At 38.4% G+C, this 288358-nt stretch overlaps 3 protein-coding genes across 5 annotated transcripts in view; 2 read left to right on the forward strand and 1 right to left on the reverse strand.

Annotated features, from left to right (window-relative positions):
- Positions 1 to 4104: 4104 nt before the first annotated feature.
- DENND1B (DENN domain containing 1B) lies at positions 4105 to 172837 on the reverse strand. Of its 2 annotated transcripts, none has more exons than XM_074151605.1 (23): positions 172716 to 172837; positions 158338 to 158402; positions 120928 to 120971; positions 102266 to 102315; positions 92577 to 92696; positions 84108 to 84177; positions 82379 to 82459; positions 79588 to 79647; positions 77726 to 77779; positions 74250 to 74360; positions 60077 to 60177; positions 54278 to 54323; positions 52134 to 52235; positions 43802 to 43927; positions 34248 to 34349; positions 29449 to 29539; positions 25487 to 25527; positions 24596 to 24664; positions 22069 to 22125; positions 21152 to 21262; positions 7419 to 7498; positions 5989 to 6205; positions 4105 to 4753 (listed from the first exon to the last, which is right to left on the reverse strand). In XM_074151605.1, exons 1-23 carry the CDS (start codon positions 172835 to 172837, stop codon positions 4202 to 4204), a joined length of 2472 nt encoding a protein of 823 aa, XP_074007706.1. In that variant the 3' UTR covers positions 4105 to 4201. The 2 variants fall into 2 exon arrangements, with proteins under 2 accessions (XP_074007706.1, XP_074007707.1); XM_074151606.1 differs by lacking the exon at positions 172716 to 172837 and adding an exon at positions 161124 to 161140.
- Positions 172838 to 213263: 40426 nt separating this feature from the next.
- Positions 213264 to 229548, forward strand: LHX9 (LIM homeobox 9). 2 transcript variants are annotated; one of them, XM_074151857.1, is made up of 6 exons: positions 213264 to 213492; positions 214752 to 214870; positions 216663 to 216865; positions 217741 to 218096; positions 223454 to 223656; positions 224887 to 225144. In XM_074151857.1, the coding sequence occupies exons 1-6, from the start codon at positions 213264 to 213266 to the stop codon at positions 225142 to 225144; spliced, it is 1368 nt and encodes a 455-aa protein (XP_074007958.1). The 2 variants fall into 2 exon arrangements, with proteins under 2 accessions (XP_074007958.1, XP_074007959.1); XM_074151858.1 differs by lacking the exons at positions 213264 to 213492; positions 224887 to 225144 and adding an exon at positions 228176 to 229548 and having other exon boundaries at positions 214697 to 214870.
- A 51522-nt stretch (positions 229549 to 281070) lies between these two features.
- The window catches only part of NEK7 (NIMA related kinase 7), a 70174-nt gene continuing 62886 nt past the window's right edge, over positions 281071 to 288358 (forward strand). Inside the window, exon 1 of the mRNA XM_074151658.1 lies at positions 281071 to 281285. The gene's annotated coding sequence lies outside the window, so the exon portion shown is untranslated. The remainder of the gene's footprint in view (positions 281286 to 288358) is intronic.

A 288358-nucleotide genomic window follows, 5' to 3' on the forward strand; every position in this document is an offset into this window, starting at 1 on the left:
ACAGCAGCAGTATCACTGAAATGCTAAACGACAATGAAGGGTTCAGTCAACAAGTTCTATGGAAACTTCTACAACTACATTTTCCCCTCAGAACAAGGCTATTTTTCAGAGCTACATGATGCCCAAATATGTGGGATGGAAGAGCAAACCACTGTCTACTCTACACAGACTGCCCTCTGCATGCATAGAGGGTGGTAGGGATCACCTTTGCATCCACAATACTGTCCTTCCCTGGATATCTGCACAGTTTTTCACATGTTGCATCTCTATACACACAGACAGGAAGGCTTTGACTGGGACAACATATTATCCATTCTGCAAATCCCACAGGGGATTAATTCCATAGGCAATATCACTTTTGCCTACATGGCTGGGTTGGAACCACTACAATTGAGCTAGAACATTAAATAGTATCCTGAAATCTGGATTTCCTCAGTTATTTTTCCTCCTGAGGACTCCCAGGCTCTGCTTCACCACACCCCACTGGAATAACCCAGGAATCCCTTTCTTTTTCTACTGCCCGTACTCTTTTCCTCCCAAACCAGATGACTGATATGGCTCATTTCATGCAGACATCTACGCAAAATAAACTCAAGAAGATTAAATTCAAGTCCTAGTTTGACTTTCGACATCATTGTTCCTATGCGTAAGTAACAAATTACAAAGCTTAACCAAATAATCTGATATCTCCCTTAAACAGGAGAAATGGGAAGATTCTTGAGATCCTGAAGAAGAGATGCCTCTGAAGAAGACCACAGGAGCTCTGACTTAGCAGAATTCAGTTCTCACCAGTAGCTGGTGATGAACGTTGATGATTTTCAAAGACATTAGAAGGATTTTGACAAATAAAAAGCATACAAGTATAAAACTTGTAAAAAGTACTGGACCTGGACAATTTATCTTAATATAGAACCCAGTGTGGCAATAAAAAATAGCCAATAAACAGCTTTATATTTTCACAAGGACAGAGAACAGTGTTGAACCGGAAATATCAGTTTGGACTCCTATCTATTTGGTAACTGGTAATTCTGTTTAAATAAGGCACAAATATTAGCCTTTTTAAAAGATCACTGATAGTAAGTGGAAAAGATTCTGCAATATTACAGAGATAAAAATGTACCTACAGTTAAATTAAACATAGATATAAGACTAAGTTATTTTTGAACCCATACAAAGTTCAAAATCAAAAAAGACATACTATTTAATGATTGTAAACACTCTATGGGCTTTATAAATAGTAAGGAAACAATGTGGCATAAGCACAAAAACTAACATTTTGACTGAAGTAAAAATAATTCTAAGTTGAATTTTACTTTCCATCTTTTAGCTCATCTGTTTACTTCTTTTCAGCCCGCATTTTCACTCAACTAAACAGTGAATTATTATTACAATGCCTCAACTTTGAAAGATTCTATTAAACTTTCCATTTTATAATCCTTTTAATAACCTCACAAGGCTTCCATATTTTTTCCACGAAGGTGAGAATGGGACAATTTGTGTTACTATAGAAGTTCAGTGCCTAACTCTCATGTAAAGCCAGTAAGATTTCTTCTATCAGAGAGGCATTTCTGAAAACTATTTTCTGGCAGCATTCCTGGACTTATGTGTTCAATGGTTTTGAAAGTAATGATGGTCATAATTTCTGATTTTTTTTATTTTTCTCCTTAAGACATTAATACTGTTTATTATCTTTAATAAATGAAGAAAACAAAGCATCATCTTAGATGGAATTGTGGAGAGAAACACCATGTCAGATGCAGAGGAAAAGATGAATCTTGAAATTCTCATCAACAAAATGCAAGGACATGAAAGAGAACAAATGAGCAGTACAACAACACAGACCTTTGTGTTGCCTGTCTTCTCTTAGACACACTCAGTAGCTCTATAGTTCGGTAATGTTTAGTGCCAGCAAAGAATACCAAGTCATTAATACAATTTCTAAGCAAGTATCCATGAGGCTGCTCTGCAGCTTTTTCATCTGAGTAGCACCTGAGCCACCTGGTCTGACCCACCTGGAAAAGTCAGAGTGGAGATTTTAAATAATTTTTATGATACTTTTGATTTCTAATAGTGCAGAATATTTTGCCAAATAATATTTTTATGTTATAAAAAAAAGTCCACAACATACCATGTTGATACACAAGAGGAAACCAAAGGATAGATAAATACTTTTGAGTACAGACCACCGGACATACAACCTCTAACTTTGGAAAACCGAGATTCTCCAGCCATGCACATTGCAGATGCCCTCAGGAATGTTCATGCTCTAACCAGACAGAGATATTTCTGTAAGATTTGCACTTTTACAACCTGATTAAAAAAAAGAAAAATACATCTGGAGACTCATCCTCAATCAAAATCACTGGCCCAGCCCTTCTCAGTCTGGAACAAGCTGCAACTTTTGCATTAACAAAGTCAAGATCTCACTCTACTGCAGGTCTTTGGTAAAGCATCACGTATTGCCTCTGTAATGATCTGTATCCATTCCCTTAGGTCAGCTGCCTTGTAATAAAGCAGCCAAAAAACCCTTTCTGTTTTTGTTAGCTAGAAGGAAAATTAATTCATAAATCTCAATGTGGAAATTGATATAAAACTTTGCTACAAACTATTACTAAGATATTAAAGTGCCATCTGATCCAAATACTGACCTCAGGAACATGCTCACTCAGACCTATACTGAGATTAAGACTAACCATTCATGCCAAAGAGGGAATGAAAGAAAAAAGGTTTCCAACATGAGTTTAGAAGAGCGGGAGAGCATTCTTGTCAGGCACAGTTCATGTTGTACCCATGTGTTACTTCTGCCAGCTGCATCTCAGATACCCTTCAAAGCTGACAATTCCTATCTGCTGAAACTTCATGCCTTTTCTGTCCTGTGCAGGACAATGTATGTATGGTAAGGTGGAGAGATGGAAAAAGAAAAGGGGAAAAAAAATCAAAAATAATAAAAAAGGAAACAGCTGCTCCACATAGCAGCAAGAATTTTCAGACTTTAAATATCCAAATATTCCTTAGGAATGCTGCCACAAGGAGGACAAACGCTTCTTCTAAATACAATACACATCAAGTCCATTTATCCTCCTTCACTGAATTTAGAAAGAGATTTTTGGTTGTTCAACTTAGCTAAAATGAGAGTTGGATATACGCAGTCTTAAGACGAATCTGTAATTTTAGCTTTCTAGTGTTACAAGTAATTTTCAGTCATGACTCTAATAATTTAACTACATATGACTTCTAATAAGAGTAATTCAATCTACCTTCAAAAGGGTAGCCACTAAAAATGGAAAGAAAATAGTTCAGAAGAGGCACAAATTAGTTTTCAAACACTATTAAACTGTAGAAAATAAAAAATAACAGAAATCTATCAATTCCACTTACACTTTCCTTTCTGAAAAATTTTAGGTGAAATAGTCTACCTAGGGAAACCGGATAATACGTCTTTAAAGTGTCTTAGTTGTAAACAGAAGTTAATAAATGTCACATTATAATTCAGCACTTCATGTACTTTACAGAAGAGAGAAAAGCATGCGCTATCTTTTCGAAGTCTGGAAGACAGAGCCTCAGTTTTAGTTTGGAGTAAGTTCCAAGTTATATTCACAAGAAGTTCCTTAATCTAAAAAAAGTTGCCTTCCCCCCCGTTTTGCTGAAGCAAATTCTTGCCATGGAAAACCATTATTGCTGTTTTGTAGATTTGCATTCATCTTCTAAGATAGTTAAACCTCTTCTCAAAAGATTAAGGCAATTATTATTCATTATGAATATTAACAATTGTACATTACAGACAAATCAGATTACTCAGTTCATTTCATGCTTAATAGAATTAATATAGTACCTTCAAAACCTGGTTACCTATTATGTGATACCTTTCCTGCTGCTTAGAGGAAGCAAATGCTAGGAAGCACCATATACCTGCTGTATTTTTAACACAGAGACTAACTAGTACCTGATTTAAGAGTGCATTCATACATTTAGTTCCATTTTGTGGACCTAACTACAGCCAACAAATGAACTGGGTAAACATAGAAGCAAATGTCCCAATGGCAGAAAATGCATACTCAACTGAAGAGAATTATTTTTATAATTGAACATCTCTCATTCCTTTTTCATCTTTTGGTTACCATGTTATATGGAGTTATATGGAGTCCTGAGTAGTCTCCCTTTAAGTTCTGATGGGAGTCAATTTTCTTTTTTCATGGTTTCCTTACGTTTTATTTCCACTACTACTGCTGGATAAGTTATCCTTTGAAATATTTAAACCATAGTGAAAAGCAGAACTCAGTTTACATAGTGACACCACTTCTTGAAGAAGCCCACCCTCTTCCGGAGTTTCATTTCCTTCCTTCCCATCTTTCTCCCAAGGGACCAAAATGGATGGATGTTGAGCAAGACTCGCTGGGAGCTGATCTTCTGAGGTATTGCTTAGTGTTTCATTCCGCTTTGCATACTTAGAGGAAGAATATCCTGCTTTGACACTTTCTAGAGAAGCAAACTGGGCACTTGATTGTACTGGAGATAGGGATGTCATACTAGTGGTGTCCATCTTATCGGTAATAAAGGTTTTTTCACTGCTTTCTTCTTCCAGCCTTGAGAGAGATTCTCTATGGCCACCAGAAGTAACCTGCTTCCTTGGAGATGGAGGGAGCTGCTTCCCATGGAGAACGCTGTCATCCTGACCAAGGTTCCACTCTGCTTGATCGTTAGCACTGCTGCAGAGCAGGGTAAGGTTGCTCTCACTAGGTGCATTTGACTTGTTCTGAAAGAGAGAACATGTGTTTATAGTTGATGTCACAAGAAATGTCCTACACTGGCACTTCTGAAACAAAGAAGCTGTAACGGATTTTGTGTGTTCCTATATCATGGATCCTTTCGGGTTCAATGTTACAAAACAACAATCCCGGTAACAATGTAAGAACAAGCGCTTTTACACTTCATGGAACACTCTGTCTCTATCCTAAGCATTGCCTTTTGTACCAAGGAAGGATTTCCATCTTCCCTGTCCATTCAGTCTTTGCACAAGCAGTTTTGACAGTGAACAATGACACACTGCTGGTTTGTACCCATAATATGAGAAGGAGCTGAACTAAAACTAAAACCAGATGGCATTTCCTCTTTGCTTCAGTAATTAATTATACCAACTTTCAATATTAAATTTTTTAGCCAAACAAACAAAAATGGGCATTTTATTAATGCGACCCCTGTGTGACACTCACAATATAAAATTTTACAAGCTTTTTAAACATTTGTATTAGAATTTGCTGTCCTAGTAACGAACTTTCTTGTATAGGATCCCTTTCAGCAAAAGTAAATGTTGGACAGCTTATAGGAGCTGGAATTCAAAAACACTACCATTTTTTTTGGCTAACATCACAGCAGTGACTTGATGAGGGTTTTGAAATTGTAGGCAAGCAGTTTGTTTACACTACAGGTTCCTGTGCAACTTTACCTAAAAAATTATCAAGGACCCCTCTTAGAAATAGTACCCTGGGAGTACTACTCTAGCAGTGTTTCAGGTGCAATTACCACATGGATCCCATGACTTAATCAAGATGGAAATATCACCATATCACTATGAAACGTTTAAGGATGCAAGATGATAATAGAAATAACTACCTTCTAAACCACATTAAAAAAAAACCTAAAACCACCTCTGAGAATACCAGATTGAACAGCTAGTTATAATATTAAACTATTTGATTATGTAAATTATTACATTTTTCACAGCTCTATCTGTGGTTACTGTTACACAGGAAAACCTGTGTTCCAAGATAACTTGGTAAACTGGACAAAGATGTAACCAATCTCTTGGCTGGTGAAAAACCATCATGCAGTGGCCAGCATGACTGTACTGTTGTGTAGTCCTAGGAAGATACACCAGTAATTCTCAGGACTATGCTGCAGTGTCTGAGCTGCATATTGTTGATTCCACAAGTGCAGGATTCCACCATAAAAGGACTGGAGTTGTTTTTCAAATGAAAGCAGAAGACTAACCGCAGTCTTGTAATCAATGTCATCCATTGATTTAAAGAAATCCAGGCTCTTTGCTCCCGAGAGCTTTCCTTGATCTGAACTGTGTGTGCTCAGTGTGTCCAAAATCTCCCCAAGCAAGTCCATTTCTCCTTGATGCTGAGGAGTTATTCCAGTTTCACCAGAATCATCACTATCATAGAAGTAAGCAGGAGTTTCTTCACTGTCCTCTGACGATAACCTAAAAACAAAGACTTTTCCATCAGCTAGAAATATAAAAGCCATTTTATTACAGCCACTTTTGAAAGTAAGTAGGAGAATGCGTTCCAAGACTTTTGAAAGAGAACATAAACCTGGAATTTCTTTCTCCTCAAGGATTTTCCTAAACATAGATGTATTGTATTTATGGAGATGCCGTTACCATTAGCTGGTTTTCCTGTCTCCTGGCTCTTCCCCAACCACTATAAACTATTTCAAGTCACCCTTAATATGACTTCCAAAATCTTCCCTTCAAATTTTACAGTTATTCCAAAATTGGCTCCTCTTTTCCCTTGTTTACACCTTGTATTTAGGTCAGTGTTGCTACACCTCTTCAGGTGACCTAACCACATATTTTGTTCTAGTGGCAAGACTCTCATACTGCAGCTCTCCATCTGTCATATGACCAGATTCACTGGAGTACTGCCTCTCTGCAAGTAGAACTATTGCTTTTGTCTCTTATCTTCTTTCATTCATGCAATATGCTTACCTCTGTCCCCCATACTATTGCAGTCTTTCCCTATCTCTGTCTATCCATAACACTACTACAAAGGGTACTTCCAGGGGGCTCACTTTTTTGATGATATTCTTCGAACACTTCAGTAGCTCCCTCTTCCCTACTGCACCATACTTAAGCTGCTTGACTTTGCTTTCAAGGTCCTTTGTGGTTTATATCCATACATTCATTATCAAAAATCATCTCCTGAATTCAACCAGAGAATGCCTCAATGCAGCTTAAGCCTCAACTTCTGATTTTCCTTTAATTCACACATAGGAAGTTCTTGATATAAAACTCACAAAGCAACATTTCTCTTTCAGACCCTTCAGAAAACTTTCCATTGTCTTGACCACAACACAAGACTTAAAGAATAAACTAGCTGAGGTCACTGTCCACCATGACGACAAACATTATTTCAATGCTTCTTTGTCTATGTAGTCTATCTTTTTATCTTGATTCTGTGAAGACTGAGGATTACATCAAGCTCTTCTAGACACTGTAAATAATGAAAATATATAATAGCCTGTCCCTCTTTTTAAAAGCAGATTTAATTCTAAACCACTTTACCTCATTTAGATCAAGAATCAAGCTAGATGGCTGGAAAGGAGAAAAACACATTACTTGAACTCTACTTTGCTAAATAACACTAGTTATCCTTTCTCTCATACATACACACACATCCAAACAGGCTTCTTACTTGCTTGTTCTCTCCATCTCATCATCATCGTCTTCATCCAAGGCAAGATCCTGGTTACTGAGACGCTGGTTGAAACGAGTCTGGAGGAAATTAATACATAAAATTAACATTATAATTTTTGTTTATTTTTTCTATTTCAGCATTACTTATTTGGAGTCTAGCTGCCACTTTATTCATTAAGACTTCCTGAACACTTGATGAGGAAAACCACATATTGATCAAGTCCTCTAAAGGTTGTTATAAGAGGATGTGAAGTCCTCAAGCATCACCAATTAAACAGCAAAAGAACCATTTTTTTTCATGGCCTATGGAGGGCCTTATTATTTATGCAAAACCTGGAGTGCCTTACTATTTATGCAAAGCCCTGATTAGCAGAAGACTGGCTATTGGAGGACAAGCATCACTCAAGTTTACTACTTACCCCTTCTTGCAAGTATATCACATGAAGCATTGTGATTTTCTATTTTCTGATAGAAATATTTGCCAAGTTTCGGTTGATGTGGTTTACTGAGCATGAAGAAAAATGGATTTTTGAAATAGCAAATACAAAAGAAGTCAGGAGTCTGAGTCTCTTTACATAGCTATATTTCTATCAGGGTGTTAAACAGAATTGCAGAGTAAGTAGTATGCCAGCTCGAAAACTGCACTAAGAATGCCTTTGTGCAGGATAATTTACTGTAAATTACAGTTAACTCAAAGTTAGTGTACACTCAGAGCATCCCATGGGGAGCTTGTGTAGAGTAGCTGGTGTGCTGTAAATTCACACACTACCATACTGAGTTTTCACTAACCTGTTATATCACATTATTATTTAGCAAACAGAACCAGGCTAAAGATTTCTACTATACTTGAAAAAAAGTCTCTATCTTGACCAGAAAATTTAAGTCAGGAATTTTAGTCACTTGTGCTTCACAAATGACTGTGTTAAGTTCTGTGCATCAAAAACAAAGATTAACTATGCAGGCAATCAATCCACTTAAGAGATTCTGAATGCTGGAAAACTGGCCGTAATTTAAAGACATATGGATAGAATTCGTGCAACGGGAAAACAGTGTTAGCTAGCTTTAAAGAAAATCATATGAAAGTAAAAAGAAGTGCTACTGCCCACATCTCATCGTGCAGTTCCCCAAATGCCTAAACCTACAACAAGCCCCTGATGGGGAATAAATATGGCCTTGATTTCAGACTACAAGGAGCTTGGAAATCTTGTACTGTGAGGATTTCAGTACGTCACCTATTACAGATGTTGTCAGTGTTCTACATGTACCAGGACACTCTGTAACTTTTTCCCCCCATTATTTTCAGGAACATCTCAATGTTCACTCTTTACAGACTGACACATTTTTTCTTGTTCAACAGGAGAGGATTTAATTAAAGCAGCAAGTTTTGATAACGCTTTCCATAGTTCTCCACCCACAAAGAGGAAACGTGGTTTTTAATGTGTTAAACCAGGTAACAGTTGATAGAAAATGAGAGAATTATTAGGGTATTAAAAACTATAAAAGAACCCCAACTAAGCTTCATACTGAGCAAAAGTTATAGGATGGAATGCAAAGAAACAAACTATTGATATTTCTAACTCTTTCTGAGTTTTATGAGTTCCTTGTGTCACTCCCATCAGTCTTGTAACCAATCATATCCACACTTGTAACTAAAGGGAGTTTAACCACTCTGTCTTAATTTATACTGTTAATTGGTTATCTTACTGATCACTGCCTCAACTACAGTCGCTGTTCTCAGTTTAGATGTTGCTGGTTTAAGTATCTTCACTGGGACAATTAAAATACGTTGTTTCTATAACACTGGTATTTCACTACTTCCTCAAGAAAATTTTGACATAAGATTAATTGTAATTAAAGCTCTAATCCTGGAACTGACTCTTGGAGGGCAAAACCCCATTTCTGTCTCACTTTTTTTTGAATTTGCATCAGAATTAGATGCTGCCGTCACACTTACTTCTACTAACAGAAAGACAAGTTTTCACAGGAAAGAAGGTTCTTTAAAAATGTTGAGAAATTTCAGAAAACAAAACTAAAACTGACACTTGTTCATCTTTAGATGGATTAATTCTGACAACTGAATAAAATCCCACAAGATAACACTCACTAATTCGTTGAAATAATAAATAATATTTCAAAGAGCATAGATGGTGTGTTTAAAAAAAAAAAAGAAAAAATGAAAAAAAAAAAGAATGGTTGTGTCTTTGAAAAACAGGAACTGAATAAAATTAATTAGAATCAGCAAACACCACAGGCAGAGCAGTGGCCCCTCAGAGCATCTACAAACAGAATTATGCAAGTGTGTTAGTGAAAGCAAGAATAACATCATAAAGGAATATAGTAGAGCATATGTTGATAAACCTAAAAAAAAAATTCCCAAACAAAAACTTCTAGTTCAACATGGTCAGACTCTTTGAAAAAATATTTTTGTTACCAATTTAAATGTTTAGGTTACAAAGTTATACAGAAAGACTTTCGAAAACTAACCCAAATAAAATGGGATTTACATACAAAGAAGAAAAAGCAAAAGGGGAAGTAAAGGAAAATACCTGGCTGTAAATAACAACATTCTCCAGAGTTTACAGCTCTGTGAGCTAGCCACGGAGACAACAAGCAACACATGTTTTTGAATAGGTGACTTTCCTCTAGGAGCTGTAATAAAAAAGACTGCAAGGGAGGGGTATGTCCAGGCTACTTTGCAAAGAAAGAAAAAGAAAGAAAGAAACTCTTAATAAATTCCAAAAGGAGAACCATAAATCTTTTTCAATGCTCTGCTAGGCAAAGTGACATAGTACGTGCACCTGCAAAAGCTGTCAAAGTCATTTAAGGAGTCCTTCCATTACTGACATACCCTGCTGTTTGCAGTTATTTAAGCTTTTAATTTCTGTCTTTTCTGCATTTTGAAGTGTGTAACCCTTTTTATACCTTTTCATGAAAAAACGACAGACTTCTGTTTCCTTCCTGATCAGCATTCTAATTACAACCAGACCATTTAAATTTATTACCGCAAGAAATGATATGGTCACACTCCTTTCTTGCTGCACCAGAACTTTATAAAGTCTTAATAGACTGCTGTCATGTTTTTTTCTATAAAATAAAGCAACAACCTTCTTTAAAGTACTCAATTGTTTTGCTTCTTCCAACTAGTTCTGTTTATGATAAACAGTAGATTTATCATGTATCCACTTCATATCAAAACGTGATTCAACTTTTGCTATTTCAAATTTTTCCCACCTTCAGGCACATCACACTGCAAGAACCCATCTCTCATCTTGCTCAGAATATAAGAGAGTTCGACATACTTAAACACAACAAGCTCCTGCTCTCCACAAACCACTGTTGAACCATCAAGCCTGTGTGTAAATTACAGCAAAGGAACAACTGCAGCTGGTGTGAGGATATACATCCTTTTTGTATACATAGTATACATCCTCTTTGGTTTCTGCCCCACTTCAAAATCTCATTCCACAAGTGGTCTGCAACCTATGCAGTTGGGGTAAATGCTGATCACTGAAACCAGAAAAAGAATGTGCTGACATTATAAATATGGGTAGAACTACACAAAGTGAGAATAGGTCCTTAAACTGTTCTCTTCTGCTCACTGGTAGCCTCACAAAATGTACTACTTTGGCATAAAAATGTAGACAAAAATACATGAATGCTAAAGGATTTAAATGTAAGACGGTTACATCCTTGATTGGGCATGAGAGTCAGTCTTTGAAATGTCAGCTTTTTATTTAATGCTAGACCTTTCAGAAGCACAGCTTTCTGGAATGAGTACTTATTGATCGATACTAAGGCATAAGTTTAACAAGGCTGCTGCTATTAATTGTCCTCAAAGCGAGAAACAAATATCTTTTGATAAATGGCAGCACACATAAAATTTCACATTTACCGGCTACTCAATACATCAACACATATAAAGTTTCAAGAAAAGAAAAATATCTACTATGGTTTAAATTTATGAAGTACTGTTTCCTTTTTCTTAAAAATTTAAAGATTATTCATTCAATACAAGAAAGCAAAATAAATACAAGGCCACTATTATTTATGATTCAGTATTTCATTTTTTCTGTCCTCCTCTACAACCCAATCACAGATGTAATTATGGCTTTACCTCCAGTAGGGAAGCAAAGATCTCTCAATCAAACTTTCTAGTTAAGCACAACCTGTTGCCTTCCTTTCAGGTTAAAGATTTTGACCTAAAGCGATGGATAATGAAATCACAGGGAAGTACTTCACATTACACTCCAAAAGAGCTGAAACTGATGGCGGAAGAGGGAAAGAAGGGAGATATAAAAGAAGCACAGTTTCTAAACTTTCTCTTCTTCAAAGCTCTTCTTTTTCTGGGACATGGTACAAAGCTACCACAAGCTTAAGGTAGTGCTAGGGATACCGGTTAGTTACATGGACACCAGACCAGGAGAGATGCAAGCAGTAATTCTAGATCAATTTTTTGAAAGGATCCCTTAAAAAAAAAATTATTTGTGTATTTTTACTCACAGAAAGCAACACAAAGTAATGATGCCTCACAAAAAATATGCCTCTGATATCAGAAAAGTTGTCCTTGTTATAAATTAAATAAATGTTATCTAGGATGTTATATTTGCTTTTTAATTATTTTTTTTATTATAACACAGGACTCATGGATAATTTAAAAACTATTAATGTTAAATAAAAAAAAAAAAAAAACCTTCATCCTTCCTAGGATAGAAACATTCTCTACTTTAACAGATTCAGACATACAGATGATGCATTTGAAAGAACACAAAGTGGTTGGAAATATCCACTGCTTTATGTCATGAGACAAAAGTGTCATCAGTTCTGAGATCCTGCTAATTAAAATGATATGGAAACAGAGACATACAAAACCAGAAGGTTCCCAAAGACAGAAAGAAATGCTTTTCTGTGACAATAAAGAACGTGCAAGAGCAGGGAATCCCCCAAATCTGTTCAGAGACATAGACAACCAGAAATAAGATAAGAGATATGGGCACTGTACTTTGAAATCAGAAGTAAACTGTAATGCAACAGTGATCTCCACTGACTTCTGTACAGTTAAAGGAAACATTAATATCCATGCTGAGGTAGAATTTATTTTAAGTAAGGATGATAAATTCGTTGAGATACTTAGTCATGGATAGCACATTAGAATTATTTGTGTTCTGAATTGTTGTGGCGAAAAATTAACAAACTCTAAGCTTCCTGCCTTTTCTGTATGCTATACCCCTGGACACAGATAATATTTGAGAATTTTGTAACACTGCTTTTGATTTTTAAGGATTAATCACACTTCTGTAAATATGTTTCAGAAATATCTATGTTTTTCTCCAAAACAAGAAATAAAATTCCATTTTCTCTGATGAATCACACACCGTTTTCCCCTCGGGAAGCCTCCACCATCTCCTGTCCCTCCGAATCAGGCCGAGCCCCCATGCTGCCCACAGTCAGGGATCACCTCCAAACAGCCAGATCTCGCTCGCTCTTTTCAATGGCACGGAAGCTATTCTTAGCAAAACCGGCCATTTTCAGCTGACACACTGTGCCACCATGCCACACATCAGTCTAGCTGCTGAACCATCCAAAGGCAGCCTGGCTTCACATTAATTGGCAATAAGCAGAAGCTTCAGCATTTTAAAACAGGACCTGGAGATTTTCAGTGCCATTTGCAACAACTAAAGTGAGCAGATGTTTTATAAGCAAGTATTCTTTATAGAATTTTTTTCTGGATGATTTTAAGAATCAGATTAATCAGGCAGAATTTCCAGTTACACAAACTAAGACAAATATCACTTATTTTCCCTTTTCGACGGTTATTAATGCCCTAGGTTTACTCAATGATTAGAGGGAAGGGAAATGACAGAATGGAGGTTTGAGGGGGTCACAGTGGAGAGAGGAGCAAGAAGGTAAGGGGAAATGTATGTCAGGAAAGAAAAACTAATCAGTGTTCATATGCACAAAGGCATGTGAATGTCCATATGCACAAAGGGAGAAAAGGGAATGTGTTTTTGAGGTAACAGGAAAGTCAAGAGACCTGGACGTAACTTGGGTGTACAGTGTGTGACGTTAGTGAATCAGAATTCCTGTAAACCCAATTCATCTGGCTGGAATGTGCTACCTGTTTGATACAACTCCTAAGCAGGTAAACCAGATTACTGGTTAAATAGATCTTTCAGTTAAAATGTCCACCGTATCCTTAAATCAGCAGAACTATCATATGATAAAATCACTCCTGGAAGCAATCACTGCTAGTTTGCAGATCATGTGTGACTTTTTTCAAAGCAAAACTTACCAAAACCACCAAAGTTAAAATGTACAACATGGATGTGATCCTAAACACAAATCTCCAGTCTCCAAGATTCAGTGGAAAACACCAAGTGTCACAGAACTTTAGACAGATAAAACCTGAGCAGTGCTGGACTCAGACCTAGGGACAGTGGAAGAACCTATTTGAGGGAAGCTCTGTATGAAGCTTGAAAACAGACAGACTAAGCACATTTGCAAGGAAAAAGGACTGTGCCTTAGAAACAGAAATATCGACTCCAAGCACATTTCTGTCTAAGGCTCCCGACCAGAAGAATAAGCAAGAAGTCATTCCTCCTGTTTGACACCAGTAGGAGTCTTCTGCTCAACAAAGAAGGTCTTTCTCTCCAAGGTGCTTTGGAACATGGATGGCACTCAGATTTGGATGCTATTCACTAATTTCAGACATTTTAAAGCCACAATTAGACAATAAATAGCAGGAGAGCGGCATCATCAAGATGCAATCTAGATTCCAGGTGGGTTGAGTTGCCCTTTGGTCGTGCCCCTCTCTCTACACTTACTGCAGAAAGTGCCAACTTCAGCATTTGAGTAGTGTCTAAAATTAGATGGGTTGAATCTGGGCTTTCACATTCAGACGCTGAGGTCCCTGCAGGAAAGGCTTTTCCTGTTTCTTCTATGTCTCCCTCCTTTGGCCCTCAGCCAAATTTTATTCTTTAATGAAACTTCTTTATTCATTTTTTTCACTCTTTGGTACAGGATTAGAGAGAGAAAGAAAAGGTTAGGGAACATACTGTACTAGAGCCGAAGATTTAGACATAAGGTTGTGCTCTCCAAACTTTAAGGCCAGAAAGCAAAAGCAACATGGAAGTTGGGACACAGGTCCCAACTGTTGGCTGACGGTTCTTCTGGCTCCCAGCTTTGCCTAGGTGGAGCCAAAACATGACTCATGGAAGATAGAAGACACACAGCAAATGAAAGCAGAAGATACCACTGTTACATTATGATGTCTATCAGTTCTCCTGATGAAAAAATTAATCTGGTTATTTCCATTAACTACTAAGGACAGAACAGTTCATCCAGTTTTGAAGGTACTTTGTGAAGTAGCATTTTTCTTTCAGATCCTTCAGAAAAAAGAAACCTTGGTAGACAAACCAGTATTGGTTCAACCCTCAGAAAGGTTGCCTTTTTATTTGTTCAAAACCTAAAACAGGTGACAAAAATAGCCAGAAAAAGCATCTGCAAAATTTTTGCTTGTCTGCATGTCTCTCTCAGTAGGATAAATCAGAGGTAGGTGTGCTGATGACTTTGTCCTGAAAAATCAAGCATTCCACTAAATGCCTACAGGGTTACAAAAAATTCCAGAGCGATTTCCAGACCTGTACCCTGTCTTTACATATTTTTTTATTTATTTTTTTTTTTTAAACTGGAACCATGGTAATTAGCAAAGAGATTTCTCGAGTGATGTTTACTGCAAAACTCAAAGAAGAACAGGTAACCACAAGGTTTATGCTGATTTATGTGTGCAGAATTAACAGCAGAACTCTGCTGTGGAGACTTACAACTGTCCTTCCCTTAAAACCATGGTGAGAAGAGATCAGGGCAGAGAAAAGCAAAGAGCTCACACTAATAAAAATACTGGGGGAAAAAAAAAAAAAAAAGCTTTGCAAACTTATACTGCTTTTTCCTTTAAATGTAGTCACTGACTAAATTAAAATCAGTCACTGTCACTGTTTAGAAGCAGTATCTACTGTCTTCTTGTGGGGAAGAGATTTGAGCAACCTTGTAATTATAGCTCTAATTGGTAGTGTGTATTCCTGGAAATAAAATTATGCATGATACATGAAAGCACCTAAATGTTTAAATTGCACAAAATCCAGATAATCTTTCCGTTAAAAAAATAAAGGAAGTACTGCTTGATTTCTAAGAGGTCTTCTGCTGTAAAAAGCAAGGTTTATAACAAGGCAAAGGATACATGTGTGCCCGTACTACTTCAGAAAGGTATCAGAGCCACAAGAGGGCACTCTCGTAATCTACAATTTGAATTTTTGCTGCCTGGAGTTTTCATTTTTAATTAAAAGGAAATCTGACTGTTTTGCAGAATGAAGAGATCTTACTTGACACACCAAGACAAAAGATTTTTCTCCAAATTAAAGGAAGCTAATGATATCTACAATATTTTCAAAATTACACCACATTAACTAAAGAAACAGAATTTACTCATTGACCAAAGCTTAACTTAAAAAACTGTATTTTACCAAAACGAAACATGATTTACATTAAAACTAGCCGCCACCATTTACGGCACTTGTCAATTTGCAATATTTTGATCAATGAGAGTAGACGATACCTCCAGCTATGTATCCAGTATTGCCTGTGGATGCTAGTCACAGATGTGATCTCAAGCACATCATCTGAATCCATATACAGGTAAAGACCCTTAATCAGAGCTTTTATGTTTCTGAAATTATTGTGGGGTTGTCTGTAGGACTCTTTTTTCTTTCTTTTTTTTTTTTTTTTCTTAAAGGTGTTCAGTCTCCTTATGCAGAATATGTATATCCAGCAGTGCATTATCACAAGCATTTCCCCTCCTCTTTTATGTTACCGGGGAAAAAAAAAAGTCTTCAGAATAGCCCAGTCTCATCACCTTTTTCAGGTTAGGAGGGTAATCAGTTACTGGAAGCCCTTTGTAGCTAATGATTATGTCATTTATTTTACTGGCCATTGTAGGGGTATTGATAAATGGGGCACTCCTAAAGGTAAGGTTATTCTGAACACATCTTGCTGCCTGACACTTGCTATCTTTGTTGAACAGAAGCCAAGTATACCCACTGCAAGTTGAATTACATACTGTCTAGTTACCAGGATATACTGCAATAAAAGTGTAAAAGCTACATTTGTGATATGCTCTTAAAAAGAATAAAAAAAAATGTAATTCCCTTCTGTTTGAAAATACTAGGAAAAATATGTAGTCTAACTTGGCGTTTATTATCTTATGCAAAATTGTTTTTAAAGCCTTCTTAGACACTGTATTGAAATCCTGCAAAGTCACAGAAAGTAGTTCACTTGGTTTCTTCGATATACGAACATTTAAAGTAGTGCTGACACACAGGGATTCCTGGTAAATCCACACTTAGAATCCAAATGCCCAAGTTTCCATTACGGCTGCAAGGTAACGCATGCCTAAAGCTACAGGTATTACATACATTTCCTTAGAGACAAGGGGGCATTGCTAACTTACTAATTATAAAGTGAACTGGTAGTTCTTACCTGGTATTCTGCAAATCTTCAAGAATGTTTTCTTAGTCACTAAATACATTAGGACTATTGACATCCTGAAATGCTCCATTTTTAATAAGCTACCCTATCACCTGATATAACAGTAAAATTACAAGGATCATATTCATGAAATCAAACTGATCTTCCTGGCATTCTATCCAGCCTTATAATAAACCCGCTCTCTTTTTAATTGTATATTAATTTGGAACAATTTTATAGAGCTCTCACTGCATTTAGGTCCCTGTCTGCCCAGAAATCTGCATTACCTGGGAGCATATAATGAAACAGAATTAGAATAGATTATGCAAAAACTGAATGCAAAGCAGTCTAATACATGCACTACCGTACCCCACTCATCAATAGTTAAAGGAATTCAGCAATATTGTTCGCAAAATATGGCACAGTTGAAGCAATCTCATGCTTGCATTAATTTTATCTCAAAAATGTTAGCAGGTAATTTCTTCTATCTTCTACATACCTAATTAATGTAGGAGATAAAACATACCAGAGACATATTATTAGATCTAGGCATGAAACAGTTAACAGCAGTGCACATGCCGAGGTTTTAATAAGGCTTAACAACAAAAAGCTTCAATCCTCCACTTTCACTAGATTTTGTTGTTGTGGTTTTCCCTTGCTTAGGGCAATCCATCTGTTAATGTTGACTTGCAATATAGTTAAGCTCGTACACGTATACAAAGCGTAGAACAGCTAACCTAAGCAAGAGTAAGCTCAAATGAATATTACAGAGATAGAACAATTCATCTTACGGAAAGATTGTGTATGCGCGCACGCGCTTGCACACAGGCACGTATAAGTGCACTCCCGTTTTTTATTTTTTTAGGAAAGACTTTCAAAATGCAAATTATAGGAGGGCAAGCTGATCACTACAGTTTGCAATAACACATTTAATTATTTATCCTCCGATTAGGTTTTGACAGCTATTTTACATGCTATAATTTGTTTTGATTTACTGTTAATTTTTTTTAAAGCCTATTGCCAATCTGGAAAAAAAAAAAAAAACACAAACAAAAAAAAGCAAACCAAAAAACACCACTATGACAGCAGTGATAAAGCTTAGTAAATATTCATTGTTAAAAACGGCTCTGCACTGTGACCAGTGCTGGTATTCTCCCTGGGCCAAACTGGCCTTGTTTTCAATAAAACCAGAGAAGTATCCTATCCCTTGAGCCCTGTTAGGCTGAGGCTGCAGTTGGAACTGTCATCTTCACACAAAAGCAAAGGGGTTGGGTTTTACAAACGCAAAGCCTAATTGGGAGATCTTCATGGCTGTACCCTTGACATTTATTAAAGCCTCATCAACAAAACAGGAAATAACCATACTAATTAGCAGACCCACAGACAAACTACTATTTGTTGGGGTAAAAGCAGATTCACTTCCTATTGTAAAGGAAATGTCCTCCCAGACCCCAAAATCCTGTTATGAACCAATTATTAAAATGATCTTTTACAGTGAAGGAAACTTTCATATTATACATAATGTTTTGAAGTAAATATGTTTCACAACATCTCAGATAAACAGAAATACTAACTAATAGTTAACTGTTTCCAAGAAGAATGAAAAGCTCAATGCATACATCTAACATGACGAAGTATAACACCAAATTCTTTATATTTACAAGTTTTTAAATGCTTCAGTATGGAAAAGATAGTAATAAAGGGCAGAAGCGCTTCTTGTTTAGAAGCAAGATGACCATTAAAAGCAATCTCTCCTTTTTGTTTGTTGTTTAGGTTTTGGGGGGGGGGGGGGAGGGGTTATTCAAATAGACAGATGTTGCAACTTAGTCAATATCTGGTCCTTTAACTTTAAATATACATCAAAATGCATGAACTGCATATTAGCACTATCCTTACACTGCTATAGACACTCACAGGCACCATTTTAGAAATCTGAGTAGAAAGGTTCATTTGCAGGATAGGTACAGAAAAAAAGATTAAACCTGACAACAATAGCAATCCGTTAAATTCACTTCTTTTAAATGACAGATTCAGTACCAGATCAAACATAGTCCCTCCTATATACATGCACATACAAATACATATTTTTATTTGGACTTAAAGTTTAAAATCAGCACTTATTCATAAAGAACTTGCATTCATGTTATCTTATTCACATACCTACCAAGAACAAAAACAAAAACCAGAGCAGCAACAACAGACTTTTATTTTTTAGAAATATTTTGGTTCGTTTGTTTTTGGGGAGGAGAAAAAAGTGGGAACAGCATGAGTGAGAGGTGAAGGAAACTGCGTAAGACTAGAGCTCTTGGGGAGTGATTACCATTTGCTCCTTCCTGCCCACTGGGCTCAGGTGACATTTGGGACAAGAGCTGGGGAGACAACACGGGATCTTCTGTTTGCAGCGGTGCAAAACTGCAGGGCTATTAGTTACAAGTTTCTCTAGTAAACAAACCCTATATGCATACATGTATATGTATATTTGTGTATACATACATAAACATGTATATGTATATATGCAAACAAAAGTATGGACTGATATGCACTCCCTTCTGTCTTGTTTTCAAAACTAAAAGATGACTGGTAGAACCAGCAACAGTGATACAGAAGGATTTAGCAGCACGCAGCTGTACCAACACAAGAACATACAGAAGTGAAATTGTTCTGTCCGGACACTGGCTTTCAAAAGATATGTTTAATTGCACCACGGTAAATTATATTCCTTTGTATCGCTAGACTACTTTACCTAATAGAAGGCAGCACTATCGTATCAATTACGGCAGGTATCTTTAATAAAAGCAGCCTATAAAAATTGGACATTGACTGTAAGGGTACATTTGTGTCATGTGTTTACACAGGTACATACAATTGTAGATTCAGCTACACTAATCTGTGACTGTTGGTGTATAATGCATTAAAAGCTTTTTAGTACCTCACATTATCAAATTATTTTCGTGGGGGGGAAATTGCTATATGTTAAAATGACAGTTATCTATTAGAAACAAATATTTTAAGAACCATTCACGTTATTAACATTAGAGCTCTATACTCATACATTTAGAATTGTATTTCTCTTCTGATATTCAGTGAACAAGAACAAGTACACGAGTTCCTGAAAGAATGCAGGCACCACAGTTGCCTGTATATAAAAATATTCTAAGGGCACAGTTTAACACCTTATCACTGGCTTTAAGAGATCAAGAAAACAGGTACAAAGTAAAACCTGCCTAAATAATTAAAGCAGAAAGTCTTTGTATTATTCATAACCCTACTAAAAATAATGACTTAATACTGATATAAAATTTCAACATCATTTAGCAATAATCTGCATCAGTTCTATGTTAAATTTCACAAACTTTCTATTTATTATGGAAAAAATAAATTCAAAACCAAACTGATTAAATAGTTCTGATTTTTATCATTGCAATATCTAAAGTAAAAAAACAAATGTTGTTAGATCAGCTGGACTGAATTTCTATATTTACTTCTTATCCAAGGAAGATATATGCATTAATAATCCATATGTAAACATTTATTGTGTATACTAAAACATGCAATAACAATATAATGTAAAAATATATGCCTACACATTAAAATATGTACATGTGTGGGTATTTATTCCCAGAAAAAAGTGTTACAAAAAACTATTTTATTGATATCTTTGAAATAAAACTTAAAATGAATCCAAGGATACTAAAACATTTGCCAAAGTTGAGACACTACACCTGTTACTTCAAATCAAGACCAGCAATGATTAGAGAACAAAAGGACAAGAGATTGGCACTGTATTAACTAGCTGACTTTTATTAATAAAATAATAAATAACAACGATATTAGCAAGGTTAAAAGCCATATGACTGCCAAATCAATTTATTACAAATATAAAATTAATATGCTTCACTATAAAAAACAGCTTAACACAGAACTGTGAATAGACCAGAATGTATTTGCTGTGAGAAGCCTTTATCAAAAACAGTATTTAAGAATTAAATCTCAGATCCATACTTACAAATCTCCTGCTTTTTCCCCTCTCAACAGGGATGAAATACAAATAATATTTCTCCTCTATTCAAGCAATACAGCAGTATTTATATCAGCCTTCTAATCACACTATCCAAACACAGACAGTAATCTTAAACAGATCCACTGATGCATTGCTCTAAGTAGCAAAAAATTTTCCGCATGTATGTGAATAAGAACAGAACTTTCAGGTCTTACCTGTGCCAACCTCCGTTTTTCTGAGTTTGCTCTTTTCTCATAATGCAATGTGTAGACAGGAGCAGTCTGTCCTGCACCAGCGCTGCAAGTTCCACACTCATCCTCACTCTCCTACAACATAACAGATTTAAATTCCTTTATTTATAATCATTATCTGAAAACGTACCTTCCATATTATGCATGCAGAATGCATTCAAAATTATCTTGCCACAATCTATTACTGTCATGAAAATACCATCTGTAGTAAGAAAATCAAATTTAGCTTTTCAGGAAGCTGAATTATCAACATTGTCATTTAAAAGATGAATTGTTGAAATGTCTAGGAAATATTTTTGAAAGTTCTCTTAAAATAGCATAAAATATATCTAAAAAACAGCTCCTTCTCCCTACTGAAAAATCTTAAGTGGAAACAAAATTTTCAATGGGAAAAGCAGCTGCAAAATGCCTAAAATATCTTTTCTGATATTTCTGCAATGCTGCTTTTGCAAAATGAAACTATTCCTTCATTTCTAAACATTGCTATTGTCCACATATCTTATGAAGCCAAAACAGACAACTACACCTTCTGAAATACATTGCACTGCAAGACTCTCCTGTCTCAAATTCTCAGCTTGAAGCAAAGGTTTCGATTGTGATATCAAAGCAATCAACTTTATGAAAACATACACCCTGTTAATGTATCTTTGAAGACCTCTGTTGTTCTATGATAAAATATGCAAACAATAAAGAGATTATTCAGTGGATGCATAGAATGACAGATAGTTGCCAGAGGGCTCGTTATGAAAAATGTATTGTTGAACAAAGGGCTAAGCATATTTCAAAAGTCATTAAAAACACAAATCTCATGTGATTTGTAAAGTATAAGCTTCAAACTGATACAGGAAGCAACGTAAGAAAGTAAAAAGTGTACTACATACCTTGTGTTTTAACTTACTCTTCACTTCTTTTATTCCTTGCCTTGCTTGATTTTTTGCCTAGAAAAATAAAAGGACTTAAGTAGCTCTGTAAGACACTGGCTGTTGTCATGAAACATGCTTCATGATACCATACTTATTTTACCTTTTTTTTTTTAAACACCTGGTGATATAAAGACTGACAATAACCTTCATCACACATTTCATACATGCATTGTCAGTATATTTCATAAATTTAGGCTTTGCCCTTATATTTAAGGATTTTTTTTCAGTGCTTGTATGCCAATGCTAAGAAAACATACATACTCAAAAATTCTCCAGTATTACTAAGGACAGGCTAAAAATGGCCATATACATCACTCCTTTATTTGAAACGGTCCTTTAAATTTGAAATGGTATTTTAGCAGTAAGGCATGTTGGAAAAATGTTAAGATTTTCAAGATGACTGCTACAGTGTTCCAGTCTGGCAACTTGCAGTGCAACATCAATCTTAAGAGAAATGAAGTGATTTCTTATGCAGATGGAGATTTTGCCCAGTGTTGCTGAACAGCATAGTGCTGCTATTTAGGGGAGAATTCTGTATGTATTAAAATAGGAAGCCAAGGATCACTGGTGCATGGAAAACAGAGCCAAGAATGTTCTTCAATAGAAAAATGAATTATCAATACAGAATACCATGTGCTTATGCAGAGAGAGAGATAAAGAGGGGGAGTTAAAAAAAAAGAAAAGAAGGGGGTAAAGAAGGAGGGGTGGGGGATGGGGCAAAAACCCTAACCCTAATAGGAGAAAGGGTATTTGTCTTATATGAATATGGGGAAAAAGCTACAAAAATTTTCAAGGCTGTCTAGAAAACAGGACTTCTGAAAAATCCATTTAAGGGCATAAATATGTGTAAACCACCTATTTTTCTATGGTTTTCTATACATGGAAATTCAGAAAAAAAAATCATTTTCTTGAATCAAGAGGTCAGAGAGTCTTTTTGATCCTTAAATCATACATCTATAAGCTCAATAACAGCACAATGGGGTGTCATGTAGCAGATGCTAACCTGAGATCCACTTTAAACTTTCCAGATCATGCTTACAGCATTTGGATGAATTTTGGAGTGCTTTGTTCTGACTTTGAGGGATGGCACCAAGCACACTACTCGAGGCTACAAATCGGTTATCTCACAATTAAGAAATGCATATTTCCTTTCTCTAGTAGTAGGCTCCATAAAGGGCAACAGCATAAGAAATTAAAAGGGGTATAAATATGAATACCTTATACACACAGATCCTCACAAAATTTATCAGTGTTTCCTGAACAGAAGTAAACTCTGATGAACCTTTATTATTAAGAACACAATTATCATAATCGAAAGCTGGGAGAAGATCATGTAAGCACAGTCTAAGCTAGTGCAAACTGAAGAATAATAATTTGCAGACAACCTGTTAATGAACCATTTTTTAAATTATAAATGAGTTCATGAATACAAAGTGTATTTATTTACCTGTTTCTCTCCATGACTGCTGTGTTTTTCAAATGATATAAAATTAAAAATTCTGTTTGAAAAGTTTATTTAAAATATCCTAGCTTAGACTGATGTACTGATTTATTGAGGACTACTTATTATGCATCCAACTAGTGAAACAATTGGAAAAGCAAAAAGGAAGCCAAAAGACTTTTCCCATATATTAGAAATGAAACCTTAAAATACTTCCCATTTCATTTTACACTATTGCTGTTTTTTCATACTGCATGATACCATATAATTTCACATGCTTTACTGGTTGGGCAGTCTTTTAAAACAAGATCTTCTAAGCACATAAGTATTAGCATGAAATTAAACGTTGAGTATTCCAGTATCATCTTTAAAAGAGCAGATGATAGAAAAGTCTTGCTGCACGTTACTGATTCATTACCGCATGTTTTCAATAGTGCAGCACTTAGCGCCAAAGTGAAATTACATCTGCGTAAGCCAGGACTTCATTTGTCTAGCACAAACTGTATCTGTTGTGAATAGAAAAGATCTCTACATCACGTTAACACTATATATTATGGAAGTATGTAGTGTAACACTATATTTATATTAGATATAAATATAACATTTACAAAATGTTTTACACTCATGTTAACTTTGCAATGTCTGTGCTGTGTTATGAGACCTTAGTGTAAATGAAAATTTCTGTTTTCAAAGTCCATATTTCAATCATGTTGTCACCAGGTTAGGAAGAGTTTACAGCTGTGTATCAAATACCTAAATGATATTCAAATAAGCTTCTAGTATGTATTATGATTGGAAAAAAAAAAGAGCACGCTGATGCTGTGAAAATGTCTGTTGTTACGTACAAGCTATCTGGAAGACTGAATCAACTCTAAATCCTAGTGCTATATGGGAAAAATGAAGCTAAAAACATTCTACAAGCTGAAGTGTTTTTCTGCAATACGTTTATAAAATGCTTAGGTCTTTAAGTATTCAGGAAGAATGAGAGGTTGTAGGAAGTTACGGTATTTTTATGTATTATTTATTTGACAGAGATGATCTTACAAATTTATATGCTGTTTTCACAGCCGGAGTGGCTTTGGTCATTGCTGTGTTGATCAGTGCACCACCTTTCTGAAATATACAAAAAAATGTATTTTAATAACATTTTAACACAAGCCAAACCTTAAGACAACAACACAGAAAAATAAACACTGTGCTGCAAAGAAAAACCAATCTTCCTTTAAATTCGCTAAGAATAACCACAGCTGTGTTTCCTCCCCAACCTGCTGTCTGCAGCTACACACGGGTTACAGTACGTCATTATCGTAGCTGACACATTTATCAATGCATTCTAACAGAATGATGTATTTTCATTCTTCATTCATTGTTACCATTTCAAATCAATTCAGAAGTTATGGCTATTTTTCATGTGTTCCTATCATATTTACTATGCAACTTAAAATACTTTGACCTGAAAGAAAGAACTACATCATTTAATCACACAAGAATTCTCTTAATCTAAAAATAATATATTTTACTAATCTTGCAGAATAACAAGGTTATACCAAGGGTCTTCTGCTAGCCAAACTGCACAAATCCATATTAATAAAATTGCTATTTATTAGAAGTGATAAACTTCATATCAAATTGTACTGTCACGCCTAGTTCACAGTTATGGAATGTAACATGATACAGAAAACAGTGAAATCCCTGACTATACAGACCAAAAATCCTTGTGCATTTTGGCATTTGTGTATGGGATTTATTTTTTCTTTTTAAATCTTCAAGAAAAAATCCCACAAAATGATTGCATAATAGACATGTTATTTATTACAGAGCATACTTATATTTTTCTTGCAAATGAATGAACTTTTACCATTCCATATATGTAAGGAAAAGGACAAAGATTTAAAGAACAGAATGACCATTATAATTACTTAACCAAGTTTATACCTTCACTGTATGCATCCACTGCTGATAAGATCTTGAATTTCCTAAAATAGAAATGTAAAATGTGTCACAATCAAACATAAATTTGACATATTAAATGTTTCAACCCTCCTCACAATCTGCATAAAAAATTCCCTTAGAGGATTATTCATTAATTTCATTCTTCCCAGATAGGCAAGGAATGTAAAGATAAGAATATGAGTACAGTAAGAAAAAAACCTAGGTATCTCTTTATTACATGTTTTCTGTTTCCTTTGTAAAGTGTATCTTTTCACCACACGTAGATTTTAATTCCAATTGAGGTAGAAAGAGAAATTAAAACTATGATAAGGTAACATACTGCTAAAAAGAAAAACACCAACTCGAAGAAAAGAGTAATATATAATGAACTGCATTCAAGCATAATGATCCCACTGGGCAAACTTTCAACTACAAAAATGACATGGACTGCAGATGGTACCATCCCAAGGAAAAAGAATGAGAGAAAAGTCTAAAGATTATAGCACAACTACATTCTCCTGTGTAGCAAAAATAATTTTAAATTACTAACTGTATCTAATTCCTTTCACAAAGAAAAACCTCTAAAAGGCAAGTGAGAGCTACTGGCCTCTGTAGCACTACTGAGGACTATTGTGCCACTAAGCTGGCCATGAAGGACAGGGTTAAATTCTACCAAGCACTTAAAGAAGAAATGAATACAATTTCCCAAAGGTGCTTCAGCTGAACACCAAAGATTGGGTCCCTGATCCCTGAGAAAGTTTTAGAGTACATCAGTCACTTGAATACTCTGGTTCTGTGAGCTATTACTACCCTCAGACAACACAGCCGCATTGACAACAACGCTGAAGTTTCAAGCAGAGAGTTTATCCACTTTGAAAGGACCATACTGATATATCCTTGATGTTACAGACTTTCAACAGGAGTTCTCAAAACTTCTTAAGCTTTGCAATAATCGGTTAACTAAGGCCAAAGTAGAATTATTGCACTGGATAGTGGAAAGCCAAAACATTCTCCTAGAACATGGCTGAGAACTAACTGGATCATTGTAAAAGGTATTCCCAATTTTCTCAATGAGGTGAAAAGACTGAACCGTCGCATCATGCACTTTCACCCACTCCACTACATTCTTTACAAGCAATTTTGAGACAGCCAAACTCTCAGGAATGATGGCACAAGTGAAAGTGATGCTCGCTTAGAGAGAACCTGATCATTATGATCATCATCTCCAGAAAGAATGTCAAAGAGCAACCTAAAGCAAAAATGACTCATTTTTTAATTCTTCAATTTGTCTCCCTGGAACTACCAGAGAAGGTAGCATGGAAATAACATGTGAAATTTCCTTAAGCACTGCTAGTGTGTTAATGAAATTTCCATGAACCATAAGTACTTTCTCTAATATGACATTTCATAACTTCAAATTCTTATCAAAAAATATTCATATATCATCTGGCTTATGGTGTCCTTAACAGTGACTCTTTCCACATCTGAGCTTTCTCTGTCACAGCCTGTGACTTAATGAGATCACAGAAAATCACCAAGAAGTTTAACTGCCTTCTAGCTGTGTACAGACCTCAGAGAAGGCAATAAAGAAAACATAAATACTCATCTACAGAAAAGGCCACGTTAACACTGCATACCCTTAGCTAGAGTTGAACCTCCTGAAACTCTAACAAGAAAATGCTGACCCCTTAAAACAAATTATTATTAAAAGAGAGGTTCAAAGGTTTTCACTTTTTCAGTTTTCCTTATACTACTGCCATTGATATTAGACCAACTCAAAAAAACCCCAAAACTGCTCTAGTAAAGTTAATGTGATTACAAATTACTTTAATGGATATATTCTACAAGAAATCCAAGTGCTAAGCCAATCAATCATCACTATATTCTTGCATTGAAAGTTACATAAAGCTCTTAAGAAAAAATATCTCCACAGAATAATACAAGGAAAAGAAAATAAAATTTTAAGAATTAAGTGCAAGCTGTAGTGAAGATGGCTGACAGATTTCTTTTCACATATAGTCACAGGGAAATAATTCTTGACCATTTTACTGGGGAAAAAAAAAATCACAAAAAATAATGAAATCTAAGTTTTATTCTCCAATTTCCAGTTTAATTTTCTGTGCTAGTTTAGTTATGCTCACACATGTGGAAAAATGCAAATTGAAGAAGAGGTTACTTAAAGAAGCGCTTTCCATTTGATTTAGTAATTTTTAAATTATACTCTCTTCAGCTAAGAATATGTTCACCTGTCCTTTTAACAGCTTGTAGCTTACACTAACTTTCTGTGACTTTTCTGAAGGCTGGTTTTCACCTGTTTTTTTAAAACCTTGGGCTTCCTGATAAAGTTGATGGGAGTTAACTCTGCAAAGAGATCATAGTTCTACCCCATTAGCGTCACAAAATGTCACCTTCAATTGCATACATATTGTTAGCCCTGCACTTCATAACGATAATGAGACAGCAGTTATGTAAATACTGAATATGTGCCCTAAGCAATTTGTCCACAACCTGGCAATATACAGCTTGTCTGACTTGAAAAGTAAGCACACAGTGCAATCCAACAGAGAACTGCTAGCGAAGCTGAGCATTCCCTCCTGAGCAGAGCCAGGTGAGACATGGTTCACAGGCTGCCAGCGTGCAGCCGAGAAACAAGCTTTATCTAACTTCTCTTGCAGTTTTATTGCAGCCTCTTGACCCACTAAATGCAGTCAGAGAACGAACTTGGAATACTGACACCACCTATCTGAATAATGGATGCTCAATGCCTAAAATCTGTTTACAGAGCAGCATAAGTTACCCTAAAAAGGTAGAAAAGACGTAAATCTCTGTATAACTAACCACACTTTAATCAAGGAAAAAAAAAATAATTACGTGCTAGATCATAGCACAAGACACAGAGGGCAGGAGAAGGCAGTGAAAATCTTGAACAAAAGGATTTATGTACTCTGAGCATAAAAAAAGGTGTTTTACAGAAGGTAAGATGGCTCTGCACAACTCAGTGATTTCTCTGTGGGGCCCAAATCCCTTCCTCTGTAAATATGCCTGTTTAAGGGTAGTCTGGCAAAGAAAGACCATCCAGAGCTGCTAGATACAACTCAGTGGATTTGCTCAAATCACATAACCTCCATTTACTGAGAAAGCTTCCACACTAAAGACCACAACCCAGTATTTGGGCTGTGTCATGCACATTATGATCCAATATTTTGATAGCAAATATGATACCTCAAATGACAATATAGCTGTAATAAATGTCTAACAGGAAAGCAATCAATAATCCTGTAATATTCAGCAATCCTGTCATATTCAGAATCCACTGTACGGTTAACTTTCTAAGCTAGCTAATGTCAAAAGTATTATAACAATTGTCAGTGAACATAACTGAGGGAAACAACACAAGGAATAGTATTTTTATTTATGAAGGCAGCAAATTTTCAGTGTTCCATCTGAGATGATATAAAAATGTTAATTTTTCGCCTCTATTAGAGGAACACATTTTCTGGAGAAGGCAAATTTCTCTAAAAAAGTCAGGAAATCACTGATTTCTGTGATGCATATATAATTAGATGTGAAAAAAGTGAAAGTTTTTAAGGAAAACATAACTAGAAAAAGTTCAAACAGCACAAATTTCAAAGTTATTTTTAAAACACAGTTTACATATAGTGTATCATATTACATAAACATGCTATTAAAAATGTAAATAATATAGTGATATTTCATCATATATTGAAATCTAAGTATTATTTTACTGGATTAAAACAACATCTCTTCATTTAATATACTGACAGATACATAATAGTATGTGTGCTAGCAGTGATTTGTTAAAGGCTTGCCAAGAATGAATGGATACAATGAAGCAATAATAACATTCATTACTTCTAAATTTACAGGACATCCTGAGAACATCATCATGTTGAACAGCTCCCAAAGCAGCATAATAAGTGAGGACACTCAAATTAATTCTTTACCTCCAGAAAAGCCTCCTGATGTGATTTCTTCTTCAAAAACATCAGAGAATCCTCTTCCTGCATTTAATTTTGATAGTCGACCATCAATAAACTGAAAAAAGAAGTCACACTTTGTCGGCCCTTCTATTACTATACAGTGCTATAGTTTTCAGTCTGTACATTATGAATATGGATGTTCAAGACAACATATGGCTTATGGATAATATATCGCTTTTAGATGGATTTTGCAAGAGCAGTTGCAACTATGAGCAGCAGAAATATCAGAGTATTTTATATACATATATAGTAAATTATATGTATCGTGCAAAATTTACAAATAGATTTGTAAATTTTATAGTCAATGAAATTACAGATCAGTTTGTTCAAAAACATTTTAAATGGCTTTCAAGCTTTTTTAACAGCATGGAAAAATATTAATTTATTTCCTTGCAAGTGGTAACTTTGGATTTGTAATCATAAGCAAATAAAGATCTCCGAGTCACTCCCTGATGTTCTGTTTTGAAATCAGAAGTTTACCTGGTATCATCAACAAGAGAACATAAACAAACCTCCCTATGGTATCCCTTTCTGGGTATGCATCGATGGGTCCAAAGCAGAACTTTTTGTGCACAGAAAGTACCTTTAGAATAGATGGAAACGTTTCACCACATCCAGTTTAAAGAAATGACAGACAACGATTTCTACTTGAGGTGCATTAAAAGTGTAAGTGTAATACATGAAAAATGATGCTATAATGACAGCATGTGAAGCGTAACTGTAACAAAACCATCCACACTGAAACAGCAGAGGAAGGCGGTGGCTTGGTTGCAGAAATGGTTGGATTTCACTGGCAGCGTGCGGGCTGACTCGAAGGACATTTAATTTAAGTGTATGGGAATGTAGTGCATGAAGTCCCAAAACAAAGTGCGGCAGGATACCAAGGCAGACCCCTAAAACCCTCTCCACCCGACTGAGCATAGTTCAGGGTTGACACCACTGTATTTTGAATATTTCCAACACATCCATTTACCCTTTCCTTTTTTTAACTACTAATACTTATGTAGTTGCATCTACAGATGCCTATTGCAACAGTTGTCTTTATGCAGAGGTTACAGCTGCATAAGCACATGGATTTACATCCACATGTAAGTGTATAGAAAAAGACTGAAATGATCCAAATACATCAGAAAAAGTCAAAGTAAGATGATTAATGATTAAACCTTTCACAGGGAATGAATACATTCTTTTGAATTACAGGGCTTCAGAGACGTACGACGAGCACATTCTTAAAGGTTTAAAACTCTCAAGAAGCAATCCCTCCCTTTTTGGTTTGAAAAGGCTAACTCAAGTCTGAGAGATAAAGTGAGAAAGCACTTTTCCAATTATACATGGTTCATCTTCTAGCAAGAATTATGAGTTATTCACCGGTACTAACAAGTACATAGGAACAAAATTAATGATTTGGCTATATCATATTTTATCAGAGATTATTCAAACAGTATCAGTGACAATTGGATGCTTGTCAATGAACAGACTAGTGATGTGAAACAAATCCCTTTCTTAGAGTACAAAAATGCCAGCAGCAAGGGTAAGGCAAGCAAATAGATAACCATTTCTTTCTCTTTCTTGTCTAAATTCCTTCTTATTTTTTCATTTTACTCAAAGTCGGCTTTTTTTCCAAATAGGCTGGTTCATGGTCAGACCACTATGGGATCACTGGATTATTTCACAGTAAGAAAAAAAGATAAGAGCATCTTTAGCTACTGCTGGGAAGAGAAAAAAACCAAAACACACCACCCTGTCCCCTCCCATCTCCAGCCTTTGAACTGTAAGACATTATCTCTTTTGGGAAAGCTATGAATTCATTCCGTACTATAAACTAACATAAGATTTATGGACAAACTCATCATTTGGTATAATTCTATCAACAGAATGCTGAGACACTGACTGAACTTTCGTTTTAGAGGACCACTCCAACTGAGTATTTAATGTAAATACTGACAAACAGAACTCTTAGAAAAAAGATACTGGAGACATTAAAAGAAATTATAAGTGGTAGTAGTGGTAGTAGTTATTACTTTTGAGTAATTCACTTTTAATGGTTGCATTTAGATTGCTACATGAAAGGAATAGCATGTGGAATCACACATACGCTTTATGGTTTTCTCCTCCCATTTTTCAAACCCACATTCTCTTCAAAAATCTGGGCCTGCTATTTCAAGAAATGCATTCACTTTGAGATCCAGAGAGCCCTTGGCTGACTACCACTTTCAATGAAAAACTAGTAATTCCAGTGTTACTCTTGGATTTTAAGATGACTAAAGACAGAACTACCATAATCCTTAAATAATTTTGAATTCTAAAATCAAAATACAGACCATATTCACTTCAGAAGATATTGTTGCACAGGTGATAAAAGGTGGGGGAAGAGAAATGATGTTTGTGAGCTAATCCCACACATTTATTTAGGCAAGAGTAAAAATTCCAAGTCCATTCACCCATTATTAAAAACAAAAAGTTGGTAGAAGCAAAGAAAACACAATAAATGTGACTTCCACACAATAACAGCTCAATAGCTTCCAAGAAGAGAGCTCAATTCATAAAGGTTGCAAATTAAATTTGAAATTACTAATAATTTTCAAAGATTTATGATTCTACAAGTCCCAACACTGTATTCATTATTTATTTTTCTAGTTAACACTTTCCACCTTTTTAGGAACAAATCCCAACAAATGTTGCGGATTACATTATTTAAACAATTACATTATTTAACGAGAGAGTCTAGCATTAGGCTTCATCTTAGTTCTAAGAATGAATTAATATTTTCCCCGGACACTCATCAGAACTATTTGACATGTAAGATGCAACTATTAATTGCCTGTGTTTGCAGCTTGAAATAAAGATTAGCTACCTTCCATGATACCCTAATTAAAGGGGAGCCTTTCTAAGGCTCAGAAAAAGCTAACAAATAAATAGGACATGTACTAATACAAATATCAAAGATGTGGGGAAAAAAAACAGTGAGAAAGAAAAAGGACAGAGGAAGGATTTTATTAAATGGCACAAATAAAGTTTACTTGTCAGTTATGGCAAAAGGGGTGCTTTTAAAGTAGCTATTTTATGCTTTGAGGCTGCTTCTAAGAACTATTTTCTGCTTAACAGATTTTCCAGAACAGAATAAAATACAGTTTAGTCTTTTGAACACAAACAACTTTGAAACAGCTTGTCAGTGGGAAAAACTGGAGAAGATGCAGCTGGGCTGAGGATTAGCTGAAAAAGTAGGAGTAACCTTTGCAACAGAAACTAGAGGAATGAAAAAAAACTTACTATTAAACCACACACATGATCAAAATTGTTACTATTTCCTAATCCTCTAAAATATATTATTTCCTTTAGTTGAAATAAAACTAAAACAAGCCATAAACAAACTGTAAACTGATTCTGTTTAATTGAACACATATTAAAATGTAATGGGTAAGCACAGAGCCACACTGACAAGCCCATTCATTTCAGTGGAGTTAAACTTTTTTTCTTACAGCTGAAGACCTTGCCTTAGTAGTAGCAGTGTGACAACAATTCAGAAACACTGCTTGCCGGCAGCTTTCTATCAAGAAAGTTTCATGCTAGCTTATCACACTGAGATATGCAAAATGTAAACAACACCATTTACTGTGTTACTTCTTTCCATTTCAATCATATGTGCTGGATACTTCAAGAGGTTTCAGATTTCTTATTATTTTATATTTTTATTTACGTTCTGTTATTGTATAAAATAAAACACAGTATAGTTAAAAGGAGCCCAATTCTGTGATTGGTATTTTTTTTAACTTTTATACAATTAGGAGAGCCATGTTCTCACAGAACTTCTACAAACTATCTTCCTTGCATAAATCTTTACTTTAGACACTAGCCTCTGATTAACACCAAGTGTTTTTTTGAAAATTAGAAGATTCTACATATAATGAATTTCCCTTATCTATCATGGCAGTATATCTTCAAAGACGTCTACTGGATTATTTAAACATGAACTCCCATGCCTCAATCATTCCAGATATTTGCAGACAAATATATACTTTTATAAATGTTCTGATTTCATTCAGATTTCCCTTGATTTTTCTAAAAATCTAGTTATAACTTTCTTAACACCCTTTTGATGCAATGAGGTCATGTGACGATGAAAAGGGAGAAAAAAGTTACAGAATAAAATCAAAGAAAAAAATAATTTCAAAGCCTGTAATAAAACTATTACTGAGCTGTGCCAGACATTCAACAATTTGTTCTCTATTAGTTCAAAATCTGCATTAACAGATCAGCTAGAATATTCTTCAGGCCACTCCTATGGCTCGGGTTTGCAATATTCTGTGTGCATACTTCAAAAAGCCTAGCAATGAAAACTACAATTACAGTATGAATCCAGTTTTTAAATAAAACACCATTGAAGTCCAATTTAAGTAGGCACTATGTTGTTCAGGTTCTTTGGTCACGAGCCAAGAGAGTTGAAAATGAAGTTCAACCATCAAGCTAGGAGATCCATGATTTTTCTTGCTTAGATGAGTTGCTGACTGGCTCTAAAGAGATGATGCACTGGTTCTGCACCCTGGGGTTATTTTTTTGTTGAGTTTCCCCACCACCACTACTCTCTTTAACCACAACTGAAAATTTAAACATACAACAAAACAGGGATGAGTGTCTGTACACAAAGTACTTGTAGTAATATTTTATCCAAGAGTTTCATAAGCTGACAGAAAGGAAAATGCATTTAAATATGGATACATTTTAAGAGAAAAATCATTAAACATGGGTCATTTACCCTCTCATACCTGTTTAAAGAGTTGAAGATTAACAGCAGTTTCCAGGAACTGCTTAGTAGTACTGGAACGATGCTTCACAAAGCTATTCTCACAGAAAGTTATAGGCTCTCCCTAAAAAATTGAAACAGAAAAAGTTAGATGGTAATTAGAGTATAAAAATATGCTGATTTATTTAAAATTCGCCATTACAAATTTATTTATTTCTTAATAGTCAATACATACAAATATTCCCTTTCAAGCAATCTTGATAAACATGCATCCAATTAAACAGATGTAGACAACAATAAAAAAAGCCCAAAACCTTCATGCAATACTTAAATAGTTTTCAAAATACATGTTGCAACTGAAACTCTGGTTTATGAAGTCAGTCTACAAAATACACATTGCAAGGAAAAAGTCAGGGGTTTATAGTTGGTTCATAGTACTTTTATAGCACTCTTCATTAAAAATTTCAAGGAAGTGGTTCAAATTTTGAGGAAGAGCAGATCCACTGCTTCAAATAATTTAACATGCATTATTGTTCGGGATTGCTCTGATTCCCTGGCGTGCAAAACTAATTCAGTCCAAACCCATGTATCTGCACCAAATTATTTTTATATTTATTCTACCAAAAAACTTAAGAAGATTGATATACTGCTGATTTAACAGGAAATTATTGAAATACACATCTATTTTATTTTTAAAGAAAACAAAAGATACAAACTTTCTGGAACATTGTTATGGAGAAAGTCTGAACAGATGAGATTAACATTTAATCTCATTAGTATTTCCTCAACATGGGAAAAACGCATAGTCTACAGCTACCAAAAACTCTGCATCAAAACATTATGAAGATGAAAGAAGATAAACAAAGTATTCACTGAAAATGAAGTATTTGTAGAAAAAAATATTAATGAAAACAGCACTCATTTAAAAATAAAAGATGTTAACACAATTATTTATAAACAATCAGATTGACCTCTATGTTATTCCCTAATTTCATTTAAAATTTATCTTCAGTGTGCACAGACAATTGGACATTTCTGATGAGCATTCTCTCCAATTCTGTTATTATTACCAATACTTTATGACAAATATTTGAAGCTGTTTGACTTAACTGGAAAGAGACATTACAAAGTTTGTGCAATAATTAAGGTAAATAAACTGATTTCATCATAAAGCCAAAAGGCCTCTCACCCAAGTTTACAAAACCAAAATAACTACCACGTTAAAAACAATTACCAAGTGTCTTAAAAACAGAAAATTTGAAATCCAACAAAATGCCACACCTAAATCTACCACAGAACATTTTATTACCCAAAAGATACATATAAAGTGCAGTGCCACAACAGAATAAAAGACATCTCAGCCGTTCAAAAGGAAAGAGATCAAAGACAGCTTCTATATTGATCTTCACAATAGCTCCAACTGTTACCCACTTTAAAGACAAATTTATTCATGCCCATGATCACCACAGCTTTTTGCTCCTAACCCTGTTTAACTGCACATGCTACTTCACGCGCTTTCCTATCATTTTGGCTGACTGTGCAGTTATGTGCTTCCAGAATATCACAAATGATTTTCTGCTGTGACCCAGGTGAGTTAGGTGGAGTAGCTCTAAATCATTTTCAACTGCTTTTTACACCTTGCACTTTGTTTTTAAATGGTTCAAGTACGATCCAAGGTTGCAGTAAAAACACTGCGATGCCATTTAAAAATCCTATTCTTATATGATCAAAAGCTTCCCTCGTTTGAGAAGTTCAATTCTACTCAGCAAAGCACTGAAGTTCATGATTAAGTTTTAAATTCTTACTTCTTTATGGAACCCCTGATTTTAGAAATCTCACTGGAAGAGCTAGAAGCTATACAGTTACCTAATATAATCCTTCCTCTTTCACAGGGTAGCTGGAATGCTGGGATATACCCAGTGCTACCCAATATGTAGCACTGTGTCAATCAAGTCTCCAGGAGAAGCACCCAAGTTACTCCACCTACTACTTTTCCCGAGATAACTGGTGAAATCTGTACACATGCAGGACATGCTGGATCTGTCAAACAGCTTGAAATATTTGTGGTACTTTAAACAGCACTGCCTTCCTAACCCACTTTGCATTAGCTGTTCTTGAGCTCCTAAAGACTCTTGTCTTAAGAAGATGACCCCAAGCTACTCAGCAAATTCAAAAGTGCATCAAAACAAATGAAACCGTCTCCAATGAGATATGGTGGTACAAGACATAGTGTTCCCGAGGGCAGACTCTCTTCTCAGTTCTGTTGTTCTTTCAAAAAATTTCCAGGCAGCAAACTGTAACAACTCCTTATTTTATATATATGTATATATATTATTTGTTGTTGTTACACAAAAAAATGTTTCTGGAAATACAGAGGTTTTGTGAGAGTACGGAACTGACTAGATGATGGCTCATGACATACTATGAAACATTAAATTTAGGACCAAAGAGAGAAAATAGTATTTTCAAAATATACTATTTAGAAAAATAAAAACTAAGCTATGCCTCCACTGCCACTTTCCCAATTGCCTCAGGAAAGATAAAAGAGAAAAGGGAGAGGTTATCTCCCAGCTGAAGAGAAAACAGGCATTCTTGCTCTCCCTTTCACATTATCCTGGAAAGAGAGGGCAGTCAGATAGTTCTACTTGATGGCACGTCTCCCACCGAAGCCACGTAACACCAGGAAATGGTAGTTCAACACACGTTTTTAGTGCATGGCTGTAATATTTTCCCCAATACTTTTCTTTAATCACTGGATGCTTCAGATACTTAGTAAGCACTCATGCATTGCTGCATCTGTCCCTTATCAGTGCAGTTCAGAGACAGAATAACCAAAGCTATTCCTTAGCTGAAAATTTATTTAGATCTATAAAGAGTTCACATCCAAAAGCCATCTACATTATTTGAATCTACTGATAGCAAGGTTGCTTTAAAAATTTGAGTAGGTTTAAGGCTCCTACCTGTTCAGCACATGAAAATGAGAAAATCTGTTAAAACCTGCAGAAATTCTCCACTGAAGTCTTCTCAGGGTATTTGCTGTAACTTTACTGAAATTGCATTAAATAATCCAATTCACTCCTAGCTCTTTTATTTGTTCAAGGCTCTGAACAACAAAATTGTTTTCCAAATAAAACTTTTACAAATCTTCAAGATTATTACTGTAAACATGAAGGCTTTTGAAGTGCTGTTTTAAAAAAATTAATTATTGAATCAATATAAACAAAAGTAGCTCTGGAAGTTTTTACACATAAAGCTTATAACATTCTCATTTCTGCAAATACAACTCGGTATCTTCAGGAACTGAGTTTTGGAGGAATGCTCCACTGATATTTAACTACTAGACCATCAAATGGTCCCTGTCATATTGATCTACAATATACTTTCAAAACAAGTTCGATCAAAACCCAGCAGGGACTCTATACTGAAAAGTAGACAGCAAATACTCAGACCAAACAATCTATGCCCAAACAAGATACCTGTCCTTTTAACGACAGTTGCTGTAGAATTTTCCTCCCCTTTCATAGCTTGCCACACACAGCAGGAATTTTTTACTCAAAGCTACATTCACATTTTAAGCAAGCTATTTATACAGACCTCAACGGAATGAGAAAATGTTGAGCTGAAACAGCATGATCATTTTAAAAGGAAAAATAATCTAGATTAGAAGGTATGTTTGTACTTTCTAAATCTAGTGCTATTTAACCCGAACAAGAAGTACAAACATTTAAAATCTTTATTTCAGAAAATATTCACATCTCTCTAGCATGAGATGACTAATACCAACTCTTTGTACTATTGCTATAATTAATACGGTTTCATATGGTAGCTCTTAATTATGACATGAAGAGTATAATGTACGTAGGTATGGGCACAGCTTCTTTGGGTTTTGTAGAATTTTTTTAAAAAAAAATTTTAAACACCATTTCAGTTTTGATATTAAAATTCCTCTGTTTAAAATCAGTGAAGTACAAAGCTGAAATTTCAGCCGTTGTCATGACATTCAGAGGCCAGGGCATAACTGAGTACGACCTACGATTCTACTCAGGAAGGTACCACTGAACATTACAAACAAATTTCTGCAAAATTTGCAAATTCCTTGCAGTCTATGCAAATAAAGATTCAGATATGCTGATACTTCTTACAATCACAAATAAAACCTACAACAACTCCTATTACTACATTATCTATATTCAATAAAGGACTACTACAGTCCTTAAGACAAACTAAACAATATGGTCTTCAACTTGTAAAAGAGAATTCTTATAGAAGTCACAATAAATAGTCATAACAGATACTACCCAGGGTAGGTCTGGATTTAAACACAAACTATGTTCTGGCATTTCATGACTCTCTGTGTTTCTGTACTTTGCTGCACTTTTTATGCCTAACTCTTGGGGGAAAGGTAGACAAGTCAATGCCCATTTCAAGAGATACCTGTCCTCAAAAGGTTTCATTTTGAAACTAATTTATAAGCAATCATTACTTATGCATTCTCAAGTAATTCAGGTGCATTCTGAATCTTAAAATACCTATTTTTTCTTAATATAGCATTCAATTGTATTCTTTTGCTTTATTATATATTGAATGCGATACCTGCATCTCTTGGAGAGTTGATTTCACTACTTAAAATAGTGTCAATATTGGCCCAAAGCACTTCAGTTAGCATTCAATTAAAGTGAAGTCTGACAGGTTGTGCTATCTTCAAGCTGGAAGTTATCTCGGCACCCTTGGTGTGCTGATGAGACCATAAACTCCTACTGCTAAGCATTCCAGAGCAAGCCATTAGCCTTTGCTCTACATTTCTTAATTTCTGATGAGTGATGTTACAACCATCATGACTTAAAACAAAGTTATCCTGAGTTTATTTCTCTTGTTGTAACATCAAGATCTTTGAGGACTTTTTCCACGAAAAAGGTGATTTTTTTCACTGACAATATTTTGTAAGCTAATTCTTGAATAAAAGCTGATTTTTCAAAGGTAGAAAATAAATTATTGTTGCTTATATTCCATAATCTTTTAACAGATGTGTCATAAAGTAAGAGGATTTATTTGAAATGTATTTGTCTTGCCATGATGAATTACTTTTTTTTTTTAAAAAGAAAAATAAATTACACTTACATATCCTCCTGATGTTTGCTGCCTAAGAGCAAACAGATTTTCTGCTCTGCTTATTTTCCTGATGATGTTAAAATTAATCTCTATTACGGTGAATACTTTTGTACTCATTATTCTTCTGCTCCTTCCTCTTTCTCTTACCTACCCTTCCCTCTCTAGACATAAGACTGTCAGTGGAAATACTGCCTGTTTAGGAATTCTTTACATCATATCGTGTTTTATTAACTCATCATACTACATACGCTAATTAAAAAATTTACTAGTCTTTGCTTTCATCTGCAAGGTTTGCACGAGTACATGTGTAAGGCTCATTTTCACTAGCCATCACAGTGTGGTTAAAATGTTTGACTGGCGTGGCTCTTGTCTGATAAGGAAGGATGCCTAAAAACGACCCATGAAGAATGTACAAAGTAAAATAGCTAGAAAAAAACAACACAGCACATACACTGGTTGACAAAATAACACAAACTGCACAACTGTAATCTTTGTATCTCACTCCCACCTATGCATGCAATTCTTTAACATGGAACATGCAATCCTTATTCCACAATGAATTTTCAAATGCTGGACAATCTAAAGAAAATCGGACCAACAAAAGTTTCCAGGCTAAGTTTTGACCACCCAAAGTAAACATAATTTGGATTTGTATATGTAAATTTTAAATTTAAATGGTATAGGAAGCACTTATGTCACAACACTGATCATTTCAATGCCTCTTGTGATCAAAACTGTTTGCGATCACTGATGTTGCAGATGGCACAACAGCTCACACCACAGCTGCTACCTGGGGGAGTACAACCATCCACTGACCACTTGCCCTTCTATATGCCAGGGCTCCTTATAGCAAAACAGTCTGAATGGCCCCTTTGCCACTGCTGTAGGTCTGCACTGCTGGAGACACACCACACGCCCCCCCTCAAGGTCCATGCATATTACCCTATCAAAATGGATTGCAGTCCTCTATGTGAACGGGACCATATACAAAAACATTCTAATATGCTATTCCACTGATGACGATTTCGTTCTGGATTATTTTTCGGTCATTTATCAAATGACAATGAAGTAAAATCTGTTTTATTTTCTTTTTCTCTTCCCTACCAAAATTTTGGAATGGTGTTAAGACAGTAAAAGAGATTGTATAAAGAATTTTTTCAATGATCCCCATCTACCATGCCTTAACTGGACTCCTTCTGGATTAAACTAAAGCAGAAAATGAGCTCCAGCTAGTCACAGGGATTCACTATTCAACACCAGACTAAAACACAAACCACAATAAAGCTAGAAATGCGCACTGTATGAATGTCATGTCCTTAGCAGCAATCGTACTGTTTTGCTCTACAGATCCACTCCTACTACACAGTATTTGCCAATGTAAAGTGTAGCATACTACAAAAATACTTTGGGCAGTTATAACAATTTGACTTTAATTCAGTATCCTGATTAAATCAGAAAAAACAACTATTTCCACTTTTCTTGGAAACTTTTATTGGATTAAGATTTTTATTACCATTTATTACACAAAAAATATAATCACTGTTATCTATTACATGTCATATATCCTGTCTGTATTAGAGTAGTCAAATTTTCCATATGGTCTTTTGGAGTCCCATGAACTCCTTCCAAGACCCCTGAAGCTTCCCATTTTCCCTTTCACCAATCATTTTTTTCAATAATTGCTAGACGTTTGTTCAAGACATATTGCTATACCGAGGAGAATCTGTCCTATGCTGAAAACAAACAGTTGCACAGAATGAGTGTTCAGTGTGATGAACAGGGTTTGGAGTGAAGAGAAGTGTTGGAAGAGTACAGACACTATCAAAGCTGTTCTTTACTCAAAGTGAATATTAATGACAGTTGTTTCAAGTTAAAATCATGCAGAACACACTGTTGCAAGGAAAATAGTTCACTTAAACATATTTTTCAACTTACAAGCAATTGATAACTATCCAAACGCATACTGTTATTTTTCATCAGGATGTTTGCAATCCTAAAAATGGTACCCCAAAACCTCTCAGTTCTTGATTCTGAAAATACGAGCCCATTTATAGATAAAGTATTTCAGATCTATATAGAAAACATTCTCATTTAAGTATACCCCCTACAAATTTTCTACATGAATACTACATGAACTCCTGAAAGAATGTAAATAAAGTCCATAGCTGTGGTTTAGATTTCCTTATTAGATCTAGCACCACAGAATCCAAAACAACGGGTAGTATTTTCTTTGCAATAACAATTCCCAAGTTCTGAGACTCCTCACAAATGGCCTAATACATTCAGATAGGATTTGATTTTTTGAACTTCCCAATTCACAATGCATTAAGCTGAGTTCAAAGTTCAAGAGACTGATGTAAGTTGAGTTGAACAATCATGGAACAACCTCTTAGTTTCTACTAATCTAGAACATATTCATCTTCTAATAAATATTTCTATTACAACAAAATTCTGTAAAATACTAAAATTAGTTAAAACAATGTGAACACAGCTCAAAATAACAGTTACACTTTTTTTTTTTTTAATACGCTTTGTCTTTGGACAAGTTGATGCCAATCCAAGATATGTTTGTATTTGCCAGCAGACTTCTGCCTGTTAAAATATTCTGAAATAACATATCTTTTTAAAAAAAAGAAAACCAACAGACCACAATGGTTTCATAAGTATCTTCTTTTATATGCAATCATTGGAGCCAAAAAAAGAAAAAAAGGGCAAAAAAAAATAATGCAGAAAGAAAGACTGCAAAGGTCACTTTGACAAATGTTTGCCAGTTGAAATGATGCATGGTACACTACTTCCAGTACAGTGCAAATGTAGATATCTCAGATATGCCAGCAGATAAAGTGAAATAAAATGGAAATCAGTTAAAAGGAGAGATCATTTCAACAGAGATGCTAATCAGAATGCTAAAGAACTTGCACATTCAGTTTAACAAATTTACCAAGACAAAAGGAATGACTGGAGCCTACTTCTGGCTAGAATAGAGGTAAGGACATTAACCAGACTGACATCATTCTGTCTGCATATATCACTTGTAGATTAAGACACTTTTTGACTTAACAGCTCTTACTGCAAGGTGCCATGATTTGACACAGTCCAGTGTCCTCACCTTTAGACTAAGGGACCAATTAGATAAACCCTCCTGAAGCAATGTTAGGTAATGCCACTATGGAATAAACGTCAACTATCTGTTTAGTTGGAATTATTTGCTTTAATCAAACTGGTACTGCGTTGTACTCAAGTAATTTTCAAAACAGGTACAGTCATTTCAATATTGTACGCAAACTGGCTTTCCATATCATAAGAAAACTGTAACAACTGCTAAACATAAATGCAAGAACTAAACCCTTAAACATTAATTCATTTCTGCGTGGATTACTTTTCATCTCAGTAACAATTGTTGTCAGTGGCACAGACAGCTAGTGTGTAAAACGCTCATGGCAAAACAGACTACATGTAAGAGAACCACTTCAGTAGAAGGAAGACCCTGCCATACTGTATTCTAATGTTTCATCCAGGAAAAGGCCTCATCTGGAATTAATAACTATCCTATCCATTTCCACCAAGGAATACCAGATAGTTCCTTACTCTACGACAGAATATACCGCCCTCCTCACCCCCAGCCAAACATGCACCCACACACCCACCAGTTGTACAAACTTGACACCTTCAACAGGGATGATTTTCTCCTATCAAATCTCAATATTTATCTGAATCCATCAGACCACCAAACATCATAACCTCAGAGTCTCATTCAGCCAATGTCATCTCAAGGCATTTTATCAATTGGAACTACTATCAGTAGTTTGTAAATATCATAGGAAAAAAATCTGGACTGACAGATGAAATTAATCTCTAAGTTGTTTCTGACAAATTATTTTATCTCATAGGCTCAATATATCCCCCCTCATAAAACAGAAAGGATGAAAGCCCCTAACACATTAATATACTGAGTACCAGCAAAACTGGGTTTTCATTTCTTCTAACTTCTCAGTGGAATCAAGATAAGCGTATAAAAGGCGAGATGTATGTTTGACTCATACCTGGTTTCTGCTAGGAAATAAAAATGTTCTGGCCTCAAACACAGCAAAGTGTCTGGACTAGTACAGTGAAAAATGATGGATTCTGAAAGGCACAGCCTCTTCAGTTCTTCACCACAATAAACCAGGTGAGCTGTGTGTAAGTAGCTTGACTAATACAATCTGATTTTATATTTAATAAATTATTGAAGTGATACAAATTAAAAGATAGCTGACTTTGGATGAGTATTTATTTTTCAGTACAACTCACCATCGGGAGGTGGTAGTGTCTTCTAAATTGCCAACATACCCTTAGCATAGAATAAGATTTAAAATATTTTCTCTGAAATGTTTCAGACTGGGATAAAACTTCTCATATTTTCCTTGCAAAGAAAGCAACTGTGCTCTTACAAATTTAGGAAAAAAAGAAGAAAAGAAGAAGCCTTACTGGTTTGTATCTTAGTGCATCTCTGTATGATCCAAACAGTGCTGCCTGTGCCCGAAGGAAGGCCTTGGCTACTCCATCACCCGTAGCTGTAGACTGCTTTTTCAGTTTATTTTTCAAGGCCGAGACCTGCATGACAGAGTGGAACAGTTAAATTAACACCTTAGAAATTGGTACAGAGAGGTATGAACCCAATCAGCAGGCAAACCATGGTGTCTACAGGTCAGCCAAAAATTCATCCTCCTCCTTGATAGCTTATCTTTTTAACTGCAAAGAGCACCTGCTGGTCTGTTAATTGAAATGAAAGCAGGGGATGATGGTAGAGTGCTAATGCAAATTGGTTTATGCTCTCTTTTTTTCCCAAGGCCTCTTGACATAAATAAGCTTAATTATTTTAAAGTAAACTGCATGTGAGCCACTTTTCCGCAGATTTTTTTTTCTCAATCATAACATGTACCTACTTGTTTTGAATTAAGACAGTTGGATATTTCTTATTTATGCTATGAAGGCTTATTTTTAAGGACTCTTAATGGTAACTTACTATTCAGTTTTAGGAATTTTTTATTTTTTTAAAGTGGAACTACTATCTTATATCATTTCTCATGCACCATGGGAGTAGTTGCTACCACTGTCAAATAGTTGAGAAAAGTTTGTGTAAATTCAATGATACATTATCTTTAGAATTGTTCTAGAAGATAAAACATAGGAAAGGGGAAACAAATAAGAATAATACTTATGAGCACCTGTAGTTAAAAAAAAAAAACAAAGCATTCTTATTTTAGTGCTTAACTTTTTTGTTTTTTAAAGGAGGTCTTTTCTTACTTGGCAAACAGCAATCACTGATTATACAGAATTGGAAAAAAATTAGAAATATTAATTTAGATGATGCTTACTTGGAGATACTTTGGACAAAAATAATGTAATTATGGAATTATTACGGAATTCTTTAAAGATGTATAGAATTACATCCAGTTATAGTCTATAGTCTCCTCAGTTTCAACATGTCAGATATCTGGAGAAGCAAGTCAACTCCAATTACATTGAATACATGTTTCTATATCCCATTGTATTGCAATATATCCTTGTCCTGGTTACGGCAGGGATAGGGTTAATTCTCCTCTCCCAGTATGGAATGGCACAGGTATTCCATACTGTGCCATGCCCAGTCTGTAGCCAGCAACTGGCCAGGGAGGGGGCAAGAAGTCCCGTTTGGGAGTGGGCTGGGGCAGCCAGGTCCAGTTAGCGAGTAGTGGCACCGTAATTGTGTTTGTACATTCCTCTATCAGAGTTATTGTTGTTTTCTTGTTCTCTTTGTATTGTAATATACTCACTAAAGCAATATTTAAGTAGCTAAAAACTATAACTTAGAGTTATTCTTCAAACAGAACATTATAAACACAAACTATCACCAAAACAGCTTTCATTCTCATAGAAATATATGCAAAAATGAGTATCTTTTTGTTTCTTTATGCAAGCAGTCCTGACTGCTCTTGTAGATGATGATTGTAATTGAAGTGTCAACCTAATTAACAACTAAACTTTGAATAATGCTAATGAGAACTGAACATGGCATCAGAGAAAAGACCAGCTCTACAGGTGATAAACCTTCACAGTAGTGACATTTTCCAGTGTAAAGTCACAGTTACTGTGATCTGATCAAAGAGAGAGACCCCCATTGGGTCCAATTATAACTATAGTTTTGAAAAAAAAATTATTGAGTTACGATGTTCATAATCTATGCAGAAAGGCCTTTACAGTATAGGTCTTTTCCCCATAGCTGTGATCTTTTCAATTTATATCCAAGCTCCATAGATCTAGATAAAAGTTTAGAGCCTGATTCGTTTAGCCCATGGAAAGCATACACCAAGGCTCATTTACGTTTTTCCCTCAAAAGAAAAAAAAAGTACAAGTCTGAGTACAAAAACCAGCTAAGCAGTTCAAGGTTGAAAAAAAATAAAATAATGCATGTTTTGGTTTTGAGTTTTCTGGTTTTGTTTGGGAGGTTTTTTTTGTTTGTTTGGGTTTTTTGTTTGGGGCTTTTTGTTCGTGGTTCTTTTTTTTTTTTCCCCCTGTACTGCATGATCATTTAAAAGTTTTTAAAAATAAGGTTTACTTCATTCCAGGGGAAATAAATTTATATATCCATTGCATAAGGAAAATGCACCCATCAATCTTAGCTCAATTTCACAAAAACAAAAGTAGTAACATGAAGTCAAAAAAAGAATTGTCAATGTTAAAAGATTATCTCTGTCAAGACAAATGAAGAATCTTCTAAATATAAGGGACAGAAAAGGTAGAAAATTCTCTACATTCTTTTACATCTACATTCTTCTAAATTATACCTTGTGAGTTTGGGGAAATAATGGCAGACCATAAGACAGGGTCAGAGAAGAAAGGGGTTGAGATGATGTAGAGCACAGGAATTACAGGACAAAGTGGGGGATGTAAAGGAAAATGGTGTTTTCTGATTTTCTCAGTTCTTGCAGGCCTATGTACTCTAACATGAATTGATAAACAGGATGCTTCAGGCAAAAACATGTTAAAAAGAACAACAGAAAGCAATAAATCTCCCTATTCACTGTAGTATTGGTACTATTAGCTCAACAATATTAAGAACATCCCAATGGGCTGGCAGTTTGAAGGCGGGTTCTCCAGCACAAAAACATGTAAGTCAGATGCACATTTTTTGTGCTGTCATCCTGGAGGGAGTTCTAGCCTCAAAAAGAATATGCTGGAATTCAAAGAAAGTTCTTCCAACTTCTGCTTCTCTCAGGAGGCTATGCTAAAAGGCAGGAAGAGCTCTCTCAGATAATTCTGCAGAAGTAATAGGAGCACAGTGCTCTTAAGAAAAAGCCTGCAGAGATAATGTACACCACAATCCTGATTTCCCAATCGTTACAACTGGATTCCTGGCTGAAGCACTCCCGAAGCACCCTTGAGACCTCCCTAGGTTTTCTTCAAGCTGAGGTCAGCAAATATAGATGCAGAGGGACAATGTGTTCTCTGGGCTTATCCCACCACCAAGTGATGGCAAACCCCAGCTGCACATTTGGGTAGGTTGCTGGCAAATTCTCCCAGTTCCACAGTTTAATCAAAGATAGCGTGATAAAGTAGTTATTACAGTCAATACAGTAGGTACAGATAAGAGACTGGGTGCTTGGAACTACTGAGAAGGACTTGGTGCACAGCAGGATTGTGATTGCTTAGATCCATGAACCTAAAACCAAGGAAGTGTGACACCCTGTTGGGTGACATCATTAATAGCTCTTAAAATTTCAAAGAAAATCCATAGTTCTGGCACGAAACCAAAAAAATACCAAGCAGTGTTTTTATCAAAATCTTTTCCTCATATGTGCTTTAATCCTTCTATCTATCTATCTATGATTAAGAATGCCAAACTTTTTTTCTAGCCTTCTTTGCATGTCTTAAAGTTTAAAAATAAATAACTGCAAACAAACCAACCACAGGGGTTAGAATGCTGTTAAAATTTATTTCTGGAAGACACTAGTGATCCGTTTCAGAAATGGTATTATTAATTTACACTAGAAGCAAACTGGTTTCATCTTCTCCTAGCAACGGCTTCTCATAGCAAGGTGACTTAATTGGTAGTTAAACACTACCAATGAAGAGCACTCAGCTTCAGGAAGGTTTAAATCAATAGAATATGTTTTTAGAGATGTAGAAAGTCATGAGATTGATATGTGATTTTTCCTTCATATATAAGTATATCTAATAGTATAAACATATTGTGCTGGTCATTAAAAAAAAAATATTATTTTTTAAAATAGTCACCCTATGTCCTGTATAAGATTCTTAAAATATAAGTACCTAATCAGAAACAAAGCATGACTAACATCTCTTCAATATTCATGTGAGTGGAAGAATAGAACTGCACATAAAGTTAAAAAATAAATTAATAAAATGATGTAACTATTAATCAAAGCCTTTGCTCCTGTAAAAACTTAAGCACGCATATAAATTTAAGCACAAATAGAAGTATTCAAAATGTCTGTTGCCTGAGCAATGGAGAACCATGCACTGGGAACGACTACTAGATCTCCAAAGAAAATATATCCAGGTATTTATCTGGTATCAGTGACAATTGTTATGTTTTAAACTATTTTTTGGTGTTCCCCATCAGATCACGTTGCTATAAAAGTAAGCCTACTCTCAACAGCAAGAAAGTGAGAGAAGGTGGCAAAGAAGAGCAACAAAACAACAAAATGGAATGTGATATGATTTAAATCAGTATTGTTAATGAAAGGGTCTTCTACATACTTGATATTGTCTACACACACACAGGATCTGGGCATCTCAGCCCTCCAGCATTTAATCACAAATACTTGTTTAGATGAAAACACCTACTTAAATGCAAGTGCTTTCAAAACTAGTTGTATTTTTCAATCTCATGTTCTATCTTCTAAAACCATATCAAGGTTCAAGAGAATCTCAACTGTAAGAGTTTATTCAAAATAAATAGTTGCCTCATAACAATGCAAACACTGCTGACTGATCTGAGTTTCTAAAATACATTAGTAATATTTTTTGGCTATTTTCTGATGGGAAAACTTAATAAACTATGATACTTAAATTTTACAAAAAATCTTTTTAGTTGCACATTGACCATAACTTCTTTATACTATTAATCATTGTATTTTCAGAAATAATTTGCGCTCCCAGTAATTGTTTTATAAAGTCACTGTTCAATTTTCTATGTGAATTACAGCCTACTTCTCAAATGCTTCTTTTAGAACAGTTAAGTTCATACGTTCATCTGTGACTTTAGGAACCTCAAAACTAAAACTCTAAAAACCCATTTAGATTCTGCATTGCATCATAGTGTGTAGGCACCACACGCTACAAAGGCTATGCATCTTTCAACAGCTCCGTAGATTTTACGGTTAACAATATTTAGTGACCACAGAAGATACTAGATACCTATAAATCCTATTGCTTTCTGAAGATCATATTTATGAAAGTTCTGCTTAGTCTATGGAGAAGGCAGTAACACTTGGTTGCTAAGCGTGACGTCCTCAATTCTCCAAGCTTTTTTTGCAAGTGTTCAATTTGGAGCAAAGGAGTAGTCTTTTTGCCAGTTAACTGCAAGTAGGTATTGCAGGATCAGGCCCAAAGTTTATAAATTTGTGTCTATGCTCTCTGCTAATTTACATACATCACAAATGTTCTTTGTCTAACATCTTACACTATTGAAGTGGTGATCTAATTATTGTACTAGAAGATTTACTTCCACAGAAGTGGCTACTGATTTTCATTTTTTTTAATTATAAAATAATAGACAAATTCACAGTGAAATGATGAAATTCAAAAACAAGTGTTCTTGTCAGAAGAGAGGAAAAAGAGGGAGTTTTTCCCCCGTCTAAGAAAACAAAGGATTCCTGAAAGTCTTGCCCTGATTTATTTTTCCAATTTTAAATACCTTAGGAGTAGCGGAACTGCTACTGGCATGGTAGTATTTCTAACAGTCAATAAATCTAAAATATTATGTGTGAATATTGGAATGAAGCCATTAAGAAGATTACAGCATGCAACGCAGCAGAGGGTCCACATGAAAAAAGGACTGGTAATTCAGGACAACTGTGACCACTGACCTTTGCACAGTCAAGACCACTGGTCAGTCTGACAGAATAATAGAGTTCACATGCATAGAAAATCACCTAGCCTGTAACTATAATTTAAATGCTTAAGTGAATGATTTAAAAATGCCTTTAAATCTCAGTTAATTTATTATACAGTTTATTAGACAATGCCATATAATAATGTTTTTTCAATCTTAAATTTATCATGGAAAAAAAAAAATCACAATCAGAGCATTTTAATAGACATGTTACTTATACATGGGTAAACTATTAAATACCTATGCTGCAAGGACATCATCGGGCTTATTGATCAAGAAAATAATTAGTCCATTTCCTTCAGACACAAGAAACAGTTTTAGAAAACTCTTTGAAAATGCTGCATTTCTTTTGTTAGGCTGTTAACCAACCTGGAATCAATTTTTGAAAGGGATAGTAAGACTAGAGCTTCTTTTGTGTTTTCCGTTCTTCATTCTATATTAACACCCTTAATGAGAGGCACTCATTATATTTTTTTCATCAGAAGTTTTAGTACCTTTGTATGTATGCTTCTGAGGTTAATTTATATAGGTTAAAATGCTTCACATATGTAAGTATCTTTGACATTTGCTTTAGTGTGTTGTTTAGCTCACCATTTTGACTCTACACTCCTATGTCTTAGACTTTTTCACCGAGATGTTAGCAGTTGCACTGCCCCTCATGAATGCAAAAGGCGAAAGGCATTTTGTCATTTTATGAGCCAAAACCAGACATTGTCAGTGCCTTTTGTTACCAGGTTTCCCAACTATAATTTTATATGTTTTCCATTAAATTGTTTTCATTAAAGCGCTTTACAGATTGAAGTAGAGGAAGAAATGGGAATATTCAAATTAAAAGCTTCATTATAAAATCCTCAAATTCTGCAAATATATTTTACATAAATCATAGTTGTTCTGTTTTGTTCTGTATTAGATACAAAATTAAATGTTTTAACCCTACTGCATAGTCTATACACTTGGATAACCTTCATTAACATTAATAATAGTAAAATGCATATGGCCTGGGGGAGAATACACTTCTAAAGGTATGAAGATCTGTATCCCTATTTTCTTCATGCTAGCCTACTCATTTAGAGATCATTTTGATATGCATCTATAAGATACATGAGAAGTCCCTCTCATTGCAGAAATATCCATTTTTCCTGTTCGAAGGACCCCAAGCTACAGCTCCAGTGTCTTATGGAACAAGATGCCTAATTCTCAATTCTAGGTATTATTTGACAAGAAGTATGTACCTCCATGATATTATAACTTCAACCTTATTCACTGAATGCAAGGTCAGTTAAAATTACTGACACACCAGAAAATGGCTCATTTTTTACTTAACTTGTTATGCTCTACTGCGATAGAGTACAGTCAAAATTAGTGGAAATACGTGTGTGTGTGTGTGTGTGTACTTTTCCATGCACTAGCATAAAATCACAAAACATCAGAATAATTTTCTGATGTTGATACTGAGTCAAAAGAAAGACTGACCAGATGATCTATAAAAAGTTTAGATTTTAGCATCATTAAAATTAAAGGGAACTGACATTAATATAATCATCAAGAGTTTGATTTCTATTGTACCAAATATATACAAATTACCAACAAAAACAAAAGACACAGTATGTCACTACAGTGCCTTACTTTGATTAAGACAGTTTGTTTTTATGATTTACAATTTCAGAAAATGTAACTCTTTGATTTTACATTTTGATATAAAATTCTTTGTGCTGACAACCATTTGTGATAGCTTAAGCATCTATAACTAAATAATCAAAACAGTGGTTTCACAATGATACTCTTTTAGAGATCTACTGGGAAAAACAAAGTAAGTGAATTTTGTGACTATTTAAAATGATATACAGAATATGTTCCCCTATAGGCAATAAGAAAAAAAAAAAAAAAAGGGGGAGGGGAAAGGGGGGGACACGACACCCTCTGCAAGATCAAAGTCCAGAAAGAACTGGCACATAATTTATCATCCTTTACAGACAAAAGACAGTTTTCGTCATTTCAAAAGGATCAGATGTCTTTTATGACAAACTGGGTTTGCAGTTTAATTTACAAATAGAATTCTAAGTAAGCAGTCTTTGCTCTGCCAAAGCAAATGACAAACAGTATAGGTTTTCATTCACGCAGCCCTCAGCAGGATAGAAGAGATTAAAATAAAACTGAAATAATTTAGAGAAAACAAATAAATGTTTCAGAAAGTTGAAGAAGATCAAAGCCTGAATTTTCTGACCCCAACTGTACAAGCATTTCTTATTATATTGACCAGTGCCATCAGATCATTAATTAAAAGGAAAGCGCTGGCAGGTGGCAGGGAAGCAGAAGCCGATAATTGGCCCCCTTCTTCTTTTTGCCTTCAAAAACTCTCTCGTTCTTTTGCAAGACATGCCACTAGGCAGACAGAAATGCCTACTTTGTAATATAATGATTAAGATGAGATGAAGAGACTCTTGCGTTTAAAGCAGCTATGCCTAATGAATGCAGCTAGCTTTATAATTATGATCCTACTTTTACAATAAGGAATATGATGTTCCATTCAACATCTCCTCAACTGTCAAAAAGGTAAAAATCTCAAATATAGGGGTCTGCAGTTGGTGCTTTTCACCTCCTTATTCCTTTTACAGCAGTTAGCAAAACCAGGCAAAAATAACTACTAGTAATTCAAGCATCTATATAAGAAAGAAAGAAAGAAAGATCTGTAAGACTCACCACTTCACCAGGTAGGTTGTTCAGGTCATTAAAAGGGGTTTCTAGAGTGTTTGTGTCAACATTTAGCAAAACCACATCCTCCAGTGATCTATTTTTTACTCTCTGTTAAGAGAAAAAAAATATCGTGGAAAAGCATTTTACTATGGCATTCTCCTGACGTACATTTTTCTTATAATGTGCTAGATTAGAAACAATGATTTTACAAAAGATAATAATGGCAAAAACAACATTTTGAGCTTTAGACCTAGGATCTGTGAATTAGGCACAGGATTCACAGTAGCGGTTAAAAACACTTCCTCTTCATTAAATAGTAAGGTTACATTAATAATCTCTGAAATACAACCATATTCAAGAAATGAATTCTTGAAAGCTAAGATTTACAAAAAACACAGTTAGATATATTGGATCTATGCATATCCTATCTCATTCTCTCATATTTGTGGAAGATAGGATGTTAATCACATAATCAAATGAAAAACAGAGAAAACTATGTAATTATTTGCAGATTTATGTAAGTCCCAGGTATGTGATAACTACTAGTATTATAGAAGAATGGATGAAACAATCTTTCATCAATGAACTTGACTAGCAGCTAAGAATTAAACAATTTGTTCCTTTCAGGATGTCCTGGTTTCAGCTGGAATAGAGTTAATTTCCTGTCTAGTAGCTGCTGTGTTTTGGATTTAGTATGAGAATAATGTTGATAACACATACTGTTTTAGTTGTTGCTAAGTAATGTTTATAGTAAGTCAAGGACTTTTTCAGCTTCCCATAGAAGCTGACAGGGAGCAGAGACAGGACAAACTGGACAAGGGAATATTCCATACCATAGACATCACGCTCAGTATATAAATAGCAGTTGGCCAGGGGCAGGGATCCGTGATCGCTTCTTTGGACAGGCTGGGCAATCGATCATTGGGTGGTGACAGCACTTTGTTTTGCATCACTTTATGTTGTATATTTTTTAACCATTATTATAATTTTTCTCTTCCATTACTGTTCTATTAAACTGTCTTTATCTCAACCCACAAGGTGGGCAGTTTTTTCCTCCTTCTTCTCCCTCTTCTCCCTACCCTCCTGGGGGTGGGGGGAAAGTGAGTGAACGGCTACGTGATCCTAGTTGCCAGCTGAGGTTAAACCATGACACAGGAAAAAATTATAGAACTCTTTTCTATACGGTCCTACAATAATACATAATAGTGCGGTCCAGGAAATAATTCCAGAGGGAATTGACTGACTTCAGAGCAAACCTTCTGTTCCACCATTTTCTGATGGAATAAGGAAAAATATCCTACTCAAGATATTACGATCAATGTATGCAGATAATAAGAACTTGATTTGAGAGAACAGAAAGCTATGCCTAGAGTTAGCAAGTGTACATAATAAAAGGCTCTTTTTTGGAAACACAAAAGTGCTAGTGGCACAGACTTGGGGAGAACCCACCTCATCAGCTTAGCAAATGTGAATTGATTCTTAGAAACTGCTTTAGCAGAAATGTAAATCAAATAAACTTCCCAAATCAATTATCTACTCTGCATGATAATCAGACTACATATGTAGGCTTAATGGTGTCATCAAATGGTTATGAAAAGAGGCAAAGCTATTTATGACCCAGCTATTACTTACCGCTTAGGTGAGTTCTATTGCTTTGCTGTATGTTTAAATCTGAAAAGGCTACCTCTTGGTTTTTGGCAAGAAATACTCATTTCTAAAATTAATAGTTATGAACGTTATGAGATGAACATTAGACTCATTTTCAGTGGGACAGGAATGTAAATTATCTGGGAAATCAGAATGATGCTGAATTTTGATTGATGGTGACTCCAAAATAAATTTTAACTATTCTTATTATTGGGAAAAGCTGTTGCTGAACGACTAGAAAAGGCAGGAAAAAAGCTATCGAGCTATTAAATAGATACAGAAAAAAAAAAAAATCATTATGTAGTTCTTGCACGTCTCCATAAAACATTTCAAAAGATTTCAAAGAGGGACATTTTTTACTTTGTAAAGCATCTGAAGCTTAAACTTTGTAATTCTGTATGTTAAAGAACAGTGATTATTTCTGAAGCATTGCCATTAAAATTATCATTGATGGCACACACCCCTCATGCTTACCAGTACACAGAAGTGTATAGTAAACTTACCTCTATTAAGCTTAAGTGGACGCCAATTAGATAAGGCATTGGTGCACTGAAGAAAAAAAAGTGAAAAAGACCAAATTATTGTTTTGAGTACCACAATATTTGTGGAGCAAAAAATATTTAAAATCTTGGTACAGACAGTCCCTAGTTAACATTCACTGTTTAAGCCTGTATTAAATATACACAGTTGCTACTAAAAGTTTTACTAGACAATTTTTTTAAACTTTTTTTTTTTTTTACTCTGCAGTAAAGACAACCACAAAATAAAGGGCAGTGTTCCTAACCGTGGAAGTATGATCGAGAAGACCTGTAAGGCTTGCTAACTGGCTTGCCATACCTAGTTTCAATAACCAACCATACTGTATGGCAGATCTAGACTAGTAGATATTCCAGAAGTGGTCTGTCTCTAGAACTACCATGGTTTTAGAACACCATTCTGGAGAATATGGTACCAGTTAGCATCACCCCACTGCAATGCAAACATCATTAACGCCAGTCTTGGTTCTGAATGCACTTCTGAAACCCTTCCTTGGTGCACTCTGGAAACTGTATAATATCCTATTTAACTCAAGATGATAAACTTCTCATTTCCAGTTTGAATAAGACAAGGAACTACATTCTCAAAATAAAACAAATATCCACACAAAGTCCCTGGAGTGAGAGCTTCTGCAGTACGCAAGCAAGAAACTGAATTAGTCAGGCTGATTTATCATGGTTTCCTATTATCTTCTGTTTCTTCCTCTTGTGAATATGTTCTGGCAACATCTGACGAAGAATATACTCAGTATCCAGTGCTGAAGGGAAAAACCATCATCACACTTTTGGGTACTGCAAGGTTACTAAAAATATTCACTCCAGAGAACCGATATATAGGCTGGTTTAAGCAACTCAGTGGGAAACTAAATACTAAGGGAGCAGAGAGAAAAACTAAATAAAAATGATCTCTGAAAAATAAATGGAAGGTAAGATGACTTATACAAAGTTACACAGATAGCTGACATACAATAATTTCTCCCATTGTATTAATTCACTCCCAGATTTGAGCCACTGGCACCGACTGATTGGTGATTGACTTCCTGAGGCCTGGGTAGAGGCTTCACCGCATCAGTTCACGTGGCCACGTCAATTCGGTCCCAACTCTGGGAGCAAAAGTAGCAATTCTCACCTGTCTGCAACTGCAGCCAGTTTTAGAAAAATGTGTACACGCTATGGATTAGCCAATTGCTCTCATTAACAGTGTCCCACAGGAGAGGATCGGTGCCCCACCCCTCACCTTCCCCCCCAAAAAACCCACCCCAAAAACACAATAAAAAACCCAACAAAACAAAACAGCCAACCACTCAAAACCCAGACTGAGGCCAAAACAAGCTGTCATCATGTTTATAGTATCAAAATAAAGCTTTGCTGAAACTGCAAACTGTTACGGGTTAAGGTTTCTAGGCAATGAGCCTTCCAAAATCGGAAATGGAGACCCTTATGTCCCCACATACCTTTTTCTTAGCCCAATTCTGAAAAATTTTAGTAACTCCTGATGACTTTATCCAGGCTAAGGCCTTTATGCCTTCGCGGACTAAACTCAAGTTACTTGGAATCATAAATGAGCGTCCGCCCAAAGCAGGTGTGCATATATATTCAGTGAGGAATCTGATAGCTTTAAATATAATTTTAAGAACACTTTATACTACATAACATATTTAACCAAGCCAATGAGAATGACTATGATTAACATGTAACTGAGGATTCTTCTGAATATGCAGCAAAATAGATACTCAGGTTCATCGCATCAGAGTTATCTTAGTGTTACAAATAACATGAACTGAAGAAACTACAGTGAAAACAAGTGGTATATCGTGTATGCATTTTATGCACACTTGTTTTCTTGTACACCGACACTGTTCTAGCAGCTTCAGCAAGCCTGTACTGACTTAAAATAGCTGATGATTTGCTCCATTAATAAATCTGTCATTGAAAAGGGTAGCGAGTAGCTCCTTTCTATAGAACAAAGCAACAGCTACATCATTTCAATTTTGAGAAGTCAACAGAATAAAGGTACAAAGCTAATTAGATAAACACATCTTGGAAATGCATGAAATAAAAATTGCAGGTATGGAAAGTCAATTTGATCATTTTCAGCAAAGAATGAATTTTATTACTGCCAGATTCTGAAGCCTTAACAGCAGAGGTTTGTAATAAGTACATGAAATTGCTTACTATGATACTACTGGGAGCTGCTATATAGTTTTTCTGTTTTTTATGCATGTTATTACCAAAAATGTTATTAATCTACAACATCATTGCCTAAAATAATTACTATGTTATGCAAAACATGCAAGTTAATTGGAAAATAATTGTCCCATTCTCACGAAAACAGGCATGTGTATATCCCAATTCAGAACAGATCAAATCTTATAAAAAGACATGTTGCAATTGTAACTTGAATTTCATAATTGCATTATATTCTTAGCAGAGCATCAGTAGAACAGATGCTTTATCATCCACAGACAAAACTGTCATACATTCTTTTATCAGCAACTTAGTTTGCCAAGAAATTACATGGAAATTTGATGAAATTAGCTTTCTCCTTCACAAAAATTACTTTTATTCAAATATAATTACTATATCAATGCTCAAACTTAATTTTTGTAAAAGCTTTCTTGAAAGCCAGCCACCTACTGGGTTGAGTGCAACGATACCTTTTTACTTCCTTAAATGTAGAAAATAAATAAAAATTCTTTAAAAATATTCAGAAAATCCAACTTTTTAGCAACTCTGCTGAGTTTTTTTTCCTCTAGAGCTAAAACAAAAATTACTTTCACTGCCTAATATCTTGCTATCTTTTAGAAAAAGAAATTTATTATCGCTTCTTTTTTGGATGATTGTTCCAATTCTCACATTTGAGTTCTCACAATGGAATCTGAGGCCAAGATAAGCTACATTGGGGAAAAAAAAACATCCTGAAGTAAATAAATACACACTATGTCCACACACTGGACCTTGCAAGTTCTCATAACCTGGCCAATCCTGACAGCATTACAGTCCATACTGATGCTCAGTAATGATGGGTTTAGGCTACTTTAAGAGCACCCATTACATTATATCTAAAACCAGTATGTATATCAGGTTGCCTGATAGAACCTAAGAGGCTTCTTGATTAAAAAGGCAAGTGGAAGAATTCAAATAATTTTTTATTATAGATCTGTTTTCCTCAAAGATACATTTCTCTTTTGTCATGCCTGCAAAATGTACAAACGGAGCAGTTTATATAATTTATCAAATTCTAACCCACAAAATTATATCTTTTATCTTCATGAAATTTTGAAGATATATAGTCCAACTCATTAAAAAAAAAAGTGGATTTCTCTCAAAATACATTGCATGATTAACGTGCAAAGAGAAGTTGCAGGATCAGGGCCTATATTTAACTAGCAGATTTAAATGTATTTTATATTTCTTTTAAAATGGCCTTACTTCCTTGGAACAAACAAAATTATCAAACTGATAATTCCCTACTTCATTTCAGAACAAGACTAAGAAAGTAAGAGTTCACGGGAGACATTCTTAACAAAATCCTAGTGAAGCAATGATGATGTAGCTTCTAGGTATGAAAATGCTAGTTAAACTAAAAGGAAAAAAAGGCACTTTTATAAAAAGAACTTTGCTCTATCAAAATGAAAATATGAAAAAGAAACAGAAAACTATTTTATTGATTTTAAGTTGACATGACCCTCTTGGACTGCACACTAGGTCTGGCTTAGTATAAACTTTGACCTTATGAATTCATCAAGGTTTTCTAACTTGATATATTATATACCTATGCGAAAAATATTTGTTTACCGTTAATAGGCCAAAACATGAGGAAAGCTAAGCATTTTATGTGTTTTTATCAGACTATTCCAACCTGTCTAACAAAAGAAACATTCAAACCAGACATGAACAGAGAAATGTAAATGAACAAAAATCTGAGTTAAAAGATCTGAATTATAGATACTGTGGTAAATTCATCAATTGTGCACTTCCTTTCATGAACTTTATGTTTCCAGTTGAACATCTCTAAAAAAGGTAATTTTTTTCCCCCCCCGCTCTGTTGCACTTCTGTGAAAAAGAAAAAGGGATATAAATGAGTTTTACAAGGTTAAGAAACTCCATGCTTCTTTTTAATGAGTAAAGAAAATTCTCAGGTCAAGCCATAATGACCTAGAATCTCAACTATTATTATCATCACAAGAAACTGTGTACAGCATCTAACATTATTATTTCTGGAAACATTATCTGTGCTTCGGAGGGGAAATAAAAAAAAAAACCTTCTAGCATTCAGGATGCACTCTGCAGGGTACAGCTTGAATAAAGGTGTTGATCTACCTTCTGAGAGCAGCGTTTATGGATGATACTGAAGAAATTACAAAGCTTCTGGCAGTAAGCTCAAGTAATACAAAAACTAAACAAATACATCCAAGCTCTACCATCTTAGAGCATTTTATCAAAGCTAGGAGGAAAAACAATTAGGACAGAATTTCTTCAAAAGAAAACTATCATTAAAGATGAAAGGCTTAGCTGTAGTTGAAAGTAAAGGGAGGAGTGGGAGAAGAATATTTGATTTCTCTTTAAAAACAATAAATAATATACATATGAAGTAAAGGAACTATCACAGCAAAAGCTGTATCATGGGTATATATTCTAAACTTGAGGAAAAACTATCAAAGTGACTTAAGGAAACATAATGAGAATTTCTTTGAAAACAAGAAGTTCAATAGACTGGGTGGAGTTCAATGGAGCATCAATATTTATAGGTTCCAGAAAAAAACTAAAACAATGTCCAGCAAACATACAAGCATAATTTATTCCTGTGAAAAAAAAACAGTAGTAACAGACACATAGACTCAGGTTGGTAGGCATCTGACTCAGTCTTGGTTTTTATACACAACAACCTGATCTCTAGAATGGATTTAAATGCTTTGTTTTCCACCATAGATCCATAGGTCTAGTTAAAGTCAAAGTCTCCAAGTCCTGTTTCAGGTGTTTTAACAGAAACTCTCATTTGGTACCTCTGGCACTACTAGGAATAAAAGAAAGTAGATCTCTTCTTAGCCTGAAATCTTAAAACACAGGCATGTGGAAACATCATCCCTTGAAGGATCAGAAACAACTCAAGAAGCGATTCTTTCTTGTTCAACTTAAAAACTTGCCAAAACCACGAGGTCTGTCATGTGAGCAGAAACACATTAGCAGAAGCAGAATTCTTACAATCAAAATTTTGGAAGTACCAAAAAGAGATTTTAAACTCTTTCAGGAAGGTGTTGGATAGCATCCTGAACCTGGCTGAGTCTAAAATACAAATTATTAAAACACTGTATAGACCTACAGGGAATATTGATTCCTACTAACATTTCATTCTAAAAAAAAAAGATGAGGTTTTTTTTGAATACTTCTACCAGTATCATTTATCTAAAGTTAAAATAAATGCCAAATAAAAGAAAACCATAACACAGCCGCATCTAAACTACTGAATGTATTCTCTAACAATAAAACAGGAACAGTTATTATAAACATGATTCTAAATGCTGCACTGATAGTAATCGGCACTCAAGGCACTCTGCTGTTCGGTAACTCAAGGCACCAATTCGAACCCCACGTAAAGGCATGCTGAAATATCTCTATTCAAGTCATCATTTAAACATCGGTTTAAGTACTTTCATAAACTGGATCCTGTATTTTTAGTCACATAAGTAGTTAATGTTTTCATCAGTTAGAATTACAAGACAGGTAAGTATCTCAGAAAGGGGGTTAGCAGGTTAGCCATCTTACCAGCAGTAGTCCAGAAGATGTGGAGGAAGCACTGGGATGTAAATGTGTTGCCAATACATTGGATATAACAATGCAGCTGACGCATGAACACAAGCAGTTAACTAAAAATAAAAATACACACACAGAATTGGCAACAAAAAACATGAATAAAAAGAAAATACAAAATCTTAAATCAACTTTTAGACATGTAAGAATCTTAACTTCCCCAAACCACCTATTATAGCATTTTTAAATTACTTTTAATTGCTTAAGTGCATCTATGAAGAACTCTGATATACATATATAAGTACAACATTTGCAAGGTCAGACTAACACCACAATTAAAATTTAGCCCTGCTCGGCTGTATCCTTGACAATAAAAAAACAAACATGTACTACTTGATGTTTATCAAATGAGGGTACTGCCACTAACACAGAACTCAAGTGCGCCCCAGCTGTCCTCAGCTCCACTGAGCAGGGAAGACTCAGGGAAGTTTTTTGGTGCACATTTCTGCTGTTCGGAACAATTGGATTTGAGCTGAACCTGCATGAAGCCGCAGAAGAGCATTAAACTCAGGAGCAGGATTAATTTCTGGTTGTGTCACTATCTTGATTTCCAAACTACCTTAAAAAAACCTGAAGAGAATATTCCCTGTAACAGCAAAGCAACTCTATTACAATTTTCCAAAATTCCCTTCCCAAAGCAGAGACTGGCAAGTCTGGCACTAGCATCACCAGCAAATGAAGGACTCCTTGACCAAGAAAGGAAGTGTTACAATCTGCTTACCATTCAAAATGTGTTTTTCTAAAACAACCAAGCAAACAAACAAACAAGAAATCACAAAAAAATCCCACCCACCCCCCAAAAAACTATGGAATTGATTAGAAATGTGGTCTTAGTTCACTCCTCAAGTGAGCAAAATAATCTGCAATACCAAAAGAATTCAAATTTGATCTATCAAATACCACTTTGCTATCAGGGAGTCACTCAAATTTATTTATTTTTTTAGGCCACCACAGAGTTGCAACAGAATGAGAAAACATCAAGATTTTGTTCAAAATGAGGTAGCCTATATTCAGCAAATAAAATACTACAAACTTTATAAAATAAAGAAAAAACACCGATTTTAAAAAAGGGGAATGCCTCATGTAGAAGACAATCTTTTCAAGCTAATGGAGAGAAACAAGACTGTCCTAATGTTTTATACCCCAACAGAATTACTATCTGAGGTTAACTTGATAATAGCACTGTTTATTAGACATGTACTTTTACAGTAACAAAATTAAGAGATAAAATGTAAATTCTGTCCACACAGAAAGTGCTAAAACTTTATGGATTTTATAGGAAAAAACCACACCTCCTTTGTGGAACAGATCAGCAGTTAAAGCTTTCACACCCTGGCTGTCTTGGACATTAAGACTTGTAAATAAAAATTATACTGCAATTTTATACATGTATTTTTACACTAAAAATAAAAAAAAAAATAATTCTAAGACTATTGCAGCAGAAATCACAGACAATTACAATTTGTGCAGCATAGTTTGCTCAGCACTCAGATTAATATAACACGATTAAATATGGAAAAGAAGAGGGTCTGAAAGCTCCTGAGGGATATCATTAGGGCAAATTGCCAAAGAATGAAACATGAGCCAGTCAGGAGAGCCTGGAAGCTGCAGTAGTACCAAGGGACTTGAATGTTCGACAGTTGGAGCTTCAGTAATGTGTGAACTGCAGGTTAAGGTATCAGGAGACTCTGTTCACTGACACACAGAATGTCACTATTGACCAGTGAACTGCCCGAGCCTGACAGCTACACTACAGAAAGCCAAGTATATCATAATTCCGTATTTAAACTCTTCATTTCAGATTAACATCTCGTTTCTTAGCTTTACACCAAACCTCTGCAATTACTCTCATTTTAGACTTGTAATAATGGCTATTTTAGTAATTACTGTGTTGTTACTAAGAATTCATTGATTTGGGGAAAGAAATAAATGAGTATCTTATCCCTCTTCTACGCAGTGGGATTTATGAGTTATATTACCATATTATCTCTCTCTGTAGTTTAACTAATACTACTGATAGCGCAGTCAAGCTGAGTAATATGCTTTTCCCTCTTTTACTCAAAATGGTTATGGAATTACTAATTAGTATGTCCATAGTATGTAAATTTCAAACCACAGCTACCTATATAAAAATTAGTATTTCATATATTTCAATCACAGACTGAAATAAAGCTGAGCATACAGTTATACAGGATATCCCCCAATGCATACAGCCGCCTCCTCCTCCTCTTAATAGGCATTCTTAAATTATGAATTAAGATGACTATACTATTTGCATGGAGAAGTATTTTCCTATCTTATGCATATGTCTGTGTTATATTTTAGTTTTCATTTTAACAGAGGAAGTGGATAATTCCTTAAAAACATCTGAAGTTTTATTAACACTCTTGTTTTACAATCTATATTTTGGCACTTAGACTGACATCTATTTAACATTGGTAATTTAAAAAATCTATCAAATTTTACCATTTCCAGCAGAAAGGTAAAGATTTTATTACTTACACATCAAGGTTTTGCTGTACTGCTCCTTGCTTTTCTATTTAATGACATCTTAGTGTAACATCTTATTTAAACATTTCAATCTCTGCTGCTGCAGTAGGTTTCCAAACATTTTAGTACGGCATGAATATATTTTATAGTTTCCTGTTGTATACAGCCTGTAATACTAGCAGCTATGGGATTCTGCTGCTCTTCAAACTGTGTGACATTTTAATACTGTGCCAACTCTGCCTTTAAGCAAATAGTGATAATTATAGATTTCATATTAAAAATTGCACACTTTCTGGAAAATTCTCTTTTTGCTTTTTTACTGTTTCAACAGTGACTGCATTTCTCAAATGCATTAACTATTTAAATATCTTACCTCTTTAACTGACATATTCACTTTTCTAAATAGAATAGGGACTACTGCAAACCTTGGAATAATGCTGCGTGTCTTAAGTAACCAGACAGTTCCAGAGATCAGAAAAGCATTCAGGGACCAGATAGAGCCCAACTGCTTGCATCAGAACACAGAGGTCTATAAAGGCAACACTAGATTTGGAGGGGTGTCTGATAGCATCTCTGCCTGCGAGCAGAGCCAGGCAGAGCCCTGGGGGGCACCCTGCTGAACGCTGAAAGAGGCAGAGAGCACAGAAGCAGCTCCTAGGTGCAGAAATGAGCATCTGTTGCTTGACCAAACAGTGAGAACTTTTTCAGAAAACAATTCTTTATGCTATTTAGGGAAGACTATGTGTGCATGGAGCCTGTTTGTTGATTGCCATCTATTCCAAAAGGAATCATCAAGACCGGATTTTAAAAATAAAAATTGTAAGAGAAATGTCATAGATCAGAAAAATCTCTTTTTCAAGACAGGTAGTCATTATCCTAAATTATCTTGAAGTCGTCTTCAAGGCTGTGTATAACCTAACCTGTTTTGCCAGCGACAACTGGAGATTACATCAACTGTGATCCCCTTTAAAGATAAGCTTGTATATATAATGTGAAAGCATCTGTCCAATAAAATTTGCTATATATTTACGTATACACAGAAATACATCATTGCTCAAGTCCACAGTTTGCTAAAAAAAACCCTTAAGTTATAGCAGAACAGTGCTGTAGAACCCAGTTACTGCGAATCTGATAGATTATTACATGTTTTGAGGCAACAAATGATGTTGAGACGTCCTCCTACAGCCCACTGGAATAGAAAAGACCTACCAGAGCTGTGATTCTATCCATAATAAAATGGGTGGGCTGGTTTTAAGTAAAGTTTTTATCTGTTGAAACCTATTTGTTGGTATTGAACAGAACTTTTAATATTTCTGCTTACAACAATTTTGATTTTTTTAGACTGCTTTTCTCCATTTCAAAGAATGTCTTCTAGTTTAATCAACTTTCATTTAAAAAATAAACATAATTATGGTTTAAAAGTGGCTTAAATAATATGGTTTTAAATTATATAAACAACATGGATCAATTGACTTGAACTAGTTAAAAAACAACTTTTAACAAAAAAATTCAACATTCAATCCTCTAATAAATAGACAAATTTAATTCAAAACGCCTAGCATTTGCATTGGACATGAAAAGAAGTCTCCTGTTCCATTCTATCAGTAATGAACTTACTAACATTACTGACTACAGCTGAAAGTTTCAGTCTGTTTCTGATCTCTTTCTGATAAGACACTGCAGCCAGCATCACCGTATGAGCTTTCATCACCCTGTAAGGAAAGTATGGGGTATTTTCTCCAGAGTTTTGTAGTGATTCTGGTACAATAATTACATCTTTATCTCCTGAAAAAAAAAAAAAGGAAGATGCTGGAACTATGAGCATGGTGATAATAGTGTCTCTCCAAATAGTGGGAGGCCACCTTAAAAAGTTTGTTAGCAAAATTCATTATCAGGTGATAGTAAATTGATTACTACCAAACCCCTGCAAGACCAAAATAATACACAAATTCTAGAGAATGATGAGTTACTTTCCACCTTATGGCAATAAGCAGCCACTTGGGAAGACTGTTGTTCAAAATCTATGCACTGCTGAACAGTAAGAGTCAGGAAAAGTCTTAGTTCAAGACTTGATCAAAGCAGGTTTACCTGCTCCAGGGAACACGAAGAGTGCAGCTCCTCCCTATTCCTCGTATGGATGCAGTAATTCTGATGTGTGTAACTGCTACCCCAATGCTCACTTCTATCAATGAACCTTTCTACTTTGGATTTCAATGGGATTGCCCCCTTTTTCTTTTCTTTTTTTTTTCCAATTTTAGTTTTTCCTAAAACATTGCGACATGCCTACAGCCATACCACTTCAGCTGAAAGATCTTCTGCAGACTCCTGTTATGCTTATTTCATACCTATAATTCACATAATTCCAATGAGTAATATGAAAATAATTATAATAATTATTCTGTATACTGCACAGAACTTACCTGGCAGTTATTTTCTATCTATATAAATTGATTTCTTCAAAGACTTTTCTATAATCAAAGGTAAAAAGAGAGGCAGAGCATAGGTGGCAAGATTTGCACACACCACAAGGCACAAACTAGAAAGAAGAAAACTGATTAGCAGAATCTTGTCAGAAAGCCAAAAACAGCAACAGAAGTTCGACAAAACACTAAAGTAAAATTAACCTGTGATACCAGACAACCTTTCAAAATCTACTGTATGCAAGTAAAGAACTACTGTGATAAAACCGTTTCCTGAAAAACCCTCAAACACTGTCAATCTCTGTCAACACCATGTCCAGAAATGGGTACTGGTGTGCGCTCTCCCTCCTCCCTCACAGTCCCATTGGGCCAAAGGGCTGCTTCCCTCCCACTGCCTTGACCACACATATGTTGAAAGATGCCACAGATTCTGTTTCATTATCTCATCTACTTATTAATACCTATAGCGATAAATTGCAGGGGATAGGTCACCGTTTTACCACAATTCCAGTAGCTATGATCAACCTGGACTAACTCTTATTGCTGTTACTCTAATACTTCCAGTTCACAAGAATTACTGAGAAATCACTATCTGCTTCCTGAAAGGAGAACAGTCGCACTGGTGGAAGGAAGTCTCGTCTACATTGTTATAAATCCTAAGACTCCAGCTTTGTTAGAGGGGCACCCGTATCTAACTCATGTTTGATTGGGAATGAGATCAGGCTCCAATCCCATAACAGATGCTTATCGGTTGCTGAGACCTACCTTCCACACATTTCTTGAATGGGTGAGGAAACATTGCTGGTGAGTAAAAGTGAAAGGGGAGCCCTTGCTTTTGCCAGTTTACAACAGAGCGTAAATTCCTTCCCAGCTCTAAAGAATAAACAGCCTAAATCATAAACTTAGCTCATTCTGCTGGCGTTGGTGAGAATTCAGAAGTCATTGATGAAAAAAGAAAAATTATCAAAAAAAAAAAAAAAAGAGAACAGAATATACTGTACAAGCCATGATATCCAAAGCCACTTCTTATGTATTTCTTTAATTTAGCTCCTGGCTAATCGTTTCCCATCTGCCAACCCCATAATCTTTAAGTAGAAAAAGAAGGACCTTAAATGAGCCATAATGCATTTTCCTCTTGTTGGCAAGATGAGACCCCCAGCTCTGCTCTCTCACAGAAGGGAGAAAAGGGAAGGGAAATATACTTCCAGTCCACAGATGAAAATTTTAACTTTTTCCATTGTGAAAATTAAATGTGAAAAAGCAAACACTAATATAAAAAACATTGTCTTCTGGGTTTGGGGGATTTGGGAGTGGGGCTTTTTTGGGTTTTGTTTGTTGGTTGTTTTTTTTTTAAGTATTATTCACTTCCTTTTATCATTATTTCTGGGGGAAGGAAATGGAAGAGAAGAGTGTTATTCATGAATTTGACAGCACTTCATATCCAATCAATTTCATTCTTTTCTTGCAATTCTTCATTCACAAAGCAGCATTATGGCATCATTCTTGTGCATTAGTTTGGAAGGGAAAAGAAAAGACTGTAGACACGGTTTGTTCCTTGCCTATTGCTCTAGGAGTGACATGTTTCCCAATAATGGAAGCTGAGCAGAAAATAAAATTGAAGTGGTAGTAGACAGGTGAGTGCTCAACAAGGAATACTACTGGTATACTGTCTATACTAAGGACCTACACACGCTTTTATAGATAATCCGAGGTATCTATATAACAAAGTAGGTGTGGGTGGCATAGAAAAAGTCACATAATTTGACTCAGTTACTCAATTTCTTCATCCCACAAAGATTTTTAGCATTTTTCATAGCCTGAAAATAAAACTTCTGTTAGTAGTCAGTTATTAGCCAGCTTTTATCCCTAACACGTTACAGACTAGGTTAACAGGTCTCTCTTCTGATATTTGTTTGCCCTGTAATAAACGAATTATGCTTCTTTATATCATCTGTTCAATAATTTCAGTTTCCTCATATTTTTTTCATTTCATCTCTGTACATTCTTGATAATTCATTTATTCTCATTTTGACATCCACTTATTTCCTAACTTCTTTATCTCTTCCTCTCACAAAAACACAGAACACCACAATCATATACACCTTTTTGTCCCTTTTCCTGACTATCTCTTGACTCCCCCTTTCCTTCCTCCTTTATTTTATGACCTGTCTCCATGGAGGAAGAGCTACCCTCCCATAAAACAAGGGAGTTCTGCAAATGTTTCTTGCTTCTGAAAGGAAAGTTTCCAGGAAAATAATTTTTATTAAAATTTCCTCCCCCAGAGTAACTCCATGGTATGTTCTTCTGCCATACACTAATTAAGAAGCAGCAGGGAATAGCTTCCTTGTGAATAGCTGACAGACAACTTATTTACTGTGAGCACGAGTAGAGATAACCACTAACTATGTTATAATTCATCTCGTCATTGGCAAATTTGGGAAAAAAAAAAAAAAAGTGATTAAGCAGCAGTGACCACAAAAAAGTGGAAATCTTGCCACAATGGCACACCAGAACAGAGAGCTGGTATTACACACACACCCTTCTGTAACTCACCTTCACATCTTATGCTTCACACAGCCACCAATGATTTCAGCGGTACTTTTTTTAGGGGGTGAGACAGTTCTGGACAACAGAATACAGACTCTTTCCTATTCATTTCTCACACAGCCCAACCACAAAGGACTCGGCACTTAAAGGCTTCTCTTAGATTGCATATGCCCACAGCAGCGCCTGCACTGGCTCTACACAGCATTTTGTTCCAGCAGTTGTTACTGAATTGCCAAAGATTATAAGAATTGGAAAAAAGAAACAACTTTTGCCCCAGGTTATCTTCATCTTGGATTCATTCTTTTTCCTTAAAGTGCTAATAAGTGAAAAAATTAATTTTGAAATGAATCTGTAGATCTGTCTGTCTACATGCTTTTCTTTCACAGTGTGGACTTCTTTTATTTGTTTGTTTGGGGTTTGGGATTTTTTTTTTTATTTAAATAAAACACAGTGATACAGTTCTTCATGTTTTAAATAGATGGCAGGTAATAGAAATCTGCAACTTTTCATTGTTTTTTCTCCTTCCTCTCATTAAAAGAAAAAGAATTTTAATCATTTGCTGACCGCACATTTCAATTTCTTTTCATAAATTCTTTCACAATTATTTCTCTTAATATTATGCTGTAGCAATGGGAAAACTATTCTAAATTTCAAGACTGGGAAAGCTTTTCAGGTCTGGCTATCTATCCTAACCACATTTTGCTTCCATATTGACATCCCACAGCTTCATTGCTAGAAGTACACTCCTTACGGGTATCCCAATAGGACCTTAACTGCACTCACAACATGTACCTCTGCCCAGTTTATCTTAGACTGCTTATACCTGAACTATATAAAAAAAATTATTAACTATCACTCCTTGTCTCCTCCCAGACCAAATGGTCTAATTGACCTAATATTCCAAAATGAATTCTAATTATGCTTCTGGGAGCTCAGTGAGTATCAGTGGAATATCTGTTCCGCCTTGCAAGTTAATGATAAATTCCTATCCATTTCCTGTTTTCCAGGAATGTATTATGTCAGAGCAATTTGAGATACAAATTAAATATTAAATCTATATTTTTTTAAATTATTGGAACAGTATTATTTACAATGGAATTGTCATACAATTCATTAATACATTTTCAGATCAAATTGTGATTGCACTACAGTGCACAATTAAAATAAATTAGGTGCTATAGGTCATTTAATCGGAACTGGGAGCATCGCCCTAGCATGAGGCAATGTGAGGACATCACTAAGCTCTATGACAGCTCCCAATACCACTACTTTCTTCAACATGGAAGGCGCGTATAGAGCCAATTGTTCCACTGCCTTGGATCCTTAGTTTGTACCAGAGAAGTAGCTCCATAAATAGCCAGCTTTGAACTCAGAAATGTAAAAATCTGAAAGTGGAGCTTTCTGCCTTTCCAGGTTCCATGCTAATGAGCACCATGCTCCAAAACCACATGCCAGCGATCTGGCCTAGTCACAAAGTGCTGCTTGGTAGTTTTTTTTAACCAGATCCATTAATCTCCAACATGTAAACTGCAGAGAAATCTAAGTGAAGGGAGAGAAACCGACAACCACCACAGTTGTTTTCTGATTCAGTTGACAATATTACTGCCTTGGGACACATGGATTGCGGAATAAACTCAAGAATCTCAGATTTAGCGTTGGATGCAGGAGGAGTGAAGTGATTGACAAAGACAACATGTTTTAAAGTAAGGGGTGTTTCACTTTCTCTAGCAGCTGGTATGAAGTTCTCTGAGGAGCCTTTGCATCTTCCCAGTGCCTGAGTGACCATGAATAGCACCATACCTGAACAAGAGTAACAAGGCAAGGAACACGAAGCCACCGCTCAGTCCAACTCACTGTGGCGACTGAGAGCAACTGCAGAAAGCTCTCTTTGCATATAAGCAACAGTAAAAGTGATTCCACAAATGCATGTTTGGATGTAAATTTATATTCAGTGCTCTTTCACCACAAAAAGAAAATAAATCAAAATCTGTGTCTTTTATTGACGCATACATTTGTTTTTACAGGGATCACCAAAGAAACCTACAGACAGTGCAAAGGAGAACTTTGTAATCACGCTCAGACACAGCAGACTTGTATTACCTGAAACAAACACTGGTCAAAATGGAGATAGCGTTTAGACATTTGCTTTAAAGTGTAGCATCCTTTCCACCTGCCAGTGTAGGCCACAGAAGATACACTCTAGTTAGCATATTACTGACAGGATGATGAGAAAGCTCCTGTCAGACACTGGCCAGCCGGGTGTTCGAGACAAAACGCACAGCCCCAGCTGACTAGTTAGGGAAAGACTGGTGAGGTACAATTACAGAGGCATATGACAAGCTTTCATGCTTGAGTGACTTGAGAACCGATGACATGGCTTTAAACAGCAATCCTTCCTACCTCCGGTCACAAAACAGCAATAAGTCAACTGATGCACTGTTGTAAAATCATGATTTATTCCTTTGCTTTGAATACATGAGAGTGTGGTATGATGTTCTGGTAGACTACCACAGCAGGTGCACTTGGGGCCGAAACATCTAGGGCCTGCCTCCAGCATGCATAAAATCAATGCTGTAGTTCAGCCTTCCTGGAAAAGCCATCCCCAGCACTTTAATAATTTATAGAAAGACTGAATTAAAAAATTACTTGTACTGAAACTCATACAGCTCCGTGCAACTAATAAGAATACATGCAGATGCAGTGACGTGTGAGAAAATGGTGCTGTGCGAGAACATACAGCGTGACATTTAGGAAAGGTCTCCTTTTACAGCTAAACCGAAACAACTAACAGGCACCTCTGTGAACAGATTAATTCCTTTGTTTCATTCATTCTTTCATTTAATCCAAAGCCATATAATTTGTTTCTTTTTTAGAGTTTACTGTTCAAAAGCCAGAGATGGCAATTTTTGCTACAAACAGACCTTAAAGAGCATAATCCTCAGGCTAGCTGAATCCATCTCACACTAACACTAAGCCTGAAGCAAGCTGTGAGGTTGGTGATAATCACATTATTAAAGTGGTTGGAAAGTCAAGCTAATAAAAGAATCAACAGTTAGGGCAAATAATGACCCAGAAGCTACAACAGAATGGAGTGGTGGGAAGTTTCCACTTACATCTTGGTAGTACCTGGTAGGGCAAGTAGGCAAAGATCTCCACCAAAGGAGTTTTTAAAAGGAGATAAAAACACAGAAAATCAATTTAAAGAAAGATGCAAAAAGTACGTAACAATTGCAAAAATCAGAAGATGCATATAAAACAAAGCCTGCTTGATGGAAATAAAATCTAAGCTGATAATTGAAACACACCCTCAGGAAAAAATTGTACTTTTTGTTTTTAATTAAAAAAACTCTACTCAACAACTTAAGATAGGAAACCTTCTTTTGTCTTTCTGTTTTTTTCTCCAAAGTAAACCTTCTTTTTAAATACAGCATCATTTTCCCCCCCTTTTTCCGTAACAGGACTGATCCTTTACTTGACTACAATGAAAGCATGGAATTTATAGGGCAGAAATGCTAGACAAAGAATTCCTGTGCTTAAGTAAGTGTAGTTTTCCATTCCTGGCCCCCTACAAGAAGGGCGAGAAGAAAGTGAGCAAGGCCTTGAATTATGCCTTTTGTTATCAGTCACTGCCCTGAGATAGTGAACCGAAACAGAGCTGATAACTTGAAGGTGACATCACAACCCGGTCTTTATGAACTGACATAAACACTTGATATTCAGTTAACCCCAAAGATAAGGCACAACTCCCTCAACAGAAAGTTGTACTTGATAGCACTGTTTTTGAACAAATAGTCTTTTCAAGTATCAAGCTGTGATTTAGGAATATTAAAACATGACCTTTGCAACACAAAGTACCAGTCTGCTGTGTTTTGTACACAATAGTAAAGCAGTACAAAGCTCGCAAATGGTAACATCCAAAATCATTCTATTTGATTATTTGTATTATATTAAGCAATCCAACATTTTAAAGCAGAAATATCTTAGACCAAAACCATATTTAATCATTCTTGGCAATTCAATTAAATTCTTTCAGGAGATACTGAAAAATGTTTAATTTACTTTTTAAACTATATTATTCCATAAAGATGCAAGCCTCACATCACTCCTGTTCTGTACATGAAAGAGATAGCAGCAGGTAGCAACTCCCACTGAGGTTCCTGATAACCCAGGTCTATTTTTCTGTTTTATCAGAACACACTAGCTCAGGTGAAAAGTAACCAATCCTGTATCAAAAGTGGATCCGACATGATGTGGTAGTAATTTCATTTAGCTATGACTTAAGTAATGCTAGTAGACCAAAAAAATAACCCGAAGTGAAACTGATGTTCTAACTCTTTTTGGACTTAACCTGCAATCTATTATTTACATTCACAGCCTGGGGAGGGAGATCCTTCAGGACATCCAAATGCCAGTATAAATGTCTGCTATTGCTACCTATCCTAGTCCAGTAGAGTAACATAAATTATTTTCAAGTGAGGACACCATCAAGATGACTATCGCTTCATGAAAAGGTTTGGAATAAACAGCTGAATTCTGAACAAAGTTAAAGTTTCTCACAACCAGCATAATACATCAGTTGTTCTGCAATGACTTCCAAAGAGCTTGGAATCGGAACATAGAAATAAGGTGGTCTAGATCAGCACTGTGTGATTCTGATACCTCTTCTCTTGTCGTGTCAGAGCAACAGAGATCAGCCGAGATGTTCAGCCAAACAAAAATGAGTCTTAAGAGGATCCAAATGTAAGCTGAGTGCGATTCTAAATCGTGTTAAGCAGACAGACACGTGCCCACCTGCAGAATAAATCTTCCACAGGCACAGAGCTGCCATTATCATTCCTATCTCCTCTCTACTGGAGCAGTAAAAGAAGTTTGACTGGGGCATCACTGGAGCTGCGATTTTTTTTATGGTATGGGTTTTTTTGAGGTTTTGGTTTTAGTTTGGTTTGGGTTTTTTGTTTGTTTTTTGGTTTTTTTTAATGTAGCAAATATAGCAAGCTGGGTCCCAGACTGGCAAACTGAAAAAAAAAAAAAAAAAATTTATTCCGTGGTTCTGCTACTTCACGTGAACTTCCCCTAAGCCAGGTTCTTTGAAAGGGCTTTTCCTTCAAATTCTCTTCGCCCATTTGGATAGTCTTATTACTGTGTTGTAACGCCCAATTCTTCCCCTAGCCATTTAAGGAGTAGGGGGAAGAAAAAAGCATGATAGAATATGGAAATTTCCTAAGATAAATTAAAATCTTTGGTGGTTAAAAAATATAGCATAGACTAGTAATTTGAAGATTGCTTATATCCATTCACTATTTGTTTTTCTGGTTTTCAGTTGACCACATGGCCTTTGCTTATATCACTCCATGTTTCCTTTACTTTCAATCACCATGGACTGACTTAGCTCCATATTCTGCAAACTGGTAAAGTGGTAAAGAGCTGCCTCTGTGCATTTCCCTAACTGCAACAGCGACTGCAGATTCAGGGACCCAAAACTGTGGTGTTTAAAAAAAAAAAATATGATGACAGTTATATAATTGCTACTACCACCTAGAACTGTAAAGCCTGTCAGCCTTTTATGGCGATTCTGAATCTTCTCTACCTTCAACTTACTTTTACTTTTGACTCAAAAGAAATTCTGAGTCTTTACATGCACACGCTAAGTATTGGAAATTGGCACCTGCAAGTCTTTGAAAATATTAATTTTTAGTACTATATCCAACCTTGTACCTACATGTTGAAAACAGCCGCTCATTTCTTTGGTAGTTCAATTAGCAGTGTTCAGGAACATAAAGTTGGTTTTCTACTATAGAAAGCATATTAAGCAAATTTTTTTTATGCAGTACCATCGGAAAAAAATGAAGGTTTTTTCAATAACTGTGCTTAACAGGCTAAATATTCTGCATAACAAATATATTCTATGATGAAAGTTGGTTATAAAGTGACAGTCTTGTACTAATGAAAAATTAATCTTGGGAATATTTAAAAAATAGGGTATTTTAAAAACTCATAAGATTCTGTGTAGAGTAAAACAAAATAACATCTGAATACTTAGGTATACTTTCAAAATAAAACACAACATTCTTTTATTAAGCAGTGAAAGCAGGCATAAAGGGAAGGGAAAAAAAAAAAAAAAAACACCAAAACATTTTAATGTGGGCAGTAGCCTAAAACCTTTAATAAAAAAAATGCTATTTTGAGTTGTACGTTATTATCAGTCTGAAGAGCTGCTCCAAATCACAGCTATTACAGTATGCACTCCCAAACCACTCTAACAAAGATGAATCTACCTATTACCAGGTTAGGATAGCAGCTATTATTATGGACCCTTGATTTCTTTCAAGTAGCTCCAATGGAATAAGCCACAAGTGAATAATAAAGATCTTATAATAGCCCTTAAGAATTCTTTTTAGGTTATAGAAGGCAGAGAAATGAACTCAGGAGAGTTAAAGAACTCTCATCTCCTGATAAGAAAAATAATTAACCTGACTTAATGTATCTGAGTAGGTCTTATATAAATCAGACTTTTGTACTTCAAGAGCCAGACTAAAACCATATATCAGAAAAGTATGTAGATATTGTCTTACAAGTACACATGGAACATATCTAAAACCACAAAGGTCTGCAGGTCATTTTGTGAAATGTTCAATATATTCTACTTAAAAGGAGATGTGTGAAGTACTTACAGTGCTTAGTTTGCTAGAGGTAATAATGATTCGTCTCTCATGCAACATACTGGCATAAAGTTGCAGCATGTTGTTCACATCCACAGCAACAAAATATTCAGTGAGGTTTCTCTGTTTAAATAAATAAGATGTTAACAATATAGCAACAGAAGTAGCTAGTGAAAAATTTTATATATTACTTACAAAAATTTTTGTCCCATTACTAGGTGTGAAAAAAAAAACCAACCCAAAACTATGAAAGAATCCCTTTGCATTAAAATTTCTATGCTTTAGGAATAACTGAGTTTTAAAGCCAATGAAAAACTATCTGGTGTAACTTATTAATATTTTGCTCATATGATTATGCTTTTGAATTTGGATTTGCCTTCTTTTTTTTTTTCCAAATTTGAAAAAATATGAAATTTGGTATGATATCAGTAGCACCATACGCTATTAAGGTAACCATTACAGATCTTCCACCACTGCAATAACTTTTCATCATAGCTACAATAATAAAACTGTGCTATTTTGCCAGGTTCTCCCAAAGTCAACACATTTTATTCTCTTTCAAGTACAGCAAAACAGCTTGTTGACAAATACCAAGCTTTTGCTTGAGCTGTATGTGCCAGGACATCAAAACCTCCAGCAGCACTGGTAGAAAGTACTGGGTCCTTGCTGCAGCCACCCTTTTCACCCCTAATAAGAACCCCACTGTGGGGTTTAATGAAAAGCAAAATCACCAGCACCTCTTATTTATAGTTCAGATAACACAAAAGTGGGAGGAAAAAGAGAAAAAGGCAGGTTGGGGCAGAGATGGGGGGAATCTTTGTGTTTCAGCTGAACTTAACAGTATTTCTGCGCGACACAGTGCCAGAGACTTCTGAACTTCTGAATAAGCTAAAACAGTGAGCAGAAAAAATGCCTAGGAAAACAGCAAGTTTTTGTAAATGCTAGAGAATATATATGAAGATATAGTAATACACCCCACAATATAAAAAAATATTTAATTTCACCCAATTTTTATCATATCTGCAACCCGAATTCTTACTCATGTCTTCTCAAAAACAACTCATTAACATTTGGTAATGTAGAAGGTCTATGCCCCAACCCAAGGATGGAAATGTGAACAGTGAAACTGTTTATCTACACTGGATGTGGCCAACACTTGGCAGCAAGGTAACGCGCCCCTGAAAAAACAGCGAGAGCAAGTGGTGAAAGCTTCAGAGAGTAAAGACTTCAGAGCCTGACTGCCAGCACGTCCCCTGCAGGGACCAGGACACAGTGGCCGGCTGTGGCCTCTGGCTCACGGCCCTGGGCAGCCAGGGAGTGCAGCGTGGGGCAGAGCTGCTGTTCACCAGCTGCTGACTTATCTCCTGACAGGCTCTACTATATGAAAAGCTAACTTTAGTTAATGGCCGGATGACGATCAGAGGGTTGACCTCATTTTTGGATACACTGCAATATTAAATTAAAAAAAGACACGAAAAGGCAAATGAAGATCCAATGGACGATCCAGTTTCATGTAAATTCAGAAATGCATTATTAATTCAAAGACATGGAGTATAGAGTTATTCTTGGTCCATGCTGTATAAAATTTTGGAAGAGATAAAAGCAAGAGCTTTAAGGCTACAAACACCCCGTTTAGAAAGAAACTCTGGTCTTTCAAGTGTGAGTTTTAACTGGTTGTCAGAGGCTGATGCACAGTGATAACTTGAGTCCAATTTACCTCAGACACCCTCTAACGCGGGAATTGATAATAGTATGCTGATTCTGTGTCGCAAAAGCTGTGGTAAAAAGAGTTTGCAATCTTTTACAGACTGATATGTCTCTGGAAGACAGTCACAGTTATTTATGCATTACATCTGACAAGTTACTGCCCCTGAAATGTGTGACTCACAACAAAGAATAATAAAATTCATATGATTGCTAATTTACTGTAATTACCTCATCTCTTCTCTCCCTGCATGTTCTAACCCTCCATTCATACCATACTATTTTGATTCATATGGGAAAGATGAGACTTTTATAAATGAAGTAAAAAATAATTATAGAAAGGCACCTTGAATATTACTTTTCCTTTCTGCCAGAGAATCAGAAAAATAAATCCACAATGGCACCATTGCAAGACCTTCCACCAGCCAGAGGCCCAGAGTGCAGCTTCCCAGCACGTTCTTCAAGTTGAACAAATAACGCACCTTCTAACCTCCAAAGCTATGTTTTATTAGAACCCCAAATAATAGGCTAAAACAAGAGAATTTTTTAAAATAGAGGAATTCAACCCATAGGGTGAACAGATGAAAATAGAAGCTTAAAAACTAAGTCCTGTCCTGTCCTGCCCTGCCCAAAGAACCTTTGGCAACAAGGGTCCTCTCTCTCACTCCGCTATCCAGCAACTTCTGGGTTGTTTTCTGGGTTGCAACAAGGGCCACGCCATCTCCTCTGGGTCCCTGGCGCAGACTCCTTTCCACCACCACAGATGCACCCGCAGGCCTCCTGGTCAGCCTGGCCTTCCCTGACTCCGTTCCCTTTCCTCTCCCTCTCCTGTCCCACCCTGCGGTCTTTGAGCCACTGCCCGCCTGGGATGCTGCTGGGCACAACCTCCCCTCTTGCCCACAGTGCAGAGTTGGTGAGCAGGCCATCGGGACACCATCCCCACCACCCCTCGCTGATGAACCACCGCAGAGGCTGTGAGGACACTTTGGTCATGTTTTCTGCACAAACACCACAATACCTACCAGGAATGAGCTCTGCGGTACTGCAGGATTTTGTATTGTGGTGAACCCCCCAACAGCTTAACTTTCAGTTATTATTTGAAAGTGTAAAAATGCACACCTATAGACCCATATTCAATTCCAGATTTAAGTGCAAGAGTGGAAAGCAGAAAGTTTTGAAGCTCTTTTATTAGATGTCATCCAGCTAAACACATCACAGAGAATGTGATCTGAGATTTTCACAATCTACCATCAAGGATTCAGCATCTACAGAATGCAAGTCTTCATTAAAAAAAAAATTATAATAATAATAGCAACCACCATTCCTGGTGCATGGTTACCATCCAAACATAAGCAGGTACAGCATGTTTTCAGAAAGCCTGAAACAACGCCTTCTTACACAAAAAAAGTAAGTGCATATCTTGATAGCTGAATTTGCAGCTTAGCAATGCAGTGTTTAAAGGGCAGATATTCAAATAACATGAGGTGCAGAAGTAGAATATATTTTACACAAATAATCCAAATAAATGCAAACAAGCCAAGTAATTATGAACAAAGGGTGGATATAGCTGTTGGTCAAAAATTCCTTGTCAATGCTTTAAAACGGGTTAACAATGAATGCAAAAGTAACTACTAGCTAAGGATTGTAATAATAGACATCAATCGTATTCTAAAAGCAGTGTTATAAAAAAACCATCACCTATCGATAAAAGCAGAGTTCAGCTCTACCCACAGAATGAGGTTGATACTTCTCCTAAATATTTAAAAAGGAAACTGCATACTTACGCTTTCAGGGATTGTTGGCAATCCAGTTATATCAGGAGTAATGAAATACGAGTGCTAATCAATGGGGAAAAATAATTAATAATTTATGCAGACAGAAACCAAAAATCCTTTTTTAAAAAATCCAGCATTTAGGATTTACAACCACATCTTTGTTTAAGCAAATAGCCATTTTTCCAATAGCATTTGTACCACTACTAGACAAAGAATTAAGCACATCACAACACGAGATGACAAGCTCTGGTTCAGCACAGCACACAAACCAAGGGAACAAAACGCTAGGCTGCAGTTTTGAAATAACACTGAAATTAAGCCAGTTTTAAATGTTGTCACAAGCTTGAGAGTAGCACTGATTAACTTAAGCATCGATTTAAAAATTGCAACAAAAAAATGTTAGAAGGATAAAACGTAAATTTAGAACGGAGAAGGAAAAATCATTCAAATGAGAAAATTAGTTAGAATAGAAATATTATTACTTGATATACATTCTCTTCTCTTTCCAAACATCTTTGAATCAAAAAATGTGCTAACAAAAATACAAAGTCTGACAGCTTGAGATTTTGCAATCATTTATGAAATACATTAGCAATTTTATGCATCTTAGTTTGAGGCCATCTAGGATGTAAATATAAAATGAATTAAACTAAAAACAGATGCAATTTAAATTATTCTCATTAATCCAGTGCTTTTAGTAACTATCAGACATGGATTTAGCTCAGTAATTTTAAGGTATTTTTGTACATTAGTCTAAATCTTGAAGGACAAAAAACCTTAAGTACATACTAAGTAAAGTTGATAATTATTGACTTTTTAGCTTCTATTTTTTTAACAGAATTTTGACATTTTTCGTAGAGTTAGTTTTTACAGTGTACTTTAAAATTATAATTATCAACACAAAGACACTGTTTTCAAGTCAAACTTGAAAAAGATATACCAAAACATAACAGAAGTCTTTAAGATACTAAATGTGTCTTATGTTCAAGCAAAAAAAATTTACTACTACGATTAACTGTGCGTAAACCAGCTTGATACACTTAATAGAAAAATTTCCCTACAAATGAGGTCATTTGGTAATAGTTAAAAATTTAAGAAAAAAATTGGCTTAATAAAGGCATCCCATAAACATCATAGCACTTGCACAATAAATATCCCAGGTTATTGTTTTGCATCAACAGAGGAAAAAAAGCTAAGGTGTTTGGTTTTTTTTTTCTCTCAAGAACAGGAAAATATTCAAGATTAATGGAATGCCTACATTCTGCAGAAGTGTAGTGAGAATAGAAAATTATTTCCTACATGTAATAAGGTCACAGAATATTTATCAAAAGATTTCTGAATAATGAAGTTAATAATGAAGAGAAATAATTATTTATAATTAACAAAGTAATAATATTTCACTCATTAAACAGAAAGTCAGAACTCTGTGAAGCAAAGACCCATTACTGCAGTCATTAAAAGTCATAAAGCAGCAAAAATCATGTGGTATGGAGACCTTGCACATCTTTGTGATCTGCCTTAAGAAGATGTATGACCTTGGAAGAGATACTAAATTAATAGTTGCTGTCCTGTATAAGTTTTTTCTAAGAAGGACACTACAAAATGCAAGTCTGTTCATCAATCTAAAGGTTTGATTTTGGTTGCGATTTTTACAAAAGGATTATGACGCACAAACACAGAGCTCTGAAGTTAGATTTATTTAAACAGAATAGGTACATTAATATTAGACTGCTCTTTTAGGCTAAAGACAGCAGCAGAATATCCCAAAGGACAGGTATAAATAAGCCTGAAATCAAAAGAGGTATCGTATAGCAAGTAATTATTTCTTTAATTACAATAGGTTTTAGATAGTCAGTGCCTTTTAAACTCACCGATATAAGACAAGGCTGTTTTTTCAAAACTTGCTCACTTGCAAAAATCATCTCTTGGTTCTTATGCAAGATGAGAGAAAGATTGAACAATTGACTTTTTAATTTTTCAACAAAAAGGCCAAAGCTGACACTAATGGTTGTAATACTCCATGTTTAAAATATTGACTGAAAATTTTTTATTCTTTGTATTCCTCCCCATTTGAATTCCGACCTAACTTAGTTAGCTTTAAAAAAAAAAAAAACACACCCAACTTTTTTTAGCCCTCTATGGGTAAAATAAAAGTGACCCTAATTATAATTAAGCTGAAGTTTCATAGAATGAATGATCACCCTCATAAATTTCCGCTGCAGAATATTTATTACTGGGACCAACAGGTGAAAGTAGAACTTGGTGCCTGACTGGACCAAGGCATTTTGGTGTCCTCCTGACCGAGGATTACTGGGAAACATCACGTATCCAGACACTGGGTATAATTTATGCACGATTATATACATGCAATCCTAAACATCATTGTGGTCTGCCATCTAAACGCCACGCCAATGACTCTGTGCCTTACCCTGCAGAATACCTGGGTAAATGGGTGGAGGGATCTTTTTAATTCAGCATCATGAGATTTGAACTAAACTCACCCTGGCACAATGAAAAGCCACCTCATGATGCCATTTCTAAAGGGGTTTTTTTTCAGAGTGCGACTTCTTTTTAAGTCTATTACTAGTGATGGTTCCAGTCTAGCTTATTTACAATACAGGAGGAGCAAGAAAGGAACATCAACATAAAAGAACAGGCACACAAAGTTAGAGCTGAAAGTGGCCATAAACATTTTGCTACTCCCTGCAGCACTGAGCATTAGAAAAAAAAGAGATGCCTGTAGATCCAACAAGCATTCTGATTCAGGCTAACCTATTCCTTCCTGCTCTGCCCCATCTGAAACCACAATATTTGCCTGACTGTACCTGCAGCCAAGCATTTGGCAAGAGGCCTGTATTTAGATAATCATTGTTCAGCTAAAAGGATTACAAAACTCTTTGATGTAACAAGCTACTGGGAACAAGAGACAATTGAGGAAAAAAAAAAATTCAAAAGTCAGATAATATTGAAATAAAATCAGCAAGCATCAACTTCATTGCACGCAATTAGTCATCCCAGTGTTGCCAGCTGTATTCACCACAACATCCATTTCCAGGTTCATCACAACATTCATTTTGAGGAAGGCAAGTGCCATGCAAGATGAACTGCAAGACTGATTAGAACAGGCAGTGACACTTCACAAGAAATGCAAGGAAAAATACTTTAAAACTTCTCTACATCCCTCTGAAATGCAGCAGGATTTTTGAAGTACTTTATAAAGAAGTGTTTAGGGCTGCCAAATTAGACTTAGTTATAATACTGCTATTAATGACAGCAAAATATTATTTGATATACAGACATATTCTTGGCAAAGTTACTATGAGCTGAAAAATAACTTGAAAATATAGCACTGACAAAAGAAAGAAAAAGCTTGGCAACTGAAACAATTCCGACTGCAGCCTCAAAAACCACTACGTTATTCTTGTGAAAAACAACACACAAGACTGGAAGGATTTTCAAATACAGTGGATTAGCACTGTTCAAGGAGACAAAATATTGGGCCTCTAGAGCCTAGTGAAAAAAGCATAACAAGGAATCTAAAATATGACAAATTGAAATTAAAGAAAGGCAGCATTATGTCAAGCAGCAAGGATGGAATGGAAGTGGTAAACTCTCCGTTTCTGCACGCCTTCATCACAGGGCCAGACGCTTTTCTAGAGTCTGCGCTTACTTTACTCAAAGTATTGGGCTCAAGTCTAAAATAAATGGGTTAAAAGTAACAGGAAATGACACAAATAAGGTCAAGGTAAATAATCGAATGATATTTCAGTATGTGTGTAAGGGAGGCCTTTACAAAATCACTTCTTTGTGTGCCCTTCAAATTGTAATAGTTCAATCAAGAAAGTTGTTTGCTCACAGTTACTTACGCGTGCAGTAATTGTACAAATGCTGTGAACATGAACAATGTCTCAGAGACAGCAGAGGCTCTACATTAGCTCTACATTTCATTCAGACTCTACAAATGTATTTAAGCATGCATCCATATGCTATTTCTGTTAAAAACTTCAGGAACTGTAACAGCGACAGGCTCATTTTGATGTTTCTGCAGCAACACCACCTTGCCATACTATCAATATCCAGCCCCACATCACGAAAAGTCAGAGAACAAAAGTAAGGTAGGCACGGACATGTTCTTTCACCTAGATGTGCTGAAAGATTCATGTCATGCAGTACACTTCTCCTACCATCTTTCCTACAGCATTTTCACATGATCAAGCAAAACTAGGAAGAAGGGGAAGGAAGGTGGGAAAGAAGCCAGCTCACACAGATTTTTGTCCAATCCTGCAAGTCTACCTACTCAGACACAAGAGGCAATAAAATAGAGTTAGTGTCTCCCGATTCACAGCAGGAGAAGCCAGAATTATCTACATGAAACAGCTGGAAGCACAAAAAGTAGTTCTAGCACTGCCAGATCCCACTGCAGTTTACTTTCTCATCCGTAGAGCAAAACTCAAATTTCTGCTTCTTTATGACTATGACTTTAAGAGAACAGCATGAAACAGAGACAAACTCTGCACAGAGGAAAAAAAAAGTTGTCCAAGCCAGTTAATGATGGGAAACAACATGTTTACTCTTTACAAAGGGTGAGACTTTTTTTGTTTCAACCTTACCTACTATTTTATAGTCAGTAATAGGAGTAGGAGTTAAACAGAGAATACTTACCACACTTAAACTGACTAAAGCATTCGCCTTTGGCACAGGATGGCTATACAATGATTTTAACAAATCATTTGAGTCATTTTCCTATAGGGAATATTTTTAAAAGGTAGTTAAATATTGTATAAAAACTGACTAATTACCATTTACTACACATCAAACTATTTATTGACAAAGATATATATTTAATGAGAAAGACAATTGCAATTCATAGTGAAGTATTTAAATATTAAGTATAAAATTCAGGCCAACTTTGTTTATCTCAGAAAATGACTGTATCTGCACATTAAGTCAATCTCTTACATATTTCCCCATATACTCCTTGAATGAATCACATTATTTGCTACTGAAAATAGCATTAACATGTCTAGCTGGTCTGTGCATCTTGGACATCATCTTCCTAAAACTGTTAGCCATTATATTTGTCTATTCAAAGTTTTACTAAATATGCAGCTACATAGCTATATTGCATACTTTAAAAATTATTTATCAGAGAACATAAAGCAGTTAATAAGGTTTACTAAAAAGTACATGCAGCTACTGGGTTTAACTAGGATTCCCCAGCTTGATCTCTGAAAGAGACATTTACTTGGGAAAGAGACAACAACCTCCTCAGCAACAGATATGGCACTAGGCAATACAACAAAGTAGTGCCATACATTGCTAAAACTTTCTGACCCATCAAAATAGTTTTATCAGCACACAGGACAACAAATTTATAACCCAGGAACTTAAACTGGTTGTACTAACTGCTGCAATGCCAGAACCAGTGAACAAGAAAAAAAGGAGAAGACAATCCCTACCCATTCTGTCAAATACAACCTTTATAACAATTTTTACTATTACAGTGAAATCAGGGCCAAAACCAAAGGCTTATTATACCATTTATAAGACTTAAATGTATCCCACACTACTTTATTTAAACACAGGTGACACCAAACTTTACTACTACATTTTCTTTTTACATAAAATATCATCATTCTCCGTAGTCCATTTACTATAATGCACAATAATTGCTTATTCTATAGTTCATATATTCTTGAAATGTCAGCTTTTCCAGTCCACAGCATATGGCTGACTATTGATGCTTCTTCTTTTTCTTTAATTACAATCTAGTACAGTAATATATCTAAAGCAGAAAGGTATAGCTTTAGTGTTCTCAGTAAAGACAGATGCCAGTATTTCCTTTCCTGTGTAATCCTGGAATATGTCTAATTGCTCATGAATATGCAAAGTAAACTATCATGATTCTTCACCAAATGCTGCAAGTAATTTTGTCTTGCTAGTTGAGATGACAGAATTACGAGAGGTAGTTTTTAGTTACTGTGAAGGGTGAAACAGTACATCATATTTTATGCAGTTCTGAAAAAAAGTGTTTGTAACTGATAATCAGATAGTTCCAGAGATCTACAGTTTACAATCAATACGTCATACAGATCTCTAGTGATGTGACACTTTGCTCACACTTCCTCCAGGACTTGTTTATGCTAAGACTGACACTTTTTAAAGGTATATTCTCAGCAGCTTTTTAAGATTAATATGGGATTCAAGTGACAGTGGCAGCTGTACGTTCAAATTATTTGAATTTCAATATGATGAATGTAAAAACTTGCTTCTAAATTCTACTAAAATTTTAAACTTTGAAACAGTATAGAATCACTTTATAATACTTCAAATGCTGACTATTATTTCAAGTAAAATATTTTACACAAAGAAACAGAATATCTAAAATTACCTGTTCTTTAGCCAAATAATCTGCCAGGGTATTTAGGAGCTTGTAGTATACCTCAAACCACGGTAAGTAACTAAAACAGGAGGGGAAAAAGCATTTTAATAAAATATCAATGTATTTTTTCCAGTGCTTATAAAATACTACTACGATTAATCTGACTTGCACGTTTATAATATTTCTACATATAGAAAAATGCATATAAAACACTTCCCCACAAATGTAATGGTACATCACTGATAGACAGTAGCAAAGCTACTTTTCTTTATGCTGGACCTGGCTTGAAGTTTTGTTAAGTGTAGATTAGCTCATAACAATTTAACTTCTCGTTATTTTAAAGGCTCCAAAAATAATTTTAAACATTGTCAAATCGCATTCTCATTATCTTTTGCTGTTACGGCTTTCAGTAGTTATTTGCAATTTTGAAATTCTATATCCTGTTCTACCTGGTGGATTGCCAGGACTGCTGCTTCCCTGGAGAATGAAAAACAATTTTACCTGGGCAGACCAGGTACCCCGTATTTGACTAGTGGTACAATACTATGCAATAGGACAGATGTCATGTTATATGTAAGAATATTGGTCTCCCTATAAAGTCAGTTATATCCATAGAATTAACTTCTCAAAATAAGAGAGCATTCACCAATGTTGCAAACAAACACCACATTAATACACGAATACTTAATAGACTTTTAACACAAGTCTGCAGCCCATTTGCGTGCAATACTCTCAGCAAGTTATAAAGAATGCAAGATAAATAAGACATAATTGAAGAGCATGAGAAAAGAAACTCAAACATAGTGACATCAGTTACATTATTTTGTCACCTATTTACAAAAAAAGTTACCTTTAACAGTGACCATCATGACCAAATACTACAGAATTTTCCACAATCACTATTTAAGCCTATGATATAGATGCAATAAGTCTGGTAAACTAAATAGTACCAGTATAAATTACTCCTTATTTACAATTTACACACCTTCTCATGTCTGTTAGAATTTTATCACAAAGAACATTACTAAAATGGTAATAGTACAGTTAATATGAGTTGTTTGAGATTAGAAGGGGGGCTGGGAAGGAAATAAACCCTGAAATATTTTTACTACATTTCATACTCATATGTAACAATACTACACACTTTGTTATTCAGTGCAGTGCAAATCCACAGACATACTTTCAATGCATTTCTTAAAACCTTTAGCGTGTGCTCTGGACAGACCTTAAAATTTCAAATTTATATATTTCAGGAAACATGCTCACTGCAACTGAAAAAGCTCAGTATGCAGAACCTAAATGTTTTCCCTGATAGGAAAAGTAAACCTGTTAAGGGGAGCCCTGGCTGGTAGAGAAGCCAAGTCTACTTTTGTCCAGTGAGTCCAGTGAAGGGTTATGTTTTCTTTGTAACACCTCTGTTCTCAGCACGCAGCTGGCAAGGCTTTAGAAACAGATTGCAATTCTTAAGGCAAAGAAGGAGAACAGCAGAAATCTGAACATAGTTATAGTTCTGCATTTTCTAGGAATCTTATTTCACTATCCTTCTGAACTACTAATTCTTAAATAAATAAAAAAAAAACAAACACAAAAACCCATCATGAATTTACTCTTGCCAAGCAAGCAGACACAGAGGCAATGATTTCTTTTAAAGCCACTGTATTAATGTCTTTATCACACTTTACCATACACCGCATACACCATTAATCAAAACTACATCAACCTCTTAATGCTCACAGACATTTTTAAAGCTTGGTATTGTTGACAATAGTTAATGTGTGACATTATTGCATTTATTATTCAATATATTCTTATATAATCATAAAATGTACTTCACTGCACCTGTGTGAGACCACTGGCTGCTTACAGGCATGAACGCTGCAGGCCCTTGTAAAACACCCATCATCGTAACAGCACCTAAAACATCTGATCTTTGAGTTTCCTTCCACCTAAGACTCCTGTTCTACCATCTCCTGAAATCATGTTAACCTGGTTTTACATGTCGCTGAAACACAGCGTAGATAGGCAAACAACGTTGTTCACCACACCATTCAGAGTACCTGCAAATGTCAGAGCTATTGAACAGTTTTACCAGCCCAGAATTACAGCAGGGACTGGAACTCTCTTCTAGCGTTTTGTTCAAGTCAAGGGTAGGCGTATACCACAAAGCATTTTTGTAACACTGGACAAACAAATGGGTTAGATTATCTAAAAGGTTTCCAGACTTCTGCTGTCACCTCTGCATTAGTAGTGCACCTCACCCTGGCATATTTTGCTGTAGAATACTCTAAAATTTTATCTGATCTGTTCATTTTTCATAATGAACATTTATGAACAGCATTCTATAAAAATAAATGCTCCTACTTCAATAAAATATTAACCACATTTCTTTCTTGTATCTATGATCTCAACTCCCCTCTTTCTGTGAAAAGAAAAATTAAATGCAATTTTTAAGTTTATGCATAAAAAGGTCAAATTCATTATCTGAAATTAATGAACCTTAACAAAAAGCTAAGGGAGATTTTTCTTTCATATGGCAAGGCATGCTGACCAGACTACTCATACAAGAATTTCTTCCCTTAGCAAAATCAGGTTGATGATAAACTTCAATGTCTTTATGTAACAAAACCACAAAGAAACGTAAAAACAGACTACTTGAACATAGTTTAAAAATGCCAGTTTCCTTTCTGAGCTGAAAGACTGGAAAAAGAATTGCTTTAAGCCTTACAACCACAGACATGAGGTTAATATAATTTCAACACGCCTCTTAAAACCTGAAAAATTAAGGAAATCAAAACAAGTACTCTGTTACATTATATGGCACGAAACCAAAGGTCATCAAGACCGGTCCTCTGTTTCATTTCCACACAATCTTCAGTTCTTCAAGAGCACAGTTTAATTGCAAAAGTTTTTGTCAGTATTTTTAATTATACTGTTCTTACCGCAACAAAATATAACAAAGATCTATTGGAAAGCAAAAAAGTTCCTTTTATATTTCGCTTTTATGTGTTTGCTAATTGCTATTAATTCAGTATAATAAAGAATTCTTAAATTCTGTTCTGTTTTCATAAAGAGTGCTTTTGTGTGTGTGCATATACAATGTACCTCTGCATTCAGAAGGAAACAAACACAGGTTGTATTCGTTCATCATGAAGACAGTATCAGGTATTTTAGACTCTCAATTCAAAGAGCAAGTATAAGCCCTTTTTATTTTGTAACATCCTCAAGGCTGTGAAGCAGCATTTTTGTCTTCTTATATCACAGGTTGATTTTGCAAGCACGTGTGTTAATAATCCTATTAATTTATTTGGACTACTCTAGTAAATAGATTTATTGATACATGAACATTCCCATAATACAGGCTTTACATCTTTATCCAGCACACTGTATTGGATAGAGCAATGTATACGGCATTTGTGTGTGTGATAGCTAAAAACCAGAAGCACTGCAGTAGAAGAATCTTCTTAGCTTGTCCTGTTAGCAAATCTTGCAAAATTATTTAATCTTTGTTTTGCATAGAAGAACTAGTCTAGGCACCAAAAAGTCATCCAGCACACAAATATCCATTGACATCTGTTAGACTGAGTAACAATTTTTTTTCAGGTCAGTACAGAAATGCACTGTCTGCAAAAAAGTTTTGAAATGGCTGAATTTAACAGAGGAGACCTGTAATATATTACTCCTAACTGTCACACTAATATGTACCTTAATTTTGATTTTATCTGTCATTAAAGTCCATTACTAGAAAGACCTTACCATCATACTTGTATTCATAAAATTATTTATGAGCAGTGCATTTCATAATTATTTAGCTGTCTTACAAAAATGTCAAAAGGTTATCAATGAAGCCCCTTCACAGCAGATAAAACAGAGGAAAAACAGGGGTTTAATTTTCATTTTTAATATATTTAGAAGCCTAAACTTCAAGTAAAAATAATTTAGGTTCTTGAACTATGAAACCATTATTGGATTCTTGTTTATTTTTCTTTAACCGTACACATTGTCTTTGCATTCCTCATGTTACAATCAATAACTGTTTGAGAAATAAACACACGACAAACATAAAACAATGTACAACAATTTTGCTGCAGTTGCCACAAAATACTTGCCCCGTAATAAAGAAAAACATCAAAACACACATACTATTATTTTAATAGAAATGCATTCCCTAGTTGAGAATACAGTGGTCTTTATTTAAAAGTACAGCCACTGCCTGTAACGAAAGCAAGCGCCCAAGATATTTCATGGTTAATTAAAAACGTACTTAGCATTTTCTTTTAATCCAAATGAGCCACAAGGCAGGAGCTCAGACTTTTATTCAAAGTCAGGCATAACCCTTGTTGCCGTAAGTAGACTTCCACCTCACTGGTGTGTCTACTATAGCTCTGATAAAACTTTTACATTCATGAGTCAAAGGTTAAATAAAGGAAAGGAAATGTTTTCTGTCAAATAGTCAGGTAACCACTAACAGTCCTGAACTATCAGCAGGAATCTAACTTCTAGTAATCAAATAAAACTAAGGAAACTGCCTTTCCGTAGCTAAATGTCTAATGTCTAGGGGCTACTTTTCTGTCTGGAAAATTGACACAAAATGTGTAAAATTGAAACATTCTGCTTCCAAGGGATTTGCCTAAAGGAAGAGCCAGAAAGCTCCAAGCGTGGTCTGAACTGAAGAACTACAAAGGCTTACCACATAAACCTGTCTTCCTTATTAGAGCATTTCATTTGGAAACGTAGGTGACAATTTTACAGTCATAAAATTAATGAAATCTAAGACTCAGTATTTTAATGATGCATTTTGCATTCCTCTGGATACGTAAGGTCAACCTCAGAGCCCATCAACAATTTCAAGATTTTTAACAAAACAAATTTCAGTTAAATTATTTGCACTTTGTACTAAAATTGTTCAGGTAATTCAAAAACAATTTCACGTAAACCTGGACAGTATTATTCCTACTGCAAACAGCAGTATTTAGTATTTAGAAACAATACCCATAAGAATTAAGTCTACTTCTAGTATTCAAAAATGAACACTGAAGTTTCTACTGTGCCACTTCAAGCCTCAACTGGCAAAAAGTATTTTATATTTTAATTTAAATAAAGTAAAACTAGAAGAAAAGATCCATGATAGTATATGAGCACAACAAGGTACATTACAATATTCCTACAGTGATACTCCTTGTTCTTATGGGGCTGCATTAGCTCAACAGTTTGTGGAGAGGGAGGAGGTGCCACAGCAGGATTCACAACAAGAGCTTCACAAAGCAGCCATGCAGTTTAAAGGAAAAACAAAACAAAACTTGCAAAGGAATCACAAAAAACCTCGGGAGAATAATCCAAGATTTATTTTCTCATCTTACTGTGTTTTTGCACTTACTGGCACTTTGAATTTGGCAACTGCAGTCCAGCTCTGCATGATCATTTTAGGCAATACTGTAACACAATTTAGTTATTCAAACAAAAATGCCTGAGATAGCTACCTTGGGTAATTTTTATTTCACTGTATAAACATAGAGAGAACTCAAACAAAACATTCTGATTAGGGAGAAAATTCTGTTTACACAACTCATATACATGTGTATATAAAAAGTAAAATAAAAATCCATAGGACTTATAGAAGAATTTTACACCTACAAGTATATTTTCTGTTTCAAACTATCCGATTTAAAGCAGGACCACGTGGCTGAAAATTCAGAGATTATTTCCTTTAACTGGTGTTTCAGTTGAAGAATGAATTATTGAGAAGTCCCATCAACTACAGGACTTAAATCTTAGAAGCAGCTTTAGGTTGTTGGTGTAAAACCTGAGGACAAGCAGCCTTTTCTTCAGTTTTTGGTTAAGAATCCCATCCAGCAGTTCAAATCCTATCTCTTTAGCTGCCCTGGCATAGGTTAACAGGCAGCCTGGTACCATACACAAAAGACATTGACAAGAGAAAAGTTGTGTCCTGTTCCCCACCCAACAGCCTACTCAAATTTCTATACTACTTCCTTTTCATCACCGACTGGCTTGTTCCTGCTCTTCTTTTCAGAGATTCTTACTTGGATTTTAGTTATTTATGACCATTTCATTATTTTTTCTGTATTTGACTATTTCTAGTTGTCTTTGTTAAAATCCCAGTCAGTAATCTTAATATATTTCTCTTGTTTAAGCCAATATACATGCGTGTGCATATGTAGATGTGTAGTTAGACATGGTACTTACATACACATTTGTGTGTTTTATATAAAAGTCTATGTCTATTGTGTACACATCTGTGACAGACAAGTAGTTTAAATTGCTCATACATCAGAGTCATTATGTGTATATACACACAGTGAATATAAATTTATGCTATTTTGATAGATGGAAGAGAGCAAGTATGAACCTGCACGTTTTTTTGTATATAAAGACAGCATTCATTTGTTAAGATTGTTTTGATTTAGGTTAATTTAAGACCAACAAGCATGTACAAGGGAAAGTGAGATAAAACATCAAAAGAAATCTGCTAGTGAGTCTTCTTTCCCTTGGTCACTTCTAATGAATCTTGGATTCAGAGCAGAAACCAGACTGGATACTAAAACACATCAGATGGAAATACTGATGCAGTCTTTCTGTCTGAGCTAAACACAACAAACAGACAAACTGGAGAGAAATGGACTATCAAGCTAGAAGTACAATGCTATGAAGCTCATGCTGTTATGCATTCAGCTATGCATTGTAAATTTAAAATTGTCACAATAGAAGTAATAAAGGCAATGCTTTGATTACAGTTTGGTGAAAAATTATAGCTTCCCACTTTTCATTTTCCTAGTTATTGCTACCAAGTAACAGACCGTTGACTAGTCTTTAGCTGATGTATGTCTATGGGGAAACGTTAAAAGAAATACCCAAGTTGACATCAGCTGAGAATTTGCATCCTTTGCTTTGCAGTACTACATACAGTATTTAAATGTGCATACTTGTGTGTGTGTAACTGATTAAACATTTGTTATTATAGCATTAGAAGCCAGACAGACAATGTTAGGAGTACAAGTAATGATTTTCTTTCTAGATTGATGAGGGAAGAAAAGGTTAACTCAGAGAAAAGAGCTAAAAGCATACACATGTATTGTCTGTCTGGGCCTTAGATATAACAATATATATAACAAGATATAACAACAAAAGGTATCACAGAGAAAAGGGTTTAGTATTACACACTCCAAAATCCTAAGAATTAAATCTTTCTGAAGTATTATTAAAGAAGTATTGTCAGGATCACAGAAAGTCAATTAATTTCTGGAATAAAATATTTTCCTTTTGGTATTTTCATTATATGGTAGTAATTATTATTTTTGCAATATTTATAGCAAATATTTATTTTTAAATTAAAGTCAACTGTACTGGTTCTCAACACTAGTTTGGAATCTGCTTAAAAGCTCACAAAAGTCTTGATGTGATATTTTAAATAATTTTTAAGCACTACTCTACAAGTTTCTATATTGTCTGGTCTTTTTTTCCCCTTCGCATGTTCTTTTACTGATTTTTTTTTGCAAGTCGATGTTGGATTTGTCTCCCTAACTCATGTGATCTAGCCTAATGACTACTTCCATGACTGCCTGACTTCTATGTTGTCCAAATACCTGATCTGCTTTTCTCCATAAGCTTCCTAGCTTACTCTCCAAAATGTCCCTCTGCTGTCAACGGGTCTGGCTCTTCGGGAGCACGTGGCTCCTCTTTCACCTTCTGTTTGGGGAGTCTCACTTTGAAGGCAATTATACTTCAATCTTGTTCTTACGTGCTGCTTAACTGTATATTCCCATTTCCTCTGTGGACATTACAGGCTGCTAGGCCCTTAATTGAAGTGGCAAATTTGCTTTTTAATTAAAGCACTCTGCCTTTTAATTAATTTAATTAAAAGGCATTTAGGACAGCTAAACAATTGGTTTCTTCATTACCAAAACAATTATCTTACGCGAGAAGAAAGAAAAAGCAGAGGGAGAAACAAAGTATTTCACTGGGGTCAACTTCTCCATTATCAATATCTCTTCTGCAACAACGCGGCATGTTCTTTATTGAGAATTATCTGGCTCTGGCATTTCTTATATTAGATATAGTCTGGCCACAGAACATGGAAGACACCCCCAAAAATCATATTTCTAAGGAGAGGAATACAGAATAGTGCACTTTAATATTAAATTGTCTTGATACTCGTCAAAAATCTCATTAGACAGTAAAAATATCCACATATTATTCAAAGCCTCTAAAGCTGCAGTGTATTCTTCTCTTCTTTTAAGCAGAGATTTCATGTTATTTAAATAAAATTATTTAACCACACACAAAAATATCACCACATAGGGCCTGGAACCCCTTTTCACGTGAAATCAATGGTAACACTGTTGCAGAGAAATGACACTCTGATAGAGAAGTATAACACATTATCAGAGGATTTGCAAAATATAATTTTTTCTTGCATTTTTCTTATATTCACTCTTTGACTCAATTTTTCTTATACCAACTTACCTTAGAATACAGAGGCAGATCTTGCCTCCTGATGTCAAACGGCAAAATCCAAACCTTTGCTTACTTTCAATGTCGGTGAGCACGAAGGTAAAATGCTGTCCTACTTGGTTTTGGGACACCCTGAAAAATTAGATGCAGAACATAAAACCACTACATCACATAAAACACGAGCATTTAAGTAATTGGTCTCAAGCATTTTCATGCTCAAGCTTCATTATCCTTCTCTCCCTTCCCACCCTCCAGGCTGCCTCCTTCACCCCACTCCCTCCGCTCAGCACAGAAGAGCCCGGGCCTTCCTTCAGCCGTGCCTCCAGCTGCCACCCGGCCCCGTGCTCCGGCTGAGGTGCTCCATGGGATCTGGCCCCTCAGTCTGAATGGAATGGGGCATTTCATACGGTCTTTTCCTAACTGTGGCCTAAGTAGAGCCAGTAAAAGCCTGCACAGCTTGTTGGCTTTCAGCACATCTCAACAATGGAAAATGGAAACCAAAATATAAGTTTAAAATTCTACAAATAATTTAATAAATATCATAATACAGGCTCGGCTTAAGACAGCCATTAGAAAACTAGCTTGCTCCCCTGCCACCCCCCGGTTCAGAATAGCTTTATTGGTTAAACCTGTGGCCTGCCCATGGATCCACACACACATTCCTCCCTTTTTAGCACTAGACATTGCCCAACAAACAACTTTTTGCTAAGTTTATTTTCCACTGCAAACTGGTTCGATTCTAGAAATGCAAAAGCCAGAAAATCATCAAGAACAAACAGCACAAGAGCTAAAATAATAATTAGTAATAGCTTCAAGACTGTATCAAAACATGTACCCACCTGAGACAGAGTAACTTTACACAAAATTTCCTTGCCTCATGTTCCAACTCCTCTTAACCTCAGACTCTGCTCAGCCAGCCTTCCCTCAGCAGTACAGGCTAATCCATTTTGTTCTCAGTTTCTACCTGCTCGCCACTGTCACCTCTGATTCCTCATACTCATCTCCAGTTCCAACGCCAACCTCCACTCCTGACCCCCCACTTTCTGCTTGACAGTATGAACCTTTTCCTAATTTCTTTTTAAGAAGGAATGGCATCTTCACTGCCATGATGTGTCTCTTATCTCCTTTACGCTCTCAAGCCAAGCGCCTTTCTCTCTTGTGCAATTTGTCAGCTGCAGACAGAGGATCACTGAGAGCACAGGACGGACCCGCTTTTCAGTGTAGCCAAACTTCAGTGATCTTCACAGAAATAGCAAAATATATTCAATGTAAAGCATTTTAGAACACTGTATCTGAAGTTTACTTACAGAAATACCTATTGTGCTTTTCCAATATCTCCCAAAGAGAATCAGCTTTATGCAGACTTGGCATTTTCAGCCAGGAGAGGTAATGTGTGACATACAACGGATAAGAGAATGGTTTGGATTGGAAGGGACCTTTAAAGATTTAATTAAAAAATAAATGAAAACAAAGTTATGATGGGGAGTGCATGGAGATTTGAAAACATAAAATTGTAGTAGTTCTGCCTGTAATTCTATTGCCCCCTGTTCTCTTCCCATCCTTATGTGATCTTCTCCAGCAGAATACCCAAGCACCTGCTAGTAAGCACTATCCTTAACATGTGCAATGTGTGGTTCATTCTTAGATGCCAAGCTGAAAATTAATTCCTACAAAAGCTGAGAACCATCACAGATCTCTCAGTCTTCCAATCTAAGAGCACAAAGTATTTCTTTAATTTATCCCCTTCAGTATGGGTTGGCTTTTTTGGTTGTGGTTGTTTGGGTTTTTTTCTAAATCTCCACCAAAATAAAATATAAAAATTTCTCCCTAGAAAAGAAGGTAGAAGACGATCAAAGGGTAAGAGAAGTTACATGGGACACATGAGTATTATACCGCTTAACACATGCATGACAAAAAGCTTAAAGATTAGTTGAGCAGTACCGCCACCCACTTGTTTCAATTTGGTCTAGTCCCTAATGAACATCCAATGACTAGGCTGAAACACAATCCTGTGCTAAGCATACCTGACCTTACAAGATACCGTTAGTCCAATATAACTATTGGAAAGCTGTGATAATTAATGGACTTTTTTTAGTTAGGTAATTAAAGTCAAATCATTAAAACACGCGTTTTCCTCATTTGTCTTCAATAGACTGGAACAACCTAGCGTGCTCTTGAAACACAGTAAACACTCAACAGCTTTCACTCAGTCCTTCATTTTTCAGGTTCTGCGCAGCTAGCACGCTGCCTGTATGTTATGCCTGATAGAATAGAGCGCCATCAATAACAAAGCATTATTAGTCCCCTGCTAATGATGCAATTCTCCATTTCACATCTTTGCATTTTCCCCTTTATTCCTGAGAGCAGATTTCCACTAAAACCTGCAGCATGCTTTCAGTATCCCTGCCCAGCCTGTGGCCGGGGGCTGACACAGTAATCCAGGCGTGGCTGGTCAGTCGGCAGCACCGGTACCGCACCGCGTACAGCCACCTCGGCTGCCTCCTGCTCCCACCCCCTCTCTGCTCTGCTGCATCCTACCATCAGGCTTGGAGCTTTCTGCAGCCACGATCGGCTTTTTCTTACACCACAAAACACCTGGCATGGTTAGGCTGGGGTCTCTATGCATTATTTCACTCAAAGAGATCCTTGATAATTCACAAAAAGCAACTGTTAATAGATCCCCATCCATGCAGGCGCTACTTTTAATGTACTGTGTACATGTACGTCAGGCAAATGACCACTCCATTACTGCTTGAAAACAACTCCTTTTCCCAAAAATATCACATCAGTAAGTATTTTTCTAACTTTCAGTTATTTGCCTCCTACCTTCCCAAAACCTGAAGATGGCATGGGAAAAAATCGGTATTGCAATTAAAACGTCACTACAAAAGACCACTTTAAAAATGAGATTCAAATTCTGATATTCTCTATTCAAAAAAGCCCTGCCAAGTCATGACAGTTCAGTGGGAGGGAATTCCAATGCCATCTTATCACCTCTAACTCCATGTCTTCTTTTTGCTTCTTTAGGAGAGACAACTCCATGTTTCGACAGTCAGTGTAAAAGTGTCCCACCTTGAAAATTGCTTCCCACAGAGTTTAAAAGGTGATGTAAGCAGCATGTTCCAGATTTTCAAACTGAGAAAACTCCAAGGGTAAAACTGAATCTCCACAAAGAACCCAGAAGTTTGCATTTGGTCCCATTTGCTTCAAAGGAACAGCTAACAGAAGTCAGTGACCATCCATCTGGACCACATTTACTGATCAGAGTTTAAAATACTAAATTAATTCTGTGTTTCTAATTTGAGAATTCCACTTCAGATCTGGGGGCAGCAAGGATGCCTGGATTTTTATTCCTCTTCAGCAGAATTAAAACTGACGATATGCAAGCCTTGCAGAAACAAAAAATGATGATTGGAGATTTCAATAGATAACAACCACAAAGTATAAACCAGACACAAAACATTCAAATAGTGCTAGCACTGCAGTTTTAACATATATATTGCAAATACCATAATATAGACAAACATTAGCTGTGTGACTCGGGGCTCATGCCTCTCTGTTTCACTGCGGCACATTCAGGTTGTTCAGAAATCAAGTCTGACTTTCAGAGGCAAGTAGCAGCTCCTGGCATGGCTACTGAACCACAGCAACGACGCCGCTCAACTTTTCCTTAACTTGAAAATCAACACAGGTAAAATATAATTATTAGGTACCAGAATTCCCTACACAAAATGTTATCTGGACTTTCTAATGGAGCACAAGATCAACTGGCCGAGCTTCAAAAAGCTTTCTCCAAAATGCTGGTCTGGTCAGCTATTTGAAGAGAGCATGATCTACTCACTTGCGTGGGGAAAGCAGGCACAAGTCGTTCCCAGCCGTTGCTGACCTTCTCCTCACTCATTCCTCTGCCTTGCTTTTGACTTATTTTTGACTCCTGACCTGTATGCTTACATTTACTCTTAGTTTAACAACAATAAATCACTAATAGAAAAGAATGTGTGTAAACACTTATTAACCCTGCAGATGACAATGGGCTCTTTCAAGGTTATTACAGTTCACTACAGGAATAAAAGTAGTTTTTAGAATTTTCTAAATACGTATCTACACAACACAGAAAAGGCTCTTTGATACCCATGGAGTAGGTAAAGAGCAATTTTAAAGATTTTTGCTTACACTATAGCCGTTGTTCAGGCCTCATTTTAAGGCTGCCTTGAGAGAGCTGATTCAGGCAGGAATTAAATCTCTTCTTCAAATGAAAAACAGCACGTCTAATCATTAAATTTAGCCCTTGTTCTCAATAAGAATTGCTCTTCTTCCAAATTAATCTATTTAGGACACCAAAGACGTTTGAAATTATTTTTCTTCAAATTTTAGGAATTTTTTAATGTTTTGAATCTCAGAGAGATTTTTCTGAGAGTTCATTTTTTCAGTGAGTTTCAAAAAAAAGAAAGACTTTATGCATGGGAATGCAGATTTTGATGACTTATTTTTAAAGTAAAAGAACGTAACTGGTATCATTAATTATAAGGTGTCACATACACGTACTTGACCAATGTAATTGAAATACACAGTTCTGATTAAAGCCTCGGTGGCTGCTACCTAAACCTGAAAATTTCAAATGTATTTCACCTCCCAATCTGATGCTGAAAAGCAAATCCTAACCATCATTCATCCCAACTCTACCCAGACCAGAAAACAGATTAAAAACTGTTTCAAGCAAGAATTTGAAAGTCAGATGTTGAGGTACTGGTAAAAGCTGATGGAGAGACTGGGGATACAGTAACCCTAGGTTGGATCACCTCCTTCAACTAATTGAAGCTTTTGAAGAATTGAATTGACCCCAAATCTAAGCTTCAGGGACTATCTTCTCCACTTCCAAGCCCACTCCGTGATCCATGGCTCCACAGCTCAGGCACCCTACGCGAAGGGCTCCTCTGCTCCAACTGAGCTATCTGACTTCAGCTCTACTTCCCAGTAACCCCAACCTCTTACACATCAGAAAGAAAAGGAACAGGAAGAAAACTGCAGAAGATATGAAAATGTACAAAGCTACACCAAATACGGAAATTCCCACAAATAAAAAGCACAGTTAGCTTATAATTGGAGTTACATTTTGAAAACAACAGAAGCGTTAAAAGAAACCACAACTAGTTAGTAAAGAGTCTCCCCGGGTGTATTTAATTCGCAACACAAGCCTGTTATGTCCATGGGCCCTGGCCACTGTACCCGGCCCAGGGTCTGTCGGAGCACACTGCCGCTCCCTCAGTGTGCCCAGGTTTCCTCTCAGACAGGTCCACTTCTGCACACACAGAAACCAAATAACCCACGTTCGAAACCAAAAACTTCCCCTTACAAAGATTTACACGTATGTTTTTCTATTACATACACACATACCATAATACAATGAGATAAAGGATGGAAAGAACTTAATTGTATAAAACTACTGCTTTATTTTTGAGTTCACAACTCACCTCGTAAACTGACTGGAAATTGTACAAGAAATGCTATAGTTTATTCATCCTCATCTGTACGGCTTGCAATACATTTTCTATTATTTACTTTTCATTCTCAACTGTTTACTTTGAAGGCAAAAATTTTTGTAAGATACCTGATAATCACCTTTCACAAGATCTGCAAATCCAATGATCTCTACAGCCATTGTTTTGCACTTGTCTTGATCATAGCTGTGTTCCTGCACACAGACTTTTACCAGAAATACCAACAGAAACACCATTAGCCACAAACAGGCAAATGACAGTGATGTCACTCCTGTCATCATTACTCACTGACTCCAATAGATCATGAGTTAAATAATATGCACAGTAATTCCCATACTTAAGCAATACTCTACCGCTAATGAGAAATCTTCTACAGCATCAGCAGCAGAGCCACTTCTTACACAACAAAACACAACACTTCCCTACATATTGGGTGAGCACAGTAAGGGAAATTAATGAGGTACATAACACTGTCCCCATGCTGATCCTACAGGCAGTTTCCAAAGTGTCTTAGCTAAAAAGGCACACGTGCTACACATCCAGAAGAAATGCACCCTGAAAGGGAAAAGACAGAGAAATGGAAGGAGAAAGAGGGGAAGCATTTATGGCAGAGACAAATGAGAGAGATTCAAAGCACAGATAAAATTGAGGGGTCAAGCAGTGACGTAACACAACTTAGGTCTGAATTTGAAATTGGTCCACAAGGAACAAGCGAAGTTGCATGCTCACTAGTCATCCATAACAGATGGATGTAGAGAATGAGCTGTGGGCTCTCTACAAAGTTATACCTGAGTTTTAGCTTGAGAGTGAAATACAGAAGACCACTGGAGAAAAAAGAAGTGAAGAAAACCGTGCAGAATTTTCATAAAGGATTCAAGGAACAAAAGAGAGGACAAGGTGCTTTTTTCTGATATATTAGTATTAGTTTAGCAAACACTGAAAGGAAAGTAAAATCTCTATATTCTCAGTATGGTAAATGCTCCCTCCTATTCCCTATGAAAAGAAAGAAAGAAAGGAATTCTGCAGCAGAGAAAAGCGAACTTATTTGTAAATACCTACAAGCAGACTGTTAGAATGTTATACAACTGTTCCATTTATTAAGCCTAAAACCATTTATTCACACAAAAGAGACATAGATTCTTGGAGCTAGTTCTCTTCATGCTCAAGAACTTCTATGATGCAATTCTTTTCTTAACCCCTTCAAAATAAAATGTAATAACCAGCAGGAACAAAATTATGTGCTTGCTATCAATAAAAAATTATATATAAAACTCAAAGTTTAAGTCATGGTCAAAACATTACACCATTGTGCCTTTTTTGGCTTGACTTTAAGTTTAATGGGAGTTACCTATAGGTTTTTAATCACCAATCACAGTAGATACTTTTGATAATTAGAATGAGCAGCGTACAGCTATTTGTAACATCTGCATAAAAGATAAAGAATGGCTGGTGAAGTGATCTAAGCAGCATCAAATACTAAGAACCAAATCTAGGCCTCTATAGTATAGTGAATAAAACAAAATCAAATATATGTTCTCATTTCATTCACTTTTCAATTCATTCACTAATTAATACAGGTGAGGTGGAGGAAAACAGGTGACAATGGTCTTACCATTGCACTTTAACTTACCTATTTCCATAATTTGAAGAATATAGATTTCCTACTGTAATGAATTTTATTTAGGTATAAACAGAAAAAACACTCCATTCCCTCCAGCTGTCCTCTACAGTAGGAGCCCAGAAGCAATCTATGGAACCGAGTCACATTATTTTATTCTAGGCATCTAGATCAGCAGCATCAGTGGAAGTTGTCACTTTTGCCCTGATCATTTCTAGCTCTTACCATTATCAGATATTGCTTAGAGTGGTTTATATATGTATAGTACACATAACACAGGTTGTATGTAGGTAAAGTACAGTATGCTCAATCAACAAAACAGATACTTTGTGTTTCACTTCAAAGCTTTCTGTACAGAAATTGTCGTTGAAACTGCCTGTGAAATACTTAGGAGTATTAGGTGTATGGTCTATCATAGTCCTCTACCCAAGAAAAAAAAAAATGTATTTTTTTATATACATATTCATCAGACAAGCGAAAAGCACATTTACAGCTAGACAAAAACTAAAATCCCTGTCACATCTTAAATGTCCACTGGAAAAAAGTCACATAAAAAGGAGCTACAGCAGTGCTTTTTTGCAATGCTTTTTATCAGTCTAAATTTCAAAACAAAAATTAGAACTGAGAAAGCAGAAGATAACTGAACAGTTTTCTTAAGAAAAGGTGGTAATTTCTACACTATAAGAAAAGCTTGAACTGAATAGTAACTGGTACATACACCGCACAGCTAGTAAGTTGTTCACACAAATAGCTTGCCAGTAAACAGTTGCCTGCTTTCTTGAATGAACTTCCAGTGTTTCTGTCCTTTTCCCCACAATAGCTCTGCCCCTCCTCCTTGTCCGTGCTCTTTTATACTCTCATGATGTCTCATTGCCTTTCGTTCTCCCACAAATCCCCTAAAACTCAGCTCCCAGCTACACAAGAAGCTGCGAGCGTGGTGGCTGATTTTAGAGGTACCGTGGTACTGCCTGAGCAGTCAGCAGGCCAGACCAAACACATTGGCTTTCTTCCCCGACGTCAGTCTACCTCGGCTTCCAAGAACCTCTCCTTCCTCTGTCCTAATGCCAATTATGAAATTTGTAGAAATTTTGCACCTTTGAGAGCACTGCTTTACAGTCGAATATGAGGCCGAGAGTCAAAAAGCATGTCTTGGAGGGGGCACGAGAGGGTATTAACAAACAACAAATATCCCATAACTTTTCTTTTTTATTTGATTTTTTCCCGCCTTCAGATACTCAGCTAAAATTCATACCTAGCTATGCTATAAATTCTTGTATTCTCACACTTTATTGATTAAGCTCATCCAACTCATACAAGCAACTAAGTGTCTTCTGAATGGTGCAACAGAAATAGTTAATGCAAGGTGAGATACTTAAAAATAATTATTTCCTGCCACTGATTATCTTCTTGCCACTGGATGGCAGCAACAGAACCTCACCTTTTTCTGTTATCCTCAAATTTTACTTCCATTATTCATCTTCATTACCGATTTTAAACAGAATTCTGTACATATCTAAAGCACATTAAAGACTTTAATGCTTTAAAGCCAACACTGACAACTGTATTAGTTAAGTCATTAAAACAGCTTAAAGGACAGTGACCTTAACCAGTTCAAAACCCAAACAACTTAATTAAATTCAACTATAAAAGACTAAATGAACCTAGTTTACTTCAGGGAAGTTGTGTTTATGAAGATCTTTATTTTGCCAGTGTGTTTTTCTGCAAAGCCTCTCTTCTTTTCTCTACACACACAACATTTAACTCCACAGAAAGTAGCTTCTTGCATCCAATAGATGCTTCTCATCTTTGAGTCTCCACCTACAACTGATGCCAACATTGTTGCCAAACCGGCTCAGCCTGCACACTACCTGGGTGCATCTTTTGTTAATTATGCAAATCAAGCTTCTAATTCAATCTTTGCTGATTTGGACAATATGAGTTTTCCAAACTGAGTGAGTACAACTGATTAAATTAATTACCATTAATCATTTTGACAAGTCTAAATAAATATTTTAATTAATACAAATGTTTTATATGAACAACTTAAATGACTGGTGGTATTACATGGGAGCTAGACTATAACTGATACCAGAAAGGTAAGGACTAATTAATTATAAATAATGGTCCTGATTCTTCTGTGAGAAAAATCAATTTACTTACTTCCATGCAATTAAAGTCTTAATTTCTTTGAACTCAAACAACGTTTTCAGCACTGCTTGGCGAGTTTTTATATCCTGGTGCACCATAACATTTTTTATGATGCTTGCGATTTGAAGGAAACTATGTTATATCCTTATATTAATGCAAATGGTGTTTACAATTATAATGGACAAAACTGGGAGCTAGAACGTAGCTATATCTTGAAAGAGACATCCCTAAAATTCCGTAAAGGTTGCATTTTGCAAGGTAATTTCCTACTAGTGATTTCATACTTACTAGAACACAAAAGGACATGTACTTCTCATCTGCAGGTGCAAGTTTAGGGAGTACAGTATGTTTTCCTAGTCTTTAAATCTTTCCTTGCAATTATGCTAAATATAATTTCTATTAAATATTTTTAAATAAGCAATAACTGTAACACATACCTTTCAATGTCAAAAGGAAAGCAGAACTTTGGAACGCTATTCAGCACTTCCTGTAAATACAAGTAAAAGAAATAAAGTTAGGATTTTGAAAAGGCTTTTACATGTATTTGTTAGTAAGCTCGCTTGCTTTTAAAAAATAGTGAAAAATACTCATAACAAATAATAAATTCAAGGAATATATGATTGCAAAAAATACAGCACACGTTCCTGGACTGAAATAATTGATTATTAAAAAGGAATTAAGTTTGTGCTTTGGCAGATTGCAAAGACAATGCCATAGAAGCCCCAGGAGGGAAAGGCCTGGCCTGAAGGGTATTAACACCCTTCACATCCCCGCTGGGATTCCCTTCAACAAGGCCATATGGATTTTACAAGAAGCACCACACCATATGGGTAAGCCACGTCTGCTGCTACTTGTACCACAGACTAGCCACAGGGACTTCTGACAGATCCTGGCTCAAAAATACAAATGTTGTTTCAATTAAAATGCAGGCAGAGAAAAGGGAATGAAGTTGGCAGCAGAATGAATTACAGAGAGGTATAACAACTCTATACATGTTCCACAGTCAAATGCTGAAAATGATGGAAATCGTTTGCTGGTCCAAAGGAGAAATTTATATGATTAACCCTTTGGGTTTCACAAGCAAGCCTCAGTATTAATAAAGAGAAGGGGGGGGGAAATCCACCGGATCTACTTTCGTAACATTATATGAATGGATAATGTCACTCTGTCTTTCAGAATTTTATTTAAGAAGCTGTTTAGTGGCAAATAAAATGTGTTAATTAAAATATAAAAATGCTCTCAAAGTAGTCAACATTTTTCTTTATTAAAAAAAAAAAAAAAAGAGAGAATTACCACATCAGTTAGCAACCAATATTAAACAATGACCTTGCAAGATTCCAGAAAAAAAGGCTTTATTTCCTCGCTCCCAACTAGGAAAACAAACCCTCCGTGAAATACTTCAGCTAAGAAGAGACAGTTGACGTCAACACAGTTGGTCAGCAAAGCTACAGAATTCACTTTCTCTCTAGCAGAGACAGATATACTGCTATATACATGAGTTATCCCACAAGGTGGTTTTTTTTCAGAAAAATGCATATTGATTGCAAATTTCCAGAGCCGCACATCGGGGTTTAAGAACTTGATCTAAGATGTTAGCACTCTCCAGGCTGAACTCTCTGTTTACTGCATATTGAACAGTCAACTCCCATTAGGGGAAATTATGTATTTAAATTCCTATACACCACAATGACTATTTACTTCAAACATTTGCCTGGCTCAGTGGATAGTGTAAAACACGAAGAACCCACACAAGTTAATCAGCAAGGGACAAATAGTTCAGGAAAAAGATGTCTCTGAATACAACGTGCATATGTTAGTTGCAACATTTTAAAGGTATATGATATGCCCCAGTAAATCATCATACAGAACAAAGTGGAAAAGTCGATTTTTCTAGAATTTCTAAGTCACGTAAGAGAGTTCAAGAAATCTTTGGAACTTTTACTTTGTCAGCACAGATAAAGGAGAATATGAAAGCCAGATACTGTGTTTTGAGAAAGGTTATTAACTTAATTATGAACAAAAGTAGTACATATAATATTCTCCAAAAGAAATTGCTCAAGCACCATCCTGACTGCTGGGAGTGGCCACTATGGAAGCGTGAGGAGCAAAATACAAACAAAGCAGGTAAACATTTTACTTTCTGTAGGCAGGAAATAATCATACATGATGCTCGTAGTAGTAACAGTAAATGTTAACAAAAGAAAGCAAGCACAACAGGCTAATCAAAACTTTTAACTCGGAAATTTGCTAAACATTTCCAAATAGCCTCTTACTTGTTTTTCATGTTTCAGAGAAATAGTATTTTACACTCTATTTAAATTATCTTTCCAAACCTGCTCCTATTCTCACACTATAGGAAGTAATTTTCTCCTTACTACTGAGGATTTTAATTGCTGCCTGGTGAGCTTAGCACTGGCTCAGAATCGGGTATGGAAATGTATTCATTTATGTTCCCCATTGTAGTCTTTCAGAATAAATTATCACACAAGAAAAAGAAAACAAAACCAAAAAAACCAAAGGTATTAGCTCAATATTTTGACTAAACAACCTGAAAATTATGGGTATGTTTTGCAGCATTTTCCAGGCTGACTGCAGGACAGCGTTTCCCCCAGCTCTGCTCCAGCCCCCCCCAGCCAGGACACGTGCACGCAACTTCTGCAGAACAGCCTCAGCTCGCTTCCCAACTGGCAGGAGCATCCCTCAGGGGACAAGTCTTTAAACCTCCGCACTCTTTAAAATTCAACCAGCCAGCAGGTCTATAGACTGGTGTATAAACAGTATAGACAAAAAAAAAAAAAAAAAAAAAAAAAAATCCTCTCTCAGCTTATGTCAGTGACAAAGCAGCTCAGCAGTTGACTGCTGCTCCCCTGACAGCGTAAGCTGGGTTTACACAGATCAATAGATGGAAGTCCTACCTAGCTTCCAGGGCTCAGTTTTCTCCCTTAATTACAGGTGCTATTCAGATTTTTAAAATGGAAGAAAACAAGATGCCCCCAAGATGCTCCTAGACAAATTTAAAATGCAAATGACATTATATACACATTCACACACACAATGACTATTCGTGTACAACTACAGTTGATACTTTCAGTAGCCACTTCATTAAATAAAATTTGAACTCCGTTTCCTGATGGGTCATCATTTTCAAGGATCCATAACTCAGCCAGGACTTCCTCTGGAGTCACCATACACACTCTCAGAAAAAGAATGAAGCATTTATTGTCTTTTATTTTCACAGCTTCACAAAAATATGTGTTTATTTCTCAAGACAAAAGGTTGTACAAGTCTTCAGAAATTAAAATATCCTTGATTCATGTGTCCCATGATTATTTCCTCCCCTGGTTCTCACAGTATTAATGCCTTCAGAAATGGTCACTGTGTCGTAAAGGAAAGAAATTGTATACAGGAGGAAAAGGCTAATGATGTTTTTAAAAAAAAAACATGTAAAAGATTATCTATTTGCTTTCAAACACTAAATAAACATCTACAGTTGCATACACAATTGAGTTTAATTGCTAGTTTAAACTATCTATCTCATTCCTTATACCAGCTCCAAGAGAAAGAAGAAAATCATAAAATTAATATCATGTGAACTACAGCATGCTGCTTCCCTCGCAAAAAGCTTAAACAAAAATGAAAATGGTATTTAAGAAAATATTTCCTTTATGCCTATAGTACAGCAGCAGAAACTTGCACTCTTACAGGCTGATGGTCCAATGGTTTCATTAATTCATTTTCATCAATTGCACTACACAACTCCAGCCTGGCCTGGTCATGCTCACTGGCTCTACTCTGAGATGATATTACAGAAGCCTAAAAAGTTAGAATTTTTTAGTGTTCCTTGCTATTTTGATACTCATACAGCTAATTCTGTGTATCATCATTTTATAAAGCAATGTAAAAGCTGGTAGAAGATGCTTCTGAACTCATACACACCAGTTTTCTGGAGAAAAGCTCATGATAACTCACAATCTTGCCCTTCAGTGAAATTACTTGTTAGTCATTTTGGTTAGATTCAAAATATAAACCATATTCTTTACTAACTAGAAAAGATTTTTTTTTTTTTTTTTTTGTATAATATCACAGTCAGTTGATACAAGCATATGAAATCTTCATGGCTATTCAGTACACACTGTAGGGCGCAGTGATTTGGGAGCATACTTGTGTCTTCTTCCACTTGAACGAGACACAATAGGATCTCACTACAGCTGGAAGAAAGTACAGGAGTTGCTGCTATAGGAAAATTGCACCAGATTTTATATATATATATATATATATCTATCTTACAGAATCAGCTTATTAATGTATCTCTACACGTGTATAAGTGGTTGGTTTTTTTTCACTTGAACCTACACATTTCTACCAGTTACCTTTTACTATGTAGATGAGGTCTGATGAACTGATAGAAATTAAGTTCATCACTTAATATTTTACACTACTGAAATAATTAAGTATTGAAGCTTAACCTGATTAATTTCTGAGCTTAGAAGGATGGGAGAACTATTCACCCTAGCATATTTTTTTTTGTATTAAAACATATTTTGCGGTTTGCATTTAAGTGAGGAGGGAAAAGAACCCGATTTTTTTCCAAGTGCATCCCTGTGAAAGGACTGAAAATCTTCCCTGATAGGAATATTTTAAGGTATCCAGAATGCTGAACCACTTCATAAAGAGTGGCTTAGACACAGTTTTTTCAAAAACAGTTACACTGTTACCTTCTAACTATGTCTGTGTTTATCTGCAGCATAAGGCTATTCCTCAAGCAAGCAGGTGGGTTCTCCCCCAGGTCTATTCTACATACGGAAAGAGCATCTCAGGAGAAGAAAGGGAACAGCCTTACACTGAGACACATCTCCATTCCATGATAACTAAGGAACAAATAGCCTAAATAAAATAGATAATAACCAAAATAAGAGTTATTTAATTACATAATCCAGATCAGGTTACCAAAATCAATAATATAAACTAGCACTCAAATAACTATCTATCGTCATCTCTATTCTGCTTTGAGGCAGAAAGCAGCCAAAGAAATAACAATTATAGTGTAAAAGTGTTTTGTAACTAAGTGGATGAGCATTTGTTTGTGCTCCTTTCTCCCTCCACTATCCTTACTTCTTCAACTGTTTTCTTTCTCAGTAACAGTATTTTTCTAGCTTTTGTCTTTCTCTTATTTTCTGATTTTGTGAAATCCTTTTCCCCTGCCCCTTTTCACTGGAAGGGGACACTCTCTTTTTTGTGAATCTTTTATTTTTGTCATATCTGCTTTAATAAACAGTCTCCTCTTTTTCCGCTAGTTGACAAAAGCTACTTGCTATTCTATTTTAGTATTTCATCTAATTGTCCTCCAAAACTCTTCTTCTTTTTTTTTTTTTTTTTTTTTTTTTTTTTCCCCTGCCTAGAACTTCCTCTCCCTACTAACCTCTCTTTTAACGTCTTCTGAAACAGCTGACTGCAGGTCTCTCTTTCGGCTCCTCTTACCAGTTTTCCCTATTCAAATCTCCAGCTCCAATGTCCTCTCTTCTTCACTCTTAACCCAATTTGCTTTCTGAACTTTCCTTGAAGGAGACTATTTCACCACTCCTTACCATAGTTTTCAGTCACCCTGTGCCAGTCCAAACATACAAACAAGAGATCTACTTGAGATTTAACACTGTCATGACAGGTATTTCTGACTCAAACCAGTGACTGCAGTGGAAATATTTAAATTCTTACAGTTAAACACAGATTTAGGTTCATTGTTAAATCAAAGCCAGGCTGCTTAGCATCTTGCAGCATTGAGCCCTTCATCATTATGGCTCAATGAAGGTGAAATTCTAACGCTGCCACATAAAACAGACGATGAAAAGGCAAGCTCTGTCCTCGCCACTGACTTTTCCTTTTCCTTCCTCTGAAGATGCGCACCCCCACAGCAGGGACCCGTGCGAAGCCAGCAGCAGTAGCTATATTTCAAAGACTTAGCTCTTACCTCTGCTAAAATCTCATGAGAAAATTGTAGCTACAATGAAGAAAGATCCAAATGGTTTGGATAATAAAAATTTTAATCTTGTATTACATTCAAGGAAATCCAAAAGTCTAAAGTATGGAAGTACTTATCAGACCTCATAATTATTTTTAACCTCTTTGTGCCTCTCTCCAAAGTGCATCCATCAATCAGTGATTATCTAGTAGTTCTATAAGGTGGAAAAAAAAATCAGCTGCTTTCTGAACACTTAAAGCAAAGAATAATACAGAAATTAAATGCAAATGGTTTAGGGTTGGAGATGCAAAGCTCTTAGGAAATAAATAAATAAATATGTACTTTAAAGGTTCCAGAACTTCACTTTTGCAAGAATGAACCACTAAATTACATGGCGCTTTTTTTCTTTTTTAAAAAAACCTTTTTTAAAAAGTACAAAATATCCAGCTAAAAATATTTTAGTTGTCATTTCCATATTTGTTAAATAAAGTGTACATATAATTTAGAATTTTCAGGAGTTCAAGGCTACTTGTGTAGAAGAGACTGGAAAGCAGAAGTGTACAACTATGTGACTCTAACAAGCTCTCTGCAACACAAGCAACACCTTTCTTCAGCCTTTATGAATCATTTCAAACAAAAAAGTTTTTCAGGCTTCGCCATGAGTCTCACTTTGTACCCTGGAAAGAAACACAATCTGTAGTTAATTTTCTGCAGTTTTGCCTTTAGATATTCCAAATTTTCCTCTAGGTCTAAAGGCAAATTATGAAGAATTCTCTGAATTTTTTTTGCAGGAATATTAATATTTAATAGCAATTACTAATTGGCTTGCTAGTCATATTTATGGGGTAGTTCCACAAAAGTCACAGGCACATAGCACCATTTCATTTGCAGTGTAACGCCACAGGATGAATGCAGTCATGATGTAAAATGGTGGGGGCAACACAACTGCGTGACACAGGAGTTTCGGCGCTGCATGGGTGGCAAAACACAAACCCATAGATCTGCCCACTAAGCTCTACCCATTGCAATTCTTCTATGCCCAAAAGGTAAAAAAGAAAATTTGTGCAATTGCTGCTCCCTCAAAATAGACCTCCTCTTTCCATCCCACAACTTTCAGAGTAAGTTGTGGTTAGTGTTGTGTTTTCCGATGCCTAATTCTATCCCAATTCAGCTGGCACATAAAAGTTCATACATCCCTGACAAACATATACGGGGAAGATGATTTTGTACCATGTAGCAGAAGCTGTCACTAACGGATTCAAGAAAGATTAAAACTCCACTAAGCTTAGCTATGTGTACATTCCTACGAATTGTAGATTGCTTTGACCCACAGAACACAAATTCTACTCCACTGCTGAGAACAATTTTTAATCCTCATTTAGTTGGCTCAGACATAAACAACAACTGGAGAGGCCCTACAGCCTGACTGACATTCAGAAGAATCAGGTTGCTCATAACTCTTATACATGAAGCCTTTTAGAAGACAACTCACTCTCTAAAGAGTCTTGTTTTCATCTTTCTAAAGCTTATTCAGAGAAATACTTGCTGTCCAAAATCAATGAGGAGCTGAATACCTGCAAATGAGAAGATTCTTTACAGAATTCCAATCAGAGTTAATTTCTCTTGTTCCTGTTCTCTATCTTTTCTCCATTTGGGCATCTCTCAGTTAAATGCCTCAGGGAAGGATAGAAGGAAGAAAAGGTTGTTTCATTACCTGGCTCCTGCCAGACAGGCAGCTGAAGAGTTTTAGTAGCTTCGTCTAGCTGCTCTGTGCTCTGCAGAGCTATAAGGGCACAGTTAAGTCATGAAAACAGATGAGATAGCAGGACAGAAGAAGCTGACAACAAGGTAACAAGAAGATCTCAAGATCTCAGAGAAGTAGAATCACTTAAACAAGTAGCTATGATAGAGGTAGTAGTGTAGACCTGAAGGTCAGCTGTATCTGCTACTGAACGTATAGATGATTGTTGCAATCACTTAGAACTAACAGCATGTTAAATATACACAAAAATTAATGGAAGAAAATTAATGACTGGAACAGTGATATGACCAGGATGCAGTGCATTCCGACTGGAAGCACACTACAGGACGCTCTTGCCCTGTACAGCAGACTAAGGCTGGCATCCCAGGCAGTACGCATAAGGCTTTACTGCTTTTAGAGCATCTTTCAAAGGCACCTTACAAGGAGAAAAGAACAAATGTATTCATTAACCCTAAGTACTTTAAAAGGCATTGTCAATCTCACCATCCTGCAAGATTGAAGAATAAGGCTTCCTAAACAACCACAGAATAAGTTCAAAAATTCAGAGATTTTTATTAAGTTATAAAAACTTGGAGTCTATTTGCCTAATTGTTCCTGAATGTCATCATGTAATCAGTTAAAAATAAAGCATATTTCAACCACAGTTGTGTCCAGCATAGCATAAAGGGACCCAAAGTTCTCTTTAAAACAACAAGCTCAGCTACAAATAGCAGAATAGTTAAAACAAGATTAAGTTCAGCACAGGTTCAATTACCTACTTAAAAAAAACCTCTCAACTTTCCTGGAACTCATAATAAAATCACAAAAATTGACAATGCTCTTCTTCCCAAAGAAAGTTCCCATTAGAATAAGTGTTGATTGAAATGTTACCATCTACCCCTATTACTGGCAAGCCATAGAAAACCCAGAGAAATAATACTTTGCCAAACAGCTCTAGCAAGCAGATAATATTTGTATCGCATGCACTAATAAATAGTTTCCCCTTACTTCCCTGACTCATGTCAGGGAGACCATTATTCCCCAGGCAATATCAGGGAGCTGGGAAAAACAGGAAATATGCTCTTCTGTCTCCACTCTTGGGATTACTAAGTGGGCAATATTTAACTTTTAAGGTAGTATTTATTATCCTTAAGTTCCTTACGTTTTGTACAAAAAAAAGACACCAGAGTGTGACACACTATTTTCTATAGTCATGCAGTAGGGAAACAGTGAGTTTTTATTAATATACAATTTCAGTAACAGCATCTCGTAACATTATCTGGAAACTCAACAGAGAAATTGTCTTAAACTAGAGATAAGATAAACATCACTTTCAAAATCCAAATATGTAATTCTTTGGAGGCCAGCTCAAAATCCATGTGTCATCCTGCATAGCTAAAAGGGCAGCAATATTTGTTTCGCTCAAGATGCTTTAAGATTTCCCACTGCTTTACAACACCAGTTAAGATGTCTCTGGCAGCAACACTGAGAATCTGCTGTACGTCCTGTTCAGATGCTGTTTTCTCCAGTAGTGAAAAAATAACCACAACACAATAAAGTGCATATTAAAATTGGATTGTATTTATTTGTTTTACCTGTTAGTTTTTCATTCCACCTTGGAATATCCTGATAGCTCAGGACAGAAATGAGCCTATTTGCACCATACCCAACTCTACTTATTCAATATATTGCTTTAAAGTGAAGTTTGCAGTCTCAGAAATGTCTGCAAAAAGCATCAAGGAATATCACCAGTAGAGCGTAGTTGACAGGTCAAAAAGCTTCTATTTGCAAGATTTTCTTCTTGATCATCAGGGAAAGAAAATTTTTAAAGGAAAATTAACCTTAAAAGTATAGTACATATAATAAATAGCTGCATTTCCATAAAAATAAAGTATACTGAAAAAGTTATATATACATTTCACTAATATACACATTAGTGTAATATACATATGTATGTATGTATTATGTATATAATAAATATACACATTTCACTAATATTCACAATATATACATTTCACTAATTATAAAAGAAACCAAAAAAAAAAAAAAAGCAACCGCAACTAGATGAAGGGTCAAAGGAAGAAAAGGAGAAGATAATTTTTCACACAGAAGGAGCTAAATGGATTTACTTTATAAATTAGATAATGGTTTCTATGTGTACATGGCAGCATGCTGTCTTTTCAATACACGTGATCAGAGGTTGCCATACTTTTGTATGTACAACCAGCAAACTTTTTTGACAACTACTGAAGTTCTTTCAAGTCTCCTCTTACCATCACCGGTAAAAGTCTGGATTTTTCCATAAAACATGTTTTTGCAGGCTGACGGGTAAAAAACAAACAAACGAGAAACTCCACCTTGTTTGAAATACCATGTTACATTTTCTGACTCCCTCAGTTTTCTAACCATTACACTTGCACCCAGTCATATTTCAGAAGCAGAAGCAAGCAACAAACATTATGACTACAATAGTCAAATTGGGAACAGCAGCCTGAGGGCGCCACATGAAATTGCTCCTTTTTCTGAACTAAATCCTAAGTATAAATAACAAGTACTGCATTAGTTACCTAAAAGACAAGTCCTGAAACAGACAGTGTCTGTAAATAGTAGGATGTCCTTCCTTGTCTAGAAAGATTCTACTGAACAATTGGTCTGCCCAGTAAATGCCCAGTACTGATGTACACAGAAATGTCAGCACCAGATCCGCAGAGTGCTTATATGCAAGACTTGGCCTGCTCAGGATGGGGAGTGAAACTGTGTCTTATAATTCCAGAATCAGAACTTTCCGCTGATTTTTACATAAAACAACCATACTGCATATATGCCATGATGAAATCCTGATTTTGCTGGCAAGTCAGAAACTTAAAAGTAGTTAATAAATGAAATATCATATAAGTTAATGAACAACTTGGGTGCTGTGCCAAGAGAAAATATCTATAGTAGAGAGCAACTTGTGCAGATAAATAAGGTGAGACAGTCCAAAAGCTAAACCCTTGACTGGGCTCGTCTAGCTCTAAATGTGCAGTCCTGTGGGGGAGCGTTCCCGCTCGCATGGCTCTATCAATTGTAGGGGAAGTTGGGGAACCACATTACACTGTAAAGGGTAGTGAAACTGATTACGTGTGTGGGCTGAGTTTCTTGAGCTAGAAGAATCTATAGCCAAAAGAAAAGGAACTGAGAAAGGAAATCAGCTTCTAAAGAGCCTGCTAGGATTATTGTTTCATAATTACAATTATTTTTGCTATTTTAATAAAGGAAACAGTTATTCCTTGATTTACAGGCAGCATAGGTCAAATTCTAACCCTTACCACAACTCAGCTCAACAAGAATCACTCGTAGTAATAGTTTTTCAGCACAAAATTCAGGTATTATCAAAAGTGTTGAAAAATGGAAGGGAGATGAAACAACTTCAAGACCAAAGAGGGACAGGGAAGAAGCAAACAAGCATAATTTTAAAGTGCTAACATATCTTTTGTTTTACCAGATGCAGACAGATGAATACCACAAAAAATAAAACTCAACGGACATGCAATTAGATGTATTTTTTCCCAAGGAGATACACAATGTACGTTCACTTTGCCTATGGCTGAGCCTGACCAGACCTTCTGGCTCCCTGCTACAGCATCGTTGCTAGAGATTACTCTGCAAAGATTTCAAGCTGCTGTTTCTGCACATGAGCATCCGTCAGCCACTTCAGCACAAAGTCAATCAGCTTAACTTAGACCTCCAATATAGCATAAGCCAACTTTGAACAGCGAAGAGGAGGGGGGGGGAACTTCCACCCTCACGCCAGGCAGCACAAGCAGCTACAGCCAGGGAGATTTTCAGCTGCTTCACTTTGATCCAGAAGAATGAAACTACTCCTGCTCAGGGAAGGCACTCACAAATCTAACCTGCTCAGGGAAGGCACTCACAAATCTAACCCAAGTATTCACCACACTTACTGAAAATTAATAAAACAACCTGTTCCTGCAGCAGGATTTCTCTATACATCGAAAGAAGTCTTCCCTCTTCCTGACTTTAGTCTAAAAATCAAGAACTGATGCACTGAGTCTGCACTGGCCCACTATGTTTTCTCTAATAGTGGCCATTAGTACCTAGCGAAAGACAAAGGACAGAGATAAGTGTCCACTGTAATCTCACAGACAGGTTATTTCTCAGATGTGGATCTTTTGTTACTGATTCTGCTTTTATTAATGATTCCAGACAGAAATTGACTCACACAAAACCCAGAAACTCCCTAACCTCTGCTTAGGGAAGAAGCAAATAGAGTCTAACAGCCAAATAGTTCACAATGCCTTGAAAACTTATACAGAAGTAATGAGTACCAGAAATAATTATATTCTGATGGATTAATGTATTTCCCTTTGTGATCACCTGCCTGGAGCTGCTACACTTTTCCAAGATCACTGTGCAAGATCCCAAACCGTGCAGTCTGGACCACTCCAGCTGCAGCCCACTAACCACCCTTGCCTTGCTCTGGCTGCTGGCAAAGTCCTCCACTGCTCCAGTTCCTGAGCTCAGTCCCATCAAGTCTCATTCTTTGGCACCAGAGCACTGTTGTTCCTTGATTTCATCATACTTGGATTATGACACTTAATCCCAGACCATTTCCTAACATAAGTAATACGTAAAATAAAGTTATTTCACTTAACAAAATATGAACAAATTATTTGAAGTGACACTTCAAATACCTGTAGCAGTAACAGTGAACCAATGAGCCTCAAATGCTCTCCCAGTTCTGCAGAAAATCATCATCAAGAACAGCAGCGCAAGAGCCAAGAATGAAACAAAGGTTGCAGGAATATTACATCCAGTACCAAACATCAAGAGAGGCTGAGCTAGTTAGGCTATTCCTCAAAGAGCAGCAGTAAGCTCAAGACACAAGAGCAATGCTGAAAGTAAAACAGAGGCAACATATCAAAAGCTAAAGTGGATGAGGGTACTAAGCAAGGAGATGAGAAAGTATAAAGTAGCATGGAATGAGGAATTAGGTGACATTGGACTGGAATATTCTGAGGGCAGTTGAGGTCAATCAACAACGACATCCCACATGACAATTTGGCAGTCTTTCTGGAAGATGTTCCAAATGATTGTCATCACTGTTTCAGCCATCAGTTAATTTTTTCTTCTTTGGTTTGGCACATCACTGAAGGCTGAAGGAATACGCCAAATCACTAACAGTTATTTTCAATAGGCTGATACAGAATAGCTGAAGGACAGTCAAATATTAATACTGTACTTATTTGAGCAAACAGAGAAAAGAACATTTCTACAAAATGTAGTCCCCCAATATCACAGCTGTATGATAAAAAAAAATGGCTAACATATGCATACAGTCTATTAAAATGCACATAATTTATTTGACTCAAAATGAAAACATATCTAACAAGTAATTCCATTCATCTGGCCCTTTTTCACCCAGCCTTAAGATATACAAATGCGTGCCTTTTCACCAGAACACAGCAGCTGGGAATGAAAAGGAAAGCATTCAAATGATCATTTTCACATCATATTCCATCGTCTTTTCACCAGCTTCTCCCCAGTCTTTCTTTGAGTCCCATTCTGTTACAAGAGAGCTGCTTTTTAGATCAATTCATATTTCCATAATCCACACTGCTGTTTCTCCTCTCCTCCCCAGGGTGAACTAACCCCTGCATCCAGAACTATGGCTTACAACTGTCATTAAGACCTATAACAATAACAAGATAACAAAAGAGCTGGTAGAGATGAGGCTAGCCAGTACCATATGCTGATCAAGTTCAACATTTTTAACTTAAAAGCTCTATAAAACAAAACTGCCATAACCCTGAAAACAAGCATACTTGATGTTGCCACCTGTCTTCAAAATTTCCAAGTTTTTAGTATTGGGCTTTTATGATTTTTAAAAATAAAGGTCTCATAATTATTCTGTCCCTGCTGGGATGAATTACATTTAAAAAAAAAAAATGTAAAAAAGAGAATGCATCTTGGAATATTTACATCTCGATTAATGTAAGAGTCTCAGCAATCCTGGGTGTTCCAGCACGTCTAGGTGGGCAGTTATTTCACAGAATATTTATCAGGACCAGACAGATCTTTTTTGTTCACCCAGTGCAGTCAGCAACTATAAATACACCTCAGTGCTTGTCTGCTGAACGCGTTTCAGCTGTGATTTGCATAGACAGAAAGCATTGCTGCCTTACACATACAGTGTTCTTCAACAAAAATAATATCTATTTCAAGCACAAAGTGTCAGGAAACTATCTTAACCTGATAAAGCTTACTTGCAACACACAAAGTTGCCATCATCTAGCTGGGTTAATTGTTTTCTGCGAAGTTACACAGGGATTCAAGCTCCAAAATACCCTTAAACTAAACAATAATGTGTAACATTTAGGCAAAAATACTTTTGAAAATTAGTACCTGTACCCAAATGCTAATCAAGCTTATTAATACACAAGCAACAAAATCCCCACACTCTTTTTCAGATTTACTGATAAAAACAAAAGCACCAAAGCAAGCACCTATCTAGTTCGCATAAACATTTGAAACATGTATTTAAAGCCTCATCAGAATAGAAGAGCAAAGCCATGAAATGCAGAAAGCTGGTGAGATGTATCCCCTAACAGCCCGCCTGCAGCCTTGTAAAGAGTCTCATACCTCCTGGGTTCCTGCTGCTCTCCTAGGAGAAGACAGAGGAACACAAAATGGTCGCAATTGGCTTCCACACATTATTTTGACCCAGACAACAAACTTTAGCTTGCTTCTTGAGCTGCCCTTTTTTTTTTTTTTTAATAAAACTTGTGTTATTATTTAAACCTTTTAAAAAAAATAATGATTGAGGTCTTTCATATTGACCTCATTTATATAATTGCTGCTGTGATCCACGCAACTAAATATCCCATCCTGCAAGAAACTGAGCACTTTGACTCCAATGAGACATTCATTTAAGCCAGGCTTAAGTTTCAATAGTTAATACATACATTGAAAGTAAAGTGTGTGATAAGTGCTTTGCTGAGGGAAGGCTAATGTATTAGTTCTTCATGAGATTTATCCCTTAAACAACTGCTGTTTACAAACATGCATGTGTATCTATATATTTTTATATATACAAATATTTTCACATGAATGATAGATTTACACATACAATATCAGGCTTTAGTAGTTGGGTCACTACAGGATAAGGAGTAAGGCTTATGGTTCACAATTCAGTGGTGACTTTTGCATAATGTGATACATTAAAAATAAAAACCAGACGTTATGATACAAAACATGAGACAATAACACAAAGAGTGCTACAGTAACTTCATAGAAAACAGTAGAGATTGCTCACATGGGATGCCATATCCTTTACTAGTTACGTATCTGCAGGGTTTGGGAAAAGCCTGACATAAAAAAGCAGATTTAGTCTGCTTCCTTACAAAGCAGAGAGCGAGAGAAGACAGGATAAAACCTGCAACACAACCAACAATCTAATACAGAGCCTCAATTCTTTCTTAACCCACACCTTCAGTCAACAACCCCTTGTCATATTTCATATTACTAAAGTGGATTCTGGTACGACCGTCTCCTGCCATATTAGCTACTTGTACCATCTTTTGGGTGGGATGTTTTTCACCAGCAGAGAAGTGGCAGACTAAAGAAAGAAATTAGGTGATTAGAAGGGAGAAGAATGAGAACTATTCAACGGATCAGTTTTTCTAAACACAACATACTTGGGGACCTACTGCAGATGAAAATCACTTTGAGCCAATAAGCAGTCAGATTAAAAAGCAACTGAATTCTTACACAGCTAAAAATAATATCCAAAATAGCTGTAATTACTAACTTTGTAAGAAGTGTTAGACTTCACATGCTTCAAAGGTTAAGACAACACAAAAAGCAGCACTGCCTCTGGCAGAGCCACTAACACCTGCTGGTGCTACCGGCACTGCTCTCTCATCCTTCCTTGTGCCAACACCACTCCTTTGCCCAGGAATGTTTCAACCCAATGAAGTTACCGGGAGCTTGAGTGGTTTTATTTCCAGAACAGCAACGAACAGAGGCATCCTGGAGGCTTCCGGACACATCTGACACCAATAGAGCTTTGCCACTGACTCCACTGCCATGAGGAGACAGCCAGCATCAGCAGATCTCAGTTCTGCTGGGTGATATTACTTTGAAAAAGAAAATGCGTATCTCTGCAGAAGAGCTAAAAACTACTGGATTCTTCTTCCCAGATATCATAGCATTATTATTTTCTCTGTATAGGCTTCTGTTTGAAAATGAGCTTGCAGGGCTGAAATTAAACTCTAGTCTAACCAGTCTGAATAAACAAAACAGGAAGTTCAAGATTAAAAACATACACGTCTTATCATAAAAATTCCATTGAGCACAAGGGGAGTTTTGAACATACTACAGGACAGAGCCTGTAGGCATATATTTGAAAATATATTCAAAATATTTTTAAAATAATAAAAAAATATTCCATTAAATGGCTACAACCCCTTCCTCATCCAAGTGTGAGCTTGTGAGCACAACCTTGGAAGAGCTATATATGGTCAAATCAGGAATTTCATAATTTTTCTACAGTGCTTACATTACTCTGAACTTTTAACAATGTCAGACTCATGTTTATAGCATTAATGCCACTACAACAGTAGATTTTAACCCTCTGATGTCTCAAACAGATTAGTTCTTTCAGCTTTTGGGGTGCCTTTTAATAAAGATTTTCTTTGAAATGGCAGTGTGGTTCTTTGTACTTAGAATTCTACCTGGCATGAGTTCATTGTTTAATTGATAGTTATGAGAGTCACTAAAAAGTGACTCTCACCATAAAAAAATAAAAATAAATTAAAAAAAGCACCAAAAAGAAACCCTATACAACAACACACAAACTTTCTGAATTATTTCTGGCAAAGAGAAGTATTTTTCATTACCTGCCCTACTTTTTTTTTTTTTCTTTTCCCATTCTGTGTTTTTCACATTTCCTTCTTACTCTGGCATCTGAAGAATTACCAAACAGAAAATAAGTGGTTTCCCTGCAGTCTTGGCAGGTAAGGAAATCAACAGTGAATCCTGCAAATTCTTTTGTGGTACCAAAACTATGCCTTAATATTTCCTTTACTTAATGGAGTGCGTGTGAGCAAGTGATTATGACAAATCACCAATCTTTTCTTTTTCCTGATCATCTGTAGTTTCTGCATCACATCCAAAACAGAAGGGATGTTTTGCAAAACAAGGTTTTGGAAAGTCAACGCTTAAGAAAAATAGAAACTAAAAGGAGAACACTGCCAGCACAAAAGAAAATGGCAGGCCCCAAGAATAAGAGAGAGGTTTAGAGATGAGTAAGCACTGGAAAGTTCAGGCATACTGAGAGGACGAACATGAGAAAGAGGAGGAATATATCAAAATGGCTTAGACAAGTTTTCTTTGCATTATGAAAGCAACAAAAAGGTGACATGATAAACTGTAGAAAAATTCAGGAAGAGAGGAAAATATTTTGCCCACTGTTATCACATCACTGTGCAAACAGACAGCCCTTAGATTTTAGGAAAGATGATTCTTTGGGATACATCCAAAAACTAACTCACACATTTTACATTTAAAATAGAAATGACTGAAAAATGGGATGGAGAATATTCTTTTTCTTTTTTTCCTTTTCTTTTTTTTTTTTTTTCCTCTTTACACATCCTCCCCACAAACTTTCACTGAAATTAGCCTTGGTAGTTTTAGTGAGACCTCATTTTTAAAAAACATTAAATCTGGTAGATATTCAGGTCTCCAATCCAAACCTACCGAGTTCAACATGCATACACACACATGCGCACAGGCAGCTTCTGCTGACTTCACTTGACTACTTGGCTCAGAGGGTTGCTATAGAAGCTGCTATATATTCTGTGCAAATCCAGCGGTTCTAATAGGAAAATTTCCCTTGCAAGAATGAGGATTAAAACATACTGTTTTCCAGGAACACAAGTAATTTACCTGAAACACTAGATTCCCTACACTGCTGAGACAACATGCAGGCATAGGGTTTTTTTAAGAGCCCAAAGGCAGGGAGGTGCCTGAGGACTGTGGTTTTTTATAGATTAGGTATGTCTATTGCATCTTTGTATGATCCCCCTCCAGTCTTCAGTGGGGTTCATCTTCTAATCATTTTTCTACACCAGCTGTTCTTTGAATAACCTTCGACTTATTGAATAAGCTCCCATTTTTCTTCATACATAATTTCTCTTTTTTTTTTTTTTTCCCCTTTTTCAGATCAAGTCTTTCATAGGGAAAAGAAAAAGAACAAAACAAACTAGAAACAAAAAAAAAAAGAATTTAAATGACAATGAAGATGATCATTCTGCAGCCAGGAAAATTATCAAAACTTGCTGGATGTCTAGCTAAGAATATATAACAGCACACTTTGCTCATGTACCATTTATCACTATCTTATAAACTGCACGTTTCTGACTGATGCTATTCCCTAACCAGACATCCTGCCTTCTATGTTTGTATATTTATTCCTTTCATCATGAATCACCTTACAGCTGTCTTTATAGAATCTTGTATTATTGATTTAAAAAAAAAAAAAAAAATCAACAATTTATCAAGATCTACTGTACAAAAATATTTCCAGATCATCCATTGTGGTGGTATTACCAGTGAAGAACATGTTTGACTCACTATTGGTCTAAAAAGAAAATATTACCATGGGAGAAACTCATCTGAGAGTTGCTGAAATAATAAAATTTAATAGTTTCATTAAAATTTAATATTAATAAATTTAATAAATTAGTCCAGGGAAAATCAATTGCTACCAATACAAACAGTGAAATAATCGATCAGTCCTGTATGTATAAACTTTCCTTTGAGGATTAATTATGGGTAGAAACTAGGATTTGCATGTTTTCAAAATAAGTAAGTTTAGATCATTTTCTCTCACAAAGGTCTGAGAATTATTTATTCTCCAAGCAAATAACTAGAGTATCTCTAAAATGTTATTAAATAAATATATAAAATATTGCATTGTAAAGGATTAAAGGAACAGGATGCACAGATTCTGACATTAAAAGGACATACACATACAGCTCTTCAACTTTTTTGTTCTGGTGTTTTTTGTTAACACAATAACATCAACATTTGGAAAAGTTTCATTGATAAATTTTCCATATTTCCAATCCTACAACAGATAAAAACCCAACACTTCCAACGGAAACAGCTTATAAAATACTCCGTATCAAAATAAGGTGATACAGAGAATTAGTATGATATACAGTGCTCTACAACTGCTATTGCATATTCCTGTCACAAACGCATTCTAATCACCAAGCCACCAGTTGGGTGAAGACTTCCTCCCTGCTATCATTAGCATCTGCCTCTCCACAGCTGAATAGGAGAGCTTTTTTATTATTATTCTAACATAAAAAAAAGTTCAATCTCATGTTTCCAACCTGGTCTCCAAAGTCCTCCGGGAACTTCCACAGTACCACTGGATCTGTAAATAATTGACAGACAGCATTAATCAGAGGCAAAGGAACAGAGTATTACAGTCAGAGTACATTAATATTAAAGAGAGGGTCAGCTTAGCGTCAAGCTTTGAGGCAAGTGCAAAAATGTATCTAAAAACTAAGGAAGGTACTGGATTATTAAAAAGACTTATTTCATATTTATGAAACTATATGTTTATTGTTTTACATACAGTAGCAGGTTATAACATACCAAACTATTTTCATATTCAAGTCTTTCTTTTTAACCTTTGAGTACTTCATTTTTTAAGCATGTATTCAATTTTCACATTTTAATTTAATTAAAAAATAAAGTGATATAAAGCATCTCTCCATCCAAGGGAGAAAAAAAAAAAAAAAAAAAAAAGATGTAAAATGATAAGAAGGGGAAACCAAAGATCTCCACATGGTATAGAAAAGTGCCATTTGTGATTTAAAGATAGTACCAATGTAACCAGCACTCTCAAGGAAGAGTTTAGAAGAGTTAGCATATTTGAATATTTTCTGTTCAGAGCCATTTAAAATCAACATTTCAATAATATCTTAAAGTTTTCATCAACCTATTATAAATTGTTGCTTATCAAAATAATCAGTATTATTTAGGCTATATATTAGTCTACAATTAACGTTATTTTGAAGGCATCTAACACAACAACCTGAATCAGAACCTTTCAACAAAAACCAAATTATGTTCTCCATCCTCCCAAAGCTTTTAATCTCCTGTGATACAAAACCTTCCCAAGGTGCTGCTGTTAAACTGTATCACAAACACCCATGATGCTTCACAGCACTTCTATACAACAGGTTAGCAGCAGCATGAGCTAAAAGTGAAATTACCCGCCCTCCTGCAAGGGATGCCCAGGCTGTGCCAAAGCCTGGACTAGAGGGAGAGCTCTCCAAGTTCTGCTCATGTCCTGGCCAACATGAGGCAGATCCTCTCACTGCTGACCATGCGGCCGATGACAGCTCAGGGTGCCAGAAGGCACTAAAGACTTTCTTCACGGTGAGGGTGACAGAGCCCTGGAACAGGCTGCCCAGGGAGGTTGTGGAGTCCCCTTCTTTGGAGATTTTCAAGACCCGCCTGGATGCAGTCCTGAGTAGCATTCTCTAAGCAATCCTGCTTCAGCAGGGGAGTTGGACTAGATGATCTATACGGTCCCTTCCAACTCTAAAAAAAATTCAGTGAAAATGAATGGAGAAACCCGGCCGTAAGCACTGGGGGAAGCTGCCTGATGAGAATTGCAACCTCTTGGCTACCTCAGGAGCTGCTAGGATTCCTGTCTTCTGAGGAGCCAAGATCTGGGAAATGTATTTGGATTTCCACTTCAGTCTCTAACACTAGCACTGTCTGAGAAATCAGAAACTTCCGTCTTATTGCTACGTTTTACATCAGAACCAGAGGGCCCTCCACTTTTGGCAAAGTATGGAGGTTTCTACTCTTCTTCATCCTCCCACATGTGTTTGCTCCTGCAAATTGAAGCTTTAATGGAAGGGAAATGCCATTGATGGTATTTTCATTCCCACCTGCTGATTTCAAATCCTACTACTATTCAACATGCAGCTGTGGCACCCGCGCTTGCCGCTGGCCCACTCACAAGGAGCTGGAGACAGAAGCCCATATTCCTCCTTCACTCTGCGCCAGATGTTAAACCAACAGTGGAACATACATATCAAACGTGTTGCAAAAGTCAACTGGTCAATCAACTCAACCTAATTTAGATGCAATTTTCATCTACTTCAAATCTAACCAAGACTTGAGACAAAAATGTGGCTATTTGACTTTTCTCATTGGACAAGCACATCTTTGCTCCTAAGAACATCTAGGGAGGGTTCTGCAGCTATTAATTATTGTGAAAAATACGTATATTTTCTTAAATTTTCCTCCATCTACTATGGGGAGCAAGAACTTTTGGAGGCAGACATGAAACGAGATAAGATACTATGTTTATAAAAATATGAGAGCAAATACATACAGTTACTTAAACCTTTTTCCCCCATCTGTTTTGCATGTATTTAAATCACAAACACATCTGTGTAATGACCAGATACAAGAGGAGTCTAAGTATGTCACTGCTCATACTGTAAGGGATCTCTTATTTTTATTCCAATTTAGAATCATGAATTAGAAAGTAATTATATTTCAACAGTGATCTCTGATAAATTCAAGGAGCAGCAAGCATGGTAGCAGCTATCAAAAACTCAGTGTTAAGCAATTCATAAATTACTTGCTAAAAACCACTGAAAATTGTGCAGAATCAAAAAAATACTTTAAAAGAGTTTGCAAATCTAAGGCCATATGTCCACGAACATTTCAAGCATACATTTCTCTGCAAACGAGCAATTCCACTGCACTCACTAAGAGCTACTTGTTGGTGATCCTGTACCACCATCTCTCTCCTGCTGGTGCAGACTCTTCCATGGCTACACACTTAACTAGATGAGGGAACTGACCAAGATCAAACCAGCTGTCTGGAATTTTTCAGGTCAGCATCAACTAGATCAGTTCCTCAAAACCCTTGGGTTTGTGCCAGAAAAAAAGGAAGAAAAAACAGGGAATGGGGAGTTGTGGTGACAAGAAAGCAGGATTGCTTCACCCAGCAGCAACCCGACCTTAAGCATTTGCTAGACCTCATGAAAGACAAGCTGGTTAGCAGCTGCCTCTAGTTCCGGTTTCTTATCACCTAATTCTTGCTCAGAACTTCCCACGTCTTGTTGTACCATTTATAGTTGCTTCTATTGCAAAACTCTTGAGTTATTGTCTGCAAATAGGTGCAGGACCATTGTGCAGTGAGGCAGGCTGAGGGAGCATGGCCAGGGAGGAGCGGACTTGCCAGGCTCCCCTCTTCGTTGCAATGAAACCAGGCAGAGTATTTTGGCAGATGTGAAGTACAGTTACATGAGAAACATTCAGTATATTGAATCTTTAGCAACACAGTAACAAAACACAGGGTTTTTTAATACTTTGTATAATGTTTAATCTATAAACTTCCAAATGGGAAAGAAATGTAATTTCTTTCTTAGTGGAAATACAATCACCAGGGTTCAAAAAAGAAAGCAGATTGCAATAGCAAAACCTCCAAGCATAATTTTAAAAGGTCACAATCAGAAGCAAAGTATAATCTCAGAATTAAGCAAAACTTGGCTCTAGGTAACTTGGGGTTTGGTGTTGCAAAACGGGTAATATCTTCACATGTCAGTGATGTGCCAATTTCACAGGCGTACCCTTTAACAAGATCAACAGCTCCAATAACTTCATCTAGTGCCCTGATATGCTAACAGATATAAAACCTGCAACTATAATTTAGTGTCCTGCTCAGTTTGTTATCTTCACTTCATATTATTAGGGAGCTCTCGTACTTCTTTGGTCTCATTTGAAATAACAAAACCAACTCTAAAGTAAATTCCAGTTCAGTGAACTACAGGTATAACAACATTTATTTTCATATCACGAGAGGATAACTAAATTCATGTGATCTAAACAGGCAGAATAATGCTCTTAATACTCCTTCGTCAAAACAAAAAAGAGTCAACATTTTAAAAAATATTCCTAACTCAATTCAAGAAAAACATTCAGTGCTACATTCAGCAAAAATTATACGCCTCCAAGACTCATCCAACTGCTTTGAGCTGCGCTTTGCAGTTGTTATTACTGGCTTTTAACTGGTTATTTTAGTAGGTACTTGCCATACATTTATTAAGTAAGAAAATCTGATGTGACTTGCGCTTCAGAAAGGAAGGTTACTATTACTCTTTCTATGCCTTCACTCTCTGAAACCAAACCCTAACACCTATCAAAAGCCTTGGGATTTTATGGTAATTATCTGAGTCAGGGACTGGGCTTCTTCCAAAAGATTATGTTTGTTTCTGCTTTTGGAGCTAGGCTCAGGCAGCATCTGACGCGAGAAGTTGCCACAAAGATGTAAGTGCTGCAAAGGAAGAAACAAAAGGGTACTGATTTAGAAATAAAAAGAGAAAGTATAATCCGATTCTGCAACTTTATGCACTTTATCTTCAGATTTACAAAGACTGAATTTTCTTTTCCCCAAGGATTACTTTCCAGATACCCCATCTGATCTGGCAATGTTAGGTCAATTTTATGCTGATTTTATGGGTGAGAGGATGAGAATCACTCAGAAATAGCTGTTGCTATAGCCGGCTGAGGAACTACTGAGTTTCTCCTCGATTTCTTTTTCTAACAGACTTTTTGGGACAAACGCTTTGAGCCAATTCTAAGTAAATGTAGTAGTAAGAGGAAATTGTTAAGTGCACGTATAAAATAGTTTGTGCACTGCATGTGTAAACAGACACATGCACATACAAGCACCACTTCTCCCCACGTCTACTGCATGCAGGACAGGCATTTCTTACAAAAGTACATCTTAGCACAGCTCCATAACGCTTGAAAATTCCTTTGCTAAATATCCTACAGCACTGGAAAGTACATCTCCCAGGTGTGAATTTCACACCACTGCGAGGCTGCAGCTCATGCGCACATTGCTAGACACAACTTGTGACATTTGATTTTTTTGACTACTTTTGCATCATTTGTGATCATGCAAGTCTGTCTATACATATCTTAAAAAAAACCTTATTATAATATAAGATTCAGAAAGAACTGGTTATACCCCTCAGGACCACAATCAAAAGCAGATGCAACTCTTTGGTACAAGTCAGAAGAGAGACAAGCACGGAAAGGTTTGTTGAGGGACCAAAACTTGGAGTACGGTATACTTGATACAAAAAGAAAAGCGAGTTGGGGGCAACGCAAAAACAAAAGTATTCAAAATGTTGCAATCTAGAACTGCTCCACAAGAAAAATATGTAGGTAAGTATGACACATACGAAGAGAAGAAAAAAATGCGTATCCTCAAGGTAATTCCTCTCCAAAAATCTATTCCCATAGAGGTAACTTCATAAAGCATGTCAGCTGTATTTTTAAGAAAACCACTTCTAACACGTTTTAACTTATGTAATAAATCTAAGAAAATATACAAGCAGTATTTCTCATGACAGAGTAGATTACAGAAGTAGTGCATCCAGAACTGTAAAAAAATAGAGAAAGCTTCCCGAGTGGTAACTTTCCCAAAAATGCAGTAGTTAAATATACTCTAAAAATATTTTTCTCAATCATTAAGCTTGCAGATTAAAAACATCACCCAAAAATACAACAGGATAAGCTAATTAGCATACATTCAATTTGGTAAAGGAACAGAAATTACAAACACATGCTGAGAAACATCATCTCAGGTAATTCTCCTGATAGCAGCAGCGAATAATTTCAGGCAGAAAATCACAGCTAAGGTAAAATGAAACGGATTAATTAAGTAGTCCAATATTCTGCCTGGAGAGAAGGAATCTTCATCCCTGTGGGTTTTACGGAGCAGGATAGACAAAAAGACTGCCAAGCAGAGTTGGTCATGTCTTGGGACAGAGGAATGGACTAGATGACTGCTCAGTATCCCTCCAGCTATATTTTCTCTGATGCTGTAAAGATATTCATTGGAAAAAAGCTGTCAGTGCAGAGGGGAAAGAAGAGACTGGGGCCAGGAGTTACGGGGGTGGGGAAGAAACACAGTGAGGAAAAGGAAAGCAGCAAAGCAAAGCTTTTTGCAGACACTTCTTCTTTCTTGCCTGGAATAAAAAAAGAAGTTGCAGACCATTTTTCTTATGTGAACACCAGAATGCAATTGATAAAACAAATTATGTATCATTATCTCAGGAAACAGCTTTATAAACACACATTTAAGCAATAAACAGAATTGGTTTTGCTAGAATAAGTAGTTTTCAGCAATAAAAAAATAAGTTCTCTAAACCAAGTTTATAATACTGCTACTGTTCAATGGCAAAAATCTGCTACATACTTAAAATAATTTGACAGAAACCCACAACAGTAATTATAATGAAGCTTTTGTATCAGTAGAGCATTTTATTACTAGAACAGTGATTCAGAAACAAAATGAGAGATGAACCATAATGTGCAACCCAAGCGTTTTCACAGATGAAATCATCTGATGAAAAAAACAGCATTCACATAAAAAGATTACTTCTTGCAAAAAAAGACTTCTGTACATCATACTAAAATCCGCTTGTTAACAGTTTCATACATGAAGTGCCAGAGGTGCAGCAGGAACGGAAGGCATTGCTGTCAGGAAGATCTGAGTGAGACAGTGGTCTTCAGCTCCCAGGTTTGGGGGATCAAAGTGGAGCACCCGCCAGCAGCTGGAGGAAGAGCAAGATGCCGTGGAAAAGCGGGGGGAAGAAAGGAGTTACAGTATTTTCCAAGCATCAGTAATCAAAAGAAAGAACAAGGACAAAAAAAAAATTGAAGCAACTTCATAAAAAAAGTGAAACTAAGGAACACTCACTAACTTCTCTGGCACTTAAAACCTGTCAGATTAAAGACAATATGCAAATGAGGGTGCCACTGTAGAAAATACTTGAAAGTATACTTTTATGCAAATCATGTAGTCCATCTATTTTTTTCCTCATCAAAGGAATACTGCAACTTCTACGGGGCCATTAAGTCTGTTCTTACTCTAACTATTCCACAGAAAGCTCATTGCAGAATGCAACCACATTCTTAGTCTTTTCATAAAAGCAAAAGAAAACATATTTACAAAACTTTATCAAATCTTAATATTTCAGCACCTTTGACTTCTTTACTCACACACTACCCACTAACATGCCTTCCTAAATTGCCACCACAGTTTCAAAAAGTTGATACTTCAGCAAATAGTAAACGAACACAAGGCAAAAAAATGCTTCACCAAAACAGGTACATTCCCCTGGAAAGCTGACTACTTCCAGCCAAAGACCAGTAATACTGAGTGCTTGACCACTGACAATGTTAAGAGTGAAATACTGACATTTTACAACCACATCAGTTACAAATAATGTCATGAGTTTCAGGAATTGCATTTGCCAGCTTTTCCTGCTCTATATTAATACACTGAGATTTTTCTGGGTCTCTAGGCGTTTATGCAGTAACCTCAGCAGCACAGCAGATGCTGAACCTGGACCCACCTTTCAAAATAAGCCACAGTGTGGCCATGACACAAGAGCCCCATATCTCTTGTCCCCTTTCCCTGCCCCACACCAGTGAGTGGCCTCTGCCTCGACTTCAACTGATTGCAAAGCTTATACCCCACTCTGAAAAATTATTTTGGCAGTGAAGGTTCCTCACCCTCACTAGTATTGGAGAAGATATTTGGAAAGTGTGACTTTTAAATTCTCATACAAACTGAAGTGTGAACTAAATGACAATAGTGTCAACAAACACACAATACTGCCCTTTAGAAAAGGGAAAATGGAAAACAACATTTTAGCAGCCTGCCTCAGTGACAGTCACAGTAGCTGTCACCTGTAAGCCTTCATGGTTGCACATCTGCAAAACACACGTGATTTTTTATACCAGTCACTTTTCAGTCAGGTTCAGAAACATAATTAAAGACTGACTCCTCACAGGTAAGATGAAAACACCTTCCTCCCGCAAGGCAGCCTTTCCTAAGGAAACTGCTTATAACTGTAGCTGAACATAAGCTATGCAGGCTTTCAAATGAGCTGAAAACAGTATCATAGTTTAAAATAATTTCTGTAGGACTCATACTTTAAAAATACCCCAAATCACAAGTAACTACCCATGGACTTATCAAGTGGCTCAGCATTTAATTGAATCTTTTCACAGACATGTAACTTAATAAATGGTTTCACACCATGTTTATGGAAATTCAGAATTTTGTTTCTAATACATGGGAGAACAAAGACACAATCCACAACTGTAAGAGTCACTCTATCTTTAAACAAAAAACCACACACATCACATTTTTCTTTTCTCCACACAAACACAAATCACATTTGAAGTCAGTGGGTTTAACTCAGTCACTACTTGCAGTGTTACAACGTCACGGCAACTCCACACCTTTTACATGCAAGTCAGTACTACCCACCAAAGCATTCACAGCTCACAGTCTGTGTTGTGCGAATCTGACGTGCACATCACACTGTAAAGCCACACAATAGATCTACTGATTGCAAAGTTTACCACTTTTAACTTATATGATAGTGGTTCCTCAAAGTACGTAGAAAATTGAGAATGTGAAAACAGTGTGCAAATATTGAACTCTAACTAATCACATGCAAGGCTCAGCCTACCACATTGTAGAGACATGGGGCTTTGTCTGATGACACTACAGGGTTTGGACCTGACAGTTCCTCTGATTTTTCCAATTTCCCTGCCTGTAATGCACTCAACCTAGGCAATAAGTACTTTTCTCCTTTTATGAGCAAGTAGATGGGTAAAACTTCCAGCCACCACTTGCCATCTTCAGAGCTGCAGGTCAATCCCTTTTTGCCCCAGAATTTGTTACGACTGAAGGACAGAGCAGTAAGCCATTTCAGCTAACTAGGGACAGAAAGAAAGGGTCCTTTTGGCTGCAACGCTATTAGCCATGCTTCAGGATAAAACCTTAATCAGGGTGAGAGTTCATTGCACAGATAGTGCACAGATAAAATGAATATGTTCAGCCTCCATTTGGCCTCTTCACAAGATAAGCAAGAGTTTCTTTTACCTGCTAACTCTTCAGAATGAGCTTGTAAAGTGAGGCAACAATCGCACACCTTTTGGAGCCACGGTGTTATTTTTCATTTTCCTACTTTTAACTTGTAATCGTGAGTGAATTACAACTCATGAAAATGAGGATCTAAGAACTATGGTATCAAAAGAACCAGCAAGTGAGCACCATATATGCTTTAAGTCACTGCTAATGCTTAAGGAAGGTTTAAAAAGTAAAATACTCCGATTCTGCTGTCACCGGATCTCTTGTTAAAAGACGTTTCAATGCAGTGGTCTAATGAAATGAACAATAATGTGTGAAAAAGAATGAATGTAATTGTACATAACAAAAACATAGTTTCAATTTCTCTATGCTTTCATTCTCCCGTTACAATAAATGTTGTCCATATGAAATTCAAGCCTTTCACATTTTGCTTACTGGCTGTGGAAGGAAGGGACAGAAGTAGAGCAGCACTAACAACCGGGATCTGGCCTGGCCATTTCCTACTCTTCAGAGCACCTAGAGCACCACAACCAAAACGCATCTGACTATGAAAGCTTTGACTATATCAGACAACATTTCATAATTTTATATACATATCAATCTGCTACAAATTAAATTAAAACAATCATATATATTCTCAGTTACACAAAGCTCTAACAATCACATTGATTAGCCATAGCCTAAAGATATAGTTTGCTGTATGTGTAAACAGTTCACAGATTTTAAGCATTTAAAATATTTTTAAAATATGTATTTTCTAGCCTATTCTGATTCAGTGTTCATTTTTATCTTTGTTGTTCATGATACATTAAACCAGAGTAAAGATGAAGGAGCACTGATCAATAAGCACAAATCTTTTTTGCTTTTGCTTTCCATCTTATACCAAATCCATTTTAATACCATTGAGGGGGGGGAAATAAACTCATCAGTCACCTGATGGAGTAATTCAAAACTTAACCAAACAGGGCTAATGGGTGAGAATTGAATTGAAAACACCTTGACAAAGAAAGCAATTTCTTTTTTTCACACTCTTCAGAAGCTGTGGGTGATCACTGTAATCGAACCATCAACAGCGAGGGGCCATCTGTCCCAAGGGCCCTCCATGTGAGCAAGAATCAACGACAAAAAAATCTTACAGGCTGGCCCACATGCATTCAGCCCTGATTTGCCTATGACTGGCAGCATGCAGCTGAAAATCAATGTTTTGACGTTTTTCACATACCAATCCTTAAAAGTCAACACTAAACTTTTGATAAGAGCAAAACACAAGAGTAGGTTAAGAGGTTGCTTACAGAAAGATCAGTGTTACTCCAACAGCTAATAAACCTCTAATCAGCTGGGATTCTCAGTCTATCATGAAGCACTCATGTTTCAGTATCCAATAGCCATGGTCAGGACAAAGAGTATATGAAACAACCTTTACAGTAGCATTGATGTTACAAGTCCCCACCAGTATATAGTCTGCGCAGCCACTGAAAATATTCTAGTCGTTCACCAAACCACTTATACGGAATCCCCAAACCTTGGCTATTTTCCATAGAAAACAAAGAAAACGGTAAGAAAGGGTCTCCCAGAAGTTTCCAAGCCAGTGACCATACACAATGTACAATGAGAGCAAGAGGCTCAGGCTGACCCAGCAAAGGCACTGTGGCTTTGGCACCTGAAATCCAGGGGAACAGAGACCCCTCTGATCCCCACCAAGGACCTCCCAGGACAGGAGCACACTCCATGGCACAGCCCTCCCAGGGATGCTCCCAAACTGGGCACTTGTCCTTTGCCAAGCCTTTCAAAGGGGAATGACGCACACGGAAGAATTTCTTTGGTGTTTTCCCACTGGAAAATATATTAATCTTTTAGTAAAAAAAACTGACATAGCTGCACATCTCTGCACTTTTCTCTCTAACTGCTTCAAAGTTCTGAACAGTCAAAAAGTAAGTGGTTATAGAGGCAGCAAGAAAAAAAAGGGCAGCAAGCAAAAAAAATTTATATTCTTTTTTGTTAAGCTTCCTTAACAGTATTCATCCCCCTTTGCTTCAGTAGAGCTAGAACACGGCCCAGCCAGAAGCACAACACACCAGGAATTAGAAAACACGTGCTCTGATTTTCAGTCCTGCCAGCTACCTGCTGCACAACCTCGATTAAGTCATTCCAGGTCTCCAAATATCATGAGATCTTGAAAATATTAATTCTTTTTGATTCAGAAGAACATTGATTTGCATAAATAAAAGGACACTTCCATGCAAGTGCAGGGTTAGCTATTTTAAAGCACAGACCGTATACGTAAGACAAATAAAAGCAAGTTGAAGACTTTTCCTGCAGGTGTTTACAGTTGCCAGAGTGGGGTCAGTAAAACAGGGGATGTAAACAGCATCCAAGTATACATAAACAGGCTGTAACCACAATGGTACTGTGTCTTGCTGCCTTGGAAGCAGGAGATCTGAGTTCCATTCTCTCCAGATTACTAATCCCAAAGCACATTCAATAACCAGGAAACTCTCCAGGACATTTCTTGATATCAGATACTTCTGTGATAAAACAGAAGCATTAACGTTTCTCTAATGATTTCTAAGTACTATTTATTCAGAACAGTAAAGTAGGAGGGTGATGTAGATGCACAATTTCAATTTACATCCAACTACAAATTGACTGTGATGTGTTTAGAGCGCAAATCTATCTTATCTTATGAAACCTGAATGCCTGATGTCTGCTTCACCCTGTGGAATCTCAAATAAGTCATGCACAAAATAGTGAAAATTAATTTAACAGTATAATAATAGCAGACAATATATTTCACCCTAATAGAAAAAGCTGAAGTTCAAAACAGCACGCCTGTCCCATGTGGGGTCAGAACTCAACACATTCTTTGTAAATTGAGCCATTCCAGAAGGCAAGGTCAGAAGCCTTTTCCCATGTCAGCAGTCTGCATTCAAACTAGCTGTCCTAAAAGTATAAGGATGTATGTCAGAAGCAGTTACATCAATGAAGGCACCCTGCAAGGTACACAGCTACGCTGCTGGGTGGGAGCTGGGCCCAGGCCTGATCAGAAAGCTGGGGTACACCAGCCAGGCTGGAGGCTCCAGCTGGTCACTTGGCTGGTCACAGAGGCAAAGAAGTGGCCCAGAGAGCGCTTACTGCCACTCAAGGTAGAAAGAAGTGAGGAAACAGACCTGTGCTCATTCAGAAAAAAAACAGGGTGTCTGGGGATGGGCAGGTAAGGGCTACAGGAAGGAAGGCAGTATTACAGAAAGAGGGGTCATCCATGTGTTTGAAATGAGTATTTCTGCCTCTGAAGCAATTAAGGTCTTAATTTTACTTTTCAAAGAGCATTACAGCAGAAAGAAGTGTGATGGGAACAGGGAAACCATGAGTAACGCATGTATATGCACCACATATACAGCACTCCAAATATTAGCAAGGGAAAAAATTATATTATTATTGATGTGAAAGAACAAGAAATGACTTATTAATAAATCAACAACAGCATAAATTTAGATTATGTCCCATCTAAAACAATGATTTACCAAATAAATCTGATGCTAGTATTTCAGAATGCACCTATAAACCTGCACAACAGTAACAGCCACCAGCATGCAGAATGCCCAAGAGGCTGAAATATATGACACTGCATGTAATATTACATATTATTTTACATTAATTTGTAAGAATTTTTTCATAAAAAGGCCTCCTCTCAACCACTGCCCTTCTCATTGCACAATTTCCCTCTCTTCAGTAGTTGCATGAAATGATCAGATGCTATTATGTCTTCCATATGTTGGAGGGACTGTATGATTCTAGCATCCATTTTGTATCTATTTCTCCGATTTCTTTCTTGATGTAGATCAGTAGACAAACCTCAGGTTATCTACAAGCCCTATATCACTAATCACTTCCACTCTTTTGTTCTGTTCTCCCAATCTTCTTCATCTCCACCAGTAAGGCATGCTGCCATGGCTGCACAGTCACCACAGCAAGGCTTAGAAGAATGATCTGAATGAACAGTACAGTTTGGTAACAATTTGGCAACTACGTGCAGCTTTCATCTTTATTTTTCCTTTTGTTTCTGAAAACAAAAGGAAATTCAACTCTAGGAGAAATAGCTGAGCTCTACTATGTATGTGAAACCTAGACCAGCAAAGGTGTACCGCTGAAATCTGTGCTAAATGCTAATAAATTTGTGTTTTGATCAGAGGTTAAGTCATGACCTGATGGGCCTCAAGAAAATACCACTGTCTCATTGGTCATTTATCAGGAAAACAAAAAAGTTACAAATACTAAGAATTAATCACAGGCACCAACTAGCCTTCATAAGGCATAAAAATGAATTTTTGGAGGAAGTATTTATTAAAATATTTTCAGACAAGCAAATTCTTTTGCTAAAATACGCTATCTGCAGAAGAAACAAACCACTAACCACCCCCATGTACTTCTTATCAAGAACAGTTCAATACACAGCTAGATAAAAGAGAAGTTGCTTTGCTTTAAGATAGCTAATTCTTTTTTTTTTATTAATGAAGCCTAACTATAATCACTCGTGCCAACAATTTCATAACCAAGGGGATATGAAGTATTTGTAAATTATGCCTACATGAAGTAAGGTATCTGCTTATAGCACCTGTTTAATTAATTGTTTTGATAATTAGTAAGAAAACATATAGGGTACAAAAACACTGCTGTGCCTTCCAAGTAGAGAGACACACTCTCTCTCAAGCAAGCCTCCGATAACTACTCTCTTGAGCCTTCCATCACTCTGATAAACACAATCAGCACACTTGCCAGAGCAGGGGAAATACATTCATAACTGAAAAGACTAAGAATAGATTTGAAGAATTATGGACATGCAAATATCACATCTTAACTTTATAAAATATCTCATGTGACTTTTTATTGCTAAAATTCTTCACTCCTATCAAGGGGACTAATCTGCTCTAGACAAAACAGAAGGCCTGTGAGCAGTGTGTCTTGTCCATGTATGTTGGAAAGCACATTCAGGACAGAACTGGAGTCTAAAGCCCCATCTGCCCACAGGGGATTTCTTTTCAGGGTCGGTAAATTCCACAGAGTAACGCTGTGTTTAAAACTGTAAAGCATACCTCCTTTCTTCAGGAAACAGTGACTGGTAAGATTCCAGGAATAAAACCATGTACTAGCTTAAGTCTATGCTCATTTGTCACTTGCTTTCCCACAACCAATACACCACCTTAAGATAAGCAGGACTTAGAAACTTTATTTTTGACACATAGAGTAATTTTTATCACAAAGTTTTCTACCAGTGCAACAATTAGTCAGAAAAAAAGAACTTGGGAAGGAGATACGAACTACATACAGCAGTACCATTTTTTTCCTGAAATAGGGACATGTTCCACGAGATACTATTCCACAACACAACAACATCACCAGTCACCTTTCATAAAAGCAATCTAAGCCTCTTCTATACCTTAAAGATCCCAGAAGAAATAATTAGGTGAGAAAAACTGTATCTCTTGTTTTTCCAAATTCAAATACAAGATACTGGAAGGTCACCTACTCTAAAATACATAAACCTTTTAACTTCTGATGCTTCCCCAAGGGCAAAGAAGTCAGTCGTTTTGGTTGAGAACACCATTTTATTCCATCAAATCTGAAAAGCCTAGAAAGTCATAATTCATATTGAACACTGTCCACTGCAAAATTTAAAAAATAACTCATTAACAGCAAGGCAAATAGAGTATAATGGGTTATACATTTTACTTTCACTTAATAGCTATAAGAATCACCTGCACAGGTATGTCCAACAACAGCCACAATCCTAAGTCTTTAATTTAAAAATGATTTATCAAACAACTCTGCAGATTTGACAAGCTCTCCAGTAAAACACTGTATTTTGAAATCAGTAAACCCAAAAAGGTTTCTAAAGATCATAAAGAGAATGAAGAGTCTTCTCTCTCATTTGAAGACATGTCAGATCATGGAAGTACACTTAATAATACCTTTCTGAGGAATTTACCCCTATGCAATTAAAAAGAAGAAATATGGATGTCTATATGAAATTGAGAAACGAAGAATTAAGCTCAGCCCAGGGTCAGAGGGAGCATAATGTCTGAGGTTGTGCTGCTTCCAAGCACAAATAAAATCAAGCATGTACCAAAATACATTTCCCTGGGTGCTGAGAAGTCCTGCCACTGGCTGGCTGAGGAATGCTAGCGGTCACTGATCACCTCTCTTAATGCAAGGGGCCTAAATCTGTCCAGGTCATAAGCAAATGTTTGAAGATGTGACATGTGAAGAGGGTCAACAACAAAGCTTAACTTTAATCCCTTTGTGTGAAGCAGGAAGAGGAATTTACCTCGTATATAACACGCATCTATGGCCAGTGAAGTATAAAACTTTCAGAGGTGCACAAGCAAGGCATTAGGTCTTCTTTGCTTTTCTTGCATGCTGGGAGAGGCGGGGAGGGAGGAGGAGTCGTGCTTCTCATGGGCTGGATGTAGCGAAGCACAAGGAATTGTTGTATGCCAGGCAGGGAGCTTTAACACACGAAGTATATTAATCATTGTTGGTATCTTCTGCCAGTCTGAGTCAAGAGTAGCGTAACCAATTAGACCAAATGAGTGGACCTGAGAATATGGGAGGCTTAACTATTAGTTAACATAACTTCCATCATTTCTAATTGGATTGCAACTAAATTCCCAGCACTGATAATACCAAAATGAGATCAGAGGGGAAAGCTTCCATATTGCCTTTGCGCAAAGATTGGCAACAGCTCTCCCCTGCTGTTGTACAATAGCACTGACCACCCAAAGACCCATGGCATTAACTAAAGAGACCCATCTCACTGCCTGATGAACGCATGTGAGGAGGTTACAACTGTGATGCTTCTTTATGAACTTCAAAAGAACAGCCCAGAAACAGTGGAAACAGTTAAAAGGCCAAATGCTAAGTGATGTTAATTTATGCAAAGGAAGATTAAAATAAATAAAAAAAAAATTTTAAAAAGGCTCTGATCTGGGCTGGAGAGGAGGACAGCAGAGTAACCGTACTTTTAAGGGTTGCTGAAAGAGTCAATTTTCATTTGGGGACCTCTTTATCAAGCATTTGAGAAGAGAGCACTGTGCAAGCTCCAAACTCTGTAGCAACACACAGCTAAGCCAGCACACATCTTCAGACTTGTGTCCCATCAGAACCCCTGTAACCATTCCTGACACTCATTTGCTTGACCCATTTTTGATAAACAAAGAATGGAGTACTTGAAGTATTTTTCCCCCTTGTTCATCCCATTCTTCAGCAGTCTCTTATTTTATGGTCAGAGGTTAAACTGCTGACCTCTCACCTTCAAGGCAAGTTTTTCCCCCCTTCCATAAAAGGTTTTTCACAGTGTGCAGCATTCGGATTAGCCCCTATCCCCTTGAACAAAAGCTATGCCTTTGTACTACTGGTTTGGGCATGGAGTCCGTACATCAGAGGAAGCTGCTCCTACTTACTATTCACAATAACGATATTGTGAGGCCCCTCTAACGCCTCGTCTCTCAGTGTCTAGACTTTCACGAAACCAGCCAGCAAAAAGAAAATCCTGTAAAGCACTCAACTGAAAATTAACTATGGTATCCTGTTGTGAACCTGATGAAGACGTTATTTGAACATACGGTAAAACTTTCCATTGTTTAACATAAAGATAAGAGAAAAACTTTTAGAGCCCTGAGCTTTAAATAGTCATAGGGATCAATTCACTCATGGGTCAGTAAATGCATTTTATTAGCAAGCAGCTATTGCTTATGTGTGTCTTTAAAATAATACACAGATTATTAAATTATACTCAAGCACCTAGCATTCTGGATATCTACAGAGCCTAACTTTACACTCACTAAGGATACATTAAGGCAAAGCTCAAGATATAGGAAAAGAAATGTATCTTCCAGTATTAATTAAAAGTATAGCATCAGTATTGACCACTGTCTCAGTTATTTTCAGCAATTAAAATAAATTCAGTATGGCAACAGAAATACTCTATGCTTTGCTGTGTGGAACAAGACGTGTAAGTGCTCAGCATCACTTCTCATCAAAAAAAGGAGAATTCTGGGTAAGAAAGGGTATCTATAAAGTTGTGCAAACAAAGAGTGCAAATAAACCATCAGATTTTCCACGGGGGGAGGGGCGGTTAACAACAACCCCACACTGCAATGACTTGTATTTTGTGCCTTTGTAACACTTGCATTTCTATAGCATAAATAATACACAGTGCCAAGAAAGTTTACTGAAGTGGACTAATATTAATAAAAATATATTCTTTCATCTTGAGAGAAAAAAAATCCACAAGCAGGCCAGAAAAAAAAAAAAAAAACACTTAAATCTGAGCAATATTTTAATGTTTGAATAAGCATATGATATATTGTGAATCACTAAAAAGAAATTATTATTGCAGACAAAGAGACGCTTGCATCTTTGTCAAGTTCTTATGGCCTCTCTTGAGTGTGTATTTTGGAAAGAGTTCCCAGGGCTTCACTAGGATAACAAGCCACAGCTGAGGAAATGCATCTCTCGCCCATTTCACCAATCTGCTTTGAAAAGTGAGCCAGAGGCAAATGGATTGCTGTTTGGTATAGGTTGCTTGAATGGGGGAACATGAGGTTGTTTGCTTGCTTTATGGGGTTTTTGTTTGGGTTTTTTTTTAAAGTGTGTTTTGTGATGAAACAAGAAAGTGTGAAATCATCCTTGTAACAACAGGGAAACAAAAACAAAAAACAAAACCAAACCAAAAAAAAAAAAAAGAAAACCAACTTATCTTTTACTGGCTACCCCACAGGGCCTGGTCATGGCAGCAGTACAGGACTTGAGAGCCTGGAAACATGCTACGTAACTGCAATGTCCCTGGATGGGAACAACAGCAACCTCAATTCTCTCAATAGGCAGAAAAGGTTGATTTGTGAAGGAGGCAGAAAACAGGAGATAACCTTCACTGTCTTCATGGAGCATCAAACACCAGGTACATATGACTGTCTCCCTCTGCCACACAGGACAGTTATGCTTAGGAAGCCTGAGTATTTTAATGTTCCTTGTAATGCTCTTTAAAAAATAAAAATTCCAAAAAGGATAGGTGCTGTCATACCTAGACACTGCTAGGTGTTGTTATCTTTAGCTATAAAAATACTTAAGTCAACCTCTGATGTGTTTTAGGCTCTGTGATCTTTCCTAAGCCTGACCGCTGGACCACTTACCAAGGAGACTCGTATCGCACCCTACAGTCACCAGCAGCAACAGCACAAACACCCTCAGGCTTGTACTGAACTAGTTTTACTTGGAGTTATCATACATAAACTCCACCATATTATCACTAATCTCCATAAGTGATCCAAAGAAATAGTAATAAAGAGGCATGTAGTATAATTAAATTGGAAAGGAAAATGGTTGCCTTCTACACCACGGACAGGATACACATTCTGCTCCATGTCCACTGCACTCTCCCTTCTCTGCAGACAAGGTCTTCTTAGGGCAAGATGCTCAATTTGATATATCAACATTCAATTTATTTTTAAATAGGTTGGCCAAATCAGTAACTACAAGAAGGATTTCTCAAATAAGAACACAAGGTCATAAAATTCAAAACTATAGAATAACCATTTTTCTCTGAAGCTGAGTAGCGCTACACAAACAGCACAGCTGCCACACCAGAAGATCTAATACTATAATGTTCATGGTACCAAAGAACTTGCTTGTTTACAGATATTGACTGTGACTGTGATTCAACAAGATGCACATTTTAACACGTATCTAGGCTGGTCTGAGAAGATATAGGCAAACTGATTTTAGATAGACAAAACATCTGAGAAGGAACAAATCCAGAGGATTAACCCAAGAGTATGATAATACAACAGATTTATTTTCTTATGATTCATTACTATTTTTAGTTCTAAACCAGGTTACTGGGGGAGAAGAGGGCAAATAATAACTAACGCGGGAGATTTAAAAATCAGAACACTTTGAAATTCTCCCTGTGGCTAGACGTAAAAATCCAAGATTCTTCTTCCTATTCTGAAAATACATTTTGGGTCATTTTTATATTCCCTTCTCTGACCCCACATTTAGCACCAGAGCATCATACCAAACAAGAAAAAAATACTCTGAAAACTGCACTACATGAGATCAGATGACCTACTGATTTGAAGCTTTAGAAAAAGACATAGAACTCAAAAAGTTGTGGTTTGAGGGTGGTGATGTTTGTTTTTACAACTCTGTATATTTAGAATCTTTTATGAGAAAGAGTGGCAACAATAAACAGCACCTTAACCCTTCACCATGCATAAAAATGATGAAAGGCCTGCTTCCAAGCACACAGTAAAAAAAAAAAAAAAAAAAAAAAAAAATCAAAAAAATTGTGAATCATCGCTCTGTTGCTACAGAAATCCATAACACAATGATACCTTGGAAATTTCATGCAGTTCTGACCACCCCCTCCCCAAAAACAAAAAAAGATTAAGAGAATACAAAAGGACATATCACAGATATGGAAAAGGACCCACTCATGGTCAGGGCTCAACAAATTACATTCTTCAGGTTAAAGAGCCAGCTGTGGGGGGATAAAAGATTGTCCATGGTGCAAGTGAAGGTGAAAACAGAATAATTACTCCCTATTTCTTGTAATACAAAATCTATAATCCAAATGAATTAACAGTAGGGAGTTTAAAACAAACAGTTGGAAACTGCTCATAGACTCTGTACTGCTGCCACAGCCAGGACTGCCTCAGGATGCTGCAGAGGCCAAGGGCATAAAGGGAGCTCAAAACCAAGCGTGCTTGCACAAGACTGTTGGCGACAAGAAAAAAAATTAGTTTTAACCAACTTCCAAACCTAAGCAGCTGACCACAGGTATGCACACCAGAGAAAAGAAGCTGTCATAGACCAAGGTGGGCTCAGGCAGTGACACGAGGCACGCCGCCACACATTAGTGGGGAAATGAACTCCTACAAAGCCTACTCCCCGTTTTTCTTCTCTGCCTAGAAGGCTAGAATCTATATTTTGATATTTTCCATTTTTCTTTCAGTTAGAAATACTAGAATGGAGTCGCACCAGGAATGCAACTGCAAGCAGCGGGTGCCAGAGGCCGGCCCTCCAAATCCTTTCAGTCAGGCCCATCCCCTTGAGGAAGGACAGAGCAGTTTTCATGCAGGCAAAGGGGGGGGGGGGCTGACACTTCCGGAGACCACTAAGAAAGGGCAATGGTTTAGTTTTGGATCCACACAGGAAAGGATTCATATTTAAGACCACGGGTTCAGGTGTTTTGTTCCAAGTTGGCCACCCTGTTTTCAAAGACTGCTGAGCTCCTTGCAGCAACATCAGACCTATTTTAAGCTGCCAGATCTGGAAAGCAAAGTTTAGCACATCTCAGAAGAAATTTTCTGGATAATTCAGCCAGATTCAGGTCATGCTGGCCAGTATCACCAAAGCACTGAATTGCAACACCTATTGTGACTAACTTCAGCTGGTTTTATTAACCAACGCTTTAACAGTTATGCGAAAGGGGACACATGCCTTCACATAGAGACCATGTATGCATTAAACAACAAGGAACGCACAGGTAACTCATCTGCAAGGAAAAAACCCAGAATCTTTACTTGTCCTGACGATGAGAAGCAACATCTTTCTTTTGTACAGAACTGCTGAAATAAATTTTCAAACACAGAAGTCTAATTTAAAAATAAATTTCTGTTGTTCTCCAAATTACAGAGCATCTCCTTAACAAAAAGCCTCCGTCACAACTTCCTCCCACACACACTTGCACCCAAAATTAAAACCAAAAACGAGAAGACAGCAAAATGAGGAACCAACTGCACTGTGATCAGGGGGATACTTTATTAAGCTATGAGCAAGATACTGAAATCTCATTTCTGATGTGCTAAGAAAAATCTCTTATAGACAGTTATAAATCAAACACATAAAAACCATAATTAAGAATCACCCTGCACAGATTACTTGGTTGACCTGCTTTGTCCCCTTCTTCATCTATATGCTATTGTTTACCATCTTGTTCTTTCTTAGAGACAAGTCCTTAAATTGTTTTTCATTCCTGATCTACAGGCATATAATCAAATTAACATCTAAACAATTATGCAAGACACATCATCCTAGAAGCACTATGTGTAAGAAAGTAAACTACACACAAATGTACATCTAAACCCCTTCTTAACACTGACAGATACACAAATAATTGCTCATCTACCATTGCTTTTGGGCTCTCTAATCATTTTAATCCCAGTCACTTACTAAAATTGCTTCAAAAAATGGGAGATATAATTCTACACAAACAAAGGGATATATTTTTAAGTCATGGTACAATGTGTGAGTCATTTTAAGTACCACAAAGCCCTGCAGCTAAATTTAAAAAGAAAAAGGTTACTGAATATAATCCTCCAGTAATATTTGAAAACTACTTAAGAAAATTCTGACTACAAACTGTTCATTTTTTCCCCCAAAAAGGTTCTAATAAAGGGTAAATGAATACATCACTTAATTGTTTTGAAACTACAGCAATTTTAAAACTCGCGCCTTAGCATTTGTTATTTCTTTGCACACAGGAGAGCTTTGATAACAAAAAGAAAGCATAGCAGATTCATCCATTTTTGTAGTTCTTTAAAATATTGATCTATTTTTAAATCCTGTGGTTGACATAGAAAGTAATAATGATCTGGTATTAACAAAAGCAACTATCAGATGCTCTGAATTGCTAAAAACACATTACGAATGTGGCAAAACTTTCAGCCTTAACTAACAAAACCTCAGAGTGAACTTCTCTACTCTCTGCACATTAGCCTAGCTGTTATTGAATAAAAAGAAAGAAATCAAATAAACTCTGTTATCTTAAATGTAACACGTCTGTATGGTACCTTGAACGCGGAGTACAGAGTTCAGCAACATTGCCCCCTTTAAAAACGAGGACATGAAGAGCGATGCTACACACCAGCGCAATCCTAATCTGCTCCCTCTCTTAGATCAACCATTGCTCATTGGATTTTCTTTCCACGTTTCCTAGCTGCTCTCCGTATGCTACGGGGAGTCATTCACCCATTAACAGTCATAGAAACCTACTGGTTTTACTTGCCCAGCTTTCTTATGCGGGACAAATCGAGAGAAGCAAAGCAACACTGGGTCTGCAGTACAAGGTGACAGGAGTCTTTTCAGCTTGTCACAAAGGGGATCAAAAGAAAGAGGTGCCAAATCACACCTCCTTCTTGGCAAGGCATCCAAGCCCCTAATGGTAAAAACAGAAAGAGTGGGTACCATTCTCACAAATGCTGTTCCTTGAATAGTGGCAAGGCAGTAAGTAAATAAGGATATGTTTGATGAGCTATGGGTAAAATGGCATGTAGTTTTTAAGCTATTAATTCACTGATTTCCCTGGATTATGAGCATCTCGAAACAACATCTTGCAAATGTGTTGTTGCATCAGCCAACACTAACAATGTTTTAATGAAGCTTTCGGTAAATCTCCTACTTCAATAAAGCCTAGAACAATTTCTTTTTGAAGTTACAGGTCAGCAGGAAGTTGTAACTTTCACATAGATTTGCAGCTGAAGTGCTGCTGTGGTGCAAAGGTATTAAGAATACATAGTTTTGTTTAATCTTTTCAACAGTAAATATTACAGCACTTCAAGGAGGTAACAATCACAGTTCCCTCGTATTTCATGACACAATAGCTTATAAAGAGGCTTTTTTTTAAAAAAAAAAAAGGTTGTCTACTGCGTAAATATGTTAAAAAGGTTATACAGTAAATTTTCTACGCTGTCTTACCCATCAAACTCAGATAATTTGAGGTGAAACTGTTGCTTAACCACAGACTTCACCCCCACTGGCTCCTGCTTGAAGGGGTGTTCATAAAAGGCTCTTTAACTACGGCCAAATACATTGCTAATTAAGTCACCAATTAATAAAACCAAAGAAACTTACTTTTCTGATATCAGAAAAGTATTTTTTTTTCTGATATCAGAAAAGTATATATAAAGTATCTTTTATAATATCAGAAACATTTTCTGATATTATAAAAATGATATTTCAAAAAGACCCAACTACTTCAGGGGCAGGGAAAGCTAAAACTTAGGAAAATTATATAATGTTTCTATAACGCATTTATATCTTGATTTCCAGTAATGAGAACCAGCATACGTATGCCAGTTTCAGGAGCACTCATCCCCTCACTATGACTTCCGTTACACCAACACAATTTCTGTGCGGCCACACAATAACTAAGAGAGCTTTTACTTTCTGCTAGATGCTGGTGGAAAGACAGGCTGTAGAACAGAAGACAGTAACGCTTACCACCTGTGCCAGAAAACTACTACCAAGAAATGCACTGCACTCAGTATTAGTCATTCATTTCAAAATTGAAGCGTCTATTTCCTGGAAAATGCTATTCAAAGACTTGGCTTTTTTTGCAGAACTTGCCTAATGGATGCTTATTTGCAGTAAAGCTCATTGATATGGCCCACAGTAATGCATCGTTAAGGCTTTCAGCGACGTGATCCTGGCTTTCTTCACTTCCCTTCAGGGGTAACTGGTGCTTGCACTTCCTACTAACATATAGTAAGTGTTTTACCTTTGTGCAACCATTTTTTTTCCCCAGTTGGGCTGAAGCTCAACATCAGCAAAGTCCAACACAAATCTAGGATTATGTCTGGCCCTTACAACACGTGGATTTTTTTTCCATCCTTTTCCCTTAGTACTGCTAAATCAAATGAAAACATAAATCTCACACATGCAAAGGAGGAAGCATGGACAATGACAGGATGCTCAAAAGGAAAAAAAAAAAAAAAAAAGGAAAAAAAAGAAAAAAATAGCAGTTAGCTCTGTAAACATATTCCAGAGCTGAAAGATTTTGTATTCTATTAATAACTACTGAGCAATCTAGCCACAAGCTAGGAAGGTATTTCATCTATTGTTTATAAAATGTTTTTCTTTGTTGACTTACTACTATTCAAAACCACACTTGGTTGGTACTCTCTATGATACCCTGTTGTGTATCTTTGGTGTATGTGATCAGTTTTCTGGGCACAGGAATTTCTAGAGAGGAGGACTGCAGTTCATCATGCATAAAGCGGATTTTATCCACATACCTGTGCATTAAATCAATGCCCATAACTTCTAACACAGCTACATATGAAAGAGCATTCTTGTTTCACTGCTTACGTATTTTATTTGAAGATAATTAAAAACTGTATTTTAATGTCTGAAAATTTTAGATTTGAGAAGTCAATTAGCATATCTCAACAAACCACCATTTTCCATCGCTGCTATATAGTAAACATTTTCTTAGGAATCTGATGAAGTTGAAAACTGATTTCAAATTAATCTCTTTCCACCACTGGTGTTCAAAGTAGATCTGAGAATAAAATCTGGCACTCTGCCTAACCTTGCATATTTGCAATACATCATTCCAGCATGTCTAGTTGATACACTCTGCAGTCAAACAAAATCCTCCAGAAATGTTGGTGAACAAAGTATGAATATGATAGAGTAATTAAACTTCCGAACTATTGATTTATATTTCAAATGTGGTTTCTTTGGCTTCTAAGATGTATTATCTTCTTGTAGCAGATCAGTATTGCTCTGTTACAGGAATATTAATTTAAGATGACACACAGCATACACTATCTTTTCTTTTTGTTTTACATATCTGACAAGACTTCTAATACTCCCCTGAAATAGATTAATTGAATATATACTGCTGGGACTTAAAATATTGAGGTTCTGGAACATCAATCAATAGAAAGGCACTTTCTCCCCTTCTGTAACACTTAACTGTTTCAACATTTATCTCAGATTAGGCAATTTGTATCTATTCCAAGATTTGCATTGTGTTCTCACCCACAAGCACAAAGCTACCATATTAACTTGTATGCTAAGCAATATATACTATTTTACATATCCAAAGCAACACTACCTAAATACAGGCCTAAAAAAAAAAAAAAAAAGAAAAAAAAAAAAGAAAATACCAAAATCAGTTTGGTCTCGTTGCATATAAAGCACTTCAAAACATGACTTGTTTGCAACTAGTGTTTATGCTGTTCTGGTACTTTCTGTCCTAGCAAGACTTTGTGTCTTGCTTCTGAAAGATGAATATTTCAAGATGTGCTGACAATTAAAACGTACTGGTCATGCTTAGATGAATAATTTCTAGTGTTAAAATACACAGGACCAGAACTCCAGTGGCAGAAGTACTCTAGTAGCATATGTCAGTATCAAGTTTCCCTGTTTATATTAACATATAAGGAGGAGTGTACATGGTGAGACACAAAGCAAACAATGCGCTTTTGCCAGATTATAAAACCACATTATATTTTTAAGACACAACATAAGCAATTCTGATTTGGCTCAACACACAGCCCAGTTACATTCCCAACCGGAATCCAGAAGAACTGCACACACAAAGGGTATATATTTACTTTACACAGATTGATTCTAAAGCCATGTTACAATACAACCATAAAGAGTACCTCTGCAATTGTCCTACACTGAATTAATTCCAGACTCCCTTTTACTGAAGTCATTCATGACAACATTAACTGGTGAGTGCACAGATCATTCTGCAATCCCAGGCCACAACTTACTAAAGTGATTACATACACGGCCAAATTTTTGTCCTGAACACTTATGTCTCTCTTTAGATGGGCTACTGAGAATTTTAAAACTTGGACAGTATATGAAGTATACTGTATGAAGTACAGCCACTGTTCACCAGTAAGCCAAAATTTCTAATGGGTACTCCTTCTGCAGAGAACGTCTTATAACAAGGTATCTTTATTTATACACAGAGTATTTCTTCAGTTTATGAGAGTCAAGCAATCACAGAAAGCATCATAAAGCAAAACACCCAGGTAGAAGAAGCCATACAGATGGGTTCTGTGAGAGCAAATGCTGCTACTGAGAAGTTTTCAGGGAAATGCAGAGAAAAGTAGTGTTTCAGAGCTGAGACACCTTCAGTGCCATGTCAGGAGAGTCAGGCAAGCCTACAGATTGAAGACAAGCAATTTAGGGCTGGAAACAAGGTATTTTTTCTCTTTCTAGAGCTTCAAAGCACTCTGCAGCTCCAGATCTTTCTCTGCTATTTAAAATGCACAAAGCACATCATATACAAGCAGACCACGTCCGTGTTCCCCAGCCACTTACAGTGCAAGTGCTTGGGCTTTGCCCGTCCTTGTGGATTTATTGGCTTTGAGAGCTCTGCTGTCCACAGCCAATACCAATTCACCTACCTTTCTGTTCCAACACTCATCCTATTTCACTTCCACTGAAACTTCTGGTAGTTTAATTTACTTGTTTGATCCGGTTTATCCTGTCCTTCATCACTTTCCCCGATAGTAGAAGCTGAAAGGATTTCTGGTTTCACTGTTGAAAACACAATGCAAATTCCCTTCAAGGACTGGGAGACCTGACAAGTATTCTCAATGACAAAGTAGTTGTAGCAAGATCTGTCACTGTCCAGCAACGTCACACAAAATTCTTTATTTAAAAAGAAGACAGTCACCCTCACTAGTTGCCAGAGAATTTAACATAAGCTTTAATTTATTATGTTTTTTTTATTGCCAGTGAAAAATGTTTTCAGCCAGACACTTTAAAGGTGGTTACCTTAAGCATTTTGATTTTTTTTTTGTCATGCAGTTCCATAGCACTGATTTCTAACATCAGAACTAAAATGCAAAAAAAAAAAACAAACCCCACATTCACTCTGTGAACCACAGCATATTATATTAAGACTCGGAAAGAGAATTCTCTTTTTAAATTGCTTACCTATTAACTACATGTGTTAGTTTGATCTGACTTTTCCCCCCTCCCAGATGACACTTGTATAAGCATTTTTAGACCAGACCTTGCAACAGGGCTCTGACCCCAAGTAAAAGCAGATGTAAGCATCTACTTATATTGCATGGGACACGCCCATCCCCAGAAACTAAAATGGGTTTAATTCAGATGCAGCAACTAAAATTCCAGATTGAAACTGCAAATGATTCTCAAAACCTTACCTAACTGCGTTTCCAGTGTCAGAAAGCTTTACCTGTCCTGGCACACAATCACTGTCATCACAGCTACCTGTAACATGACAGGCGAAAGTCATTAGTTTCAGCTAAAGAAGTAAGCAATTCATCTGCCACCTAAGGAACTGAAGTCCTTTTATATCTGGCAATATTCTTAGCAGGGAGAAGATATATAGAATATGAAAACCAGCAAAACTCTTTCCCAGACACAAAGTTTTTCAGAATTTCCCATGTTATGTCACGATATAATTAACTATTTTCATTTCTATGAATTACTGCATGATACCAATGTAGCATAACTGTGCTCTTTAGACAAAACTTTGTTTACACAAATTGAGAAGTTTAATCTATCTCTGAATGTCCAATGCCTTGAAGTGATCATGGGTGACAGGGATCTAGCTGTGAGTATTTGTGTTTTTCTTAAAAGCTAAGTTTTACTATGTGAACAGAAAACTGGAAGACACCAGTGAAGTTGTTAAACCCATTTCCTCAAAAAAAGGACGTGAATTTAATATAACCCTGACACAATTCCAACACTCTGAGAGTACCCTAGAAGCCCAAAAGCCATCAGGAAGATGGCAGGAGAGAATAATGGCATCCCTAGTTTTTTTTCAGTTTCCTGAACTGGCAACACATTTATTTTAACAAACCCAAAAAACTTGTCATTAATGCTCAGAGACGAAACAACAGCCTATGCTCTACACTGCATGGCATGAAAACCCCACCAGTTCCTCCTTACCAGAACTACAGGAGAAACATTTCCTGTCAGCTCCAGAAGCAGCCTCACCAGTACCCACAGGTGGCACCTGGCACTGCCAGGTGCCACCAGAAGCAGGAAGGATGCTTACCTCACATGCTGCTTTCAGCGGTGCTAGCTATTTGAAGTAAAACACAAACAAACAGCAAACACACACAGTTTAAGAGCCAAATATCCTCCAAAGGATAGGAAGAGGATGTGTGTATGATCAGCTCCTGCTAGCATGACTTAGTTACAATAACTGTTTCCCTCTTGTCACTGTAAAGGCAGTGGTTTCACTCCGTTATTTCAAACTCGTTACAGACCTCCAGGTAAGTTTACAATTGTCACACAACCCTTGTCTTTTACCTCTTTCTGATACTTTTCTTATTTTGCATTTAAGCAGAACATAAACACCCTCACTGTAACAGAAAACACTACTTTTACACTTGCTTTTTTATATTGCATCTTAACCCGAGGATATCAAAATTACCATCATCCTTCAATAATGCAACTCCATTCCTGGAAACAGCTGCCTTAAAACATTAAGCTTTCCTTTGCAACTTCTGAGAGAAATGATGTTGTGCCTCAAAATCAGCATCAGCACAGCTTCTCTGTGTCAAGCGCAACTTTCGCAACACAGTTAAATTCAACATTTAGCATCCACTATTTAAATACAAAGACAGATGACTTTTCCATTTAGCTTGTCCTATAAAACAGCAAAACAACTGTCTCCTCCCAAAAGCAAACATTTGACTCCATCTACACAATGACACCATAACTTTACAATATTTAGATGTGTTCTAAAACAGGTTCAACTGGTACAACAAATAAAATTCTTAATGTGAACAGCATCTAAAGTCAGATGAATAGGAGTTTCTTGTTCCCCATTAGAAGGTAAGCAGAAGAATTAATCATTCTTTGTGTCACTCTTTCCCATTCTGAGTTTATGGAAAAAAGCAATGGTAACCAAGGTATTTTGCCATAGCTGGTTTACAACGATTATGCCTCTATGATGATTAAAACTTGGCATTAACTAAGAAAGTTTGTAAATTTGTCCAAAAGCAAACACAGAAGCCCTAACTAATATGCTATTCTTCAGACACAAGCTTGTAATTTTAGCTAAATTTTAATCTACAGCTGAATACCCATTCAAACGTGTAAAGAAACCAGATCCAGATTCAAGCTCTAGGAAACGTAATCTAAGGGCGTCGTTCAAGCCTTATTTCTAATTAAGGATTTAATACTTGAATAGTACCTTCCAAACAAGGATTAAGAATTTTGCAAAGGAAGACAGTATGACTGTAAACTGCTGCCTTGGCTTTCCCAGCTCAGGAAACACAGATACCACACCCAAAATCTTGTCAGGCCTTTTTTCTCTCACTACTTCTGCTTTTTCTCTTCTCTTTTCCATATAAAGTTCAGTATTAAGTTTTAAACTTTTCTCCTAAACCAGAATCACAAATTATAAGAAGTCTTTGTACACCCAAATTATTCAGTTCTAAATGTAGACCTATAGTTCCAAGACACATGGAAAAACATCAAAGGCAAATACAAGGAGTCAATGTTTTCAGCATTTTAGTACTTCATCTGTCAGTCACGTAGAATCTTCCATCCTCCGTATGTGCCTGTAAATATCGTTTTTTTACTTGTATCTTGGAGTTATCACGTGTCAGCCCACCACAAAAAAAATACAAATTCTTAACACATCTGTTGCAAAGCAGTACTATGCTCAAATTGCTCTTACTTAAAAAATTATTTTAAGGAATAAAAATAGCACTTCACTGGGAAAACTTATTTTGGCTTCAGGGGTTTTTAAGTCCTTCATGAACAATTACGTAACTCCTCCCTTTGCAGCCCTGACCATGTTTTATTTTATTAACAAACAGAAGTACTTATCCCAACAGCTCTATGATGAGCACGTGCATCTACATGTATCTTCATCCTCAGATAATATCAACCGTAGCAAAGAAAAAGAATTAAAAAGACTATTTCGGTGAACCAGACAGGAAATCCTACACTTCAGCCTCTTCAAGTCAGTGCTAGAGAAAAGAGTGTCTTATGGCTTTGCAAAAAGCATTTTAAACCTTGAAAGTTTAACTAGTTTTCAAAGCTTTTTAAACAGATTTTAAATCTTCCATACATGAAAGACAAAACATTAAACTATATATGAAGAGAGCTAGCAGCATAACATATCTCCTTAAAGAACGATAAAGGTCTGTGTAAGATGGACTGTTCAGTGTGTGGGAGGGCAGAAGCATGCTGACATTAGCTTAGAAAAATATGCAAACTCTTAACACTTCTGAATGCAAGCAATTTAAAAGCCCACAAACTATCCCCCAGGCAGCCATCTCAAACAGTTAAGTACCAAAACGAAACTAAAATTAAATTTTAAAAAAGCACAGGAACATCAACTTTCATACTCATTGACTAAATTACACGATACGGGTCGCTGTTTTGGGCTTATATTTAGTTACATTAATACTAGTATGCTCATTCTACTCTTATCTTATACAAAATTATTTTTATAACAAGTTAATATTTTTATTACTTAACTCATCAAGCTTTTCCCTTTTAATTTCACTGCCCAAAACTGCTGAAAGTGGCATATGGCATTACATGAAAAAACAACACAGTCGGGCAAATGCCTGCAGGGGAATAATTCATCTCTACCAGCATTGATACCACAGCGCCTGCCCCCACATTACTACAGCTGGAATCTCTGGAGTAGAGCAGAGCCTGTTGCTCCTTCCAGGACTGTCCTCTGGCTGCCGGGGAGTAGGGTCGTCCCTCCCCACTGAGGTCTCTTCTCCCCAGTGAAGAATGCAGGGGAGATAGGAGAAAGGGGTTCCTTGACCTATTTCTCCAGCAGCTCTCCTCCTTCCCCCCCTACACACACATATCTGCACCCACCTCCAAATTACACATACATCCAAGAATCTCTGTAGGTTGGTGAAAAAAAAAAATAATCTGTAGGAAATGAGGCAATGAAAAGCAGAAACATTTTCCTCCACGTTTTTGCATCTGTGGAGAGAAGCTGAAAACTGGGATGACTAATCCTCCGTTGTTCAATCTCTGGGGAATGAAAGGAAAAGGTAAAAAGCATCCAAATGCCAATCTTTATCTTAGATGCAAAATCATAGTTGCCTTAATTGATTTTGTTGTTCATAATTCTCCAACACCCACACTTTGCTAGTGACAGTCCAAACACACAGACGACATTGTCCATAACCTGAGGAGCTTTCTAATTAAGTCAAAGAAATTTGAATATAATGAAAACATTCATTTAGATACAACTGGAGGGTTTAAAGTTATACAAAAGATTAGAATTTATGAAAGACTTGCAGGTACACTTGGTGTTCGTATACCAGAGAGCTCCAGCCAAACTCTGGCTTATGTTCCTTGGTTTTGCCAAAAAGGATTAAAGTGACACACGATCCCAGGCACTACCTGCTTTTGCCCTAAAAATATTTACATAATGCTCAACAAAGGACTGTGAAATAATCAATCAATAATCCTGTAGAGAAATTAGGCTAGATTAAATATCTTCTTCCAAGCTTTTTAGGTACCACCATTTGAAATATTTCAACAGGAAAAACAACAAACCATTATGGGGAAGTAGCACTAACCTAAGTAACAACATATGAGTTAATGAGTTGGGGCAGGGTGGGTGCTGAGTAATGAAACTTCAGGGGAGTATGGAAAGAAAGCCTTTACTTTTTGTATATAAAAACTGCATCTAAGACTACAGTCATGTAGTCTATGTTCTGAAACAGCATTGTACAAACTGAAAAAGCATCTTTAACTTTGTATCAGTGTAAAGTAAATTCTAATATGGTAACACAATTTTTGAGACTAAAAAGCTACAAATAAATATGAGATTTGCAAGAAAGCTTATCTAGTTCATAGCAACATATTGTTGCTCTTCATAGTCACCTGAAGAACACGGAGTGCTTTGAAAAGTTAGAGAAACCTAACTTTCTGTAGGCCAGTACTTACTCAGTATCCTTCCAGTTAAAACCAACAGTAAAAAAGGTTGGCAGTATATAAAGATTATATCAATCTGCAGGCTTCTTCACATATTACACTGATAGAATTATCTTTTTAATCAGGTTCAAGTGATGTTCTGCAAAAAGAAGTACAGCAGAGGAAAAGAGTTATCTGATCAGCACGTTACACCCACAGGCTCACACTCTGTGGTTAATAAACAGCTCTCTGCAGCAAAGGAGAAAAAAAAAGAAAAAAAAAAAAAAAAAGAAGAAGAAAAAATAGTGCTTGACCACAATCCTGAAAGCAGCTTTGGAAGACTCTTAGTCAAAACACTACCGAAGCTAGACAGGTCACCCATGGACAGAGATACCAACTGCATTAAAGTTTTTTTCAGAATTGGGACCTTCCTGGAACTACCTATCTTATTAGTACCTTACAGGCCACAATCAAACATCATAGAAAGAATTTTGCACTTCTGGACTAACTCCTGGACTTAATTCATATAGTTCTTAACTCCACCGATACACGATTAAACTGGTTTTCATGTCTTTTCCTTGAAAATCTAATGAAAAGATGACCCTTTAAAGAAAAATAATTTATAGATCATGCAACACTAAGATTTATTATCACTCTGGCACAGGTAAGATAAACTACAGGAGTTATTTGTGCAATTCAACAAAACCTATTAAACCTCTCTGAAAATGACGTATCTAGCCCTAAAGCTATAGGCGGTTTCCTAGCATTTAAAGAGGGAATAGAGACAAAGCAATCAAATTTCAAGCCATGTTCAAACAACTATTCTTTGCTTGAACAGAAAATGAACTGCTATTTCAAAGGGGTTTTCAGGTAAGACAGCCACGACTAAAGCAGTCCTAAACCCAAACCACCACATTCAGTGGTTAAATTTCCTGGATCTACCTGCACTTTTTGCTGCTCTTCATATGTGCTATAATCAAAGAAAATGAGGGTGCAGCAAGCAACACTCTCTTAACCACACAAACTGAAACCAATCTGAGTCATCTTCTTCTTGTGAAACTGTGGACAGAAATGCTGAAGACCTTATGTTCACAGAAGTTGTTGCACGTTGCCTTTCTACTGGTAGATGCTGTATTTCCATTGCCTTTTGTGTCCGGCCTCTGCAACCCAGTTTTAATAAAATCAGTATACGATGTAAAGTTTATAGAGTGAGTTAAATTAAGAACTGTATCTTTGCACATTTAACCAAAATCTAAAGCTCATACATATATGCGTGTATGCACATGCAGTATATGATTGTGTATGCATAGATAAATATATACCTTCACAAAGATTACACTAGCACTGTTATTTTGGACATGTCCTGTGGAAGAGTTTAGAAACATCAACTTCGCAGAAATTCAGTTTACTTTTCATGATGGAAGGACCTGGATAGAAAAAAGGGGGAAAAAAAAAAAACCTGCAGACTGCTTTGGTTAGCCAATTTCTAGGCTCAAGCATATCTTACAGCTTTCAAGAGACTTACAATTTACAAGAGATCTTACAACTTTCAAGAGACGAGAGAGTGCAAGGAGAAGAGTAAAGTTGCTGTAGGTGCAGCTGTCGCACAAGCTTGAACCAATTGCCTCATGTAAGACTATGCACGCAGGACAACTGTAACACTGCATTACTCCTGATACCTAGAAAGGGTGATTCAGCTCAAAGTGCAAAAAACTTGCATCGTTTTACTGTAAAGCTGAAGCACAATACTCGTCCTTAAAATAACACAATTTTGGTAATATTAATATCTGCTATCAAGTTGTCCTCTAAGTCCGTATGTGAAAATTTAGTACAGAAGGCAAGCTGATGGTGTTAAAATGGGCAAATATTTTTAGTATTTCTTTTGTTTGCTTGTTCATTAAGGAGTGATACAGGAAATAATTATGAAAATCTGCAACTGCCTAGGAGGCAATGTAAAACCTTTTGCTATGAGGTTCTACTGACACTGCAAGCCAAATTCAAAATTAATAATATTGGGCTGTTAGAAGTAGCTTAGCACCCATCTCCCAGTTGCTTAGCAAACTCTGGTGAACAGAAGTTAATCCATCTCAAAGTTTTGCCAGAATGGGGTTACGAATTTTCCCAAGAAAATGTTATCACACTGCCTAGTTACTATGTTTCAACATATCAAGTTGATCGATGCTGACCATCTTGACCATGCTGCAAAGGTCTGGAAGTTAAGACATGAGCTACAATCTGATTTTGGTCCTAAAACGTTTTTTTCTCCTCTTTGGAAAATATGCCTCAACTGTCTAATTAAATACAGCTGAAATGCAACTTTCAAGATGAAGTCTTAGGTGATACCAAAAGTATCATTTACTCTGAAAATTCAGTAAGCAATATATTCTAAATTGAGGGAACTCATACCCTGTTTTGTGCTAGAAGTAGGCATTAAGCCCCTCTAATAAATAGAAGATTATTTTTTTTAAACATAATCCGAGTGTAGAATAAACAAAGCTTGTTCAGCAACAGCAAAAAATGTCACAATTCATACTATTAGTTCTATGGAGTGCTCAATTACAAGAATATTTAGATAAAGAGTACCCTTTTCTTTCTCCTGTCCCAAAAATGAGAAAAGGGCTAGAAGTCCACTATTCTAACAATGCTGTTGTGCACTCCTGTAGTTTAAAACAGGGAGAAAGAGTAGCCCAAAAGGGTGATCTACTCAGTCAATTAAGAAATAAATATTCAAGTATGCAAGCTACTCTTAAATTGCAAAAGACAGGTATGCAGTGGGAAAACAAAATTTTGATCCAACTATAACTAAAGACATGCGAGCACAACTGAGCCTGTAACCAATTCAGGAGCTACCTATCATACATGAAGTGTTAAGTTTATACTAACCTACATGAAATCTCTTTGGTGTTTACATTGAGTAGAAGACAATGTTGGGAGTAATTAGTGGAATGATTTAAGAACAAATTTAATAAGACATATAAACCCTGCTGCATTTTGTGTATGTATGATCCTTCATAGCTGGAAGAGCCCTAGGACATTGTCAGAACTGAAAAACTAATATTCCTTGAGAGCTATGCTATAATTAAGAAGTCATCTAAAAATACTTTTCCAAAAGCATAAAAATTTTAACAAAAAAATTTTTCATCATGTCACACTGTTGCAGGCATATAGTGTCTTAATAAAAACATCATCTTATTAATAGCTACACATGCAGTAGGGCTACCTCAACTTCATATGTTAGAACGCTTACACGCTGACACAGGGAAATTAAAATGCAGGAGAACATACACTACAGCAAATCTTGAAAAGAAAAAGCTTAAAGATACATGGGTCACATTAAGGTCTTCCACTCTCCTAAGTTAGCTTCTCCTGCTGCTCACTCATGCAGGGAGATCATAATTTTGTGCCTGTGATATTTCCACGGCAACACTGGTGACAGTGATGTCACAAATTCAGCCCTGACATAGCTTCAGGATCAAGTACAAGGAGCAGATGGGATGCGAGGGAGAGAGCCCCCTATTTAAACACAAATCTCTTTCACAAGAAAGAAAGAGGCATGAGCAAAGAAACAGGTGAATGGATCACGTTTTCAAGTATGATATATTCAAAAGATTATCCTAGCATGAAAATCTATTTAAAGGCAAGACCTACAATACAGGGTAACTGTCAAATTTGTTAGGCCTTATAATAAACCAACCTTGAAAGCTCCCTGTTTAGCATGACAAGCCTTGTGCTCCATTTCTAAAGTGGTGGTGAAGACAATACACTTTTGTCCCTTGTGAATTTCCTTTAAATAACTTTAACATTCAGATATATTAATTTGATACATCACTGTGCTCATAATACCACTTGTAAATATGATGTCAAGCCCTCATTGGAATGAGTTTGTTAGCTGAATTAGATATAATATGAAAGAAATTAAAACAAATCCCAGATGGATCACCAAGTACAGCAGGATGGTAACTGGAATATTCAGCCAGCACCATTTGATTGGTAAAAGGGGACTGTACTTTTGTGTTGATCTACAGACTCACACAAGAATCAATACAACCTCCAGGCCAGCTGAAACCCCTCTAAATGCCTCACCAGGCTTACACTGCTGACTCCAACACTATGGGTATCAGAGCTCCTGTTTGCCTTTGGCCACCCCATGGATGAAGAGCAACTGAGCCCACGCCGGGTAGATGGGATGACAGCAAGAAGTGGAATAGAAAGGGTGCACCCACAATAGTCGCAAATAGAGTCTCCATGTTACCTAGGGTCACAGTTCAAGGAGATGCACAGATTTCTTAAAGATGCTACTCTCCACAGAGGACAACTGACAGCAAGAAGGGCCCACTGACGGAGGCAGGGGAAGTGACTATGACCAGAATTCAGGCGTAGGCAGTCATTCACAGACCTGCACGTAATGAGAAGTGGTTTCTTATGACAGTAGAGGTACGAAGACGCAAAACAAAAATCAGAAGTCAAAAGGGAGATGTAAGTAACTAAAAGGATATAAATCCATGTTCTGATCACAGAAGAAAAAAACCCACATTTTTCAAGATTTCAACATGAAGACCTGAAAGGATTATCAACAGTCTAGCTCTCAGGAGGGAAAGGAAGAAGGGAAATGGAATAAAATCTGCAGGTGGAAGCTAGGCCTAAACCCCAAGAATGACTGTCAGGTGCAGACAGAGACTAAATGCACAGCACAAGGAGGAATAAATCAGAAATCAAGTAGCTAAGCAGCGTTCGCAGACATCATCTATGAAATTACCAAGGTAAAAACTGCAAAAGGGAGAGAACAGAAAGTAAAGTGAGCCATGATACAAACCACAACAAAGACCAGAGAGGCAAGAAAGCCCATCTGATTTCCCAAACCATGACTGTACCAACAGCAAATCTAAAAAGCAGGCAATAAACTGAAGGACACCGGCTGGTCACAGAAAAAAGTGAAAATACCCAAGGACTGCACCAGGACCAAGACGTAATTCCACAACTGAATGAACAACCTTATGAAGAGGAGAAAAAAGAAAAGGGGGGAGGGTGAGCAGAGGAACTTGAGATATCAATAATGGATAATATATAATACAACAGAAAAGCCCGTTGGGACCATCAAGAAAAGACCTAAAGAACTACAATTGCTTAGCTTCAGCAAAAATGTTTTTTGTAAACATGGTAGGCACATACCCATGACAACAATAACAGAAATGTTGGCTGAAAATAAAAAAAAAACAAGTAGTTTGGGGCTATAAACTTCTGTAGGCTTCTAACCTGTTAGAGTAGTAAACTCTGAAAACAGTATCTATCAGCACAGCAGGATAAGAAATACACTCAATTTTAAGATGTAGTTTATTGTTTTTACAATTGTGATTAAGACACAGCTGTCCCAGACTAACATGATTAGAGCACAATCACAACAAGACTTCTTCTCTCCCTGTGTTTTTATAAGGCCGACAATCTTGGATGAGAACATGAACCAAGTTCCCCCAACGGACTTTCTAGAGGTCACTTTAATTTCAGCACTGGAAATCCCATCTTCTTTTTACCCAAGAAGAAAAAACCTCTCTCAGATAACTCTTGCACTACTGCATCTCTTTTACTATGTGTTTATAGAGACGTGAAACTGATGGGTAATATAAGCTCAAGTCAGCACTCATTGTTTGTATCGTGTATCAAACCAAAGCAGCTGCCAAACATGAGCTAGAAAGAAAGTCTCTTTCTGTTGTTCAGAAAAGAACTTACTTTCTCCCTATCACACTGATCCAAATTAACATTCCACTGACAGACAGAAGTCAATTGTTCTGCTAAAATGAAATCTTACATGAAATCAACATTTTAAGACTTAGGAACTGTAGAAGATACATTTCAAGTCCAAGGTTTACAAGTACTTCTCTCAGAACAAAAATATTTTTACAATAACCCAAATGAAAACATAACAACAAAACCGCACAACTACGAATTAAAACAGTAATAGATTTTAAAAGGCAACAAAATAACCACCGTCACTTTTTAATACAACCCCAGTTCAGCAGCAATTCAAAATATGACACTAGATCAGGTTGCAATCTACTTTTTTTCCACCTCTCATTTCTATAAATAAATATCAGTAGACAAGGTATATTACCTTCGTTTTCAGATGCTTGGCATTTTACTTTCAGTACCAAATCAAAGGTACGTTCTGGATTTTCCCTGGAAGAAGTAAACACAATTGATTAATTGGATATATGTTTCAGATAGTGTTTTTACTGTGTTATATCTTTTCCATTCTATTTGTACAGAATAACATTTAAATAAATAAAAATTTCATTACAATAAAATTAGAAATCTGATCAGTTCTAAGGAAGAACCAAAAAGTCACGTTTCTCTATACAGACTTAAAAAAAAATACGGAATATAAACAAGCTAAACTGTGTGATTTATTTCAGTGATACTGTCACCGACTTACACATCAAATAGCTTTTCAGTCACTCCATCATACTACACCTAACAGTTGGAAAAAAGTACTACTAAAATCCTTATCACTCCATCTGAAACATATTAACGGAGTCATGCCCAGCCTTTTATAAAGCTATGCTTTATTCCTACTTAATAGGAAGAGCTCATCATTAGACTTTCATTTTAATTCCACGAATTGAGCCACTACCCTTTAAATGCATATGATTACTACCACAAGGCTAAGAATCACTTTACTTCCTCTTTCACAAGGTATTGATCATTGACTTTGACTTTAAAGGCTGAATCAGTGAGTGAGAAAATTTTAATGCAATAACTAGGGATGGACGCCATCCCAAGCTAGCTAGGAAGATGGGAAGATAGAGCCTCCATATCTGCAGCAGCCATTATGGTCAGCACTGTGTGACGGCCAATGCCTCCTTCCCTGCCCCAGTAAATACACACCTGATAATAATGAACTGCATATGCTAACAGCAATTAACACTCAACCTGATCCCATACTAAATATTTATTAAAACAGTTCTAAATGCCATTACTATACCACCCACCTCTCTCTGCCTACCAAGCAAGCTGCTATTTATATTAAAAACAAGTGGTATAACCGCACCCATATCAATTATCTATTTAACCACATAAAAGGCTCACACTTGAACTCCCTTCTTGAGTAACACTCCCACTGAAGTCAGTTGGAGTTTTAGACAAATAAAAAAATCCAAGGCTTAGTTCCAGGTTTCTAGAATGCTTCAAATAAAGCATACAGCAAATTAACACACGGTTGTTTCTTTAAAGAAAAAGTTTTGAATTAAATCCAAAGGCTGAGCCGGGGAAAATTTCAGCTGTCACAAACTAATTGATTCAGTACGTGCTTTCAGTGACCTCAGCATCACCAGTAACTGAGATATGCAATTATAGTCTAATTCAGGTTATGCAGACATAACCCGCCCGTATCACAATCTTTCCTTGCATCATATTTTAAAGCATTTTGTTTGGAAAATCCTATATCTACTGATCCTGTGTGTAGGGGATCAAATTCTGCTCTGAGTTACAACAGCCTAAATCCAGGATATTGGAGATTTACTCTGGTATTAAAGTCCATCCATTGTTCCTCTGGCTGGCAAGCGGGTTCAGAATGAAACTGATAAGGCTTGGCTTTGTCAAACCACCTAGAAAACTGAATCACAAAAATTCTTCATTTAAAAGAAGTGACATCTCCCTATGACATTACTCTGGCTCGGGCACTGGGTTTGTACTCTCAGGCCATCTTCCCCTTCTATTTCTTCCTAAAACTCACACCACACAATGCCGGGTTTTTAATGCGAATCGGTTAAGTGTTACAAACACTGAATGAGGGCTTCTAACTTAACTCCTAGCTGTTACCCTCATGAAGAAAGCTCTTTGAAGTAACACTGCCTTCGGTCTTTCACTATACCACTCCAAATCTGTTTTTGCAGAAAAATGCTTCTAAGTTTACTCTTCACATCCCACTACGCTTAGAAGTGTCAAAAATGTGTCAAACTAATCTGAGAATTGTCAGACTGTCTCTCATTTCCTTTACAGCTACCTGGTTGCAGCCTTGCTTATTCATCGTATATTTACACAGAGATTTTTGTCAATTCCTGAAACACATATTTAACATCTTGTTGGTTTCCAATGTCAGCAAGGCCAGGTGGCCACTCCCAATGGGTAAGGCTGGATAGGAGTGCTTCCAAACACCTAAAAATCCCTTTGGCACCTGCCATACCATAATGGCAAAAAGAAGGTCTGTAATTACTGAAGAGATTAATGTCACAAACCCTGGCCCACCAGCTGCCGCAGGCGGGGTCACTGCAGGCAGCGCTGCTGCCCAGGCCTGAGGGAGGGCCGGTGACCCAGGCAGGGCGCCGGGCCCGCGGGCTGTGGCCGCCTCAAGGGCATCCTGCCACCATTTCTGGACCCTCTTTAACCGGCCACAAGCCGGCAGAGAGCAGGCACCGCTCTGGGCACCGACGTCCCTGACCCGGCGTGGCCGAGGGCTGCAGGATCTCCTTCCCCCCCCTCACCTCCGCCGCTGCGGGAGGGCGATGTCACGGCAGGCGCGCTGGGGCCGCCGCCGGGCCGGGAGGCGGCGATGGGCGGGAGAGCGGCCGCCGGCGCCGCAGCCGCCGCCTCCTCCCCCTGCTGCGGGCCGTGGGGCGCCGCGGGTCCCGCCTCGCCCCGGCCCGGCGAGGCGCTCGGCTCCCGGCCCCGCTGCCTCCCGCCCTCCCCGCTGTCACTCAGCGGCTGCGGCGCGCCCGGCCCCTCGCACGCTCCCGCCGGGTGGGCTCCCGCTCCCCCTCCTCCCCTCCCTCCCCTGCCTGGCGGGCCCGGCAGGCCGGGGCGGCTGCAAGGCCTACTCGCTGCCCGCCCGCCGCGGAGCTCAGCTCGGCCCACCGCGCCTGACAGCCCCGCCGCGGCCCCCCTCCGCCCTCACTCACTCACTTGAACCTGCTGTCCATGGTCACATCGCGGGCCCCCGGCGGCGGCTGCTCCAGCGCCCCCCAGGGAGAAGCGCCCCGCCCGGCAAGGGCGAGGGGGCAGCGCCGGCCCCTCTCCCTTCGGCGGCGGGGGCGGCTCAGCGCGGCGGCGGGCGGCGGCCCATGGCTGCTCCGCTCCCCCGGCTCGGGCCGCGACTGCAGCGGAGCGGCGGCACCGCCTCCTCCCCCCCGACTCTCAGTTCCTGTTGCAGCCGCTCCGGCACCTTCTGGGAACCAGGAAGCTCCGCGGCGGCCCGGGGAGCCGCCGGGGCCGGTGTCACCTGAGCCCGGCGGGGGAGGGCCCGGGGGCGAGCGGGAGGCGGCGGGGGCCCGCGGGACCTGCCCCCGGCAGAGGCGGCCTAACAGCCCCTGCCCGCCGCTGCAGGTGCGCCGGGCCCGGGCCGCCCCGCTGCGCCAGGCCGGGCCCGCGGCGGCTGCAGCCCCTTCCCGGGGGCCGGCCTGGGCCCGGGCCCCTCGTTGGTGGGGTGGGACAGCGCACAGGTACGGCAGCATTGGCGACCATCATGTTTTACCTCACGGGCACCTTCACCTGCTGCCAGATACGCTCCTTGGATGAGTCCGGCAAGCGTGTTTAACTTGCACATCTTAACATCCCTTCTGCAGTCTTCATGCACAGCAGGGAAGTGGAGCTTTCCGTACTAAAGGTCATAAATGTTAATTTAACCTGCGGTAATCTGTTTAGCTTTTATTTTTTATCGAGTGCTAAACAAACAGCCTCCCGAGCTGCTGAGGAGGTGGTGCGGCGGCGGAAGGCGCTGGAGTAAATGCGCCGTCCCGTAAACACACACGTAAAAAGCTTTATACCCTTGAGTGTTTCCAGTGAGTTTGGAAAGGGAATTAAAAATAACACCGTCCTTGAGAGGCTTCCAAGTCTCATTCATCCGAGAGGCGCTGAGCAGCCAAACTCCCACCTACACCAACTTTCCCTCACCAGTGTAGTATCATTGCCATGAAAAAACGCGTAGAGTAGATTCTGTGGTACTGGGCCAAAGAAAAAGCATCGTTCTTTTCACTCTTCCACCAGAAAGTAATCATCGTATCAACAGTTAAAAAGAAAAAAAAAAGCCAATTATATATAGGACACATAAAACAGCGTTAGTGCATTACTGAGGCTGAAAAACCAAATATTCAAGTGTCAGGAAATTACAAATACTAACTTTTCCAAAGCAATATCATTTTGGCTTCATTACACATCCTACACGCCTCACAGGATATAGATTAAATAATAATAAAACCTATAGATGTGCATCGAGAGTGACTGAACATTGTGGCAGAAATCTTAGCTTTGGGATTTTCTCGGGTTTGAAGTACTTGCTTCCTCAGCCTTCATTTTGCAATAATTCTTGGCTGTGTTTTAACAGCCAGTATTTGCAGCTCCCACTGAAGTAGATGAAATTGTTTGGGGGTTTGTATCCTTAACACATAACCACATATAGCTTGTGGGTTTTTTAGAAAAAAAATCATCAAATGTGTCTTTTTGTACACCACGAGAGGCCCTTGAAGCAGGCAGCTTGAGCTCACCCGCTGTTAAATTTAACTTCTCTGACAGGATGGGTCTGGACAAAAGGGCTGAGAGAGGGGGGAAGCGATGCCCACCCCTGCTCCTTCCGCGGCGATGGGCAGAGCAAGGCAGGGACGCTCCTGCCGCCCCCGGAGCTGCTCAGCAGCGGTGCCCGGGGCAGACGGCTGCATCCTGCACACAGGGATGTTGCAGAATCGAAAGAAAGGGCTTCAGCAGCAGCAGCAGCAAGTAAAGCTGGGTACATGAAAAAGTGCGCGTGGGGAGGGAGATGATCACAATCTTGTCTGTATGTCTGTCTCTCTCTACCTCCCTTCCGCCCTCCGTCTCTCCCCCCGTAGATACCATAAAGCACAAGAATTTGAAAGTCTTTGCTGCAAAAAATGGCCCATAACTTAGCAAGATTGAATTTGGATTGGATGATTACCCCAAATTTGAGACATTTTATTTGTGGAAAAACTCCATTTGAAGCATACCAGAAAGTGAAAAAAAAAAATTCTGCGTTTCAGGATTTCAGTAAATCTGCATTTTGGATTATATTAAATATTTTATAAGCCTGCTGTGAGTTTGTTTCTCTCTTCTCTTAAGCTGCTGATGCTTCCCACTTTTCTAGGCAGAAGAGTAGTCTGGCGGCCTGTCAGGCTGATCTACTATGTGATTCCAACCAGTCTCTTGGACTGGTGTCTGTCTTGGCAGGTCTGACCAGCAGATCCCTTGGAATTTATTGTAATTGGAGAAAAAATAGGTTAAGGTTTCTTTCCCAAAGTAAATACGTGCCTTGTCACTACTGTAAGTGGACTGAATGCCATGACTAAACCTCGGCTGCCGGGAAGAGCAGGAAGAGTAGAGAAAGTTCATGTTTAAAACAGAGGGCATACAAGAGGAAACCCTGTTGAGACGAAGCTCACATCTCTCAGAGCTATTATTTCAGTCCCTGTGAAAACTTAAGCAGACATCTATGCCCAGGTTACACTTAGTTCATGTTTTTACGAGTGTTTTGCCACCACAGCAGCTTTTAATGAAAGATGATGTTTTAGGAAAGGTGCTAGTGTTCAAAACCAGCTCTTGCTGCTGCCTTGTTTTCAGCCCTTCCCTGAGAAAGGGTTGCGGCAAAAGGAGAAACTGAAAGAAAAACCTAATAGATATGCAGAGAATAGATTACTTTGGTATGTTCTGAATCCGGGAAAGTCTAGTTTGCTTTTCTTTACTCTTTGGTTTTCCTTTCCAAATTAGAACCATGAAGCAAATGATATTTGGGCTTTTCCCCTGTTCTACTGGGTAATCTAGAAGACACAAAACATTTTTTCTTTATGCTTTGCATAACACAAAAATGGCTGAATTCTGCCTAAATTCTCTCAAAAAGGCTAGTGTAGGAACTGATATAAGAGATTTTCAGGGGGTGGGGGATGAACATTTATTTCATAGATATGAGCAACTAAAAAACAGGTATTTTAAAGATGAAGATTCCTACTCAGTCTTAATGGTGGTTTGCCAGCAGTGAATACTCATTAGTCACCTTTGTAGCACTGTAATAATGTAAAGGAGCCTTAAAACTCATATAGATATTTATAGATACTATTCAGCTCTTATGTGCTGTCAGTAAAAGAGGTCTCAATGTAAATTGAATTGGATCTACATGTCTTAATTGTCTCCCAAACTGATTAATGCTTTGCAGTAAGTGGTTGCATGAAAAATACCCTAAAGTCTACTTCATCTGAATCAGGTAACAAGAGGATGGAAGTGCCGTCAGGGCAGCTCCATCTCAAGGATCAACATAACAAAACGCATAGCATACTTTTTAGTTTACAACCAAATTCAATATGGAAACAACAGGAGATGTAGTTGAAAAACACCGAACAAAATTCAAAAACAAGCATCCACATCCTTTCTAATATGGAGCAATCTGCCATTCTCTGCCAAATCAAAACCATGTGGGTTTGGGTCTATAAAAGTGATGCAGAGCAGGGTTAGGATCTCAAAAAGGGATATGAGAAACAGACAAGAAATGGCCACACATCATGTCGCTTGGAAATGGTGGAGCCAGGGAGAGTAGTTCTGTGAGAATCCAATTACTTTTTTGAAGTTGAAACCATTATGCACATACATTTAGTGATTTTCTTTTGGCAGGGAGAAGGTAAAAGGGACAGAGAGAAAGGAAAAGCACAAAGTCCCTGAAAACAAGAAGTATTCTGTTAAGCATTTATCAAGGGGGAATTTGAATCCTCCCAATGCAAACTGCCCTGCACACGTGCTGGGAGCACAGGAAACAGAATTTACCCTGCAAACAAAGGCGGCCCTATGAAATAACAGGGAGTTTAGGGGTCACTGACCGAATCTGTCTCTGTACAGGCCTAAATCTCCCTCCCCAACTAACTCCAGCAAGGCTTTTTTTCTTTGCTGTGCAGTTCTGAGATAGAAGAGAGCTCTCATCATCCCCGTAAGCCAGAGCGCACATATTGTGAAATAAGGGATCTTAACTATTACAGAAGACCTCCTTGGCCAGGTACATTTCATTTAATAGTAAAACATACTACTAATAAAAGTAGTCTTCCTCTTAAATGCCTCTGAAACCCATAAAGGGATTTCCTTCAGAACATTGTTAGCAGAGTTTGCTGAAAAAGATGTTCTTCCCTGGGAACACCAACGGGTTTGTCAAAAAAGGGAAAATGGAAAAAAATGCAATTTCCCATTGTATGGTGATAGCAAAACATTTCTTGGAATGCTTTTGTATAATCAGCACTTTATACCTTGTACCAAGAGTTATTTCTTCATTTGCCACTGAGACTGTTTGTAGTGGGATCACTTTTAGCCCTTGTTCCTTCAAATAACTTACAGTTCGTTTATGTTATCTCAGCCACTATCAGTACATCTCCTAACAAAGTAATCGCCTTCTCAGAGCTCACAAACTCGGAAAGCATCTCTTAGAACAACATATTGACCTCCCTGAGAGCTTGCTGTTCACTTTAATGGGATTGGATGTTATTTTTTTTATTAACTTGTTTGAATCTTACACATACTCATCCCAAATTGTAAATGACTGACAACATAATCTCCCTATGCAAAGTTCTCCAAAGCCCCACATTCACAAATGTCAATTTCCCAGTTAAACTACTTAACCATAACACTATCACAAGACAATATTTAAAAGAGAAAATACTTTACTTTTAAGAAGCAACAGATACCTATATTAGGTCATTTCATAATTCAGCTTCTTTAAGGGTAGTCATTGATTTAAAATGGGTCTCTTTCAAGAAGCCTGTAAAGATTAATAACTAAATATATACAGTAAATACAGGTCTGCAAATATTCTACATATTTATTGACTGCTTGCATGATCCATCCAAACCTCTTTTTTTCATCTTACAATGTAATTCATTCAAAAAACCAAGGTAAAAAACTTAAATTTTCCTGCTTAAGAGCAGGTGAAGATTTAAGGAAAATATAAGAAAAAGTTACACCTTGAAAAGGTATAGACCTGGCTGGGCAGGACTTTGGTGTGAAAGTTATGCTATGCTATCATTAAAGTTTGGGGATACGACATTCCAGTAGCTGTCATTGTCCCTTCAGCCATGCTATGCGCAAAGGCTAATCTGCCCAAACAGGCATGCACAGGTAAACACACTCATTAATTAATCAGTGAACTCCTGGGGAGAGATCACTGCTTGGATAGCAATGAGGATTCCCAGGCTTTCTAATCAATGTGTCCTACCAACAAGACTGAGAAAACAGGTCTTCTTAATCAGGTCAGCTTTAATTGCTAGCTTAGCAAAGGGGCTGGGGAAACTTTTATGAATGTAAGTTCAGACGACAGAGTTTTAAGAGCGAAGACACTCAAAAGTAAATGTTTATAATATGGCTGTATTAGCGCAGCACTTGGTTTACTGGTAGTATTTGCAAATCCTCACAGTCTGATCTGTAATACCTTTTGTTAGTCAGATTTGCACCTCGATCTACAGAAGATGTGAAGTATGTGTCTAGTTAATATTTACAAGCCTTCTTAAGGTTTAACCAGACATTTGCTTTACCTATGCGGTCCTAATGTCTTATCAGTGGTTTGGATGTAAATTAATTTAGAAATTAAAGATAAATAATATTTCCATGCATAATAACCTCAATTTGTAGACAATTTAGAAAATTATTTGGGTGGATTTCTAATTTATTCAGACATGACAGCTGGCAGAATCTAACAGTAGAATAAACCACCTTTCAGCTCTGCTGCCCAAATCCAGCCTTCAGCTTGTGAATACAAAGTGCTTTCCAGTAGATGTTGATTATTCATAGGAGTGTTTGAAAACAAGTGGTGGTCTTTGCCCAGTTTCAGTTTAGATGCGAGTCAGACACCTTGCAACTGGCCTCCCTGTTAGGAAGTTCAAAGAAATGAAAGAGTGAAGAAAGAGACCATTCTCTTTTTTGCATACAAAAAAATCCCTCCAAGAAAGGCTTGAGAAACATTTATGGCAATACTAAGGGAGTACACCCAATTCTTTCCTACAGTTAGTGATTATTGTGGAGATTTTTTCAGCCCATCAGATAGTTTTCTTAAGGATGAATTTTTTAGTGAAGCAGCAGGGTCAGAAGGCATCTTTCAATATGCATGGTAGAAGGAAATCACTCATTCAAGTAATTTGCAAGTAAAAAATTCTTACCAGATTGAATGCTTTCTTGCTGAATAAATTCAGTTCTTCTGTTTAGGCAAGGATATACTCTCACACTTCTCAAACATATATTTTAAATGCTGTGGGTTGTAGGCTACCTGATGGATCTGATACTCATTAAAACTACGATCGAGAAAGAATTTTTTTTTTGCCATATTTGGAAATTATTTTTTTAAATTTCTATTCAAAGCAATAAGAAATTGATTTCTGCTATCAGCCATAAAAAAAAATTTCATACTGTTGCAATCTTCTGAGTATGGACTTCTTGAGGTGAGGCCAAACATACATAAAATTAGGAACTGCACTTTGTTAAAAGGAGGATGTGTTAAAAATATGTAAACTGTTTTGGAAATTGTCTGCTGTGTCTACCAAAAAACTTCCAAACCAGTAAATCAAGCAATACTAAATATTAAAAGAACAGTTTCCAGCTGTTTATTTGCCATGGATTAAGGCCCTCTCTATGCACTGGCATCATTATGAAAGAGTATATACTGACAGATGTTTTGTATGGAAATTAGTTACACAAAAAGCCTGTTTTCAGCTCTACAGACAGTATTTAATTTACAAATAGCCAATAGAGGTGGTAAATGTTTATATTCACTTGCATAAAAAGATTAAAAAGCACCGTATGGTTTCACCTATCAGAATATCCTGCAGAATATCCTTAACTCATGTTCTTATGTTGTGGATGACATAATGGGGAGCCCACAGTGCCAGCCTCTATTAGGCCAGAGATTTGTCCTTGTGTTTTGTTTTGGATACTTTGCTCGTAATTAGTTGCATCAGATAATTCAGCAATTCCAACCTTTCTTCTTAGGAAAAGGCAAATTTCCTCTAGTATAAAATTCATTTATTAATATTTTTTCTATAAAGGAAAACTTATATTGCTGTGTAATGTATGAATCCTAATGTAGGTATATAGCAAGCTTTTTGAAAAAGAATTCCTACTCTTCTATTGCTATAACAATTTATTATGCAATTAGATCACAGGTAAATCACTGAAATATCAAACATACGTTCTGCAGGTTTCCTCATTCAAAGGTCTTAGGACAACTGACCCAGTTATCTTTGTGCTAAATAAATCCAAACAGTTCAGACAGATGATTTTAGATCCCTATATGTGTTTGCCGTCCCTGACTCGCTACTGGATCAGATACTTAAAGCACTAAACTGACTGGGAGATTCTATGCACAAGAGATGTGAGCGTAATCTCCAGTAATTAACTAATACAGTAAACTGCCATAATTATTGGTATGCTTACTGAAGAAATTATTGAGTTTAATATCTGGCTAGAGTAAGATTGGAAGAAGGAAGTGACAGCTCAAGAAAAGCCAGACCAGTGGGCTATCCTTGGGACAATACAACCCTACTACAGCCATGCATTATACAGCTGATGACTTTAATTACCAGAGCCAGTCCAGCTGCCTACCCTAACCACTGGAGCTGTAGATCCCGTTTAAGAGCAGAAGAATGGTAAGACACTGTGCTATTTGGCATTTCAGAGAGTGTGCTTAAGAGAGTCCAGAAAGATGGCAACAGCTACCCTGTGCAGCCACCTCACCATTTTATTTCAGGACTTCACTCCTCACTGGTGTAAAAGGGAACACAGGGTACTCAGCAGTTCTCACATGTTGCTGCAAGTCCGCCACAGGATCAGGCCATTTTGTTCTGAGTTCCAGGCAAACACAAAAATTAAGTCATACTGATACTACTCATTTTGCACAGAATTCTCCCTCTGTTGCTTTTCTCAATAGTTCCATTAGAAAGTTGTATTGCTTTATACTCTGTTATATTATTAACAGATGTTGGAGCAGAATAATGCATACGTGTACTTGATACAAGTGCTACTCCATGTGCTGTCCTAGGACTTGCATTCTGACACTGCACCAAAGTGCCTTGCTGCCACATGAAATCACACAGGTGGGAAGGGACCTCCAGAGGTCACCTCGTACAGCCTCCTGCTCAGAGCAGGTCACAGTAGAGCAGGCTGTTTGGGGCCTCATGCAGGTTGGTTCTGAATAGCTCCAGGGGTGGAGGATACTGCAGCCTCCCTGGGCAACCTGCTCGCTCCAGTGATTGACCACCCTAGCAGTAAAAAATAAATTGCTCTATCAAGTCGGAATTTCTCATGTTCCAACTCATCTTCATTGCCTCTTGTCCTTCCACTGTGCACCTCTGAGCAGAGCCTGGCTCCGTTTTCTCTGCACACAACAGGAGGGTTTCCCTCTGAAGCCACCTCTCCTTAGGGCTGAACAAGCACAGTTGTTTCAGCCTCTTCTCCATCATCATGAGCTCCAACCACACAACATCTTGGCAGCCCTCCACTGGACTTGCTTCAATATGTCAGTGTCTTTCTTGTGATGGGGAGCCCAAAACTGGTCAGAGTAAACAAACAGAGGGACTAATGACTTCCCTTCAGCAGCTGGCTGTCCTTTTTGCTAATAGATCCTGGAGTACGGTCAGCTTTTTTTTGCTGCAAGGGCATGTTGCTGCCTCACGTTCAGCTCGTTGTCCACCAGGTCCCCCAGGTTTTGTTCTGCAATTCTGCTTTCCGGGCAGGGAATCCCCGGACTGTATTGTATCAGGGCCTTGACTGAACTCCCCCTTCCAGGATTTTAGTTGGTTCAGGAGTTTAGTTGACTGAGTTCAAGGTCAGCCTTTTTGCTGATCTGAGCTCTTTTTTGGGAATAAAGCTAGAGGCAACCTCAGCAAGGGCCTGCCTGCCTCTCCATCCCCTGGGAGCTGCTTTCAAGCTGAGGATTTTGCACTTGGCCTCTGCTTGAGGCACACTGCAGCTGTGCTGCAGCTGTGTCAGTGCCCAGTCTCCTACCGCCCTGATCCTGACCTGCTGGCTTGATTTTCTGGCTCGACCTTGAACCTGCCTCGTCAGAACAGACTTGCTGGGTGGTCACTGGATTGGGGCTGACGCTGGTCACTGTTTCCAGGCATAAGCACAAGAAGCTCTTCTTTTTGCCCCTCACATCCTTTGTTAATTTCAACTCAGCTGAGCTCTGGATTTTGCAGTTCCTTCTCTGCACACTCGAGCAGCGTCTCTGTATTCCTCCTGGCCAGCTGTCACTGCTTCCTCTTTTAGTGTGCTTCCTTTCTGCATCTGAGCTCGGTCAGGAGCGCCCTCTTCATCCATGCTGATATTCTGCTATGCTTGCTTCACTATCTGCATATTGCAATAGACTACTCTTATGCTCTAAGGAGGTTGTCCTTGAAGATTGATCTGCTCTCCTGGGTCCCTTTTCCCTCCAGGTCTGTCTTCCATGGGAACTTGCTAAGTCTCACTGTCATTGCATCCAAGGCTACCCTTGACCTTCACCTTTTTCAACCAGTTCTTCCTTGTTTGAGAGTAACACATTGAGCAGAGTATCTCCTCTAATCAGTTCGTTGATCACCTTCTTCAAGAAAATGTCTTTAATACACTCCAGAAACCTCCTGGGTTGGTCGTGCGTGGCCCTATTACCATTCTAGCAGGTATTGGGGTGTTTGAAGTTCTCTATGAATGCCAGGGCCTATGATAAAGAAGCACTCGAATACAATAGAACTAAACAATAATTCAACTTTGTGCATACAACACATTTAGACTCAAAATATCCCTGCAAACACATTATGCAACACCAAAGAAAAACCTAATCATGCACACTATAGTATGAGCAGGAAACACAGCCAGAGCTATGGTGCAACTGCAGTCGACAGGACAATGTAGACTGACACAATGAGACTGAGCCTCCAAGACAAGAGCTCAAGATGTCAAGTAAAAGAGCATCATCTTAAGTCCTGAATTTGGTGTTGACCCTGAAGAAGCAGGGATCACTACATCCTCATCACTACCATTTCTTGAAGCAGTTAATCTCTGCATGTTTCTATCCAAATACTGGCATTAGCAACACATGAGATCCAATGGACTTATTGAAATATAACCGTCTTGAAATCCTCATTTCCAAGGATGGGCTTCTTTATTTCTGTTGCAATCTCCTGAAAAACAAAGCAAAAATATTGTTCAAGGACCTTTTACACATTAGCATGTAATTGCACTATGTCATAGTCCAAGGGCATGTTCTTTCTATTCTCTCCTAAGTTTCTTTGATGCCAGCTGTTAAACATGGTAGTTTGTTTCCAGGCTTTTATGGCAAAGCATTACTGATGTGCGTTTCAAAAAGCGTTGTGAAAGCTGTTATCATTCAGCTCTTCACAGTGTGCTCCTCTCATCTGGTATTGATTATTAACATTCAATTTTTATATGTTAATCGGGGCTGGCCCTGTTCCACAGAGTACAAACCAGTCAATCTGAAATTTGCCAAGTGAAAATATTTTTTAGAGCTTAATAAATATTCCTGGTACCAGCATTTACAGTTAACATAAGTATATCTATTACTGACACAAGCAATTGCAATCATTTGTTCCACTTTTCCTACTAAATTACAAAATATTTTGCACAACATTTTTTTCCTCAAATAATATATAGTAAACTTGGCAAATGGGAAGACACAGGGAATAGTTTTACAAAACAATATGTCATTTTTCTTTTTCACAGAACATATGTCAGCCACTAGCAGACTCAGGAGATCTAATCCATATGAGAGTTCCTCAAATGTGTTACAAAATACGGGCAGAATCTTGCAAAAGAAGTGTCTTTCTTCAATTTATAAGCTTGGGATGACAATTAGGTCTAATCCATCATTCAATACAGTTAATTAAAAAAAAAAAAAAAGAAATAATTCCTTTATCTGTTTTCCACAATAAAACTATAGGGTATATTCAGGCACTAGTTAAGTGAATAAAACCTGTTTTGAACTGTAGAACCTCTTTAATAATTTCCTAGTTTAGCCTGGAGACATGGCATACTGTGATTCTGATGTGATGCAACTTATTTTTAGTTTTGTAATCTACAGAGTGCATTAAAATCATGTACAGTACAAAGTGTGCTATCAATCTACTCACATCATAGAAGTTGTTTTTATAACAGACACAGTAAGAGGTGCTTGAAATAGTCTAACTGCAGTGCCTATGAACTTACCCAAATGCTTGCGATTCCCTCTGCTGTTTTCACAAGACTGCCTCTGTTAAATGTTATCAAGTGAAAAATTTAGATTTCTTGTCATGTGATCATCAACTTGTAACAGCAGTAACCCAGAGAAATAATTTGATAAAGTAATAACATGTTATGCTTTACTGTAAGATGATTTCTGGTCTGCTGAGGAAGTCACGCAGTATTTTCAACAAATCTGGGCATTATCTGCAGAATGAGTCCTCTTTGATTACACAGTTATACAGCAGAGGAACACAGTCATCCACTGCCAGTAAACAGAAAGATATTTATTTAACCTATTTTCTTTTGGGCCCATTTAGAAACAAAGACAGAAAGCTCTCTGCACTTCTCAAACCAAATATTTGCAGGCTTTCACTCCCTGCAACAGAAGAATCAGTGCAAACTACATTTAATGTACACAACAAATCAGCATCCCTCCAGTCCATCTGCTGTATTCCACTACACATGAGATATGTGTAACTCGAAATAACCACTGAAGTATGGCAGTGCTGGGCTCTGCTACTATAGCTACTCTTTTCCTAAACTCATCCTGCAGTTATCATAAGCAGCCATACTGAAACCAAGTGAATTAACTAGGGACAAGCAAGGGTATTCAGGAAATTCCCTCCCTTATTACCTAGTGATCATGTTCACAGTTAAGCATCTAAGAGAAAGCATTTGCAGAACCAGCCCATGGAAATATCTGCCAGCAGAGAATCTTTTTCTTGATACCGTAAACCCAAAATCTACAATCTCCTCATGGCTTTGGAAAAAGCTGTATTTAAAACATGTGTCCTGCAGCTGTACTGCAAAGCAAATAGGATCCTAAACAACTGGGACAAGCGCTGGTTGACCTGCAACCTGCAAGGGAATTTTCTCTGTGCTGCCTCGCTTCCTTTGTTGTTCATTTGCTGTCTTCTTTGTCTAACAGAGGAGATTTACCTCTGCATAAACATCATGGAGCTAACAGGTGATTGGGAAAAAGATGAAGGGTCCTAAAGGATAGGTACTGGTGGTGGAAAATTTCTCAAAGCTCTCTGACAAAAAAAGTTGCACTTTCTTTTTTCCATATGAAACAATATGCTTTTATATGGCAAGAAGCAACAATGGTATATACACAGAAGTAGAAAAATATCTTTGATGCATTATGATTAATTTTTACCTTAAAAATGGTTTTCTCTGTCCTTAGCATTCCTTTAGATTTTATTGCCTATTCATTTGTATCTATGAAATACTTACAAGTTGTAAGTGTTCTTTCTGTCTCTAATGGTGATAAATTCTCCTGAGAATGTTAATTAACGTTTTGTTTCAAAGAACATTTTCTTGATGTTCTCTGCAATCTTTTTTTGGGTAAAAAGTTTATATTACTAAACCTTCTGTGCAACCTTCATGTTTAAAGAAGGAATCTTGATCTGACTACATTCAGTTCAACCTTGCCCATTTTGATATTTTCCCAAATATTGTCAAAATCATTTTCCCTGGCATGCTTTTTTCTTCTACATTCCTATGTTGTCAAATTCTTTCTTTTTGCAAGTAGCTCCTTATCTTCAATTTCCAGCACTCTGTGCAGTTCTGCTGCCACTTACTTATCAGTTCCATCTTCTGTGCTCCTGCCATCAGCTCTCTCCATGTTGGACTGAGGCAGAGATATCAGATCAAGCCTCAAGCACTGGGATAAAGTTGTGTTTTCCCATTAAAAAAAAAAAAAAAAAAAAAAATCTTTCAGAATCTTCCATTCCCAAGCTTGTATATAAACTCAAATTTGAGAATAATTGATCTTGAAATGTCTGGCTGAACATAGAGCCTGCTGAAACAAGAGCAGGAGAGCTCCGTCCATCCACTCCCATAGTTTGTGTGAATCCATGTGGATCCATCAGGAGACTGATTCAGTGTGTCAGGGGTAGGAGGCTGAAGGAGACCTGAACATCCACCCAAACAGAAACAGAGGGTCCTCTGCTGTGTATGAGGGCATTTTCCGGGAAGAGAGAGGAGTGTGACGATGCTAAACCAAACAAGAGAGGAGAACACAAAGGTCTCTTTGTCAAGTTTCCAAGACACAGTTGCCTTCATCCTTTCTTGGTGTGCAGAATGTTTCCCCTGGCCTCCTAATGAAGCTGCCAAACACCCGCCCTCTTAATATTTCATGCATCATTTCACTGCGTAGACCTTTCTGTCCTCGGCATTCATCCCGTATCAGTTTTTATCCACTGTACCCTTACAGTCCCAGGGATTGAGTAACTTCAGTCATGAGGCCGCTGTTACAGAAAGGAGTGCTGCCTTTCCCAGTGAATCCAGGAAGTTTGTATACTGGGACTTCAAACTGTAAGAATGAATCTATGATCTTTTTCATCGTTGAAACTGATCAGATTCTGTCAGTGGGGAATCACAAGTTCACATCAGGGATCGTTGCTGGTTTGTTTTCCAAGTGTCAGTATTTAAAAAAAAAAACACCCAAAACTAAGAAGTCAACTGATAAGTTTAGCAACGCCTGCATCAGCTGTTTGTAACAGAATTATATAGAGTTATCCAAACCAAAACGTTTTACACAGTTACACCATTTCTGTCTATTACACCTTCAGGCACAGAAGAGTGCTCCTTTGTGCAACAGCAGGAAGCTCATTTTGTGCTCATTCAGATGCACTTTGTTACCAAATGAGTCACTGTGGTCTTCGTTTATCTCCCAATGCAAGTTTGTTTGTTTCATAGTTTTCAGTTTGCATACATGAACATTTTTTAACGTCCATTTGTAAAGTTCAATATTACACTGATAACCTGTTTCCATTTTTCAGAACAGCCTCAAGTTTTTTTTTTAAAATCTACTCAAATCCAAAATAACAGACTGTGCTTAAAGGCAGGGAATAGACATGTTGAAGGAGACAGGTTATGCCCCAGACCATTAACATCAACCCATCTTCACAAAAGTCAGGTAACGTATGCCAGCTGATGTTTTGGCTTTGCAATTTAAGCTTCCAATAAGAAATTATGAAAACAATACTGAGAGCAATCTAGAGAGTTATAAAAAAGCTTTGGAATTATTATTTTAAGATTTCATTTCTACATTTTTGTATAAAACCCAACTGTTTACTAAGCGGGTCAAAGCATGTGTCTATTCGGGAGCCATCACAGTATTGTTGAAGAATTTGGCAAAATTCTCAGATCTACTCTCGTTTATAGTACTTACTGCCAGCAAGCTCTGTCATTTTCCAAGAAACGTGTATTTCTTGGTCTCATTGTCCCAGCTGGTTTATTGATTTCATGGTTCTCCTTTCCAAATCGCTGTTCCAGCTCATTGATGATTCTATCCAGTGCTGGTTACACAAAATGTTGTTGAAAGTCATCTTTACTTTGAAAAGCCATGTGTTGACCAGTATTTTTAGTTGACAGATATACTTAGCCAGCATGACAATCTCCAAATTTTCTACTTCTGTGTTTTTTTTCCGCAGAAGGCAATGAGCTGTTTGCTGCAATAAACTCCTCTGGTTTGCCCATACTTATGGCCACAATCCATGCTCTAAATCACTGTCTACATTATTTTAACATAAATCCCCTTTCAAATACCCTTCTAATTCAATGGCATGCTGTAAATCAAATACACACTATTATAACTGCCTTGAGACTCTACTGGAGCTCTTCAAATATACTCTTTAAAAGCACTGACTTTATGGCAAGCTTCAGGGTAAATTTACAGCACGATACACAAAGGCTTAGTCACAGGATAAAATTCTACATGCAGAGAAGCTTAATAGCTTGGTCTTCTCAAACACGCAGGTGGTTCACTTTAGAAATATATATAGTCCCACTGAAGTTAATGGAATTATGTGTATGCTTAAGGTTAAGTATATGCATAAGAATTTTCAGAAATATTTCCAGTACTTCCATTTATCTAAATAGCTATACTTTTAAATCTTACCTTTAGCGACTGACTTAATTTTTTCTCTTCCAAAGTGCTTCATGTGCTTTTGGGGTGGCTGGAAGGTTCTTGTGTTTGGCAGAACTTGCTAAAAAGAATCTACTAGCTTAGATTAGCTCTAATTAGTCACACTTATTAAAAATGGACCTATGTGATAACAGTCAGACATAAACAGTCCACAAGGGCAAGTTTAGGGCCATCGCAGTTTGCTCTTACAGCTTAGGATGAGGAGGTACATTACAGGTTTGCAGAGCTTTATTAAGCTAAATGGAACATAGGCAAAGGCTATGCCACTGCCTTTCCCCTCCATCCCCCAAGAAAAAAAAAAAAAAAAGTAGAAAACTTCAAAATGATCTCCATCCTTCGCTCTTGCTCCCCACTGACAGAGAAGGCAACTTTTGCCAGGCAACCTCGGAGTGCTTCTTTCTCCACTTCATATGTATGCCTGAGGCTTTAAACCCTTTCTACCCAGCTGATTAGAAAGGATATCAAGCTGACAGCCATGATGATGAAGACCAGGGACAACATGAATAATAGTCCTCGTGGTTTGGTATAAACTAATATATCAGACATTTTCCAAGACATTTCTACCACTGCACAGCAGCTCTCCTTTTGACCTGCAGCTGGTTTCTGGGTACACGAGCACATGAACAAACCAGGACTAGTCCAGAACAACCATGACAAAGAACAAATGGTCTACACTTAAAACCCCAACTTTCTGATTATCTTGTCAGGAATAATAGGCTCCATAAGAGACAGAACATATTGAAAATGCTAAAAAAGTTCAATTGACTAATATTTGTGCAGCAGTTTTTCTGTACGATAATCCAGGAGAAAATGTCTCAATGTACTTGCCTTCCAAAGGAGTCCCAAAGGAGGAGTCCAGATTGCAATTCACGTCTAGATTGTCTGATTTATGAAGCTCCTCATCTGCTGAATTCAGCAGCCTACAGAGACTAATCCCAACATGCTACCTTTATGAGAAAGCTAAATATTATTTTCTATTTCCTGGTCAGAAAACTAAAAACTGGAAGATTAAACAATCCACTGCACAGCACTGAGCAAGATGTTGGCAACTATAGACCATGTCAATGCCATTTCTGCCCCAGTATTTGAGATCGCTGTCAAACACTATCATGAATGATTACTTATTTTGTCTGAAAAACAGCTCCTTCCAACTCAACAGAACTTAGGTAACAAACCATTCTTCTGCAGTCTCTTAGTTGTTTAATGGGCTTTTCCACAAGGTCAGTATTATAAAATAATTCTTTATCACAGATATATTTATTCATTTTAAGGCCGCCTCAGATTAATAGTGCCAGCTGGAGGCCTCATCTAACTACTTCACTTACATAGATGACCTCTTGCACATACATAAGCACTTTGCACTGAAACAATGCATTTGACTTACCCACATGAGCATATAAAGTCCTGGAATCATGGCAATTAGGCTTAACTGCTCAACAGATATTAAACATCCAAGTTATATATAAGTTTCTGAGTAGTTTAAAATGGATACCTACCTTTGCTATCATGTATATAATACAAGAAACTTGAACAGAAAAATTAAGAGATAAACTTGCTAACGTGTGACTGAACACAGATATTATACAGGTACTTAAAACCTAGGGAACATGTTACCCTAACCCCAAGCCAGGTACCTACAGCTGGTGTTTAAGAAAGAAAAATGTTGCAAGGTGGTAGGATTATTTAGGAATGATGTAATAAACTATAATAAAATAAGCAAGGCACATAGTTAAAAATAAAATTAAAAAAAAAAAATAATATGGAAGAAGCATGAGAAGAGAGGGTCTAGAGAGACCACCCCAATAACCTACTGTTGAAACCCACTCTCTTATTAAAAGCTGAATACTAACAGGAATTCTATAATAAGCAATTTTAATTTTGCTTATATGAACCAGTGTTTTCTACTAATGATTTGTCAAAGTTATTCCTGAACATGGCAGCTGACAGTTTTCTTTATGAAATAATTACTGAACCAACAAACAAGGCTATTTTAGACACGATGTTATAGAAGAGTTGCACATGCAAAATAAATTTGAATTGAGTAATCAGAAGTTGATTCCAGTATAGTTAAATGGAAAAAGAAACAAATGGTAGTCTAACACTATAATGATTTTTATTTTTTTTTCAAAAGGGCACACTTTAAGGAAGGGAAACTGAGTGAAGTAAACTTTCCTGAAGAAGTCAAGAATATGAACACTAAAGAGCCTTGGAATTTCCTTAAATGAAATGTGCTAAAACTATCTGGAACTGGTAAGTTGGGGAAAATTGTAGGGGAAGGACCTCAGAAGTAGCCAGATGATAACCATTTCCAAAAGAATTTTTGGAGTAAGCACAGAAGCTGATACAAACTTCTAAGGCCAACATAGAAGTAGGTAAAAAGTCTCACACCAGGAGAGGTATTTCTAGTAGAAAGAAGCAAGTGGGCCAATCCAGTTTAGCAAAACAAATGTGCAAGGGCAGATAGTTTCCCTACTGTCCTGGAAGTTGCTACTACTGAAAGTTATTACACTAAGTTGTAATATCAGCAGTGCAAACAAGTGGGTTAAAAAAAACCAAACCAAAACAAAACAAAAAAAACAAAAAAAACCCATTTCGTGGAGGTTTAAAGAGGAAATAAGGTTTCTTATCAGAAAAGTTTTGAAACAGTCTACTAATAGGGGCAGAGCTAGCAAAAACCTAACTAGTTTAACAGTAAATTATGGAAGGATAATGGCAGTGTAGCCACTTGGGTTAGGGCAGCAAACAGCGACTGAAAAGGTCATTCCAGACCTATAGCCTATGCTCCTATCTTTAGCCTATTGCTCTGTCCTATTCTAAATACCCTAATAAGTAAATGCAATTTCTTGTGCTTTACCAAATTGTACAATACATCTTCAGGGAAAACAATAACCAGGCTCTGTGCATGTTTTTCCTAGAGCCAGGGACTGGAGCCATGGCATTTGGATGAAAAAATCTTTATTCTTGCCCAGTTTTCTTCTGTGGAGCCAAAGTGTCTGATTCTGCTGGCATCCAGTTTCAGTTCTGATTTCAGTCCAGTGAACCTGGTAACTCTGGACTGTGATCTTTTACACTACAGAATTTCTCATCATCTTTGTAGCCAAGTTTATCGTCATCACTTCTCGCAATAAAGTAATGCTGCTGACTGTTTCTCACTCTGTTTTCTGGCCTTTCTATCCTGAAGTTCACAGAACTGACATGTAAACTGTTTTTCTCCTTTACTCCTTTCTTTCTCTGATTGTACAAATTTACTCTAAAAAATCACGTCATCTGTTTCAGTCATCTTCACTTTTGGCAACTAATGTTTCAATATCCATTTCCTGATCCTATTCCTAAACAATCATAAATAGAAAATGTGAATATAAATATGCCAGTATGAAGTCAATGCCAAATGATTCTTATGTCCCCAATGTCCTATATAATACCAATGTAATTAACATTTCAAATCCTGCAAAAGGTACTTGCATTTGCATTGTCACTGTGGGCTCCATGAAGCTGAAACTAGAGTATCTTCAGCTCTGCAGAACTCCAGCCCATCCAGCTGCACGAGCGCAGATTTAGATTTTGGGCTCAAAAAACTACAAACCACCACACATTTTCTAGATGGCATCAAAACGCAACGTAGGTGAGTAAATACAAACCTCATGTGGATAAGCCTGTCTTATCCCATGGTCTAACAGGAGAGCAAGCGATAAACTCTCCTCTGACCCTGGGAAAAGTGTTAGTTTGTAAGAGCACTGGGGTTTATAATGACTAGGACAGAGATACAGATTTCTGCATCATTTGATAACTACATGCTCTTAATCTTTCTCTTTAAGACTTGATCTACTGTCTTTTTAGAATTCCCCTGGCTGAGTCACCACTTCCTTTTGTTATTGGCCAGAGAAAGAAGGTTCCAGCATTTTCTCTCTCATCAGTTAACAGGATAAAAGGCACGTACCTAGCATATGTAGCTTGGCATTTCTCCAGGCCACCAGCAAACAGAAATTAAAAGTTTGCAGAAGAGTTTGCTGTTAATTCATATGGAGTCAAGGTATCAACAGCCTGATGGTTTAGTGGACATCTCTAGTTTATATGGTTAAAGGTCTGCACCACATTCAGCAGATTTTTCAACTGATTTTAAAGAGGCCCTGATCTCATCTCTCATCCTCAAGGATTTTTTTATTACACCAATGCATATATCACAATCCAGCACACTTATACACTGCTTCAGTAAGGACTTATATCTTGTTTTGGAAAAAGGATGATTTTGATGAGTCTTGGCATATTCTCCAAATAATCTTTTCCATTTAGGATAGAGGAAACTGAAACAAAGCTTTCAAAATCCTTTATGTTTGACAGTCTGGATCTGAAGTCAGGAAAAAGCTCAAAACATCGTGACTGTTTGCTCACCATCCATACCATATGTTATGTTTTTTCTAAGACCACAGAAAGGCAATAGGGAGGAAAGTTGCCCGTTCACCTTGTGCTGGCACTGGCATCCTGGCCAGGAAACACCCTCCTAAGGGACAGGGAAATGACACCTCTCCTAGCAGTAAATAAACATGCTCATCTGGAAGAAGCTTTAAAAAGTTTCCCGAGTTAGTTTTCTGCCAATTCAGTGCTCTGGACCAGCCCCACGGATGGTGAGGCAATTTCCAGAGCTGGCAGAGGAGGAGCAGGATCACCTCTGGCCAGAGGCCACTCCAGCAACTCCAACTCTGAGGTGAAGGAGAGTTTTCCAGAGGAGCTAGAAGTGACCATAATTCAGAACTGAAGGCTGAGTAAGGGGACAGTTAGGTGGAGATGTATTTATAAAACATTTAAATTACGATTTTTCTGATGCAGCCGTTGAACTCCTGTTTAAAGAGCATCTCATTTTGTGTTCTGCTAAAACAATCCTTTTAGCTGTTGAGTCCGTGTGGTGTGCTCACTTTGAGGAAGAGCTACAGTCAGTCTCATCTCAATGCTCAGATGTTTACTTTCATCACACAGACACCGAATTCGTTTCCCAAGCAGGGTGTGCAAGCACAGGGAAGCATCTGCTTTCAAGCAAGCAGGCATGCACTAAGGAGAGGGATCAGATACTGGCACAAACATCCCCTTTCAGAGCTATGCTGGGTCACTTCAGTCACCCCCAGGCCAGGCATTCCTTTCTGGAAGCATCAGCCCCTTGGTCAATGAAAAGGGCCGTTTGTTCCCAGTACCAGAGTGCTGCAGCAGCACAGTGCTGGCTGGTGCTTGAGGGAGGCACCGAGCAGATTCTCTGGATTGCTGCTTGGTGGCCTGGGCTCTGGGCATTGCTTGCTGCAGCTGCTGCTACACCGTTCTGTACGTATTCAATACACTTAATCTGTGCTTGCATCTATACCCCGCTGCCCAGCATATTAACTCTGAAATAGGATGAGAACTGAAATGAACAGAGAAGTAAAGTCAGAAAGGAAGGTAGTCCCATTTCCTCCATCACAGAAACCATCTCCAAATGTGAGTTTTTCCCCACTCACCAGAGCGGCTTCTCTTCAGAGTAAGCCAGAGGCAACCCTCGCGGCCAGGGCCACCACCACTGAGGATTCAAGCTCCCAGCACTTTCAAAAGCACTTTCAAAAAAATAACACAGCTCCAGCAGTTTCTCCCAAACATCTAGCTTTTGGGGAGAAAAACTTCTCATCCCCTCACTAATATCACTGTTACACAATCCCATCTTACAGCCCAGCACCAAGATCTTGTTTCTGGCCTTGGAGGTACTTTCGCTTGCTTCAGCATTACTTTACATATACTAAAACCAAACATGTGCTGATGCAACAAGCCGCCCACAGCATTGCTGTTCTGCATATGCACATTTACTTGCACCGAGACTCAAAATTAGTCTCCTGAGTCTAGATTAATTCACAAGGAAGAGTGCTTGTCACAGCTACCAGGGTGGATACAGTGCTCTTCCAGCATGGACCCATGCCAGGTTCAGTTCAATCCCCAGCTGCAGAGCAATCCATGCTTTCCAAATGAAGGAGGACAAGTTTAGCGGATAACATTGCAAAGCAGAAAATAACTCTATTTCATGCGAGGTTTTGAAGTTTCTCCATTTATTTTTGTTCCACTGCAGAAATGTCGCAGTCAGTTTCCTACATCCCAGATGACTGACCAAACCATTCAGGATCACAGAGCTACCCCGAGGGCAGTTTCTGGATTGTCACCGGGTACCAGAAAACTGTCATGTCAGGCTGTGTGTGACTTCAGATCTTTGGATCTTGAAAGTGAGTGTTAGACTAACCGCCCAATTCTGCCTCACTAAGGCTATCAATAATTGGTGTTCAATACCACTTAACTTGCATTATAAACATGACTGGTCCTATAAAGTGATTTTTAATTTGGCACTAAGCTGATTAGAGATTTTTCTAAAATACTATCTCCAAGTTGCTGATTTTAATAGGGATTTCCATATAAATTCTCTATTCAGACAAGTTTTGATAAGTTCACATTCAATTTTTTTTATCAGGGCCTGAGGTCGCCAACAGCCTGTGCAGCCATTTCCCACCACCACTAAGGGCTTGGCTGCCCCTGCTCAGAGCTGGCTGTGATATAGTGTAACTGCTCCATCTGGGATCAGACTTGCGTGGAAAAGCATTGTAAGAAACCCCACTCCTTCACTTGGGAAATGGTGGGTTTTTTAGAGTAAAAGTTTTCTGCTAAAAAGCCTTGTCATGAGAGTAACTATAAAAATGAAGTTCAGTTTCCAAAATTCTCATAGTCTGTCAAATATTAAAATTGTGTTTGAAGAGTCCCTGCAACTATTACTTTTTAATGGTACAATATTTAATAGAAATGCTTCAAGGTTGTTGCTATGGCGTATATCTAGATCACCTGCAGCTATAGGAATAAGCATCCTGTAATGTATAATGAATGCTGAGCCTCTACTTAGTTTTGCCCAGGGCTTGTTTTGCCTTAAAATATTGGCTTTTGTTTTGGGGTTGCTTGTTTCGGTAACATTTGTTGTGGTTTTGAAGGGCTTACCAATAGTCCGGGGAGAAATCTAGTGCTAGTGTTTTACAATTTATATAGTAAGTACTAAACTTTTTTGCATAGTTCATCTTCAACTCATCCAAGATCAGTTTTAGCAGGAAAAAAATCACTGTTGTTTATAACTTTATAGCTAGGACCACTAGTAGGCAGGATAATGGGGAGGTAGACTGATCTGCCCTTCCCCAGAGAAATTAAAAGGTTCCCTGTCCACTCCTAGCTCAGATGAGATGCTAACAAGAAGCAGGGAACCCCATACACTGTCAAGTCTCTATTTCAAAGGAAGCAGAGCCCTTGCATTTTTATGAATAGTGCTGAGAGCCAAAGGTATTGGATAAACATACATCATTTCCGTGCAGTTTTATGAATCATTCTGTAGCATGTATTAATCCCAGATGGTATGGGATTTTTTAAATGAACACTGGTGTCTGAACCTTATTTACTTCTCCTGACCAAAACTACCACAGCCCTATAATATCCACCTAGAAAGCATAGCTCCCTGTTCTCTCTCATCTCTTTAGGGATAGCCTTCCTCCACCTGACAATTTAAAGTTAGTTTAGATGCTTCAAAAAGCTTAAGAGCTCATCAGTTCCAGGCCTGCTGAACAGATTTTGTCAAGCTTTTAGATATTTGACAATACTAGGTTATTTTCATTGCACAGATGGAGAATGAAAGCACAGACAGGCATGCAGCGTTTGGTTTTTCAAGGCGCTTGGCTGCCTACACATACAGGTAATTGCTCAGCACTTCTAGAAAGCACAGAAACAGTGGTGTGGGTACTTTTGAAAGCACTCATTTCCTTGATCATCATCCTTGTGGGGAGATCATCTAGGCCAAGTTTTGGGTTTGGTTTTTTGTTGTTTTTGGTTTTGTTTTTTTTTTTTTTCTTTACAGCAGCAAATTTGCCCTACCTTTGATCATTCCTGGGATGAGTCTCCAGTTCAACTCCAGCTGCAACTCTTGAATTCCACTAGTTAAAATATTCCAAATCTTGAAATGTTCAATAATTTCAAAAAGTCATTAAAGTTCAGAGTTTATTGAAGAAAGTAAACATTTACAGAGGCTGCAAAGAATGAAATGCACCTTAGCTTCTTAATTCACTTTTTCCATCAGTGGCAATACTTCTGTGTGCACTTTAGTGCGGATTCAAGAAACTGATACATCCAACCACAGCACTATTGCCTCAGTCTAAAGTAAACCAGAGCCAGTTAATTCTGGATGACTAGCTGCTCTATGAAATCCCAGAGATCAATGACAGACAGAATGGCTTGTGAGAGTCGATGAGGACTAACACATGCTGTAAATAAGCATTAACATCCAAAATATAGGATCCTATTCACTAGTACTTTCTTTAAACATACAGGATCTACCAGCCAACATATCTTTAAAAAAAGTTTTAAATACAGTAGATAAAGTAGAGGTTCATCCCATGAATGATCCCACTGGAGTTTTCTCCACATTGCACGTAATGACAATGTTCAAACTTGCATTTTTAGAGCTTCATTTCTAAATTATCACACCCTAGATTTTGTGAGCTGTTTGCTGAACACTAGGAACAGCGTGCTGTACTGAGGAACCTGAAAGCTCTTTACAAAAACTGATTGGCCTCCATAAAGCTCCAATTCCTGGCATGCAGATAATTTTCAGAGACAAAGATTTTTTTAATTACGTTCCAAAGGCCATGCAATTCATCACTAGTCTAGGTTAGATTAGTGGCGTGGTTTAGTTACCTGCTCAAGCACAAGACCCTATTGCTGAAATAAAGGGCAAAAAGGGCACAAGAAAGCTATCTGAATTCTCCATTTTATTGTCCATGGCAGATTGTTGGATCAGAATAACATACATAGTAAAAATACTGAGATAATACAAAAAACTTACCTTTTTCCATTAGCTAGAAATGTATTCTAGCAAATACGTTTTTCATTCCTGCACAAATCAGACAAATTCTTCCATTACAAAATAAGAAAATATATTTTTGACATGTCTTTTGCCATTTAAAACGATCCTATTCTTATGGGATTCAAGCAACTGTCCCTTCAAGCATGCCAGGGGCATGTGAATGATAATGCAAACAGAAGCAAGGTCTGAAAAGACTCACATAAAAAAATTCTCTTGGATTTTTAAACTTTTAAAAGCATGAGCTTATAACTGCTACATGTATATAACTATTTGGTATTAAGCCTTCTTAAATGAAGAAAAAGCATCAAAACCATCTTTCCAATTGAGTTATTCTTCACTTTTTAGAAAAACTGTTTAGAGTATATAATAAATCATAAGATCAATTTTTTCTCCTACTGAATGAGATCCACATATGTATTCAGGGGTCATATAAAGGATCCACTATCCTCAAACTCTAAACCTATTCCAGGTACCATCTTGCCTTCTATAGATAGCTCTTCCAAATTTGTAAAACAAATCACAGTCTATTATCATTTTCCAAGACTTTCACTCACCCACAAGTGACTGGAGAAAAAAAAAAAAAATCAAGCCAAACAAAGAGCAAGAAGAGTCCATAGCATAGCGTAAAAAGTAACAATACTGCAGCAAGCAAGGTAGGAATAAATATTTACAGACAGGCTGCACCTAATCAATTGAAAATATTTAATATAAACGAATGCTTTCCAGCTGCCTAAACCCCAGTAATTCCTGCTAACTGGTTGCATGCATAATCCTTACAAGGAGCATTATAAGATATTTCTTTGGCACAGAATTATTTTAACATTCTTATAGTTCATACCCCATTTACAACCTAGTTTCTGGTCACTGTATGTACTACAAAAGATTTTTCCCTTCCTCTGAGTTGCAGGAAAAGGAGACTAGAGCTGCTGTGCATGAGCTCTGGATACATTTCAGATTGGGATATTTCTTTGACAGTAAAAGACATGATGAGAGCACAGACAACCCACAGTACTCCAATGAATTAACATCAGATGACTTTGCACAGTGGCTGTGACAAGCAATAATTTGAATCCAAACCATGTAGAAGGCCTAATTCTGTTCAGGCATAAATTGGAGCAACTCCACTGAAGCAAATCCAATTTACCACAGAGGTAGCACAGGATGTGCATGCTGCAGTTCTGGGCATTGCTGGTCACAGCAGAGGACCCCATGAAGGTATGGAAACGCATCTAGACACACAGGCTCTGTTCTCTGTAGAAAACCTGGAGCCATGTGAAAAAAAATCACCAACACCTTTATCACAGGAATAGTACTACCCACGGTGACAAATACCAATTCCAACCAAATCCTCCACAGCAGCAACTTCTCTCTGCAAGGACTGCAAGTTGCAGCTGTAACTAAAAATTGCCCTGACACCTCTCAGAGCTCCTGTTTTAGGATTGCTTCTCCAGCGTGTCAAAAAAGCTGCAACACTTCTCCTTGAAATCCTCCCTAGTGCCGCTACAGATGGATGTTCCCCTGCAGCGCATGGCACCTGTGCCAGGCCTGTGTCACAACAGCCCACTGCTCCATTTCCCACCTCTTCCCCAGCCTTCCCCTTCCTAAGCCAGCTCATGGCCAGGACTGATGGCAGGTTTGTATTTATTTCTTTTTGCTCCATGTTCCCAGCCTCATGGCACTCAGAGGTGAAGTCTGGGTGTATCAGCACCTCCACAAGCACACGAGGGAGAAAGGTCCTGTGCTCACAGTCTGATCAGCCAAGGTGCGGGGAGTTTGCATAAGGACCACAGTCCCCAACAGCAAATTTCTTCTGTCCTGAATTTCTTGCTCATTCCCTCTGGACACGAGGAGCTGAAGACGCATGCGTTAACTTACAGAATGCAACAGAATACATTTACATTTTGGCAAAAACTTGAAGGCAGTTTTATTGTCACCTACGTCTGCTGTGACTACAAAAAAAAAAGTAATTGCATGTATAATTTGCATATGTAAATTATTCCCCAGATTTCATTAATCTGTTCCTAAAAATGCTGCCAAGGAACTGGGAGGTCTGTTTAAGGATAGATTCAAGAGGATAAATTAATTGTTATTTAATAGAGCAATTCTTCCATGTTTATTTAACAGTCTTCCCCTTGCCACTGGTGCACCATTATCAGATTAAATAACATCTAATCAGGCTATCAGATTATTGTATTTTTGTATGAACCAACAAATGCTTAATGGGTTTTATTTTAGAAGCAAAAATATTCATATTACAGGAGATTAATGCTATGAAAAATATCTATATTAATATCTCTCAGCAATAAGGGATATGAATTAATGGATAGATGACCCAGTTACAAAAATGTGATGGTTTTAAAAAATTCAATATGATGTATTTTTAAACCTCACACTGTTAAGTCTTTGAATATACTTCAACAAAGAAGCCTTCTGTTATGCAAAAATGTTGTACATCCTGGCACAGAAACATGATTTTGATTTTAATTGAAAGAAATCTTGACACCCTCTCACCTAGGAAGCAGGCATATATTTAATAATGAAGCTAGCATTCAAAATCTTGATGGGCAATATCCTCTGCTGCCTGCCTGAGTTTTAATCCAGCAGTAAGCAAAGGCACTCTGGTTACGGCCAAAAAGCTAAACTGCTTTTGACCATCACAGCCAGTATTCCTTCAGTTTCCAGGCCACGCTGCTGAGCAGCTGGTGCTGTCACCAAAAGGAAGAGCTTAATGGGGGTAAAGAGGGTTAGCACTCACCACCACCTCAGCAGAGCACTCTGATCACTTCAGTGACAGCATCTTACAAAGAAGTCTTGGAGAAAAGAACATCATCTGGCTCCGAATCCTCACCCAATCTACAACTCTATATGCAGCATCTCTAGTTTCTGTATTGCATATCTGAGCAGTTCTATACTCTTTTTAAGAAATGAATTGAGCACAAATTTAGTATTTGGTTCATTCTGAGAACAAGAAAAATGCCCAAATTACATCCCCTAATGAATAGTATTTTCTTTTCTCTTATTCCACAAGTTCTTCTGCTTGCTCACCCAATTATTCCTTCCTTCTCCATCCAGGTCCTACCATGCAGCTTCGACGCCAGTCAACACTTATTTTCTTCATTCCATCTCCAATGACTCCGACACCATCAAGTAAAAGTGTGTTGAATAACTCTTCAGAGCAAGATGTATCAGACTAGATGCACTTAGCTCAAGTTGGACCTTGCAATATTATAGCAATAACGCCTCCATAAATGAAGTTGAGGCCATGTCAACTTCATAATTTATAATGCTATGTCTCATTCCAGGATGAAGAAATTTTGGGGAAGCTTGAAAGTAGACTGAGAAAAGAAAAATTGAAGGTTTTTTTTTATTAGTTCCCAATTTTTTGTCTCACCATGACATCACAGTGAGTCAGTAGCTCAGAGGTTTGTAAATACTGTCCTACCACATCTCTTTCGTTATTACTCAGCCAAGCCTTTCTAAAATATTTAAGTAATCATTCTCTATCTCTATTAAAACAACAGATGGAATTCCCAACCTTCAATTTTATGTCGGGATTCTGCAGCAATTTATTAACAGCTTGAACTCTGTTCTCTTGAGGGTTTAACCTGACGGTTGAACCCAATTACATTACAGTCCTTTGTTCATCAAGGGACATATGTAATATGATATTAAATATGAAACAACTCATGCCTGAATAATGTAGTCTTTGTGATACAAATTAATGGAGTATGGAAGCCCAAATTTCAAGCACACAAACCATTCTTAGTTCTGATCTTACACCACAAAAATTCAGGACTAATTTTACTGCTGTCAGCTGACTTACTAATGTAAAACTAGCATAAATTAGAGCTGAATCATGGTTTGTCGTGCTGCTATATTATCGTCAAGTCATTCTAAAGCCCTAGTCACACAGCTCACGAGCTGGGTTATGACTCCCAGAAATGAGTATACATTTAAATCAGCATACGCCTCCTCCATCTCATATCAGTCCCATCAACACAACCTAGGGGAACCCCTCCACACACACAGTACCCAGGCTACAATTTCATGCAGCTCAAGTAGAGTTTCAACATAGCATGGAAACCTCCCACACAGAGTGAGAAATCTTATACTTTGCTGTGGCAGCTGTATTTGCCATTGTATTTTAAAATCACTCCTTATGAGCCTACTTTGTCAGGTTAACATATTGCTTTTTGCATTCTGAATCTTCCCTTCCTATCCTATTTTTTCCTCCTCGCCCCACGATCCAAGCCTTGAATGTTCGTTATTGTGCTGCTTCCACAAATTACCCCTAGTCCTATGCTTCATGGATGGCATGCCATTCCTGAACTCATCTGTCAGGCTCAGTACCTGTGTTCCCAACACAATTCTACTGCCAAGCTAAAGATACATAAAAAGACAATTAAAAAGTTAGACCAATGAACAACTAATAACCAAGCAACCCTATATGCAGAAAACGTCACCTACTAAAGTGCCTTTGCTTATTTTGAGATAATTTACATTTTCATTCTAAGGCTCAATGTCCAGCTGAAACATTGCTGTTGAACAGTTCCATGGCAACAGAGGGGACCAAGTGCATTCGTTTTTATGTTAAGCTGTAATTACGGGAGCAAAGGATTGTATTTTGAAACATCCGGCACACTTAAATTAGCAGGCTGTCAGTATTCTTTGCACAGAATAGGAGGGACAAGATGGGTGGAATTGCATCTCCCTGAATGGCAGATCTCAAAAACCCACACCTAAAGCAGGAGAGAATCAGTCCATGGAGGAAAAATAAGCACTTAAAAAGCATAACTAACTTCATTGCAAGAGAGAAGTTTTAGAGATATTAACTGTACTTGAGTACAATAACTTGACTATAAACAGTAACTAGCAGCTTAGGTACATGTACCCACAGTGCAGGTGTCTAAATATATGGAATGAGTTATCCCATACATTGTACTTGAGGGGAACAAGCTTGAATGTAACCAGTTGCTCTGGTGCTTTAAAACTCCACTTGCCCTGGCCACAAAGTCCTGCTTAAAATTGTATTATTTAATAAACTCCTTACATAGTAAGTCCAGAGATGGCCGTGAAGATCAGACCTTTTGCTTTGCCAGATATCAGTCTACTAGAAGAATTGGATTTTTACTAGCAATTCAGATAAAACGCAATTTAAAGGCTGCAATTCTGTTTCTAACCCATGAAGTAGTTTTGCTGCCAGCTCCAAACTTTAAAACAAAGACTGGGTTTTGAAATAATTTCATCAGAGAGCAATAACACTTTCTTTATGGTTCATTTTATCATATGTAATTGCTAGTGTTAATCTACACAGAAGTATTCTAAATCCCAGGCCTAAAGAAATGCTAACCTAGTTCTCCAAGTTCTTGTTTCCTGGAGCCAAGTAGAAGTGAAGCACACAGCTGAGTTTTTGAAGGAATTCTAGGAAGTTCTTAATCATTACCTTGCATATGGAGGTGTCCTATTTCTTTTAACCTTTTATAAGCTAAGTTTGTTCTTTGTATCCTTTAGATTCTTAAAAACTGTCATATTTTCCGAGTACTTTCTGGTATTGATTTTAAATCCAGTCTAAACTCTCCATGACTGACTCCATTCCAAACCTTCGTATAGGAGGACTTCCAAGTGCCTCCATGTACCCCGCAGTTCCCTTTGCCTGGAAAGAGAAGGGATTGCTTAGGAAGGTTAGTTCCTTCCAGTCAAATTACTGGCATACACAACAAACAAGCAAACTAAAACCAAGGGTATTCTGTTTCTCCTGTCTTCATTCACCTCTAACACTCACTTATGTTGTGAGATTATCAACCTTTTTTCCCCCCTTCTACAAAGCATAAGCCCAACAGTTCTTTTTTCCCCCCTCACAAAAGATATTTCACCTCTGAAAACCAGTCGAGTTTTTCGTGCTTGGAATTCCTCATGCAATCTGAGTTGAACTGAGTCCAAGGCTGCTACTTTAATTATTCTGTTGTGCTTTCGGTATTTAAGCAATTGTGTTTTACTGCAGAAACAACTACAGTTCAAATGCACATGCAAAGATCTCTTTATAGGGTACCTATCAATCCACCATATGTTAAAGTAATAATAATTTAAGATTATTAAGAGAAACATTGGAAGCCCTGCCCCAAGGTCAGGGTGTGTAAGCCTCATTGTGAGCATGTCACTGCGGCACATTATGATACAGAAGCAATCACACCTAGTCTGCCACAAAATGAGTATGAAATTTAGATCTGAAATTAAAGTTTTGCTTTTGTGACAGAGCAAGTATTATACTGATGACTTCTTAAAGTGACCTTTCCATCTTGTTGCACCAAAGCCTGTCAAGCCCGTGCCCCCTCCAGCTCCCAGCAGGCTGGGTGACATACTGCTGTAGCATCTCCTTTCCGTCTCTGTGGAAGTCTGATGCTCCTTGCTCACTCACACAGAGCCCATCCCACCAGATAACAAGGCTGCACTCTATACTGGAGGTGACCTGCAGTTCACACAGGAACAAGTGAACTAGTTAAGAGCTTCCAGCTCTCAAAATGCTCACACATTTCAAGACTTCAGGGAACTGATTTTAGAAATGCTCTATTAAGCCTTTGCCCCATTCATTGCATAGCAGGAGCCAAAATCTCATCAAAAGTGAAGTCTGTCTCATCTCTGCCATACCTGCCTGTGGGGAGTGCTAGAGCCCTCATGGGACAGGAGGCCAGCAAGCTCAGGTCCTCAGTCTCCTGAACTGCATACACATCAGCCTTTTTTTTCTACTGGAATTATTTTCCCTTGTCATTATGAGCAGTGTAATACAGTAACACATTCCACAGTGTAACTGAGAATTTTTTTTTTTTTTAAATCATCAATATCTTTAGTTAGCAACGCATGAACCAGAGAACATCAAATAAGCCATCGTTCTACAAACATGGACTAGTCACAATATCAAGGAAGACAATGAAACAGCTGTGACTAAAAGAAGTTAGTCAATGAACTAATATTTATGACCATAATTACAATGCAGATCAAGCTTCCCACTTAAGAGTAGAATATATTTAGCCTTTGCAAAAGGACACAAATAAACACTTGTATAATCCAAGATTTCTATGAGTTAGATTCTAACATAATTAAGCCTTGTGCAGAGTCAAGATTATTACAAACTCAGCTTTAGCATGCTTTCTATTGGACTATCATCAAACGACGAAGTAAAAGTGGATATTGTTTTTTAAGTGCTCCAGGGATATTTTAAAAGCACATTATCTATATAGAAACAAAAATAAAAGACATGCCTCGCTATTCATGAATCAAAACATCAACCACACAACAGTGCTTAGCTACCAAACAGTAACCTGTAGGTGAAAAGTCAAGTGGATCTTCAAAATTTAATTCTTCTGTAACTTTTTTTTTTATCATGTAAAGGTGGCACTGTCATACAGCTGACAGGGTAGAACCCAGAAGACAGGGAAAGACACAACCCAAGTTCACATGTGAAATCTTTGAAATCTCAGACTGGAACCTCAGTGCCTTGACACGCTGCTGTGCTGTACCTGGTGTTGTCCTTCCTCACACAAGGTTACACTCAAACCCATTAAAGGCAATGAGGGTGATGCCTTTGAAGAGTTGAAATTGGGCCCTATAAGGGGAATTTTACAAAAGTCACACTAGGTAGTAGGTGCTTTGTTTTCAGTTGACTGGAAAAACAGAAATTAACAGCTATTATCTTCTTAATCCTTGTCAGTTTTTTCACTACAGCATAAGGAATAAAGTGACATTCTTATTTAATTGATTTTATTGCCTTTTTTTCTTTAATGAAAAAAGCAGAAAGGCCACAGATTTGTTATAAATGCAATACTGCTTCTTGGTAACAAATCAAACCAGATCTCAAACTTTTCCCTGGAGTCCAAGGTCTCTGTTAAATAGCTACCAATAGGCACAGGCAGTAGGAAAGGTAGGAAAAAGGTCAGAGATAGACTTTGTGCTTCTTGGGAAAAACATTCATTTTGCAGTTAAGGATTTCTTTCCTATTTTGTTGTTATACAATAGTATTGCTATACAAAAATATTAAAGGGTTTTTTTTCATATAAACAGCAAGAGAGCTCATGATGCAAACTACCCTGGAGCACTACCCCAAGGAAAGAAAAAAAGCATCTGTATCAAGCTGGCAGCATTCACATGAAATCCATACTCTACTGGCAAATATTGATCCCTCTGAGCGAGAACTAAGTGAATTTCACTGATCCAGTCAGGCAGGTGGCTTATCACCCTGTAGGCCATGAGGAGAGGGAAAAGAGCTCTCTAGAGACAAGGATCCAGAACACAGACTGCATAGGTTAAAAAGAAAGAACACTTGGCTAGCCAAGCTAAGAGCTTTTCTTTATATAATCTTTTATTTTCTTTTTTAAACTGTTCTGTAAAGCTCTTGCCAGACATTGGTAGAATTCAGGGAGGAGACAAATTTCAGATCCTAGACCCCACAAGTTACCTGCAAGAGCAAATGGGAAAGCATTAGCAGTACTACCACAGAAATAGTAAAAGGAATCTGTAGACCACAAACAGAGCTCTTGACACCAACACTAGGTCCCTGAAAAGCAGGGACAAATCTCCAGTTCTTCTTTGAGCTTGAGTAAATTAAAAATTAATAAGAGCTGTACTTTATTGCTTGTACCAGCAATAGACTACTAAAAATCTTAATTTGTTAATGCTTATAATAATCAATTTAGATCATATGAAGTTGAATGTTTACTGTGCTCTGCTAAGTCATGACAAACAAGCACTGAACAGAAACTGTGTTCAACAGCCTGCAGTACACATACAGGTGTTTGACTGGTGTTTGGCATAGGACTGAGTCAAGAGAACTGCAAGAAAGGCTCTGTGCTTGTTTTCCTAGTTTCTAAGGCTTCAAGAATGACATTTCCTTCTAAAAAGAGATAAGTAAAAAAAAAAATCTCAGTAGTTTCATCATCAAATATCTGACCATGATCACAAGGCAACCATTCTTAATTACTCATTATTTTAAAGCAGAGAAATATTAAAGGAAGGATTACTGAAAAGCAGATGTAGTCCTTAGCCTGGACGAGCAGCTGCATCCCCACATTGTGGCAGGAACAGCACGCCATACCTCCTTGGTGTGAGGCACAGCCCCCCACAGACCTCAGTACAGCTTTGTGCTAACCACAGTCAGCAGCAGCTCGTACATAAGAATTGGGCTGTTTCAAACATCATCCAAGCTATTTTTTTTCTTCCTAGTGCCAGCAGAGATTAAGAGCTTGAATAAAGGCATCAGAGTTATAGTAAGGGGAAGGCAATCTTGTAGGGGAGCTAAACCCCATTAAAAGAAAGCTAATTCCCTGCAATCAATTAGGATACTCACATGTTCAAAGTGGAAAATTGTCTACGGTGTTGAAGAAACATGCACAAACTGTGCTACTCCATCAAAACCTACCACTGGAGGCAGCAGCTGAGCAAAAGTTTTAGGTTTTTGCCCAGATTAAAGTACCAACCATAAGGACTTTTGTCTGGGTTTACCACCTTCTTTCATGTAAATCACCCGGCAGCTGCCAGGCAATTGTAGATTGACATTTTACCTGTTGCAGGAGAAGTCAGCTCCCAGGTCAATTGGTTATTTATGAAAATAAAATGCAGTTATACAACATTTTGCTCCTCAAATCCTTCCCTCCTTAAAGCTAGCCACTAATATACATACTCTACTCCTCCAACTAAAAAAAAACCCACCCAACAGAAATAAGGAAGGCCAGTAATCGTTAACATCCTTAATAGAGGAAATCTTGATGTAGTTCCTTTACGATAGTATTAGTTCCATTGCTTTCCTACTGAAAAAAAAACAAATCCCTGTCAGGTGTATTCAACAAATAATCTGCTTTCAAGGTCAGGAGCAGAGGTAGACCCAGTTTCTGGCAATACCTGGTGAGGCACTGCAAGGGGCCAGCAGCTCCCTGGGGAGTAAGGGGCCTCTCCTGGGCACAGCAGGTCAGAGTCTCACAGCCAGAGCCTATTCCACCACCCCAGCCAGGGAGCAGGGTGGGCTGGAGACTGTGGTCAGGCAGGACCGTGGTGATAGAGCAGGTCCAAGGTCACGCCAGGACATCAGCCAATCATTGTTTGGATCTTCAGGACCCACAACCAGGCAGGGGAACAGCAGTAGTGGCCCTTAAAGGCCACCACACCTACACACAGCCTTGGGCTGAGCTTAAGTAGAGCCCTGGGCCCCATGGGCAGGGTGTGGGTGGGGGCCACAGGTGAGGCTGTTCAGGCCATTAAGGCTTGTTGGTGCCCTCAGGGACTGGACAATTACTTCTACTCTGTCCAGCTGTCAAATGTATTTTATATTGCCTTATTCAGGTTCAGGAGAAAGATGTATATATGTCCCACGTATGCACACAGAGAATAAAACCCACTCGGTACCTTCTCCAGCACGTTCCTACTGTTGAAATTAGCTAATCCATCTGTATTTGCTCTTGTGGGAAATTCTTCACCATCTTGCTCAGTAAGCATCTTCATACAAATAATTGGGAATTTCTGCCATATTTGAGGTGGTTTGTATTATTGGTTTGCAATAAAAATAACATGGTAGAAATCCCTTTTTTTACTGGAGCTTCCACCAGTACCATCACCCCTTGAACTGTACTACTGATAAAAATATACTTTTCAGTGTCCACAGGGTACAACAGAAGAAAGGTAATAAAACATTCAGTCCAGAGGTGTGACAGCATACTCCGTCCCCCTACCTCACAGGGATCAAAGGGATCTGAGGACAAATATGTATGCAATCTCTGTAGGCACCAGCAGGGTGGCTTCAACCAACAGATTCTAGATTACATGGATTATGTCTCTAATATATGCACCACTAAATGGTCTATTCCACTTGCTACAAATCAGTCCTGACAGAATCCCCTTATATTACAAATAGAAGTGCATCATTCTTTATTTGTGGTGGTTTTGGCAGTGTTACGTTAATGGTTGGACTCGATGATCCCTTGGTCCCTTCCAACCTAGATGATTCTAGGTATTATGTGTATACTGGTTATATGCTGACTGCTACTTCAAGTCACAGATAAAGAGAACAAAAGGTTCAATGCTAGTTTGAAGTAGACTGAATTAGCTTAATTTTTATCTCAATTTTTGTATTAGTTCATTAGCTTAATTTATTTTGCTCTAGGAATGACTATGAAACCAATGAAGTGCTGTATCTTTTCATTACTGGAGCTAAAGCTACGTGATAAGTGTAAGTCTTCTACAAGTGCTCCCAAATATTTAATTTGTGTTTTCATTTACAGTCCTTAAAAAAATAGTCTTAGGAGCCCTTTGCATTCCTATGTTCTTTATGCAAGCAAAATTGTGATGCTAATGCTAGTCCTTGCAATGGACTCCCTTCATATGTGCTAGAGAAAAAGCAATGAATCATAGGGAAAAACATAGACTAAAGCAAATCAGCCCTTTCACATTAAATGCTACCATATACAGCATTTCAATTAGTTGATATTGATACTATAATTTTGTGTGTTGGTGATTGCATGTGCAATACATAACAGCAAATTACTGCAATCACCAACTGTTAACAGTTAAGTACCATAAATGTACAATAATTTAAATGACAAGGGAGAAACTTACATAACACAAGAAAAAATAAGGAAAGGGAAAAGGTGCAGCAGCAAGTGATCATGTATTTAATGGCAGTCTCCCCATTATGCTCTTTCCTTTTCTTGCTTGCTCGCTGTTACTGCTAAGGAGAATTTGACACTACAACAATTCCTCAGACCCCTGAGATCTCCCAGACACTGATGAGTGTTTCAGATTGCTCCCCTTTCCCGGTTTCCTTGACCTCAAAATGAGTTGTCGGCACTGGACAGTCTATCTTTCATGAAGAGATGTGAAGAAGATTTACGTCTATATAATTAGGCAATCTGAGATGATATTCAAGATCTGATTCTCATTTTTTCCTTAGACTGCCCTACACCATGAGAAAGCAAAGCAGCATTAGCAGGCATCAGGTTCTCATAATTGTGTAATTGCCTGTTTTTCCTCTGGCTAAGAGTGCAATGGTGAAGTGAGGAGCACCAAGAGAGGAAACCAGTCAGATAGTAGCAGAGATAATCAGTCTTAAACAAAGCTAAAGTATACATCAACTGTATGCTCATTAATTACTTTGTCGTTACTGTGCTCAGATGTCCCAATGGCACTATGCCATGTAGTAGTACACGTACCAACACAGCTTCATTACCAAAAGTAGATATGCTTCATTTAGCATTATAATGTGCTTTTTAATATATCAGCACATAGAAAGTGAAAGGCTATTTTCCTTTCTGGATTTAAAAATACATGTCATAGCTAATCTCACAGCTGACTGTATTATCTAGCGTAGACAGCTGAGAATGTGAGAAGGTTCACTGAAAAACATTTCACAAAAATTTCTTATTCTCTTCAAAGAAGGGTTAGTCCACACCAAAAAGCAGAGTCTATTAAAAGATGCTCAATAAGATACATTGCATATTCTCCAAATGTCTGTCACAGATGGCTTTCTGTCTGTAACTACGATTTGAAAAAATACAGATTTATGTTCCACAGAACACGGGAAAAAATACAGAAGGAAATTAGTGCCAGCCACTAGAAAGGAACAGGCTCCACTAAGTAAATTGCAAAGCTGTAGGAAGAGCTCCTATTACTCAGGGTTGAAACTCTCCTAACAGTCTAGAGGAGAGGGCTGAATGATGTGCAACTTGTCAACATGTCCTTATTTAGGGACTGCTGCATTGGAAGAGCTGCCAAATAAGGGGGAAGCAATGGGACCACAAGAAAAATGGGTAAAAATATTTAGTTCTATGGTTCACAAGTCGTGTGTAAGGAAGGCCCATAAACAAGCACAAATCAGAGCACAACACTGCACACCTAAGTGACTGCATAAACTGTACCATCAGCACTGAGAAAGCAGTGCTGGGCTGTCAGTTCGAAGATTTTACTAAACCTTTCCCAGGACTACATACTGCTTGAATGCCAGTTTTCTGGGTTGTGTAGAGATGTACCAAGTGGCAAAGCAAGAAGGTGAATTTCCACAAACATGCCCTAAAAGAGACTATGCAGAGGACACTCCTCTTGGAAGGCAACACTCATTCCCACTGCTCCCAAAATGTGGTGTAAAGATAACGTGTTCTGCAATACATCTAAGCTCAACATTTTTGTGTATATCAAAGCTTTGAAGATTTAATTCCCCACAGTCTCCTGAAAAATTCCCATGATCTGAGAGAACTAAATAGACTGCAGCAGAAATCATACTGTCTGACAACCTCCCAACATACAACAGCTAATATTACCTTCTGTATAGGCCCCTTTTCAATGCCCTAAACAATTTCTCACCATGCGCAGCCACACAAAGCTACTGGAAGATGCTGCCACATGAGAATAAATTTCAGCAACATCTTTCCACTGAAATCGAGTTCAGATTCTTATGGTGATGCTCCACCTTGAATTCAGTGGCTGAAATTGATTTCAAAATCCCTACTATCAAAGCACTGTCCTCTGCATGATTTTTACAAAGGGCCTCAATAGGACATTCTTCCTTCACTTGTTCAGGACCTCGTGTCTGTAACAAGCAAAGTCAGCACTGCTCAGTCGAAGCCTGCTATGTATCTCAAGAACCTAGTTACCAGTTATTCTCTGAGAATAAGCAATTTGCTTACCCCTGTAGACATTTCTGACAGTACAGGCCTTACCTGCCAGTCCCTTTTTACCCTCTCAAAAAGCAGAGGTTTGGTGGTTTGGAATAAATCAATAAAACTGGTTACTCATTTTTATTAAAAATGTTTTTTCATTGAAAAATGAGAATTTGTCAAACTGCTACTGAAGTTAAATCCTACAAGGATTACAGAACTGGAACCAACATCTGCAAAAGCGAGCCTAGTTTTATTGCATTCCATTAACTGAAATATATAACTCACCCACCTACAAAATAGGGTACTCAGCTGGGAAACCAACATATCTTCAGTTTTTGACATTTTATTATATACAGATTTTCTTATATTATTATTTGTTGTTGTTTTGGTCAGAACTGCTAAACTGCATAATCCACCAACTCAATCTGTAAGGACAAAATGAGTAGTTGTCATTCATCACTCCATCTACACTCCCTGTACCAGATGCCTTCTCAATCTTCTCTTCATCATCCAAACTCAGCTGCAATACCTATCCTGAATACCACTTTTTTTTTTTTTTTTCAAATAAATTCAAATAATATGGTATATAAGGTATAGATTTTAAGTAAGTTGATGGCCAATGTCTCTATGGCTGTTAAGAACGAGATGTATGCGCTGAAGGTAGCTGAAGGATTTTCACAGAATTGTTGTGGAGCTGCAGCATTGGTGAGCCAGGTCTCTTCTTCCATTGTGGTACGTCAGAATTTACGTCAGTGAGATCACTGAGTACTTAAACACAAAATCAGTGATAGCACAAGGGAACCTGCACATTCGTTTATAAATTAAAATGTCAGATGAACAAAGATTATATCATTGGTTTAGCTGCTGATTTCATTATTTTTCTACACATCAGTGATAAGGAAATAATATTTATATGAACTAGACGGATGAGTATAATTATGAACTAGGCTGATGATACATCAAACACATACAGCGAGTCCTAGGAAAGAAAGTAAGAAAGAAAGAAACTTCCAGATTAAGCACAACATTTGTACACTTTTTGGATCCGGCAAAGCACCATACAGAACATTACATGAATTTATAAATAAAATTAAATGTTTGAAACCAATTTGATGCAGTTACTGAATCCTAAAGAGAATTATTTAGAACTATTCACTGCTGCTGAACCATGTGCTTTTCACAAATTCATAGGTGGAGCCAGTATCTCACTAGCTGTAAAGCTGCCCTCTATCTCCCTTGTTTTCAGCTCCCTAGAACTATGCCACTTTTAATAAATTAACCTCCTATTTTCCAGGTTCCTCTTTGCTTTAGGGTAAATATGCAAAATTTTAGCCAAGAAAGATACAGCTTTTCTTTTAATAAGGCTATAAAAAAAAGTATTTTCTTGTGTTCACATTAGTACTTCCAACAACTTGAAGCAAGCTTGTCTCCCATGCTCTGGAGCAGTGACATATTTGGCAGGGAGGTAGTGTGTTAGGAGCTCTGTGTGTTGGGAATGTGACTTTTGCGAAATAAGTGAAAATGTATCCTAATTTGGCCAAGTCACAAGCTGTAACAAACCATGGCTTGCATCTACCCATATATCCTGCTATATCTGCTGAATGCATGCAGCTGAATTCTCTGACGATTGCATTTCAGTAGGAATGCTCAGATCCAGGATAAAGCACGACTTTATCTGCAATTTTTCTTCAGAACTGTTCTGGGATCTTCCCAGACTGTCTGGGTCTGGAACTGGTGATAAGAAGCCTTTTCTCTGGTGCTGTCTGCAGTTCCTGCTGGTCTTAGGGCTTGTGGGAGAGGAAAATGTCTGATTTACACACAGACCCAGCAAGGGTTTGACTTCAGTGGGAGAGAACAGAGGGAAGACTGGAACTGAGGCAGTGAACCAACACTCAGCATGGAGGAGGACATCTGATGAGCAGCTGTGTCCCCTGAGAACTGTCATGTTTGGGAATGCAAAAAAAAAAAAAAGAAAAAAAAGAGTAAAGAGGTGATCACTACCTTGGAACAGCCAACAGGAAAGGAACCAGAAAGGAAGCTGGGTCACCTTGAGGACACAACTTGAGAAAAAGGAAAAAAATCCATATGGGTAACTAGAAAAGTCTGAGCAAATAGTTTGGGGACAAGAGCTCGAGTGAAACAGCCCAGCAGCAAGGCTTCAATTCCACCAAGGCTCCTGAGCCTGAGCCTCTCAGTTCATGCTCTGGGCTTTTGGAGATACCTGGCTGTGGTGAAACTGATCCAGTGCTGTCAAGACCAAGGAACCTGGGGCACGAAAACCAGAAACGCTTCATCACAGGCACTGTGGTTGGAAATGGGACTGAGGCTGAAGGCTTGAGAAGGAGGTCTGAACAGTAAGAGCATGTCTCCTGAGAAACATCATGTGCAACCTGAGATTATGCTGAAAACCAGCATTAGACTCACCAAAGAAATAAGTTGAGGAGGTAGGTATAGGGAAAGAGAAGCTAGGTAAGTGTACAACTTAAAGTGGTATCAAAATACATAGGCACAAAGACACAAATTACAGTTGCAGTGACACTTATTTTTGGCATACCCCAACTGGGGAGTCGCTGTTAGCAGTGACTCCAGCAGATGCAGTGGAGCATCCCAGGGGAACATAGCTACGTTAGACCGCCCTATCCCCAAAAGCACCCCAATACCTCAACACAGACACCGGCCCTACGCAGAGGAGCAACGGGGACGGAGATGGCGGCGCGGCCGGGAAGTGCCGGCGGAGACAGAGCCACCGGCGCTTCCCGGCCGCGCCGCCACGGGAGCCCCAGGCAGCCGGCACGGCTCGGAGGAGGAGCGGCGGGAGCTGCAGGGATTTGGGGGGATTTCGGCGTATCGTCCGGCAGAGGAGAGGAGCGGGAGCTGCGCGGGGAGGAGGGCGTCGCCCAGCCGAACCCGCGGAAAGGAGGGAGCTGCAAAAAGCCCCTCGGCCTTAGAGTTTGGAAACAAAACTAGGAAGAACGGCGGGTCACGCGGGAGAGCCCAGAAAACTTTGCCCGGGGGCGCTGTCCCCGAGCCCCGGCTCCCTGCAGCCCGCTGACCTCCGTGACCAGACGTATCATTCGCAATTACGGAGTTCGATGTAAATACGTGAGCGCATGGTTTGCATTACGGAAGAAATGACCCGATAATCGCCCGGCCGCGGCGTGTAGATGTGATAAGTGACTCCGCGCCGCGCCCGGTGCCGCTCCCCGAGCCCCCGCGGCACCCGGCTCTCGGCATCCCCCGGGGTGTCCTGCGGCAGAGGGGGTGTCCCCCCCGCCGTCCCCGGCGTCCGGCTGCTGCCCCGCCGGAGCAGAGGGTGAGAGCAGGCGGGTATTGAAGCCATCTCCTGCTCCCCGGCGCCGTCGCTGCCCCCCTGCCGGAAGCAGGGGCTCGGTAGCCCCGGGCTCGCAATTGCGGGGCACCTTGTAGCGTGGAGGCTGGAGGGCTAAACGTTGCTTTTGATCAAGGAGCTCTGAAAAGCAGTAAAATACGTCAAATGCTGCCTGATAACTGCGTGAAATGTTTCACAAGTAAAACTCGAGGACCTGAAATTTGGAAAGGGAAGAGGAAATAGTGAAAAAAAAAGGGAAAACGTCCAAAGTGAAGGGAGCGCAAACGTTCCGTGCTCTCCCGCGAAGCCGCCGCTGCCGTGGCCAGCCCGCTCCTCCCGCAGCCGGCCAGCCCGGCCGGCCGCTCTCCTCCCTGCTCGGCCGCCGCCGGGGCTGACGGTCTGTTCCCGGCCGCCGCATCGAAAAGCTCAGGATACTTTAGACGTGTCTGGGCGTACCGTGTCTCTGAGGGAACGGGTGGGGAGTCGTGAAGCTGTGGCTGTGATAGAACGATAGCTGTAGGTACGCCGCATGCACTTCTGTAACATACCCCCTTCTATCTACTTGCTAAGTCTTTCTGAATTCTATATTATATTATATTATATATATTATAATATATATTATATTATATATTCTGACTATAGTTTCTTTATAAACGCACTTCATCGTGAATCACCTAGCAAGCCTGTTTCATTTAAGCAGTTATAAGAAGATAATATCAAACTCACTTGCAATAGGAAACCTCAAAGAGCTGAAGACTCCTAAGAGCTGAGGTTGGTTGGTTTTGCTTTAAGGCTGGCCAGCAGACCTCTGTGGATCCAGTCACCGGTTATTTAGTGCTCTCCGAAGTTCCCACTTGCAGAGAGGTAAATGCAGAGGCTCTGCATGCAGACATGTGAGTATGAAGCCTTGCCTTTTGGCATCAGCTTGTATGTTGTCTTCGTGACTTTGTAAAACCACTTACGCTGGGGTAGTAAGAGTTGGCAACCCATCCTATGTGTTTTACCGCGACTTTAAACGAGTCAAGGACGTTTTAAGGCCAGGGAAGGTCGTTGACGGATTTTCTTAAAATAAAACATTGCAGCGTTTCCCATCAGCATTATCTCTTGGAAATAGCATAAAAAGCACTGCACAGGAGTTATTTAATTGACTGTCGTTTTATAGAAGTTCTGTTCCCTTTGGCAAGTCCGTCATGTCTAGGAAGAGAACCAGCATGCCAGAAAGCCTGTTTCCAGCAATCTTGCCTTAAAAACCAAAACAACAACAACAAAACCCCCCAAGATGATAGGAGCAAGATGGGTTTTGTCTCCAAGGTAGTTCAGTTTTTCAGCACTGTGTTTAAAACTTTAGGAATTGTGTTTCGTAGTGGGATAGAGAAGTGACAAAAGATGTGGGATTCGGTGGAAGGCCGGGTGATTTTCATGAAGCATCGGAGAAATAGCAGTTTGTATTTTTTACATCCAAGAAACAGATCTCCCGTGGGAGCAAACGGCAAAAGTTTTGTTGCTTTCAGTGAAGGCAAGATCAAGGCCACAATAACCCACTGGCCAAGCTCTTGTTACTCCTCCAGTTGGTGCCTGAATCTTCACCTGAGTAGCATGTCAAGTGTGGTACATATGAGTATACCCACGGTGTATTTAATTTAAAGGTCACACTTTAAAGCGGTGGAAAGAGTGGGTGAAAGCGTGTGATAGACAGCTCGAATATGTACGGCTTGGTTCTGGGTCCGGTTTTAGCTTTTCCTTTTTAAAGTTCGTGTTGCTGTCTGAATGGCGGCAGAGACTTGCTTTTTTGATGAAATCCCCTTTGGTACTTCTCTAAGGAGACTTATCAGGAGGCAAGACTTTGGGGTAATAAAGTTTCAAATTATCAGGACCTATTTACAGGCAACACTGACATACTGGGATGATCTCGCCCTCCCTTCTGCTCCTGGTGTTGTGCTGTGCCCTTAGATGAGCTATTTTCGGAGCTCCGGTATGCAGAGCATTTTTGCAGTTACACACAAAATAAAAAAGTTTAAGAACAAAAGATTGTTCTGGACAGTCAAACTGGAATGAGTTGGAAGGATACATTTAGGAAGTGGTTTCTTGGACACTAATTAGGACCATTTGCTTGGGGTTGCCATTATTTTCCTTTTAGTCTGGCGGGCACAATAGATCAAATGATTTATATATCATTAACAATTCTTGTTAACCATAAGCAGGGTTGGGCTTTTCCATACTGATTACCGAGTAACGCAATAACGACTTGTTTTATTTCTTCTGCAGTGTCCATGTGAACGAGTTAACGTGAAAGACCAGTCCTAAAAGAAGCACTACTTTTTTTTTTTTTTTTTTTTTTTTTTTTTTTTTTTTAAGGTATGAGTATTAACGTCTTTCATTCTGCAAGAGCGGCTGCGAAACCGAAGCCCATCAGCTCTTTGTGGCTTCCACTGCTGGAATACTGGCATTTGCTGTACCTGATCCTGGCTCCCAGTGAATGCATTTTAATTGTAATAAAACACAAACTGAACCATATGTGCACGTGTGGTTTAGACTCCGCATTATTGATCCCCCTTTCCCTTTCTTTTGCGCTACAAGTAACGGGTTACAATCCCATAATACAATTGATTTCACCTTAAAGAAAGCGAGCACATGCAATCATTAAAGCCCCACGTTTTATTTAACGTTACTTTTGTAGGCACCTTGATGTCCAAGAATTGTTGATGGTTGCGGTACGCCCAGGAGTTTCGGCTGTTTGGAGGGAGGGAGGGACTATGCTGTGTTGTGTGTTGTGTTGTGTGTTGTGTTGTGGTGCTGTGAGCACCGCTGAAGGCGGGCGTTGCCTCTCACCGGCAGAGGCGGGTGCCCGGGGCGGCGGCACCGCTCCTGCCGCGTTCCCGGGGAAATCCGCCCTCTGGGGTGAGCCCATCCCCTTCGGCTGCTCCGGGCGATGCTCCGACGCCTTTGTACAATGAGCTCGGGGATGCCTGAGCACCAGCGCGGAGTCCGGCCCCGGCCCCAGAGCCCTCCCGAAGGGAGGCGGGGGAAGCCGCCGGGCCGGGCGGTTCCGCCGAGGGTCTCCGGCCGAGGCCGCCTGCCCCCCCGGCCCCGGGAGCTGATCCTGCCGCCGTGGGGCAGGGCCCGAGGAGGCTCCCTGACATACTCATTACCGGATTAAATCCCCGGCACCGAGATGGAGGATGGGAGAAAGAAAGGCTCAACAGAATCGCTTGGGTTCCTGAATAATTTAAATTCTTTGTATTTGATTGAACATCGGTCTGTTTGGTGTCCAAGTTTGTAAAAGCCTTTGAAAGACAGAAGAATTCTGTTTGCAAACATAATATGAAGTGTAAAGCACACTACAGATATTCATGAGCACCCAGGAGGTACTGAGCACTACGGTATGGTAGAGGCAAACCTGCCAAGAACTTCATCTTTGTTTCATTAACACGAAAGTCTTCCTTTATTTCCTGCTCAAGTTACTGATATCCGGACTACTGTATTTATTGTGTCCCACAGATCTTCATTAAGATTGAATGGCACTCAGATAATATGTCCTGTCGTAGTGTCGATGAATTGCTGCACCCAGAAAATCCTAAACGAAGCCCAAGCCCAGCGAGTATTTCTGAGATGAAGCTGGTCTTCTCTCCCCGCTCCCCGCGGACTTGCAGGCGGTGGCCTTGGGGACATCCCGATGCTACACAGCATCTCCGAGATGGACCTTAGGTGTGAGGGTGCGGGGTTACCCGAAGGGGCTGTAGTAAATGGAAAGGCATTTTTTCATTTGTGTACTTTCAGATGAAGCAGACAGTTTCATTTAGACGGGAAACTATTGTCAGTTGCTTGGTGTCCCATTTTGATCCTTCCTCAGCTTTGGTTGAACGAAATGTCTTGAAACCTATTCCAAAAAGATGCTTGTACAAGCTTCCAGATGCTAAGATTTAGATCATTTGAACGTCAGCGCAGCCTTCTGGTAACAAAAAAAAAATCCAAATGGGTTTCGTTTGTGTATTAACATCCGTCAGATGGGAGAGCAGCACAGTTTAGAGCTAAAGTCTGTTTTAGCAACTGGGTCCACATGAATATCTCGTCTGGCAAGTCAATAGGTTGAAGCTACATTGAACAGACTGAGTCCAAATATCTGAAACGAGTTGGAATAGCTGTGCTAGCAAACAGTGATTTAACGTACGAGACTATTACTGGTGTTTACATAGCTTCGCGTGCAAAGAGATGCGGAGGGGTCTCGTTGCGGGGAAAGGCAGCCATAAGCGCATCCAGTGAGCTCTGCGCCCCAAAGCTGAGGGCTGAACCCAGCCCCACGCCGAGGTACCGCCAGTGGGTCCCGGTTCCGTGCGCAGGAACCGGGCATCGGGCACTGTCGCTGAACGGTCACCAGCCACCGCTTCCCCCGCCGGCGTGGCGGGGTCCTCTTCTCCCGGCTGTGGCGCTAGGTGGGGAATTTGTGATGCAAGATCCAGTTATGTTGCCGCCGCGGCACTAATAATGGAATAAAGCATAACATTAGCTAGTCGCAATGCAGCAGGTGGCTTATAATAAACCTTGCATATTCCTCTGCCTCCTGCTCCCATTACAGCGACGGTAACTGGGGGGAAAAAGTATATTTTGGGCCCTTTAGAAAGAAAGCTGAGGAGCGGGGAAGAGCCCGCGGCTGCGGACGCCGCCGGCTGCGCCGTCCTGCCGGGCCGGGGCCGGGGCCGGGGCCGGGGCAGGGACCGGGACCGGGACCGGGGTCGGTCCGGGCTGGGCTTCTCCCAGCACCCCGGGCCCCGGCAAGGCCCCGGGACCTTCCCTCAAAGTGGCGGCAATAATAACTATGATTCTTATTATTGTACCTTGGCGCAGATGGCTGTTGCTATGTCAGGGAGATAAAAAAGGGAGTAAATCCCATGAAGGCACCTCTCTCCCTGCGTGGCCAGCCGCTTCCCGGCACAGGCACAGACTCTCGGCTCCAGCTAATCCCGCCCGAGGGCTGCTCCCGCTTTTGCCCGGGGTGGCTTTAAACTTCCTATTCGCCAGCAGATTTAATAAAAATCTTACTTTAAAAGTTCTCGCCATCCAGACCGTGGGGGCGAGACAGAGTTGCCCGGTCCCGGAGCCGGCACAACTCTGCGTGCTCAGAGCTCACGGTCACCTGCCCCAAACCTGCTCCTCCTGCGGGGCTTCTCAGTTCTCTGCCAGGAGTACTCCCCCCCCCAGCCCCCTTTCCCACACCTCCCTGGCCGGTTTCTCCAGGTGAGCTGTTGTTAGGTGGGATGTGTTCTTTGCTGCACCTCCAACTTCACGGTGCCCGCGGACCCGAAGTCCTCTCTGCGAAGCCCCGGGCTCCCCGTGCCGTGCCCGCGGGAGGGCGGGCGCGGTGCCACCGCGGGGCCTCCCCCCGCCGGACAGGACGAAGCCAGCCCGGGGCGGGGAGAGCGGCTCCCTGCGGCATCGTGCCGCTACCGAGCTCTCCCCCCGCCCCAGCCCCCCCGGCAGCGGCGGCTGGCAGAGCCGAGGCAGAGCGGGACCCGGCCGCCCTGCCCCGGGGCGCAGGGCCGAACCCCCGCCCTCCGGTGCGCACCTCGGCGGGGAGCAGAGACCTGCCTCCTCCGCACGCCGCCGGGTCTCCGCTCTCTGGCAAACTCCAAGGAAGATAATTAGCATCCCTTTTACTTGCCTTTTTTTTTTTTTTTTTAATAGATTACCAAGCTGGCCACGTAGACCTAAGGGTCACACGGCTCAGGGAAGAACAACTGAAACTGCCACAGGAGTTAAGAGAAAGAGGCAAACAAAGACAAAGCGAGAAGTCATCTCTCGTTCCTGCTCCAGAGAGAGCACCCCGGCCGCAGGGTCCTTGCAGTAAACCCCTTCCTGCTGGAGCCGCTCCATAACAGCCGGCGAGAGGCGCGGCCGCAGCCCCCTCCGCAGCCCGGCCGGCAGCCGGCTCCTGCCCCGCCGCCGGCTCCCCGCATCCCCCCCCGCCCCGGGGAGGGAGACTCCGAGTACGATAAATGACTCCCGACCCTATATTTTTCTATTGTTTTGAGCCGGTGGATCAATTGTCATCAGTACTGTCACCTAAGAAGCAATGATTCCGATTCATCTTGGCATCTGATTTTATTCTAATGGGTTAAATTGGGTTCACTTTTACAATTATCCCAGGTTTGACTGCGTAGTATTGCATGACAACTCACAGTTTCATCGGGTTTGGCAAAGCGAGGTTGCTCCATGAATCCGTATATCATATCACATCAAATCAGGCTGAAGTTTGCTGTTTAGCGACTCCATTTGAGAGGGTTTTTATGAAAGTGGGAAGGGTTGATGCAGTCCATGGCTGGTTCAGTGCGATTTGAAAAAAAAAAAAAAAAAAATGTGGAGAGATGGCAACAACACGGGGTTTGCTGCTCAGCTGTGAATAAGCACAGAACGAAAAAAAAGACATGATGGGGAAACGCTCAGCTCGCTACAATGTTTTTAGCAGCCTCTCAGTCCTCGCCTTTTTTTAATTTCCTAATATGTTCTTTGCTTTATTAGTTTTATTTACAACCAGCTCCCCATTAACACCTCACCTGATTACTGAGGAGCCGAGACAGCTAATCAAGAAAATCCAGCAAACCAGCCAAAATTGAGAGGTGGGATTTATGTTTGCTTTCATTCATTCTTCTTCTTTATTTATTTATTTTGTTTTGCAAAATATTTTGAACCAAACAGAAAATAAAAGGCAGGTATAAGTGTACATTGGTGAGAGGTCAGAGGTTAGAAATTCACGTCAATTCTATATTGGAGGCTATGTAGAGGGGGGGGTGGGAGGGAGAGAGAGGGGAAAAAAAAGTCTTTCCACCAAGCAGCTTATTTATTTTAATTAACATAGGGATCCTCTGCTAGGAACAAGGAACAACCTCCATCTACTGGCTAGATCATCGCGTCTCTTCTCCATCCAAAACCCATCCCTCATCACTCATTAAGGAGGCTACAATTTTGGAAGAAGCTTCTAAGGTCTCAAGGTAAGCTCCTGCATGAGTCTTTGCTAGCAATGCAGCTATTTAGATCTCACGAATGTCATTTGCGAGGTGTTTCTTTGGCGTGGTGGGGTTTTTTTTTGAACAACACAGAATGGTCGTTTCCCCAGGTGTATTTGCAGACAACATTTGGTGCATCTGTGTTTTAATCTAGGAAAATAGCAGCCTGGGAAGACTGAGCCATTCAGCTCAATTAAAAAAAAAAAAAAAAAAAAAGCCTGTGGGTTTGTTCTTTCTTTCTTTCTTTTTTTTTTTTTTTTTTTTTAATGGAATGGCTCCTTTCACCTGTCTGTGAATCTAGCCTGTAAGGGAGTCCTTTTCCTTTTCAAAAGCAGCAAAGTATAATAATTTCAAATGGCTTAATTATAACCGGAGTGCAAATACGATTACGGTTTATATCAAACAACTAAGCAGCTAACAATGCTGAGGTCCTTGGCGGTGAACAGTTTCGTGTTAGACAATAATCTGCCTTTCTTGCTTTCTTCTGGCTGTATGATCACTTGTTTGTGGTCAGTCACAGCGCTTAGCTATGGAGACAAGTCTGGGATTTCTATGCAAAACACCTAATTGTTTATTATTTAAATATCATCTCCTTAAGCAAATGATTCCGTGGCTCAATTTACATGTTTTCAGATTATCGGGAGGTACAAGCACGTTGGAGGTTTGGGGGTTTTAATTCGATGATGTTTATGGTTAAATATACCCTGCGCTTGTGTTACTCGCACCGCCAGCTTCCGCGCAGCCGGGCTGGGGAAGAGAGGGGCCGGTGCCTGAGCCCGGGCTGCCGCGCATCGGCTCTCTCCCATTCTGCGACACGATAATCCGAAAGTTGGTCTGCGGTACACTGGAGAGGACACGAGGCAGGAGATAGATGGTGATGCTAAAATATGTTGGGTTTTGACATCAAAGCGGAATTTTAAACAATGTCGTGCTTAAAAAAAACCCCCAAACACAAGCCATTTAAATGCTGAAAACATTAGCTACGTTTGATGCCACCGCCGAGGGATGTAACTCTATTCAGATTTTCCTTCTCTGTATCTAGATTGCTTGTACTAGCCGCGGACTTCACAAAGAAATGAGGTTGATCATTAATAGCACTGTACTCCACCACAAGCTCGCAGAGCAGAAAATAGCGTTAGGATTTAAAAATAGACCTGGCTTTAACCACCCGACTCGCAGGCAACAGGAGCGTAATGCTGTTGCTGTTATTACTACGCGCTTTAAATTTCTGGAAATGATTAAACTGGAAGTGTCTTGAAGAGTTCAGGTACCTGGGGGAGATGGTGTGAAGTTTTGCTGCCCTTGTGCGGCGGGAGGCGGCTGACCCGGCACCGTGCTCCGGGAAGCGCCCTGCGCCTGCAGCGCGGGACGTGCAATGGCCTTATCTAGGATAGACTAAATCCAAACCATTTCTGCTTAAAGAACTCCCCCTCCTCCCCACCCTCACCCCCCACCCCCCTTACACACACGCCGCCTCAATACCCTCCCCTTTCTTCTAATTATTGTTGGTCAATTATTAATTTGCATGTAGACCTTGTCCTAAATCCTCAGAACTAAACACAAGATCGTTCACGCTGTAATAGGCTTTAGACTGTAGCCCGTGGCCAAGAAGAATAAGGGCTCTATAGCAAAGCGGATCCCAGTGACCGCATGCTGAAATCTGTCCAGGGCACATGCTAATTACGAAGGTGGAAATGGCTCCAGCAAGCGCCCGGAAAGCTCCGGGCAAGGGCTACAGCCAAGGCGCGGGCTGTTCCCGGGAACGCTGCAACCTGATTTGGGCAGAGGAGACGCGCAGGAGAGCGTTGTACCTGTATAAACCTCCATAGCCATGTACCCCCCCTCAACCCTCATTAGCAAGGGCAGACTGGGTATAGTCTTACAGAACGGGAAAAGCTGAGAGCGCCTGTCACCTTACTAAAATATTCTGAATATTGCACATCAGATATCCTTCTCAAAATGCTGCGGCGAAAGGAGATAAAAGCACCCTGCAACGAGAAACTGCGTTCAGAGGAGAAGTGCTAATGCGGACGGATTCATAAGGGATAAACCGGTAGATTTGGATTTTAGATTCCTTGCCGTGTTCTTTGTGAGCCTTTCTCTCCCCTCCCCGAGAAAACCAGCAAAACTATATAGAGACCCTCGTGCTGTAATGGCAACCTCTCGCTACCAGCCTGCCTTAGAGCAGCGGAGTTTCAATTTGCAGCGACGAATGAGATCTCAGAACATTGAAATAGATTTACCTTGATCTCCTACAGGCCTTTTGGAAACGGAGAAGTCACGTTTGATGCTAGCAACAAACTTTCAGTGTCCCTTTAGGTAAGAAGTGGTCTGCCAACATTAGGATGTTAATCAGAAAACGCCTTGCAAACCCCTGGCCTCCTTTACTGGAGCAGCAGCAGCTAGTAGCGTATCCTTAACCGTACCTGATGGAGCAGAAAGAAAGGACCCTCTAATTAATTAAGTGTGTCCAACCGGAGGAGGTCTAGTCATTTCTGAGTTTTGTTATGAGTCTGCCCAATTATTCCTAACGGCGCCGTCGAGCTAAGATAGAGATGGGAATTTAACAAACAATATTTTTGGTGTCTCTGGCTTGGACCGACCCTTTGCCACTGCACCTGCAGATAATACTTCGGTGAACCCGAGGCGGCAAACGTCAGACAAGCGGGAGGGAGCGGGGAGCGGTGCCCGCACCCGGAGCGCCTGAGGCGGGGGCACAGCCTCTTTAGCTGCCTGGAGGGAACTGAGCCCTACGCCCCCTCCCCCACACCCCCGGGGGCTCTCCCCACCCCACCCCCGCTCCCCGCTCCCAGCGGGCGCGATGAGTTTGTCCGTCCTCAGCCCGGCGGGGACACGGTCACGGCGGCGACGGCACTTCCGAGGGGGTGCGCAGGGACGGCCCGGGCCGCGCCGAGCGGGCGGGTTTCGGCGGGTATCTGTGCCTGGCGTCTTTGGCAAGACGGGAGCCATGGGAAATGCAGACTATTCCCAAGAGACAAAATATCTGGACGGGAATAAAGGAACATTTCGTTCAAGTGAAAAAAAAAACCAAACCAAACAACCCCCCCCCAGAAAACCCCAACCAAACCCTGAACGTGCCAGTAGAGTGAAAAGATTATATTGCAACTATTAGAAATAAACTCTCTAGGTGAGATTTTTTCTTTTCCACCTCTGTCGACAGCAACCGCCAGGTAGGCACACGCCCGCGGGCACTCGTGGGCGCAGGGTGTGCGGGGAGCAAACCCTCCTGCAGGGGGGTGAACCCCCCTCCCGGAGCGCGGCCGCCTCCCTCCCGAGCCCCGGCCCTGCCTCCCTCCTCCCGTCCTCCCCTGCCCAGGCGGCTTCGCAGCCCTCATCAAAGCCGCCGTCCCCGCTACGGGTCTTGCCGGCTTTCCCGGGCGGCGCGGTCGCGCGTGGTCTGCCGCCCGTGCTCCCTTCCCCCTCGGCGGGATCTGGGGCGAGAGGGAAGCAACTTCGCCCGTGTCCCGGAGCAGTCGGGGCACCGCGGAGGGCCGACGGGAAGGAGGGGGATCCCGAGCAAACAGCTCCCGTATCCCGGATTGAATCACCTTGTTTATTTTTTCCTGATGCCTTGTTGTGTTAATTGACTTGTTTTCTCCAAGGAAAGCCTGTCTCTCCCTCCTCCTTCCCCACACACAGATATTTTTTTTTCTTTTTCCTTTTTTTTTTCCAGAGCGGGAGTTCTCTGTAGGAGAGTGCGGCTTGTGGAGGGATAGACCCGTTTCAAGGGAGATTCCCTTACCCCTTTGAGTATCGTCGGTTTTATAGCTATTACTCTTTTATTAAAACACACACACACACAACACATTGATTTCCATCCAAAAGGGCTAATTACATTACTTACAGTAAATAGCAGCCCTGCTGTCCAGGGTCTAGTGTGCCAACAGAGAAAAAAAATCCCGGCTTATTTCACTTGATTGACTTCATCTTTGTGTGAAATTGTGTTTTATGAGCTGTATTCTGGCACTCGGAGGAATGTAGCAACATTCAATCTGCAAATAACATCAATTTTAGCTACTTAGGGGGAAAGCGAAGGGAGGAAACTGGCTGCCTGAATCTTGGGTTACATGGAAGAGGTGACTCGAGGAGCCCCTGAGGATGTCTCCGGGATGCTTTGGAAAGGAAGTGGGGGCTGGGGTACTTCTTTCACTAGTCGCGCTCGGGTTTGGTGTGGAGCGTCCCCCAGGGAACAGGGAGCGCAGAACTGCCGCCAGGAAGATCCTTCAGTAGGGATCGAGGTGTCAGGAAACAGCCGGCAGCTGTTCCAGGGAAAGGCAAGGAAGAGCGGTGTGAAAAGTAAGTAGGAAAAAGGGAAAAGGAGGCGGGGGGGGGGGGGAGCAGAGAGAGAGAGATTAGCCGGGTAGGAATCCATCGCCTAGTCCCCCGCACACAATGATCACTCGCAGCCGAGAAGCGGGCGAGGGGAGATACCCCCCACAAGAGCATCCCCGGGTGGCTCCGCGCCCGCCCGCCCGCCCGCCCCGTCGGCGGCCGGGGCTGGCCCCGAAGTCTTTCCGCGGAGGGTGCCGGAGGTCCTACTGCGGCCCGGGCGGGGTTCCGCGGGGCCGATGCTCCCCGACGGCAGCAGGGCGCGTAGAGCCCCGGTAAGCGCTCGATCCGCCCGGGACCTAGGGGGACGATGCCGTGTCCTCCTGCCTCCGAAGCGCTCCCCCCCCCCCCCAACCCGCGGCCGCCGGGCCCGGGGAGCGGTCTGGCCGCTCCGCTCCGTCCCGCCTCGGCTGCCCCACAACGGCGCTTCTCCTCCCTCTCCACTTCCCGCGGCGGTGCCAGCCCGAGGGACCGCGGAACGGAGCTTCCCCCGGCGCGGAGCGTCCCCGGGGAGGGGGGAGCGGGGCCCCCGGGCCACCCTGCCCCTCGCCAGGCGCCGTCGCCGCCAACTCCCGGGACTCCGTGTTTGGGGGAGGTAATAAACCCCACCCCACCCACAGCCCCGACTGTAATGTTTGTCACTGCTTGCCCATCACTAGGGGTTGAGAGGAGTATGACAGGTCTTTGTTGTCTGAATAAAAATCAGTGGCAGCTCAAGGGAGAGAACTCCTCCTACTAAATTATCAAAAATGGGCTGGCTTTAGTCTCTTAACAAATTGGACAGAGCTCCGGAAAGCAGCAGTCCCAAATCCAACCTACAGGCACTGGGAACTTTAAAGCAACCAGGGACTGCTGAAAATAGCACTTCTTTTTGCTTTCTTTGTATTCAAAACTATATCCTTTCCCGAACGATTCTACCGCCCCAGGTCCAAGTCTCTCCAGTCAGGAGCCCCAGCTCTCCAGAACAGTAACAGATCCTTTAGCTCGCTTTTATTATTTTATTTTTAAAATTAATTATTGTTGCATTTTCTCCCCCTTGTTTGTTTTCTGCACATCTTCAGGAAGCCCTCGGTGCTTGTGCAAAGAGAAGCTCCTATTGCAACCTCCCTCCCTGCGCTGTTGCGCCTCGGTGTAAACATTTTGGATGATCTAAAGACTCTGGGGTCTGTATATGGAAATAGTGGGGTGCAGAGCAGAAGAAAATACTTGTCCTTTCCGTCCCCCAGCCATGCTTTTCCACGGGATCTCCGGAGGCCATATCCAAGGAATCATGGAGGAGATGGAGAGGCGATCCAAGACCGAGTCCCGCCTGGCTAAGGGGGGACAGATGAACGGCCGAGAAACGGTAAGAGAGGAGGCGGCACTCTTTGAAAGGGAGTCCCTGCAAGCATGGACCCGCAGCGGGACAGACCCTGGCTTCGGGGAAGAGAAAGACCCTGCTTCTCCCTGCCCCTTCCCTGCCACCCCTTGCTTGTAGAGACCCTTCCGAGGCTCCCTGTAAACCCACCCGTAACGCTGGGTGCTGTGCTGGCCGGGCTCAGTTACGCGTTTGTCTGACCAGTGTTGTTGCGTGTGCCCTCTGGAGTAACGGGGAAAAAATATTTTAAATCCTAACAGAGACGTTTTTTCGGTCCCTACAGCGAAACAGCCTTCTGCTCCCTGCTCGGCTCGCTGCGGCTGCTCTGCCCCGTCCGAGCAGGGCTGCAGCTGCACTTTCTGAGGTGTACTTTACTTTTTTTTTTTTTTTTTTTTTTTTTCCCCCCCCCGCTCCTGGCACCTCCTAAATTAAACCGCAAACCGCGACCGCTTACTTTTCGTAACCATTTTTGGTCTGAAGCGTGGGATTGATACAAAGAGGCACCGCTCTCTCTGCATGTTACGCCCGCCGACTACTTCGCTAGCAGTAACATCTCCTCTTTTATTAGTCAAAGGATCAAAGTCTTCATAAATGTACTAACGGCTGGCGGCGGAGAAACCGAGTGTCACGCTGTGTTTTGTGCAAAGCCAGACTCCCTTTCTCCAACTTGTAGGGCTTCCGCCGACCGCGCACAGGGCTCTGCGCACAAAGTAACGGCCTGGAAAACTGCTTTAAGACTTTGAGCCATAGGGTCCTTCCCCGCTTCTCTTAAATAAACTCCCGCTTTGTTATATGAGGATTTGCAATGTAAATTCAACTCGCCTTTTCAATTGCTGAGGGGAAAAAAACAAACAAAAAAAACCAACAAAAAAACAAAACCCCAAAAAAGAGGGCGAGGAACACAACTGCAAATTGGAACGTGAGTGCGGGCTTGCCGCTTTAAACAGTTGCGACTTTAGAGCGAGATGTTCGAGATTTTCTTTTTTTTTCCCCCTGTTACTTTACCAGCAAACGCGGCCCAAGTTTACCGGCAGAGCTTTTGTCTCCGCCATCCCCCCCGTCTCCCTTTGTCCCGAGCGACATTCCTCGTGGGGAGCAGATTAATGGGAACTTGCAGAAGTTTGCTGATGAAAAGATGCTAGTTTTAGCTGAAACCAGCCTGTGCCACCTCTCTGCCCACGTCCCTGGCTGGGGTGGTGAGCGTTCGTGGTCACTGCTCTTTACACCGTCCACCTGTCTACTTTCTCTTACAACTGTTTTAAATGGCCTAGTTTTCTTTAGAGACGGGATTTTGGCTGGTTTAAGCACTGGTGAATATTTACCGGAAAACCGGTGCAAGCCTGTATCCTCTGCCATAAACTTTTGGTACAGCAGACCGGTATTTTCCTGCTTTAAAATGCGGTTCTTGTAGAGAGGTCTCAGATTAAAACGCGAAAGTAGCAGGGAAGCTAGAGACTTTAACTTCGGGACCTCAGAAAAGAATGGTCTCTGCTTTTCTTACTGAGGCCTAATTAGTTGCCTTCACATATTGAAATGACATTAGATCGTTAGGAGAGGTTTAATGGGATAAACACGAAAGCTGAATCGCGGTAGATACTCTCCTAGCAGGGATGGTCCCGGTTTCCCCTCAAACCTCCCGCCGGGAGCAGACAGTTTGGTCCCAGAGTTTTGTCTCTTCGCAGGAGCCCCCAGGCCCTGCGCAGGATCCCAGCCCCAGCCCGGAGAACCTGCCTGTCTTTCTCTCCCTGTCTCATCCCCTTGTGGTGTGGTTGTTTTGCAGAACATGCCCCCAATGAGCCCCGAGAAGCCTGCTTTGTGTGCTGGTTGTGGAGGGAAGATCTCAGACAGATATTACCTGCTGGCTGTTGACAAACAATGGCACCTCAGGTGTCTTAAATGCTGTGAATGTAAACTGGCTTTGGAGTCAGAACTCACCTGCTTTGCCAAGGACGGCAGCATTTACTGCAAGGAGGATTACTACAGGTACAGCAATCAGTCCCCGTGGGTTCAAAAACACATCCCCTCACAAGGCATTATGAACCGAACAAGGCTCTTTTCTCCACACGGGCTTTCAAAGGTAGCTTTTCGCAGTCAGCGATTCCTTAATCCGGTAAACGTGTCCCCTCCAAAAAGTCTCGCACGTTTAAAAACTGAACGGATCGACCAGGGACACCGCCGGTTTGAGCATGCGTGGCCGTACACAAACAGGGGAAGGAGAAGACCTCGGGTCTCCTCGCTGCTCTGCGGTTTCCTTCCGTAAAGACCAGCGTAAGACACAACAAAACTTTCCCTCTGCCCGTAGCTTGCCGGATTTTCCGCGGGCCGGGGACCGGGCCTCGGGGCGGGAGCGGCGGAGCCCGCTGCCCCCTGCCTAGCCCCGCGGGGGGTGGCAGGCGGCCGGGCCCCGGGAGCGGACACCGTTTATCCGTGCGTGTCAGCTTTCCCGGGGTTCAGCTCCCCGCGGTTCTTCTCGTCTATGCACGAACTCCAGGAGAGCGGGGACCGATTCCCACTCCCCCCCCGCCCCCGCCCGGCTTTCTTCGTGCGCACGGGCAGCGGGAGGCTTTTGCAAACCTCCTGAGCGAACAGGTCAGCGTGGCAGAAAGCGCAAGGCGATCACCCTGGGACCCCAGCGCTGGCTGCCCGGTGGTGTTCCCGACAAGTCGGAGCACCGACACCAGGCGGGCCAGAGGCCACAGCCGGCAACAAGGGCCGTCCTGGGGCCGGGGAGGGGGGTGCGACGCTGGCGGGGACAGGCTTCCTGCCGACCTCCCGCGGCCGGGAGGGAAGGCGGGCGGCACTGGGGCAAGGTCTGCCTTTACCTTTCTAGTTGATGCCCATTTTTCTGTTTCCTTCAGAAGGTTCTCCGTGCAGAGATGTGCCCGCTGCCACCTTGGGATCTCAGCCTCTGAAATGGTCATGAGAGCCAGGGAGTCGGTTTATCACCTGAGCTGCTTCACCTGCACCACCTGCAACAAGACTCTGACCACAGGCGATCACTTTGGCATGAAGGACAACCTGGTTTACTGCAGGGCCCACTTCGAGTCCCTTTTGCAAGGAGAATATCCCCCTCAGCTGAGCTACACCGAGCTGGCTGCCAAGAGCGGAGGGCTGGCCCTGCCTTACTTCAACGGCACTGGCACAGTCCAGAAGGGGAGGCCCAGGAAACGAAAGAGCCCTGCCTTGGGAGTGGACATCGTCAACTACAACTCAGGTGGGAAACACAGGCCGAACCTCCCTCCCGCTCCTCTGAAAAGAGCGTTCTCAGGCTTCCCCTCAGCTAGGCAGGGCGTGAGTAACTCAGCCAGGCCAAATCTTGCTTAACCATTGGAAAATCAAACAAACAGCCCTCTGAGGGTTAGAGCGTTTGCGGGAAAGCTAACAGCAGCCCTCCTCAAAGGCTGTCTTTGCCTATTAATGTCAAACACCCAACCTTAGCCACTTCCCAGGGTAAAGACAAAAAAAAAAAAAAAAAAAAGGAAAAGGGAAAAAACCCCAACCCCAAAATCACAGTGTTCTTCCTCTACAGGAACCTGAAATACTGCTATTGTTATTTGTATTTTATTAGCAAAAAGCACTTCACCAGTTAGTCCTCAAATTTGAAGAAAAAAAATAGAATAAAAGCTATAGTATATGGCTCCTACAATGTCAATGCAGTGTGCACAGAACTCGATATAGATATTCATACTAATTAATTCTTCAGGCTAAAAAGTTCTGTTTTACTGGCACATAAATGATCAAATTGTACAAGAGGCCAAGGAATAAACGTTGTTCCCCCTAACTAAGCCCTAACAAATGTAATTAAGGAAAGTGGTTTCTGCTCTCAATGATAGGGGAGGAACAAGTGTTGCCCCGTATTAAATATCTTCCCTAACTACAGTCATTTAAGTACCCAAACCGTGCCTAAGTACACAGTGTTAGGGGCCAGAGATAAAGGAGTTTCAGGTATGATCACGTAGTTTAAGCTGCGTTTCATTAGATGGAAGACGAAAGCAGTAAGGGTAAATCGGAGTTAAAAAGCTGCCGACTCCAACAACTCTTTTAGCGAAACTTAAGCTCCCTATGGACGTTAACGAGGAAAGAAGGGTGTGGGAACGAAGCAAGGGCGGTGCAAGGTGTTTCCCTATGAAATGGGGAGCCGTTCCGGCCGGGGCAGGGGGCTCTGGGCTGGGCAGCGGCGGGGTGCTGCCAACCGCTGGTTCCGCCGGGGAGCCGGGAGAGGGGTCAGGGCCTCCCCTTCCAACAAACGCAGGTCGATAAAAGTGCACCGGTTTCGGCTCGGAGCTCTCTCCACTCCGCCGCCATTGAGATTCATAAGCAATCCTCCACCACCCCCCCGCAAACCCCCTCCATTCCTCCCCCGGCACCTCCTCTGGGGCTGCTTGTGAACGGGCTTTAGCTGGGAACTGGGTAGCTGCAAGGCTATTTCATCTCCTCTGATGCGTAGACCTTGGAGCCAGGGTAATCACTGCGCTAATTGTTCCTTGTTAATTGAAGATGACATTGGAATCCCTGGCTACGGAGCAGTTTCCAATCAATCCTGAAAGCTGCTAAAGAAAAGGGAACCTGTAGCACAGCCCGGATTCATTCAGTCCCAGCTCCGAATGCCGGATTTCCCGTACACCCGCTCTTTGGTCTGCGCTGTCTCCGATCACCACACCATCACCCAAATTCCCCAGATCCCTAAATGGAAATTTTTCTAGGGATAATTTATCGTTAGGATTGGGACCAGAAATTAGGGAAAGATGAAAAGTTGTGGCTATGACAAAACACCCCCTAAACTTCAGGTCAGGACTCAGGAGAGACATTATTTGTGAACGCCGTCATAGTTTTTGTATGCTAGTCTTAAAACTCTCCTTCTTTACAACAACGGGACATATAATTTGTACCACTGACTTCAAATGAGATTAGAAAGCACTATCCATTATGAAAATACAACTCACTTCACTGAGATCTCACAGAATCCTCCAGGCAACGGGGAGAGAGAGAGAGGGAAAAAAACCAAACCCAAAAAACACCCTAAAAACAAACTCGCTCTAATCTGGTACTTTGGACTCAGTCTAGATGGCTGAGAAATTTGATCTGTTAGGGCCATGGTTTTGTTTTGTTTTGTTGTCTGTTTGTTTTTTAAAGTATTATCTAGAAATGTCCAGGGCTGACACATGGTCTCGAGAAAATATAGTTTGCAGCCAAACTGTGCATCCGGTGCAAACGACTCCAGCCCGTTGACCCACTGAGCTCCAGATCCAGGGGGAAGAAAATTAATCTCTAACAGTTATGAAATGAGTTGCGGTGGATGAAATCGCTTCTGGAAAGAAAGAAAGAAAAAATCTCTAAATAATTGGCAGCCACTTTCCTACACGCATTTTTCGTTCCCTGCCCTGTGATTCAGTAACTGCTCTTGCACGTAATCATTTACAAAGGGCAACCAGTCCGCAGCAAATTAAATGTTGGATACATGACTGCCGCCTTCAGAGGGAGAACGGGACACGGGTAAGAACCCATAACCCAGCCCGCAGCCGGGCCCTTTCTCCCGGGCGTTCGCTGCGGTATGTGGTGCCCTTTTGCACGGCGGGGCCAGCGGGCAGCCCCGGCGCAGCCCGGAACCGCGGGTTGGGCTTGCGAGCCGGCGGGGCTGCGCGGAGCCGCCGCGATCCTCCCCTCCCGGCCCGGGCTCCCCGGGGTCCCCTCGCTTCGGAGAGGAGGGACGAGGGGCACAGGAGCAGCCCTGACCCGTACATCGCCTATCTGAGCTAAAGCACATCCGAGCCGGCAGACAGCGCTCGCCTCTGAGCAGGCGACTTCTAAGTTGTATCTAAAGTTTACTCCTGTCACTCGGCGTTTGGTAATAACTGCGAATTTAACCTCCCCAGTAAAGCAACCCCACTGAAACAGTCGTATTCTAGGATGTCCACGCTGATATGGCAAGACGTTATGGAAAACGAATCAGACTTAAAAACAAAACATTGCACTAACTCTGATTAAACCAAAAACTTCATCAAGCTGAGCATAAAAATATGCGTATTCACAAGCGATCCGGCAGTAGCTGGCTCACACTTGTGTGCACATTTTGTTTCAGGGGAGCTGAGTGCAGAGCCAGCATGGAAAATCAGATTCTGCTGCCGGATCTACAACAGCTTTTCTATTCTGTATTTTGTTTAGTAGTTTAATTTCTGTTTCTCAGCTCCTTGGTTGTAAAGTGGAAACACAACAATAAATAACTCAAAATGTTATGAGGTAAAAGCCATTCATACTTGCAAGCTGTCTGGAATTAATGTGAAAAATGGAAGAAACTATTCAAAAGTACTTAAAACATTCAAGGCTTTCTCTATATTACCTCTTATATCATAGAATTAATATGTATTTTGAGGGAAACTGTGTTGACTTATAGCCCACAGGATATAGAAATGAGATGGTGAAGAAGATTTCCCTAGGAAAATATTTTGCACAGCTGTTGCTCAGAGATGTTTACTTTATTTCTTTATATATATATGTGTGTTTGTGTGTGAAAAATATGAAGAGTTCACTTGAAGAATTCTTGGCAATAAAAAGCAAACTGTTCTAGCTCTTTCCAAAGCAAAATTAAACAACCCCCCAATCCCTCTGCAAAGAAACAAGCAATAACGTCTTGCCCGATTTTTTGCTTTCCCTTAGCTCTCCAGGCTATAGTGTAAAACTCTGCTCCATGATGGCCAAACCACATAATGCTGTGTCACCTATGTAAAATAGAGAATGAGCTAATCATTGTATAAACTAGGATTGTCTGAGGATACTTGAGGCCCTCTTCCCATTTTCTCTTGAGAATAAAAGCCAAAATAAAGTAGATCGCAGACAAAAAAGCAGATCACTGAAACAAAGGCAGTAAGCAGGACAGAGGAGCCTGAGGAAGTTCGTGCTGCTACTGTAAACCTGAGTGACCCAAGGAAAACAACACAAACAAACAGCTTGCAACTGTCTGAAGAAAAACCTGAGGACTGAATTCTGGTACTCTGATTTATGTCAGCTCATAAATTATGGCCCACGTAGCTTGACTGAAGGCAGTGTGATTGCTTGTGAAAACAAGTAGTAAATACAATCCAAATCTGGTCTGAAATTGTTTTTAAGGCAGCTTTCAACTCCTGGTATTTTCAGAAGTGTCAGCTTACTTTGTTTGAAAGCGCAGATATACTTCTTACCAAGACTAGAAGCGAATCTAGCTATAATTAAATATTCACCTGATTTTCTGTCAGTGTTGTCTTACCAGCATCTGTTCATGCTGACTTGTCTTATAATTCAAAAGAGAAAACACCTTCAAGAAGCTTTTTATTTTCTCCTGGTTTCAAGTTGCTTTGCCTCTGTTTTTAGCACTGTCAACATCAGTCTCTGTATTGTGTGCTTTCCTTTCCCTCTTTCTCCTTCTCTCTCTTTTTTTTTTTTTTTGAGAAATAGGGATCAACTAGGCCTATTAAGTAATCCAATAACTATTGCAAAGCTGTTCAAAAATTTAAAAGAGCAACTAATGAAACTTGGCCTAGTTTACAGACATTCTGAAACTTCTTTAATTAGCTGTTCTTTAATTAATATTCCCAGGTATGATGACATCATTAATTTTTTCCTGTGTGACTGAGCTATCTCTATAAATTGGTAACCCTTTTTTTTTAAGCCGAACAGAAAAATATAGATGGATTTTTATATTTTTTTTCCCAATACTGCCATTCCTTTCACCAATATGAAGTAATGATGTCGTGGTCCCTGAACAGTTGCAACTCTTGTGTACAATTCACACCCATAAAAGTGTAATCTAAAACAAATTCATCATTCATAGACACTTTGAAAATCCTGAATCAGGGAAACTCTTAAAGTTTTGAGCCACTAGCTGGTTGCTTATAGAAACATCCTAAATCAGTACCAACTAAACTACCGCTGATTAGGGTTGAGATTGAGCGACTGAATCAAGCCTTGGTGCAACTGCTTTCTAGACATCTTTTACAGACGAAGGTCTTTGAGCAGTTCATATAAACTCCCAGGCAGAGTCCAAAAGCATTTATTTTATCAGCAAAAACCTCCAGATTTTATGCTTTCTTGATGAACTGTCATAACAAACTTTCCTGCTGTATATCTTTTTTTATAGGTGCTTGTGATTTGGGGGGAAAAGCTCAGGAACATTCAAAATGCTGGTTTGACCTTTATTCTTCTCTCAAGCTAAGAGTGTTTCAATGAGTGAGATTTCAAAATCTGAATGAGATTTCAAATGACTCTTTGAACGCCCAAAGCAAAACCATCACCACAGGGAAAAGACTTGTTTGAAAATAAATGCCAAAGGAGAGAGAACTTTTTAAGTCTGCCCTTAGTAGGTACAGGCCTGGGGGACATAGCATGTTTTAAGAATAGGAAAAGGTCATCTTCTGGATCTTTTTTGTCTCATTTAATTACCAAATCGGTACTTATCCTTGCATCATCTTAGCCCTTCCTTTCTTGCTTGCTTCCTTCCTTCCTTTCAAACAGTAAGTGACTCAAGATTTTTGCCTTGATTCATTTACCCTACGTGACGCATGGCCACTAACTCCTTGTTTTATTTCGTTTATTGGACAGGTTGTAATGAGAATGAGGCAGATCACTTGGACAGAGACCAGCAGCCTTATCCCCCATCCCAGAAGACAAAGCGCATGCGCACCTCCTTCAAACACCACCAGCTTCGCACCATGAAGTCCTACTTTGCTATCAACCACAACCCAGATGCCAAGGACCTCAAGCAGCTTGCCCAGAAAACAGGCCTGACCAAGAGAGTTCTGCAGGTAAGAGGCCACATCACAGGCTTGATGGAATTTTTCCCTACCCCTGCCAGTCAATAGCATTTCCCTTACGTGTAACGATAGTGATATATGTAGAAGTAGTTTTGCTAGGTGTGTCCCTAGTGGGTGTGCAGAGGGGTATGGTATTACATGGCAGCAGTGTCAAATGCACGCCCTACCAACCCCAAGGCAGACAAATACTAAAATGTGGTTTGTAATTAGTTGCATCCTCAACATGAGGAAACTGTCTCCAGAGTCTACCTACCCAGTAGATATCCTGGGATCTGTAGTCTCTCTGTGGTGACCTTATTAAGGGTAGACGTAGCAAATCTATTAATTTTATACACACTGGGTGAAGCCTTTGGGCTCCCCTGAAGTAGCTGATGTGGCCCCTCAGTGAGCAGATCTCCCGATATATAGGAAGCAAGCTTTGAACGATATGATCCTCCAGGACCAGCCATCTCCCTCTTTCAATGCCTGTTAGACAACTGATACCATTAAGGGCCTACATAGTAAAAAGTCACTTCCCTGTGAAGGACAGCCCAGCAAATTACATTTAAAAAAATCCCTATATGGTGTGTGCTAGCTCAGTGACGTTAAAGCAAAGTGTGTATTATATGCAGAGTCACAAAGAAAGGCAGTGATTGAGGTAGAAGGAAAATCTATTAGCGGCAATTCCTTTTCTGTGTTACATGTCACCTAACACATTTTCAGTGAACCTTACAGAACAGAAAGACCCATTGTTGGTAGGTGACCCATACCAACAATCTGTGCGATAGGGATGGTGTAATTACCCCTCCTTCCTCTTCAGTCTTTTAGAAAAATCAAGACACACTTCAGCCTTGGCAAAAATCTGCTCATTCACCCTTTGCCTCAATCTTTAGCACATGTCTTGACCCCAAACCTACCCAACCCAAGAATATACCAGATGGCCATCAAGAAACTTGCTTTCCTTGGGTGAGCGAGCGAGCAGATTTTGCTTAAGGCTGCTCTACAAGGTCTGCACGCTGGGCTGCAATGCTCCAGTGAGCACCCGCAGCGCTGGGCCTTGTGCTCAGGGTCCCACCTGTGAAAGAGTCAGTACTACCAGTAGCAAGTGAAGCTGTAGAGTGACTGAGGAGATTTGCCACTCAAAAACAAACATCCAAAAATGACTTAAAAGCAAAAACAAAGACAAAAATAAGCAAAAGAAAACAAGCATCGGTAAAGAAATCAATTGGGATTGGTTTGCAGGTTTGGTTTCAAAACGCAAGAGCCAAATTCAGAAGGAACCTTTTGCGGCAGGAGAATGGGGGTGTCGATAAAGCTGATGGCACCTCACTTCCGGCACCGCCCTCAGCAGACAGCGGCGCACTCACTCCACCCGGCACTGCGACCACTTTAACAGACCTGACCAATCCCACTATCACTGTAGTGACATCAGTGACCTCTAACTTGGACAGCCACGAATCCGGGAGCCCCTCACAAACTACCTTAACGAACCTTTTCTAACATTTCAGTTGGTTTTTTTTTTTTTTTTTTTTTTAATTCTTACTCTTCTTCCTTATTATTATTATAATTATTATTTTTATTATTTTCAAGCCTTTTTTAAAAAAAAAATACAAACCCACAAAATATTTGGGAAAATAAACAGCTTGATGTGTAGCATCTGCAGCCACTTGGCAAATGAGTTTGAAGTAATATGTTGCTATAATAAACAAACATTTACTGTTGTTAAATTGTACTAAAATTTTTTAAATTAATTGAATAACTGAAGAGAAAGTGATGAATAATTCTAATAAGTGCCTCTTAAAATTGTATGTTACTTATTTCCAGAACCTTGAAAAAATTATTTCTACCACAAAAAATGAAAGAAGATTCTTTCCGGTCCTTGATAACCAGATAAAAATCAGTTTAATTATAGCCAAAAGAATCCTGCTTCAGGACTGTGTGCTCACTTACAGCATCTAAGAACCTCAAATTTCATTTTATTTTTATAATGCATCTAAAAGCTTTGTATGATTTATTTTTAAGATATTGAAAAATAAATACAAAATGAATTAAACTAATAACTGAAATAGTCAGACTGCAAGTGCCAGTGCTTTTTTCTAATGCATTAATCACAAGCCTGACCTTCCCTGAGCACTGCGGAGTTTCACTGGGATAGCTGAATGCTCCTCTCCCAATTCTTCACCTAGCTGGGACATCCTTGGCCACCACTGAAAGTTGTGCCTGGATGGAGGGCTTGGAGAGAGAGACCCCATGATGAGAGTGCATGTAGTTGAGCATGGCAGGATCAGACTGTTGATCTCCAAATTTGTGTCCTGTACATGAAGGAGGCAAGATCCGGGAAACACCCTCCAGAAAGTGCTCACTCCTATAGGGATGTTATTAAAGTAATAACAGAATAACAACTCAAGTGAGGAGCCCTACTGAATTGAAATATTGCATAGGCAAGGTTTTTCATTTTTGCCTGCCAAGCAGTTCTGATTTGGAATTAAAAAATAAAAAAGTGTCGTTCGCTACACAGCCTTGATGCCGTACCATTAAAGCAAGCAGGAGGTTGCCCAGCTACTTTAGTGAGCACAAAAATAATTTCCAAGAAGACTTATGTGTGTGTACTGTTAAAATGAGTTTTTGATAAATCATACTTTTTTTCAGGGAAAATGGAAATAAGCAAAATATAATTTATTAAGATGTTTAAGGAAAATATTTCAGTACAATTTATTCATTTGACTTTTGAATTTACTATTTTGAATTTACTCTAGGTGTTTCCTGAGATTGTATCAGACACTTTGTTTAACACATGGACTTAAAATCTTTAGTTCATTAATATCTCTAACGTATACTTTAACTTTTTAAACTTTGTATAAAAGAAAAAATGTTAGCAAAACTTCTTGCAAAAATGGAAATTGGCAGTGAATAATTTTAAAGCAGATAAACTCAGAAGCCTTGTGGATGCTGATCTGAATACATTTCTTAGTTTACAATAGTGATCTTTCTTTTTTTAATTTTATTTAAGCTAAAAGTCTGAATGGTCTGGGCAGTGGTGAATGTTCATTTGTATCCTTTTATTGTAGTTGAACACCAATTAGATTGTGGAGAGTCTCAGAAACAAAACTGAACAAAATCCAGTCAAGATCTATGTCTTGCTTTTAGTGGATTGTTAAGAATAACTTTGCACATATACCCCACTTTTTAGACACCATCAAATCTTTTTTGGTGGTCAAAGTGGCTATTTAATATATTTTAAAGGTGTCCTTTTTGGCTGTATAAATGTGTGGTTACATATTGACAGTTCACTGCCCACATTAAAGTGCATTATTGTAATTTTTGCTCAGGGTTTTTAGAAAATTAGCACAGAAAAGTAGCTTATTTTTAAAAAAAGATGATGGAAGAGATGTTAACACTGTAATAGAAGAAAGGTGTGTTTGCCATTATATATTTAGCAAGTATGGTTATCATCTTCTACGGATATTAAATCTTGACTTTTCCTATTTCTATTACCTTATGGGCATTTACCACTAACCAGACCAAACGACCTTGGTAAGGCTGAGATCTTTATTAATACACTTTTACAGGTAAAAATATTGATACTTATAAATTTTGTTCTTTGACAGAACAATATATGGTACTAGAGATCTACTTTATTAAGTAGACTAATTAAAACTCAGTTCTACTATGTGCCTTATGATATACCTTGGGAGTAAGTTTGTGAAAAATCAGGATATATGTGTTGTTTGTTAAATTAACTGTTTTAAGCCCTTTTGACACCTCACTAGTTTTGTACTGTTTTACCTCTTATTTCTGAAACTCTTTTTATGGTGTATCCTGTTAGAGGGGACAAACATGTCATAGAAAGCAGTTGTGCACTCTTTCAGATATAGTTGATAAATCCAATAATCTTATATATTGAGCTTCGTGTTTATAGTACAGTAAGTGGTCTAGCAAAATTGTCCATGTTTCTTTGTTTATTGATAAATGCATTGTATAGAAACTATTTCCCCTAAATATTTATGGACCAAACAATTGTGATATATCCTATTAAATTTGTGTGAATAAACCATTTTGAATCTAAAGAGTTTTATTTCCCATCAGTTTTTTTTTTCTTTTTTTTTTTTTTAATTTAAAGTCTTCATGTACCAGTGCGTCTCTGCTTTTACGGTACCTGTGAACAATTGGTATTAAACACGGAAACACAGCCTTTTAAATATTTTAAAATATGGTCCCTTCTTAGGTTTTCAATTTCTTCATATTCAGTGTATATGCTACTGCTGGTGCAATTTAGATTTTAGCCTTTTAACCCCCTTTTTGAACATGCAAAGTAATGCCCCACTGATTTGATATTGAAACCCTGTCTTAGACTTCTAAAAAAGCCAGAAAACTAGCAGCTAAAGTAATTGCATGAAAAATATAACCTAAATAATATGATGAAATGAACCAAGATTTAATACTAGATATATTGAACACAAAATAGAATTGCAGACCCCGAAAAGCCAGGTTGCTCTGTAGTTTAATAAATTGTCACTATGATTTCTTTCAGGGAGAACAAATCATGGGGCATTACAGCCAAACATCCCGACGTTTGAAAATTCCCTAAAGTATTAAAAGAAGGGGAAAAGTTTGATCGGAAATCCACTGCAGTGAAGACAAAGACAATATTAGGTTATGATAATCATACATTTAAAAATCTATTGAGCCAAAAAATAAAAATTAAAGACTTGATGTCATTTCCTGAATGTTAACAAAACATATGTTATTTTATGGTGTCTAATTAACAGAACTGAAGGCTTCAACCAATTGTGTGGTATTAAAAACAAATTTAGAGAAACTATGTATAAAACCAGAGCAACCTGGCAGCAATCTACCCAGCCCATATTTGAAGAAAACTTTTCTTTAAAAAAAATCACATTTGTCAAGCACAAGTACTTGTAAAATAAAATCTGAGTGCATTCATTCCACTTGCTTGCTAATGTGTACTAGTCATACTAGTCTGTTAAATGGATTTTTGTAAATTCAAAGAGAACTTTTCACTCATTCGAGATCATAGGAATCAAAACCCAGTAACTTTAGTACTATTGTTTCTGAATTCCTCTTTTTTTTAAATAAGACAAATCTGCATGCACTTTTCCATCTGTCACATATAGTGTACATTTCTGTATGATGAATTTCTCTTTGATGTTTCTTGTATAATAGCTTTCATTAATAAACATTTTATTTGATGCAAACATAGTTAACTTTATGTAAACACATAGCTAATTGTTCCAACTAATTTAAACTTTTCTTTTGAAAAGAAGCAGTACAGTGCAGTTCCAATATGTTATATATACCTAAAATCACAAAGAATGAGGTAGCAATACTGTTCCACAGTGTAAAATTATTTCCTTTGGTGTTAACTTTTTAATTTTTTAACTTCTTGTATAAAACTGACGTTTTAAAAAAAATTCCCACCAGCATCAAAAATAAAAAAATCCCAAATTCTTCATCAGTATAAGAAAACATAAATAGTACAGTATGTAAAATCCTCAATGACTTTTAGAGTACAAGGATATAATTTGTGGATCCCTGAGCTGTTTACATGGTCACTATGCAACGAGCAAGTATGTCACAAAAAGTTGGTCCTACGATTCCCAGTCCAAATCACAGATGATTTTTACAAGCCAATAAGCAAGTGTAACAATAACCAATTCTTAGTAATGAGGTTTTGTAACTGTTAAGCAACTATTTGAAGAAAGATTTTTTAAAAATATATTCCTATTTAGCTGTATAGCCAAAGCGTATGTTAAACAAATTAACATATAAAAGACTTGCCAGAAAATCTTTCATTAAGATGACATTTTTATTATATACTAATGAACCCTATGTAATCAATGTAACTTTTATGAATGATGGACATTAAATATTTCACTTACGTGTATCCTCAGCATTTTGCATGTTTTCTTAAACTTTTTCAGTTTCTGAATTCTAAAAAGGAAACCATACCATTATTAACAACATAACACAAAGTTACATGCAGATTACTGCAGTGATCTCTGGAAACCGGTAACCAAGAGTGTTCAAATGGCAATAAAAAGGTATCATTTATTGGTGGCAATTATGGGAAGTATTGTTTAAACAACAGTTTTATAGTATGTTGTAAAGTTCTATTGAAAAAGGTTAGCATGGTGGACTTAATTCAAATCAGCTTGATCAGAAATTTAAGTATATTGTGAAATTCTTAAACTGAGCCTTATGTGTATTTATTACTGCAGAAAGTAAGTAAATGTAGGAAAGCAATTATTTTTGTCACAGCTATAATGTGGTTTCCCCCGTACCAGAGGAAAATATTACAAACATTAATAATTCAAATCAGTAAAGAACTTGGTAGTGTTTAGGACCAAGAAAAAAACCTACATAGTATAATCTTTCTTTTGTAAATCACTGCATTCTTTAATAAGTTGGATTCCTTCTCCCCCTGATTTAATATCTACAGGCAAATTTGTAGTCTAAAATATTGTCCGTGTGCTGCTTTTTTCACCTGATTTAATTTAGAAAAATAAATTAATTAAATACTCCTGATGAAACATTACCTCCACTGAAGTCAATGGCAAAATCATCACGGATTAAAGTAAAACCAGGACAATTTTATTTCTCCATGTCTAACTAGAGACATTAAGGTTTGATCGCTCTTAATACTATTCTTTGTTTGGAGATAGTCCTGCTTATAGTGCTCTGATTGACCTTCCTAGTTGCAATAGCAATTTTTTTTTGAAAGTTAAAGAACTGTCTCCTGCATTAAGAGAGTAAACAAGTTGAAAGGGAAGCATTATATGAGAAAGAAAAGAAAGGAATAATTTCAGACAAGAGAATGCAAGGCAAATTTAGGTTTTCAGAATTGTCGCAAGTGAGAAATGTGTTGGAAGTCTTTCTAGTGGATACATATCCATGTCTAGATGCAGCATTTCTTTGCACTCCTGGTCTTGAAAGAGAAGTTAAATTGTGCGGTCCTATGACATCTTACTCAGAACTACTCACCAGAGACATGGCTTGCAAGACCAGGTCAAATGACAGAAGGCTGACAGTGCAGCCCACTGAAATTGGTGATTATTCTGTCTCCGATTCTGTGGGCTTTGAGCCAGGAGCTGAATGAACATGGAGATTAAATTACTCTCTTGTCCTTAAAGAAAGCATAACCTCCAGAATCAGACAGAATATATAGGACAGCCATGCCACTCTGTGCTGTGGGCTTCATTCTTCAGAGCTGCTAATCCAAGCACCTGGCACATGCATTAAATTGACTTAAAAATATTCCTTCCTCCTTCACCCAAATACAGGACACAAATTATACTACTGAAATTTCCAGAAGCTACTATAGTGTCAGAGACTTTATTCAGTTATTCTGCAATGTTGAACAATTCTTCTGCGCTTCTCACTTGACACAGACTTATCTCGACATATACCTATATACATATCCTTGTCTTGCCTTCAGATAACCAGTACTTTCATATTTATTTAAGTCATTCAAACCTATAGGAAGCAACTCCCCATGCTTACATATTCTAGCAAAGGTAGTTGTCATAATTTTTTTTTGATACTCATCTATAGTAAAAAATTTTTTCCAGAGTAGTTTTTATGTTATGAATTTGCACTTCTGTATGTTTTTTTTCTTTTCATAGCTTTGGACCAAAAAAAAATGTAGTGCTTGAAACATCTAAGTGTACAGATTATTTTGACATCTTTTCCTGTAATATCTAGAAAAACAAATGTACTGGAATCATTGACTTCATGGCTTGCATGTTACTGTAAGAGTATTCCCCTCTACAAATTTATTTTATCATAACAAATGATATCAAATGCATTCAATTCTAATTTTAACTAATATGATTAATATTAGAAATGACAGCTTTTCAGCTGCACTCGTTTCTGGCTCAAGTGTGTTTCTGCTTTTGGAAATGGGATTGCGAGCAAGCATTCTTTGAAATTTCTGGTATTTGCTACTGCTAGGAGCAGAGGGCTAGACTGAAGGTCTGATCTAGCTTGACAAAAATCAGTGTTATTTTCCAGTTTGCCCTTTTTTCAAATCGGACTTGAATGCAGGATAAAAATACTGTCAATAATTATTTTACTGCTAGAAAATAGAAGTTAGATATGCTTCCCCTTTGCACTTCAGGTACACACTTCAACACAGATTTCTGAGTCTGAACAGATGCACAGTGTTTTGAATTTGTGAGATTGCTGCGTATAGCAAATAAATAATAAGGGAAAGAACAAGCTAGGAAATGGTTATCAGACTGCAAATACAAGCAGTTACTGGGAGAGATGTGGTAGTTTATCATCCCATTAGTACTTATTTCGCCGTTTTCCTTGAGGAATTTGGACTTACCTGAGAGTAAACGATCAAGTAACTTGCCACATGCATCTCGATTGCACAACTGAGATCAATCTGTAACAGGAGTTCTTCAGGAGTAATTATCTAGCAAATAACAAAATGTTGCCCAGTATCCTAAAATCAGTAAAATAAAATGCAACATCAGGAAAGCTGAGAGCACTGATTATTATAATATCTTGAGACATATACAGGCTCATGATTGCTATTTAATTCTTAGAAGATAATTAACAAACAAACACATATCCCATCACAACAAGGTGCCATGCATGTAGTGTCAGCATGGATAGAAAGATAGGTTTAGAAAATAACAAACTTGACAGCTTAGAGGTGAATATTTTTTGTATCTGCAAAGATACTTGCATATTACTGCTCAGACTGCAGCCACCAGTGTTAGAAAATACTTCTCATTTTCTCTTCTGGCTGTCCAGCAGAGTATTTTTTGACTTTGTAAGAAAAAGTGGGCTACAGAAAAGAAAGTTAAATGGACACTGTAAAATACATGAATGGGATTGTGTGCCTTTTATGTGCCTGCTAGCACATTTGATATAAAATGCTGCTGCATTGAGGCTCTGAATATCAGTCTTAAAGAAGCTATTGCTTTCTTTCTGCTTTTTTATTTGAAGACACCTTGCTTCTTGTACATGAGGTTACATAGATGAGCTATAACTACATTAGCTGAACTAATTTCCTACCCCATTTTTTCAAAACTTTTCTTAATAATCAAACCCTTGGACAGATATATTTTTTGTGAATCTGGCTGGAGCAAATCAAGAAGTTAGAGCTGCTGCTGTTCATTATGAACTATTAGAAATAGCTCATCCGCCCAGGAGTGCTTTCTACATACAACAATGTTAGAATTATCCTGAGTGAATCCATTTCTTCTGCTATTTAAGCTGTAACAGAGCACTAATATGACACTAAATACACAATAATCAATGGTTCAAAACAATAATTTTACACCACTGCTGTTGTTATGGACAGATCCAAATTGAGAAGGTCTCCAAATCACAAGTTACCACTAAAACAGTAGCATTAGAAGACTATATGACTTGGAGTGCTCAGAGCTTTTATAAATAACATCCAGATCCTGAGATATTTTTGTGTATTTTGTGCCATTGCATTATAACAGCAGCAGATTCAAACTGGAGAACTCAAAAGTATGGTTGTGTCCTTGAAGCTATTCAAACTGTCTAAATTAAACATAGTTCCAGAATGGACTATTGAATTCTGGTGAAATCCGGAACTTTCTGATTAAAATTTCTTGAGTTCCTCATTTGGATCTGTCTGAAATAGAAAAATAGTCTTTTAATGGGCTATTAGACTTTCTGGTCTTTAGTGAAACTGAAAAATGAAGTAATGCATAACATCAGTGAAAAAACAATTTTACAGAACTCAAATTTAGCTCAGAACAGTTCTAAAAATGTCCAGAGGTTTATTTTGTTTGTTTGTTTGCTTTTAGAAGAGAAAAGTAAAAGGGAAAAAATTTTTTTTGAAACATGCTCTCCATTAATTAGTTTACAAAGGACTCAATTTCGTTAAATTAAATAACGTTTCATTACAAAACCCTCTTACTTCAAGCAAGCCGAATCCTGCAGTTTCTTTTACTACTTTTTTTTTTTCAGTATCTTTGAACATTTGTATTTCCTGTGTATCATTTCTACCAGTGTAAAGCCAATCCATGCAGGATTGCACAGGCAACCTTATCAGCACAACCCGCGTTTGTTTATGAGATCCTTCACCAGGTATAAACCCTAGAGCTGAACATACCTTACTCCCAGCTGCTTTCCTCAAGCAATTTCTATTTCTTTTATTGCTTCTCGGGCCTAGATGGTCTATGTGGCTCCAGCCAATAGGCCTGTGGGGCTGAGGGCACTAACAGGCCCTGACCAGCCCCACCTGGGCCCTCACCGCCCAGGGCGCCATTTAAGATGGGCCCTGAGGCCTCTGTTTCCCCCTGGGCTGTGCTCTACCTCAGCCTGCCTTTGGCTCTGCCTCCATCAGAGCTGCTGTGTGGTCCAGCTACCTCCCTAGGCTGCCTGCGGACCCTTGGGCAAGGTGGGCTTTTGGTAAGAAAAGGAATATTTCATTATTTAGTCAATTTTTTTTTCCTTTGCAGCTCCATTTTGCAGCTAGGGTTCCCCCACCCTTCCTCCCAGGACAGAGATAAGGACACCTGCAAAAGTTGCTTAGAAAATAAAAGCTGAAATAGGATTCTGGCCCTTGAGGTCCTGGTTACCCTCTGTGGTGCTTTCAATGGCATGGTGCTGGGTAAGTTACATGTAGGCTGAACCTGGACCCTGTGGGACTTGTCTGTGTCAGCTGTGCAAGAGGTGGTGGCTTCCACAGGGGCACCTTCCCTCCCCTATGCATCCCACCCTCCAACAGGTTTTTGGGAGGGGAAGGTGTAGCCCTGGGAATCTTGGGTGGAGGAAAGGGTGAAACCTCGACCCCTGCGCTTGGGCCAAATGTGCTCTGCTTTCAAAGCTATTAGGTGAACATTAAAATACTTGCATTTATGTGTACTGAGCCAGACTTGTGATGGTGTGTGCAGGAATTCTGTAAGGCTGCTAGCCTTGCACACTCCCATGCAACACACTAATGGGCAGCAGAACCCTGATAAGAAAAACTAGTTTAAGTTCTTCTTTCTGCTTCCAACTTGCATCCATATGCTATGATCCTGGTTGTGGAAACACTTATGCATGTCTTTAACTTCCTTATCCTGTGTAATACCACTGAAATATATTTAAATGGAATTATTTGCAGTACTGAACTTAACTGGAGGCATAAACCCATAAAATCAGAGTTTAGTGTGTAATTTTACCAGCTCTGTTTCCTTCTAAGAGCCTTTAAAGATTTTCAGGTATGTTAGTAGAGTACAGTGAAATATCCCAATAGCTGCTGAATTTTGCCTTGTTTGTTGGCAGTTGCTTATATTTGCTTAGGAATTAGCATTAGAATGAATGGAAGCAGTTGGACTAATGGTCAAGAGTACAAATGGTCAAAGGATAAAACTATAATTTGAATATTTTGCAAATATGTTACTGCCATATATGAAATACATTCTGCACATATGTTATTATTTTGCTGATTGGCATGGAATGAAAAGGCCTACTTTTGGTATTTCAGGTTACAACAGATGTTATTTCTTCCATGCTTCCAAATTATGATACTTAATATTCAGCACAACTTTAAAGTAGCTATATGAGAGACAGAGATAGCAATAAAGCATGCCCAGATTTTTGGTTTTTACTGCCAATGTATAAATACAAAGCACTGCGTTTTTTAGTTTGTGTCTGAGCCGTGAAGAGGATAAATAAGAACCAGCCTGGGTAGCTTTTAGAAAGCTGTGGAAAAAAGTTGTTTCAAACTCAACTTATTTCTAGAGTTTTTTGATCCTGATGTCCCTGCTCACAAGTGAAATTTGTTTCGTGCTCCTTCACTTTAGGTAAAAACATTCAGGCAACCCAAAGCCTGAAGAGGAAAGAGAAGCAGAGTCTGACAATGCGTTCACAACCATGCTAACTGCATTTAAAACCCAGTTCCATCCTCTGCATGCAGTTCCACATGGTCACCTCTGTAGGATAATAGTTTACCCAGAGCATAAATCCCCGTGTGTGGTGACTGTCAATTGACTCCAACTGTAAAATGCAGCAAGAGCAAGTGCAGTGGTGGGAACACATGCCGGTATCCGCATCACTGCTCCCTTGCTTGGCACTGATGCTGACATGTGTCAAAATGGAGGCTGCCTTTTCCTCTCTGGCTAATAGGGGAGTATGTCCTAGAGTGGTTCTGTACCTGTAGTGCTAATGACAGTCCTGTTCAGAGAGGTTTCTTTTCAGGTCCTCCAGAAAGCTGTTGTTATTTCTCTCCTGAGTAACACTGTTTAGATAACTGACCGGTTACTAATGTCAGAAGGCAGAACACTCATATGGGCATATAGAATGTAATTTTGTAATGTTCTGTTTGTACTATGCCAATGACAGGTGAAATTCAGAATGTGGTTTGAATCCTTGCAGACTCAGTCTGACCATAGTCCAAGATAAGCTTTGATCCTCTATTATTTAATATAGAGGATAATATTTATATTATTACAATATTATATAATATTAATAAAACAGAGACTAGCAATAGGAGACAACAGGTAAATATCTTTGTCTTTCTCAGAAGGAAGTGCTATATGCTGTACATTTAAATGCAAACAATGGTAAGCAATGAACTTCATGGGCTCAGCTTCTTAGAAGACAGTGTTGTTCAATGTGCAAATTCTTTTGCGGTGAACTTCATCTAACTGTGACCTTACATGTACTAGGGCCACTACTGTCTTTAATCAAGTTAGGCAATGATTACACTTGAGCAACTTTCAAGACAAGCAGACCTATTGACTCCAAACTGCAGAGTCTATATGATCCTGATTCATGTGCCCTGATTTTGCACTACATCTTGTTTGAAAGGAAAATAAGATCATAGGTGAGTGTTTACCATTACACAGATGGAGCAAATGATTGGAATTAATCAATGTTACTTACAGCAATCCTCAAGTTCAGCAGCCTGTCAAAAGGAGTGCAACAGGCATTAACCAGGTGTCTGTGTATTGCCCTAAAGAGCAAGGAGTAATGGCAGTACTCCCACTGATCCTAGGAATGCTCCCTGCGTGTAGGTATTTCTGTGCTACTGCTGCAGTACCTGTATTATTGTTACTTTGGCAGAGTGAAAGTGAAATACAGTATACAACACTGGGAAATAGAGATCAAAAATTTCTTAAAAATACTTAATGTGACAAATGTAAAAAATACATAGAACTATTATTATGGTTTGTTCCCTGTGCATTGATATTGCACTATAGTTTTCTAATGAACATATTTATATGACAGGGATACTCACTATGTAGACTCTGCAGTAAATGAGGGTGGCAGGCTGGTACATGGGTACGACATGTACTCTAACAACCTATCTAATCACATCTTCTTTCCTCAGACCTTTTCTGCTGCAGCTCTGAATCTTGAAACACTTTTTCTTGTTTTACCTTTGCCTGTAATTGTATCACTTCAGTGAAGTTTTGCCCAAATTCACACTGGAATTGTGAACAGGATCAAAGTTGGTAGTGTAATTAAACCAATCCCACTCACAAGAATTCAATCTCTTTTCTGAAAGCTACTTCATATATATGTAAAATGAGTTCACTTGTATGTGCTAATGTAATCTGTTTCCCATTATCTATGCTTTGAGACCTACATACGAGAAAACATTAAGTAAAATATTTTTATTAGGCAATTTCTAAATTTTCTTATGTAGTTTAAAAGTATTCAACAAGTAGGGCAGTAGGTTAAGTGAACTAGCTGTACCGAAGGCAGCATTTTCACCCTAGATCATATGGTGTGACAGTGAGGCTGCACAATTTCAGATTTATCCAGCAATCATAGAATGGTTCGGGTTGGAAGGGACCTTAATGATCATTGAGTTCCAACCCCCCTGCCATTGGCAGGGACACCTCCCACTAGACCAGGTTGCTCAAAGCCCCATCCAGCCTGGCCACTTCCAGGGATGGGTCATCCACAACTTCTCTGGGCAACATGTTCCAGTTACCTCACCACCCTCACAGTAAAGAATTTCTTCCTAATATTGAATCTAAATCTCCCTTCTTTCAGTTTAAAACCATTACCTCCGTCCTATTGCTCCACTCCCTCTTCTCTCCTGTAGGCTCCCTTTAGGTACTGGAAGGCTGCTATAAAGTCTCCCTGGAGCCTTCTCCAGGCTGAACAACCCCAACCCTCTCAGCCTGTCCTCCTAGGAGAGGTGCTCCAGCCCTCTGATCATCTTTGTGGCCCTCCACTGGACCCTTTCCAACAGGTCCATATCCTTTCTGTGCTGAGGACTCCAGAGCTGGATGCAGTACTCCAGGTGGGGTGTCACCAGAGCTGAATAGAGGGGCAGAATCACCTCCTTCGACCCACTGCATCCTGCTGTGTGGTAATAGTTTAAACTTGGACTTTGTAGCCAAAGAAGACAGATTCATTCTGGAGTGTAAACCTTGGGCCCTGTGACTGAGCTATTCTCTCTGAAAGTTTGCTTTCTCCAGAAGTTTTTCCTGAAGAAACTGTTGATCACTCTATCTACAAAATGACTGTGCAAATGTGTGCCAGCATTCTTGCAAAAATGCTACTGCATATTTGTAATTAAAACAGTAGTATTGGCATCATATGCTGTGTGGACAGCTAAACACATTCTTCATCCTAATTTTACAATTTGGGCTTTCTGGATATAGTGATGCGGGTGTTTGCAACAACCACAAAGGCTTCATGATTCTTATGGATGCTTCACAATCCTGTAAATGTGGTTAGATGCAATTCTTTTCTGTGCTCTACTAAGAGGATTTCTCACTTAAAATTCCATTAGAATTTTTGAATGTAGCAAAAATACTATAGCTTTCTGTACTCTAATTTTCAGAAATATTTATCTTGTGTTAGCATGGGAAAAAAAGTCCAGCTGGCCAAATTGCAAGAACCCAAAGTGTAAGAAAATGAAACATCATAGCAAGGAATGTAGGCGATTAGAATGATGCACCATAATCTATACTTGTTAATAAGCAGTTGAAAAATCACAGCTTCATGTGACATGGTAGAACTTTATCTGATTATCAGCAACAACGTATTTGCAAGTAATAATTATTAGTTTCAAAAACTTTAAGAAGAGTGAAACTGTTTTAACAAATGTGCTAGCACACTGGCAACTAAGCTACTACTCCCTGTGGTTTTGTACTTTATACATCCTGCTCTAAAATATGGCCAAAGGCCTTTCTTAACAAACCAAATTATGTTTGGAACTAATTTGTAGCTGATTAGTATCTCCAGAGTTCTTCATTCAGTCAATGTCTTTCTATGATTAAGTATTGGCAATGCCACATATATATTTTCTTTGCAAAGAGTAAAGCCTTCTCTGTTCTGTTTGGGTCTAACTGTACATACCCAATAGCAATAACAAAACTATCACCAACTTAATGATTCAGGGTTGAATTAATTCTGTTTCAAAAGGTCTAATCCTGTAAAGTACCAGCTAAATTTCTGTGGGAGCCAAAGTTACTCAATCTCTTTTTTTAATTAAAAATTATTAAAAAAAATTTTTATTAAAAAAAGGCGGGATAAGAAGCGTATTAAATTTTCATTTATGATCTGGCCAGCATTCTATTTTCATAAAAACTTTGCTTTATAATTTTAAATCTTTTTTTGGGATCAAAATAAGATGGTGTCTGTCTTCTGTTTTTAAATTAAATTTTAATAGGGAATTTGAGTTTAGAGGAAAATAGAGCTTCCATCTCTGTTAAGTCTTCAGGTAGTAGTATAATACTACTACTAATTGTGGTGGCATAGGAAGGCTCTAATAGCAGTCATTTCTCATAACTGAAGGAATACATCTGATCACGCAACTACTGTTCATTAGCACCTTTTTAATAATTTCAGTGCCTGCAGGTCAGCATATATTGCATTGCTCCATTAACAATGGAACCATATTGGAGACAATGATCTGCAGCTTTATTAAAAGAAACAATAAAAAACCTCATATCTTTATCAGCTTGCTGTAAATAGGCAACACAACACAGTTGATTTGAAGGGAAAAAAAATAATTAAATGTCTCCCAGTTCCTCATCTGTGAGAGCTAAGGCTTCTCTGCCACTAGAGGGTGAGACAACTACAAACCAAGTTCTTAAGTCTTAGTCATTCCTGTAGAAGGTACAAATGTAAGTTAACATGCAGAGGGACCTTAGTTATTCATATTTAGGAGAGAAAGATGCATACTGTGGGCGTAGCAAGTACTCATATGCTTAAAGCCAAAGCAGCAAAGAAATATGGGAACAATATGTGATAATGAACAATAGTGGAACACAACTGACTATCTAGACAATAGATTTTTGGGCCTTGGGAGCCATAGTTACAAAAAATAAGTTCTGATCTTGATTCAAGTATTGAATCAAACTGTTTTGCCTTAAGAAAGAACTACTTCTGGCTTAAAATGTATCACTTCTAGTCAAAAATCTGAAAATCTACACAGTCTATACTGAAGACTTTCTTAGTTGCTTTCTTGTAGTTCTTTGACTTTTCCAGTATTTCTTTCCTTTTACTACAAGATGGTCTGATGCAGTCGCCCTGATGTATCTTTCAAAATGGTTAATTATTTGTTTTGTGTGGTTTAATATGGCAATGCACCTTGTCCTGGAAGAAAGCACTAATTCCTACTAACATGTCCAATGTTTCTTGACTAAACATCTTACAAATAAGTCATGTTTTGATGCTTGCAGAGTCTCTTAGAAAATCATTTTCTCTGAAGACTTCCTTAACTCACAAAGAAAATATGCCATTCACATTTCAATTTATAAAAGCTGCTCTTAAATCAGATTTAACAAATCAATATGCTGTTTCTTCAGGAGCAATATTTCTTGATTTAAAACAAAAATCTAGTCCCACAGAGTACTGTAACATCAAGTAATTTCTTTTTTTTGTTCTTACAAAGGTCTCTGAAGAATTCTGTCTTTAAATGTATTTTGACAATGCCTGCTGCCTTGTCACTCTGTTGTTGCTTCAGCAAACTGAAGGTCCAAATTCAAATTCCCTTTTTTCCCCTGAAGAAAGACTTTAATATTGAGTTTGTAAAAAATACTACAAAGGGGATGTGTGAGGTCAGGAGAAACAAGATATTGTGTCACGAAGTGGTAGTAAAAGAAGAGGCAAAAGAGAAGGCAAATATTAAGTATTGTAGAAGAAAATACTTAGTATCATAGACAGTTCTAAACTATCACCTGGGAGACTTTAAGTTTTTCAACTTATCTTAAATGAAAGACAATTGTGGTAAGGAGTGAAATCCTGAGATTCTAGCCTAGTTAGAAAAGGGCAGCATACATTTTTGTTTAGGGAATTACAATTTCATGCTATAGAACAAACAAACACAAAAAGCTTCCCACAAAAATTTATCAACAGCATTTAAATTTTAGGGAAATTAACTGTTGAGTTTGAAGTTATGTGTAGGATTTTGCATTTTCTGGCCTGAAAACTTTTCATGCCCAGGCTTAGCTGCATGCCCAGATTTTGTTGGCTGCATACTTAAAGCATAAAACCAGTTCTTATTGAACCTTGCTGAAATAAATAGGCTTTAAGAACATATTAAGCTAATGTTAAATGGAAACTCACTCTGCTGTTTATCTTGGTTTACTTATGGTTCTTGTATAATATTTGCATAACTTCGGAGAAGATATATAATGATCTTCCCTTTTTTTTAAAAAAAGAAAAAGGTGTTATTAGAACAATGAATGCTTGTTATTCTTTTTTTTTTTTTTGAAGGTTTTAACTGAAAGGAAACAAATGATGGCATTCCCTTGTGCTGACATTAAAAATCCCTGGCCCCTTTCTATGGGCTCTTTTCTTTTAGTGTCCTAAATACCATAGAAGTAATAGAGCGTTTACAGTTGGAGGCAATGATTGCTTTCTTCATTTCAGAAGAAGAGATTTTGAACTCTATCAAATAATTTTAACCCTCAAACTGTCTAAAAGCTTTACTGGGAGGTACAAATGAAATCACACAGAACAATCAGAATATTGTTTCGCTACTCTGAATATCACATGAAATGCTAAAAGCATTTTTTTATTACAACACTAGTGTATTTAGCACAGTTCCTTATTCTATGTCAACTTTAGCATCTTTCTGCTTAGGGATTTCTACAGGATTTGCAGCTATCCAAATATATGTATTTGCAAGAATACACCCCAAACCATTTTTTTTCTGGAAAATAGATCACAGCTGGTATTGTTGGGAAAACTGGAAATCTGTCCAGCTTTTATCTCCTTCTGTTACAGCAACAATACTAGATGTTAGCTGCCTACTAGTTTCTAAGGCTCAGAGCCAGACCTGGTGCCAAATTCAATGACTAACCTTACTATTAAATTCAATCACATTTGTTATCAGTCTCAAACTACTGTTAGCAGGAAGGCCCTTTCAGTTGAGCTGCGAGAGCCATGGTTTGATTATAAAGGCAAAACTTGAGGTAAAAAGCCTGGTCCTTATTTCAGTTTCTAAGGCATTGCTGCTATCTCTCCCTAGAATCAAAATGCCAGAGGCTAGAGAAACACATCTGTATGCCACCTGAAAATGGTGTTAGGGGACGGTTGGTGCTATTTATCTTGATTAATAGAAAAACAATAGCAAAATTCCTAGAAATGTCCATGTTTGCTGAAGGACTCGTGCAACAGAAGAGAATTCAGGCATGGCTTATTCTCTTCCCATGATCTCATCTGGGTATTTGTGGTACGCTGTTGCACTGCTCACATGCACCTACTGGTACCCGAACAGACTTGTTACATTGCTGTAATAGAACTCTTCTCATCTAAGGTAAGTGACGGATGGCCTTTGAAGCTATAGTAGAGGGAATGATCTCCCCAAGCCCAGGCCTGACTGTCTGAACACTCATCTGCTCACTATGGTATGGCTGGTGGAACCATAAGCTTCTGTGTTTTTTTTTTTTCCAGCTTCCTTCAGACTAGTAACTAAATTAAAGCTGTTTGTATGTTTTCTTGCAGCACTTTTGCAGAGAAAACCACTTAAGTACCATTTTCCTTTCACTCCATGTCCTCCACTGTGTAGAGCAGTTCCTCAGGCTCTCTTGCAACAGAAGTGCTTGTTGCTTTGGTGCCACTTCACTGCTCTGGGATTTTGGGAACTTTTCTTACCCTGACTGAGCTCCTTCTCTTCTCTCTGTATGGCTTGGCTGCCAGCTTTAGCTGATCTGACATTCCTTCCCACAGAAATGTGAATAGGAATGGCAGGTAGCAGCACAGTGGTTATCTGTTGCTTATTTCAAATGTGGCTGTCAGATAAGAGCTGAAAACATGATTTTTGTAAACAGCACCTCTAGACAGGCTATTACAGGACTGAGCAAATGACCAGAAAAAAACCCCCTACCATCCATTTTGTGAGACCTTGAAAGTAAGGGTAATTTTATTATACTTAGTTTGACAGTATTTTTAGGCCTGAAGAACTTGGTGATAAACATTTGAGTTCATCATTCTAACAGTTTTCAACTTTCAAAGTAAATTATTTGTTTTAAAGGTTGAACATATCACATGGTAATAGCATCTAACCAGCAGCTATGAAATGTCTAAGGAATCAGAGGAGACAGAGAGAAGTAAGCAAGAGATAATGACTAGGACAGCAGAGCACAAACAGTCAAAACAGACAATATAGGGGGGAAGAACTCCAAAAACCTTAGTTTTTACTATATCATATGTTTTTGGATTGTGCTATAACATCACAAAGACCAACACATCATATAAACTCAATCTGAAAAGATGTTTTAGTCAGACTTTGACTTACAGAAGTACCAGAAGGAAACAGATGGCAAGACCAAATTCTGACCATGGTTGTACATGATGAATTGGTAACAGGAAGTTTAAAATCTATTATTACTCATTTGTTTTTTGTGGTATGACACTAAAGCCCATCAAGCGCACAATTTTTTTTTTTTAGTTCTCATTCTATTTTCTTTTTCCAGACTGATCCAGCTCCATGCAGAAGAAAGGTTTAAATAAGATAGTTTAGTGGAAAGAAAGCTTCTGGAGGGAAACCCTCCTACTATGAATCTCCCACATTTTTGTGGGAAAAGCATTACTTTTAATTTAAAAAAACAAAACAAAAAACAACCATCAAACTATTGATTATGAAATTTCTAGACAAATACCCTTATGCTCAAAATGTACTCCTTTTATATGGTACACTAAGACAAAACACAATGGCTTAGTAAATTTTTTGAAATAAACATGTAAGGATCCGGTTTTATACTGCACTGTACCTTGGAGAACCATCTACTGTGCAAGCTGAACTCAAACTTTAAAAATTTTACCATCGAAGTTTTATTTCCACTTTTTGCTCACTTTAGGGGAAAAACCACTCAAATTCTTCATTATGTTATAAGACACTGCAGTGTAAGTAGAAAGTGCATTCCTACAATATAGACTAAAAGAACAAGTCGTACTAGCTTTGACACATGATGTATGTTTAATGTCTGAGGTCTATTGTTACAGAATATATGGAATACTAAGGTATCTGCACCAAGGTTATTGAAGTTCCTGATAACATGCTGCATCACAATGTTGATATAACTAATGAAAAGACATATTTAACACTATACCCTATTATATAATTTAAATAACCCATTAAATTAAAAATAACTACTGCACTATTTAAGTATTTCTCAGTTATTGCTGGAAACAGACTACACCTAATTAGGACACTACGGATGAAATGTTATTGTTTACTAATGATATATTGCTGGTGCATTTGGATAAGTCTTGTACTTTAATTGCATATGAATGAAGATAAGATATAAAACATTTAGGAATATGGATAAGCAGGCTGTAAATACCAGATACATAGGCAGAGTAGAAACATTGAGGGGACACAGCTTAGAATGAATACCCACCTACAGTTGAAGCAGTACTGATCAACTTAACAAAACCAATTTTTGTCCATATATTGAGATAGTTCTGTGAAATTTTCCATGTATATACATTATCTATAGGTGGAATTGCTCAGATCTTGTAAAGAGAATTGAATTGTACTGCTGATTATTAATATTGGCTATTTACTTATAAATGTCTTCATATTAACCTGGAGTTCATTTGCTAATAAATGGCAGAAACGTAAATCCGGTATCCCTTGGTGGTGCTAGGGGCTTGCAAAAGTAACAACCAACCCAAAGGTGCTTACTGAAGCCTGTTACTGGGAGCTGAATCTTCCCATTTGGATAATCAGTGTGTATTTCTTGCCTATGCACTTAACTATAGATGTTTTAAGGTCCACTATGGCTCAGTCCTAAAGAACTATAAAATGTGAATATTATTTATACTGCATGTTTGTTTTAAAAAAATAATAGTACCTAAAAGTAACGCAGCACTTCTGTACTCCGATGTCTCTAAAGGAACTCTTTAACAGGAAGCTTGAGTTTGCAATTAATTTAACAAGGAGCAGAACCAATTAATACTGTTTCCCTATGAATTTGTTTCATGACCTGCAATGTACAAATTCTCTTCCAAACTTCTGGAGCACTTCTTTCCTGTGTGGATTGCTCTGGACTGTGGCTGTGTGCTGTGGCTGCCTTTCCCACCAAAGGGGCTTCTACTTATCAAGCTATTTTTACAACATTTACATATTATTAACAAGATTAAAGACTGTACTTTTCTGCTGGGCAATGGATGCAGAAGTTATTAGGAGAGGGCAGGCAGATGACACAAATCTTGCTTCCTTAGAGAACTTGTCCCAGACATTAAAATTCTATTAATCCTTTGTGATTCCTAATGGGGTTTATAACACCAAACTCCAGCAGATTCTTTATTCATGAGGGTAGACCTTCTTACCCACTCAAGAAAGAAAAAGTGCTAGACCATTATTTTGGTTATTAACTATTACTATTTAGTAATGTCCTGGGTTGAGTGACACAGGACTAACTTTTCTTCTAAGGCTGAGGAAAACTGCACTTTTAGAAGACTCTAGTGTCTGAATTTGTGAAAAGATTTATTTTATAGCCAGCTAGGCTATGTATGATTCAAGGTCTTGGTGGTTTTGAGCCTTGCCAGGTGCAGGGAGGCAGAGGAGTGAAGCCTGGGCATTTGATCCAGGCTGGCCAACAGGGTTATTTCATACCATGAACATCACATTCAATATAAATTAGAAAAGTTTGCTGTGTAGCTCTCTCACTTGATTGCAGTGATCCAAAGAGCTCCTTTCCCTGGTACCGGACTGCTGAGGCCTTCCCTTCTTCCTGAAGCCATTGCGCTGGCAGTGCCTAAAATTGTTGCCCACTGCTGGGAGTGCACAGCTTCCCACTGATATAATTGGCTGAGTATAACTCTTGTATATCTTATATTAGTGTTGTGATTAATACTGGTTCTTTAGTACTATTGTTAATTATTTAGTCTTATCCTATTAAGCCTATTTATATTTTCAACCCTCATGTTTCCTTGTGTTCCCCAATTCCCCTTCCTGGGTGGGGAGGGGTCATCAGGAGATAAAATAAGTGTCGAAACGACAATAAATTGTTATGGGTTTTCTCAAACCATAACAAGTAAACACTCCAAGCACTGCAGGGAAATCAGCAGACGCAGGCCTAGCCCCAAGGACTTTCCATACTCAGGTACTGAACTGTGGTGTTTATTGTTTGGTACCAGCCAGATGGCTGTAAATGACAGTATCTGACTCTGGCTGTTCTATGGAGATGGTACTAGATTTTTCTGCAATTTAGACCTTGGGGTTTCCAAACTCCAAAGGCAACTCTTGCGTTTATATGAAGATAGCCTGATCTTTTTTTTCCCATAAAAAGCAATGACCTGTACATGTCTAGTGCAGGGAAGGTAGCGAGGCCTGTGATAACAAGGAGCGGAAGGGAGGGAAGAAAAAGAAATGAAGGGTGGCCAAACACTGCTGTTTGTGGCATGACAAACAGAGAAAGGAACAAACCTGCATGTGGTAGCCAAGTCTGTCGCTGGAGAAGTGAACTAAGTTGTTTAACCAGAGCAATGCCAGAGAACAACTAAGAATGGGTTTTCTTTGATACCTTAGCATGTAACCAAATTGTAATTAAATGAGATTTTTATCACAGTATGCTGAGAGGCAAATACTTTTTTCCCCAAAATCTTTGAAATGTTGTTCTGTGCAAATCTTGGCAAAAGTTTAATTTGTGTAAAAGTATTATATGAATGCCTTTCTACAGTTTAGGAAAACTTTCAGGTAAATGTGTTCAAGCTTATTGAAAGAAGATATCTGGACATACGCTGCAGTGCACACAACTGCAGATGAGCTACAAAACGTACTGTTTCTTTGTGCTGCACAGAGATTGTGTATTATAAATAAAAACTATTGGCAGATCATGAGATCTGAGATCAGTATATTCTCGTTCATAACTACTAACAATTGGGAAAAGCTAAACATAAAGATAAAATAGTAACTCAATTGGTTGACTTCATCTGTTATTCATCTGTTTGGTAACACTCTTCTACCAAATATGGGCACATCTGAGTTGTGTTTTGTAGGAAATGTAAACTGAGACAAATTTGTCATTTAAGTAACATCAAATGTTTAATTGTCAGATATTGACTGCTTCAAAAGGTGGCAAAAATTAAGGTTTTTGTAGAGCAGAATAGTTTCATAGTAAGGAAAATGGAGATAAGATTTTTTTTGTTGTTGTTGTTTTTTGGGGGAGTGACTTTCAGGCCTCTGAATGGGTTAGAGAAAGGAAAGTATAATGGAGATACTGGTAGGCTTTCCTTGTATCAAATCTTTCAAATGAATGAAGAAGGACAAAAGATCTAATTTAGAATGTAAGAAGTGAAATATCTCAGAATAATGGAGTATTACCAGCAGCTTTCTGCTGTGGCCTACTGATGTCTAAATGATGACTGAGGTATCATATCAGATTTTAGAAATGAAAGAAGGAGAAACCAAACAAGTCACGGTTGGAAATGATTAATTTAAAAAATAAAGGTAAGAAGGAGCAAATTGATGTAGCATAAAAATGTATGAAAAACATGAGAAGAAATTCTGAGGTAGTTTTAGTGGATCTGCTATTTAATAACCGGAAATAATAAGTTTGGTTAGGACTGCTTTCCTGTGTTAGGTGTCCTGGAATCCTTTTTTTGGGAGGTGTAGACAGAGGTCATGGAAGTCATAACAGAATAGAACAAAATGGGAAGGAATAGTAGTAGAGCAATCACCACTTTTAACTGCTGCAAAGTGTGCCCTGAATCTGTCAGCAGGATTTCTGTTTTTGTTTTTCAGAAGAAAAAGTATAGCAAACCAGATCAAACCTAACATTTTTTGTCTGGGTCCCCATCATTCACTAGAGGAAATGACAAACTCATTTTATGTAATTTTTATGGCTATCCCTTCCCCCTTCCCCTCAATTCTGTTTTATTCATTAATTGCAATTCTCAGTTTTTGTTGCAAGCTTCTTAAACTGGATTATCACCTTTTCATTCCAATATTCTCTCCTAGTTCCCTATAGTTATCACTACCTTTTTATAAGGGTTGATTTCATAGCCTTTTGATCTGCTTTAGTACTTCACTAACCATACTTTATAACACAACCATAATTATTTTTCCTTATGAAGAAATCCAGTTTTGTTTTCAAGCTCCTGAAAACTCTTCATTTAAATGACCTAAACGTTAATTGAACTCTATTTATGGCCCATCTTAAAAGCAGTCAGTCAGCTGTAGTTAAACCCAATGTATTTTCAAGTTTCAAAATTGGATTTATAAATGTTTATACAGGGGGAGTGACTCGTACAAGGTTACAAATAGAAATTTCAAAGAGAGGGAACATTTAAATGAAGAATGTCAGTTGAAAAAATTCTAAACAATTTTGCAATTTAGATCAGTAAAAAAATATGAATCTATAAAGATATTAGAGCAATAGGAGCAAGATTGTGAAACACTTTAAGAAAAGTCATGTCCTGTTGTGGGTTCAAATGGCTGGCATGAAAATACATTGTCAGTGTGGCTTTGTTTCTTGCTTTCTGGCCATACCATGGTGTGGAAGCTCAGTATTAATTGAGCAGGAATGTGACTTCATTAAAGATGCTATTTCTCAGCAGCGACAGTAGATATTTATTTCCTTTGTTACAGTAAAAATCCATTTTAACTTAAATGATCCAGGCACTATAGTTGTTCATGTTTGACTCTTCCATTGCGTTTTAGACCTTAACAATGTCTTAGACTAAATGTGCCCAATGTTTTGGAGTAAGCCTTCTCCTTCTCCCTCCTTGCCCTTCTCCTTTCCTTTCCCCAACCTGCATATGTCTGTCTTGTGATTTGGCTTTTTTAGACTGAAAAAAAGACAGTTTACAGTGGTACTAGATAGATTAAAGATCTTCAATAAATCACATTATTGTGATCATTACACCACCATTGTTCCTAACATATTAACATGGGCTTTACACTGAACTCCCAATAGAGGAATTAATGAACAGAAACTTTTGGTTTTAAGGTTTATACTATTAGGTATGAATGATGCTTAGTCTTAGGACTAAAATTTGGGTTAGAAGATTGGTGTTCATGTTTCAATATAATATTGTCCTTATTAAGCCATATCATAGATTGAATGCTAAACTTTGAACTTGATAGACCACACCTAAACCCTCACATCAGCACTTGTCAATCATAGTATACAGTTTTTAAAGAAAAATACCATCGTAAATCATGGAAAATAGAGAAACATTTATCCAAAGAGAAACTATACCAGCAACTCCAGGAAATGTCTTTCAACGTATAATTATACGCAAAGGGAATAGACACATTCATTGCTACCTTATGCTTTATAAAGCCATGAGAGTTAACCATTGTGCATTAATATGTGCATTACCTGTCATAGCTTACTGCTTAATTATTATGTCTATTTGATATGAATTGGAATTATACACAAATAATAGTGAGTCTTAAATGCTCTTAAACTTGTGAGACAGAATTGTATCTTTAGATTATAATGTCAAGAACCTAGTTAAATATGATCCATATACAATAAAAGCAAAGAATAATTTTGAAGAATGAATGCACTGAGATTTCCTTTAATGCACAAGCCTTTAAAAGCTGAGGCACACACTCACAACTGTGCACAATCCCCCTCACTTTTTTAGGCTCTATCTTGGTATTATATCATACCAAGGGACATCATATTGGCATTTGTTTAGTATGGATATACATTTTCTTGCATAGCCATGTATTGGAGGCTGTTTGATTTCATGCTCAGGTGTAGCCAAATTTCTTTTCTGATCTTTCAAACCAAATGAACTGCTCCAAATGAGATATGGGAACTTCATGCAGCGTTGTTGTCTCTGTGATAAGAGTCTGGTTAGACTACCTGGATATTAGCTGATGACTAAGTTAGCATGACATGTCTTTAATACTAGATACATTTAGATTTGGTTTTCCATTTGGACTTTCTTGTGCTGCTGGATTCTGATCTTAATGTGTTTGTTTCTGACATATTTCCTAAAAATTAGGGTTGCAGTACATCATTTTCTAGTTTAATTTTTTACCTTAATTCATGGAGTGTGTTGTCATTCAGATTGTGAATAAAAATAAAGACAACTTGTGGCCTGGACCTACTTTTTCTTTGCAAAATAATAAAATAAAGGCAAACAAAAAAAGGAAAGGCAAATTGTCCTAAAAGGAACAACATCTGAATACTAATTTTTCAGAACACCAGAATAGAATAGAAAAGACAAATAAGAGTACTTTCTGAAGCCTTTAAAAAAGGGTTGCCTGAAAGATTTTTGGAAGTGAAAATTAAATTTGGCAGAAGATATGTAAGGCTCAGCTACCTGCTAAAACTTGTCAACTCTTAATTTTACATCTGTTGTTGATCACACTGCAGGACTTGATAATATGTTTATGATCATGTCACTGCAATGGAAGAGGCAATGTTAAATTGTCATGTCTAGTCAAGTAGGGGGCTTGGTCTTTCATGTATATTTGATGATAAACAATCCCACTGAAGCATAGCTGGTGTGTTGCAGTAGTACCCTTACAGGAAGGACTTGTGTTTAGTTTTGTTATTCTTTGCTGCCTCAGGCATAAGCCTGAGAGATCTATGATCTATGATCTCTCAAGGTATTTCAAGCAAAATAGAATTACAATTATACAGACTTTCAACGAAAGAGTAGTTTCATCTGTAATCCTGGTTTTATCTTAAGGGTTATCATTTTGCATTTTGTTTAGCAACTGAATAAGAAAAGCCCTTCCAATAACTGCCAGGTATTGGCAAATAACTACTCAGTGTTCAGGTTAAGTAAAGATTTTGTGCATTATAAAATGATTTAGCAATTAGATTTCAAAGTAGCATATGATCTATGTTGCTATCCTTGGGTTCCTTCCTTCCTCTTGCATGGTAAAAATCACTAAATTTAATTAAAAAAATGTACATTTATCCTTCCTTTTTAAATATTGGTCCCATTGCCATTAGTATAGGAGAAGCTACCACACTGCAGTAACAAAACCTGAAAAGATCTTTTAAATCTAAATATATTAAATATAAACATTCAGGATGAAACTTACTTTAATAAAAGACTTTTAATATTTATTAAATTGTTTTGCACCTTGAAGAGAAACCAAATGTATGTGCACATTTTGGTTGTGTAAAATAGGCCGTTCTTTCTCACTTGCCCTTACCAAGCTGTGCATATTCAGGCTATACCTCCCATCGGTAGGTATGTTCAATATATGCTCATGCCATTAACTCCCCAAGGATTCTGTCTTGAGGGTGTCACACCTAGCAGCAGGTTTGGAGCTAGAAAACATCGTACTATAAATATTTTTCTGCTACATATACTACAATTATAAATATACTTTTAAAACGTTTTTGGTGGTGAGGAAATACTAGTCATATCTGTAGCTGTATTTTTTAATGACTTGATAAATTATTTCCAAGATCTTTTCTATTGAACCACTTGATTAGGAAAATATACAGCTGAACTGCTGAGCACATAAGTTAACACAGTTAAGTATTCTTTTGGAGAGTCACCAGAAATACTTCAGAGTCTTCCAAGATTTTTGTTTCCTAGCTTCCTAGCAAATTTTCAATTTCAAGAAGGCATTTGGAGTTGTCATTAATTTTTACTGTGAAAATGTTTGTATAGAAATTGCTTTTGTAAAGTGCGAGCTGCACAAATAAGAGTGGTGGTAGTTCCCTTTGGCTCCAAGTGATGACAATTCTTGAGTTAGAGTTGTAGCTTTGCTAAAATATTTGAAAGATAATTGTCCTGATCTCATTGTCACAGGAATGTGCACGTAAGTGCAAGTAAAGAAAGCTATACCTTTGCAAACCACTCTACACAGATAACACAGATAAGCAGCAAATCTCAAAGCCTGAGTGTTGTCTGCATATTCTTTGTTTGCTGTTTTCTTCCCCAGAGGAGCTTCCAGGAAAAGGCCAGTCAAATACTAGGGTGGAAGTCCAGTAAGATACAGAACTTAATTTCCCCTTCTGCAGCCTACTCCTGTCCCAGGGCTCCAGGGAAATGTCTCAGATTTGCTGTCCACTGTCACTTGCTTTCAGAAACTTTGTCCTAGTAGTTCTCTACTCATCTTGGCGTTAAATGCAGTCTTTCTCTCCTCTGATCTTCCCATCCTTTGCCTTGGATCCTCTGACACCTAACCAGAGAGCTCTGATTTGCCAGTCTTCTGGGAAAGCCTTTCCCTTTCTCCCCTTTGTGGAAAGATAATTCAACAGCTGTATCTGCAAGTTTTGAGGATGTGCTCTGGAAGACCTTGGTTTCCTCCCAGGACATCTCCCCTTCACACCACAAGGCCAGAGCTGGCAATTAGCCAGCTGTGCTTCTCTGCCCCTCTCCAGACAATCTAGAGATGCTCTAACTTCCCACAGACTGTTTGTGGGGAAGGGAAACATCTATTTCATGTGGTGCAGGTCAGGCTGAGCCAATTTCTGGAGTCTTGACAGCATGTGTGTTTAAAAGTGAGTGTGAATATTTCACAGTAAAATATGAAAAGTCTACTTTGTGGTCTTTTAAAAATATTTCTGGCGCAGCAAAACAAGTAAGATGGGAGACAGGCTTTTCGTATGGGATTACTTGGTGCTAGAGCCGCATTATTTCCTTGCCAAGTTTTTGGTAAAGTTGGAGAGTGTATTTCCTTGACTATGATGAGGCGAGACACTCTTTAAATAGACAATAAATTTTATCGCCATCTGCAGAGCAATCTGATGTATTAAATGAGGAGTTACGAAAATCTTCTGTTGGCTCTTTTTGAATAAGCAGGTTCATATGGATTTTATAAATACAGAACTGGATTTTTAAATATGCCTACCACAAAATTTATCACAAAATAGTTTATTACACAGTGATAATCTCGGTTAGATTATCTCTTCCTTTTTGATGCTTTGTCCTAATTTGAGATAGAGAGAGGTATATACATACAAAGTTTTTTTAAAAAGATTTTAAAAATACCATGTCAACTCATGTTTACAGGAAGATTCCTGATCTGCCAGTCTTCTGTCAGTCCCATGTCAGTTATGGTAAATGGTGGTATTAGATATGAACGTATAGTAGTCCATTTTGACCACATAGTCTATGCTATCTGAACATCTATAATGCGTATGGAGTAACAAAGATATGAATCTAAAATCTAAAGTTTACTGGCCTAAATTATGCTATCAGAAGTGATGGGAAGACTGTAGCAAATAGTCAGAAAACCAGACTGGTCTAGGCTAAGGCCCTGCCAGCACCCTGAAGAGCTGTGTTCATTCTGCTTAGCTATGGTCTGCTGCGTGGTCATGGGCAAACTATTTAGCCTGTGCATGTCTCAGTCACTTGCCTGTAAAATGGGAGAGGAGACTTCAGTTTTGTCTTCGGTTTAGTCTGTTAATGTAGAAGAAAATGACTTTTCTAATGCACATAGTACCGAGCACAATGAAGTCCTGACCTCCCTTCTAGACATATTATAACATGAAAAAGATAAAATTATTCTGCTGTGTTGCTATGAGATTTTTAAACCCATATATCTGCACTAGTAATTTATTTTGAACAGTTTGAGACACTTCAGGTGTTGGCATTCATATATCAGCAATCCAATATAGCAAAAATCACACTTTATCACCAGAAACCCTGTGTCTTACTTAGGTTTAACAAGTAACTTCACAAATTAAAACAAGAGTTTAGGTATGCCAGCAGCTATAAACATCTGTTTAAACATGTTAGGGATTATTAGGGCAGTACCTCAGCCTTGTTAACTTGAAGTGTGAGCCAGGTTTGCAGTCCAAAGCAAGCATAAGAACTGTGATGTAGCAGAAAGAAGGGAAAAACCTTGTTCTTGCAGAGTGAAGATTAATTGGACATATACAATAAGTACGCACAAGCCTTTAAACTTTCATTCAAATCTATTCCAGTCACAAAAACACAGCTGTTCAAGCTAACAAAGCATTATAGGTCTAGACCTGCAAATGAGCACATGAATGGTATTAGAAATTAAAACCTGCAGTAAAAGTCTTAGGGCACAGTTTGTCACATCTGTACGCAGTCAGATCTCATTGAAAATAATACCAAGTTCAGAGTCAGACTTTGGTGTTCATTATAAATGCACTCCAAAATTGTGTGATTGAACAACAATCAGTTTTGGGTTCTCAAAATTCCAATATAATGCTGTAAAATTAAGGAAGCTGAGTGACAGCCAGTAGGAACAATTAGTTTCTCATGGAGAAAGATACTCATAAGTGTTCATTTGTTCTTTTTAGAAAAGATGAGGGCAACATACCTATTTCATCCTAATTCTTCTCCAGTACACTTTTATGCCTAAACCATAATTGAAATACCTTTGCCAAAGCCTCTACTGCTTCATCCGAGCAAAATAACAGAATCACAGAATTGTCAGAGTTGGAAGGGACCTCTAGAGATCATCTAGTCCAACTCCCCTGCTAAAGCAGGATTTCCTATAGCACATTACTCAGGACTGCATCAAGGTGTGTCTTGAAAATCTCCAGAGAATGGGACTCCACGACCTCCCTGGGCAGCCTGTTCCAGTGCTCTGTCACCCTCACTGTAAAGAAGTTTTTCCTCATATTTGAATGGAACTTCCTATGTTTCAGCTTGTGCCCGTTACCCCTCATGACTGGTGGTGGTATCCTTCTGAAAGTGGTAGGTGTCCTTCCTCTATATCTTGTTCTGCCTGGCCTCCTTGATTTCGTGCTTTCTAAGCTCTTTCCATTAACCAGGCAATCTGTCCTTGCAGATCCATCTTCTCAGTCTTTCCTCTTCACACCTGTTTCCCTCTATCCAAACTAGAGCTTTAGCTATTCTGACATGATCTTACGGTTGTTTGGATTTTAGTTCATATGTAAGATGGCTGAAACAAAGTCCTTAGTGTTTTCGTTATGTTGTTTCTCTCCTCGTTTTTAATCATTGTGAACAAAATTAACCTTTGTCTGTCATTTATGCAGTAATCACTTTATCAGCATTTCTTTGTGATCCCCACATCTAGGTGATAGTCCAGTCTTGCATAATTTTTCATAAGTAATTGAGATTTCTCTTTTTCTGTTCATTCACACAACTAGAACTTTTAATTAAAATACTTAATTGTGTCAATGTCCCTTTCAGTTCTGTCTTGTTTATGTCTGCTCAACATGCTGTTAAATGTTTTTCATTCTCATTTTGTTCATGTGGCTCAACTCTTTACATCTATCTAACTTCATTATTTTTTTTTTTTCCTTACACCGTATGCAAACTACTTCCACAACTTTCATGTTCCATCACTGATCAATCTTTGGGTAGTTTTCAATTTCAAATGAGATCATGAACTTACTTTCTATGAAAAAGAAGCCTCTCAGTTACAGCCTAATATTGCATATAAATAAATGTATATATTTCTATTTTTCCAGTACATTGTTATTCAGAGTCATGGTTTAGGGAACCTGGGTGTTTTGCTGCGCTGTAGTCTTCAAACAGGATGGGTAGAATAACGTGAAGAATAGGTAAGACAATCAAGAAAAAGGCATGAGAACGGATTATTAGAACACCTTGCAGTGAAAATCTGTTTGAATTTAAGAAATGGAAGGAAAATGGTACAAGCAAGTATTTCATGCTTCTTTGTGTAAATTGTGATGATGGAGGAGCACAACAACCAGCCACTTAAAAATGCTAGAAATCTACCATCCGTATCTTGAAGTGCCAGGGGAAAGAAAAAAGACAAATCACTGTTGTAGAAATATGCTTAAGCAGTTTGCCAAGAAGCAAATTTTGCTGCAGAGTTAAATGATTCGGTATATCTTCTGGTTTGAGAGAATTACATTTTATCTTATTTCCATGTCAAGTTATCTATTTGATTTCTTAAATACACCCTTTTTCTTCTTCTTTTTTTTTTTTTTAATTAGGAAAAAAACCAACTTAAGTGCTGGAAGAATAAACAGCCTACAAGAATTGTCGGTTTTATATATATATTGATTGTGAAGATGGGTATTTGAAAGGACCTGCATTGGGAAGACTTCTAGCAGTAATTGCCACTTTAAAAATGAAATTAGTGAATATAGAAACTGTCCTGGACTGTAATTCTTCATTAGAGACTTCTACTTATGCCTTTTTGCATAAGTTTTCTTCTTTGTTTTGGAAGAACGTAAGGCAGTTCATGAAAACTGTATCTATTAACAGTGATTTGGTGGAAGGTATGTGGACTCTGACAAAGGATCTAAATCCTCTCTGATTTACTTCTCAACTCAATCTGTGTATTCCTCACTGCACTCATGAATGGGCTAATTTCCCCCAAAAGACTACTTTGCCTTACTTGTTCCTTTTGAAATATTAATATTCACATTTAAAACTAAAACCAGACTAATTCTGATATTGCAAATGGCATTCCTACAAAGGATGTTCTCATGTCCTAAGAGAGTGGTTGTAACTTGATGTTTTTCCTAGATGTAGTCAGTATGATAAATACATGACAACCATGGAAGGATGTGGCCAATTTTCCTCAGACTGACCGGCACATCTGAACAGTTGCTCAGATATGACAACAATCAAAATCTGGATAAAACTTCATGCTTACAATTCTTGGCATGTGCATATTTGGAAAGAAACCATCCAACAAACCCAGCAGCAAGTCCTGTCAAATTCTGGGTGTAACCAATGATTTTATAAATAAAAATGAATTACCAACTAGCAGTGGGTTTCCCTAATCTTCAGGAAAAAAATTAAAACAATAAGCTTGATCAGACATAAGAACATCTCAAGAAGTTTGTTTGAAAACAGATCTGTTTTCCAGTGCAAATCTCGTTTACCTTCAAGAACTTGGATACTACAAACAGCATGGAGTATTACAAATTGATAAAGTGGTTATTCTAATACAACCTCCAGAAAATTGAAAGTGTGATTACTCTCTACATAGTAGTAGAATTGGGCCAGAAAATACAGAAAAAAGTATCTGAATTGTATTTCAGCATCAGAAAAGTGATGTGTTGTCACTTGCTGAATTTAGTAGTGGGATGCTGCCTGTACCATACCTGAACAAAGAGATTTGTTTGATTTGTGCCCATAAATTAAAGATAAAAGATGAGTTTGGCTCTCTTAGAAAAACAAAACAAAAAATGTAGTTGAACATTATTCAAAGAAGGTTTTAAAGACAAACAGGAAAATAGCAAAAGGAGTGCTGCTTAGAGTGATGCATTTGACAATTCTGATGGATTGAGTTGTGGATTTTTTTAAGCACTTAATTCACTTCTTGCTTTGTTTTGAAATTTAATAATCTAGCATGTTTAAAAATTTAATGACAGATTTTTTTATAGTCAAACTTAAATTCAAGAAAGTAATGACAAGTGCTCTAGTACAAAAATAACACACCTAATTTCAACACCAAAAGTCAATGTCTAATGTATAAATTATAAGGTGTATGGTAGAATAATTCTTTTTGATATTTTTTTTGGTCATGGTGATGTAAAGTTCTTTAAAATTGCCAAAGTATGAAATTGAAAAAAACCATAACTGATGATAGATTTTTGACAGGCATAACAAAATTTTTCAGTGTTAGCCAGCAACCTTAGGAAAGTGTCAAATCCAGTCAATCCTATTCATTACTAAAAGTAGCAAATCCTGCCTTCTGATAACCCTACACGCATGTCCACCAGGTAGCATATTCAAACAATCATTTTTGTGCCCTTAGGTTCCACCCTTCCTCAAACCTCTCCTTTACTGTGATATCGACAATAAATTTGCAAATTTTTAGTTCGCTGATACAGTGATATCACATACTATCTTGTTGATCAATAGCCTGTACTTTTTTTCCAAGCATCTATATCCTCCTCTTAGAATTTTTTTGATTTTACAGTGAGGACCATGTCTGTTTTGTGCAGTCCCTTGCACAGTGGTCCACAGCAAGTACTCATAGTTGCTATGGTAACATAATAGCTATTGAAGAATATTGCAGTCTAAAAAGCATGATTTAGAAAACATGTCATAACAACATAATGTAGATTTCCTTTCTTAGGGAGCAATCCTCTGTTTTTTGCTTCTGGTAGCTACCAACCTGCTATGCAGTAATTGTGAATTCATCTGTGGAGTTCAAATAGGACCGCACAAGTCGAAGCTGACTGTGTGAATTAAGAGTGAATTAATGAAAAATAAGGAAAGCAAGACTTTCCTGGATGCATGTGTCATGGTACTGAACCTGTTGAAATGGACAGCAGTGGCTGTTGAGTGAATTGGAGCAACAGGCTGTTAAAGGAATCCTGAGTTTAATTCAAGTTAAGTAAAGAGGGGAAAGGAGAGACTTGTGTGGAAGGAATCAGAGCCACGGTGAAGCAAGAAAGGAATAAAAGTAGGAAATTCCTCATTGTATGCTTTGCTGTGGCCTGCTCAGGAAGTCACCTTTGATGTTTGCAAATGAGTTTCATGTGTTGTTGCCTACCGTCGCAATTCCTGCCCTTGTATAGTTAAACCACGAAGCATATTTTCATTGTCAAACTCAGAATAGAGGCAGGCTACTGACATATATTCCATATGCTATGGTGCTGGGAGGAAGATACTTTATAGAGAAGACTTTAAAATGAATATAATGAGGAAGATGCAGAGGAAAATATGGTGCATATTTACATCACAACTCCAACAACAAAGAAAAACTGAAAACAAAACAGAATGCATGTTTGCAGTATGTCACCCTAAAGGATATCTTTAAGTTGAAATATTAAAAGCATTCTCAGTAACAGCAGAGTTATGTCAGTTTAAAACAAAGCCCAAATTTGTCATACCTCAACAGTTCAGAGTAGTGTATTCAAAGCAATTTGACACTACTCGAATGTCTTCTAAACCTGTGGTCTGCTTTTGTTTTTCTCCTTTTTCCTAACCTTTCCCCCTTTTCTCTATCCTCCCTCTTCTAAGTGCCTCACTTGTTGTCTGGGTTCCAATATATGTTGCTGATCTATCTCAAGTATGTACAGTCAGGGGATAAGGAAAAAATGTTACGTTGATTTTTCATGTATTTCTCTTATGTTTAAAAATTACTTTCCTCTCTATAGAAGGTTGGGATTTAATCAAATATTTGGATAATTAAATATACACTCCTAGATGAAAGATTCTATTGCTTTGCTTTAAAATTGTAATTTAAAAGCTGCTTTATAGCTATAATTTGTTTGCATTATATCACCTAGAAACTGAAGTAGGGCCCTCACTGTGCTAAACAGTTTATGAATGCATAGAATTAAAACTGGGAAGGCTTAGAGCTTGTGAGTTTTACTGTTGACTGCAACATACCAAGGATTTCACCCATGACAAAAAACATTCCCTGCCCCAAAAAACCTTACACTCTTAATGAGCGAGGCAGATTCACAAGGGGAGGTGAGGCAGGCAAAGTGGTTCATGGTTATGAAGCAGATCAGCTACAGAGCAGAGAATGGGTCCTTCTGTCTCCTGTCACAGCGCAGTGCCCTGGGCGTGCTGCCTCGACACATAATTAACTACTAAATCTTTCTAGCAACCTCTGAGAAACCTAGTAAATTAGCCTGCATTAAATACTTTGCTGATTCCAGTGCCGATCCAGCTTGCTTAAATTTTGCTCGAATATCTCTGTGCTACGCTCCAGCCCGCCTGTGTTCTTACTTCTGGGAATCTGTTGGGAGTTGCCTCTGTTTTGAAAAATGATTCCTGGAAGGCAGGCTTGCTTTGGACCCAGAGTGGTATAATGTTCTCTTCCCACAGAATGGAATAGGGGAAGAGAAAGGTGACTGTTTACTTAATTTGTGGTGAAGAGTGTGGACAGTGCTGTTGATCACAAAGACTTGTAGGGATCTGGGAGGACAGGATATCAGTTTCCTTTTCATTACAGGATCTCAGAATTATGGTCTTGGTAATCAACAAATAAATTACAGGAGATTTTTCCCTTGGAATTATTTTCATGTTAAAAGTGCAAATATAAGGGAATACAAATGAAACTGGAAAAAACTGGGCTAAATTAATCTTTGGTGTCACTGTGCTAGCTTCAGTCTGGGCTAGACTACATTTTAGCCTCTTTAATCACTTTGGAAATACCCGGTCATGATATGAAGCACCAGTTATGGTAGGGCTATTACACCAAGGTTTTTCAGGTAGACTGGAGTGCTGATAGGGATGTAAGAGTGAATTGTACAGGAAGGAAAACAAAATTAGTCAAAGTTTTAAAAGGTCTTTTAGATATAACATCCCAAATATTAGTTTTGCGGAGGGTAGACTTAGGCCACAGGTTTCAGGATTTTTTTCCTTGAAAGTTTAAATTTTGGGAACAAACATTAAGAAAGTTGGTTTAATTTGTTCCTCTCTTTCGTAGAATGAATCTCCTTCTCAGTCATCCTTAGTTTCTGCCTTATTGCTAGTTTCTTTCCTATCATTTAGTTATATAATTATTTCTAATATTAGAAACGTTTGAGCAATACACTCATGACGTACTCTGGCTCCCTTCTCCTTCTCCCTTTCACCATCCAGGAGATGGAGTTTAGCAACATGCTTATGACCTACTTGCAGATTTCTGCCAGTGGGAGCTTGAGGTCAGATGGATGGAATATTTCTTCTTGAGACAAGAAGGTATCTGAACTCTTCAGAAGTCTTGCAAGGTATGGACTAACCATGCATATTTCTGCAGAATTTGAGCTGGGACACTCTGTAAGGCTACTCTGACTTAAAACATTGCTATGTGTTGACCCTTAAAGTGTCTGTGCCTGCTCTCAGCAAAGCAGTTTGACTTTAGTTTTCTCTGTTTCTTTGGAAGAGATGTTACTTTAATTACCTATTTCCTATAGGCTAAGAGGATGTTCACAAAGTACTGAAGCTCAGCGGATACAATAGTGGCTGAACTGTGGAAAACTGATCCTGGGTCTCCTTTTAACGCTCCTTAAAATAACATTTTCTTGATCTTGTCTCATTAACCCCTAATCTTTACATGCTTTCAGTTGAACTTTTGCACTAATTTAAATACTTTTAACTTCTTAAAAAACACACCTTGACTGGTTAAAGTATCTTTACTCCCCTGTAGAACTGCAAATTTGCTGCTGTAGACCATGGAATGTAATTTTACTTTTTGTACTTATATGGACACAAATATATCTGGGATGTGGTACAATTCAATAAAAGAAGTAAAATATAGTGCGATATTGGAGCCCCATAAACATTGTATCTGAGGAATATGGCACAGAAGTACTCTGACACAGAATATATTTTTTGGAGGCAAAAATTAATTTGCCTAAAATGAAAGCTCAATAGCTTGACTGATGATAATTGCTGACTGCTTTTAGGAACTGGAGTTGTGGTGTGGTACCTTGCTAATTTAAGCCACTCTCCAATTTCACTCAATGAAATCAAATTGTTTCCACAGAAATTTAACTTTTATTTCTTTGAATACTGTATTTTTGTTTTTACTATAGTGCTTATAACACTGTATGGATAAATGATAGCCAGAAAAAAGATGCTGGATTAATTGCTAGCAAGATGACATTCACCTTCCAATTTAGAACTGTTTAAGGTACATGAAGATTAGTGCAATATTATGATTATTTTCAACTGTGACATTAATTTCAGTAGTCAATTGCAGTTGAATTGTAGGTGTTCAAATGAAAACATGTACAGATCCTTTTCTATGTGATATAAATACAATATTTTAAATAAGAAAAATCCTAAATAATTTCCTAACACAAAATAATGTGTCTTTATACTTGAGCGATCCACGCATGGATTAATCCACTATAGGTAGTCTGGAAAAACAAGCTGTAGACAAGCCCTTGCTCTAAGAAAGCATAAGTATGCAATTTTTCTAAAATTTAGCTTGAGCTATTTAATATTTGGTATGCAAAATGAGAAGAGGAAACAAAGACGAAATGGAGTGAAATTTAGTCCTGCTTAGATTCAGTAAGAAGATATGACTTGTGTACCACCTATCTCCTGCTTAAATCCTCAAGAAGTGATAAACTGAAATGTCAGACTTAATTACACTTTTATATAAAAATTCATGCAAGATTTAATTACCACATTTTCTGCATGTTTATGTGTTGTGTGGAAATCTGTAGGCTATTTTATCTGTTGGCTTGATCTAGAGGAATAATATAAACAAATTACTTTATTTTTTTTTTAAAGCTATCCTGGTAGTGTTACAATTTGCTTCATGTTTCTTAACTCTCCTACATGCCTGGAAAAAAAACCAAACCTCTTTGATTTAACAATGACATATTAGAAACCAAAGCATGTGAAACATACTGGTGTTTTGCAAAAATAATTCTCCTGAAAGTTACTCTGTGCTTATCCTGTTGTCAGTGCTAGGAAATTATACTTTCTTCTTTGTCTATGCAAATTTTACAGTGAGGTTTTATTTTCTTTCTTCTGTGCATTTTGCACTCATTTTCATATATCTGTCATCAGAGCATTAAAAAATCATAAAAAAGCTTGGTGTTATAAAAGTCCTGACAGCACATTTTCAACTTGCTTTATTTTTTTCTTGTTCAATTCACAATCAATGTTTGGAAACATCAAAGTCTGTAGAAGAAGGTTCTTTTTTTTTTTTATCTAGACCTTTTATTTAGCATGTTTCTAACAACTATTTGATAGCAACCTCCCTTCCCCCTCCTTCTCCCACTGTAAACCCAAAAGGTATGCTAAGTTCCTTCTTCGAGTTTGCAAAGAACAAGAAATGATTGGGTTACTGTCTCCAAGGTTCCTCCCAACCGTACAAACTCCAGATTTTGAAGGTACCTCCCAGGTCATTGTTCAGACACTACAGCATATAATGGTGTTCATGTAATGACTGAGCTCCACATTAAAAGTAATTAGGCTTTTTGAGTTATTGTTTCATTGGATAGCTGTTGCAGGCCTTCACGTCTCTAGTTCAGCAAAGAGGCCACATGGTTAACTCTGTTTTAGTCTTTCCTCTGGTTTACAATCAGGACACAGCTGAAATGTTTATATGCAGTAGATACAGTGCTTCTGAAAATATCTGTGCATAGATCTGTGAATAGATTAGTCTCTGTTCTAGAAAATGAGTGAGAAGTTTATTTAAAGGACAAATAGAATTTGCATCATCTATCTGATTTGATAAGGATACAACAAAATTAATAATTTTAACTCCTTTATTGTCTTGCCTAATCTTAGGCTACTGAGGCAACCCCATCCCACTAATCAGTGGGGAAAAGACAACATGAACCTTGCTCCTGCCTCTCCTGCTGTCTCTCCTGCCATTTCATATAGATTACCAGATGCAGCAACATGTCTTCTGTATGGCTAATCAACTACTATTCTTGTTGAAAAAATGTACAGAAAGGAAACAAGTCCCTGAAAGTCCTGTATTCGTGTGTGCAACCTTTTACTATTAGAAATGGCAGAATAAAATGAAGACTTCTGTGACTGAAAGAAGCAACCCAGCACAGCCTTGGGTACATTATCAGGGCTCACTTTTAACACCTGGACAAGATGCTTTTCAGGATGCTATTCTCTAGCTCCATAAGTCTTTCTAATTTGATGTTATTTGATGTGAGTTGTGTGTAAGTAATGTTAATTATGCAATAGGTTTTGAAGAATATGTTTTGATTGTACAGTGGAAATGTCAGTCCCATTAACAATCATTATTACCTGTCAGAAAGTAGAAGCAGCTTTGAATGAATGCTAATTTTTTTTTTTTTTTGTATCTGTGCAGATGCATACCAATGTTTCATACACATTTTGTTTGTGATCACTAAAACAATCTTTTTCTCTCTCCAGGTTTTCTCTGCTTGGATTGAGTTCAGAAAAGAGAGAATGAGGCTCTAACTTCAGGCCTTCTGTGAGTCAGCTTGTATTGAATGTGTTTTTGAAACAAAGGTTTCAGTTTTCAGAAAGTGGTTCATCTGCTGAAGCATTTCCAAACCTTGCTCCCCGTGGTCTCTGGAACTTATTAAGGCAGTGGCAAGGGTTCAAGAGGATTGGAGTGGGGGTTTGGAGGCAGCAGTCCAAAAGGAAGAAACTTACTCTGTTTTGCTTTGTTCTATAGGTTAAGCTAGCTGATTTAATAACTATTTCTTACCATAGATCCTCTCAATAATTTTTGTCTTTAGTATCATCCTCTCAATTCAATGAATTTTTTGTGAATGTCTATGAAGTCTGCTGTATGTTGCAAGGAAAGCCTACAACTATGAAAGGCCATTTTTATTGATTCTAAGGTGACTGTTGGTTCAAATAGACCACTTTTTATTCCAGTTCTGTTGCTGGCCTACTAAACTAAACTGGGGGAGTCTTTCTGCATTTCCCTGTCTCTCTTTTTTTTTTTTTTTTTTTAACTGAAAACAAAAATTATTGTACTCTGATAAAATAATACTCGTCTAATAATGTCAGTAGCTCCTCTCTTAATGCGGTTCAATGTGAATGAATCTTCCTTGAAAATGGATGACAAGAAATTGCTTGAGATTCTATTAGCTTTGTAAAATGTTATTGTTACAACCTCTAAATATACAGCTCCAAATGTGTCCTATCGTTGCCTTAAATGTCTTTGTATTATATCACATTTTGTTGCGTCATTGCCATTCTGTAGTCAAGAAGCAGATGGGTGTCCTTCTCTCCTCCTCAGATTTTTCCAAGGACAAAACTCCAGCTTGTACAAGAAGACTTTGTTATTCCTGAGGTTTATCACCTTCTATTCAACACTACAATCCCTTTTTACTAAGCATGTGCAAAATTTCAACAGAACAAAAAGTTATAACATATGTTCTTGTAAGGAATATAAGCAGTAAACAGAAGTTTGTGTGAAAAAGAAACCTCAAGGAGCATTAGTGGGAACAAAAAATATTTTCTGTAACCCACATTTCTATAAAACTGTGTTATTTTATTAAAGGCTTTGTACACTGTCCTTTTCATGGACAATCGGGACCTACCAGGATTATCAGATTTTAAGTCCAAAATCATGTCCTCCATTCTATTCTTGCAGGAGACCTAAAAGCTGAACATAAGGCTGGTTCTTCCACATTTTTAATGCTGCTATTGAATTACCTGCATACCTTAACGTTTGTAAAATGTAAGCACTGAGAAACTGGGTGTTTTCTGTTTAGTTTATTAGTTAATTAAAAAATCCTACCTATACACGTCCCTACATACTGCATGCCTTCAGTGGGAATGAAGAGGTAGGCAGATTTTCATAATGCAGTCTGGCCACAGTTAGAAATGAATGATATGGAAATGAACAGGTATAGAAAATTAAAACAGCAATAATGGTAATTCCACGTCAAGTTTTTAAAACACAAAACAACTGAACAAGTGCAATTTTTTTTTTCTCTGAATTTATGGCTACCTGTTCTCACTTGTGTGAAATATTGACAATAGGAAAGTTTTTTTCTGGGCAAATTAATGTACCTTCTTTGATTTCTTTGGAGTTCTGTTCTTTGATGTTTGTTTAATCAAGGACTGGTCCATGTATTGAAAGTCATATTTTAGTAATTTAATAGGCTACAATAATTGTCTGGTGACCTAACTTTTGTGGAATATTTAATTGTCAGCCTTTAGGAAATCAGATGGAATAAGGAGTTAAAGAACAACGTCCTTTGAACATTGGTGTCGTTAGTGAACAGCAGAGGATAGTGTACCTGTGTAGATTTCATTCGGCAGCTTGTGTGTAATTGCAAAGACTTTTTTTCTAGGAAAAAAGTGACAAGTGAGCAGCAACAGGAATAGGAAAATCACTGTTGGTTTGCTCTGATTTAATGGGAACTGGATATTCCAGAGCAAAGTTTCCATTCATACGTATTTTCTTTTAATTTTTTTTTTTTTGGAGAACCATCCAGGAAGCCTCCAAATTAAATTTCAGCTGTAGTGTCATGCCAGATGAAGCAGTAGTTTGTGGAAGTATCTGGAACAAAAACTATGTATTCCATTTTTCACCCACAAAGGAAACCCCACTGGAGATTCCTGTTTTCCATTGCATAAGGCATGATTAAAATAAAAATCAGACAGATGGGGGAGACTGGTTAGATAAAAGAAACATAAGACACTAGGGATGGGTCTTGAATATCTTTGTCCATCCACAGGGGTGAAGTTTATAGAGCAAAGAATGGTACATTTCTGTATATTTAATTGGAATATTTAATAATAGCATATATTTTTAGAACATGCATGCAAAAATATGAACATAAGAATTTGATTTTTAATAAGTTTGTATGTGTAGGTTTATCTAATAACACTGCAGACGTAGCAGCATATATCACCCAGTTTCAAAGCATCCAGTTTCAATGTTATTATTAAATTCCACTGTATCAGATTACCAAAACTATGTCTGAACTACATGAATTAGGTGTACCTGACGACTCTTTTCATAACGCACTTGTTTACATTGTCACCTTGTTGCAGGTATTTCAATACATGGAAAATATATGGTACAATGTTCAGTTTTAAAACAGGGTATTGGGTTGCTTTCAGATCTTGTAACCCTAATGTATCAGTGCTTACATAAGTCTTGGTATGAGCATTTGCTCTGTGAACTCTGAAAATTAAGTATATAGCGTGTAACTATGTAATCATATAATCATCTATATAAGAAATTAAAAAATAACATAAATGCAAACTCTAAAAGAATATAAGGCATTAATCTTAAAATATATCAAAATTTACAGATTCTGAGAATGAAGTAGCTCACAAGAAGCCTCGAGGTAATCAAGGGTATTTTTGAGTACAGTAGGTATAAGATGCTTAGAGAAGAGTGATTGATACTGTTCCTCAGTGAAACTACACAAAAAAGGTGAAATTAGTCCCACATATTAGCCTTGAGAGGCTCTAAAGTTTAGAGCAGATATTATAGATTTCAGTGTTTAAGAAGTGAAATGGAGAACAAAGATTTGTTTAAAAGTCTGAAAGATTTGTTTTCTAAACAGTAAAGCACTGCCTTAAGCAGTTGATGCTATGTTTTTTCAAGAATCCAGAATTACAATGGCATAAGCATCTTATTGATAATATTAATTAATAAGCAAATATAAATAAGCACAAGCATTAAAACTGCATAAGCTTCAGATCTGAAAAATGACTGATGGAAGATGTCTGCTAAATGTCAAGTAAACAGTGTTTGTTCCACTGCTAGAATATTATTTCAGCTCACTGCAGAAGAATAAGTAATTAGAACACAAAGCATGATGTTAGGTGGAAATTAAGTCTTTGAAGGGAAATACTGGTCATAAAGAAATGAATGAAAATTTCCATTAGCTTTAATGAGTCAAGATTTTACTTTCAAAATTTAAAGTTTTCTTTTCAGTATTTCTTGACTTGATGCAATGCTTCTACTGCATTTACTTTCGATATGCTAATTACAATTATACATAGAATATTTTATATAAATATATATACATGTGTATATGACAGACATACAAATATACACACATATATATATACACACATATGCATACATATTGTTCTCTTTAAAGTAAATCTAGATTTCTAACAACAGTGATTCTGCAACAGAGGGATGTTCGGAACTCCACTGTAATTCTAAGAGTGCAGCGCTTCTTGCTATGTTCATTCAAGAATGTAAGTATATTCACAAGAAAGGTCAGAAAAAGGTTTACTGTTGAAGCTGAGCCTGTCACTGCTTTTTTAGTACCTCTTATCAAAGAGTTATGCACAGCAAAACTGTGCAGCTTGCCTTTTGATGTTTTTCTGATAAAAACTGTTGTGAACATATCTTGAAAGAGATCATAAAACAATGCCCTTATGTTGGCCTTTTAATTAACGATTAATGATAAGATTCCACTGTTTTACAGTTTTTTAATGTAGTTTTTTAAGTGGATGGTGTATTAGGCTGATTGCCAGATCTTACAGCATATTCAGACAACCATCCTCTACCCAATAGTTTGGTGAAGGGAACGAGAGAAGTCTTTTAAAGTTCTCTTTTAATAGTATATGCACTATGGAAAAAAAAAAAAAAAGATGAAAAAGTAGGCACAGAAGGAACACATGCAAATTTTAAGGCAGACATTGCTGTTAAACACAAATTATTTGGGTTTTTTTTTAGTGTACATTCTGTGACAAGTCAGAACCTGTTGAATACAGGTGCTCCAATGCTTCCTTAATGCTACATCCTTGAATAAGATCCTGCATTCCCTTAATCAAAATGACTGAGAAAAGGCAACATTTTTGCTGGAGCTACTCTGTGGGCATGATACAGTAGGATTAATTTACATTTCACAAAATTAGAGGAGTTATGATAACTGCAGAAATGAAAAGGGAAGCTTCTTGCCCGTCTCTGTGTTTCAGTGGCTGTACCGCATTCTCCTTCATGCTCTGCTTTATAATGACAGTCAAGCAAGCAGCCACAAGCAACTAAATAAAAATGTGTTTCTATTTTTCTGCAGGAAAAAAGGAATTAAGTAGTTTCGCCATGCTGTATGAATTGGAAGGCTCCAAAAGAGAGGGGTGAATTCCGTGCTCCAAGACTGGTCGTACTGCAGAACTTTGCAAGAAGTTATGTAAGTTAGAGCTCTTTGACACAGAAGTTAACATCAGATTAATTGCAAATGAATAATTTGAAATATTTCCTTGTCTTTTCTAGAGTTCTTGAATATTCCCAAATAAATAATGAGCTTTGGAAGGTATTTATCTCCCCAAGAGAGACAAAAGTTTGTGTAAACTTGACTTTAAGAAGTATTGCTGCAGGCAATGAAATCTATACAAGCAAACAAAGCCCAGGAGATAGGTTGCCTTCTGGCAGACTATTAGAAAACATTTTTTTAGCAACTTGCTACATTTTTCAAAATTATAACAACTATTATTTTTAAATGGAAATATTTTCTGTTTGAAGTAGTATTTTAAAAAGACTTGGGATCAGAACGCACCAGAGTAAGTCTTACTGCTAGTCCTCCTGGATGTGAATGCAGTACGGCTCAAATCTACAAGAACATAACCAGCCATAGCTTGGTTTTCATACTGTCTGACCTTGAAATTTACTTGTCTTTGTGGGTTTTTTTATGTTTTCTTTTTTTTTTTTTTTTTGGGGGGGGTGGGGGGTAGGGTGTATGGATTCCATGAATTCTCAGCCCAACTTTGGTTCTGAAGGTCTGGGAGACTGCAGAGCCTTTCTCTGCTTCAGACCAGTGCATTTGATGGTCCTTTATTAAATGCCCTGCAAGTGGATATGGAGACAAGTCCTCCAAACTTGGGGGAAGACAAACAGTGCTTTATTGCAGCATTATCCTACAATGTTAACTTGAAAAGAGAACTGTTCTGCTAGGAGAATCCAATTAGAATGGCACAAAGCCTACCTCTAAGAAGAAGAGCTCTAAATATATTGTACAGAAACTCCTATTTTAGGAGTGGAACTATCTAATTCCACCACATGGCTGAGAGAAAATCCAGACATCAGAAAAGGGCTGGCTGTGGTGAAGCAAGAGATGTTACACTATATAAGCTGTCCTGCTAGCAGACAGAATGTGAATTTGTCAGAATTTGTGGATTTATAATTTTCAGATAATGAGAAGGAACTTGTAGATCTAATTTCTTTAAAAGATGCTAAAATAAGCTTGGAACAGTAATTTGAAATGCTGAATTTTGAACACTGTGACTTCTAGATTTAAAAAATTTTATTATTCTATGAACTGTCTAAATTTGTGAACTGGACATCTGATCTCTAAAAATACATTTTCCCCTGTCCTACAAAATCAAGTATGCACTTGCCACTAAACAGCTGCCTAGTTCCAATATTCAACTGAGTACAGAGTGAGGAATGTGCATCTGACATGTAACATAGAAGATCTACAGGCAAAATTAAGGTTTCCTCATATAAATTAATAAAATAGATTATGGCATGAAATCTAACAGTACCTATTTACAATCACATTAAGAAATTACTTGGCAGACTGTTAACTTCAGCCATTAAAATAATTATTCAATGTGAGAGAAACATGTAACCATATTTAATGTTGGTTTGTCAGAACTTTCTCATTTATTCATTTCAGTGACAATGCCTTTAAGAATAATATGATAGAGGAGTATCTTACCAGGAAATACAACAAGAGACAGCTTTACTTTAACCAGAAATTTCTGTTTTCTTTAGATGAGTTACTGCAAATACTTTGCTATACCTTGTTAATTGTAGTGATTTAAAGTGTCTTACACTTTGATCCTGTACTCTTGGAACAGGGAGTAGAGTAACTTCAGTACTGAGTTCTAGACGTCTCCTTTTGTAAATCTATTTTGAAATTAGTTATATCAGAAAACTTCAGAAATTCAACAGAAGTTTTTGATGTGAAGTCCTGAAATCTTGTTTTGGGGGAAGTTTCTATTCTGGAGCCAAAATAAGGGCAATGCTCAGCTATGGGGATTTAAGTACCGTGTCCTGCACATTAGATATTTTTACAAAGTAATAGCAAAAGAATGTGCTGCAACTATAAATAACATCTTAGACATGACACAAGCACCATGTATTTATTTTAGATGCAGCAAAGAATACAGATGAGTTTGCTAACAATTGGTACTCTGAAGTATTAAGTTTTCTATTTAGATGAAGTTTTCCCATTATGTCTCATTATTTCAGTCAGCATTTATGCTTTTGTGCCATTTTCTTTTTTTAGGAGATACTCTACCAAAAATAAATAATTAAACCACAGATGAACTGTCAAAAGGGAACATTCATATTTTAACGCAACATTAACATTTTAGTAATTAACATGGCAGTTAATGCTTTTAGCAGATGTAACAACATTAGACTTGTAAATTTTAATTAAAGTTAATGGTTCACGATAGCTGTAGGGATCAGGCATCCTCTCTGGATACTGAAAACATGTCTAATGTGATTAGAAATACTAATTGAAGAAAAAAGGACTGCAGTAGTAATGACTGTACTTCTTTATCCTACTAAATTATTACAAACCTGCAGCAACTTTTTAAATATATTTGCAGGAGGAAGCTGAAAAAGTCAAATGATCCCCTTGAAGAAATTAAAACGGGTCAAAAGAACATTGCAGACTATTTCTGTGTGTTAGAAAGAAAATCATTAATTGAAAACCACTGCTCCTTCCTTATCCTCCTGAGACCATATTCCCAAGAAATACTATAAAGTTATTTGGTTACATTTCACATCCCTTTTGGATTTAATTAGGAACTAATGTGTTAGTTTTAATTCCCTCGGAGGCTTTGAATTCCAATAGTAGGCAGAGAAACAGGACTGGCACTGGGAACTATGACTCAAGTGGACATTTCTCAGTTTTAGTGCAAGTTAAGAGATTGGTGGCGAGTCCTTTTCACGGCTTGCTGGTACATGAAACATTTTAATAAGCACAGGGAAAGGATTAGTTTTACTAAGGGTAATTACAAGCTGCTAGCCACCTATAAAATGCACTCCCATTTTATTGTAAAATGCCAACAATATTTATTTCACTTGTTCTGTGTATTTTTTTTTTCTCTAACGCTGACTCCAAAGTTTGCTGAAGTCAGTAGAAAAATTCTGCAGTCCTTATTACAGCAAAATTGCCACTGAAAATCATGTTCTTCCTACTGGGAGTTCTGGCTAATAAAGATTAAACACTGGAAATTAAATTTGCTTTTTTTGACGGACAATAGTTATTTTTACTACAAATGCAGTTATTCCCCACTAGTGCCGTTAGCTCTGTTTCTGTCAACACCCTTCCAACATCATCATAAATTATTACTCATTTGCATTGCAGCACAGGCTCCATTCTAACAGGCCAAGTGCAAAGACATGGTGAGAGACAATTCTTGTTTGGAAGAGTTGCACTCTCACCGGTTGTGACACAGGCTAAGAGAAACGGTGTTAGGAGAATGAATGCTGAGTTATCTTCATTTTATTTCTAGCTGAAAGGCTGAATCAAGAGATTAGGAAATTTGGCCAAGCTTATATGAAAAGACTGAATAAAGCTATCTGAAATTTATCAAGTAACACTGGAACTCAGAATATTTGCAAAGAGATATTAGTCTCTAGGCAAAGAGCCTATGTACAATGTATACACATTTTTGTCTTGTACTGGGACTATATGTGAACACTAAATGGTGTTTAAGTAATCAAAAACCTCAGGCTGCCTTTCTACAAAGGTGTATATTTTGTTGAATTCAGCTAAGATCTTAATTGTGCATTTTGAATAGCTGCTATGACACAGCAGATAACAGAATACATTTGAGTATGGACCTCCATGACGTCTGTGGCTTCATGATTTACTTGTGTGCTAAATAGCCAAGAAATACTTTTATCTCATCTATCACTTTCCACTGGAAAATCCCAAAATATTTTGCAAACTTTCTTCTAAATTTTAACTGTATTATTACATAAAAATAATTTGTTTCTATTGATTCTTCAGGGATTCAACACTGAGTACAACAGTGTTGATGTCTGATCTACCCAATGATTTAGTCAGGTGGGAGGGGGAAACAAAAGTTATGGTTAAGGTTTCAGTAAATTTTTTAGACACTAATTCTTCATTTCTGAAGCTGATGTGATTCTGCATATGGATCCATAAACATATTTATCTTACTTGACTTAAATATAACAGCCATGGATTTTCTTTAATAATTTACTGCATTTTTGTTTTGTAGTTTTATAGTAATAATGATTGAAGCATAACATAATTTCTGGCAGCTATTACTTAGTCAACGAAAGGACAAACTTGACTGATTTTTCTCTTTTTTTGGTTAAAATTCCCAGATCCAATAGCTAAGGCCTGGGTCTTCAGCTGTGTAAATCAGCATTAGTCCACCGAATTCAGAGCAGCTATGCTGACTTATGCTAGCTAAGAATCTGGGCGTCAGTGACACCAAATATACAGTTTATAGGTTTTATTGGCAAGCACATGTTTATAGACTTAAAGGCAGTTTCTAATCCTGCATTATATCGTAAACACTACTGCCTTGGACAAACAGACATAACAATTATTTGGAAGTGGAAAGGCTTACCTGTTTCTGTAAGACTTTCTTTTATATGAGTAAGTTTGTTTTCTGTGAAAGAACCTCATGTATGAACGGTTATTGTCAGACACAAGTTAGATAATTTCCACCAATGGAAAAATGTACTAGTAGACAGATTCTGGCATTCAGAGCAGCGTAATCAATTAACTGACAAGGTGGAAAGTTGAAAATACATAAAGGGAATACTTCCCAGTCACTGGTTAGAGGTTCACTGTCACAGGATTCATGAGGCGAAGAAATTTGTGAGGTTCCAAACTGATTGGATCTTTAGGTAGACATAGAGGATGTCCTAGCCAAAAAAAAAAAAAAAATCAAATAAAAAAAAATCTTAAGAACAGTAGCTTGATGCATAAGGGTTTACGATAAAATTTTGTTAAATATGAGCAACTGAGGTAAGATGTAATACAGACAAGCATGTCGGTTGCTGGTTCTTGAAGAGAGTCATTGCTATCCTGTGTAACACAAGCATGGTACAAATATCTCTAAACTGAATTTGAACTTGCTAGCTGGGTAGTCTATTGCTGAAGCTTCAAAAATGAGGGAGAGTAGCCCTGCCCTCAAGGAGCATGGGAAATACTAGGAATATGCTAGGACATACTGAGGGAAGATGTGGATGGGCCAGGGTGTTACAAAACCCAAAGCCTGCTCATCTGGCTGCAATGGAGTGGGATGGGCAGAATAGCCCGTCCTGTACCGAGATAAGCCCATGGTCAACTATCCTGCACCAAACTTTGTTTTTCTTTATTACTAGTGCCCCAGATAGGTCAGGCTTATAGTGATAGCTATAGTAAAGATACAAATATTTTCTTCCTACAGTTAAATGAAAATATATGTATTATGATAACACATGGAAATAGCAGTGTGGTAGAGCAAAGGACAATTTTGGAAAAGAGAAACGTATTTCTGAGTAATTATGTATATAGCACAAAATTTTAGGAAAAGGTATTACACAGAGGACATTTTATTGAAATCACATTTTTTAAGAACAAAATTAGATCTGAAGAGGCTAGTTGCACCATCAGACATTGTCTTGCCAACAAAACATTCAGGTTTACAAACAGATCCGTGGTTTTAGGCTGCTAATGATATAAAAGTTACACGGTCAGCGCTATGGCAGGAGTGCCTACCACCCATGCTGCTGCTGCTGCAAAACTGCCAGCTAGTGGATAGAGCAAAACTGGCCTTGGCACCTTGGGAATGACGGTGCTGCATCCAGGCCTCATGAGAATATCATGAGCTCTGCCAGGAAGGGCAGTGCCTGGGAAAACACAACCACCTTCTGTCTGGCGGAGTGCTCTCCTGCATGGGTATTTGGTACAGAAACCACCGAACCCTCTGAGGTGCTACTTTGATGGCCCTTGTGCCAAATCCTGAATGCAGATCCACAAATCACAAAAGTCATAATTATTAACTGTAATAATGTCTATCCAAACAGTGCCTTTTAGGCTTTCTGCCAGGCCTAGGTATGCTCACTATGCTCATCACTGCCTACTGGTGAAAATCCTCTTTTAACCTTTGTTGTTTGAATCTCCTATACCTATGCTTTATTTTGTGTTATTTCAGTGATCTTTGCCTGGATGAATGTCTTCTAGATTTTATTTTGGCAGTTTTGAATCTGGAAGTAGGCTATAATTTTAAGTTTACTCCCACTTTTGGTGTTCATGCTCTGTTTTTCATAAATGGCAGAAGTTTCCTGCACTTGAAAAAAAATTATGGAGGAATAAGGAAACAGGACATTGTATTAATAATGTTTGTGGACCCTAAATCAAAGAAGGACTAAAATCTTTCTGTTTCAAAATATTGAGTTAAAAATAGAGAACAATCAGCCTTTTGAATAATTATTGTTGGTGTTGTAAAACAGACACAGTTAGTTAATTGTTTACTGACAGCATTGTTAGTAATTATTTCTTAGTGGAATTTTGCCATGGTTTGAGGTCCCTTAAGCACAATATTTCTCATACTTCTCTATGCAGCTGCACCACTCCACACAGCAATGTTGCTGAGGGTTCAGGGCTCTCTGATGTCACTTGAAACTGGGCTGCCAGCCTTCAGGTTTAGAAGCCCTATTTTAAATATACAATTGCATAGTCAACCTCCACGATGATTAAAAATGTCAATATTTATATGGAAAAGAATACATCAATTCTCATTAGAATACATCACCATCTCTGTAAGATGGTGAACAAAATCACCTCTGAAAAAAAAAGTATAAAGCAAGCTCATTCCTCAGTAGTTGTTGTCTGAACACTAAAAAGATGCGAAGCTGGTGGTCATACCCATAACTTTTTCATTTAACCATTTAATTTTAATAATTTCCATGGTCTAAGTGGTTATTGATGGCCTTTTCTATGCAAATTTTAACCCACTTGTATTTTTCACCTGCACAGTTTAAGTAGTCACCATGTCGGAAAGTGCTTTCATCTATTTAATTTAAAACTTCTACCTGCTAATTTAATTTCATGCCACCCAATTCTTACATTATAGGAGATAAGGAGTAATTATTCTTTTATCAATATTAATCAATAAAAGAATAAAAATCACAATTATCTTCTCTATGCCTTTCATAAGTTGACATATCCATTTTCTGTCTCCCTTCAGTCATCTCACTTAGTCATTTTATGTTTAAGCTGAAGCTTTCCACACATTTTTCCTCCTATAGAATTTTTACCTTACCATTAATTTTTCTTTTCATCCCTCCCATGTTTTCCAATTATAGGAGTTTTTAAATTAATTATTCTGCATAATTTTGTACCACTGGCAAACTTAGTCATCTTATTATCTTTTTCATTATTTATAGTGAGTGTGTAAACAGCAATGGACCCAGCACACATTGCTGTGAGATTCTAGTAGGAACCTCGCTCCACTGTGGAGATGGATTATTTACTCCTACCTTTTTTTCCTATCTGGAAGTAGTTGTTAGTTAAGTACTGGCAGCTTAGTTTCTGCAAGAAGCTTTAGTGGTTTTGTCAAAAAGATTTTTTAAAATACAAGAATCTTATACCATCCAAGTTCACCCTTTCCACATACGTTTCCAAAAAAACTTACTGGTTTGTGTGGTATAAAGGGCTCCTCTGTAAGAATCTTTCATAATATCTACCTAAGCAAACAATTTTTCTAGCCTTATCTCTGTTGAAACCTTCTGTCTTTAAATCATGATCATTTATTGGCCCTGCAAAGTCTACAACAGCAGGCTTCCTGCTTCTGATGTGTTTGGAAGAGGTTTTACAATAAAGTTTTATACCGTTACCAACATTTTCCTTCAAAAGCTTTTGGTCTGCTTTTTACAGTTTTACATTTAGCTTGCCAGAGGTTTTGCTATTTTCTGTTTTCCTCATCTGAACATATTTTTTTTAGGAGTGCCTTTCTGCTTTTACTACTATGCTTTATTCTTATGTACAGCTCCACTAGTCTTTCGGAGGTCCTCTTACTAGCTTTGATAGATGACGGATACTTACTCAGAAATTCTAATACAGGTCATTTTCCCCTTTGGCTATTCCTTTTAATTTACTTTTAACAAATTTCCTTGATTTTATGTAGTCCTCTTTTCAACATTCACTGTTGCTATGGTAAATTTATTTGGCCTTTTCACTTCTACAAGGGTGTTGAATTTGAATATATTACAATCAAAATTCTGAAACGATTCTTTGATATGGAAGTTCTGAAGAAGGTCTGGCGCCCTGCTTGGTTGACATCAGGAGTTCTCCAAGCTCCTCTGATGAATTGCTCTATTTAATGATTTATGTTGTGTAAAAGCTCAAGTTCTGTATAAGGACCTATCATAATATTTATCCAGTCCAGATATAACTGATCACTCTCTTTACTCCTGCCTTCACAGCCTTTCTGATTTCTCCTACCATGTCACAGGCAGCTATCCTAGCCTTTTTACCGTTAGCAAAAAAGAACCAGGATAGAAGGAAAGTCGAAGCCTGAATTTTCAGGCTTCAAGGACTCAGAGCAGAGCAGTTGCTCCTTTTGATTAATTTCCTGTAGTTTATTGATTTGAAGAACCTAAAGAATTGTTAACCAGTGAGCTGTTATGTTGTACTCTTACCTCTGTGACCCCCAAAGACATCTACTCCCATGCTCCGCTGTCCTAGTGAGCTCTTCTGCCTGAAAGTTTTAAAGTTTTGAAATCTATATTTTTCCTGAGTCTGAAGTTTATTCTGTTAATGAACATCTCAAGAATCTAGATGTACAGAGGTCTGGATAATAGTGGAAAGCAAGTTAGAAATCATCCAGGGAGTAGGTATAAACATTTGAGATCCTGGTTGACTTTTATGTTGTTACCTAACAGTCTCTAGCTGCCTTTAAGTCCGGTCCTGGCAAAGGACACCAGTGTTTAGTTCAGCTGAGAATCCAAGTGTAACATCGCCATTCCAAATAATATCCTTTGCCATAATTTTATCTTTTTGATATCCTTGAACTCTGACCATATTTATAGGTTGTATACATTTGCAGAATTCAACGATCAGAAAAAGACTGGCAGAGCTTTCTTAATTTAATATTGATATGTAAATAGATTTCTAATAGCAAGGCTAGTGAAGTGCAGCATTGATTGACAAAGAGTGAGGTCCTCGTTCCTTCTGCCTCTGGCCTGTTTGATTCTAGGCGTAGAGCATTTGCTGGCAATACCTTCAGAAGTTGGCAAGACTTAGGAAACAAGCCATGTTCTCCCTCCCAGATCCTAAATTCCAGCATGTCTTTGTCCATTTCTCTAATCCTTTGCTAGCTGGTTAGGGAGCGTCCCCTCTGGCCCCCAAGGAGAAGCGCTTGCCAGAGATAAGCCGACTTCTTAAACCCTAACGCTGCTGGATCTTCTGGAGCCTCTTCTGCCTTTCTGATTTGGTATGATGTAAAGACTCCACTACAGGGAATGCTAGATGAATTTATTAAACTGAAAATGGAAAGAAAACCATCCTTCTATAAATAAACAGTTGTACAGCACAGGTCTCAAGACAATCTCCTATGGTATTTGGAAGATTTGTCACTTTACAAATTTAAAATTAATGGGCACACTGTAGTTATAATTATATTAAAGGCTTTTTGCCTGGTCATGATGATGGAATAATTAACTGAAGCAGTCTCTTTATTTTTAGGTTTTCTGATTCTCAAGCACCAAAAAGGAAACGGAAGCAACCATCCTCTAAGAAGGGTAAGGTTGGAATAAGGGAAAGAGAAGATGCTGCAGCAATTGGTAATGTCAGGCAAAAGTGCCATGGGATTCAGGCAGCTAAACACAAGTCAAAATATTATGGAAATGTACTAATGGCAGCAACAGTGAAGTAACAGCATGGAAAAAATCAAGGAAAAAGAATGAAAGTAAGTGCAGTGAGCACAAAAATGGGATGAAAGACAAAAAAGCCCAATACAGTCAGATTAAGCAAAGGAAGGCAGTGAGAAACCTACTGGAAAAAAAGGCAAGTAAGCTCTGGATTTTTCTCTTTTAATGCATGAATGTAGAGAGAGCTTCAAATGCTACCTAGGTTTCCCCTGGTGATTATGAACTGCACGTTTTCCATCTGAGAGCATCTAGAAAAGAGCAATAGCTGGATATTACAGTAATTGCCTTTACTTGCAAAAAAAGGATACCTAAGACTCCATATTTTGTGATCAGCTACACACCAAATATCAACCCCTCCTTTTTCCATCAGAGGTTTTCCAAATACATGACTGTCTTGCACAACTCAATTTCTGGTTGAGACTGAAGGGGCTTTGGAGATGGAAAATGTTCAGTGGAATTGCTGATCGTAATTCTTTTGAGTAACTTTTGTCCTGGTTTGAGGTAAAACAGAACCAATTTTCTGTTCAGTAATTTTACTTTTTAGCTAAGCCTCTTCTAACGCTCTGAAATTAACAGCATATTGTGCAGAAACTGTTCATTCTCAGCGTGATAAGACCTATGTTTATAGTGAATATCAAGGAACGGTATGCAGAGAGGCTCTTGCTTACACTTACTGCACTAACAACCTCCAACCCCTGTTGGAGGGTCAGAAGCGGAAGAGCGTAGAGGGATCACACCTGTGGGGAGGAGCAGAGAGGACAGGTGTCCCAAAACTGACCAACAGGGTATTCCATCCCATCTGCATCACACTCAGTATAAAAACTGAGGGATCAAAGGGTCAGCCCTCTTTCTTCACTGGCTGGCATCAGAGGAGGGCCCTGTCTGTTCATCTGTCTTTGATCCCGATCCGTGCATTTGGGATCCAGAATCCAGTTCCCGTCTGTCGCTAGGTCCAGTCTGGGACTTGTCTAGTGCCTGCTGGTGATGTGATCGTCATCCTGGGAGCTTTATATGGTTTTATATATCTTGTATCTATTTAATTATTTTCTTTTTATATTATTATTTCATTAAAGTAGTTTAGTTCCTTGTAAACTCATAAATCTCTTTGTCTCTCTTCCTCTTCTCCTTGAAGAGAGAGGTGGAGGAGAGCATCTGTCGTTCTCATTGGTGAATCCTGCCCAAACCACGACACTTCTTAACATTATATGGCAGATCTATCAAGTTTTCACTCTTAGGTACGTGGGAAAACCTAAAGTATTGCACTTTTTACAAGAAAACAATCCAGGGAATTCTTGCACAGGAAATTGCTTTTGAAGATACCTTATCCATGAAAAAAAATCAATCTCTTAATCATCATTTCAATTTATTCTTTTGGACTGTACTTTTCAAGAAATACAAAATGCGCTTCAAAGGGGAAGGTTATAGGGTATGTCTGAGTCCACAGGCAGACTGGTCACCTTGTCACTGTACTTGGCTAGTGACATCAAATAACCCAATGCTATAATAAAGAGGAAATGTGCAGAATGGATAATAAGCTTGTTAACATCAGAGAAATGAGAGCTGGCAAAAAAATAATTTAATTGTTAGACTTTATATCACTGAATACACTGCAGATTTCTCAAAGCTGAAAAGTTTGCCTCAGAAGCAGACAGTGTAATTTTGTACAGAGGGAGGTGAACAGACCTTTCCCAGACATACTGGCCCATTTCCTATTTATTCTGCAAGAGACTTAAACCAAGTATAACTTTACCTGTTACAAAGAAAAAAACCCCCAACCCGTATGAGAACTGAAATGAGACTTTGCTTTGGAAAAAAATAAAGTACGTCTGACTCAAGGCAGTTTCAAATTACTGTTTTCTGACTGGAATGCCAGAGATCTGTCTTTTACAGAGGGTTTCCACACCTGAGGAGGAAGGCATTTGATCACAATAATCCATAACCTCACTGGGGAAACAGTGGTCAGTTTTCATACTTTTTCCCCATCGTTCGTTCTTAAGATGACTGTTCTGTGAAGTTAATTGCTTTTCCTCATCCTGAAGCAGGCTAAACTTTCAGGAACCTGCAAAAAAGGTAGTATTCTGGAATTCAGTATTTTTATCTACTTAACCATAGTGCTGTCGCAAAAGTAGAAGCTGGTGGGACTGGACTCATCGAATCTGGTCTTTTTTGTTCCTGTCACTTTGATTTCTCCAAGCATAGCAAAATGGAGTTTGAGTCACTTCCAGCTGATATACTCAGTCTACTATCTTGTAGATTGTCACAATATATATGCAAAATTAAAATTATGTTGCTTGACACATAGTGTTTTCCAAAGCAGACTGGGCCAAAGCCTTAGACCCATGCTATTCACCTAAGTGCAGAAGAACCAGCCCCTGGTTTCCAGAGCCCCGAGTTTGTATTTCTCCTGCTCCCGCACGCTTCTGCTTTTCCCGGGAGGGCGCCGCGCTTCCCCTGACGGCTGCACTTCTGCAGTGCCAGCGCAGACTAAAGCCCCGTTGTGCGTGGTAACATAAACATGCCTCAGATGAACGGTCCCTGTCTCAAAACATCCACAAGCCGAGTAGCTTTCCACCGAGCTGCAAACTCCCCCGCACACACGCGCGCAGGCGGGGGAGGCTGACCGCCGGACGCACGCTGGCCACATTACCCGCTGGCCGGCCAAGCCCTCGGCCGGAGCGCTGTCGGTCCGGGGCAGAGCCGTGCCCGGCAGCGCAACTCACTCCGCGGGACGAGGCCGCCCGGTAGCGCGGTGGGGTCCTGGCTGCCCAGCGCCGGACGGTAACTTCAGCCGGCGCCCCGCTCCGCCCCGCGCGGTCGGGCCGTGGGCCCGGCGGACCCCTCTCCTCCGGCCGGGAGGGGGGCGGCGGTGCGAGGCGGGGCCCGGCGGCCGCCCCGCCTCTCTCCTCGGGGATGCCGGGATGTTTACGGGCCCGGCAGGAGCAGCAGGGGGCGGAGAGGAGGTCGGGGCAGCTGAGGGTGCGAGCCGCCTGCCAGGAGCCCCGCTAGGCGCCCGCGGCTAGCTCCTGCTCGGCCCCGGGCCTGAGGCGCCGGAGAAGCCGGGGAGGAGAGGAGGCCGGTTCCGGGGCCCCCGCGGGAGGAGAAGGCGGAGCTAGGCTTCCCGGTGAGCGGGGTGGCGGGGCCGCCGGGCGGGCGGCGTGGGGCCGGGGCCGCGGCCGCGGCGGGGGTCCCGGCGGCCGTGCCCGCTCTCCTGGAAGCGCTTCCCCCCGCCGCTCCGCTCGGGCGGCTGCCGGGGGTCCCGCCTCCCTCCATTGGTTGCCGGGGCTCTCGCTCGCAGCACCATTGGGTGCGGCAGCTGCCGCTCCGCCCGGCGCAGGGGCAGGGAGCGGTGCGGATCTGGGAGAGAGAAACTTTCTGCGCTGCGCTGAGGGGGCGGGATGGCGGCAGCCGGCCCTGATGGGGCCGCGGCGGCGACTGCGCCTCGCCTCTGGGTACCGCCACCTGCCCGGCACTCCGCGGCCGGAGGGGCAGGGCTGGCGTCGTGGGGGCGGCTGGGGAAGCGGCTCCTTGGGGGCTGCTGTGGCGTTTCGGCCCCGCTGCGGAGCACGGCCGCCTCTGTCGAGAGGCGGGCGGGGACCCTGCCCGGCGGCGGCCCGGGCCGGCCACTTCAGCCCGCCTCAGGCTGCCTGCGGCCTGGCCGCTGTCCCTGGCTGGGCTCTTCGGGTTAATTCCGCAAGCAGACCTTATTTCTGTGATGATTTTCGTCGTTTCCAGCTAGTTTCCTCTAGGCTGCTCTGCCCTCCTCTCACCTGGGAGGTCGGTGGGTGCTCCCCGGGGCAGCCGAGGGGGACAGCCCCGTCCGGGGGGTTTCACGCAGCACTGAGTAAAAACCGCGTCGTCACTGGGAGCCACGGCCCTGTGGTAGCCAGTCGAGAGAGCGCCGTCCCGGGCGGGAGCCTGCTGCCCCTGCCCTGCTCTCTCCTGCCCGGGCGGCTGCCTCCGGCTGAGGGGAGCCACCGGCGGCGCCCGCAGCAGGCAGGAGGGCAGAGGGGGTTACCTGGCCCTCAGGGCCCCTCTGGCAGGTGCCAGCGTTTCCTCCTCTCTGCTCTTACCAGCCTCCCGTGGCTACTGGGTTTTGCCTTAACCTTGCCCGTTGGTGAGGCTCCCGGACGGTGGAGCTGAGGAGCTGAGGAGCTGAGGCCTAGTGGGAAACGATGGAAGTGAGAGTTGAGGCATCCTCCATCTCTTGTTTTTTTTTTTCTCCCCCCTGAGATTTATAAATTATTATTTCCCCCCCCCCCTCGATATTTATAAATATCTGATGTTTGGGTAGATGACTTTGCAAAGCACGCAGGTTTTCACTGTAAAGGTAAAGATACTGCCTTTATTGTAGACATCTTGTATTCAACATACCAATTTGTCATTGGAGTAAAAAAAATAATTTGAGAACAAATCAAGAAATTCTAGCCAACTAAAAATCTTTTTTTGATTGACTTAATCACAGTGTCTTCCAGGGTCTACAAGAATTAGACAAGTAGAATCTCATCCCCACCATAGAAACTTTGTTCCAAAGAAGAAAAAAATGTAACACTTTTCAGTTCATCTTAAGTCCTGTGAGAGTATGAGAAACTCTAATGAAAGAAGTCAATTGTTTATTTTACTGTGACCTATGGTATCTTCTGAATTGTGAGATAGAGCCATATAGCCCACCCATACGTTTCTTTTTTGTGCAACATGGTTGAGCTCAGTTGCACAAAACATAGCTAGTCCAGTGTATTTGTCCGCAGAGACAATTGGTGAGGCAACTTGTTCATGCATGCAAAACCCCTCCATGTTTAATAAACTTAGTGCAATGTCCTGCATTTACACTAGCCCTACGGTCAGTTGCATCGCCATTGATGCTTTGTTGCCTTCTGAAGTTTGACATTGTTCCAAACATCTGTGCTGAATGGATGAGTTCACATTACCTTGAAAAGTCTCCTGGGAAGAGTCAAACTGCAGTAACAACTTCTCTACCTCCAAGGGAGTTTTTTTGATTATTTAGGGTTTATCCAAAAATCCCTCCTGATTCCCAAGGAGTGGTTCTTAGGAATGATATGGAGGGGGGGGATTATCTTGTGCAGGTTGATAGCATGGATTGTCATAGGAGTTAACTGACAAATTTCCGAAAAATTTGTTCAGTTTATCTACATTCCGTGGGCTTTGCAACAGAGATGAAAATTTCTGGCCAAAATACCAGTGGTGATAAGGACAGCCTTTAGAGCACTGATTTACTGTATTTATTACCATCTGACCGCCCAGGCTACATGGGGAGGAACTCAGCCCTAGAGTGAAGTACAATATTGCTGTTTACTTTTTAGTAAGTATTAAAGGGATTCTTCCTGTCAGGTTGGTTAAAAAAGCTGAAGAGCAGCCATGCTATTAAAATTAGTTGCTTCTCTGGTGAAGATAATCCTGTGTGTTTGGCATATGAAACATAACTGTGATTCAGTCATGATTTCTGTAGATAGAAAATAAACAGTATATTTCAAGTGCCATTATTCCCTGTTGGGCAAACAGAACACATGCATATGTAAGGGAATTTGTTATAAAATTTTAAACAAGGCATTAAAAAGAGGAATTTGTGAGAAAATACTATGAACAATCATGTTAAAACCCAATTACACTTAGCTAATCTTGTGATATTAGTGACTTCTCACTCTTGGTTATAGGTGACAAAGTAAATGGACTGTTTGCATCATCTGGCATTTGGGAGTTTGCATTCAAGTCTCTTTGCTTTAATCTACTTGGAATGATTTATAACAAAGTTATTTCTGTCTTATTTAATATCTAGATCTGTGTTGGGCCAGATTAATTACTTTACAATGTCCTAAAAGTACATGTAAAGCTTGTAGATTAGATCCTTGCTGAAATCTTTGGGAGAGGTTTGAGTTAGGTGCTGTGAAGTGTTGATGAATCAATCTTTTTCAGTTAATTTTAATGTTCTGTTTTCAGTGTATAAAGTTTACAAAAATATTGATTCCTTGAAAGCTGGGAGGCAAAAATACCACAGGTGAACCTAAAGCTCATTCTAAAATAAGTAAAAACTTGTGGTGGGAAATGCATAGCATTCTGTCCTGCAGAGGCCTTTTTTCTGTACCCTTCTAGTGCTCATCTGAGAGTAAATCCAAAAAAGGAATTCTCTTTGCAGTAGTGAACTTCCGGTACTTGCCCTGACTGAAATTCAGAACTGTGTGTTAGGTACACGGGCTGCTTGTGAAGTTCATGGAGGTAAGGAGGACTTCAGAAGAGAAGCAGTGCGCAGCCTGCAAACAGAACACTTAATGTACAGCTGGTCATTGAGGATACTCCAAAAACAGGAATGAATCTTGCATATTTTAGCCAGTGGTGGTTTAATGTAAAACATAGAAACAGCTGTGAACTTGAGTGTTGGCCTGCTTCTGAAGCGAGTGTACTGGCTGCTAGCTGCTTCGTGTCTGGACCCAGGGATTTGCATGGTTTCAGGATTCAAAGGTAACACTAGTCAGAGGATCATAAAAAGCCTGTTACTTACACCTGGCTGGTGTTTATTTTTTGAGTCTGTATAGTGCTTCATTGATTTTTATCTTTGGTGTAGTGCAGATTTTAAACTATTTACTACAGGTACACTTTTTTTTTTTTTCAGCTTGTGAACGTGTGTCTAACACATGCAGTATGATACCACAAGGTGTTGTCTTGCACTGGTTTGTAAGATATTTAGACACTTCTTTAAGGATTATGTGAAATTTATTGTTAAATGTGTTCTACTTCACCTGTAGCAATGTGGATGTTATCAGCCATGGTTGTGGCACAGTCGTATGCAGCCAGCCTTCCAAACTGGGTGTTTTTTCCCCTCTGCCTACCAATAACAGGTTTATCTGACAATGCTTCCAGTCTTTTAATTTGTCCCGCATCTTTTCTAACTCCTATGTGAAACTCAGCTGTTTATGCTTTTAGTAAATCTCTTTAGTATCTCTTTATGAATAATTTATTTGTAGACATGCATTTAAAACCCTGAAGTTGCTGAAGTTGTTCTGGTGCCATCACTGCTGCACTTTGCTCAGTTTCATCACAGTCCGTCCATCCGTAGTTTGGGTGCCTCTCACTATAGTGCCATTGATATAACATATAGCAATTGTTGTAGTGATGATGTACAGTGGCAGGTTTGTTTAGCAATTAACATAATACAATTTGCTTTATTGGCTATTCTTACCCAAAATCAAACCCCCATGAGGTACACATTGGACCTCCCCATTCTTCCTCATGACCCACTATTTGCACCCAGGTCCTTGAGTGAAAGCAATCCTGCGGATGGGTTTGCCTTTGTCTGAGGCAGAACTGACCCAGACTGTCTTCCCTAACTTGTTTTTCATGTGCATTACAGGGACTTTATCCCCTTCTACAGTACATGGAAGTTTTGATCGGGCAGGGACAGCTTGATTGGTAGATTCCTTGGTGTTAAGTAGCCAGGTAGGTTTTGCTAGATGTGTATCCCAGTGTTTAAGGCTCCACCACCCATTGCCAGTCCAGATCCACCTGAGACACTTCAGTCTTTGCAGCCCGATCCACCTGCTAGTTGTTTTGATGTTCTTTGGTGGCCCAGCTCTTGGGTATGTGGGCATCTATGTGATGTAGTTTTACAACCAGATTCTCTAGTGGGCCAGCAATATCTTGCCACAGTTCAGCAGCCCAGGTGGGTTTGCCTCTGCACTGCCAGTTGCTCTGCTTCCACTGCTGTAACCACCCCCATAGAGCATTTGCCACCATCCATGAGTCAGTACAGAGATTAAGTACTGGCCATTTTTCTCATTCAGCAATGTCTGAAGCCAGCTGGATGGCTTTCATCTCTGCAAACTGGCTTGATTCACCTTCAGTGGCTTCTGCAACTTGTGCAGGACTTCACACAGCAGCCTTCCACCTTTGATATTTTCATACAATAAGGCAGGACCCTTCAGTGAACAGGGCATATTTATTCGCATTTTCTGGTAGTTAATTATACAGTGGGGCCTCTTCTGCATGCATCGCCTCTTCCTCTGGTGATATTCTGAAATCTTTGCCTTATGGCCAGTCCATGATCATTTTCAGAATTCCTGGGCGACGGGGGTTTCCCATTCAAGTTTGCTGTGTGATCAGTGCCACCCACTTACTCCACATAGCACCACTTGCATGATGTGTAGAGGGGACCCTTTCCTTAAGATCCAGCCCAGCACCAGCAGTTGGGATGCCAAGAGGAGCTGTGCTTCAGTACCAGCCACTTCCTAAGCAGCTCGAACCCCCTCACATGCTGCCAATATCTCTTTTTCAGTTAAAGTACAGAGGGCCTCAGGTCCTCTGTATCCCCAACTCCAAAACCCTAGGGATTGACCTCGAGTCTCCCCTGGTGCTTTCTGCCAGAGGCTCCAGGTAGGGCCGTTCTTCCTCAGCTGCGGTGTAGAGCACATTTTTAATATCTTGTCCCACCTGGACTGGCCCCAGAGCTGCTGCATGGACTATTTCCTGTTTAATTTATTCAAAGGTTTGTCATTGCTCAGGGCCCCATTTAAAATAATTTTTTCTTCCATGTCACTTGATACAGAGGGCTTACAATCAGACTGTAATTTGAGATCTGCATCCTTCAAAAACCCACAATTCCAGGAAAGCTTGTGTTTCCTCCTTACTAGTTGGTGGAGACATAGATGCTATTTTGTTGGCCACATCCATTGGGATCTGACAATGTCCATCTTGCCACTTTATTCCTAAAAACTAGATCTCTTGTGCAGAACCTTACTTTGTTTTATGGCAAAACTGGCTATCAGAAGGATTTGAACTGTTTTATTCCCTTTCTCAAAAACTTCTTTTGCTGTGTTGCCCCATACGATGATGTCAATGTACTTCAGATGTTCTGGAGCTTCACCCTGTTCCCGTGCAGTCTGGATCAGCCCATGGCAAATAGTGGGGCTGTGTTTCCACCCCTGGGGCAGTTGATTCCACGTGGGCTGGATGTCCCTCTGAGTGGAAGCCAACTGCGGCCTGCTGCCAAGGGGATTGAGAAAAATGAACTGGCAATATCAACTGTAGCATACCACTTGGCTGCCTTTGACTCCACTGCATACTGAAGTTCCAGCCTGTCCGGCACAGCAGCACTCAGTGGGGGTGTGACTTCATTCAGGCCACGATAGTCTATTCTTAGCCTCCACTGTTTGTTAGATTTTTGCACTGGCCATGTGGGTTGAGATAAAGGCAGTTTAACAATAGAGTGAAGGAAAGAGGAAAACAACATCAATAATACTGATAGAGGAATATACAAAACATGATTAATGTCTAGCCACTCACTGACCAGAACCTGACTCCCAGCCTGCTCCCAAGCTGCTATTCCTGCCCCGACCCCGACCAGCTCCCCCTGCTGTATACCGAGTGTGGCTCATGTGGTATCGAATACCCCTTTGGCTGGTTTGGGTCAGCCAACCTGGCTGCATACAGTCTCAGCTCCTTGTAAAAATTAACCCTGTCCCTGATGGAACCAGGACGTTGGTGTCACTGAGCTATTGGATTGGCTTGTATAATTTCATGTTAGAGATGTACTTTGACAATAGATTTAACTGATCGAAGTTCAGGCTGCTCTACCCCCAGCTATGTCTTGCCCACTGTCTTTGCCATCACAGTCTCTTGTCACATTCTTGTCTCTGTAATGGAATGATTCAGGGAACTGAACTGGAAGAAAGTGACTTTTTGTCAGGGTTAGTTTTCAGATAATTTCAATTACCTTACCAGGAGTTTGGGTAGCCACAGGAACGCCACTCGGAGGAAGAGGGTCTGAAAGTCATGGCTGAAGGCAGGGGAAGCAGCAGCATCACGTAATCAGTCCACACTGTCTTAAGACTGTATCCTTACAGAGGCGGCAGCACAACAGGGTGTGATGTGTGCAGGGGATTTGCTTTGTTGATAGTGCTGTGGTTAGGTGCCATATGTGGAATCATGATCATGTCACAGTGAAAAGTTTTGCAGGGAATTAAGTATATCATTTATAACTGGCTACTCAGTATGAAGAAACGGGTTATGAAATTTCTGTCCAGGTGAATAGAAGTTAAATGACAATGTAGAAGCCTGCTGCCCAAGCAGTTTCAGTTCCTGGTTCTTCTTCGGTTTGTATGAAATAACTAACAATTTAAAAAAGGGCAAGTTGGTGCATGTACAACCCTTCGGGAGCACCTCGCAAGATAAGCAATCTACTTGAGTGAC

This window comes from Numenius arquata, chromosome 8 (genome assembly GCF_964106895.1).
Source record: "Numenius arquata chromosome 8, bNumArq3.hap1.1, whole genome shotgun sequence".
NCBI lineage: Eukaryota > Metazoa > Chordata > Aves > Charadriiformes > Scolopacidae > Numenius > Numenius arquata.

Excerpts from the sequence above, each read along its gene's own strand:
- LHX9 (XM_074151857.1), top strand. The coding sequence starts at position 213,264 with ATGGAAGAGGTGACTCGAGGAGCCCCTGAGGATGTCTCCGGGATGCTT. Across the intron at positions 216,866-217,740 it reads TGCAAGGAGGATTACTACAG|AAGGTTCTCCGTGCAGAGAT; the intron begins GTACAGCAATCA and ends TGTTTCCTTCAG. Across the intron at positions 223,657-224,886 it reads TGACCAAGAGAGTTCTGCAG|GTTTGGTTTCAAAACGCAAG; the intron begins GTAAGAGGCCAC and ends ATTGGTTTGCAG.
- DENND1B (XM_074151605.1), bottom strand. The coding sequence starts at position 172,837 with ATGGACTGGAGGGATGCTGATTTGTTGTGTACATTAAATGTAGTTTGC. Across the intron at positions 79,648-82,378 it reads CTTTAGTCAGTTTAAGTGTG|AACCAAGAGATGATTTTTGC; the intron begins GTAAGTATTCTC and ends ATCTTGCATAAG. Across the intron at positions 25,528-29,448 it reads ATCAGGAGGCTTTTCTGGAG|GAAATTCAAGATCTTATCAG; the intron begins GTAAAGAATTAA and ends TTTCTATTTTAG.